The following is a 204782-nucleotide window of genomic DNA, read 5'->3' as shown; positions in this document are numbered from 1 at the left end:
AAATCCATTCTAACGTTCCTTATCTGGAGCTGCCAATGAGGTGTAGTAGAGGCAGTCTTTGAGGAGAACAAGTATTATCTTGTTAGGCACATTTACGTAAGATCACTGCACAGACTCTAGGAAAGGAAAGAGGAGGCTGCTTTCCTTTAGCAAAGAAAGCAGGTAGATTCCACTGGCCCAGAAACATTCCAGGAAATTTTTTTAGTTCTTTCTTAGGTATAACCACTCAAATATCTTCATTACAGACAGGTCTTCCTGCCCTCTTTCCCACCTGGGTCCTGAGATTTTCATATAGCATATTAATGGATGCTACAAATTTAATTTCCTTTACCTCTCTACTGTCTTTATAATTATAATCTGTATCTGATTTTCAACTCATTCTACTCTGAGACCAGACTGCTATTGACACCTTTGGTTTTCAGAGGATCATTTAAGTTAGCAAGGAGCTGCCCTGAGTCTATCATTTTCTTTTAATAAGACTTGCACTGCCACCAAAAGCAGCCACCCCCACATAACAAATCTCATAATTACCATTTACCACATTATAATCTCACAGTGTCTTGCCTTCTGCCTTGCATCTCCTTCCAACCAATCAGGGGTGAAATTTCATTAATTGTGACCTCACTGCCAGGGGTTATTACCCCCACTACCACTGAGCAGTGGGGTCTCTATTGCCTTTAGTCAAGTAGGCAATTCAACTCTAAAATTCCATCCTGAGAATTTGCTTTTTGGGACCAATCCTGGAATCTGTTGGGGCATCCCAGGTGGCACTAGTGGTAAAGAACCCACCTGCCAACACAGGGTGACATAAGAGACACAGGTTTGATCCCCGGGTTGGGAAGATCCCTTGGAGAAGGGCAAGGCAACTACTCCAGTATTCTTGCCTAGAGAATCCCATGAACAGAGAAGCCTGGCAGACCGTGGTCCATAGAGTCACAAAGAGTCAGACTTGACTGAAGCAACTTGGAACGCACACCCACATGCACTGGGATCTGTTTTCTTAGCCTCAGTTCCAACTGAATCTAGGCTTTTGTGCCATTGTTTTATTGGGAGTGCAATTCTACAGAAAAAAGAGGAAAAAAGAGAAGTCAGCCAGGGAAGGAGAGGAGGTAAATACAAAGTAGAGCATTAATAAGTTGACCATAGCTCCATAATGCATACAATGAACTGTCCAGTCATCATGGGACCTCTCTAGAAAAGCCATAAAAGCTACAGTGTCTTGAAATCACCTGTTAGGGAAAAGAAAGGTGGGCAATTTATCTACTGATTGCTTTGTGTTTCCTACTCTCTTCAGGCAAGTTTGCCTCATGTAGCATGAATGCCCCTTCCTCCACATTCCCTCTGAACATCTACTGGTTCCAGATTGATCAAAGAGGTCATAGAGTTACTGTGATAAGCAGCGAAGAACCTTGGAACATGATGGATCTATGAAGACATATATAATCTAGGTCTTGCATAGCCATAGCACAAGTAGGGAGAAATGTCATCTCACAACTTTGAGCCACTCAAAGTTATTGTTAAAACTCTCAAAGAGAAACAAAGTTGGATATGAGTTAAAGCAGTAAAAACAGATTTATTCGGTACCTACTGCTATAGTTAAGAGAGTCCAATGTAAACTAAGCTCAACTTTGATCCATGTAGAGGTGACTGGGCATTTTAAAGGGAGAAAGATTAACTGGAGAGAGGGAGAAAGTAAGTAGAAGCTCAACAGAGTCAGGCAAGAAGAAAATTGTGTTTAAAAAAAGGGTAGCGAGGTTGGTCTATAAGATCACAAAAAGCCAGACACTATGGAAGCAACTTAGCACACACAAACACGTGTACATTTAGTCCCACACTTCTCTAAGAAGCCTGGAGGTTTTAATAGTTCCTGCCTGACTTACAGCTGGAAACCTCAGCCACCTTAAAATAAGACCCCTGCTTTTGCCTTCTAGAGCCACATGTAGTCTCTTCAGTTTTCAACTGTCCAGACCTCTAGGTATTCTCTTCTGACATCCATTGACTCCAGCAGGCCAGCCCTGACTCACCAAGCTAGCTCAGTGTCCCAGAGCCCTAGTTAGGAAAAAAAAGTTCAGAAATCCCAGTAAGAAAATTATCTTCCTTTGCAATTGAGTACCATCTCCCCAATCCTGAAAAAAAGTACCATCTCCTCAACCCTGAAAAAACAGCAAGAAAAACTGTAAAACATCTCCTCAACTCCTGACTCTTCTCTGAAAGACACTGCAATTAAGATTAATTAAGCTTCTAAACCTCCAAAGGTGTAAAATAACTCTGGTTTCTTATTGTTCAAAGAGAAATTGGCATTTTGTTGCTGTTGTTGCTGCTGCTGTTTGGCGGGATATCAGGCATTACTGCCTATCTATTATAAATTCATGTTTTAGTCTCACTGACTTCATTTAACTGGCTGCTGGTTTATATATTTAAAGTCAGTTTAACGGCAAAGCAACTTATGTAAAAACTGAGAGGCTGCCCCTCTGAAATTGTTTAATACAGATATAGAGCCAGCAATCAGACTTACCTCTGAATTCTAATTCAACTCTGTGAAAAACCTACCTATTGTGGCAACTCCCTATTGCAAAGATGCATTTGGACTTTTTAAAAATCTAGCTTCAAATTTTTAAAATAAATCTGAATATTAGATTGTCAATCTCTATCATAGAAAACCTGGACCAAGAGAATTCTTTTCCAAAGAGTTATTTCTCTAATAATAATCTATTGGACAGATAGATTGTCCAATAGATTGACAATAATCTATTGTCAATAACAATAATAATTGTCTATTAATCCTTGTCTATTAACCTAAATAGGTTATTTCAACCAAATTTTGCTAGAAGACTGTGGGCCAATGAGAAATTTTGCCCATTTGCTCATATTTAAGTCATCCTTGAGTTAAATATTTTGATTTATCATTGAGTTAAATATTTGGACTAATTGCCCACCTAAGAAATGTTTGGTTGGTATTTTATACACACACACTCACACCACACACACACACACACACACACACACACACACACACACATATATATATATATCACATCTTCTTCAACCAGTTGTCTGTCAGTGGGCATTTGTGTTGTTTCTATGTATTGGCCATTATAAACAGCATTTCTGTGTCTTTTCAAATTGGAACTTTTGTCTTTTTGTATATATATTTGGGAATGGGATTGCTTGATCATATGATAGTTCTATTTTTAGTTTTTTAAGGAGCCTATTATACTATTTTCCAGAGTGGCTGTACCAATTTACATTCCCAGCAACAGCGTAGATAGATTCCCTTTTCTCCACACCCTCTATGGCATTTATTATTTGTAAACTTTTTGGTGACAGCCATTCTGATAGGCATGAGGTGATAGCTCATTGTGGTTTTGATTTTCATTTCTCTAATAATTAGAGGTACTGAGAATCTTTTTATGTGCCCATTGGTCACCTGTATGTCTTCTTTGGAAAAAAATATCTGTTTAGGTCTTCTGCCCATTTTTTGATCAGGTTGTTTGTTTTTTCAATGTTGAGTTATATGAGTTGTTTGTATATTTGTCGTCATATCGTTTACAATATTTTTTCCCCAATCCATAGGTTGTCTTTTCATTTTGTTTGTAGTTTCCTTTACCATGAAAACGCTTTTAAGTTTGCTTAAGTCCCATTTTTTAAAATTTATTTTGCCTTAGAGACTGATCTAAGAATATATTGCTATGATTTATGTCAGATAATGTTATGTCTATGTTCTCCTCTAGGATTATATGGTTTTAGGTCTTATGCTTAGGTCTTAAACCATTTTGAGTTTATTTTTTTATATGGTGTGAGGGAGTGCTCTAATTTCACTGATTTATATGTAGTTGTCCAACTTTTCTGAGGGCTTCCCAGGTGGCTTAGTGGTAAAGAATCAGCCTGCCAATGCAGGAGACACAGGAGTCATGGGTGTGATCCCTGGGTAAGGAAGATCCTTTGGAGGAGGAAATGGCAAACCATCCCAGCATTCTTGCCTGGAGAATCCCATGGACAGAGGAACCTGGTGGGCTACGGTCCATGGGGTTGCAGAATCAGACATGACTGAGCAACTGAACATGCACACACGTCCAGATTTTCCAACAACACCTGTTGAAGAGACTGTCCTTTCTCCATTGTATTGTATCTTCTTGCCTCCTTTGTCATAGATTAACTGCCCATAGGCGTGTGGGTTTATTTCTGGACTCTTCTGCTCCATTGACTTCATGTCTTTGGAAGGGTTATGCCTCCAGCTTTGCTCTTTTTCCTCAAGATTGTTTTGGCAATTCTAAGTCTTTTGTGGTTCCATATAAATTTTAGCATGATTTGCTCTAGTTCCGTGAAAAATGTTGTATTTGATAGGGATTGTGTTAAATCTGTAGATTGCTTTGGGTAGTACGGTCATTTTAATAATATTAATTATTCCAATCCAAGAGCATGGATAATCTTTCCGTTTCTCTAAATTATCTTCAATTTTCTTTATTAGTGTTTCACAATTGTCAGCGTATAGGTCTTTCATCTCCAAGGTTAAGTTTATTCCTAGGTATTTTTTGATGTGACTTTAAACAGAATTTTTTTTTAACTTTCTCTTTCTGATATTTCTTTATTAGTCTAAAGAAATGTACAAACTTGTGCTTTTAGTCTGCTATGCTGCTACATTGCTGAGTTCATTAGTTCTAATACTTTACTTTCTGTGTGGAGACCTTATGGTTCTGAGTATCATGTCATATACAAATAGTGTCCTGGAGAGAGGCATAGCAATCCACTCCAGTATTCTTGTCTGGAGAATCCCCATAGACAGAAGAGCTTGGGGGGGCTACAGTCTATGGGGTCCCAAAGAGTTGGACACAACTGAGTGACTAAGCACAAATAGTGTCAATTACATCTTCTTTTCTAATTTGGATAACTTTTACTTCCTTTTCTTGTCTGACTGCTATGGCCAAAACTTCCAATACTGTGTTGGATAGAAGTGGTGAAAGTAGGGATCCTTGTCTTGTTTCTGAATTTAGCAGGAAGGCTTTTAGTTTTTCACCAGTTAGTATTACGTTGACTGTAAGTTTGTCATAAATGGCTTTTATTGTATTGAGATATGTTCCCTCTAAACCCACTTAAAGGAGAGTTTGAAAATTAGAGATACCAAGGGAACATTTCAGGCAAAGATTGGCTCGATAAGGGGCAGAAATGGTAGGGACCTAACATAAGCAGAAAATATTAAGAAGAGGTGGCAAGAACACACAGAAGAAATGTACAAAAAAGATCTTCATGACTCAGATAATCACAATGGTGTGATCACTCACCTAGAGCCAGACATCCTGGAATGTGAAGTCAAGTGGGCCTTAGAAAGCATCACTACGAACAAAGCTAGTGGAAGTGATGGAATTCCAGTTGAGCTATTTCAAATCCTGAAAGATGATGCTTTGGAAGTGCTGCACTCAATATGCCAGCACATTTGGAAAACTCAGCAGTGGCCACAGGACTGGAAAAGGTCAGTTTTCATTCCAATCCCAAAGAAAGGCAATGCCAAAGAATGCTCAAACTACTGAACAATTGCACTCATCTGACACGCTAGTAAAGTGATGCTAAAATTCTCCAAGCCAGGCTTTAGCAATACGTGAACTGTGAACTTCCAGATGTTCAAGCTGGTTTTAGAAAAGGCAGAGGAACCAGAGATCAAATTGTCAACATCTGCTGGATCATGGAAAAAGCAAGAGAGCTCCAGAAAAACATCTACTTCTGCTTTATTGACTATGCCAAAGCCTCTGACTGTGTAGATCACAATAAACTGTGGACAATTCTTCAAGAGATGGGAATACCAGACCACCTGACCTGCCTCTTGAGAAACCTGTATGCAGATCAGGAAGCAACAGTTAGAACTGGACATGGAACAACAGACTGGTTCCAAATAGGAAAAGGAGTAAGTCAAGGCTATATATTGTCATCCTGCTTATTTAACTTATATGCAGAGCACATCATGAGAAATGCTGGGCTGGAGGAAGCACAAGCTGGAATCAAGATTGCTGGGAGAAATATCAATAACCTCAGATATGCAGATGACACCACCCTTATGGCAAAATGAAGAAGAACTAAAGAGTCTCTTGATGAAAGTGAAAGAGGAGAGTGAAAAAGTTGGCCTAAAGCTCAACATTCAGAAAACTAAGATCATGGCATCTGGTCCCATCACTTCATGGCAAATAGATGGGGAAACAGTGGAAACAGTGGCTGAGTTTATTTTTCTAGGCTCCAAAATCACTACAGATGGTGATTGCAACCGTGAAATGAAAAGACACTTACTCCTTGGAAGGAAAGTTATGACCAAACTGAACAGTATATTAAAAAGCAGAGATATTACTTTGCCAACAAAGGTTCGTCTAGTCAAGGCTATGGTTTTTCCAGTGGTCATGTATGGATGTGAGAGTTGGACTATAAAGAAAGCTGAGTGCCAAAGAATTGATGCTTTTGAACTGTGGTGTTGGAGAAGACTCTTGAGAGTCCTTTGGACTGCAAGGAGATCCAACCAGTCCATCCTAAAGGAGATCAGTCCTAGGTGTTCGTTGGAAGGACTGATGCTGAAGCTGAAACTCCAATACTTTGGCCACCTAATTCGAAGAGCTGACTCATTGGAAAAGACCCTGGTGCTGGGAAAGATTGAGGGCAGGAGGAGAAGGGGACGGCAGAGGATGAGATGGCTGGATGGCATCACCGACTCAATGGACGTGGGTTTGGGTGGACTCTGGGAGTTGGTGATGGACAGGGAGGCCTGATGTGCTGCAGTTCATGGGGTTGCAAGGAGTCAGACACGACTGAGAGACTGAACTGAACTGAATGTTGAATTTTGTCAAAGTCTTTTCCTGCTTCTATTGAGATGATCGTGTGTTTGTCTTTCCTTTTGTTAATGTGTTGTATCACATTGATTTGCATATGTTGAAGCATCCTTGTGACACCGGAATAAATCTTGATCATGGTGATCACGACTTGATCATCGTGTATGGTACTTTCTTGTAGTGTTGGATTCTGTTTGCTAATATTTTGTTTAGAATTTTTTCTTTTATATTCACCAAAGATATTGGCCCATAATTCTCTTTTTTATAGTGTCTTTGGCTTTGGTATCAGGGTGACAGTGGTTTCATAGAATGAATTTTGGACTGTTTTCTCCTCATCAGTTTTTCAGAATTGTTTGAGAGGGATAGGTGTAAGTTCTTCTTTGTATGTTTCATAGAGTTCTCCAATGAAGCCATTCAGTCCTGAACTTTCATTTGTAGATAGTTGTTTTTCTTTATTATTATTACAGATTCTATTTCACTTCTGGTGATCAATCTGTTCAAATTATCTGTTCTTCGTGGTTTGGCTTTAACAGGCTGTATGTTTCTGGAAACTTGTGTATTTCTTCTATGTCCAATTTTTTGGCATATAACTGCTCATAGTATTCTCCTTTATTTTTGTATTTCTGTGTTTTGTTGTTGTTGTTGTATTTCTGTGGTATCAGTTGTTTTTTTCCTCTCTCATTTTGTTTATTTGGGTCCTCCCTCTTGGTGAGTCTGACTAGAGGCTTATTTATAAAAATAAGATTTTATTTATCTTTTCAGAAACCAGTTCTTGGTTTTATTGACCTTTTCTATTGTTTTTTATTTTTTTTCACATTCTATTGTTTTTTAATCTCTAATTAATTTATTTTCTCGCATGATTATTATTTCCATCCTGCTGCTGGTTTTTGCTCTTCTTTTTTCTAATTAAGTGATAAATTAGGTTATTTTCTTGTTTTTTTGAGAAAGACCTGTATCACTATGAACTTCCTTCTTAGAACTAATTTTGCTGCATCCCATAGATTTTGTAAGATTGTGTTTTCATTTTCATTTGTCTTAAGGTATTTTCTCATTTCTTCTTTGATTTCATCATTGACCCATTGGTTTTTTAATAGCATGTTGTTTAGTCTCCAATCTGTTCATTCTTTTCTTGTTTTTCTTTCTCTGCTTGATTTCTAGTTTCACACAGTTGTGGTCAGAAAAAATGTTTGAAATCATTTCTATTCTTAAAGTTTGTTGAGGTTTATTTTATGATCTAATATGTGGTCTATCCTAGAGAACATCCCATGCATACTTGAAAAGAATGTGTATTCTGGTTGTTTTCTTTTTCTTTTTTTGAAGGGGGTTGCTGTGGTGTCCAGTAGATATCGATTACATCTACTTGGTCTATTGTGTCATTTAGGACCTCTGTTACTTTATTGATTTTATTTATGAATGATTTGCCCATTGATATCAGAGAGGTATTAAAGTCTTCTGCTGCTGCTGCTGCTAAGTCGCTTCAGTCGAGTCGGACTGTGCAACCCCATAGAGGGCAGCCCACCAGGCTCCCCCGTCCCTGGGATTCTCCAGGCAAGAACACTGGAGTGGGTTGCCATTGCCTTCTCCAATGCATGAAAGTGAAAAGTGAAAGTGAAGTCGCTCAGTCGTGTCCGACTCTTATCGACCCCATGGTCTGCAGCCTACCAGGCTCCTCTGCCCATGGGATTTTCCAGGTAAGAGGACTGGAGTGGGGTGCCATTGCCTTCTCCGATTAAAGTCTTCTACTATTATACTATTGTCGATTCCTCCCTTTTCTGGTTTTTGGTATTTGTTTTATATATTTAGATGTACCTATATTTTTGTTGTTGTTTGGTCTCCAAGTTGTGTCCAACTCTTTGCGTCCCCATGAACTGTAGCCCGCTAGGCTCGTCTGTCCGTGGGATTTTCCAGGCAAGAATACTGGAGTGGGTTGCCATTTCTGGTGCATACATATTAACAAATGTAATATTCTTTTTTTGTATTGGTCCCTTTATCATTATATAATGCCCTTCTTTGTCTTTATGCCTTTGTTTTAACTCGCTTTTGTCTGATATGAGTTTTGCTACCCTTGCTTTCTTGTAATTTCTATTTGTATGAAAAATCTTTTTCCATACCCTCACCTTCAGTCTGTGTGTCTTTCACCCTGAAGTGAGTCTCTTGTAGGCAGTATATTGTACGTTCTTGGTTTAAAAAGAAAAAATCCAACCTGCCATTTATGTCTTTTGATTGGAATATTAAGTTCATTGACATTTAAAATAATTATTGATAAGTATATTCTCATTGCCATTTTAATCCTTGTTTTCCAATTCTTCTTTGCTCATTCCCTTTTTTGTTTTTCCTTTTGTGGTTTGATGGGTTTCTTTTGTAGTATACTTGAATTCCTTTCTTTTTTATTTATGTGAATCTATTGCATATTTTTGAACTCCATAGTATGGAGTTCAAGTGTGTTGTGACTCATGACTATATCTACTCCCTTTAAACTGATAATCATTCCAGTTCAAACATTCTAAATTATCTACACTTTTATACTCCCCTCCCCCGCACTTTGTGATTTTGGTGTCATATTTTAACATCTTCATGCTTATTTTTCACTGCTAATTGTAGCTATAATTTGCTTTTACAATTTATTTTTTTAATCTGTGTAATGGCTTATTCAAATAATCTTCAATCCTCTTATATATGTCTTTCCCATTATGATTTTCGCTTTCCTATGGAATCTTGCTTCTTTTTTATTTCACAAAGATTCTTCAATAGTTCTCTTAGGGTAGGATTAGTGTTGCTGAGTTCTTTCAGTTTTTTGCTTGTCTGAGAAGTTATTTCTCTCTCCTTCTATTCTAAATGTTAATCTTTTAGGATAGAGCACCCTGGTTTGCAGGTTTTCCCGTTTCAGGACTTTGACATATCGTATTGTGCTACTCCCTGCAATAGGTTTTTATTGTTGCTTTATAGGCTTTTGAAGTGCATTTATTTACCAGTGTCAGAGTGGGGAAAAATGAAATGGGAATGACTTTCTCCTGATTTTCATAAGCCATTCTAGAAGCTATTACAGTGAAGCATATGGGTATATAACCATTTCCTTTGCTTCAGAAAACATCATTGAGCAGCAATAACAAAAATATCTTTCCTGGATGATTTTCAACAAAATTACAATATTTACAGTAGATAATATCTGTGGTTATAGTTGCTGGGAGAAAAAGAACAGATTGTAAATTTTTCTAACCTGAATTTTTAAAAGCAAATTAAAAACTTCTTTTATATCTGTAACTTTATGTGATCATTATATCATATTTTAAACCTCAATGAAAGGTTTGGATTTTCAAAATAGGGAGAATTTCTGAGAACAAGCACACCAAAACCTGCCAACACACAAGAGCCACTCCAGATTTGTGGACAAACCAGCCAAGCAACCACAGGCTTCTTTGCTTGTATGCACATAATGAAGGCCAAATCGAAACAATTATTTTTCAAAGTGATTCAGTACACTCTTCCTTATTTTTCTAAAGCCAGTATCTATTCCTAAGATATTCTTAAGATAAAACATACATATAGATTCTATCTCTTTAGGTTATGTATACAAAACTCTTTCTTTTCTTACCATCTATTTTTAGAAATTATTAGTTTGAATTATTGAGTTCTGTGTTTTTTCAGGAAAACATTTTGTCTTAACTATCTCGCTTTAGAAAACAAGTTCTTTATTTAAGCTATTTTAGGATTTAATCTGATTTATTAAAAGGAAAAGGAGCTCTGAAAATAAGGACAAGTCCATTGCATTCTTTCTCACAGTGTTTTCTCTATGCAGTGGTTTTTTTGTTATCTATTTGTCAGTGTGCTGACTAACATTTTTAGATAATTGTGTTTTCTAAGATTAATATTGATTATGTGGCTATAATTCATTCAGCTGTTAGCAATCTGAACTTCTACCTGGCTGAAGCAAATGTTCAATTCCTAAATTAGTTCTGGATTGGTTTGTTTGTTTTATAAATAGCAATTCACCCTTTATTTAAGGTATTTTACTGCTTGTAATTAATAGCAAGTTGTAATATTAAAAGGAAAGTGGATAACAAGACAATTTTAAGTTCATGGGTATAGTATCATCCCATAGATTCATTGTATCCCGATCCCCAGAATTTATCTGCTGAAGTCCTAATCCCCAGTGTGATGATATTTGGAGATAAGCCTTTAAAGAGGTGACGAGGTTAAATAGGCGGGAGAAGGCAATGGCACCCCACTCCAGTACTCTTGCCTGGAAAATCCCATGGACAGAGCAGCCTGGTAGGCTGTAGTCCATGGGGTCACTAAGGGTCGGACACGACTGAGCGACTTCCCTTTCACTTTTCACTTTCACGCATTGGAGAAGGAAATGGCAACCCACTCCAGTGTTCTTGCCTGGAGAATCCCAGGGACGGCGGAGCCTGGTGGGCTGCCGTCTATGGGGTCGCACAGAGTTGGACACGACTGAAGCGACTTAGCAGCAGCAGCAGCAGGTTAAATAGGTCATAAGGGTAAGATTCTAATCCAACATGATATCCTTATAAGAAGAGAAGGAAACACCAGGGATGCACCAAAACAGAATAAAAGACCATGTGAACATACAGTGAGCAGGCAGCTATCTGAAAGCCAGGGAGAGAGGCCTAGGAGAAACCAAACCTTGGACACCTTGATCTTAGACTGCCATCCTCCTAACTGTGAGAAAATAAATTTCTTTTGTTTAAGTTACCCAAGTTTGTGGTGTTTTGTTATGACAACCTTAGAAAACTAATACAAATCTGAGGCATTTAAATCACCAAGTATTTTTAAACCACAGATAAATGTCTATGAATGATAACAGGAAAAAAGAACCACAGGAATCTTGCAAATAATTTAACAGAAAAATAATAAACTGGTTCTATACACAATAGCAAATAGAAAGACCATGTGTCTAGATGCTTTAATGACTACACCACAGTTAAACTGATTGCTCCAAAGCTAGGCTACGTTCAGAGTAACCAACTTAATCACCATATATGGATTGGGACTCAGCCCAGAAAAGATACAAAGAAATCACACTTCCTCTGTGCACCTCTCTTATTGTTTTGCTTGGACTTCTTTCTTCAAAGGAGACATTCAGGGGCATCTATTCTATTTCTACTTAGATTTCCAAACTATGGGACATATAAAAACCCTCAAGCAATATTTTAACGGTTAATTTGCTAAAGTTACTGAATACAAAATCTGACAAGGCCATGACCCTATCTCAATTACATCCACTGTCCTTGAGTTTCTTTTGACCTCTTTGACAATTATAATTTATTCAGCATATATGCTGACTTTGGATAAAGTTGTTGAAGATAATTTCAATGCAATGATTTCAGTCACATTCATTCCTAATCCATTATTTTCCACCACCAATCTATGACTAATTCAGAATAGCTGAAAAACCTCAAGGAATATATTTTTAATATGATCCTGCTTTTAAAAATTCACACTTTTCTTCAGTTTGTCCCCATAATCATGATATCAGGAAGCTAAATGCAAACGTATTTTGGCTTTTAATTTTTGGCTTTTTAAAACTATATGCATGGAGTATCTCAACATATGAAAAAAAAAATCCAGTAGCTCTCATTCTTTCATCTCTTCTCATTCACATGTCATCCCAGTCTCTTTATCAAAGATCCTATACCACACTGTGAGCCAAGTGTCTGCTCATTCTCCCCCAGCTTTTTCACTCCCGCCTCACCTCAGGAGCTTGGTCTCTCGTCCCCTCCTGCATTTGTCCATGCTATAGCAGCTTCTCTGTGGTCACATAACTCCTAACTACTGCCTCCACAGTGAGGTTTGGTTCACTTCACTCCTGGTGGCTTTGTGAAGTCTAGGGTCACCGTCATCCCTCACTACATCCTGTTTTTCTAGTTACATTGGCCCCAGGGAGAAGTGCGGTGGTAAGGCTGCTCTTCTGTTTACTGCCTTGTCTTCTTAATTCCCTGCCCACTGTCCCCACAACACCAAGCACATAAGGCTGCAAAATGGGTGCTATGCTTTCCTGAAACATTGTGGGAAATATAGAGTGAATTACAACATAGGAAAAAACATAGAACTGGATGCTATAGGTCTAAAAGAACAGAAATAAAGGTCCCCTTGGACCAGCACTTTAGTTCTAGACTTGCTTTGACTACTCTCTGTCATAGTTCACTTTTACCCTCCTTTCCTCTTCACAGTGTGGTATTAACCCTACTTTAGAAATATTCTAGTCCCTAACACACAAGTGATTTCCTAGTCCTGGGCTCTCTGCCTTGTATCCCACCTCCATCTACAGCAATTCATCTGAAGCTGAACAGTTCCCCAAATCTGCATTGCTATCCCAGAGAAGGCAGTGGCAACCCACTCCAGTACTCTTGCCTGGAAAATCCCATGGATGGAGGAGCCTGGTAGGCTGCAGTCCATGGGGTTGCTAAGAGTTGGACACGACTGAGCGACTTCACTTTCACTTTTCACTTTTATGCACTGGAGAAGGAAATGGCAACTCACTCCAGTGTTCTTGCCTGGAGAATCCCAGGGACAGAGGAGCCTGGTGGGCTGCTGTCTACGGGGTCCCACAGAGTCGGACACGACTGAAGCGACTTAGCAGCAGCAGCAGCAGCATTGTTATCCAGAATAATAGCCCTTGGGATCTTCAGCAGAATTTCGGGACTCAAAGCCTACACCCTTTCATGAAACTTTTGCTATTTTAGAGAACAGTTATGCCTCCTCACACTTCCTAAGGGAGTTTAGTAGAAAATATACATGCACACATGTACACATTAGTGTGCACAGAGCATATGCACACACATGGTTACACAAATGCATACATATTCATACATGTGTATATGTGCCAAACGTTTCCCAATAAATAGAACAACCAATCTCTCATCAATATTCTTAATTCATGAAACTGTGGAACACTTAGGAAGTTTTTATTTATTTTGTGTGTATGCTATTTTTGGGGGGTGTTTTTATCTTTTAAGAAGCTTTTAAATTTCGTTTGTCTTATAATTTTGACTAGATCAAATTCTTATACTGGACTTCCCCCTAATTAATCTCTGAAAGAGGAGGAGGAATAGCAGAAAACTTTTTAATTTCGATAAACAGATCAACTTGAGGCCGTGAGTAAGATTTTTGTTTTCATTTATAACACCACTACATAGAATTTTAAAATCCACTTTTTCTAAAACGGACATCTATATAAATATGTGTATACTTTACTATACATGTATGGTAAAGCGAATATATCATGAGTATATAGTTCACTAAATTTTTACATATCTAAACCCTGCTGTGGCTCCTACCTAGATCAAAACACAGACTATTACCAAAACCCAGAAGTTTTGCTTTTACTCTTACCAGTTAACACTACAAATTTTGTTACTCCCCAAAGGTTTGACATCTAACAATATGGACTAAATTTGCATCTTCTTGAACTTTATATGATCTAACATCCACTGGATCATCGAAAAAGCAAGAGAGTTCCAGAAAAACATCTATTTCTGCTTTATTGACTGCCAAAGCCTTTGACTGTGTGGATCACAACAAACTGTGGAAAATTCTTAAAAAGATGGGAATACCAGACCACCTGACCTGCCTCTTGAGAAATCTGTATGCAGGTGAGGAAGCAACAGTTAGAACTGGACATGGAACAACAGACTGGTTCCAGATTGGGAAAGGAGTACATCAAGGCAGTATATTGTCACCCTGCTTATTTAACTTATATGCAGAGTACATCATAGGAAACACTGAGGGCATGAAGCACAAGCTGGAATCAAGATTGCTGGGATAAATATCAATAACCTCAGATATGCAGATGACACCACCCTTATGGCAGAAAGTGAAGAAGAACTAAAGAGCCTCTTGATGAAAGTAAAAGAGGAGAGTGAAAAAGTTGGCTTAAAACTCAACATTCAGAAAACTAAGATCATGGCATCCAGTCCCATCACTTCATGGCAAATAGATGGGTAAAAAGTGGAAACAGTGAGAGGCTTTATTTTTTGGGGGGAGCTCCAAAATCACTGCAGATGGTGACTGTAGCCATGAAATTAAAAGACACTTGCTCCTTGGAAAAAAAGTTATGACCAACTTAGACAGCATATTAAAAAGCAGAGACATTACTTTGCCAACAGAGGTTCGTCTAGTCAAAGCTGTAGTTTTTCCAGTGGTCATGTATGGATGTGAGAGTTGGACTATAAAGAAAGCTGACTGCCGAAGAATTGATGCTTTTGAACTATGGTGTTGGAGAAGACTCTTGAGAGTCCCTTGGACTGCAAGGAGATCCAACCAGTCCATCCTAAAGGAAATCAGTCCTGAATATTCATTGGAAGGACTGCAGCTGAAGCTGAAACTCCAGTAATCTGGCCATCTGATGCAAAGAACTGACTCATTGGAAAAGACCCTGATGCTGGGGAAGACTGAAGGCAGGAGGAGAAGGGGATGACAGAGGATGAGATGGTTGGATGGCATCACTGACTCAATGGACATGAGCTTGAGTAAACTCCAGGAGTTGGTGATGGACAGGGAGGCCTGGCGTGCTGCAGTCCATGGAGTCACAAAGAGTCAGACACCACTGAGAGACTGAATTGAACTGAACTTTATATAAGGGAATCATATAATATATGCTTTTTGTGTCTGGCTTCATTTAATCAATAGTTTTTTGATTCATTCATATTTTGACATATATTAGCAGTTAATTCTTTTTTATTGCTGTGTAGTATTCTCTTGTATGAATAAACTACATTTTTTTTCATCCATTCTATTTATAGACATTCAGGCAATTTACAATCTGGAGCTATTATAATTAAAGCTACTATGAACATTCTTGTACACATTTTGTTAAACCGATACACTAATTTCTATGCTCAGGTTTCAAATTTGGTTGAATTAATTTGTACTCTCACCCAGAAATGTATGAAAATCGAGTTGCTCTATATTCTTGCTAACACTATTTTCAATGTTTTTATCTTGAGTCCATTCTACCAAGACTTGTGATAAGTTTTAAGAAACTAAATATTGTGATATTCTTAAAAGAAGTTTTTATTTTTGTGGATTAAAAACTAAAAAAATTTTTTCTAAAATCTTTTAGATTTTATCATAATATATTCTGAGAGGTCACTCAAGAAATTATATAATTTTGTCTTACAATTAGATAAAATGATACTTGATCACAAATTTCAGATAGATCAGTTTACAAGCATCACCCAGTAATGTGACAAAAAATTTCAGCCTGTACCAGCACATATAGGTGCACACTTATAGTAATAATCTGTGCTAGACCGAAATACTGGAAGATTATGAGAAGCAGAGTAACAAAATTACTAAAGCCATAAAATATTATTAATGGGTAATCTATTTTGACTAGGATTGGTAGGAGATGGTGTTTCAGATTAATTTTAAAATGGCCATAATTATTTCCCTCTCTATCCCTTTGCAATGAGTTGTTACATCTCTTCCTTTTAAGAAAAGGAGTCAATTTTCCCTTTCCTTTAGCTTGGGCTGATATGACTTGCTTTAGTCAATAAAACAGATGAGCTGACCCTGCACCAATTACAAGTCTAGACCTCAAGAGGCCTTGGTGGCTTTCATTGGTTCTTGTAGAACCCTGCACATCCACCATGTGAACAAGCCCAGGCTAGACCCATATGGTGCAGTGACGGATCATCCCAGGTGAGGCCATCCTAGATCCAGCCAGCCATCATCTGAGAGTTGAAGAACTGCTCAACTGGCCTAGACCAAATTGTTACCACACAGAATAATGAATTAAATATTAGTAAGTGGCTTTTGCTTTAAGCCCAAAGTTTTGAGATGGTCTCTTAGGCAGCAAAATATAACAAATACAAGAGATATACAAGAAGTATATCTCAAGTACTTTATGGGGAAGGAATTCTTAATTATTATTAACTATTACTCCAAGAAACTCACACTTCTGAACCCTGCCAACAGCTGCTGCTGACAGTGGCAGTCAACATTCACTAAATGGTAATGTTAAGTATTACATGTATCTTATTTATTACATGATATCTTATTTATTCTCACCACAGATCTACTAGGTACCTAATCAGTTATAGTTGAGGAAACTGAAGTTTGCCTCACAGTTGACTCCAAACCTGAACTCAAAGCTTAAGTTCTGAACCATTGCATCATCAGCTAAGAGCAAGTAGTTTAACCCAATACTACCTCTTCTGCTCATCTTGATTTACATATAGGAAACTGATAGCCAAGAAAAGCTATGATTTGCCCAAAGCAGTTCCTTCCAACTCCCAGTATAATATAGTCTTTTGCTAAAATTCTTTGTTGTCTATAAATTACATTAATGCTTATGATAAAAAAAATGTGGTAGTTTATAAACAAAATATGTAAGCTAAATATTCTAGAAAAATTCTCTTCAAAAACCTACAAGGGATAACAAAATTTCTTCACTGTATGGAAACTTTATAAAATGTGATTTTAATAGTAATGTTTGGGAAGGAGTTGCTAGAGTTATCTGGTTTATTCACATTGTATAAATAGCATTTTAGAAGTTTGTTTTGTTTAGTTGCTAAGTTGGGTCTGACACTTTTGCCACCCCATGGACTGTAGCATGCCAGGCTCCTCTGTCTCTGGGATTTCCCAGGCAAGATTACTGTAGTGCGTTGCATTTCCTTCTCCAGGGTATCTTCCTGACCTGGGGATTGAACCTGCATCTGCATTGGCAGGCAGATTCTTTACCACTGAGCCACTCAGGAAGCCTGAGTGGGATTATTATACCCTTTTCAGATACAGAAATCAAAGCTCAGAGAAATTAAATAAGTCACCCAATGCCATAATACTGGTAATGAACAGAACCCAGATTCAAATTCAGGTCTATCTAACTCTAAAGCCCCTGTTGTTTGCATCATGCTACATAACTTCATTAAATCTGTATTAAACAAATGTGATTACTAAATGGATATAGATCAGTTATACAGTATTTCTTACTTATGCAAATCTGCAAAATAAATTTAACATGTATTTTTAACTGGAAATGAGGAGGGGACATATTTTTCTATAGAAAGTATCAATATTTAAGGTCAATAACTTTTCTTCTTCACAGGCAATAACAAGCTATTGCTTGTTATAACAAGCTAAATATTATATTAGTGAGACAGAAAGACTATTATTTTTTTGTCCAAAATAGTCTAGGAAAGAAAATCCATTTTTTATTATCTTAATTTTCTTGCCCTTCATAAATAGTAATAGTTTTTAGGGTGTTCAGTACCTTAGAACCTAGGAATTAAGACCATGAGAAAATGTACAGGCAAGTTTTTTCTATGCAAAAATTATAACCGCATAAAGGACACCATTTATCTGCCTCCCTGCAAAGAGGAAGTGAGAGGGCATGAAGAAATACTCTCAGGTGAGGGGTGGGGTAGAATGATGAAGAGACGTGTCTTTACTTTTAGAGAATTGCATATTATGCAAATTTGTTTTTTTCCAAGCAGACACCTAAATACTAGTTCCTTCCTCCCTCCCTTCCATCTTGCAACAACCACTTGTTAAGTACAACTAGGTACCAAGCACTGAATTCTGTGTTGGAAACAAAGCTAAATAGAACAAGTCTTTGTTGTCTCAGTGGAGAAGACAATCATGTAAACAAATAATTACAGCTCTGAATTTAGTGTTAGACGCATGAACTAAGTATGGGAACACAGAAGCAGTCTTTCCTTCAGCTGGGAGGTATCAGGAAAGGCATACTAGAGCAAGTGGCATTTGTGAAAAATCTTAATATATGAATTAAATATATTCATATAGGCAGAGAAGGCATGGTAGGAAGATGTTAGTCTGAGTTCAAAAGAGGGTGACTAGAGGGGTCTTTCCTTCTGGAGAAGGAAATGACAATCCACGCTAGCACTCTTTCCTGGAAAATCCCATGGACGGTGGAGCCTGAAATGTTACAGTCCATGGGGTCGCAAAGAGTCGGACACGACTGAGTGACTTCACTTTCACTTTCAGAGAGGGTCTAAAGGTAGATGTTCTTTGACCTTTACTCTCAAGAATAAATGATGAAAAGTGGAGTCCAGTGTGGCTTTTCATAAATCAAAACTTTAGTAAATCTGTCAATTTTATTCCTAAATTGGTGTTTCTCAAAATTTCTTCTTAAGGCAAAGAAGCATGATAAGGATGGAGTTGGGAATAGCTTTCAGTGAACACAAGATATCTAAAATGTCATAAATTCTACACTAGAGTTAGGGTCAGCAAACTATGATCCACAGGCCAAATTCTGTACTGTATCATCTATTTTTATAACTAAAGTTTTATCAGAACACAGGTACACCATACATCTACATATTGAGTAGAGCTGCTTTTGTACTACAACTGCAGAATAAGTAGTTGCAACAGAGATTGTCTGCCCACAAAATCTAAAATGTTTACCATCTGAGCCTTGAAGAAACTTTGTATTAAAGCTACGTATCACCATGAGTAAGTCTCAGAAAAATAATACTGAGTTCAAAAATAAGTTTCAATGCTATAATCATTTTGTGTAAAGCTGTGTGTATGTGTGCGCGCGCACATGTGTTAAGTCGTGTCCAACTCTTTTCGACCCCATGGACTGTAGCCTGCCAGGTTCCTCTGTCCATGGGATTTTCCAGGCAAAAATACTGGAGTGGGTTGCCACTTCCTTCTCCAGGGGATCTTCCCACCCAGGGATGGAACCAATGTCTCCTGCTTGGCAAGTGGATGCTTTACAACTGAGCCACCTGGGAAGCCCATAAACAGCTTTAAAAGACCCCCAAATTTACTATTGTTTAGAGATACACATATTAGAAGTGTAAAGATGGGCATAACATAGTAAATAAGATAATGTTTATCTCTTTGGAAAATGGAAAGAGGACTGTAAACAGAGGGATTTTAACTATTTTAAATGTTTTATTTCTAAAGTAAGGTGGTGAATACAAAAGTGTCTATTATATTATTCTCTGTACTTTTCTTGAATGACTGATGCATTTCATCATTTAAAAACTCTTGGTCATACAAAAAAAATAGGAAAAAATCAGATGGAGGAGTTGTGTTGCAGATTCTATTGCCCCCAAATGGCTGCAAAATCTTTCATCCTGTACACTCTTACTATGTAGCTTTGAAACCCTTCCCATTGAGAGGCAAGGTTTCTATCCCCGCCCCTTGAAACTGAATGGGCTTTTGTGAATGTTCTGGTCAAAATAATATGGTAGAAGTGACACTGGATTAACAAGCAAGTTTGGCCTTGGAGTACAGAATGAAGCACGGCAAGGGCTAACAGTTTTACCAAGAGAATGCACTGGTCATAGCACACACCCTCTTCCAACAACACAAGAGATGACTCTACACATGTACATCACCAGATGGTCAATACCAAAATCAGACTGATTCTATTTTGTGCAGCTTAAGATGGAGAAGCTCTATAAAGTCAGCAAAAACAATACTTGAAACTGACTATGGCTCAGATCATGAGCCCCTTATTGCAAAATTCAGAGTTAAATTGAAGAAAGTAAGGAAAACCACGAGGTCATGAAGGTATGACCTAAATCAAATCCCTTATGATTATACAGTGGAGGTGATGAATAGATTCAAGGGATAAACCTGGTAGATAGAATGCCTGAAGAACTATGGACAGAGGTTCATAATATTGCACAGGAGGCAGTGACCAAAACCGACCCAAAGAAAAAGAAATGCAAGAAGGCAAAGTGGTTGTTTGTGGAGGCCTTACAAATAGCCAAGAAGAGAAGCAGAAGGCAAAGGAAACAGGGAAAGCTATGCCAAACTAAAGGCAGAGTTCCAGAGAATAGTAAGGAGAGGTAAGAAAGACTTCTTAAGTGAACAATGTAAATAAATGGAGGAAAACAGTAGAATGGGAAAGACTAGAGATCTCTTCAAGAAAATTAGAGATACCAAGGGAACTTTTCATGCAAAGATGGGCACTATAAAGGACAGAAATGGCAAGGACCTAACAGAAGCAGAAGAGATTAAGAAGAGGTGGCAAGAATACACAGAAGAACTCTACAAAAAAGGTCTTAATGACCTGGAAAATCACAATGATGTGGTCATTCACCTAGAGCCAGACATCTTCAAGTGTGAATTCAAGGGGGCCTTAGGAAGTATTACTATGAACAAGGCTAATGGAGGTGATGGAATTCCAGCAGAGCTATTTAAAATCCTAAAAGATGATTCTGTAAAAGTGCTGCACTTAATATGCTAGCAAATATGGAAAACTCAGCAATGGCCACAGGACTGGAAAGAGTCAGTTTTCATTCCAATCACAAAGAAAGGCAATGCCAAAGAAGGTCCAAACTACCATACAATTGCACTCATTTTACATGCTAGCAAGGTAATACTCAAAATCCTTCAAGCTAGGCTTCAACAGTATGTGAACCAAGAACTTCCAGATGTACAAGCTGGATTTAGAAAAGGCAAAGGAACCAGACATCAAATTGCCAACATCTATTGGATCATAGAAAAAGCAAGGGAATTCCAGAAAAACATATCCTTCTGTTTTATTGACTATGCTAAAGTCTTTGTGTGGATCACAAAAAACTGTGGAAAATCCTTAAAGAGATGGGAATACCAGACCACCTTACCTGTATCCTAAGAAACATGTTTGCAGGTGAAGAAGCAACAGTTAGGACCAGAGGTGGACCAATGGACTGGTTAAAAACTGGGAAAGGAGTATGACAAGCCTGCATATTGTCAGCCTGCTTATTTAACTTATATGCAGAGCACATCATGAGAAATGCAGGGCTGGATGAATCACAAGCTGGAATCAAGATTATCAGGAAAGATATTAACATTCTCAGATATACATATGATACCACTTTAATGAAAGAAAGTGAAGAGGAACTAAAGAGTCTCTTGAAGATGAAAGTGAAAGTTGCTCAGTCATGTCCATCTCTTTGAGACCTGATGGACTGACTATACAGTCCATGGAATTCTCCAGGCCAGAATACTGGAGAGGGTAACCTTTTCATTCTCCAAGGGATCTTCCCAACCCATGGATGAAACCCAGGTCTCCTGCATTGCAGGTGGATTCCTTACCAGCTGAGCTACCAAGGAAGCCCTGAGGGTGAAAGAGGAGAGTGAAAAAATTGGCTTAAAACTCAGCATTCAAAAACCAAGATCACAGCATCTGGTCCCATCACTTAACGACCAATAGAGGGGGAAAAAATGGAAGCAGTGACAGATTTTATTCACTTGATTCCAAAATCACTGCAGACGGTGACTGCAGCCATGAAATTAAAAGGTGCTTGCTCCTTGGAAGAAAAGCTATGACAAACCTAGGCAATGTATTAAAAAGCAGAGAAGTTACCTTACTGACAAAGGGCCATATAGTCAAAGCTATAGTTTTTCCAGTAGTCATATATGGAATGTGAGAGTTGGACCATAAAGAAGGCAGAGTGCTGAAGAATTGATGCTTTTGAACTGTGGTGCTAGAGAAGACTCTTGAGAGTCTCTTGAATAGCAAGGATATGAAACCAGTCAATCCTAAAGGAAATCAACCTTGAATATTCATTAGAAGGACTGAGGCTGGTATTGTCACTGTTAGAATCTAATTTGGACCCATCATCAGGAAGTTGAACCTTAACAGTCTTCATTGAAGAAATCCAAGCAGATTGACCCCAAACCCTCAGAGAGGTTGAACAATAAGAAGGACTTATCTCACAAAGCAAGAGAAGGAATGTGACTGAAAATGGAATAAATTGCAGGTGTTTAGTGAGAATCTCAGGTCCTCACTCCTATTTGAACCATCAGGTATTCCAAAGAACCAGAGAACTCACTGCAAGAAAAACAAGGATTATTCTCTGGACAAAGTGGATGGGCAGGACCCCAGAGAAACAAGAGGGACAGCTGAAGGATAAAGAACTCTGACTAAGAGGAAGGACATGGGAAATTTAGGGTTCTAACACTGTCAGTCATTGATTCATGTCCTTGTCCAAGTCATTTTCTCATTTGTTAAAGAGCTCAGAGCAAAATGACCTATGAAATATATTTCCATAGTAAAAATCTGTGATTCTTTTAAAAATAGAAAAATATCTAGTAAAAATAAGTGAATCTTTAAAATATGGCTAATTTAAGTAATGAATCACAATATGAAGTGTTTTTTAGTCAATGGAAATTCTAGTTCAATTCTTGTAACATGTAGTTCTTTTAAAAATAGCATTAGAGTCATAAACCACTGGACCAACCTTAGAAAGTGAAAGTGAAGTCGCTCAGTCGTGTCTGACTCTTTGCAACCCCATGGTCTGTAGCCCGCCAGGCTCCTCTGTCCATGGGATTCTCCAGGCAAGAATACTGGAGTGGGTTGCCATTTCCTTATCCAGGGGATCTTTCCAACCCAGGGACCAAACCCCGGTCTCCTGCATTGCAGGCAGATGCTTTATCCTCTGAGCCACCAGGGACTAACCTTAGGAGGGCAGAAACCAAAAGGAAGAAAGAATTCAACCTTGAAGCCTGGGAAAAGGAGACCTCAAACACAAGAAGTTAAAAAAATAATAATGAAAAGGCAGAGAAATACTACACAAATGAAGGAACAAATTAGAAATACAGAAGTCCAAATAAATGAAAAGGAAATAGGCAAAGTACCTGAAAAAAGAATTCAGAATAATGATAGTAAAGATGATCAAAACTGTTGAAAACAAAATGGAGAAAAAGCAAGAATTGTTTTCAAGGGTTTTGATCATCTTTACTATCATTATTCTGAATTCTTTTTTCAGGTAGTTTGCCTATTTCTTTTTCATTTATTTGGACTTCTGTATTTCTAATTTGTTCCTTCATTTGTGTAGTATTTCTCTGCGTTTGTGGCGGATTCATTTCGATATTTGGCAAAACCAATACAATATTGTAAAGTTTAAAAATAAAATAAAATTAAAAAAAAAGAATCAATTAACAAAGACCTAGAAGAATTAAAGAATAAACATAAAGAGACAAACAACACAATTATTGAAATTAAAAATACTCTGGAAGGAATCAATAGAATATCTGAAGCAGAAGAATGAGTCAGTGAGCTGGAAGATAAAATGGTAGAAATAATTTCTGAAGAGCAGAATAAAGTAAAAAGAATGAAAAGAACTGAGGATAGTCTCAGACCTGTGGGACAATATCAAATGCACCAACATTTGAATTATAGGGGTCCCAGAAGAAGAAAAGAAAAAGAAAAGGTATGAGAAAATTTTTGAAGAGATTATAGTTGAAAATTTCCCCAACAAGGAAAAGGGTATAGTCAGTCAAGTCCAAGAGGCACAAAGAGTCCCATACAGGATAAAATAGCATTAGAAACTATAACAGAAAATCTCCGCTTGAGGTACTTTTAATGTTTATTTTCTCCACAAGGGACTAATTAGTATGGGCTTGTGAAAAACAGTATGGAAGTTCCTCAAAAAATTAAAAATAGGACAAACATGTTGTGTTGTTGTGTTTAGTTGCTAAGTTGTTACTCTGACTCTTTTATGACCCCATGGACTGTAGACTGCCAGGCTCCTCTATCCATGGGTTTTCTCAGATAAGAATACTGGAGAGGGTTGCCATTTCCTTCTCCAGGAGATCTTCCCAACCCAGGGATCGAACCCACATTGGGTTCTTTACCACTGAGCCACCAGGGAAGCCCAGAACTACCATATGACCCAGCAATTCCACTCTTATTTTTTTTCTTTAAAAAAACAAAACACTAATTCAAAAAGATACATGCATCCCAACAATGTTCATAGCAGCATTATATACAATTGCCAAGATATGGAAGCAACCTAAGTGTCCCTCAATGGATGAATGAATAAATAAGATGAAGTGTGTGTGTATATATATATGTGTGTGTGTGTGTGTGTGTGTATATATATACACATACATACATACATATACATAGTGGAATATTACTCAGCCACAAAAAGGAATGAAATTTTGCCATTTGCAACAAAATGGATAAACTTGGTAGGTACTGTGCTAGTGAAATAAGTGAGACAGAGAAACACAATTACTGTTCAGTTCAGTTCAGTTGCTCAGTCATGTCTGACACTTTGTGACCCCATGGACTGCAGCAAGCTAGGCTTCCCTGTCCATAACCAAATCCCAGAGCCTACTCAAACTCATGTCCATTGCATCGGTGATGCCATCCAACCATCTCATCCTCTGTCGTCCCCTTCTCCTCCCACCTTCAATCTTTCCCAGCATTGGGGTCTTTTCCAATGAGTCAATTCTTCGCATCAGGTGGCCAAAGTATTGGAGTTTCAGCTTCAATATCTGTCCTTCCAATGAACACCCAGGACTGATTTCCTTTAGGATGGATTGGTTGGATCTCTTTGCAGTCCAAGGGACTCTCAAGAGTCTTCTCCAACACCACAGTTCAAAAGCATCAATTCTTCGGCGCTCAGCTTTCTTCACAGTCCAACTCTCACGTCCACACATGACTACTGGAAAAACCACAGCCTTGACTAGACAGACCTTTGCTGGCAAAGTAATGTCTCTGCTTTTCAGTGCTATCCAGGCTGGTCATAGCCTTTCTTCCAAGGAGCAAGCGTCTTTTAATTTCATGGTTGCAGTCACCATCTGCAGTGATTTTGGAGCCCCCAAAATAGTCTCTCACTGTTTCCATTGTTTCCCCATCTATTTCCCATGAAGTGATGGGACCAGATGCCATGATCTTCATTTCCTGAATGTTGAGCTTTAAGCCAACTTTTTCACTCTCCTCTTTCACTTTCATCAAGAGGCTCTTTAGTTCTTCTTCACTTTCTGCCGTAAGGGTGGTGTCATCTGCATGTCTGAGGATATTGATATTTCTCCCAGAAATCTTGATTTCAGCTTGTACTTCATCCAGCCCAGCATTTCACATGATGTACTTTGTATATAAGTTAAATAAGCAGGGTGACAATATACAGCCTCGATGAACTCCTTTCCCGATTTGGAACCAGTCTGTTGTTCCATGTCCAGTTCTAACTGTTGCTTCCTGACCTGCATACAGATTTCTCAGGAGGCAGGTCAGGTGGTCTGGTATTCCCATCTTTTTAAGAATTTTCCACAGTTTATTGTAATCCACACAGTCAAAGGCTTTGGCGTAGTCAATAAAGCAGAGGTAGATGTTTTTCTGGAACTCTCTTGCTTTTTCGATGATCCAGTGGATGTTGGCAATTTGATTTCTGGTTCCTCTGCCTTTTCTAATGTGGAATCTAAAAATGATAAAGCAAACTAGTAAGTATAACAAAACAGATAAAGAGAACAAGCTAGTGGTTACCATTGGGGAGAGGGTAGGAAGGAGAGGCAAATAGAGGTAGGGGATTAAGAGATACAAACTACTAAAACTATAACTATAAAATAAATAAGCTACAAGGGTATATTTTATAGCACAGGGAATATAGTCAATATGTTATAGTACCTATAAATGGACTAGAACCTTTAAAATTGTGAATCACTATGTTGTACATCTGAAATTTACATAGTACATCAACTATACCTCAATTGGAAGAAAAAAGGGGAGAAAGACTATGGGCCAAGATATAGGGAACTGAAAGAATATATATGAATTTAGGACTGTAAAAATGTTACAATTCCTAGACCCAAAGCAACAAAAGAAGGGAGAAGTTTCAAGAACATGAATAAGTAAGTCATGCTTAGTGAGTCACTTTTGGAGAAATAGTTACTTCCCAGGAAGGCTAAGACACCTTTCAGGGAGAAAACCAGGGGAATAAATATACTGACCTCACTCTTTTCCCATTCTGCAGTGTTCCTGTCTGTGCTTCCTCTTCACTGGCCAAACTCAGTTGGAAATGTGAAAGCACTGACCCCATCTATGTATTCTCTGTCTTTGGACTTCAGAACAGTGGGCAGGTAGAGAGTGGTCCTGGAGGAGTGAAAGGAAGGTAATCAACAAAAATGTGCAGATAAAAAGGTGGTAATAAAAACTTTAGAGACCAGAATAAAATTCCCTCTACGTGTCTGTGTGTGTGTATGTGTGTGTTGACTAGTTGAGAAAAGGAGATATTCTGAGGGGTGATAAGATTCTAGAATAATTAGTTCTACAATCAATTTTTATTTTCTGTTTTTGCCTCTTTTTATTTGAACAAATATTGAATCATGACTGATGGCATAAACTTTAGTATTTGCTTTGCATCCATGTAAATAATTCCTCTTTTCTTTCCTTGTTCACATCCAGGTTGTTTCAGCTACATATCTGATAATAAGGTATGGTATGTCAGAACTGTCTCATATTATGATTTTTGTCAGAGAACTTCTATCTTGTTTTTAAAATGGGGCAACTTCCTAAGTAGACAACAGCATTGCAAGGAAAGAGAGAAAATCTTAGTTACAACATGTACTGTGTGAATAAACATAAAAGGATGTATTTTGTTACACATAAAATCACTGTTTGTGGTTATTTATAAGCTAAGTAACTTAGTATACATAAAATCTATGTTTCCAGATGTAATTCATTTGATCTGCACAGGACAAATAATATCTTTTCTGGGTCTTAACATCTCTAAGCCCTATCCTATCAATCATTTGGGATCTATACTGACTAGATTAACACATATTCTATATAATCCCTGTAGATAACCAATTTTGACAGTAAATTTCCTCCTCTCCCCATCCCTACCAAGAGTTCTCCGTAGAAGACCCACCACATTAAGAAGGACAAATTGTATCATGGAAGTGAGTACCAGAGGTCTTGACCAGTTCCTCCTTCAGAACTTTACTTCCCTTCAAAACTCTGGCCTTGTATTTCCAACTGTCACATAGATATCTCCATCTAGGTATATTTTAGATGCATTTCAAATGCTATACAGTGCAAACAGAACTCACCCTATTTTCCCAATTTGCTTTCTCTTCTAGTTATGAGCATTACCATCTACCAAAACCATCATTTAAGTCTCCCAAACTAGAAACACTAGGCTGGAAGAAGCACAAGCTGAAATCAAGATTGCTGGGAGAAATATCAATAAACTCAGACATGCAGATGACACCACCCTTATGGCAGAAAGTGGGAGAAATATCAATAAACTCAGACATGCAGATGACACCACCCTTATGGCAGAAAGTGAAGAGGAACTAAAAAGCCTCTTGATGAAAGTGAAAGTGAAGAGTGAAAAAGTTGGCTTAAAGCTCAACATTCAGAAAACTAAGATCATGGCATCTGGTCCCATCACTTCATGGCAAATAGATGGGGAAACAGAACAGTGGCTGACTTTATTTTTTGGGGCTCCAAAATCACTGCAGATGGTGATTGCAGCCATGAAATTAAAAGACGCTTACTCCTTGGAAGGAAAGTTATGACCAACCTAGATAGCACATTGAAAAGCAGAGATATTACTTTGCCAACAAAGGTCTGTCTAGTCAAGGCTATGGTTTTTCCAGTAGTCATGTATGGACGTGAGAGTCGGACTGTGAAGAAAGCTGAGCGCCGAAGAATTGATGCTTTTGAACTGTGGTGTTGGAGAAGACTCTTGAGAGTCCCTTGGACTGCAAGGAGATCTAACCAGTCCATTCTAAAGGAGATCAGTTCTGGGTGTTCATTGGAAGGACTGATGCTGAAGCTGAAACTCCAATTCTTTGGCCACTTCATGCGAAGAGTTGACTCACTGGAAAAGACCCTGATGCTGGGAGGGATTGAGGGCAGGAGGAGAAGGGGATGACAGAGGATGAGATGGCTGGATGGCATCACCGACTCGATGGACATGAGTTTGAGTGAACTCTGGGAGTTGGTGATGGACAGGGAGGCCTGGCGTGCTGTGATTCATGGGGTCACAAAGAGTCGGACATGACTGAGCCACTGAACTGAACTGAACTGAACTAAAACTAGAAACGAGAATTATTCTTAGTATTTTCTTCATTCCTCATATCCACACATTCTGCAAGCCTGATAGGCTTGATTTTCTAGAATACTCTAGAATCTACCCTTTCCTCTCTCACCCACTGCCACAAATTTCACCAAAACTGACACAATTACCTCTTCAGTAAGCTTTCCGACAGCATTCCACCCCCACCCCCCACTTAGTTTTTCCCTAAGGCATCCTTCCACATTCCTTCTGCTGTCTTTCCAAAGCCCTATTTAATCACATCAGCGGACTCCAGTAAAAACCTTAATTTCTCCCTGGGGCCCACAAAATCTACTGCTTTGAATGCTAAGCTTCACACTCTGCTCTTCTCCATTTAGTCAAACTTTCTCTTACATGCAATTCCTACTGGACTGCAAAAATGCGTACCTTCAGTCTTTGCTTAAGCACTCTCTCCTCTAGGGCATTCTGTACTTAACTAAATCTCCATAAGAGCACAAAAATGATTGTGTACCAGCTAAGGATAGGCATTATGCTGAACCCTCTACACTCTTTAGACATTACAAGCACCATTTTACATTGAAGAAACTGAAGTAAACAATCTCTCCAAGATCATATTTTAAGTAAAGAGCGAAACTGAGTTTACAATTCAGGCCTATCTCAATCTGCGAACTGATCATTTAAATACCGTCTTCCTTACAGTATACCATTTAACTCAGGTCAAGGTGTACCCCTGTCTTTAAGCTCACAGATTATTCTAGTCCCTCATCTCTAATTCTAGTCTCTCGTGTCTAATTGTTGCTTTAATCAAAAGCAGACTATTTAGTACTATTCTTTAATATTTTCATGCTTTCTAAATCTTATCTCAACTGGATTGTAAATTCTTTGTAAGCAGAGAATTAGAAAAAAAATTTCTTAATATGCTTCCACAATGGCATAGGATATCCTATAATAGCAAATAGCTATCCCTTATTGGGACAGGTTATAAGCGTGCTTAATAGTTACCTGTAATGAATACTCAGTATTTGCTTTACTTAGGAACAGACAAGATGAATTATATCTAGAAGATACAGCGAATGTAAAATTTCCAAGAGCAGAGACCAAGTCTGTATAGGTATTCCATTTTTTTTCTGTCCCTCCCCTGTTGGGCCATCTTTTTTTTTTTTTTCAATCTTACTACTGGATCTCTGTACTGGCAATTATTTCAAGTGGTTATAACAAAAATGCTGCTCTGCCTTTATGCTAATAATCTGCACCAGTCTGAATAGTCAAGTTATGGATTTTGGCAAATATTAAGTTCAAATCTTTTATATATGTATAATTTTTTCTACCTTCATATGTTCTCTTCCTTCTTAATTGAAGTAAGCGCACTGTTTGATGTCTTAAGTAACGTGCTTTGGGCCTATTTCTGATAATTTATTCCTAGTAGGATCTCTGGACTTCTTCAGAGATGTGTAATTTTGCATCCTTTTAAAGCATTATCCACGACCCTGCAATCCCTCAGCCCAAATGCTGGCTAACTCAGGTCCACAATCGGTGACTGCGAAGGGCCCTCCGGGCGGCGGCACCAACACTTCCGAGGCCTGAGGTAGGGTTGCGAGCGCAGCGGGCCGGAAGAGGACGATTCCAACAGGCCCTTAGCCTGCCCGCCTAGGGCCGCCACCTCAGCTCAGCGGCGGGAAACCCCAGGATGCGGGTTTCCGCGCGAAGGCAGCATTCGGGCCTGGCGGGAAACGACTTCGCGAAGCAGAAGGGTCCCCAGGGTCTTTCCTGGGTGGCCGGCCCAGCCAGGCCGCGTGGCTGACAGTGTCTGGCAAAGAGCGGTGGAGCGGGTTCATTTCCTGACGTGATTTCTCACAAATTTAGGCTGCACCCGCACGCACCCACTCCCCTTTTCTTGATCATACAAGTGCACGTCAGAATTTCTTATCTTTGGTGTGTTTTTGAGACCATAGAACCGAACCCGCTAAGCCTGAGGAGTCGCTGGCACCCTGGGTACCGAAACCTGGACCAAAGCGGGAATCCGAGTGGGCGGCCTTGTAACCGCCAGACACCCCAAGGCTAGAGGGCGTGTCCAAGGCCCAGGTGCAGGCGGAGGCGCAAGTAACGGCTCTCGGCGGCCCCGCCCCTCTGTCGCGTCCTCTCGGCACCCTCCCATTTTAGTTCCCTCTGGTCTACAGCTTCTTCCCTAGTCGCTACCTCTTTAAGGCGGAGCCCGGCGTAGATCTCGCGAGATCCGGGTTGGCGCCGTGACCTCCATGTGGGAGCTAGAGCTCTATAAGTAAACACTCCGCGCAGCGCAGACAAGGCTGCTTCCTATTTGTGAGGCGGGGGCTGCAATAGCAACCGAGCTTCCGACTGGTTTCGTTTTCCTTCCCTCTCCAGCTCTGTTGGGTGGGCGCACGGTCTAGGATTCACCGCCGCCTGTCGGGCCCGGCGCCTGGTCAGTCTTCCTCCCTTGTGCGCGCGCTCGCCGGCCAGCCGCTGAGAGCCAGAGCCGCCGGGGAAGCGGCGCGGGCCGGGCGGGGCGCGGCGCCCGGAGCGCAGGGGGAGACAAAGCGGAGCCGGCCCCTTCTCCCGGCGCCGAGATGTGGATCCAGGTTCGCACCATCGACGGCTCGCAGACGCGCACCATTGAGGACGTGTCTCGGAAAGCCACAATTGAGGAACTGCGCGAACGGGTGTGGGCGCTGTTCGACGTACGGCCCGAGTGCCAGCGCCTCTTCTACCGGGGCAAGCAGGTAAGGCGCGCCCAACGCACTTCTTTGGAAGCCCTAGCAAGGGCAGCGGGATGCTTGGGCTGGGCGGGCCGGAGGGCTTGGTGTACCGCGCGCACAGAGCGCACCTGGCTCCACTTCGGATGGGCAGCCCGCGAGGCTCAGAGTGCGGCCCTGGGCCCGCCTGTGGGGCGCAGCGGGGTCCCGGCCACCGGAGTTGCAGGTGCGCTTGGTGGGGTCGGAGGCGGGGGCGCCCCGAGCGCCGAGACCTACCGCTCTTGCCAAGCCGGGCAGCAGCCGCAGGCACAGCCCGCCAGAGTGCCTGGGGTCCCTCCTTTCCCGCGCTTGGTGGGGTCCGTGGCCCCTGGAGGGCGGGGAGGGCAGCGGGCTCTGGCGGCCATGCCAAAGTGCGGGTGGGGAGGGCAGGAGGCTCCGGCTCCCGGCCGTGCTGACCCGGCTAACGGCTCGTATCGCTTCCGTACCTCAGACGGGCTGCCGACTCCCAAGTGGGAGGGGAAACTTAGATATTGCTCCCTATGGGGCACAGGATTGTAAGTCCGCCTCCTCACTGTGGAAGGGATTTGTATACACTGAAGATTCGAAGGGTTTCCAGAACTTCTGCTTCCCCACCCCACCTCCTTTCCTAGAATCGAATCTGTCGTAGGGGAGATTAGAGACCTGCTGAAGAAGCTGTTGGTGTAACCCGGGACCAAGCTTAAACTGCCCAGTTTGGGCCAAGGGGGTTGTTCGAAGAGTGAAAAGCAGTACAAAAGATTTGTTTTGCTCTTATCCTTCACCTTCTAATAGAACCCTCACTCAGGCTTTTGACACAGTAATTGGAGCATAGCCAGCGGTACACACTTGAAGGCTGAAAGTGTTTTTTGGCGGTGAGGTTGCCTGTCGGCGTCGCTGGTAGTTGAACGGTATGGCCTTGGTCTGGCCCATTGAAGATTTTTCCTACTCACATGGTCTGTATCAAGACACTCAGACCCGTCCTATCTTTATCTTTTTCTTTTTTAAAAAATGTTAATCAACTAAAGAAGTTGGCATCCTCCAGCTGATCATAGTTTGGCTCCAATCCTTTTGTTTGAAATAAGTGTAACTCTCTTTGATTTGGTAGAAGTAGCCTTTTTTTTCCCTACAGCTTACTGTTTGAAAGGAATATTTTTCTCCCCTTCGTAGGCTTACCATTTGAAACTGTCCAGAAATTTTAGAGTAATGAGATTACACTCTGAGAAAGAAAGAGCCAGGGATTGTTTTAAGTAAGAAATATCATGGGCTTCCCAGGGAAAGCAGGGGACACGGTTTGATCCTGGATGGGGAAGATCCCCTGGAGGAGGAAATGGCAACCCACTCCACTATTCTTGCCTGGGAAATCCCATGGACAGAGGAGCCTGGCAGTCCATTGGGTCACAAAGAATCGGACAGGACTTAGCGACTAAACAACAACAGCAAGAGATGGCATCTTTGATAGTAGTTAGTTTTATATTGATCTTCTAGTGTTTGACTTAACAAAAACAGCTGTTCGAGTTAAACTTTGCTTTAAAAATAAATGTATGTGTATTAAACTTTATGCAACTTTATATCGCTGTGCCTCCTGTGGCTAATACCTTTTTTATCTTTTGATCAAAAGTGAGAAGCATGTAATCAAGTCTATTGAATTTTATTTTCTAGCTAGGGACAATAGTACATAAATTCCCAGGATACTTTTTAACTTCACTAGAGATAGAAATGAAGAATGAAAATGTATTCTCAGGCAACACCTCTTACCGTCTAATAATAAAAATACGATAAAAAGAAAATGTGCACCTGGCTGTCTTGAGGGAAAGGAAGGGATTGTGATAAATTCAGGGCATCAGAGTACATTTTCAGGACACCACGAAGTGATTCCAGGCTCATGGGAAAACTGTTGAGGATAACAACCTTATGTACCTCTTAGCCCAGGACAGTTGACAACTCTCTGCTTTCATTTCTCTTTAATGGTAGACAAGTAGGAATTAGGAATGGACCTTGGGTTCCTACTTAGTTGGAGACAGAAGAAAGATAGTGCTCCAGGTATTTATTTACAAGCTGACAAGTAGCCATGGGAGTGATTATTATCTCTATTCTCCTTTGGAAATACAGTCTACAGTCCTTGGACAAGATAGTGTGTCTGTAGTAGGTTTCTACTGGATTGGTGTCAAAGACCTGCCCTTATCCTGTAAAATGCTCTTTTGAGAGTCAAAAGGAGAAAGGACAGAATAGATCGATGCTACCTTTGAGAGTCAAAATGGAGAGAGAGCAAGGCTGTAAATTCCAGGTAAAGTAGGGTAACCTCATTTGGATATGCTTCTCTGAGAAGCTGAATTTGCACCCTGGAGGTCGGAATTTTTTTAAGGAAGAGTTATATTGGTCAATCTCTAAATCTTTGAGAAGTCAGAGTTTTGTGCTTATTAGGAAAATACACTCCTTCCTCAAGATACCTTACTGCCACATAGTGAAAAATGTCATAAATAAAAAAACATTCACAGTGTCCATGATGTAAATTGCCTCCTCTTCCACCTTTGTATGTTAGGTCTCTTGCTTTTAATCTCTGATAAAACATCAGAATCACTTAGTGGATATTTATTATAGATGTTCACCTCACCCTAAAATTGCAAGTGGTTGAATTTAACAAGACCCCATGGGAGACACTGATGAACATCAGAGTTTGAAAATGCATTTTGTAGGAAGTCAGCCTCATACTAGTTTCTTACTGTTCAGAGTATGGGTCCTGGATCAGCAGGACCAGCAGCATTAGCTTCACCTGACCAGCCCCACTGAACTAGAATCCTTATTTTAACAAGGTCCCCAGGTGGTAGGTATGCAAATGAAGCTTGAGCAGCACTGTAATTGTGTGATTGACTCTACTTTTGAGAGTCAAAATGGGGAGAGCAGCAATTCTGGGCTGTAAGTTCCAGTTAAAGTAGGGTAACCTCATTTAGATATTCTTTGAGAGGTTGAGTTTGCTCCCTGGGGGTTTGTTTAAGGAGTTGTATTGGTGGATCTCTAAATCTTTGAGAATCCAGAGCTTTTCCTACTCTGAAAAGATTCTCTTCCCTCTTCTCTTCCCTGTACCACTGTAGGAACTCTTAGAGTAGATTGTAGATGTGAAGCATGAACCAAAAGAAAGTTTTCTTTTGCCCCTGTACTCAGTTTTCACGTGCAGTACAAAGTAAAAGTGTTTGCCTACTTGAAGGAGCAGGGGTGGGGGAGTGGGGTTGGGGGTGGGGGTGTGGGTGTAGGTGTGTGTGTTCTGTAGTATATATGCTGTGAAAGATAGATGAAAGTTAGTAATGGTCTCCACCTGCAGCCCTTATCAGTAGCCTCTTGGGAATGACTTCTCTGCCTTCTGAGCCACTGCCATTTGGTGTTTGCTTCCTAGTTTTCCCTTGCATCACAGTTGTAATTCTTACTGTTACCTATAATTTCTTCAACCCAATTCAAAGAAAAAAAAAATAGGACTATCCCTGCCTCTCTAATATTATAAGTTCTTCAGCCACATCTTGTGGAATGGCAGTTCTCAAACATATTCTACAATGAGACATTCATTAGTTAAATGCCTGAAACTCATAAGTGTAAGTTTCAAATTACCAATCTGTTTCTCCCCTACTCAGCATAGTTTAAGTGCAGGTAATTTTCAGTCTATACTTTTGTTAAATTTGGGAGGACTTTAGTACTTTTATTATTCAGTTGGCTGCATGGCTCCTGGAGAAGGGAATGGCTACCCACTCCAGTATTCTTGCATGGAGAATCCCATGGACAGAGGAGCCTAGTGGGCTACAGTCCATGGGGTGCTGAAGAATCAGACGTGACTAAGTGACTTTCACTTTCAGAATCTTAGTTCCCCAATCAGGGAGTGTACTGCCCTCCGCAGTAGAGTCCTACAACTGGACCACCAGGGAATTCTTGGTACTTTTAAAGTAACAAATCATTCCAACAGTCTTCACAACTCTGCACAATAGCAAAACTCTGTGGAACTTGCTGTGCAGTGGATGGATAATCACTGTTTCAGAAAAACTTCTGAGAGTGCCTATGAATTAGGAAAGGACTCATCATCATCTGGGTAAAAGTGGCTATTCTAGCTAGCGTAACTGATTGAGGAACAGTGGTTACAGGTTACTCATATGGGCCTGATTTCTATTTTATGCCTTCATATGGGTATCTTCATTTGGGGGAATGTCTTATCAGTTAATTTTCATGTTCTGTGCTGTTAGGTTTTTTTTTTTTTTTTGATGAGGTGGGGATGCTGTTGGAGACAGGCAAAATGAAGGTGTGAACATGTAGTTTTTTGCTTATTGAGGTTTTCCCAGTAGTTGAGGATTAGGAGTTCTTGTTTTTCTAATCAGATAAGCCATGTTAACATCCTATCCTGATAAGGGCTTATCTGCTTACTGACTTGGGAGATTCCTTAGACTTATTTGAAAGAAGCATGTTAGTCTGTTAGATAATATCTCGTTTAATTCCACTATTGGGAACTTTTAATTTCTCAATCCCTTGTTCTGTTTAACAGTTGGGAACACCTGTGATGTGTTCAGTTCAGTTGCTCAGTCGTGTCTGACTCTTTGAGAGCCCATGCACTACTGCACACCAGGCTTCCCTGTCCGTCACCAACTCTCAGAGTCTGCTCAAACTCATGTGCATCGAGTCGGTGATGCCATGCAACCATCTCCCATCCAACCATCTCATCTTCTGTTGTCCCCTTCTCCTCCTGCCTTCAATCTTTCCCAGCATCAGGGTCTTTCCATTGAGTCGGTTCTTTGCATCAGGTGGCCAAAGTATTGGAGTTTCTGCTTCAGCATCAGTCCTTCCCATGAATATTCAGGACTAATTTCCTTTAGGATTGACTGCTTTGATCTCTTTGCAGTCCTGTAATGTGTAGGATTGTTCTAAGTATGTTTTGGATTGCTTGAATTAAAGGTACTTATTTAATACACTAGTAAGTTTGTCATTCAAAGACAGATTTTTATTCTTGTCTCTTTGGTTGACTTCTCACATATGGCCTTATTGTGTTAGAGCTGTGGATGGTGACAGAGATTACATACAAAGGGGAAAATGACTAGGGATTAAATTGGTTGTGTTTCCTGGGAAATGATAGTTCTGAGCTTTAAGGAGTTTAGTGAAATGGCCAACTAAATTGTATAAAGAAACAGAATGGAGACTTAGTTTCCTAGGGCTTCCATAACAAAGTATCAAACCCTAGGTGGCTTAAGAGATATATTTTGTCCCACATTTCTGTTAGCTGTAGGCCCCAAGTCAACTTGTCAGCAGGGCCATGCTATCCTCTAGGGGAGAATCCTTTCTTGCTTCCTTCAAACAACTTCTTGATGTTTTGATAGCAGTCCTTGGTGTGCTTGGCTTGTAGATACATCATTCCAGTCATGTTACTGTTTTCTCCACATGTTTGTCCAAATTTCAACTTCTTATAAGGACACTAATCATAATGGATTAGGGTCCACCCTTATCTAGTTTTAACTTGATGACCTCTGTTAAGATCCTATTTCCAGATAAATATGTTCACATTCTGAGTTACTTGGGATTAGAACTTCAACATATTTGGGAGGAGTGAGAGTGGGAATGGTGGATGCAATTCAGTCCTTTATAGAAACCTTGCCAAAATATGGATAAGTTACAAAATATTTCACTAGTCATCCTGGAATACTTTGTATAATTCAACTTGATCACCTTTACAGAAAACTTGGAGCAAGTTGTAGTAGCATGAATAAGCATTGTTACCATTCATGCTTAAATTTTTTTCTACTTAGTTTTTAAAGTTACTGCTTCAGAGAGAAAATTGTTAACTAAATGTCTTTATGAACACAAAGTTATAAAACAATTCACTTTGAAAATTCACCTTTTGTTTCTTGTAGTGGATTCATTAAAATACATGGAACTTGTTGAAGATGAGTTTTTCTGCCTAGATGATATCACAGCAGCAGTGATAATATTTGGTTTCAGTGGCTGTCTGTTTTCCCTATAGTTGACATAGAATGATTCCTAAACATTTATTGAGGTTCTGAGAAGATGCTTCCCACGTGGCGCAGTAGTAAAGAATTCACCTGCCAATGCAGGAGACACAGGAGATGAGGGTTCAATCCCTGGGTTGGGAATATCCCCTGGAATAGGAAATGGCAATCCATTCCAGTATTCTTGCCTGGAAAATTCCGTGGACAGAGGGGCCTGGCAGGCTACAGTCCATGGCGTCTCAAAGAATCGGACGTGACTGAGTGCACACACAGGCAAACTGAGAAGATGCTGACATCAGAGGCCATAGGAATGGCTTCAAGATCACTAAATTGTAATGTTGGGAATTTATATTAATAATTTGACTAGGGCATTTGGGTAACTAAGGATGTAAAAAGACCGAGTTTTGAGAGAAGCATTTTAATCTTTTTCTGTCCTTTTTTTTTCCAGTTGGAAAATGGATATACTTTATTTGACTATGATGTTGGACTTAATGATATAATTCAGCTACTAGTTCGCCCAGACCCTGACCTTCCTAGCACATCAAAACAGACTGATACACAGGCCAAACCTTATTCTAATAGTCCACCTAAAGTAAAGAAAACCCCAAGGGTGGGACCTTCCAGTCAGCCGTCTACATCAACTCGTGATTTTCTTATTGATCCTGGCATTGGACTATATAAGGTATGTTGTCTTCCTCAGACTTCTTGTTAATTGTGAGAATATAGATGTATTCTCTTCAGGATGTTGTGGATAAGTAAACATTGATTGCCATTTGAAAGTAAAGATTTGAGTTGTTAATATTTTAACTTTTTTTTTTTTTTAACTTTTTTAAAAGTAATATTGAAAAAACAGTGAAAGTTGTGTAGACAAACTATACTGAGTGGTTCAGAGCATAAAAGCAAACACCTGTGTAATTCCATGAAGGTTACGTAATTGCTTTCTGAAGCCTCTTGTATGCCCCTACCAGAGTACATCTTACTCTCTCCCCCTCAGAAGTAAACTACATGTTCTGACATCCATGATCATTCCATTTTTCTTTAGTGTTACTAGTTATTTATCTCTAAACAACATTTTGTATTGCCTGTATTTGAAATTTGTCACATGTGGCTATATTTTTTCACTGTTTGTATTATTCCATTTTATTAATATACCATAATACATTTATCTAACCCATGATGAATAGATATTTGGGTTGTTTCCAGTTTTAGCTGTTATACACAGTGCTGTTTTGAGCCAACTATGTGTATCCTGGTATACATGTTCAAGAATTTCTTTAGGAATTTTTACCTAGAAATAAAAATACTGGTGGAATTTCAGTGGAAACCACATCTGTAGACCACCTTGAGGAATTGACATTTTTACAGTGTTGAGTCCCTCATTATTGAAATGATAGATGTCTCCATTAATTTAGATCTTTGACATCTTTCTCCATTACTTTCCTCTTTACATACCTTTGATTTATTTCTAGTAGCTTTGTTTTTGATGCTATTATAAATGGTTACCTTTTAAAATTAGTTTGTTTGCTATATAGAAATGTGATTGATTTATTGACCTTTGTTATCTAGCAACTTCTTCAAATTCTAGTAAATTTTGTAGAAATAATTAACACTTTTGCTTCATCTTTAGCCTTATATTTTTTCATAATTCTTAATGGTTGAGGTAAACTGGGACCCAAACTTAATTTTTCAGAGCTTTTTCAAGGCTAAAAATTAAAGGTTGGTAGACAAAATGAATTACTTAAGAAATGCAAATCAAGATCTATGAAAAAATGCAAACAGATCCACAAAAAAGGAAAAAATCAAAACTGGTGAAGAGGTGTATCAAAGCACCTGGCCTGGCTACACTACACTGAATTGCTTTAAACCCATAAAAAATAATAATGATATCTAAATTGAGCCACAAGATTTTAAAAAAAGGAAAGCTTTCATTTGTTCTATAAATTTGTTCTATAAATTCACTGATACTGAAAACATGATTATAAAAGCACATTAGTATCACTACATACTGATGTAAAATCTAAGTTATAGTTTGCAAATAAAGTAATAACTATATATTAGAGGAACATACGTTGATCAAGTGTGGTTTGTCAGGAAGTGGGATAGTTTATTGTTAGGAAACATTTTAATATAATTCATCATATTAATATAACCAAAGAAAACAAATGATCTAATCTGTTTTCTGCATCTAAATAAAAATTTGAATTTATTTCTGACTTAAAAAAAAAATCCTTGGTAAGAGGAACAGATGGAATAGATGAATATTTTAAACTATACCCAGCATCATGCTTAATGGTGGGGAAAAGCCACAAACATTCCCATTAAAGGTAGAACCAGACAAAGAAGCCTGTTAATGCTATTGTTTAACATCTTTCTAGAAGTTCTAGATAATACAGATAAGCAAAAAACAAAATATTGTAAATCCTGGAGAAGGCAATTAATACTTAGGAATACCTGGTAAGCTGAGAAAATACATAAGAGCATTATGAGCCATCAGCAAAGTGGCTGTTTAAATATCAATGGCTTTCCTTACTATGGTCATTTAGTAAAAGAAAAAAAATTATAGTAACAAAGCAAAAGTCTGGGAATAAACTGACATGATACATACAAAACATATAAATTAGTGCTTTCATATAATGTTCTCAGTTCAGATCAAATTATTAATATTGAAAGTGCACTTGGCAAATTGTCTGTTTCACTCACTGGTTTCATCCCTCTTTCATTTACCAAAACTTTCTACTTGATAATTTTTCACATTATTTTAAAAATAAAGTTGTTACTTTAGAACAGTTTTAGATTTACAGCATAGTTGGGAAGATACTGCAGAGTTCCCATATATCCTACACCCAGTTTGCCCTGTTAACATCTTACATTAGTGTGGCATATTTTTACAATTAATGAACCATATCTCCTTAGCATTTATCTAATGTCTTTTATGTTCCAGAATCCCATCTAGGTTACCACATTACATTTACATTAGTTTATACTAAATAGTCATCTCCTTAGGCTCCTCTTGGCTGTGGCAGTTTCTCAGACTTTGTTTTTGATTACTTTGACAATTTTGAGGTGTATTGGTCAGGTAGTTGTAAAATGCAACATTAGAATATGTTTTCTTCATTGTTAGACTGAATTTAAATACTTGGGGAGGAAGAACACAGAGATAAAGTGCTATTTTCAATGCTCAGAGGTAAAGTGCTATTTTCAATGACATGTCTAGGGCATTGTACTGTTAACGTTCTATTTTGTAATTATTTAAGTTTTAAATGAATAGTAACTTACCATTGTGAACCTTAATCACCTGGCTAAGATGGTGTTTGTCACGTTTCTTCACTGTCAAGTTATTCTCCCTCATCCCCTTTTGCATACTGTATTCTTTGAGATTAAGTGACTATATATATGTAGCCCACTCTTAACACATTGCTGCTGCTGCTAAGTCGCTTCAGTCGTGTCCGACTGTATGCGACCCCATGGACAGCAGTCCACCAGGCCCCTCTGTCCGCAGAATTCTCTAGGCAGGAATACTGGAGTGGGTTGCCATTTCCTTCTCCGTAACACATTATTGACTGGGGGATTTTTGCAGCAACTAAGGCCTGTGACCGGCAATTTGTTATGCAAGTGAATATTGAAACATCTCTGCTGTGGTCAGTAACGTTCAGGTAAAAAAATGTATTCTGCATCTGTGTTTAGTAAGTTGTTACGGAATGGAGAGTTAAGAATCCTCCATATTTAAGGTCAGATTATCTACAAAAGTTATTAGGAATTCTTTTACATGGGAGACTTGCCCCTTCTTCATTTTTTTGGTCATATATTTACACTAGTATGGATATTTTTTCTCCTTTGTCCTTTCCATATGCCCCCATTTGGGGTTTCTTTGATCTTTGTTTTGTTAAAACGTTTCTTTCTGGCACTAGAAGGTGCTGCAGGCTCATCTTGTGTGTTTTCTGCCCCAGTCCTGCAGTCAACCATTTCTCTAAGGAGCCTTAGTTCTTTAATTGGAGAATGATATTGGAAGCTAATACCTAGGCTTTAGATATGCTCCTTGCTTCTGGCATATCCTTGTTTATAGGATCCTCAGTGGAGAAGGCAATGGCACCCCACCCCAGTACTCTTGCCTGAAAAATCCCATGGACAGAGGAGCCTGGTAGGCTGCAATCCATGGGGTTGCTAAGAGTCGGACATGACTGAGTGACTTCACTTTCACTTTTCACTTTCATGCGTTGGAGAAGGAAATGGCAACCCACTCCAGTGTTCTTGGCTGGAGAATCCCAGGGACAAGGGAGCCTGGTGGGCTGCCATCTATGGGGTCGCACAGAGTCGGACATGACCAAAGTGACTTAGCAGCAGCCTCTGACAGCAAGGAAATACATGTATGTATGTGCAAAACTTCTGTATATCCCAGAGAAGGCAATGGGACGCCACTCCAGTACTCTTGCCTGGAAAATCCCATGGATGGAGGAGCCTGGTAGGCTGCAGTCCATGGGGTCGCTAAGAGTTGGACACGACTGAGCAACTTCACTTTCACTTTTCACTTTCATGCATTGGAGAAGGAAATGGCAACCCACTCCAATGTACTTGCCTGGAGAATCCCAGGGATGGTGGAGCCTGATGGGCTGCCGTCTATGGGGTCTCAGAGTCAGTTGGACACGACTGAAGCACATATCTATAAATATTTATGTAACCATCTTTGTATATATTAGGCTTACATTATTACATTTTAACTTTTTATAATGTAACTGTTTGGAAGCTGCTACTTTTGACCAGGTTTGTTTTGGGCCATATAAGTATAAATGTGTTTTCATAGGAGGACCAGCTTATATATCTGCAGGTCTGAGATTAATCAAAGTTAAACTGTTATGGTCAATTTAAATTCTCTATTTAGCACACTTCTCAATACCCAACTGTGTCCCTTCCCGCAATCTAATTTAGAAGAGCATCATGAGAAACTACTTCTCTTAGCAGATTTTTGCATTTTATTTTCAGTGTTAGCACTTTGCTGTCAACTATTCCTCATACTTGCTTTTTTTTTTTAAACATCTCTTATATTTCATATTAATACATAGCATAGATGTTAAGGACTTGAGCTTTCAACTTTCATCAGACTTGGTTTCATATTTCAACTCGGCCATCTTCTGAGTTGGACAAATTTGGCAAGTAAGTACATTGTCTCCCTTTCCTCATTTAGAAATACACTTGGAATCTGGCATGTAAACTCTCAAAAGGCTAGTTATTTGTAAAGTAATATTTAGTCAAAGTTTAGTCAAAGCCACATTTAACCTTCCTTGTTAGTTAAAGAGTGCCAGTACAGATTTACTTGGTTTTTTGGATGAAGCTCAGTAATTGTTATAGGAATTTGAAATTTTGACTAGGGACTTTCATATAGAAGGAATTATTTCTGGATAATTCAGTCACTGAATATTAAGATATTAGTATGTATTTGTACTAGGTGCTAGAAATGATGGGTAAACAGATGATATTGCCATTGCATGGAATTCATGGAATCATACTAGATATTAACTTCTTTTTGGGCTAGCCTGAAAATGCTTAGAGGCTGCTACTTTTGATTTGTTTGCTTTGAATTTTGTCTGTTTTCCTTAGAGCAAGTCTCTGAATAGTAAGTATATAAAAATTTCATTGTTGTGTCTGAATTATTTAAAATTTGGGAAATTTTTTTTTCTCTTTTCATAAATTCTTACCTATGTAATTTTTGGTTTATAAAGATTTTGCTTTATGGATGCGCAAACAGATTTAGGGGCTTTCCCTTTTGCCTAAAAATATTTTTGGACCTCACGATTAGCAGGCACAAAAAGTATATTAAATATTTTCAGGTAAGCATACATAAAACAGACTATAACATTTAAACCTTAAGATGCAATTTTAATTTGAAGTTATTACCTAATAGCAGTCTTGTTTTGCCTTATTTAGTAACTTTGAGCAGTATTTGGTCAGTTGTAGCTATCTTTTCATGTGTAGTAAGAAACTAGTTATCGCTATCATGTTTGGAGAACCTTTGGAAAATAGTGCAGAGGGCAGGGGTCCAATTATTCCCCTTGTACAACACGTTGAATTGCTGACTCTAGGAAGTAGTTTATTTTCCGAAACCAGGTGGACTACTGATGCCTAAATTGGTGTTCTGGTTTTTCTGGAAGCTTTGTATGACTCATATCAGGTCTCGCTGTTGAAATGACTCATTCTGGCTTAAATAATGACTGTTTAGCTTGCTGATAGTAAGCTTTTGGGGTTTACCTAAGTGTGTGGCACTGTTAAACATTTTTATATGTCTGTGCTCATTGTAGCAAATAAAGGAAAAGGAAAGTTATCAATAATTACTAAGTAAACATCATGGATTTCTTAGTATTTCCTGTCTTTTGTCCAAAGTACTATGCTGCTTTTTAAAATCTTTTTGGTCATGAAATGTAATAGACAATACAAATATGAGTAGAACTTAACAACCTATTACAAAGTCATTGTCCATAAATACCACTCAAATTAAGCAATAGATAATAGTACCCCAGAAACTTCTCATGTATCCTCTCTTGATTAAACTACCCCCTCCCTAGTTACCACTACTACCCAAACTTCTATGGTAATCATTTCTTTGCTTTTTATTAACTTTATCCTATTATTACCGTTAAACAGCCTGATAATAACTTTTAACCTATGTCTACATCCCTATTTTTTCTCCATCTGAACTTTATGTAAATAAATAGAACCATATTGTGTTTTGATTTGTAACTCTGAAGAAACATGATATAAAGAGGAATCCTGTTCAGAGTTTGAGAAGCCTTTATTAGCTCCCAGTCCTAGCTGTATTAGAGAAGGAAATGGCAACCCACTCCGGGATTCTTGCCTTGAAAACCCCACGGACATAGGGGCCTGGCAGGCTATAGTCCATGGGGTCACAAAGAGTCGAACACGACCGAAGCAACTTCACTTCACTTCACTTCTAGCTGTATATCTCCTGAGGGCAAGTGTTTTTCACTTCTGAGCCTAATTAAGAAATAAGAATGACTTTGTATTGTAATTTTTAAAGGAGACAATGTATATAGCATTAAGTGGATAATGTATTTCCTAAGCATGGTATAATAAGACTAAACTATGAGCTTTAATAAGTCTTAACATTGAACATATATTGATAATTAGTGGAAGGAGAGTTTTTTCATTTGTTGCTACTGTATGCTTGCTAAGTTAGCACATTATACAAATTGTCACCTAATCTCAATACACTGCAAAGTATGTTACTTTGTAAAAGAAGCTGAGGCTGGAACAGGTTAAGGAATTTGTTTAAGGTTACATTTAGTAGGTGATAAGCAAGGACTTAAACCTAGGTTTATGTGCAGAGCTTGTGTGTTTTCCACAGAACATACAAAACTAGCTAGCTATGGTAAATCCTCAAGTATTTGCTGTTGGCGCTATTTTATTTTTTAATGATTTTTCCTTTCCTCTCATGTGTGGAGCTTTTGTTTGGGGTGTTTTTTTAAATCAAATACTTCGATATGAAAGACTCTTTTCTAAATGTGGCTATCTGTATATCTCAAAGATAATACAAGTTTGGTTCCAAATAATTGCAAAAAAGAGAATACCTCACTAAAGCAGGTAACACAGGTTTTTGGTTTTCCAGTACATATGAAAATTACATTTACACTATTCTGTAGTCTGTTAAGTGTATAATAGCATAATTTCTTTTAAAAATGTGCATACCTTAATGTAAAAATGCTTTATCGCTAAAAAAAATAGTCATCATCTGAGCCTTCAGTAAGTCATGATCTTTTTGCAGGTAGAGGATCTTGTGTCCATGTTAATGGCTGCTGACTGATTAGGGTGGTCATGGCTGTGGCAGTTTCTTAAATAAGACAACAATGAAGTTTGGCCACATTAATTGACTCTTCCTCTCACAAACAAGTTTTCTGTAGCATGCAAGGCTTTGAATAGCATTGTACCCACTTCTTTCAAAATTGGAGTTAACCCCCTCAAACCCTGCCACTGCTTTATCAACTGAGTTTATATAGTATTCTAAATCCTTTGTCATTTCAACAGTCTTCACCACATCTTTACCAGGAATAGATTCCATCTCAAGATACCACTTTCTTTGCTCATTGATAAGGAGCAACTCCTTATCTATTTGCTTCACTGTGGGATTACAGCAGTTCACCTACATCCTCAGTATCCATTTGTAGAACTAATTCTAGTTCTCTTGTTGTTTCCATCACATCTGCAGTTACTTCCTCTACTAAAGTCCTGAACTCCTCCAAGTTCATCCATGAGAGTTGGAATAAACTTTTCCTAAATCCTGTTAATGTTGATATATTGGCCTCTTCCCATAAATTGCAAATGTCCTTAATGGCATCTAGAATGGTCAGTCCTTCCCAGAAGGTTTTCAGTTAACTTTGCTGATGCTGAGATCCATAGGAGGAATCACTATGGTAGCTATATCCTTACATAATGTATAGCAATGTGCAGTAGCAAGAACATAAGCTTTAAGGTTAAGGTGTCTTCAGATCCTAGTTTTGCATTTTATTAACTTCCATTTGGAGCAAGTTAACTTGTCAGAGCTTTTGTTTCCTTATTCTGTAAAATACGATTTATTAATTATTAAGATTGTTAAACCTAACTGAACTAGCCTTGCATAATATCTAGTATATAGGTATTAACTTCTACTATATACTCACCCCCACCCCACCCTATATGATACCTTAAAGTGGTCTTAGACTCAGAAAGAGCTAGGTTGATTGGGTGATGATCTTGTATTAGTCTGGAGAAGGCAATGGCACCCCACTCCAGTACTCTTGCCTGGAAAATCCCATGGGTGGAGGAGCTTGGTAGGCTGCAGTCCGTGGGGTCACTGGGAGTCAGGCATGACTGAGCGACTTGACTTTCACTTTTCACTTTCCTGCATTGGAGAGGGAAATGGCAACCCACTCCAGTGTTCTTGCCTGGAAAATCCCAGGGACGGCGGAGCCTGGTGGGCTGCCGTCTATGGGGTCGCACAGAGTCGGACACGACCGAAGCGACTTAGCAGCAGCAGCAGCTTGTATTAGTCATGTCATTTTTTTGTTTTTAAAGACTTAAAAGTTGAAGGGACTTCTTTAGACCAATTCCTTCAGCTTTTTGACGACATAATTTTTTTAAAAACCAGCTTCTTTAGGTAAATCTAAATTTCTCTGATGTACCTGTTTTACTGACACCTTGTTTTATACATTTTGTTAGATTGTATGATTTAGTTCTGGAACATCCGCTAGAGTTGACTACATATATTTTGCATCTTTATAGCTCTGTTCTCTTTATATTTGTCCTTTGAGGGAGTAAATAATGCATTTGCTAGTGAATTACTTTTGGTGAAACGTAACCCCATTTTGTATAGGTAGGTTCATTAAATACTTTTCTTTGTACATGTGCACAAGTCCCTCTTTTATTTTTGGCTTAATACACTGTTTTCCGGTTGGTCTGACTGTAAGTTATCCAAAGGATTCTAAAGAAATTAATAGAGCAAATTAGTTTCACAATCACAATACTCTAAAGTTCTGGCTTTTTGTTAGTGACATTCTTAATGAATAACATGCCAGGATGACGCTTCGGTACACAAGAATTATATTTTAAAAGTCTAATATAGATAAGGATAAGGAATAGTAAAAGAAAATACCTATTTCACTGAAGAATATTGGGAGGAAAGTTAATTTTCATATTAGTAAATAACAGATTTGACAGTATAATCCAAAAGAATAGTTTTGTTCTAATCTTTGAAATTACTTTAAACTTTTGTATCTGCAAATATTAACCGTGATAACTCTCAAAATAACTTGAGTTATATTAAGGTTTTTGAAGCAATAGATGAAGTTACGCTTCATTAACTAATTTTAAACTTTTTTAGGTAAATGAATTGGTGGATGCCAGAGATGTCGCCCTTGGTGCTTGGTTTGAAGCACGTATACATAGTGTTACTAGAGCTTCTGATGGACACTCACGTGGCAAAACTCCACTGAAGAATGGCAGTTCTTGTAAAAGGACTAATGGAAATGTAAATCATAATTCCAAAGAGAACACAAAAAAATTGGACAATGTACCCTCTACATCTAATTCAGATTCTGTTGCTGCTGATGAAGACGTTATTTATCATATCGAGTATGATGAGTAAGTGCTCATGATATTGAGGACTTCATTCATATTTTTGTTTGCAGAAGCAAAATCTCCCATTTCAAGATTGTTTTCAAATAAGTCTTTCTGAAGAGATCATCTAGGAGTCATGTTTGGTCTAGTACCGTTTGTTTTTCTTTCTGATCAGTGGTTATAATATAATAAGAGCTCCTTAACATTCAGCGTTTGGCTCATAAGTAGTTTGTGTTTGGTATCCTAATACCTGGCTTAATTTAATATGTAAGGTTTTCTGTCTGGTCCTCTGGTATGTTAGGGCTTTTGCTATGCATTTTAAGAATATTTTAGAAAATATATAATAACATGGGATGTTATTTAGAATGGAGTTGAAATATTTTCTGAAAGCTATTGCTGAGTTAATTCACATAAAATTTATACATATAAAGGATACAATTCACTGTCTTTAATATAGTCACAGGATTGAGCATTATCGCAAACTAATCTTAGAACACTTTTATTTTCCCTCCAAAAAACTGTATAAGCAGCAATTACTTCCCAATCTCCCTCTCCCAACCAAAGGTATTTAAATGTTCATGTGAAAGCAGTATGAAGAACTTGCTTTGAGGGCCTAGACTCTAACACTGAATTATCATCTTCCTTACCTATTTTTAAAATCCTACTATAAAATTTACTATGGTGAAAGATTTAGTATTTATTCAACACTACATAAACTTTTAAGTCTTCACTCAAGTGACATCTTCATATATGTAGAAAATATGCAACCAAATCTTTTATCAAGTGTGAGTTCAAGATTCTAAAACAGTTGTAATTTTTCTTACAAAAATGGTATAAAAGACTTTGGTGTTGACACATGTTTCCAGGATACCTGGAAAGGGCTTAAAAGTAGATCCCTTTTATCTTTTCTGATACTTCTTATGGCTCTGACTAAGTTGCCAACATGGCTTATTTCAAATGGGCCATCATACTGTTTTTTTTTTTTTTACCATAGTAGATGATAATAGAACCGACAGTTTAAATGAGTATTAAAATGTAGGATTGGCAAGGACTTGAAATATTGGTAAATCAAGGCTGGGATAGGAAGGGAATGGAGTTGGTAGGTTAACAGTAACCAGTCTCTGGGTTTATGAGTACCATGACAAAGAGGCAAGATACCGCATTAGTGGGGGACTTCAGCTATCTGTGTATCTGTTGTCAACAAGTAGAGTTCTTGATTTGTTTTGAGTGTTTATTTCTTAGAGAAAAGAACTCAGAAACCAGCTACTTGGGACCTGATTCTGGCCCATAAAGGAGTTGTTATTTGGCCAAAAATTAATAATTGTATAAATGGCACAGTGTGGAAATAGGGTGAGTTTTAAACACTAAGTGAACTAAGGCTTACTAAATTTTTACAGGTTTAGGGGCTCTTAGTTGGTTTTGGAATAAGACTTTCCAAGCGATAGGCCTGAGTTTGGTATAATGTTAAAGGATAAATCATAGTGTCTTTGCATTTATTTGACTATTTATTTATTTGGTTGCACCAGGTTGGCATGTGGGGGTCTAGTTCCCTGACCAGAGATGGAACCTGGGCCCACTGTCTTGGTAGCGTAAGCCACTGGACAGTCCCTGGCTATTTTTTAATGTAGGAGAAATTTATTTTGACTAGAGTGAATGTTAGTAAAAGGAAGTGTAAACCCAGAATGCATGAGAAGACTAAAATTATCTGTTCAAAATAATTTCACAGGATGGAATTATTTCAGTAATGACAAGGAAAACAGTATCTGAACTTTCTTTGAGAAATAAAGTGTTAGAAGCTTAGTGGTAAATATCACTTACATCTTCAAAAAGAACAAAGGACTATATGAAATAAAGTATGAAAATAGATGAGTTTCTGGATAAGAGTCCCAAATAACAAAAGGCTGGTGTAAGCACCTAGAAAGACCCATGACCTCATATGGATGTGATGACAAATCTTGTTAAAATTTCGTTCGTCATGGTTATCAGAAAAGTTAAAAACTATAGTCAAGTTTATGTTAATTTCAATAACTTATTAAACAAGTTCTTACTTTCTTGGATGGAGGATGCATTGACAAGAGATGGGCATATATGGCTTAGCAATAGTAATACAGATTGTTAATGAGTAGTAAGCTCCAACTTAGTCAGCAGAATGTAGCTGTCAAATAGTTACACTGTAGGGTGTTTGATTAGAAACAAGATACCTAGAATAAGACTGGTGTTCCTGTTATACTGAGCTGATTATTCTCTACTTGGATATCTTTAGAACTCAAAATGTAAAATGTAAAGCCATCATGAAGAATAGCTGAAAGAACTAAGTATTTAGCTTGAAAAGACTGGGATCAGGATACCTTTCATATTTTAAAAGCTCTGGGAGGAAGTTCTGTACAATGCACAAAGTAGGTTTCAGGATACCCTGGGCTTCCCAGGTGGTGCAGTGGTAAAGAATCTGCCTGCCAGTGCAAGAGACGTGAGAGACATGGGTTCAGTCCCTGGGTCGAGAAGATTCCCTGGAGGAGGAAATGGCAATCCACTCCAGTATTCTTGCCTGGAAAACTCATGGATAGAAGAGCCTGGTGGGCTGCAGTCCATGGGGTCACAGAGAGTTGGACACGACTGAGCATGCACACAGTGCACTTTAGGATAACAAACTTCCTACCAGCCAGATCTCTAAAGATAGAGAATGATCTGCCCTGAGAAGCAGACAAAGATAAGCATTGACCAGCTTCAATCTTAGATGGGGGATTACTAAATATGTACATTGCAAACGAATAATCCAGTCATTCTAACTTTAATTTTCACTTTCAAAACAGTATTTGTCAGACAATTTTTTTGTACTTAAACTTGATAAATTCTAAGTACATATAGGCTGCATTTATGCTTCTCATCTAGTACTATCATTTATCAGTGAATTAATTCATTTTTCTCATAGAATAAGTTGAAAGTAATCTGCTTGATTATTTCCAAACTCTGAGTGCAACAGTGCATTTTGAACAACTTGTCATTTAGCCTTAGCAGAGGGATATGGTACTTGGGACCAAGGAACCTGTCAGAGGAATTCTTTGGGAGTAAGTTTAAAATGGTGGTGTTGAGAAGTTAGTTTTATGGTGACCTACTGGTTCTAACATATTAACCAGATCAGAGTTTAAAACAATTTTTAATCTATGAGAAGTGACAGACATTACAGAATTATGATATAAGGTCCACGGTTTCACCAGTCTAGCCCCAAAAGCCAGATCTAGTAGTTAACATTGTTATAGAATCTAAATGAAATCATTTGTTTCCTAATCTTACTTCATTTTTCCTCAAAATTATAGCTACAAATATTCTTAGTTCATAAAAAGCAGGTTATAATAGATTTATTTGAACTGTTTTAAGGTTTAAGAAAGTTTTACTGTTTGTAAGAGTCCCTTTTCTATAGATTCTTCAATGAACATAGACTGAATTTAGAGCTTCTTACTACAAATAATGTAAAGCAAGATCATGGAGTTAACATCAGAGTGCCTGATTCAAAAAACTTATTTGTGTGTGTGTGTGTGTGTGTTTTTAATGATTGTTGTTCTGACTCATCTAGCATAACCCTTGTCTGAGCAAGGGTTTTGTATTTCTAGAGTTAAACCAACCCATTAAGTACTTTGGGAGAAAGAGTTGGCAGTATAAATATTAAATCTAGACTTTAGAGATTTAGATCCAAAGGATTCTTAAATCTTTTGTAAAGTTTTTAAAATTCTTAAAAGCAGCTATGTTAAGACAAATCACACAGCATTCAATTTGCCCATTTAAGTGTAAAATTCAATTTTTTTTTTTAGTATATTAACAGGATTGTACAACAGTCACCACAATCTAATATAGAACATTTTCATCTTCCAAAAACCTCATACCCATTAGCAGTCACTCTCCATTCGCCTACTCCTGCCCCCGCCTCCACCGGCCCTTTTCTCAACCCCTCTCAGCCACAGGCAATCAGGACTCTTCTGACTCTGGATGTGTGTATTTTGGACATTGCATATAAATGGACCCCTCTAATATGTGGTCTTTTGTGACTGGCTTTTTTTACTTAGTAAAAGTAAAAAGGTTCATCCATGTTGGAGCTTGTGTATCAGTACTTTATTCCTTTTTATTGCCAAATAATTTATTGCCAAACCACAGTTTACTTATCCATTTATCAGTTTATGGGCACTGGTGTTTTCTACTTTTTGCTGCTATGAACCTTCATGTACTATTTTTTGTGGGGGCATTTTAATTTTGGGGTATGTATGTGGCAGAGGGATTGCTGGGCTGTATGGCAGTTATGTTTTACCTTGGGAAGAAGTGCCAGATTTATTTCCAGATGGCTGCACCATTTTATATTCCCATGAGTTATGTATGGAAGTTCCATTTTCTCCATATCCTCACCAAAAGCTCAACCACTTCTCGATTAGAGCCATCCTGTAGTGTTGGAGTATAACTGTATTATACTATATGTATATATTTATATATATTTGCATGTTGTGTATATATATATGTCATTTTATAGTATTGTAGGTATAATTGACCTACAACACTGTATCAGCTACAGGTGTTGAATAGTGATTCAGTATTTTTATACAAAGTGTGTTTGTTGGAGAAGGACTGTGCCTGATCGAAACTTTTTTTCCCTAGTATATTTGGCAGAAAATAAAAGGAAAGTAATACAGGAAATTAAAAATGCATGAAGTCGTTATGGTCAAAGAAAGAGAACATGAAAAACTTCCTTTATTTCCTAGTAATATTGTGCTGTATATTTCCATAGCTTTCTAAAAGTTGTGTTTATTCCCATTAGTTACTCTCTGTAGTTATTGAAGGTTTAAAATTTTTAAGGGTCCTAAAGACTTAAATTCACAAAGCTATAACTGCAGTCTTGTGAGAGTAGAGATCCCAAAGCTATTGTGATGAAGAGCTGTGACCTTGACTGATGTGGAAGTAGATGAAAAGGGGCAGTCAGTTCCTTAGCATTTCTAGTAGTTTAATATGTCTATAGTGTAGCTTACAGGTACTTACATTAAGTCTTTTTTAAATTTAGGTTTACTTAATTACACTAACTCTTATGTACCAGACTCTGAGCTAACTTCTTACTTGAATGTTCATATAATCTTTAACATAACTATAATGTTACGTTAACTCCCATATGAAGAGACCAAGACTTATGTAACTTGCCAGAGGTCACATATGTTAAATGGTCTAACTCCAGAGCTTAAGCGTTAACCAATATGCATTATTGCCACTGTTCCTAAACATGGTATATGTAATTGGTAGTAGCCTACGTGACTTCAAAGTTCAAACATTCTGTATGACCTAAAAACTGGCTTTCGACTCTGCCAGGGTTTTAAAGCAGATAGCACTCACAACTTTGAGTTCAATCCTGGGTATATAAGCAACTGAGGGCACACTACTGAGTTTGATCTATACTCATCACTTGGCTGCTCTATCAACAGATAAAGGCTTAAGTCCTTACCCTGCTTTTGTATTAAGAAACATCTGTTCCTTGTGGATTTGGTTTAGATTCATTTTAATTAGGCTAGGGGTTCTCAACCCTACTTCCATGTTAGTTGTCTAAGAAGCTTTAAAAATATCAATCCCTAGGACCTACTCCCAGAACTTCCTGTATGATTGATCTTTGGGACTTCCAAGCATCGGTGTCTAAAAAGTTCCTCTGGGATTCTAATATGTAGCCATAGTGAGAACTATGGGCTTAGAACAGTGGTTCTCAAAGTGTAGACCTGGCTGGGAATGTCAGCATTATACTTGATAGAAATCCAATTCCTTATACTTACTCCAGATATAATAAGTTGACCTCTGTAGGTGGCCCTACAGTCTGGGTTTTAATATGTCCTCTGGGTGGTTCATATGTATACTCAAATTTAAGAACCACTCACTCATTGCCTTTTGTCCAGCCTTATCAGTTGCTATCACACACCTGCCTCTAAAGACCAATATGAGGGAAAGGGTTTGATATGACAATTTAAATATAGTAAATAAAGACTGGAGATGATATACTATACCTGAGGGACCTGAGTGTTCATCTTTTAGTACCTATATAGGTGGCATATGGCTTGTTGATTTTTCCATTTTTGTTTTTATGTAGATAAAATTGTTAAGTCTTTTTTCTATTAATAGAAGAATTGTATTTCATTCAAGCTGAATGATCTATATCATTTAAATGAGGGCCCATATTCCACTATGCAGTCTTTGTGCCAGCTTGGCTAACATAGGGAAGCAATGTCCATAACAAGTTTGTGGAGAATTTATCTTTTATGGTATATTGGTAATTTTTGTTTGTTTGTTTATTCTTTATATATATATGTATATATTTTTTTAACTGAAGGATAATTGCTTTACAGAATTTTGTTGTCTTCTGTCAAACCTCAACATGAATCAGCCGTAGGTACACATATATCCCGGAGAAGGCAATGGCAACCCACTCCAGTACTCTTGCCTGGAAAATCCCATGGACAGAGAGGCCTGGTAGGCTGCAGTCCATGGGGTCGCTAGGAGTCGGACACGACTGAGCGACTTCACTTTCACTTTTCACTTTCATGCACTGGAGAAGGAAATGGCAGCCCACTCCAGTGTTCTTGCCTGGAGAATCCCAGGGACAAGGGAGCCTGGTGGGCTGCCATCTACGGGGTCGCACAGAATCGGATACGACTGAAGTGACTTAGCAGCAGCAGCATACATATATCTCCTTCCTTTTGAACCTCCCTCCCATCTCCCTCTCCATCCCACCCCTCTAGGTTGATACAGAGGCCCTGTTTGAAGTTTCCTGAGCCATACAGCAAACTTCCCTTGGCTCTCTATTTTACATATGGTAATGTAAGTTTTCATGTTACTCTCTCCATACACCTCACCCTCTCCTCCCCTCTCCCCATGTTTGTAAGTCTATTCTCTGTCTGTTTCTCCACTGGTAATTTTTTTTAGCCAGTCAATGTTTTGAGTTTTGTGACAATTTTAGTATGTTAACATCATTCACATACTGTTTCTTTTGACTTGAAAATTTCTCTGAATTCCCCAAACTTGCACTTCCTCTTAAGAACTCAACCCAGATCATATAAAAGGAACATGGTAGTAGTATTTGCAGAATTAGCTCCAGAATGACTGTTTAAAAGTATACTTTATTTCTTCTCTCTGTTCCATCAGCCATTAAGTATTGGTAAATTCTGGAGTGGGGGATAACACTGTATATAGTAGTTGAATATTTGCTCTGAGATCTAGTCCTGGCTTTCCTTTTGAATTACACTCTAAAATGCATCTGTGGTTTTAAGACAAGCTTCCTGAATTTGGCTTCATGTTGAATTAGATCTCAGAATCTTCCCACATACATGCTTTCCTGCTTGTACATCCTTATAACATGTACCTTTATAGGTCATTTGAAAAGGTGAATTTGGGAATACTAGTCATGTTAGTGGCTTTTTAAAATTGCTTTGTTAAATTTAGTGGTTTAATTTAGAGATCTTGATTTATAAATTGGAGCTAATTTCTATAAAGAGAAATGTAAGTTAGAAACCTCTAGTAGTTTGAACAAGGAAGTATATATCTAAAGAGGGAAAATGTTTATGAAAGTTACTTTATTTCTATATCTTAATAACTGTCAATGGCTAGGCAAAGTTGAAATCTTGAAACATGAATAAGTGTTAAGAGTTTTCATAATGATGTGAAAATTACCATATAAGCTTTCATGTTCCATAGTGTTCACATTTAGAATAGAAATGTCAGTTTACCTTGGAAACAAACTTCTTATTTTGAATTTTTAGTAAATTATTCTGAAGTACCCTTTTAAAAGTATAGTTCAGTAATTCTCTTTTTAATACAATGATATGTGCCAGGCACTCCAGAAGTACTTTACCTGGATTATTTCATGTAATCCTTGTTAAACAGTCGATGGAGTAGATACTTTTCTAAGTGTAAAGAAGGAATAACTGAGATTTAGAGAAGTTAGCTAACATACCCAGTATTGAATAGTTGATAGGAGGTAGATCGAGATTTGGAAAAGCACATACTTAGAACCATACTACCAGACTACCTCTCACTTTGAGAGAAGCCTGCTTATAAAATATTTTAATATATAAATAAATATATATAATATTATAAAGCAGTTCCTGCTAAGTCACTTCAGTCGTGTCCAACTCTGTGCGATCCCATAGACGGCAGCCCAGCAGGCTCCCCCGTCCCTGGGATTCTCCAGGCAAGAACACTGGAGTGGGTTGCCATTTCCTTCTCCAGTGCATGAAAGTGAAAAGTGAAAGTGAAGTCACTCAGGCGTGTCCAACCCTCAGTGACCCCATGGACTGCAGCCTTCCAGGCTCCTCTGTCCATAGGATTTTCCAGGCAAGAGTACTGGAGTGGGGTGCCATTGCCTTTACATATTTTTAAATTTTCTGTCAGTCTCTCCAGTTATACTTTTACAGAACAGAAACCTTAAATCAATAAACAAATACCTGTGTGCTTTCTTTTTCTCTGTAAGGAAAAATGGATTATTAAACTGCTGTTTTTAACACAGTGTCAAGGCTCAACCCATGGGAATGAGATCAGATGGAACTGTTAGAGCATCACTTAGGACTTGGAGGGTAACTTATGCTGGGCTACAATTAAAAGCCCATCTGGTGAATGTCTTAGAATAATGTTGTCATTGCCACCAGCAGTCTTTTTAAGATTTTTTTTTTTTTGAGTTATTCTGAGCCTGTGGTGCATGCTTTTGAGTAGCCTTAATTATGGTTACCACAAATAGAAGTCAGTGAGCCAATTTTGAATAAAATCAAGTGATATTTTTAAGTAAAAGTTCTATAAAGTAACAAAACTGATTTTCTTGAATGTATTGATATGATCTGTTTCTAAGGACTGTCAAAAATGTTTGAATGATTTCTGTATTCTCACAGGAGGAAAGGAGTATGATTTTTAAAAATCAGGTCAGCGTGTCATGTTGATCTTGAGTAGGGAGCTATAAATGAGAAGTTAAGTTTCAGAACCCTGGTGCAGTGACAAGTCTGCTTCATTGTTTCTTGGTTGTTACTGACATGTTTGCCAAAAACTTAGAATATTTCCTCTATGACTTGCAGTGTTCTGAATGGATAGAAATCAAAAGGAGGGCAGACGTTAGATCTTTAACCTTATTGTTGTTCTTCTCTTGTGTTAAAAGATAACTTAGTGCTTAAAAAAGTAACTACAGATATCAGTTGATTTCACTTTTTCAAATTTATACATCATTCCTTTATAGTAGTATTTCTCAAAGATGGTCAGCAAAACTGTGGATTGACCCAGGTAAGGTGTCTATAGTGCAGTTTCCTGAGGGCTGTCAAAGCCCCACTCCATGCATTGGGTTGGCCTGGAGTAGAGCCCAGGAATCTGCTTTTCAAACAGGCAGCCAGGGCCTTATTAAGTATACAGATCATTGGTTCTGTTATAGGCTGCATAGTTTTCAGGCATTAGAATCAGAAATTTGGTTTGAATTCTAGGTCCTTGGTTAAGTTTTTTGCTTTGCTTTTTTTAAACTTTCAGCTATAATTTCCTCATTTGTAAATATCTACTTGACTGTGTTCTCTTTTTCCCTAACAACCTCGAAAAGTATCCAGTAATAATAGCCAATTTTCTGCTTTTAATTTATTAATAAGACCAAGTTATTTTGGTAAGTACTCTAAAATAATTTACCTTTGGCATAGGTATTTTTAAACCTAATTACATTGTTTTAACAATTAAAAGTTATACACCATTGTTAACATGTTGTACAAATTTTTATTTATATGTATGTATTTAAGTCCTACTGTAAGCAGTTTTAAGTAAGTTATTTTTGTGAGTAAGCTTTACATTTAAGGTGTGAAAGTTAGCAGTGCTACTTATTAGATTAAAAAATGCTCTCTTTTTGCATGTAGTATGACATTAAAGATTGGCTAAACTAGAACATGCCTCCAGATGAATGTTGTCCTTATTTAAGCATTTTAACCCCAGGAAGCCATGTTTTGAAAGAAGGTTGCAGTGATAGTACTTTGCTTAATACAGTTTGAATCTTGTAAAATGATTAGTTAGCTTACAAGTCACCTAAGGAAATGTACTTTTACTTTCTTATAACAAACCTATTGTAAAAATTGTGCTTAATCAATTTCCTTGTAGTTTAATTCCCCAGGTTTTACTCTATGATTTGCTAATTGAGAACACAGTTGGATTTTGTTAAAATGTCACATAGTTCAGGATCATCAAAAGCATATACTGAAGGATAGCTCTAAAAGATACCTGAAGAGTATGTAGAGCAATGAAAATGTTACTGGGAAGAAAAGACTTAGGGATATTTAAGGTTTATCTGAGAATATAGACTGTATAACACCAAAGTGTTTCTCTACTCTCAAAGATGCAAAGTAGCTAACTAGAATAGTCTGTCTTACATCTCTATTAGGGTAATAACTTGACTTCAGGTTCTGAGAACAGGAATGCACGAAGTGTAATTACAAAAAAAAGGACCCTAGTCTCATCTTTCCATATCTGTATGTAAGCTCATGGCACAGTCTAGATAAAGTCAGCTTTGATAAGTTCCTACCTCTCTGCTTCAGATTTTGAGGGATGTCTTGAGCCCTGTTTTAGAATTTTTTTTTAAGCTTCCAGCACTTTCCAAAATATTTGATGCAGTCTCCTGCAGTCTTCCTCAATGCCAGTGCTGGAAGAAGTCAGTGCTTGGACCAGTTTGTAGTGCTTATCTTCAGCTCTTTGACGCCATGGGAGGCAAGGAATGCTGTGTTAGAGATTGCTTTTTAAGAATGCCAAAAACATAATCTTTAAAGTACCTTTTTCTTATCTTTGTATAGAATTCTTCATTGCCACTTAACTATCCTAAAACACAGTGGTCATAGTTGATTTATTACATTTTTTTCAAGAGCTTTAGTTATATAAAAGATTTTTTTATTTAATGAGTTGCATGTTTCCAAACATTTGTCAGCCTGTTACATCCCAAACACACCAAAGGTTGAACATGGTACCTGGTTCTTAATGAAAACTTGGTATTTTACAGTGTAAGTTGTGGTAGAAGTATGCACACCTAGCTTTCAGAATACCTTAAGTTCTGAGAATATAAGGTAGAGAAGATAATTCTGTATTCCTGAAGGAGGAGAATGCTAGGATACCAGGATAAGGAGATAAGGTGTTACCTGAGGGTAGACTAGTATGGGTGGAGTGTAGAAGATACATGGTGAGTAATAAGAAACCAAACTAAAGGTGAATAAAGATTTCCAGCTAAATGTGGCAGATTAAGATGCATGTTTGTCTCCACTCCTTAAACCCTCCTAGAAGATAGTAAAAGAATAAAGGCATAAGCCCCTGAGGACAAAAAATAATGTGGTAGAAGTAAAACACAGAAGAGAAAACAACAAACTTTTGAAAGGTAAGAAGCTAATGGGTAAATGATGCCAAACTTAGCAGGCCATAGAGCTGAGTGTAAGCCAACAACAAGCAAGTACATTAGTGTTGAAAAACCTTAGGAAGATTCAGATCTTGGATTTACCAGGTACTTTGGAGGTAGGCATATCCATGAGGTGACAGAGTGTTGGACACAGCGATTAAGCACACACACACATATGGAAAAAACTGAGAACAAAAAGATTTATTTATATGAAAGAGCATTTTAATCACTTCTATCACATTCAAGGTTTAAGTCAAGAAAGAAGAAAACATGGTATTTGGGAAATAGGATTCAACACAGGAAGTAATGATAGGAGATCCCAGCGTGATATCAATGAAGATCAAGCTGTCCAGATAAGAATAGGACAGAGGTATCTAGAAAATGTTTTGCAACCCAGAAGATTAGTAGAATACCTGAAATTTCTGAACACAGTGGAGTTTTAACAGCTATGGCAGAATGGGGGTAATTAATGGTGAAAGTGAAAGTGTTAGTCACTCAGTTGTGTCTGACTCTTTGTGACCCCATGGACTGTAGCCTACCAGGCTTCTCTGTCCATGGAATTCTCCAGGCAAGAATACTGGAGTGGGTTGCCATTTCCTTCTCCAGGGGATCTTACCGACCTCGAGATCGAACCTGGGTCTTCTGCATTGCAGGCAGATTCTTTACCATATGTAAATAGAAAACTAAGCAAGTAGCAACCAAAAAGAAAACTTAAGTACACAATAGAAAACAAAGCTGTGGAAGAGTGGATGTATAATTAAAGCATATTTCATTAGTTAGCTGTGAAGAGTTATTAATATTTAGTCAAGATATAAAGAAAAAAATACTGATATGTACAGACAACTCAGTTTGTTTAATGTGCTTAAGAGCAAGCAAGTTCATCAGTCATTGCAAGAGTCTAGAGCCAGGTGATCAATTCAAGTCATGCCTCTGCTTCTTACTTCTTTCCAAATAACTTCTCTGCTTTGTCTGTAAAATGGGGATAGAATAATATCTATCTCTGTCCTAAGAGGTAAATAATGTTAACACTTAGAGCAGTGCCTTGTGTTAGTAAAGTATAAGGAAGAGGAGGATGGAGGCAGGCAAATGAGCTGTACATGAGGGGTGGGTAGAATAAGTTTGAAGTAAAAAGCAATGTAAGCATGTTGCTTAAATGTAAATGTGGAGGTGAACAAAAATAGCTAAAAGTTAAACAGTTTCATCTGGGGAATAGAAATCAGAAGTGTGGTGGGCTGGAACCAGAGGCTGCTTGTCCTCATTGTAAGCCTTGAGTGTTAACTTTGAGTTTCGTACACCTGTGGGAAAACTTAAAAAAAGTGGGAAGATCCTTTCGTTTGAACTTCAAGCACAAAGCATTTTATTTTTTATTGTAGAAATCTTTAAACTTATGCAGAGGTTGAGAGAAAGTATAATGAACTCATCACCTATCTTCACTCATTTTGACCTCCTGGCCAATCCTGTTCAATCCCTGCCAGCATCCCCAGGTACCACCACTGGATTATTTTGGAGCAAGTCCCAAATTTTAAGAGTTTTCAACCAGAAATAGCCTTAGCAGCTATGGTGGGCACACTGCTCAGATCTTCAAGACAACTTGTTGACCTACAGGGAATGATTGCGGTTAACTGATAACTTTTAATCACAGCACTTTTGAGATCTGTTACAGTGTTTGAGCCAAGGCCACACTCTTTCCTGGTTCATCTTGTTGTTGACATCTTAAGAGCATTCAACTGAGAAAATAGCTAAATGGATTCTTTTTAAAGTGTGCAGAAGAGAGCTAACATCAAGCCAGAGATTTACTACTTTTTGAAAGGTCGGTGTCTGGTTGACCTTTGGCTGGTGTTGGGGAGCTAACTTTCAGGAGGATTCTCATTCCTTGATAAAAATGGTTGACTGTGCATAAGCTCTTCAAAAGAAATATGGATTATGCTGAATACCTGCTTCTGAGAGTCTGGAATTTTGGTATGTGCTAGGCATTGAATGCTGATGTGATCAATTCCTAATAAAACTCTTGAGCATTCTTTACTGCACATCCCTGGTAGACAACATTATAACACATATGTTGTCAGAATTTGTTGCTGAAGGAATTAAGCACATTTTGTGTGACTACTGGGAATGGACTGCTTGATCTTGTACCTGATTTCCTCTGGACTTGACCTTATGTTTTTTTTTTCTTTGCTGAATTTCCTTTGTATCCTTTCATTATAGTAAATCATAGCCATGGGAAGAACTGTGTGCTCTTCAGTGAGAATGAGACCTGTGAGTTCCCCCAACAAATCACTGAACCTGACGTGGGGACCCCAGCACATTAAAAAAAAAAAACAAAACCACACCTGAAATTTACAATGATTCCTTAAAATCAAATAACCAGTCAATATTCAGACTTATTTGTTTTTAAAATGTATTCTTGGAATGTACAGATAAGGATAAAATTAAGATTCATCCATTGCATGTTGTTGCTAGGTTAAGTCTCAACCTACAGATCCCCCCTACTTTTTTTTTTTTCCTTATTATTTGTTTATGCAAGTGACAGTTTATTCAGTTTTCCCACAGTTGGGACTTCACTGATTACATTTCTGTTAATGTTAGTTTCCTGAAAGCTTATACAGTCATCCCTTGGTATCCATAGGGCATTGGTTCTAGGACCCTGGTCCATACCAAAATCCATGGATGCTCAAGTTTCTTAAAAAAAAAATGACTTTTGGGGGTATAACCTATACACATCCTCGTGTTTAAATCATGTGTAGATTGATTGTAATACCTAATACAATGTAGATATTCTGTAAATAGTTGTAAATACTGTATAGTAAAAGTGCTCAGTTGTGTCTGACTCTTTGTGACCCCATGGACCATATCCCACCAGGCTCCTCTGTCCATGGAATTCTCCAGGCCAGAATACTGGAGTGGGTAGCTGTTCCCTTCTCCAGGGGATCTTCCCAATCCAGGGATCGAACTCACATGTCCCGCATTGCAGGCAGATTCTTTACTGTCTGAGTCACCAGGGAAGCCCAAATACAATGTAAATGCTGTATTGGGACTTCCCTGATGGTCCAGTGGTTAAGACTCTGAGCTCCCAATGGAGGGAGTAGGTTTGATCCCTGGTTGGGGAACTAAGATCCCACATACTGTGTGTCCAATAAATAAAATAAAACATTTGAAAAAAAATGCTGTATAAATAGTTGTTGGAACCTGGCAAATTAAACTTCTGCTTTTTGGAACTTTCTGGAAATTTTTTCTGGTTATTTTCCAACAGTGATTGGTTGACTCTATGGATGCAGAACCATCCATATACATGTACCTAGAGGTTTGATTGGTTTTAAATTTCATCATTTGATAAGGCTAGTTTAGAGATGCTATTTATTTACCTATTGCATGACATTGAGAAACATATAATACCTGCTTTCCCTTTCTTTTTTTGTGGGAAGATTTGGGTGTTGTCACTCTGATAAATCCATTGTGAAATTTGCTGCCAGCTTTTAGTGGTTTTAGTAGCCATTAACCTTTACCTTCCCAGGTGGTGCAGTGGAAGAGAATCTGCCTGCCAATGCAGGAGATGCGGGTTTGATCACTGGGCCAGGAAAGACCCCCTGGGAGTAGGAAATGGCAACCTACTCCAGTATTCTTGCCAGGAAAATTCCATCGACAGAGGAACCTGGGGGGCTGTAGTTCATGGGGTCACAAAGAGTTGGACACGACTGAGTGACTGAGCACCCACACAACCTTTACCTAGAATTGCTATGTAATGAAATGTGGTAACAATGGTAATATTTCTCTTTCCTTCACTTGTTAGCTATATAGCTCTTTCATAAAGAACTTTCCTTAACAGTTGATTCATATACGAAAGGTAGAATAAACTGTCAATTGTTGAACTTTTTCAGTGTTCAGAGTGAGTAAATTCCCTAGCATCCTCCAAAGGATCCTCCAAGGTCAGTGAGATTTTTACTAAGTATCATGTGAACTAATGGATTTTAATACTTGCTTTAATTTAACTCAGCTCTTTGTGGTGCCCAAGTTGTCTCATCTCTAGCCTGTGGAAGCTCCTTCAAGTTGAACCTGACTTAATGAGGATTTCTTTACACTCAGGTGCAACAGGATGTCCCAAGCTCTCCTGTTTCCTGCCGAGGACTGGATTCAGCCATTTCTTTAAAGAGCTTTGGTTCTTTAGAGTGTATAGTCGGCTGTTGATTGATACTTTGATCGTGTTTCTAGGTCTTCACATTGGAAACAGCTAAGAAATGTTTGTATTGATACTTCCAATTAATTTTAGAGTTGAAGGGCTATCATTTAATCTTTTATTTTTTCTCTTACCCGAGAATCATAGTTCTGATAATGTCAGCATTACCTTGCTGTATTCTACTCATAAGATGGTTTCAGACTAACAGTGCTACTATTGCAAACAATATTAGTGAAAAGTTCGTGTATTTTTTACTTTCTCCTTAGTAGATAAGTATCACTCCACTGGGAATATAGAGTTAATTTAGTGTATTTTCAAGTCACTTAAGAGTTTGTATTTAAGCCACTTTTTTCATTTTGCTTTTGATTTTTAGTGATTTATCACATTTTGTAAATTTATGATCATGTGAAACATTACATGGTTCTAAAGGAAAAATGTCAATAAGTACATTAAGAAAAACAGTATCCATCTTGGTTCCTTCTAGCCTATTTCTTATCTCTTTTTGTGGTAAATAAATGAGTTTTGGTTTATCCTTTTATGTCAGAATATAAGTATTTGTGTGTGATTACATGTGTACTCACACATATATACACACTTCTATATGTACATAATATAAGTCAATCGTGTCTGACTCTTTTGCAACCCTGTGGACTGTAGCCCACCAGCCTCGTCTATCCATGAAATTTTCCAGGTAAGAATACTGAAATGGGTATCCATTTCCTCCTCCAGGGGATCTTCCCAACCCTGGGATCAAACTCATGTCTCCCACATTGGCAGGTGGATTCTTTACCACAGAGCCACCTGGGAAGGTATTCTTTAGGCACAAATACTGGAATGGGTTGTCATGCCCTCCTCCATGAGATTTTCCTAACCCAGGGATTCAACCTGAGTCTCCTGTATCTCCTGCATTGGCAGGCAGGTTCTTTACCACTAGCATGGCATGGGAAGCCCATGTACAAATATATTTATCTCAACACATACTTAATAGAAGATAAATATTGTTTGCATCTTGTGTTTTTTGAGTTAATATATCTCTCCATATATATGTATCACTCCAGAAAATGTCATATTCCTTTCCATTATATAATTGTATCATGTAGTAGGTAGTTTCCTATTGTGGACATTTGGTTATTTCTAGTCCTGCTGTTACAGATAGTGCAGCCTTGTGTATGTGTCTTTTCATGGGGTGTTTTGCTTCTTAATGTTTGGGACAGATTCCTAGAGTAGATAGAATTCCTGGATCGAAAGGTAAATACATAGGCAGTTTTGCTGGGTATTGCCAAATTCCCCTCTTCAAGGAGACCGTATCAGTTTGTATTCCCATCAACAGTGTTTGAGAATGCCTGTTTTTCTACAGCCTATGAACACATTGTTATCAGGCTTCACAAAATGTTTTAAGTAGATCTGTGTTTTAGAGTCTTTGGCCAAAGTATGGTGGCATCTAAGGAGTCTAAAACAGGGAGATGAGTTGGCCTTGACAGCCTCAGAGAAATGCAAGCCTTTACTGAGGACATAGAGTTACATTAAAGAAGCATTGACAGTATGCATAAGGAGGACTTAGTAATGATGGAGAAATTGGGGGTAACTTCAATTTCTGGGAGTATGAAAAATTAAAGAATACTGAGCATCAGCAGATTAGAGGATGGGGGAATTTCTTGAATTTGAGGTGCTCCTGAAATACATGTTAGAGATGCAGTTGGATATATGAACCTGAAGAGAAATTTGGGTTAGAGCATTTGAGTCATCCCTGTGTGATATGTGTAAATGAAGATGCTGAGGAAAAGAATAAAAGTGATAATGGAGCCTCAGCATGTTCTTGACTTTGGTAAAAATAGTTTTATGGGTCCTTTCTATGTCTTCTTACTTAGCAGCTGATTTAACACCTCTGGGTGGCATTAGAAAAAGTATACTTCATTTTCATGACTTTTACACACTATACATAAAGATTGTGTATTCATATGCTCTACAATGTAATTCTGTTCTGAAGTCATACAAACTTAGTTTCAGGGCAAACATAGCTTAAATTCCTTTGATATAGGGAATGGTTTATTTTGACTCATCTCCAGTAAACATGATTTTATATATGATTTTAAAACTTTTTAAAATATTTCCATTCTTGGTATCTAACTTTGGCAATCATAGGCAAATGGAGAGTTCTTGCCAGTGAAATACTCTTTTTTCCCTATATTAACCATACAGGAGTATATGATAATGTCAGGATGTAAAAATCATGTTATAGCTGAGAAGAGGATCTCATATAAAAGAATAGTTTTCTATCATTTATGGCCTTAAGAATATTGAGTCAGGAAACACATTCACTACTTCAGAATTAGAAAAGCCCTAAAATAGCTAGTTAAAAGTCTTCACCATTTTAGTTTTCAAAACAACCATATGGGCTAGTTAGTTAACCATTAGGTATTTACACGTGAGAGACAGTCATGTGTAAACTAAACACAGGTAGAACTAAAACAGCGAAGCTTGGTAACTTTCCCAAGGATACACAGTAGTAGGAAGCTAAAATGGAATTTAAACCCAGGCAGGGTGAAAATACAACATATTTTGAGTGAAGAGACAGGATGATAAAGGATTCAAAACTTTATGTTAATTCATTTATAATGTTTTATACTTAAAGGGTGGCAGGGTGACCAACTTAGACTATCAAGGATTAGGTCTTTAGTGGAGACTATGTGTATTTCTTCTTGGCACTTAAGCTGTGGAACTCATTGTGTTTATCTTTGGTCCAGTATCAAGTATATTCTCTTGCCTATGTCAGAGCTATGTGAAAACAAAGTGACTTTTTTTAGAGTTAGAGCTGCCCCTCTTCTCACTCACTGTCCAAGCAGAGGTTGCTCGGAGGCTTGTGGTAAAGGGGCATTGTAGCACTGAGGGTGAATGGACCAATCCTTTTTAAGGCCCCTTGTGAGTCTGAGATTTTTTTTTCTTTTTTCGTCTCTGCTTAACTAAAATTTGAAGAAGTTTGATTAAATTGAGTGATTAGCTAAAATCCCACCAGGATTAATATCCATTTATTATAAATAAGTTAGACATACGGTGAGAGTCCTAGGCCTGCATAGTACTTGTTTGATTTGGAAGAACCGAGACAAGCTGCTAGAGCTGCTTCCACCTTCAGGCTCACTTACATTTTGAGTACGCCACCCAATTGGTTAAGGGTTAATGGTCTTTTCCCTTAGTTACTACCTTGTTAATGCCATCACAAAATGCTGTGATATTTAACTATTCTTGTGTTTCTATATAGCACAGTAGCTTATCAAACTTGAGTATGCTTGAGAATTGCTGAGAGGATTTGTGAAAATAGACCACTGGGCCTCACTCCCAGAGTTTGAGTCAGATCAGAAGTGGAGTTAGGAGTTTGCATTTATAGCATGTTCCCAAACAGAACCACTGCTTAGAGAACCAATGCTATATTAGTTTGACCTACCCCAGGAGATTGAGTTTTCCAAGAGCAGGAACCAGAAATTACTTGTTTCCTTATCCCTCTACTAGCGAGCAATACATAAAGACAACAGATCTTATTAATGTTATAGAAAGCACTATGGACTGTTATATTGCTATTTTTGCCTATGGATACCAGATGTTAGGCCCAAAATAGAGGAACCTTCTTTTAAGTTCAAATCAGGTTTAGGTTTGTTAAACCTTTAGAAATTCAAATAAGATCAAGATTCTACTGGAATTCTTTTGCATGGGCTTCCCAGGTGGCGCTAGTGGTAAAGAACCTGCCTGCCAGTGCAGGAGACTTTAGAGACGTGGGTTCGATCCCTGGGTCAGGCAGATCCCTGGAGGAGGGCATGTCTCTCCAGGATTCTTGCGTAGAGAATCCCATGGACAGAGGAACCTGATGGGCTACAGTCTAGAGGGTCGCACAGAGTAAGACATGACTGAAGCAACCTAGCATTCACGCATATTCTTATTATGCATAAAGCAAATGGCAGAGCTGGATAAACTAATTCCAAGTTCAGGAAGAGATCAGCATCTAGTCTTACTAAAGTAATTTTTAAATGTGGGTTAAGAAAATGTAGAAAAGAAGAACTTGGTTTTTTTACCTACCCCTACTCATCATTCCCCATCACCTCCCTCCCCAAGCTAATTAAGAATGACTTATTAAGATTTTAACAAGACTTGTTTATTCTGGCATTTAAAATCAGAAATAAATATAATTTACTTAAGTGCCATTAAGAGTAAAATTATTAGGCTTTTATACATATTGCATATAATTTTAGTCTTCCATGCTGATAATCATAATCATAAGCAGTGTTCTGTGATTCTTTTTCCTCAGATATCCGGAAAGTGGTACTGTAGAAATAAATGTCAAGGATCTTCGACCACGAGCTAGAACCACTTTGAGATGGAATGAACTAAATGTTGGTGATGTGGTAATGGTTAATTACAATGTAGAAAGTCCTAGTAATAGAGGATTTTGGTTTGATGCAGAAATCACTACATTGAAGACAATCTCAAGGACCAAAAAAGAACTTCGTGTAACTGTTTTCTTGGGGTAAGATTCTCTTCACTGATGCCATTTAATTGCTGAATTAAGAAATGTAATTTTTAAGTGTTAAGCACATGTTCTTTAATTTAAAAAAAGATGGAATCCATGAAAGATGGAAATTTCCATACCTCGAGGAAAACTTTTTAATAAATTTCTTGAATTTTTTATTAAGAATGACCCTTAAATCTCCATTGCTACTTTAAGGCTGGAAGTATTATTTGAAAGCACCTTGGAAATAATTGAACATGTTATTAGAGAAATTTTTGTCTACTGTCCAGGATTCTACTAGGCTAAACCAATAATATACAGATGTGTTTCAATACCTATGTTTGCTCTGAAGATGTGTTGATAGAATAGAAATGACTGTCTACCTAGCCAGCTGTCTGCTGGACTTGAAAGACTAGCAAAAATTTTCCTTTATAGTAATTTTATTTAACTTAGGAACTTAAAACCACCTTTGAAAAGAATTCAAAACGTAAAATGTCACCCAAGATTTCATATCACTCAGATACTTCCATCGTTAATTCTTTAAGAAATACTCTTGTATGTTTCCTTCAAATGATACAAGTACTATGCATTGTTTCAAAGCTACCTTTTTACACTTGGAAAAATGTTGTCAACACTGTTTTGTGTTCAGTTCTGAATAAAATGAGAAATAGTCACTAATTTACTTTTTAAAAAAAGTCTGCCAAAGTATTTCCAATTCTTTATCATGATGCTTAAGTAAAAACCTTGTGTATGCACTTTTGTGCATTTTTCTTTAGAATGAATTTTTAAGAGTACATTTGTTGTGTTGAGCATTGCGGATACTAGAACGACCCTGACAGTTTTCTTTTACTTAAGAGAAGCAGCCAAACTAACATACTTGTTAAGTTCTGGTTAACTGATTATGCATTGTACATATATATAAGGGATACATATATATCTAGTTTAATATTGAGATGACAAATCTAAGATTAAGCATCTGCTTATGATGAGTAATATAATACAGAAGTTGGTAAACTGTGGCCTGTTGGCTACCTGTTTTATGAAAAGAAATTTTTATTGGAACACAGCAGTGCCCATTTATGTTTTAGCTAAAACTGGCTTTTTTATCTGTGTATTCAACAGCATTGTTGAGTGGCTGCAAAAATGAACCTTACCGAATTTTAAACTACTTACTCTCTGACCCTTCATGGAAAAAGTCTGCTGACTCCTAAGATAAAGAAAAAGATTTGTGAGCTTTTATTTTAGAAAACCATTTCAGAACTTAGTGCAAACACAAGTGTGATTCTGTTGTCAGGCTAAGGATGTAATAATGCAATTAACAGATTTCTAAGTAGCTTGAAATTCTGACATGGATACAAATCATGAAGGAAAGGAGAAAGCATCTACATAAATTAGTTATATAGAGATTCTTATAATGTACATAGGTGTAGGAAGTGAAAAAAAAAAAGCATGTATACACAGCAGTACTTGTAACATTGAGCTAAAAAAGCTTGCTATTTAAAACGTTTTCCTGAGTAATTTTGAGGTACAGTTAAAGAGTGGAGCACTCTGGCTTTAGGGACTAGAGAAAAGATTGAGTGGAAATTACAGATAGGCAAATATTGACTCATGAGAAAATGGTGGTATTTGAGGGCTGTCCCAAAATAAAACACACTGTCCTATAAAGGCTTACGTTTGCTGTCATTTAGGTTTTTACTAGACTTGTTAAGGATACAGGAGCCAAGAAAGGAGTCACTTTGGCTTGTGGATGGGAATTTTTTTTCATTGTTAGAAATCTTTTCCCTTCACTGGAAGGAGTTTGGTGCTGTTACAGACTGTGCTTCCATGACATTATACTTCTGTCCTGCTGCTTATGTGTGTTAGTTTCTGTTGGGTGAGTGTTGTCTAGAAGAAGATTGTAGAACTTGTGCATCTCTAACTTTAGTAGATAGAACCAAATATTTAAGTGGTTATACCAGATTCCACTTCGACCATAGTAAGTTCAAATTGCTCTGCATTCTTAACCACACTTAATTTTGTCAGACTTGAGTTTTTGGTACTCAGGTGAGTTTCTAATAATACACTATTGTGGTGGTAATTTACGCTTCCCTGACTATTAATGAGATTGAGAACCGTATGTTTATTGGCCATTTGGATATCTCTTGTAAGAATCCTGTTTCAAGCGTTAAGGATCCTGTTTCAAGCATTGGTATATGTTGTAGTTAATTAGGTAGTCTCTCATTGAATTTTTAGGAGTTCTAGTTATGGTAACTTGACCATTTCAGTTATATGTGGAGAAAATACCTGCTTCAATTCTGTGGCTTATCTTTTTTCCCTATGTTTGAATAGTAGTCTTAATTTTAGGTGGTCAAATTTATCAAAAATTTCCCCTTATGCTTATACTTTCTGTGTCTTGATTTAAGAAACCTTCTGAGGGTTGGTCAGGGTGGGAGATGGGTGAGAGTGGTTAAAAGGTACAAACTTCCAGTTATATGATATATAAGTTCTAGGGATATAATGTACAGCATGGTGACTATAGTTAATAATGTACTGTATATTTTAAAGCTGCTTAGAGAGTAGATCTTAAAAATTTTCATCACAAGGAAAAAATTTGTAACTGTGGGGTGTTGGATGTTAACTAATCTTTTTGTGGTAAACTTTTCTGTATATCAAGTCATTATGCTGTACACCTTCAGTTCAGTTTAGTCGCTCAGTCGTGGCCGACTCTTTATGATCCCGTGGACTGCAGCTCACCAGGCCTCCCTGTCCATCACAAACTCCCATAGTTTACTCAGACTCATGTCCATTGAGTCTGTGATGAGACATCCAACCATCTCATTCTCTGTCATCCTCTTCTCCCACCTTCAATCTTTCTCAGCATCAGGGTCTTTTCAAATGAATCAGTTCTTTGCATCAGGTGGCCAAAGTGTTGGAGTTTCAGCTTCAGCATCAGTCCTTCCTATGAATATTCAGGACTGATTTCCTTTAGGATGGACTGGTTGGATCTCCTTGCTGTCCAAGGGACTCTCGAGTCTTCTCCAGCACCACAGTTCAAAAACATCAATTCTTCGGTGCTTAGCTTTCTTAATAGTCCAACTCTCACATCTGTACATGACTACTGGAAAAGCTTCATGTCTAGCTTTGACTAGACAGACCTTTGTTGGCAAAGTAATGTGTCTGCTTTTTAATAATCTATCTAGGTTGGTCATAACTTTTCCAAGGAGCAAGCATCTTTTAATTTCATGGCTGCAGTCACCATCTGCAGTGATTTTGGAGCCCCCCAAAATAAAGTCTGTCACTATTTCCACTGTTTCCCCATCTCTTTGCCATGAAGTGATGGGACCAGATGCCATGATCTTCGTTTTCTGAATGTTGAGCTTTAAGCCAACTCTTCACTCTCCTCTTTCACTTTCATCAAGAGGCTTTTTAGTTCCTCTTCACTTTCTGCCATAAGGGTGGTGTCATCTGCATATCTGAGGTTATTGAGATTTCTCCCAGCAATCTTGATTCCAGCTTGTGTTTCATCCAGCCCAGCATTTCTCATGATGTACTCTGCATAGACGTTAAATAAGCAGAGTGGACAATATACAGCCTTGACATACTCCTTTCCCTATTTGGAACCAGTCTGTTGATCCATGTCCAGTTCTAACTGTTGCTTCTTGACCTGCATACAGATTTCTCAGGAGGCAGGTCAGGTGGTCTGGTACACCTTAGACTTAAACAATTGTATGTCAGTTATATCTCAGTAAAACATGGAGTGGAGCAGAGGGGAGAAACTTCTCCCTACTCATAGAACATAAAGATATTCTCCATTATTACCTTATAAAAGCTTAATACCAGCTTTCTTTAGCTCTTTAATCCACTTGAAGTAGGTTTTTTGGTACAATGTGAGGTAAACATTAGACTTGCCTTAATACATGTGAATAATCATTTTTCCTGGCATCATCATTTAAAAGGCCATTCATCCATCTGATCTCTATTTTGTATCATTGGTTTGTTTTGTATATCTTTACATAAGTTTCATACTTTCATAATATGACAGAGCATTCTAGTCATATTGGTAACATCTACATAAAAACCATTAGGAATTTGATAAGTACAGGATTAAATCTAATCTATGAGTGTGATTTCTTTGCATTTATTTAGGTCTTTAATATGATTTTGTCATGCTTTTAATTAGGTTAGGCATGTGCGCTCAGTAGTGTCTGACTCTGTGATCCCATGGACTGTAGCCACCCCCAGGCTCCTCTGTCCATGAGATTCTCTGGGCAAGAATAATGGAATAGGTTGCCATTTCCTTCTCAAGGGGATTTTCCCAACCCAGGGATTGAACCCAGGTCCCTGTGTCTTCTGCATTGGTAGGTGGATTCTTTACCCCTGGTGCCACCTGGGAAGCCCTTTTTATTAGATTGGACCGTATGAAATGTTTTTATAGATTCAAAATATTTGAATGTTGACAATTATATGACTCAGCCTGGTAGAATTCTCTCCAAAGGTCTGATCTTATGTGTCTTTTATTCTTATTTAGCCTCAGGTACCACTTGTTGTTATAAGTAAATAAATTTCATTTTTCTTTCTTACTGGTATGTAAATAACCTTTGATTTTGGATCCATTATCTTTACTAGAGTTATTAATTTTAATTTACATGTAGGTAGTTTTGGGGTTTTTATGCTTGTAATCATAATCTGTGAATTATGTTTGTGTTAGTCACTCAGTCATGTCCGACTCTTTGCGATCCCACGGACTATAGCCTGCCAGGCTCCTCTGTCCATGGAATTTCCCAGGCAAGAATACTGGAATGGTTTGCCATTCCCTTTTCCATGAATTACATTTATGTGTTCTTTTTCCTTTGATCTTTAACTTTGTCTTCATTCACCAGTTGCCACTTGGTTGTTAGAAGGAGGTGGTGAGAGTAGGTATCTTTTTTTTTTCCCCCACCCTGATTGCCAAGAAAAAACTTTGTTGAACATTTTACTAATACTTACAATGTTTGACAGGTATTTTGTAGGTATGCTTTCCTGGATTTGGCTTGACAGTATTTTGTGTAGGATTTTTCCATTTGGGTTAGTGAGTGAAATCTGTATATTATCTTTCCTATCTAGCTATCCTTTACAAATTATGTTGATTTTATAAAAATAGTGTGCTGTAATATTTTTCTGTTTTATGGTAGAATTTTGTGTCCTTTTCTTGAATGTTTATTAGAACTTCTCAGTTAAGGTCTTTGGGGCTGATTTTTCTTTGAACAAAGTTGTTGTTTTTTTTCCCCCCCTGTAATGATTATATAGAACTATAAGGTGCAAAGGAAGAAGCAAATAGAGGACATGATTTTTAATCTGCCTTGGAGATTTGATAAGGGAACTTGGAGTTAAAGTTCATTATTGTTTCTAATTTTTAATGTGAGTACCAAAAGGTGAATATGCTTAAACTATCTAGTTAACACATTGTATTTTTCACCTGTCATTTCTATTTCTATTTGAGCTTTGAGGAAAATAGAAGTCTAGGGTTTAAATCCATTTTTCCAACTTTTGTTCACTTACTCTTGTTTACTTAATACTATATAAAATTATACTAGATTAGAGTTTCCTAAGTAGAATTTGAATCCTACTTAGCAAAAAAAAAAAAAAATTTAACCTCAAACTATGAATATACTTAACATATTTTGCATCTTTTTTATAGGGTTTCATTTACTAAATTTTATCTATACTTGTTTATCATAACATTGCTAGTGGTGATTTTATTATTGAATGTACCATTTTTACAGAATATAAACTTGATGTCCATATCAAGTTATAAATCAAAGTTTACTGTATTCCAACCGTATTGGCCTCCTTATGTTGCTTAATCATACAAACATGCTCCTGTTTCAGAGCCTTTGCCCTTGACCATTTCCTCTTACTGGTCTACTCCACACCGGTATTCATTTGACTGGCTTTGTCTTTTGTTTTATTCTTTATTCAAACATCACTTTGAAAGACAACTTTCTTGATCATGCTGTGTAAAATCATACACACCCGGCATGGGTTACTTAAATTCTCCTTTAGTCTAACTGAATTTCTTTATGATACTGATTATCACCTGACATTTATTGTTCTCTCTTGCCCTACTTGTATTAGGTTCTTATTATTGCTGTAACAAATTATCACAGACTTTAGTGGCTTAAATTGGAGAAGGCAATGGCACCCCACTCCAGTACTCTTGCCTGGAAAATCCCAAGGACTGAGGAGCCTGGTAGGCTGCAGTCCATGGGGTTGCGAAGTCGGACACAACTGAGCGACTTCACTTTCGTGCATTGGAGAAGGAAATGGCAACCCACTCCAATGTTCTTGCCTGGAGAATCCTAGGGATGGCAGAGCCTGGTAGGCTGCCGTCTATGGTGTCACACAGAGTCAGACATGACTGAAGCGACTTAGCAGCAGCAGCAATGGCTTAAATAATACAACTTATTATTTTGCAGTTCTGTAAGGCAGAAGACTTACAAATTTTACTGGGCTAAAAGTATCAGCAGGGGGTTGTTTTCCTTTTTGGACACTCTGAAAAAAAATATAGTTCCTTACCTTTTTAAGATTTTAGGGGTTTCCCAGTTCCTTGGCCTATGGCCTACTTCCTCCATTTTTGAAGCTAACAAAGTTGTATCTTTGACTATTCGTTTTTAGTCACATCTTCCTTCAGGCTCTTTCTTCCCTCTTCTACTTTCAAGATCCCCCATGATTACCTTTGGTCTATCTATATAATCCTATTTAAAGGTTATTAACTTCATAATGTCTGCAGAGTCCCTTTTGCCATGTAAGGTAATATATTCATAGGTTCCTGGGCTGATAACAGATATCTTTGGGGCATATTATTTTGCTAGTCATACCACTAGAATGTTAATGCTTTGATTTTTGTTTTTGTTGCTGTGTGTCAGACCCTGTTCTAAGAACTAGTTAAAATAGATATTCAGGAGATACAGTATTTCATAGAATCTGAAATTAACTTTTCTGTATTTTAACATCTATGAAATTAGGGTGTATCTTAAAATTGCTATTGGACTGACTAAAGTTGGGTTCTTTCAGATACTTGATTTTACTTCTACTAGTTACCTTGGAGTGCCATCTAACTTGAAGTTAAATTTTCTGTATCTAGAAATAGGACTAAAGAAGAAAGTATAATATGTAATGGCTTTATGGATAGTATGTAACAGCTTTATGGTCTGACACTATAGCTATAACTGTAATACATGGAAGAAATATACACAGAAATTTTAAAGTATTTTCTATAATCCTAATGATAACTGGTGAAAATGTCTTATGTGTAACGTGGAATAAAGCAAGGAAGTACTTATAGCATTCTCATTTAGGCATCCCTGGTGTCTTTGAGAACTAGGATTTTCTGATTGTGAAAGAAAAGAGAAACAGATAAATAATTGCTTTGTCAAAAGCAAACTTACCCTTCAGTCCTGAATTTGAACAGAAACTGTTTGCATGAGCTCATGAGGTATCTTGTATATGTATTAATGTGTATGTCTCAATTTTGTAGGTTTGTCCACTAAAAAGACCTGAAAATAGCAATCAGTCCAGTTGCAGTAAGCTTTTTAGCACCTAAATTGTGGTCTTGAAATAACCATTTCCACCTAAAAGAAGGCTTCCCGGATAGCTCAGCTGGTAAAAAATCCACCTGCAATGCAGGAGACCCTGGTTCGATTCCTGGCTTGGGAAGTTCCCCTCTGAAGGGTTAGGCTCACCCATTGCAGTATTCTTGGGCTTCCCTGGTGGCTCAGACAGTAAAGAATCTGCCTGGAATGTGGGAGACCTGGGTTCAATCCCTGGGTTGGGAAGATCCCATGGAGGAGGGCATGGCAACCCACTCCAGTATTCTTAACTGGAGAAGCCCCATGGACAAAGGAGCCTGGCAGGCTACAGTCCATGAGGTCGCAAAGAGCCAGACATGACTGAGCGACTTAAGTGCACACACACACACACCCCCCTAAAAAACCAGGCTTCATTGGAGATAAGACGACAGGCTACAGGCAGAAATGTACCAGAAGAACTAGGGACATCTTGTCTCGCAGATAACAAGGAAGCCCACAAAGACTGCTAAACTCTTGTCAGAAAGATACGAGAGTCAACTGGCTGAAGATGAGACAATTTGACCATCATTAAGGCAAATAATAACTAAAGTGGATTGAAACACCTCAAATATGTAAACTCATAGTAATATGGAAACTGGTCACCTACATAGAATGTTTGAGAGCTATTTTTTTTTTTTTAACTGCTAAAGAAAGTATTCCATTTTTTTGTTATATGAGCTATACCACTGAGTTACCAAATAATTGATGTGGTCATGTTTTTCTTTATGGAATTATTTCAGCAAATAAGTGAAAAGGGAGTGAAAGAACTAGAATATCAACATTATCCAATCCCCAGTGAATTAATCTGGTCGTTGAGCGTCTGTGGCTGCTATCATCATAGGAAAAGACAACTAAATAATTAGGTGCTTACTGATGAAAATAGACCTGTAGATGATTTTACTCAAAAAATGAACCTATTTGAGTAAACATTGAGAGGAAGGGTCAGCGGTTTTATTCTGTAAAGAGCCAGATAGTGAATAGTTTAACCTTTGGCCGCCAGATGGTCTCTGTCACAACTCAGCTCTGCTGCTGTAGCATGAAACCAGCCATAGAGAATACATAAACGAATAGGCATAGCTGTATTCCAGTAAAACTGGAACACATTTTTTAAAACATGCCTCAAAGCCACAGTTTTTGACCTTTTCACCAGACCAACTACTGATTTACTGGAAACACAAATGACAGAAAAAACTGAAATGAACTTAGGGAATTCAGATATCAAAATCAAAACCATGGGAAACTGTAGGACAAATGGTGGGGGTTCATCAACAAGTTATAAGGGAAAAGATTGGGAATTTAGTTTTTGAAACACAGAACTATATCATATACTTAGGGAGGAAGACAGGTGAGAAGAGTGAAGAAAATTAAGGTAAAGGTGACTCGTGGGATGGAGTGAAGAGGTTTTGACTTGGAGGGAGGATGTGAAGTGCTGAGGGAGTTGATAGTCCTGTCTCTTGTCATGGTTGATTACAAGGATATGTGCCTTTTACTTGGCTAAACTATACATCTGTCTATAAATTTTCTGCATTTGTTTGCATTCTACATTAGAAGTTTTAAAAGAAAGGTGAAATATTTGAAAAAGTCACCAAGCAAATAGTAACCAAAAAAACCAAAGGTACACTTCTGATACAAAATGCGTTAGTAGAGATAGAAATACCTTTCATAAGAACATTTAAGTATTCTTAGTCTGTATGTACCTAATAATATATCTTCAAAAATATAAAGCAAAATTTGGTAGATTAAAAGAATTATATAAATCTATAGTTATGGCAAGAAACTTTGAAGTATATGCAAATAGCTATAAATATGTCTGTGAAAAATATGGCTTAGTATTTGAAAGACTTTTCTTTGTAATGAGGTTATCTGTTTACTCAGAAACATGCATATTTATTGGAAATATGTTTAAATCTTTTGTTTTAATTGGGAGTATAATTTTACCTTATCTTTAAATTTACAAGATAGGTGTCTTCTCACCAAATGATCTAAGTCTTGATTTTTTTTTCCCCTAATATTAAAGTTAAATTTTAACTTCAAATATTAATCACTGGACTTTTCCTACTGTTGGAAACAGTAATTCAGTGATTAGAATAGCTATTACCCCATTTTTAGTAGTGTTCAGTGAGTTTTGAAACTGACTTTTAATTACTGTTTGCATATGGTTTAGATTTTGCTGACCTTTGTTCCTTTTTTAAACAGGGGTTCTGAAGGAAAATTAAATGACTGTCAGATAAGATTCATAAATGAAATCTTCAAGATCGAGAAACCTGGAGCCCATCCTCTTTCATTGGCAGATGGAAAGTTTTTAAGTATGGATCTTTCTTATGGGCCGAGACTGCATGTATTGTTCAGGATTGCCGTTTTGACTAGCCAGGGAATGACTTTTGAGGAAGTACAAAACTAAAAACCATACAAATTGATTTTCAAGACAACCATTTTGATATAAGATCAATTTGGTTTAATGGATTTTTATCAAATGATAAAATTTGTTTCCAAAGAGTATTTTCTCATCTTGGCATTTTATTGCCATTTTCTTGCTGTTTCCTTTATTATAGTCTGTCCAGATAAAAAACTCACTTTGGTAATGTGGCCATTTAAGATTAATAGTTAATTATGAGGCTTATTTTTATACTAGTAGAGCCTAAGAAGAATAATGCTTGTTGAGCCCTGAATTTCTGGGAGGTAATGAATGATTTATGTAATTGTTAGAATGTAGCCTCATCTCCTCATTGTATGTAACGTAATTTCATGCAGCTAGTTGGTAACAAAGGTAGGACTAAATTCTAAGTCTTTTCCTTCATAGTTCAATTTCTATCTTTCCAAATAGGTTACAGTGTCTCATACTCTGTTAATTCTAATTTGTGTGTGTGTGTGTGGAGAACAATTCATTGAGCTTTTGCCATGTGTTGATGTCAATGTCTCATATATTCTGGCAAAAGAAATATTCAAGATTAAAGAATCCTGCCTATCCTCTTCTTAAGCACAGTTGTGCAGAATTAGAGCAAGACAAATCCTTTAACAGATTAGTAACTAGACTTCCATGTTACTGGTTTAAGCCATACTCGTTTTTTGAGACTGCAATGCTAAACACATCTAGACTTGAATTAAGAACTTTAAGGCATACTGTGTATGATTGTATGGTTATATTCAAGGAATGAGGGTAACTTGTTAAGTAAATTTGTTTAATATGATTTGCTCTCAGTAAAACACAAAAGAAAAATTGACTAGGTTTTTCTTGTGTTTTCTCTGTCAGTATATCTGCATGTATATGTTCTTTGCCTAATGCTAATCATGTTATAGCTACGACTTTGAACTTCTGTGTAAGGAAACCATTTCAGAGCCACAGCCAGACTGCCATTGATCACTCTAAACCAGAAATCTAAACATACCTTTGGCAACATGTCATTCTAGACATCTTTCTGTATCTGTATAATTCATCTTTGTGTGTTTATACAGTTCTGTATAAAAAATTTATTCTGCAGTTTCATTTTTTAATATATTTGGCTATCTATATTATAGTTCTTATAAATTTACCTCATTTTTCATAAAATTTATCCAACTGTTACTCTTTTGATACTTAAATTTAACTTGATGTTAGTGAGCATTACTATAAGACTTTTGTGTATATATATGTTTATTTTATAATTTCAAATGAACATTTTGGCAAAAAGTATTTTGGATTTAGATGGGAGAGACTGGCAGAGGAGGGGTGGGCAATAAGTGGAACCTGTTAGTTGCCAGAATTCTGAACCAACTGATAAGTAAGATTAAAAAAAAATCAACTGTTAGTACTGTATTTACTAATAAAGAGTATGTTGGGGGCATAGCAAAACCAAAATGGATTTGCTGACTTCTAACAGGTATACCCCTCCTAATTTAGTTCACCTGGGGAAAGATTTGGATCTGCAGAACAGATGATACCTAACACTTCCATTTCGGAACAACTTTGTTCAGTTATTTCACTGGAAATTTTAATATATCTAATGATGCCTCATGAGTTAACTGCATTACCCCTATGCATCTTGATGCACATTTGGGAAATAGTAAAGTCTTGCACTGAATTATTCCATATGGTTCTTTTTGTTTAAAAAAAAAAAAAGCTGTGTGCTATTCTCATGGGTTTTTCTTTATAAGATTCATAGACATAAAAATGATTTTAAGACTGGGCTTGCTATAATTTTGTTCTTAATAGGGAAAAATGACCCTGAATGTGACTCCTGTGGTGGAGACCCAAATAAGAAATGCCGTTCTTGCTCCTGTCATGTATGTGGTGGAAAACAGGAACCCAACATGCAAGTTCTATGCGATGAATGTAACATGGCCTATCATATTTACTGCCTGAATCCTCCTTTGGATAAGGTCCCTGAAGAGGAATACTGGTATGATTATCAGGGGATTTTTGTTGTTACTATGTAAGAATTGAATGTGCAATATGTATTTGAAACCCCAAAAGTAGATTTCTAAAGATACAAAGTGTAAGAGGTGGATTTATTGAGAGACATACATGTCTTCTCTTGGCAGAGATGTGGTCCATCTCAGAAGACGAGTGGCCTGCATAATGTATACTGAAGTGCTTAAAATTGTGTAACTAATGGTTATTTGGCATTGGTACCTTTATTCAGTTACTACAACAGCTTCTAAACTGATCTCTCACTCCTTTTTTTAATCCCTCCAGTCCTTTCTCCAATATGAGTCTGTGTCCTTTCAAAAATGCAGATTTGGTAATTACTCCTTTGCCTCAGATGCTTTACATTACTGTAGAGAGCCTTGCACAGTGTTTTTTAGTTAATTTTTCCCACTGTATCTCTTACCACTTTCCTCTCTTATTTTCCCAAGTGGTCCCTAGATGGCTTCATGCAATAATGAGACTTTAAATACCAAGCAAATGGTTCAGAATTTATATTTTCAGACCCAGCCTTACCTGAACTTTATGTTCCTATATTCAACTGCTTGCTTGACTAGTATTACAAAATTAGTGACTCCAAGTGGAGATCTTGATGTCCACAAACATGTCCACTGAAATCCTACTCCTCACTCAGTCATCAGTAAATAATATCATTGTCTCATCCACCTGTTGAGGAAAAAGCTGAATTTCATTTCAATTCTCTCTTCTTCGTCACATACTCTACATCCAATAACATTAGCAAATCTTACAGTTCTACTCTCATTACCCAGTTCAGCCACCATCTGTACCCTGAACTGTATGTGTGTGTGCATGTATGCTCAGTTGTGTCTGATTCTACCACCTCATGGACTGTATAGCCTGCCAGGCTCCTTTGTCCATGGAATTTTTCAGGCAAGAGTACTGGAGTGGGTTGCTGTTTCCTTCTCTGGGATCTTTGTAACCCAGGAATTGAACCTGAGTCTCTGGCATCTTCTGCATTGACAAGTGGATTCTTTACCAGCTGAGTCACTAGGAACTCTATAGTAAATGCACAGCTAGTCGTCTTGCTTTCACATTGTCTACCAGCTATCCTTCCTGCCATAGCAGCAGAATGATCTAAATCCTGAATCAGAATACTCACCTGTTTAAAACCCCTAATGTCTTCCTGTTGAATTTAGGATAAAATCTAAACCCTTGCTGTCTGTGAACCAACTTCTGCCTACTTCTAATGTTCTTCAGAACATACCGTTCCTTATTATGCCTCAGGACCTTTACACTTAATGTCTCTTTGCTTGGACTCTTGATAGGTTTGGCTCTTCTAATCTCATCTGGAATAGCACTAACCCTGATGTATTTCCTTTATCAGTCAGTTCAGTTGCTCAATCGTGACCAATTCTTTGTAACCCCATGGACTGCAGCACACCAGGCCTCCCTGTCCATCACCAACTCCCAGAGTTTACTCAAACTCATGTCCATTGACTTGGTGATGCCATCCAACCATCTCATTCTCTGTTGTCCCCTTCTCCTCCTGCCCTCAATCTTTCCCAGCAATGAGGGTCTTTTCCACTGAGTCAGTTCTTCACATGAGGTGGCCAAAGTATTGGAGTTTCAGCTTCAGCATCAGTTCTTCCAATGAATATTCAGGACTGATTTCCTTTAGAATGGACTGGTTGGATCACCTTACAGTCCAAGGGACTGTGAAGAGTCTTTTCCAATATCACAGTCCAAAAGCATCAATTCTTTGGTGCTCAGCTTTCTTTATAGTCCAACTCTCACATCCATATGGAGAAGGAAATGGCAACCCACTCCAGTATTCTTGCCTAGAGAATTCCATGGACAGAAGAGCCTGGTGGGCTGCTGACCATGGGTTTGCACAGAGTCGGACACAACTGAAGCGACTTAGCATGCATTACATCCATACTTGACTACTGGAAAAACCAAAGCTTTGACTAGGCAGACCTTTGTTGGCAAAGTAATGTCTTTGCTTTTTAATAAGCTGTCTAGGTTGGTCATAACTTTCCTTACAAGAAGCAAGCGTCTTTTAATTTCATGGCTGCAGTCACCATCTGCAGTGATTTTGGAGCCCCCAAAAATAAAGTAAGCCACTGTTTCCACTGTTTCCCCATCTATTTACCATGAAGTGATGGGACCAGATGCCATGATCTTAGTTTTCTCCATGTTGAGTTTTAAGCCAACGCTTTGACTCTCCTCTTTCACCTTCATCAAGAGACATTTTGGTTCTTCGCTTTCTGCCATAAGGTTTCTTTCATCTGTTTCTGAGGTTACTGATATTTCTCCTGGCAATCTTGATTCCAGCTTGTGCTTCATCCAGCCCAGCGTTTCTTATGATGTACCATGTATATATGTTGAATAAGCAGGGTGACAATACACAACCTTAATGTACTCCTTTCCCAATTTGGAACTAGTCTGTTGTTCCATGTCCAGTTCTAACTATTGCTTCCTGACCTGCATACAGGTTTCTCAAGAGGCAGGTCAGGTGGTCTGGTATTCCCATCTCTTTCAGAATTTTCCACGGTTTGTTGTGGTCCACAGAGTCAAAGGCTTTGGCGTAGTAATAAAGCAGAAGTAGATGTTTTTCTGGAACTCTCTTGCTTTTTCGATGATCCAGTGGATGTTGGCAATTTGATATCTGGTTCCTCTGCCTTTTCTAAATCCAGCTTGAGCATCTGGAAGTTCACAGTTCACATGCTGTTGAAGCCTGGCTTGGACAATTTTGAGCAATACTTTACTATCATCTGAGATGAGCACAATTGTGTGGTAGTTTGAGCATTCTTTGGCATTGCCTTTCTTTGGGATTGGAATGAAAACTGACCTTTTCCAGTCCTGTGGCCACTGTTGAGTTTTCCAAATTTGCTGGCATATTGAGTGCAGCACTCTCACAGCATCATCTTTTAGGATTTGGAATAGCTCAACTGGAATTCCATCACCTCCACTAGCTTTGTTCACAGTGACGCTTCCTAAGGCCCACTTGACTTCACATTCCAGGATGTCTGGCTCTAGGTGAGTGATCACACCATCATGATTATCTGGGTCATGAAGATCTTTTTTGTATAGTTCTTCTGTGTATTCTTGCCACCTCTTCTTAATATCTTCTGCTTCTGTTAGGTCCATACCATTTCTGTCCTTTATTGTGCCCATCTTTGCATGAAATGTTCCCTTGGTATCTCTAATTTTTTTGAAGAGATCTCTAGACTTTCCCATTCTATTGTTTTCCTCTATTTCTTTGCATTGATCACTGAGGAAGTGATCTTATCTCTTCCTTGCTATTCTTTGGAACTCTGCATTCAAATGGGTATATCTTTCCTTTTCTCCTTTGCCTTTCACTTCTCTTCTTTTCACAGCTATTTGTAAGGCCTCCTCAGACAACCATTTTGCCTTTTTGCATTTATTTTTATTAGGGATCGTCTTGCTCCCTGTCTCTTGTACAATGTCATAAACCTCCATCCATAGTTCTTCAGGCATTCTATCAGATCTAATCCCTTGAATCTATTTGTTACTTCCAGTGTATAGTCATAAGGGAGTTGATTTAGGTCATACCTGAATGGTCTAGTGGTTTTCCCTACTTTCTTCAATTTAACTCTGAATTTGGCAATAAGGAGTTCCTGGTCTGTGCCACAGTCAGTTCTCTGTCTTGTTTTTGCTGACTGTATAGAGTTTCTCCATCTTTGGCTGTAAAGAATATAATCAGTCTGATTTCGGTGTTGACCATCTGGTGATGTCCATGTGTAGTGTTCTCTTGTGTTGTTGAAAGAAGGTGTTTGCTATGACCAGTGCATTCTCTTGGCAAAACTCTATTAGCCTTTGCCCTGCTTCATTCTGTACTCCAAGGCCAAATTTGCCTGTTACTCCAGGTATTTCTTTTATACCTTTATATTTACGTTATAGCACTTACCATTTTCTGAAATTGATTCCTTGTGTGTACTAGTTTTCCTTAACTATTTACAAATATTTTAATCACAAACATTTATCCCTATCCAGTGCTAAAATAGTTCCTAGATTCATAACAAACCTGATGAAGAGATGGATCCCAGGGATGACTATAATTAGAGGACTCTTAGATTACTCTGTGAAGTATTTCTACATTCATATTGAGGTCCTTAACCTTACATCTTTTCTACTTCTCCAAATCACATTGTCTGGATATTTAGTCTCTGAACTCATTTTCTCATTAGAGATGATACCTGCTTTCACCATAAGATCTTTGATAAAATTATAGTTAGAAGGTTGGCATATCAGGTAAAGCAGTCTTTCTTAAAACAAATTAATTTTTGGAAGTGTTCCTGATTTCCAGATTAGTAGGGATTTTACTTGATAATATTCATTGCCTTATCTCACTGCCCAGCTAATTTTCTCAAGGTCTGAATTGTCTACGTATCTTGTCTATAGTACTAAACGTAACATCTCATAATTAGGTATTCACAGTTAACTAGTGGGTATAGATATCATCATCTTTGTGAAAATATAGAAAAAGAAATCTAAGATTAATGGGTGGAATGGCAAGTTGATCTTTGGATATACCCAAAGTTTCCATTTCTTTGTGACTCAAAAATTGCCCCATTTCATTCTATATATATACTTATTCTTTGCTTTTCAAAAATGATAACAAGGCAGCCTATAATGGTGTATACGTTACAGTGGGCTTCCCTGGTGGCTCAGTGGTAAAGAATCTGCGTGCCAGTGCAGGGGACACAGGTTTGATTCCTGGGTCAAGAAGATCCCCTGGAGAAGGAAATGGCAACCCACCCTGGTATTCTTGCCTGCGAAATCCTATGGACAGAGGAACCTGGCAGGCTACAGTCATGGGGTTTCAGAGTTGGATATGGCTTAGTGACTAAACAACAACAAACAACCCAAGTTACAGTACAGTGACAACCACAAATAGGCTAAAGGATAAACAACTGTAGAGAATTAAAATTGAGCTAGAGACAAACATCCTTTAATCCAGTATACTTGTTATAATTGGCTATAGATTTTTTACTTTGAAAATTGTAATAACCAGTTCAGATAGGGAGATGTATCAGTTGCCATCGTTCATTGTTCAGTCTAGAATCATCTATTCTTACCATTTTTGTTTTAATGGTAAAAAATTGAAATGAATGATGTCTACGTTGAGAATTAGTGATAAGATCAGAGTTTATGGTGTCATTTGGATTGGACAGCCTTGTTTGGCTTGTGTACTGAATTTGATAATAAAATATTAAGTTCTCTAAAAGAATGGAAAGCTTAATCATGTAAATATTTTGGAAAGTTTAGTACTGAAATGCCAACTGAAACTCTAATATGCACTGAATATTCAGTTCAGTCGCTCAGTTGTGTCCGACTCTTTGCGACCCCGTGAATCTCAGCACGCCAGGCCTCCCTGTCCATCACCAACTCCCGGAATTCACTCAGACTCACGTCCATCGAGTCAATGATGCCATCCAGCCACTAAGTATTACACATCTTAAAAGTTATTCTAAACTAGAAAGGCCATTATTTGTTATTGACATTAATATATTATCAAAATTCTTTTTTTTTTTTTAAAGGTATTGTCCTTCCTGTAAAACTGATTCTAGTGAAGTTGTAAAGGCTGGTGAAAGGCTCAAGATGAGTAAAAAGAAAGCCAAGATGCCATCAGCTAGTACTGAAAGCCGAAGAGATTGGGGCAGGGTAAAGAAGGAAGTCTTTTTCTTCCTAGCTATAATGTTTATAATCGTAGTGCAAGTTATAATGTTTCGATTCCAGTAGTAGTAATGATATAAGTGATAATCTGAAATGTTAACAAATAACAATATTGACTAATCATATACATTGTTGGGATGTGCCTAATGGCCCAGTGGTTAAGCCTCTGCTCTTCCACTGCAAAGGGTATGAATTCAACTCCTGGTTGGGGAACTAAGATCTTGCATGCTGAACAGTGTGGCCCCCAAAAAAGGGGAAAAAAATTGTTAAATATTAATCATTAATTGTAGAGTTTTATTTTATCTGCATTTTATGGGGATTGAGGGCTTTCTTTAAGATTTAAAATAACTGATTTCTCAAACAACTTGTTTGGTACCTTGTAGGGAATGGCCTGTGTTGGTCGCACTAGAGAATGTACTATTGTTCCTTCCAATCATTATGGACCTATTCCTGGAGTTCCTGTTGGATCAACTTGGAGATTCAGAGTTCAGGTATGTTTCTGATTGGCTTAGTCAAAAGAGTAAAATTGGGTATACCTCACATTGTAGCAGTGTTAATATTAGTTGATTCTAAGTGAACTAACGTAGGTAGTATCATATGGCATTCACTTTTTAAAATGAACAATTTCCTGTAGGATAATTAGGCACTTCCTCATAGCTTAGCAGACAGAGGAACATAACATCGTGGACTTGGGCATCATCTTAGCCTTTGTATCACTTTGTTTTATTTTTCTGTTATTGTTATACTCGTTAAAGTTATTATTCAGTATTCTGAAGAATTTTCCTTGCCCAAAATGCAATATTTGAAATAGATCTTCCGTCATGCAGTAAGTTCTCATTTAATGTTATTGATCTGCAAGGAAGCTCCCTTAGATAGTATTATTCTTCTCAGTGAATATTAAGATACTGGTCAGAGGAAATGTCAGACAGTCCAAGGATTCGATTACTTCCCTTTTTATCTTAAAGAAGACTCTTGTAGTTTTCTAATTACTTCTTTAGAAAGATAATTTTTTCATTGTGGAAAATTTAATGTGGGGAAAAAAAAATCTCTTAGTTTCCAGTTAGACAGGGTTCTAAACTTTCAAGAGCTGAATAGTGCTGGTGCTTAGAACTTTGATGAAATTCTATGATTAAAATAATGTAATACATATACTTAGCTTGAAATGTTGAATACTAGTGTATGATTTATATTTTAAAAACCTACTCTCTTCACCCATTTTCTGTTTCTAAAAGACAGTCACTTTAAAGTTACTTCTGAATTTATCTCCTTATATCTAAATAATATATGGCTTTTGTCTGTATTTTGGTTTTGTTAACCTCTTTCTGTGGAAGACAGGCATTTAGTTTAACAAGTACTGTGTTTTTTACAAATGGAAAGTTTTTGGCAACCCTTTGTCCAACAGGTCTATTGGTGCCATTTTTCTGATAGCATTTTAAAATTAAGGTATGTACATTTTTTGGACATAATGCTATCAAGCACTTAAGACTACAATATAGTGTAAATAGTGGCTTTTTTATATACCGGGAACCCAGAAAATTCATGGGGCTTGCTCTGTTGTGATATTCACTTTACTGCAGTGGTCTGGAACCAAACCTGGAATATCTCTGAGGTATGCCTGTACAATAATATTTATTTTTTATACTATGCATTATTGATAATATTTAAATATAGAATAAAAGTTATAAAATACACTTCATTTTAGTTGCTCAGTTGAGTCCGACTTTGCAACCACATGGACTGCAGCATGCCAGGCTTCCCTGTCCATCACCAACTCCCACTTAATTGTCTTGTTCTTTGGTTATTTTTTTGTTTTGTTTTTAATTTTTTTTCTTTTTGTATACCTGTCATTCGTTCCCAAATTCTAAAAACCTCATTAATATGGTCTAAGATGACTTTGAAGCCATTGACTTGAGCAACTAGAAGGATAGATTTGCAGTTTAGGAAATAGGGAAGATTCAGCACAGATATATTTTTGGGTTGTTCATAAAGCTGAGAATCAGATGGTCTTTGCTTCTAAAGTACTTGGTATTTCCAAGGCCTAAATCCAGGTTCTGTTGTTATCATCTTCTCATTGACTTCTAATGTACCTCTTTACCCAGCACACTATACAGGCTTGAATTTCAGTTTCCCTTACTCTGAGAACAGTTGTGTAATAAACAAATGAATAGAATACTTCTCTTGGGGAGTTTGAAGTACATGAAGAAGTGACACTTAGTTTAAGTGAGGCAGAATTAAAGGTATTTGGGGAAATGTAGTAAGCCCATTGCAATAAACTAAAAATGAGTGCTATGTTTGAGTATTACTGAGTAGTTGGGCTTAGATGTATAAATTCCATAAAGAAGAAACTGGATATAAGGATGAGAAAGTAGGTAGGAGCCCAGTTGAGAGAAGGTAACATATAATACTTAACTTGGGCTTGATATACTATTATGACCATTTAATACATGTTAAGCAGTTGAAAATTAAAAGCAGATTTGTTCTTTAAAGGGTTATTCTGTTTTTGATGGGTAGAAGGAATTTGAAGGAACAAAGCTGGAGGCAGTGAAAAAGGGTATGTTTTTTAAGTATTCATGACTCAAATTAGAATTATATCAGTGAATGTGGAAAATGATGGATTTGAGAAGATTAGGAAGTCAAATGAGCAATATTTACAACCAGATGGGTTTGAAGAATACAGAAAAATGAGGCTGAAATAACTGTTGCCTGTCTGACTTGACTGGGCTTCTGCCTGCAATGCAGGAAAACCTGGGTTCAGTCCCTGGGTCCGGATGATCCCCTGGAGAAGGGAATGGCAACCCACTCCAGTATTCTTGCCTGGAGAATTCCATGGACTGAGGAGCCTGGTGGGCTACAGTCCATGGGTTGCAGGGTCAGATATGACTGAGCGACTAACAGTTTCACTTTGACTTGACTAGGGAACAGTACCATAATGAAAGATGAGAAATGAGGAGTTCTGGAATACTGATAGTAAATTATTTTTCACCTGAATTGAGCTGGAATTACACAGGATGATGATTATTTAATAGTTATTTTGAAACTCAAAATTCTAGGCCTGAGCAGTTTTACGAGTCATTACTTCAGTACCTGAGGAGTATATAGTTGGGGAGAAGTCAAGTCTGAGCAAAACATGGAATTCTGGGTGACATTTGGTTCTTAGTTGGAAGCTTTTAGGATACAGTAACATATGTGAAACCATTTTGTAAATGTAACTTAATGAACTGTTTGAAGGTATTTTGAGTCTCACTTGATGTTATAGGTGAGTGAAGCAGGTGTCCATCGACCCCATGTTGGTGGAATTCATGGTCGGAGTAATGATGGCGCTTACTCTCTCGTCCTGGCTGGTGGATTTGCAGATGAAGTAGTAAGTCATGATGCAACCTTGTTCTTTAGAACCTGTCTTGATTATTCAGTAAAATACAGAAGCTTTGTCCAGGATAAATCCCATCTCTTTTAGCATCACTTTTGTGTTGAAGTGGTCAGTTCTATACAAGTAACATAGTAAATCAGTCAGTGTCTTTAATCATTTCTTGTGCTGATTACTGCAATGAAAATAGTCACATTTTCTTTAGAGCTCATTTTAATTTGGGGATAATTGTAGATTGACAATTATTAGAAATAATACAAAAATGTCTGTGCCCTTTACTCAATTTCAGCCAATGGTAACATCTTGCAAAACTATAGCCCAATATCACAACCAGGATACTGATACTGCTATACATTCAGGACAACATTTTCCTTACTGCAAGGTCCCTCACATTGCCCTTCTTTAGCCATCATACTATTTCTGCTTCCCCAATATCCCTTAACTCTAGACAACCACTAATTTGTTGTCCATTTCTATAATTTTTGTCACTTAAACATTTTTTATAAATGGAATCTTCTAGTGTATAATCTTTGGGATTAGGTTTATTCAGTCAGCATAGTCCTCATTGTGGCATGTGTCAATGGTTCATTCCTTTCTATTGCTCAGTAGTGTTCCATTGATATAGGTGTATCACAGTGTAACCATTCATCCATTGCAGCAAATAATGCTGCAATAAACATTTGTGTACAGGGGGTTTTGTGTGTATAAATATGAGTGTTTGTTTCTTTGGAATAAATGCCCAGAAGTGTAATTGCTGGGTTGTATGGTAGTTGCATGATTAGTTCTTTAAGAAACTGCTCGCCCCTCAAAAAAATGGGGAGGAAAAAAAGACCTGCCACACTGCCATTGTGAAGTCAATCCAGATACCATCTGGAAGACCGTATCTGATCAATTGAAGAAGTATTCTGGACTTTTTAATATGTACTTTTTATTAGACTTTCTTCAAACGATGTATACACTGAAGATGAATTCCTTAATGCCTTATTCCTTAAAATATAAACCTCAGTGTTGAATCAACAGTGTTTAACCCAAACCTCAGTTTGGATCTGCAAAGGGTCCCAAAAGTTTTAGGACATATAAAAACACTTAAAATCATGAAATTTTAGTTCTTATTCTTAGTCCAAAGGAAAAATTAGATGAAAAACCTTTATTACAAGCAAGAATGAAGTAAATAAAATCATTATATTCAGTCTGAATTAATTAATCTTGCATTGAAGAACGACTATTAAGATAGCATTAGTAGAAGTCATTTACATACTGATGGTTTTCTTAGTTTAAGCACTGAATCAGGTAGAAACTTAACAATAATGATACAAAATTGTAGTTAAATTCTTTTCTAACTTTCTTCTTAATTATATGCAGTTGTCTTACCCAAATATAACTTGGGTAAACCCATAGATTTTGAAATGTGAGGAACTTACAATGCTATTAGGATTATAAATTTGAAAGTTATCAGCAAACTTGGATATGGTATAGATTGCTGTTGAGAAATCAGTTTTGGAGTATTTATTAAAATGATGCCCTGTAAAGAACCTACAAACATAGTATTGATATATTTATTTTAATAACATTGAATTAATATTCCCAACCTATAAGACCTTATTTTGTAACATTCTATAGATTATTTGTATATCACAAGAATAGCTATGCCTGGAGGTGTTGGAAGCTATAATATTAAAATGAACTCTTTAGATCAAGTGATACACCTTGACGGTATATTACACACAAGACTGTATTTGAATTTTCCCTTATTTTGGTAGATACCTTGAGAGAACATGTCAGCTTATAACATCCTAACCAAAGTTCTGGCTATGAAATAAGAATGGGTGAAATCCTACCTGGATTTAGATGTTTAATGCCAAAAATGTTCTTCTGCAGGACCGAGGTGATGAATTCACATACACTGGGAGTGGTGGTAAAAATCTTGCTGGTAATAAAAGAATTGGTGCACCATCGGCTGATCAAACATTAACAAACATGAACAGGTACTCTTTATTGTTGGAGTTTATAAAAATTGTTTAGAATTTGGGCTTTGTATTAACAGTTGGAATATAGGACTATAATTTATAACTTACACTGTAGAGAAGAATCCTAAAGTGTAAGTTAATATAGCTAAAATAAAAATCTTATTAACTGATGAGTATATAAATACTTATAAGCTTTTAACTTATTTTTATTACTCTTTTTTAAATGACGTAATTCCCAGTCTTAATACGTGTGCTTTGCATTTGGAAACATGTTGAAAACTTTGAAGAAAAGAAACCTATATAATTTAAGTGAAATTAAGGAGAAGATGGCTTGCCTACTACCACATAGGTCAAATTTTGTTCTACTAAACACAAATTTATCTTTTAAAGTGACAGACTTCTTATTAGAAGAGACTAATGTGAAATAGGGTTATGTTTGGGAGCCACATTTATGTGCATGAAACATCAGATAACTTAATCAGAACTACACAAGGTGCTTTTAGAATTTATGTCTTTTAAGTGTCTAAAAAAAAATCATTATGAAAGAGCCACCTTGTGCCAACTTTATCGTATAGAAGTATTTATGATATTCCAGCTTCATTGGAATATAAAGTTTAACTTCAAATGTTGTATTCTGTAAATGCATGCTAGCACCAGAAATAGATTAAGTGACCCAAACCATCAGATAGCAATGACCACGTTGTAACTTGTCATAGTGATAATTTTGCAATGATAAAGTTGAAATTTTTTGTGTTTTATTATTAAGAATATTTTGTGAAATATTGAATAAAAGTGAGTTTTGCTTGCCTGAGTCTAAATCACTCAGTTTTAAGTAGTGTGCCCTTAATTTCTGATTACTATGTGAAGAATATACTTTGTGGTTTCAAGACTTTTATTGTATACCAAGTTATATAGAATCTGTTTTTATGTCTTCCTTCTATATTATTTCTGACAGTAGGATTATTATATTGAACCAGCAGAGGAGACAGGTCAGATTTGCTGGTGAAAACATTGTTGAGGTAGAAGTCTAGTCCCTATGCAGTCTTTTGCTAATGAGGAAGCAATTCTTTAGGAGGAATGATCTTAAAAAGAATTAGAAATATTTTGATGTGTATTGTCAATGTATCTTGAATTTGCAAAAAGGCTTTTTCATGTCAAATCTGAAAATTATATATTTTTTAAAATAATAAGATTATTTGACTTGAATGAAACTTCCTTTGTAACTACCTGTACTTGTACATGAGAGTTTCTTTTCAAGCTTGGAAAAATCTAATAAGTATACCCTGTTTATCATATGTTACAATCTCAGAAAATAATTGACAGACAGTAAAAATGTCTATATTAATAAAGAAGGTAGTGAAAATGAAATAGTAACTCAGAGAACAATTCAGGATTAACTTATCACAGAGATGTTAACATTCTTTCACTTAACTTATACACTGAGCTGTGCGTACGCCTTGTGATTGTAAAGACCTCTTCAGCAAAGATACCTATGTGTCTTACTATAAACATGAAAACTGGAGTAAAAGACCCTTAGCTTTGAACCATAGTATATTCTTTCCTGGAGTGTATATGGTCTAATTCCTTTTTGCTTCTCTACTGAGAGGTAGTTTGATACCTGCTCCTTGGTTTTAAGAAGTTTGTTCCTGTTTCTTCTCAGCTCTTCCACTTTATGAAACTGAAAAGGGCAGCAGGTAACCTGACCATCCTTTATCGGGACAATTAGAGGCAACCGATTGAGCTGTGGACAGAGTATTGGAAAAGCCTTTTGTTTTGCCTAGTTTCATCCTCTTGGACTCTTTACACAGACTTGAACAGACTGCACACTTACGTGAAACTGGAAGTGAGTTAATAATCCCAGTTAGTGGTGGCAGTCATTATGACGGAAGGTACCTGTGGCACCAAAGCATTCTACTCATTAACAGGAAGATAGTACATATCTCTATCTCAGTTCTTTTAGGGGATGAAGTATATGTATCTCAGTAGATATTCCATAAATAATACCAATGCTGGAATTGATGGCTACAGTTTCTTCTACCTGACAGGGTTTTAATGCATTTCCCATATGAGATTTTAACCAAAAAATGATAACTTGATGAGTTTTAATGACACCTAAAAAATTTTTTTATAACAAAACACTTAAGTTCATTTACTTTAACTAGGATAGAGATTATAATAAATGAGTCATTTAGTCCTAATTTTATTTTTTTGAGCCTGCATAAAAAGAACTATACCCTGGAAAAAAGTATTTTGTTCATATCTGATTCAGATTTCAGGGGAGGGTGTCTGTATATTTTTAACCTTAAATGTTCTCAGTGGATTCTTTGCACTTAAGTTAGGATACAGGTGTCTTACAGAAGGAATCCTCAACCTCACGGATCTCATGCCTGATGATCTGAAGGTGGAGTTGATGTGATAATAATAGAAATAAAGTGTGCAATAAATGGAATGTGCTTGAATCATCCTGAAACTATCCTCCCCACCCCCATTCCATGGGAAAATTGTGTCCCATGAAACGGGTCTCTAGTGCCAAATAGGTTGGCTACCACTATCTTAGAGGAAAAATACTAACTTTAAATAGTTCTAGTTTGTCTTGGAGGGCAGGACTATGTTTCCCCAAGAATAACATCTAATAACCTTACTGATTAGTTACTACGAGATGAGTACACATACTAAGGAAGGTTCAGCTAAATCAAGTGCTGCTTCCAGCTCAGGGTTCCTCCTTGTTCATGTGTCATCAGTAAAATGTAGTGATCTTGAGCAGCCAAAAATCTTTATTGTCATGATTTAGCACAGGTATTTGAATGCTTCAGTTTTATTTAAACTTATCTTTTTACTGGAAATCTTTAAAGGATATCTTCATATTAAACTTGTTCTTTATTATCTTGTAAACTTTAAGGAATCTCTGTCTGGAATATGGAAAGTAGACCAAGAAAGGTCATTTGTACCTTGCAGACAAATTTATTTTTCTGGATTTCTTTCTACATTATTCCAACAATTTAACCTTATTCCCTTATCAAAAATAATGGTTACAGCAGTCAACTTGCTTTAGTTTTCCAACTTTCTCCCTTCCCTCAACAACGTTATTTAAAGAAAATTCCATGTATTTCTAGTTGTTTTCTATTATACGTGGCACAGATGTTATTACTTTCAGAAGAACCCTACAGGCTATCTGAGAACCAATCCCCTGGCTTGGGGGTGACATCAGAAAACTGATTTGTCTTCTCTGCTGGTGGGGGAAAGCATAATCCTATTATCTGGAATAATATGGAAAGAATCATAGAATCTTAACCATCAGGTAAGGCATAATTCACCTTTTAAGTTAGCTAATGATGTGATTATATACTTGAAGAAAGATTACTTGGTATAAAGACTTTGTTTTATTTTTTAGGGCATTGGCCCTAAACTGTGATGCTCCATTGGATGATAAAATTGGAGCAGAGTCTCGGAATTGGAGAGCTGGTAAGCCAGTCAGAGTGATACGCAGTTTTAAAGGGAGGAAGATCAGCAAATATGCTCCTGAAGAAGGCAACAGATATGATGGCATTTATAAGGTGCTCTATCTGGCATGACATCTTGTTAGTCATTCTTCTGGGCTTTCAAGACAGGGTTGCCACAGGGAACTGCTCTACTGTGGGTGGGCTAAAGGAAACAATAGAGCTTCTTAGTTGGTCTTTCTACTTTTTCTAGAAATAAAACAGGCACAAAATGAGCTCTTAATTTTGATACTTGTCTTTTAAGACTTACCTAAAGCCCCTAAAGGCAAAGTTATATTTGGGGTTAAGTTTTTTATAAGTGATATTCTCTTATGATAAAACTGTTCAAATAACTTGGCCGTTGTAAATATTGAATTCTTGTATCTTCCAGAATGATTCTAACTAATAGATTTTTCAAAGTAGAGCACATTATAATTTTAAAATAGGATGCATTCTTTGTTTTAAAAACGAAGGCATCTACTGCCACCATTTTAATCTACTATGTAAAATTATATTAATGAACATAATCTTGCTACAACTTGAAATTTATAGCAGTCTGTCCTTATGGGAATTATCATAATTAAGAAATAAAGTCAAAACAATATTTTAGTGCATACTTCTACTTACTATTCCAGCAAAGCCAGTATCTTTCAAAGTTGCATTTAGTTCTGCCAAGTTTACTTAAAACACTAACGTGACGTTATGATTAAGTCTAAACTGTACATCTCAAACTAGCTGAAATATTATGATTTAGGTGGTGAAATACTGGCCAGAGATTTCATCAAGCCATGGATTCTTGGTTTGGCGCTATCTTTTAAGGAGAGATGATGTTGAACCTGCTCCTTGGACCTCAGAAGGAATAGAACGGTCAAGGAGACTATGTCTTCGTTTACAGGTTAGATTACATTTGTCTAGGCTACATGTATGTTCATAAAAATGTATGCCTGTGTACTATCTGTGTGCCTTAACACTGGATATAACCCACAGCAGTTGATCAGTGGACTGTAAGGGGTGAGGAATGAGATCACACAAGTATAGGAAAGGAAAAGAAGTAAAAAAACAGCCTCCTAGGTATCAAACTGCCCTAAGACCAAGAATTGTGCTTGGGGAAAACTGGGCTTGACAATGAAAAGTAAAATACATTTGACCCTTGAACAGCACAGGCATGAGCTAAATGGGTCCACTTATACACGGATTTTTTTTTCAATAGCAAATATTGCAGTACATTTCTGCAGTTGGTTAAATCCCCAGATGCAGAAGGCCAACCATAAGTTACTCATTTTTGACTTCTGTACAATTGGCCCCACCCTAAATTCCTGCATTGTTCAAGGGTCAACTGTATTTCCAATTCACTCTGGACTTTAAGTATGAGGGAAAGGGATACCTGAAATTGAGGTATAGGAGGCCTTGAGAAGGGAAGTTTTATCCTAGAGGGCACAGGGGGTGTGTCTCTGGTAGGGGAAGGGGGGAGGTGGCTTATAAGAGTGGTCTGCTTTCTACCCTTCTCACTTTTCCTCACCCCTTTTCTCTCTCCCCCCTCCAAGCTGCTTCCTTGTCCTGTCACCACCTTTAGTGCTTTGCCTTTTTTTTTCTCTTTGCCCATGCTTAGCTGTTAACCCATGTAAGACTTTGTTAGTTTTGTGTGCATAATGGATGGTATGGCTACATTCCCCCTCCACTGCCTATACACCCTAGACTTTGTCCCTGACACTGACTTCAGAGCATGGTTTGAGTTTATCCTCCATCATTCCCCATCACTGTGCTTCTCGTAAAGACTACCAGCTTTGTCATTTCCCCTGGCTCTGCCCACACTGCATGTGTAGGGGCTGAACTATGGGCAAGTGTCTGACCACACAGGCAGGTGAGTGTGTCTCTTCTAGTGCAAGTCTGTTTTTTTGTTTTGTTTTGTTTAGTTTTTTCTTTTTAAACTCATGGAATTGTTTAAATGAGATCCGTCAGCTGCTAAAATAACTGCCAAAATCATTCCTTTTATAAATACTTTTAAAACCTATTGTTAAATCCATTTTCAAAACATTTTTTTTTTCAGGTCTACTGTTCAGCAGAGCAGTATTCTAGATAGGTTAAATGTGAAACAGTTGAACAGAAAGAAGCATGTAAGCCAATCAGCTATGATGAGTTAATATCATTGAGACTTGTAACATTTTGAGCTTTAAATATGAGTGTTATCACAAAGCATGTCCAAAAAAATGTATAGCCAATAAAACACAAGGGTAATTGGGTAGAATTTACTCCTTAAAGTCTTACCTTTTAGTTGATAAAGGATTCAGTAGTGTAGTGGCTTTAGGTCTTCTAAAAGCTCTCCTGCCTTACCCTATCTGCCTGTTAATTTTCGGAGGCAGAGACTTACCTTTCTATCTAATTCTACTTTCTTCCTCAAACTTTTTAAGCCACCTAGTCACAACTTGTAGACTGTTCTTTTCTCTTTTCAGTCTGAAACTAAGATCATGATGTTATAAAATAGAATATCTTTACAGTCAAAACTATATTCTTACACTGAATTGGGGGATTTTTAATAATCTTTTGTCCTTTGAATTCTGTTTCTTTCAATGTCTGTGTCCTTTATATAAATCCTTTTAATTTAGGGAAAGTATAGATCCCTCCCCATTCCCCTTTAACCTCTCTTCTCTATGAAGGTTAAATCTACATTGCGCTTTTTCCCCTCATCAGTATCCAGTAGGTTACCCTTCTGATAAGGAAGGGAAGAAGACCAAAGGACAGTCAAAGAAGGCCAGAGGAACCTCAAAAAGGCCATCTGCAGATGGTAGGTAATGATCTAAGGATGTAAATACAAATAACTTAGTTTTTAATAAAGGGAAATACTAAGAGTAAGCTGAAAACTCATAAGAAATTAAAAGAAAAGGGGTTTTGTGTGTGTGTGTGTATGGTGGGGGTGGAGTGGGGTGGGATATTTGTGTATTTGAAAAATGTCAGAGCCTAAACAGCAAAGTATCCTAAACTATGGGAAAGTTAGGTGCTGCTTTATGCTTGTTATCTTCATGTTAAGCATAACTGGTGCCGGTTAACTCATCTGCTTAGAACCACTTGTAGTCTGCTGATATATTTTTAAATAAATCTAGATGATTGTCCAAGTGCCTCCAAAGTCCTCAAACCATCAGATTCAGCAGAAGCAGTTGAGGCTTTCCAACTGACCCCTCAGCAGCAACATCTAATCAGAGAAGATCATCAAAACCAGAAGCTATGGGATGAAGTTCTTGCATCTCTTGTGGAAGGACCAGTATGTAAAGATTTTTTAAAAGAGTTTCTAATATTAATAAATGATGAAAAATAATTTCCCTATGAATTATCATTTTCACAAGGCAGTTAAAACTTGATCCTTTTATCCAGGCTTCTCATTCAGTTGCTCCTTTCAGAAATGAGGCAGCACTCAAATGCTTTTAAGTTGATTTTAGGCCTCTTAGATGTTGGTTTTTTGACTACTTTGTGCTTAAACTGTATGAGGTACTGTTCATAGGGAGCATTTTCAGTTGTGAAACACATTCAATTTAATCTAAACCTCATCAGGAAAGTTTTGTTCCAAGTTACCTAATAGAATAAGTCTTAAGCAGTTCAGCACAATTTTCAGTGCTCGTATGTTTAGCCTAGGAGTAAAATAAAAACCAGCATTTAAGTATTTCCTGTGTTTTTTATTTTTTTGTTTTCTTTGATAATCATAACATTTTAAAGTGAAAAGGAATTTCAAGTTTAACTGATGTCTGGGTTTTGTGTTAAGCTGTGTTTGCAATGAATTTTTATTATCAAATCCCAAAAGGTAAAGGTTCCAAATGTAAATTGTCCATTCATTCTTGGCTCACTGTTTTTGTCTCTCAGTTTACTTATAAATTTGATTCTTCAGTTTTCTTAGATATTAGACCTTTGTCAGGTATAGTGCATTACTCTTCTGTTTTCTTTCCTGTGTATGTGATGTGCAGCTGTTGGGGGTGAACTCTAGTAACCTCTCTTGAAATTCCATTTGATCACCTTTTAGTAGTTTTTTCCTTCCCATGTTTTCTTCATTTTCTGAGGGCATTGGCCAGAACTTCTGTGTGTTTGAAATGGGGTTAATGCATATCTTATATGCACCTTTTATGTGGATTTAGAGGAAAGTCTCATAGTTTTTGTGTTGCTTTTAGTCATCATTATGGAAAAATCTTCCTGATACGCTTTTTAGACTAAGGAATGAATCAGTTCAGTTCAGTTGCTCAGTCATGTCTGACTTTTTGCGACCCCATGAACTGCAGCATGCCAGACCTCCTTGTCCATCACCAACCCCCAGAGCCTACCCAAACTCATGTCCATTGAGTCGGTGATGCCATCAACCATCTCATCCTTTGTTGTCCCCTTCTCCTCCTGCCCTCAGTCTTTCCCAGCATCAGGGTCTTTTCAAATGAGTCAGCTCTTTGCATCAGATGGCCAAAGTATTGGAGTTTCAGCTTCAACATCAGTCCTTCCAATGAACACCCAGGACTGATCTCCTTTAGGATGGACTGGTTGGATCTCCTTGCAGTCCAAGGGACTCTCAAGAGTCTTCTCCAACACCACAGATCAAAAGCATCAATTCTTCCGTGCTCAGCTTTCTTCACAGTCCAACTCTCACATCCATACATGACCACTGGAAAAACCATAGCCTTGACTAGACGGAACTTTGTTGATAAAGTAATGTCTCTGCTTGTGAATATGCTTCTAGGTTGATCATAACTTTCCTTCCAAGGAGTAAGCGTCTTTTAATTTCATGGCTGCAGTCACCATCTGCAGTGATTTTGGAGCCCCAAAAAATAAAGTCTGACACTGTTTCCACTGTTTCCCCATCTATTTCCCATCAAGTGATGGGACTGGATGCCATGATCTTAGTTTTCTGAATGTTGAGCTTTAAGCCAACTTTTTCACTCTCCTCTTTCACTTTCATCAAGAGGCTCTTTAGTTCTTCACTTTCTGCCATAAGGGTGGTGTCATCTGCATATCTGAGGTTATTGATATTTCTCCCGGAAGTCTTAATTCCAGCTTGTGCTTCTTCCAGCCCAGCGTTTCTCATGATGTACTCTACATATGAGTTAAGTAAGCAGGGTGACAATATACAGCCTTGATGTACTCCTTTTCCTATTTGGAACCAGTCTGTTCCATGTCCAGTTGTAACTGTTGCTTCCTCACCTGCATATAGGTTTCTCAAGAGGCAGGTCAGGTGGTCTGGTATTCCCATCTCTTTCAGGATTTTCCACAGTTTATTGTGATCCACACAGTCAAAGGCTTTGGCATAGTCAGTAAAGCAGAAATAGATGTTTTTCCGGAACTCTCTTGCTTTTTCAATGATCCAGCGGATGTTGGCAATTTGATCTCTGGTTCCTCTGCCTTTTCTAAAACCAGCTTGAATATCTGGAAGTTCACTGTTTGGAGTGAAGGAGATTTATGAAATACCCTTTGGACTGATATTGGAGAGTTTTTTTCTTTGTTTGTTTCGTCTATAAATATAATATTTTGGGTTGTCCTTGGGTAGAATGAGACTTACATGTTTGGAGAACAGAGAAAAGTGAGTTAACTCTGTGAGAAGTGTTAACTTGCTTTTTAGCCTAGAGTCTCAGGCATAGAGCGTCTTGACTCTGGTATGTAAGAGTCATTTTCACTTAGAGCAAGTAAGAAACAACAAGCAGTTGTTGATTATGGTCTAATTTTCTGGTTGGAGAGGATACAGCTGGGTTAGTTGGTAACTCAGGTGAGTCCTAGCTATGAGTGGGCAGAAGACAGAGTAGCAGATACAGGTGAAGGATAATGACATCTGGTGCACATGAAAGTTCTCTTTTGCACATTTGTTGTCTGGGTGGAACTTATGTATTAGACTTCAATATGAGGTTTTTAATATATCCTGTTTATCAATTAAAAAAATCAAAGTCATCAAATCCTGCAAGACTTGATAGATATGTGCAAATCAAGTATACTTTTCAATCTCTTCTTTCAGTGTAACTTTTATATGAAAGTCAGCACTTGACAGTTCTCAAACAAACAATAAAACCCTGCCCTCTAGTGGCAGGATCTTACATACCTAGGTCAGGTGACTGTAACCTTGCTGCTAGTGGTTACCCTGCATAGGCTTCATGCCCATTTTCTTCAGATAAACCAAGAACAAAAAATCAGATTTTAGCCAGCTGTGACTTTTAAATAAGTACATATATTACATATGTATGTTTATATCCAAACACCTTCCCAAGGCCTTACCTGATCTGGCATCCCTACCAACCTCTGCATTCCCCTCTTGCCACTCTTCCCCCTCAAACTGCTTCAGCCACAGTGACATTTGTGCTATTTAAACACACTGAACCTGTTCCTATTCCTGGACCTTTATGCTGTCTCTCTGACTGGCATTCTCCTCTCTTTATCTTCATGTAGCTCATTCCTTCATATCCTGTAAGTCTCTACAAAGTACTACACTCCCCAAAGTACTAGGGAAGTACTACACTTCCTGGCTATATTTTCTAAAATAGACCCTCCTTACTGTTGCTTTAATTTGCTTTGTTTCCTCAGTTATGAATATCTGAAATTGAATTTTTAAAAATTTGCTCTCCTAAAGGAATATAAAGTTCTCTGAGAACAGAGACTTGGCCTTTTTGTTACTCTCTGTAGATGAGTACTTAGCACATTGTAGGAACTCAAAATGTTGATGCTACATATGTTTATATTGCACTGTGAAGGTACTGGGGAAATAAAGTCGTTTGACAGAGAGACGGACTTAGTATTAAAGTTTTCTCCACATCTCCCCGGAACCGGTATATTCTTCTAGTGTGTTGGATAATACTTTAAAAGTTAGTATCAAGATATAAATATGAAATGTAATCCTTCTTTGTTTGGGTTTTTTTTACCTGAAATTCTTGTAGATTCTACTTTTTCTATTAACAGAAAGAACAAATATAAAATACACTCCCCCACTACCCAAAAATAACTGAGTGGAGGATTATCCTGGTGACTATTCAAAAAACTACTTTTCCTTCTAGGTTAAACAGCTTGGATAAAATAGAACACAATAATGGCTTTTGAAGATTAAAGAGTACTCATTTGATCATGTTTGCTTTAGAAAGCTTGACCTTCTATAATTTAATCCCAGTTTGAGTAAATGTTAGCAATAGGAAAATAGGGGATTTTTGGACTGGGGCAAAATATCACATAAAATTATCCTAGGAATATAAATACATTGATTCTTTGGGGTTTTTTATACTAGAGTATTATTGCCAAGTGGTTTCATCTTTTTCAGCATAAAAAATAAGTATTGAAGTTTTATAAGAGAAAAGGGTGAATAGATATATTAGAATATATATAGATATATTTAGAATAACATGGAGCTTTTTGAAAATCTTTATGTAATGACCTTGTGACAAGTTGTTCATGATTTTTTTCAAGTGAAAAATAGTAATCTCTGAAATATGTTTTCTTTTTAAAGTCATATCTTGACTTTGCAAACTTTGTGACTGAATCCTAAGATTTAAAAACTAATATGTTTATCTTATGGATGAGATTTCTGCAGTTTCCTATTACACATTTGCTTGTAGTTACAACCACTACTTGATTTTTTTTTCTTGATAGAAAGCGTATATACTAAACGCGATTGACACTTTTCCCCCCAATTATTTAGAATTCTGTTAATATATTATGAAATGCTAACCTTTTTTTCTTTTGCTTGGGTACCATTTTAGAATTTTCTGAAAAAATTGGAACAATCTTTTATGTGTGTATGCTGCCAGGAGCTAGTTTACCAGCCTGTGACAACAGATTGCCTGCACAATGTCTGTAAAGTAAGTAGAATTCCTTTCTCATTTTCCCTTATTAGGCAAGGAGGCACACTAACCTCCAAACCTGTTTTTAGCTCATGAAAAAGCAGTTTTTTTTCATGAAGCAGAATAGATAAGGAACCTTGCTGGATAGGAAGCATTTAATTTCATCTTGGTGGTGAATGCATATTTTAATTCTACAACAGTTCAAATCTATATAGTCTCCACATTCTACCATGTTTGAAATTATTGAAGATGAATTGAAATGGAAAAGAAAGTTAGGTGTTGCTGGTGTTTTCTATTAAAACTTATGTATGTCTCATATGTTACAGTGCAAACTGAAATAAGTCTGTGTACTTAACAGAATCTAGAACAAATTCTGTCTGGCAGCATACCCAGAGGAGTTGTGTATTGTCTTATCAGTGTGGTATAAAAGGAATTTGAATTTCAGTCAAACCAAGGTTGGAATCTTGTTCTACTGCTTGGTGGTTATATGTCCTGACCTAACTTCTGAGGTTTAGTTTCTTTTGTAAAATGGAAACAGACTTTCCACATAAGTGTTTTTATCTGACCTTGAGTCAGTTAAATAGTATCTTTTTGGAAAACACATTATATAAAATAGATAATGTAGTTTTAAGGAGGGAATTCCTGAGTTTTTTTTTTTTTTTTTTTTCCTTGGTGCCCCATCAGGAAAGATAAGGATTAAAATCCAATCTGGGTGAGGCTAGTAGGAACCATGCAGAATTCTAACACTCAATTCACTGAATGAGGAAATTTATATAAAAATTGTCATTTGCCTGAAGTCTCACAGTGTGTGTTAGAGGTGAAACTGAAGCCTTGTTTGTAAGTTCATTTTCTACTGCAGGTTCAGGCTTTGACAGTTGTTCATCTTTTATGTTTCTCTTGTTGCCAAACAGTAAGTTTCTAGTTCAATTCAAAAGCCTAAATTGTTGAGTATTTTCTATGTGCTTTACCCTCAGATGAAATCAGGTGTGTTTACTTTTCATTTTGCTTTTGGTTTTGCCTTAGGATTGTTTGCAGCGCTCCTTTAAGGCTCAAGTGTTCTCCTGTCCTGCTTGCCGGCATGATCTTGGCCAGAATTACATCATGATTCCCAATGCGGTTCTGCAGACTCTACTTGATCTTTTCTTCCCTGGCTACAGCAAAGGACGATGATCTGTCTACTACTGTGTTGCTCCCCATGGCTTTTTGGACAATAAGGAATCTAAAATGGTTGGGGGTGGTTGGGAGGGTGGAAGCAATGGTGGACCATATCTCACGTTCTGAAGCAGCTAATCCTCTTTCCTACATAGCCATCATCTTGTGTGTGTAGTGAGAGGCCCATTTCTCAACTGTCTTTTAAATATCAAAAGGTAGTTCTTGTCAGTTAACAACTAGTTTTAAGGAGTAAGAAGTCAAAGCCTCAGCTCTAGTTGATATCCAAGTTATGATTTATTTTGCAACTACCTCAGGACAGAAAAGATTTATGGGGATTTTTTAAATCATTGAGAAATTAGTTAAATGAAATTTTAGCTACACACTGCCTCCCAAATATTAGTTGTGCCTGGTTCATGTAATTTGATTTTAGAAAAGGAAGTGACACTTGAGATTGTTGGAATGAACGCAGCTTCTGTAGTGTGCATAATACATTTTTAATGTCTTCTTCCATTTCAGTGTGTGTTTTGCAAGAACAGGTTCATTTTTTAGCCCATTTTGTGAGCTCCATTGTGCTTTTTTCTGGTGTTTTATGCAAGTTGACTACTAATGAGAACAATATGAATGCATCGTTGCTGCATTAGTGTAATGTGGTGTGGTTTTGCACTTAAAAGAGGTATTCAGATGATCTAGTTGTAAATTTCATGAAAAGCCTCTTCTGTACTAGTCAAACTGCTTTTAGTGAGTCTCACCAGTGGTTTTACATCTGCAGAGCATTGAGGACTGGGCTGACTTTTTGAGAGGATTGAAATTGCTTCATATTGTGATCCTAAATTTTATATTCACTATATTCCCTAAAGTATACCTTAATAAATATTTTATGATCAGAAAAAAGCTCATCTTGCTTCACTTTTTTACATTTGTATGGCTTATATTTGTAGGTATATTTAAGAATCAGTCACTTCCAGAGTATTTCAGTGTGTGTTTTTACTGAAACAGACATTATGCACAATTTTTTACTCTTAATTTTTGGTATGAAATCTTAAGTACTAAAGGATAGATTTCACCCTGAATTTGATTTTTTTTTTTTTTAACTAAATGGGGGAAATTTTCAAATTAAGAACCTAGTGACTATTTTATCTATAACAACTCAGTCTTATGTTCAATTTTAGCATAATCAGTGATACTTGTTTCACAGACATGAGAATATTCTAAAACAGTTCTAGTTTCTGAAACTAAATTTTCACAAAAGTTTTAATATTATTGAGTCAGTTTTCCTGCCCTTGAATACAGAGTCAGAAATATATAGTCAGAAATATAGTCTAAAACAGTTCTAGTTTCTGAAACTAAATTTTCACAAAAGTTTTAATATTATTGAGTCAGTTTTCCTGCCCTTGAATACAGAGTCAGAAATATAGCTATATTTATTGAATATTTGCTTTGCATTTGTTCATTTTCATGTGTACTCACTTAACCCTACTGACAGTCCTAATAGGCAGAACTTCTTATCCCCTTCTTATGGATGAATATCAAAGGCACAGAAAGGTTAAGAAACTGGCCAAAGTTCACTGGACAGGGGAGTGACAGAGCTGTGCTATACACAGGCCATCGGAGTCTACACCTGGCAATCTACTTTGGGCTACATAGGCTTACGCTTGAATATAAGCCAGACTGGTTTCAGAACTTTTCCTGCATTCAGTTAAGCTCAAACACAGTGATTGGAGCTACTGTCAGCGAGGGCTAGTTTTAAACATTGGAATTGTTTTTATTTTGAATAAATTAGGTTGAAAATGAATCATTAAATTGCATCATCTGGTGTTGGCCATATTGATGCATGAAGAGTGGGGAATACCTTCCAGTTTCAACTACTTGAACTGGTTCTACTACTTTTATTAGGAAAACAAAAGATTCCCACATTTATGGTATCTATTTATTTAACTTTGCTATAAAATGATAGACTGTGAATAAAAAAACTGATTACAGTTTAACATGTTCAGAAGTGTCAAGAATGTCTCAAAGCTAAACAATTTTATGTTGCTCAAGCTTTTTTTGAAGACTTCAAGGTTTTTTAACATAAAGCATAGGAAGTTTAAAAAATTTAATGGTAATTATATCCTCAAATCTAGTAAATATTTGTTCAAATTTCTCTTGTCTCAAATATCATAAATGGATATTTAAGTTTGTTTGAATCAGGACCCAAATAGACTTTAAATTGTTATTACTTGCTATCTTCGTATCTTTAATTTGTGTATATCTCCTGAATCTTTTTTTTTTCTTTGCCTTTTATAATTTGCATTTTGAAATGTCAAAAGCCTTTCAAACAGAATAGATTTTGCCAGTTGTAACCATGTGGTACAGTTTAACCTATTTTCTTCTAAATTGGTAGTTAGAATTCAAGAGTGACCAGATTTAGACTTAAAAGTGTGGCTGGGTAGGCAGCAAGACTTCTTCATAAGTGTTGTAGTTGTCCATCAGGAAGGTGGGACATAATATTTGATTGTCTCTTAGGCATAAGTTTGAAAGATGAGATTTTTACTGGATTCTGTTACATTTAGTAAGTTATCAGATCAGATCAGATCAGTCTCTAAGTTGTGTCCAACTCTTTGCGACCCCATGAATCGCAGCATGCCAGGCCTCCCTGTCCATCACCAACTCCCAGGGTTCACTCAGACTCACGTCCATCGAGTCAGTGATGCCATCCAGCCATTCATCCTCTGTCGTCCCCTTCTCCTCCTGCCCCCAATCCCTCCCAGCATCAGAGTCTTTTCAATGAGTCAACTCTTCGCATGAGGTGGCCAAAGTACTGGAGTTTCAGCTTCAGCATCAATGAATGATGATGAATCAGCTTCATTCTTCCAATGAATATTCAGGGCTGATTTCCTTTAGGATGTACTGTTTGGATCTCCTTGATGTCCAAGGGACTCTCAAGAGTCTTCTCCAATACCATAGTTCAAAAGCATCAATTCTTCGGTGCTCGGCTTTCCTTATAGTCCAACTCTCACATCCATACATGACTACTGGAAAAAACCATAGCATTGACTAGACATACCTTTGTTGATAAAGTAATGTCTCTGCTTTTGAATATGCTTCTAGGTTGGTCATAACTTTCCTTCCAAGGAGTAAGCATCTTTTAGTTTCATTGCTGCAATCACCATCTGCAGTGATTTTGGAGCCCAAAACATAAAGTCTGTCTCTGTTTCCATTGTTTCCCTGTCTATTTGCCATGAAGTGATGGGACCAGAGGCCATGATCTTAGTTTTCTGAATGTTGAGTTTTAAGCCAACTTTTTTCACTCTCCTCTTTGACTTTCATCAGGAGGCTCATTAGTCCTTCGCTTTCTGCCGTAAGAATGGTGTCATCTGTATATCTGAGGTTTTTGATATTTCTCCTGGCAATCTTGACTCCAGCTTGTGCTTCCTCTAGCCAAGCGTTTCTCATGATGTACTCTACATATAAGTTAAAATAAGCAGGTTGATAATATATAGCCTTGGCGTACTTCTTTCAGGATTTGGAACCAGTCTGTTGTTCCATGTTCTAACTGCTGCTTCCTGACCTGCATACACATGAGGCTAATGGAAGCTTCCTGATGGGAGAGACTGACTGAGGGGGAAACTGGGTCTTGTTCTGATGGGTGAGGCCATGCTCAGTTAATCTTTAATCCAATCTGTTGATGGTCTGGGCTGTTTTCACTCCCTGTTACTTGACCTGAGGCCACAGTATGGTGGAGGTAATGAAGATTACCTCCTTCAAACGGTCCCATGCTCTCACTGCTGCACGCAGTGCCCCCAAACCTGCAGGCCACCACTGACCCACACCTCAGCCAGAGACTTCTGGACACTCATGGGCTAGTCTCCTGTGGGGTCACTGCTCCTTTCTCCTGGGTCCTGGTGCACACAAGGTTTTGTTTGTGCCCTCCAAGAGTCTCTTTCCCAGTCTTGTTTAAGTTCTGGCTGCTCTATGGTGGGGTTAATGACGACCTCCTTCAAGAGGGCTTATGCCATACCCACCAAGAAGCCTTTCAAAAACAGATTTAACAATAAAGGAACTCTTGAGAGGAAGCTCACATTTGTTAAGCATTTATGTGTCAGACATTATGACTGATACTGAAACTTTGCAGCAACCCAACAAAGAAGACATTTCTCTTTTATTACAAAGAAACTGGCTCAGGAAATGGAAGGAAAGTAACATCTGTGCTATGTTCTATGCCTATTGGGGTTTGTTTTTGAAGATTTTTTGATGTGGAGCATTTTTAAGGTCTTTTTTGAATTTGTTAACAATACTGTTTCTGTTTTAATGTTTTGGTTTTTTGGCCCTGAGGTATATGGTATCTTAGTTCCCCAACCAGGGATTGCACTTGCACCCCCTGCATTGGAAGGCAAACTCTTAACTACTGGACTGCCATGGAAGTTCCTGTTTGTTTTTAAAGTATGAAAAAGTATAAAAGTAGTATATACACAAGCTAACTAGTATTGATCATTTTAGGATCATTCTTAAGATTTTAAATAAAATACTATAAACAAAGACATACTTTAATCAATCACCTTGCCCATTCCCCTCCCTAAGAAATTATGAGTTCAGTGTTGCCTTTTCTGTTTATTTTTATACTTAGGTATTCATAAACAAAATATAGTCATTCAGATGTTGAAATCTTGACACTTATTTCATTGGACTTTATGCTTTGGGATAGTCTTCTCTTAATAGATGAACTTAGTATCTCTATGTTTATTATCCTGGCATGTATATTCCTGTCATTGCAGTTGTTGTTATGGAGGATACAGGAACGAATCTTCTCTTTCCTCCTTGTTCTTACATTTAAAGCAGATTTTATCTTCCCCCGACCCCCCAACACACACACCCATGACCAAAAGGTAACGTTTCTATCATTCTGTGATCATCCTTAATCTTTCAATATACCTACACATGAGAGCATATTGATACTGATATTTATAAAATGGTCAATTAGCTCAGTTTTTTCCTGAATAAAACAAGTATATTTTTATTTCCCTTCAAATTATCTTTTCTGACCTATTTTCCATGTTAATGTTTAATATTTGTTATAACTTATTTTTAAAACTCGTTATTTTAAACATGACTTACTGATTTACTTGATAAGTTTTGTCTATTTACTCACTGTTTCTTGTTGAATACTTCAAGATGTTTTTGTACCAGACTTTTCAGTGAGTCTATGAACAGTAAGTTTTCTCTTTGTGGGCTGAAAGTGTCTTTTTTCCACACTGATTTTAGAAAGCTAAATTGTCTGGGTTTAGAATTGTAGGTTCCCAGTTATCTTTCTGTCGCATCCTGTAGGTATTCCATTGTGTTCTGACATCTTTTATTGCTGAAAAAAGTTGGATGTCATTTTGATTATTTCTTTCAAGGATGTACATTTTTCTGTCTAATAACTTCTGAGTTTCACTAAAATCTATCTAGGTGTGGATTAATTTCTATTTGCTTTACTTGGGATTCACTGTATTCCTTTAAATTGAAAATGCATTTCTGGAATTTTTAATTTTTCCTTTAAAAATAATTGCTCCTCCCATTTTTTTATCTCCTTCTCAGCCTCCTAGAAGTTTGCAGCAGTCTACCCTCCATACCTTAATATCTCTTACATCTGTCTCTTTACCCACTCTGTGCTACAGTCTGGTAATTTCCTTAGATCTTCCAATTCACTGAATTTTCTGAGTCTAGTCCACTGTTTAACTGAACCAGTTGTTAATTTTGTTGAATGGGACTCTTTCACAATGCAGCTAGTATAAATTTGACTTCTGTGTTCACATGCAGCAAAGATTCTTGTTGGTGACTTTGTTTCCACCCATGGCCTGGGAGGGAAAGCTTGCTTTCCTGCTGTGACCCTGAACTAGAGATACCAAGTTTTCAGTCCTCCTACTGGGACAGAACTTTCCCCATTCTAAGCATACCCCATCTCTACTTCTTACTATCCATTATACCTGCAGCCTCAATTCCTAACATCTCTCTGCCCTGGCATCTTTGGAACGCCAGTTCCTAAGACACATCCAGTCCAGCCACCTCCATTGGCCTTGCAGTGTCAGGTCCTTTGGGTTCCCTCTTCATTTCTGCCACCTGGAGTTTTCCTCTTCTTCCTTGAACCTTTTTTTTTTTTTTTAAACGGGGGGGAGAGAAGGTTTTCACTGGCATATCCATGTCTTTGGAGCAGGGATAGCAGCTATTCCCATGTGTGTTCATTCTGTGTCCAAAAAGAATTGAGCACCATTGGTAGTGTTCATTCCAACTCCTATTCATACACACCCTGTGAGGCGAGTAGCATCATCTCCACTTTACTGGAGATGAGAGTTATTCATCCTTAGTCACTAAAGGTAGTCAGGAGCAGACTTAGAATTGAAACTCATTGCTGTGTTACTTAACCACTACTTTATCTGCTTCACTGTATCGACTATTAACTCCAGTATTTTTATATCCTTTTGCTCTTCGAAAACCAGGTTTGGACACTAAAGAGAACCTGTGTGTAACCTGACTGAATTTCATCTGAAAATGTCTAAATGGTTGTTGCATGGCACTTGTTTCTTTTTAGAGACTCTTCTCATTTTCATATAAAAACCTTGGACTTCATTCCTAAATGCAACTAGTTTCTGGGAAATAATGAAGTTGTGTAAGGATGGTACTGAGGCTGTAAGTTGTGTAAGGATGGTCTTTCAGCCTCTTGTCTCCAAACTGCCTATTGCTCCTCAGGAGAATTAGACCCCAGTCTGACAGCACTTCTGTGAATGGCAGGCACTGTCCCAGGCTAAAGGCAGTCTTTCTGACAAAATACAGAAATAGTGCTGACTCTCCCCCGCTCCCCCGCCCCACAACATGGCTAGCACCACACACTATACTCACTCCTTTGCTATTTGCGAGTTTATTTAACAGCCTACCCAACTGTCTCCTTCCATGGAAAGTATTTTCTTCATTGTCTTTTGGAATGCATTTGAAGCCACTTCTCTTAACCAATAAAAACATCTAGTTCTTCTATTTTAGGGAACTTTAATATTCTTATGTAGTTCACATTAGATAAAATGTCTTGAATGCAAGCAAGTTATCTTTTTCCACTCTTTATGCCAGACTTTTAAGAAAGAATCTGTTTGTATCTAATTCTGCTTTGGCTGCTTCCTACTGCAGTGAGTAGCAATTTTGGATCAAGTTCCCAGTGGCAGCACTGTTGGGGGAAATTCTGCATTTTTGGGGAATGACTGACATCACTCCTGGTGCTGTTGGATTCCACCCTGTTTTCTGGGAATTTATGACTGTGGCTCTGACTTAAAACACTTAAATCTTCTGAATCTCACCAAGGTTTTCGTTTTGTTTTTTCAAATGCTCCTCAGACGTGGTTTTGTAGGAAATTGCAGTTGTCATACTCCCAACTATATAAAAGCTTTTTTACTGGTGAGGTTAAAGTACAATGCAATAAGTGGATCAAAAGCACACTAAAACTCTCTTGCATTGGTTCTGAAAATCCTAGACCTCTATAAGAGATCCAGACCCACAGAGAGCCATGGAGGTCCATTAAAAAAAAATAATTTGTAGTTGATTTTTCAGCCTTCCATTATTCATTGATTCCCTTGAATTCAGAAGAAGTTTCAGGCACTCTCCAACCTGCATTTTAGAACTTAATTTGTAAAAGAATGATGGCCATAACCTGTAGCTTAATGTAAGTAGAAAATGAAATCTCTTGATGAATTTTATAAATATTTCCTGTAGGAACAATGATACAGAGGAAAGAGGTAGATTTCCAGGCTAGCCTTCAAAGGCCTCTTAAACCATAGTTAAGCAGCACTGCTTTTACAGAAAAGGTATCTTAGTAACCCTTCCTGGTTCCAGGCACCAGAGACTGCCCCCTCCCCCAGATTGACCATGTGTTCCAAAACTTTGAGACAGGTCATCTGAGAACAGGGATTGTATCTTCTTTAATATCAGGGACTTAGTCCCCATTCCCAGGGATTTATACATGAGAGGTGGGGAAGAGACCTGGAAAAACCTCCAGAAGAACAATGTGTACAAAGGCTCTGAAGTTAGTTGGCCAGGTAAAGCCACAGCCGGGAGGCCCTTCTGAATGGGGAGGACTAGGAGATCAAGTAGTGAATGAAGCAAGTGAATTACACCTGAACAGAACGAAGAGGCAGCAGTAGGAGAGCATCACTCACCCACACAGGTGCAACAGGGGCCCTGTCTACTGCGGCCACAACCAGCCCCTTGGGAAGCCCCTGGGAAGTTTCCACTAGCCCTGGCCTCAGGGCTTTGCCACTCTCTGGACTCTGTTTTCAATTTCACAGATATTCTAACCCTAAGATAGTCACTCCTCTGTTGCTCACTTCCTTACCTCTGTCCTCAGGTTTGGCTCTTACTTGCTTTCCTCAGTTCAGAAATCTTGCTGCCTAGTTGGCTTCTAAGAAAGACTTCTTGCCCTTCCTCTTCTCTCAGGGCCCTCCCTCCCACACACATTTCCCTCCTGATCATGGGGTCCTCCCTCTACCCTTTTTATCGAAGGGCCTCGCCACTCTACTGCATCTGGGCCCTCCTCCCAGCTCTTTCTCACCCAGGGAACGCAGACCCTCGGTCTCTTCTGCCACCTCCATGTGCTGCCTGCCCCTCATTACTGTGCCTCTCCTCGTCTGCTTCCTGCCAGCCTGCCTCCCTCCCAAGTTTGGGCCGCCTCCTGCCTCCACCCCTCCCTTTTGTGAGACTGCTCTCAAGTCAGCTTTTTCACTGTCCCCCTGCCCATTCTCTCGATTTCTTCTCCTCTCCCTAATTTGAGGGAGTTCTTCCCGCCTGCCTCCTTGGGCCTTGTGCTCATGCTCTCGACTCCCTTCTCACCCTGGAGCACTTTTACCCCCCTCCCCCACCCTGTCATCTGACTTTTCTTTCCTGTCAGTCAGTCACCTGTCTTGTCACTGAGCTAATGATGATCTTTCCTCTTCCGCATCTAAATCCTTCCTGTCCCCACCATAGGCCCTTACCACCTCCTCCCCCATTTCCTTCTATTTCTAACCTACATCTTTCCCCATTTTCATTTCTCTCTCCTCACTTCCCCAGTTACAAATCCTTCCCTCCCTTCCTGACCTAAGGACCAAGCCCAACCCCTCACCCCCATACATTTTCTCCTTTTCCCTCCATCCTGAGCCAGGGCCCCATTTTTTCCTTTCTGGACCCCATTTTCGTCCCCTGTGATCTTGACTGTAGGCTCAAATCCCTCCTCCCCGTTGATTTCAGAAATACTCCAACACCTTTCTTCAACCCCAGCCTTTATTCCTCATCTTCTTTCTTCCTACCCTATTTCCCAGGGATTCTTTAAACCCTTTACATATGAGACTGAAAATAGCCAAATGCTTAAAGATGGAAAATACATATACTAACATCTTCAAACATGCTTCTCCCTCTTCCTAATCCCTCTTCCCCACATCTAGTCATGGCTGGTTTCATTTTGTTCAGATTTTAGGCTGAATGTCACCTTGTAAGAGAATCCTTCCTTTCCTGCCATCCAATATAAAGGAGTCCCAAACCCCTAGCCACGTACCATACTGGTTTTTGTTTTCTAAAGAATATTTAATCCTGTGAAATCTTTGTGTTTGTCCATCTAGAATTGATGCCCCATGAAAGAGGCCTTAACTATCTTGTTCATCTTGTATCCATAGGTCACTGAAATGCTGTGTGTGTGTCCGTGCTTGATCCTGTCCAATTCTCTGTGACCCTATGGACTGTAGAGGCTGGAAGGGGACTGTAGCCCACCAGGTTCCTCTGTCTGGATTTCCCAGACAAGAATACTGGAATGGGTTGCCAGGGGATCTTCCAGATCCAGGGATCGAACCTGTATCTCCTGCATTGCAGATAGATTCTTGATTGCTGAGCCACCAGGGAAGCCATTTAGAATGGTACCTGGTACATAATGAGTCAGTCTGCTGAATAAGTTAGTGATTTCTGAGTGCCAGACACTATGTCAAGTGCTCACTTTGTCTTGTTTAATCTTTCCAACAAGGCTGAGGTAAGTATTTTTATTATTGCTATTTTATACCTTAAATAACTGAAATGAAGAAAAGATAAGTGAATTTGTCTGTTTTCTCAAAACAGTTGGCTTATCTGAGAATTGAATTCAATCTGTATGAAGTCACAACTCATGTTCCTTCTACTTTTCTGATGGTCCAGAGGAAAGGGGCTGTTAGGAAAGGAAAGGAAGGTGGATCTGAATGCAAGGTAGGTCAAATTGGAGTTGGGCTCCTGAGCTGGGTCAAGGAGGATAGGGTGTAGAGTATAGGACACCAGACCCTAAGTTTAGAATGAGGATATGAGAGCTAACATTGAAGAGCACTTTCTTTGTGCCAGACACTTCCAAACAATATATTCTCTCCCACCTATGAGTGGTAGGTAATAATAGCATTTCACAGACTAGGAGTCTGAAGTTTGGAGAGATGCAGGGGAGCCAGGATATGAATGACCCCAGGCAGTCTGACTACAGGGCAGGTACTCTGGTTGCTGTCCTGTGCTGTTTACGAAAGGCGTGTGCTCCGTGTTGTACACCAACTCCTGCTTCCTGGATTCTTGTCTCTGGACATTCTGCAGAATGACCTAACTGACGTCACACTCCTGCCTCCAGCCTACCTCTTACTGCTCTCCGTAGAAGAGGTGATGGATGATGACACTCCACTAGCACTGGGGAAACCCCACTTTTTATCACCCCCCCTTTACCTGGGATCAGCATGGGGCAGCGATTGTGGATGAGTGTATCTGCTCTACAGACTCAAGCTTTTCTCCAGTGGGGTGTCCCCAGACTTAGATTGGTAAAGCATTGGGGTAAGAAATGGAGAAGCAAGTCCTTCCAGCTAACGATCTAAAACCACAGCTGTTTGTTGAACACATACTGTGTGGAAAGCCCTAGCTTGGCACTGGGAATCCAGTGATGAATAAGATATGATTCCCGCTCTCAGAGAATTTAGTGAGGCAGATAAAAACCAAGTAAACAGAATAATTATTAACTGTGCAGAGAGTGTAGGATAACAGACTGAGTGCCAAACTAGAAAATAACAGAGCCCATTTCACAGAGATGTGTGGAAGACCTGAAGAGTTGCTGAAACATGAAGAACAGGAGCCAGCAAAGGAAGATGGTGGGACAAGTGTTCCAGGTGGAGGATGTCACACAAGCAGAAACGCAGGTGAACACAGGAGCAGTGAAGACAAACAGTTTACTTCAACCTCTGAGTCACCTGCTTTTGCCCCAAACATACTCCAGGGAATATGGACTGAGAAGGATACAGATCTTTATCATTTAATTATTACGTAAGAAAGGAACCATGGATCCCATCACTTCTCTACTGCTTTGGCCAAAATGAAGAGTTCTACAGACCTTTTAAGTGTGAGATTAAGTAGACCACTTGCAGAGCATTCAGTAGAGTGCTCAGACCTTTTGTTCACATCACTGTCATAACAGGTCAAATAACAGTTGTTTGAGTAATAAGGAACCAAGTAGTCAGAATTAAAGCAGATACTCAGGAACAATTGGAGAAGAACATCCAAAGAATTTGCTATTTCCATAGGAAAGTTATTTGTGACAGGCATGCTAGTTGCCTACCTGAAACTCCTTCTTTTCTTCAGTTAACAAACTTCTGATTTTCTTAGGGGTAGTAACATGCCCAGGTGAAAGACCTGGGCATATCCCCTTGAAGCTCAGAGTGGCAACTTGAACCAAGCCTGGCCAGTAAAAGTGCAGAAGTTATTGGGTGGAACCTCTGGAAAAACATTCCAGAAGAAGCCAACTTGGATAGACTGTCTTTCATTTCTCTTCCTTTTCCCTACCTAGAACTGGGTATCTGATGCCTGGGTACACAGCAGCCATCCTAGGACCATGAGGATGAAGACTATATGCAAAGGAGGCAGAATAGAAAGACTGAAGACTAGCTCTTGACTTACTACCTCTGGACTTACTGTTACATGAGAAAAAATAAATTATTTGATTAAACTGCTGTGTTTGCTTTTCAGGTATATGCAGCCAAACACAATTTTAACAGGGCTAAAGTGGCAATCACTGCTAAGACATACAAATGGGTTCTTTAGCCAAAGACACAACCGATAATGCAACAGTTCTACTGGGTGGATCATCTCATTACCCTGCAAATCCCTCTGAGCGTAGGGTTATGAGGGAGTTAATGCTGAAAATTGGATCAAAAAGGCATTCTTCAAATTGGAATGCTTTTATTAGAATATTAATTGCAGACTTAAAACTACACATATGGAAAAATGAAAACACTCAGAAATGCTATTACAGATTGAGTAAATTAGGAGGAGGAAAAAGATTTCTTCAGTGTATACAAAATGTAAACATTTGCCCTGGGGTTTCCCACAGATGGCACAGTCCACAAGGACTTATTTGGAATAAAAATACCTATTGGATCTGCAGTATAGCCTCTATAACATCTTCAAACTTGCTATATTGAAGTGAAAGTTACTAGCACACTCTGAATCTTCTATGCAAAAAAACTAAATGGGCCCAATCAAGGCAACTGCTGTGTGTGAAAGCAGAGACACCGGAGCAAATCAATCTTCCAGCAATGAGCTTCCACGCACTGTGCTAACTGTATTTACATTTACCTTGAGAGAATATACACAGTATATAAAACCCCTACTTGAGTCTGTGGTGGAAAATGAAATATCTCATGAGATGCTCCAAAGCGCATCAAGTCAGTCACTTGAACTTGGGGAGAGAACACTAAGAAGAGGCCCTCTTCTGTTCAGAAAATGGGGACTCATAAACATCCATGGGTGGACAGGTGCAAACCAGGTGCTGATCTCCGTAGATGTCATCAATCCGGGAGATGGTTGGCCAGAATTTGTTCTCTGGTTTCACAAAGGGCTGCAGGGGACAAAAGACAGAAATGACTTGGGATATCCTGAGAAGTTTCTTGGAGGGGTGGGGTGGGGAGGAGACTGCAATGCTGCTCCCACACCTGAGAGATCACTGGCCCAGAAAGTACTCAAAAATTATAAGAAGCTAAAATCTAGCCTCCTTCGTCACCATCCCTCCAAATCTCCCACCCCTGCTCCGCCAGACTGCAGAGCACCTTCACATAATTAAAAGGATGATGGTAGAAAACACTGACCCACTAGACAGACCCTTATTTGGTCTTCCTGCACTGTGCGCAGGTTGGCACTGTGTGCTTGGCACCCTGACCTCAGAACTTGGAAAGCCAATTTCTATGTTGTGTCGTTCTGCAAAGGTAACCTACATATGGTCACTATAGTGAGGAGGCGGCAAGAGCGGAGCCCTTGGAGTGGGTGATGGCCCCTCATACGCACGTGAACCTGGACCAGCTGGCACGTCCAGCTTCAGAGGAGAACTTACAAGCGGGAATGCTGCCACCTCTCTGGAATACGGCCGATCCCAGTGGGAGGATGTGACGCAGGTCAAGGAGTGTGGAGACATCTGAGACAGAGACAATGGACAGGAGAGGGGTCAGAGCAGAGGCCTGCCTTTCCCTCTGCTCATCACATCTGCCAGCGAGCTGATGAAAGCCCACGGATGGAGGGTGGTGGTTTTGTTTCAGTTTGTGGGGAAGGAAATTTTGGTAGGAAAATGTTTATTGTGAAATATTTCGAATATCAGAAAGTAGCACATTTACCACCCAACAGAAATCAACATTTTGTCATGTTTGCTTAAGCTTTTAAAACAAGAAACATTACAGATACAGTTGACCATGCCAGCCTATCCCCTCTCCATCTTACTGCTGGTCCTCTTCACCAGTGCCAGCCACTATCTTGAATTTTGTTGTCATGATTCTCATATTTTTATACTATTACTGTATATGTTAATAAACTGCATAGAGCTTAGTTTGGTACACTTTTAAACCTTATAGTATCCTGTGTGTGTTTTATCCTCCACTTGCTTTTGTATCTCAGTATTATATTTTTTAGACATCTATTGCCATTTTTTTAAAAAAATTGTCTAAATCCTGAAAGAATCATCAGTATCCAGAGAAAAAAACGATGAGAGCAAATCATATTAGATTCCTCCACTATCCTAGGAGACTCGCACGGGACCAGCCTTTTCCCACCGGTCATTGGCCCCGGTGCTTCACCTTCAGCTGGGCAGCTCTGGACTAAGCTCCTCTGTACATCTCAGACTGCTTCTCTGGCTTGGAGCCGTAACGACACAACCACAGCCTTTGCGGTATTTTCAGTTCACAATCCCTCAGCTTAACAGTGGCTGGACCTAATACAGAACTCTTAGGGCTCTGACCAGATATAAAAGGAACAGTTTTGAAGAGGCGAAGCAATGTTTAACAAATTTTTCTCCAATATAGGCCGTAAACATGGTAAAAGATTCAGGCCAAGTACCAGTCTGGTTGTTCTAAGAGGTAACTATTCCAATATGAGAATATCTTTATCCAGAGTGTAAAAGGTAAATAATCTCAGTAGAGAGCATCAAACAGAGATACAGAATGGTAAGACTTCTCTAACTATAAAGTCCATCAGTCTCTGCTCCCTCCTTTGACAGCCAACTGGGTCCTTGTGGGGTGAACAGCACCAAACAGATACATAAAACCAACAAGTGCCCACTAAATAGATATTTAAAATTAGAACATATCAGAAATAACCACATTATACTTGAGTAACCACTGCTGTGTTGATTCAAGATTTAAACTTTCAGGTAATGAATTTATCCTCTCAGAAGAACAGTCTTATTCTAGGCGAGGATGTCATCTTCCAGTCGAGTTCAGAGGTTGCCAGCACCCCACCCAGACACTGCTTTCTGCTCTCTGGGATACTTTAGATAAAGTACCAGTGCCTGTGTACCTTCAGTGGGTTGACCCTGGGGTCGATGCGGCCCTCCTCAATGTCGGCAATTTCCTGTCGGATGCTGATCATGGCATCGCAGAATCTGTCCAGCTCCGCCTTGTCTTCCGACTCGGTGGGCTCAATCATGAGAGTGCCTGCCACCGGCCAGGACATGGTGGGGGCATGAAATCCTGCCAAGGAGATGGGGGAATTTGTGTCACTTAACTTTGACCTCCCCAGTTTGGAAGAAGAGACCCTCCCCTTCTTAAAATGTATTCCAAGGAAAACAATCTGAAAATTTTGCTATTGTATATGTCTAGGGATTCACTTCAGCACTGTTTATGGAAGAAAAGCTTAGGAAGTAACATGACATCCAACAGCAGAGGATCGGGTAGGCAAATCTTCCTGGGTATCCATACAATAAATATGCAACCATTCCATGTATTTAAATTTATATTTGTTAATGGCTCTGAACATTTACCCAATTTAAGTGAAAAGGGCAGGCTACATAACCATATTGTCTTGTTTTTAAAATGACAGTATATTATATATGCATATATATATATATACACACACATATATTTGCATGTGTGTATTATACATACTTTTTATATATGTGTATATTTTATGAGGGAAGCTGTTTCGAAGAAGAATAAATACTAAAATTTAAACAGGATTATTGGCATAAAATGAGGGTTTTTATTTTACCTTGTGTTTAGAATCTTTTTATAATGTTCATGTATTACTTGCAATTAAGAGAAATTAAAATATTATAGCCTACCAAAAGCTAAATAATGAGGTAACAAGCATTAAGGACCCTGATGTGAGTGTTACTGTCCTTATTGTACAGATGAGGAAACTGAGTCTTGGCCAGGATGTATAAAGTCTTTGTCTTTACACTGAATACAGGCTGAAGGTATTTCTATGTTTCCAAAAGTTTTCACATGCTAAGATGAATTTACAAAATATGATTGAGAGAGAGATTTCCTGGACAAAAGCCAAAAAGAACTTTTCCCCAATTCTTACAATTTTTCCTGTGAAACTTTAAAAGATGAAGAACAGCCTCTAGGTTGATATTCCTGTCAACTAAGTTTGCCCTGGAGGTCAATGGTTCCCAAATTCTGGTGTGCATCATTACATGGGGCGCTTTAGAGTCATGCCTGCATTGTTTAAAGGATTGTCTTCTCAACGTTTTATTATAGAATTTTTCAAATATACTGGTAAGTTGAAAGGACTATAGAGTGAACACCCGTACACCTATATGGCTTCTACAATGATGCTCTGTTTGCTTTATCATGTATCTAGTCATCTATTCCTATCACATATCAGCTGGCAAAGAATCCACCTGCAGTGTGGGAGATGGGTTCAATCCCTGGGTTGGGAAGATCCCCTGGAGGAGGGCATGGCAACCCACTCCAGTATTCTTGCCTGGAGAACCCCCATGGACAGAGTCACCTGATGGGCTACAATCCATGGGGTCACAAAGTGTCAGACATGACTGAGTGACTAAGCACAGTCATCTACTCCTATCACATATCTAAAGCATTTGCCTTAGTTTTGATGCATTTTTCAAGCATGTTACAGTCATTTATACCCTTCCCCCTTAAACATTTCAGCATGCATATTATTAACTAGAGTTCCATATCTGAATTCAATATCTGTTTCCATATTTTTGTGATAGTTTGCACAAATTTTAAGTACCATTTAATTTTTGACAAATGCATATAACTGTGTCACCCAAATCAGAAAGAGTCTTCTTTTTAAACAAGCTGATCTCATTACCCATTAAGTCCAACCTCAATTCCACGAGTGAACAAATTCAGCCCAATATTTTCTGCAATAGTGGTTCTCATATCTGGAACCATCTGAGTTGTCATGGAAACACAGATTCCTGGATTTTGACTCTGATTCAGGAAATCCAAGGTATGAGCCTTTAAAAACTCAGAATCAGGTTAATCACAACACTGTTAATCAACTATACTCCAATATAAAAATTTTAAGAAGTTAAAAAAACAAAGTTAAGTTTGGAAATCTCTGCCCTCTGGCAGGGTGCCCCTCACACACCTGATAAGATTCATCCATGAAGTACTTGTAAATACAGATCACTGTGCCTCATCCCTGGAATTCTGATTCAGTAGGTGTGATTAAGACCCAGAATCTGTGTTGTCATCTTCATTGTTTGTTTGTTTTTAGAGCCATTCACTTATTCTCTCACTTGTTAAACACAGTTGTTGAGTGCTTCCTATGTGCCAGACACCTAGACCATCCTGAGCCTATGGCAAGTGTAGCCATCACTCTATTAAACATCAAAATATAAAGGTTGTAGATAGAACCGAATTTGGGAATACTGGGCAGTAACTCCAAATACCACTTCTCTTCTACCCCTCATCCCCCGCCTCCCTCCTTGCAAATGCTGCTGCAGTCAGATGTGGGAAACAGACCACACACCCCAGAAATGAAGCCTCATCCTGAATCAGTTACTGGCCGGGAGGTTAAGTCAGGTCACAGGAGTGGTCAAGAGGAGATTCTTAAGCAACTGCTAATTTCATTAATGAAAACCATCTTTGGTTTTCCCATTTATTATCAGGGTAACTCTGCATAATAAGATCATTCATTCATGGGAGGAAATGAGTCACTATGTGACTATGTGGGACTCCTGTTATGGTAGTAAAACTATAAAATTATTAAAGTTTTCACATTCCTTATTAAAAGAAGTCATTCAAATCATCTTAAAATTCAGATAGACTCCACATTCATCAAAAGGCAAAGTTCTCCCCAACTTAGCCTTCCTGAGAAATGAAGTCTTTGATGTTATTAATGTCACTAAGAAAACATTTTAATAAAGCCTGTGCTGAGTGAACATCCACTAACAATACACAGTTTAAAAAAAAGCTTCAAAGAAAACTGCATCATCTCTGTGAAAACAAGGTGCACCTATTCCTTCATCTCTAGCAGCAGATGAAACAGTTATGCCACGGCTGAGGGGGCTCAAAGGCCATGAATCTCAAATGCCATTCATCCAATACTCCTACACGTTGTAGGCTCTCCACTGCCTCTACCATCACAGCAACTTACCTCTTCATGGCCCTCTCTGTCTACTTGGAGTGGGATAGGTCAAATAATTTACCAGAAACATGGACAGAAGACAGCAGTCATTTTCTTTGGGATTTTAAATTTTGTTAACAACAAAGACTCCTTTCCTAGCTGTTGATGGATTCAAGATACGTGATTTAATATCTTTCAAAGGACAGAATCTGTGGGGCCATAGGGCCATAGTTTTTTTTTTTTTTTTTACCCACAGTCTACGGCTCGCCATTTAGCCTATGGATCAGTTTACTGTGGTGCAAACACATTCAGTCTGTGGTCCATAACCAGGATGGGCAGCTGCATAAATGTCAGAAACCCAAGTTCTCCTTAAGGGGGGTCTTTCCTGTGAGACCACTCACCATAATCTTGAAGCCTCTTGGCCACATCCACAGCCTCAATATTTGCAGACTTTTTGAAGGGTCTTGTATCCAAAATAAATTCATGAGCCACATATCCTGTTGAGAAAAATTATTTCCATTCATGATTAACATCAGCTTGTTGTTTTACCCAAGAAAATGAACAAATAAATCAGCTTTTTAATGCATATCATTGAGGACCAAGGAACAATGGGTACTTGGTAAGTTATAGTTGACAATAAAGCCTTCATCTGCTCTTATTACATATAAAAACTGTTAACATGTCATGTCAATTTGTTCCATCCTCAGTGTTCTACACACCCATGAACCAGGAAGCGGGTGGCAGGCAGGACAGGAGCTGGAAGGCTTACTAAGGTCCCTGGGGATGAGACCACTTTTACTCAAAAGACCAAAAATCTACTTGCAACAGTTTAACATGTCATCATGCCTGGTCCTTATACAAAATTTTATTTTATATATATATTTTATTTTATATAAAATATTTCTAGTGTTAAAACTCCATTGATACATTTTTCAACAAGTTTGCTACCAATATCCAATTAATGGTTTCTTCCGTGGGCAGGTAAATGTATACTAAATGTATATGTGTAAGACACAATTTTATATGATTCTTCAAAGGGGCTTATGAGGTTTCAGTTTCAGGCTTCAGACTGAGAATTAGAAATAAGGCTGTTGAACAGCACACCGCAAGTGGCAAGGAGCTGAAGAGGCTGAAGTCTTGCGGCGGTCAGTTCACTTTGCTTCTCTAGGCTCAGGCCACCATCTCCCCATTATAAGCTGTTGACCACCCATCCAACATCAAGAATAAACCACTAACTCAGCATTCTTAAATAGAACAACATTCCTGGGAGTTTCCCAAATGCCATGGCCTACATAACTGATGAATTATCTTCAAGGAAAGTATCTACTCAGTAAAAAATAATGCACTCCTTCTTAACCCACTATCCTGATTCTCAGCAAACAATGAATCTACTTAAATATACTTGGAGAAGTCATAACTTCTCAATCCTGAGGAGAATAGCTCCAGTCATTAACAGACCCTGAAGACAAAATCTGTGAACTGCTCTGCTTCTTGTGTGATGAATACATATGAAGGGGTTAGCTTTGTTTGTAAATAAAAGTATGAGAACCTAAGACTTTGAATATACTGTCACCACATATCTTTAAAACAAGCTTTCTAACAATGATGAGGATTCAATAGTAAGGAGTATGGTTCAAAAGGAGAAAAATGTATTCAGAGGTAGATAAATCTAGAGGGGAAAAAAAAAAAGTGCCTTAAATGACCAGCTGGAATATTCAGGGGGAAAACTGTGAAATTATTTAACTCCTCATCAACTATTAATTTCAGGAATCCTAAATGCCCCACTATGCTACCGCAACTGGGGAGCCAAGCCTTGAGCTTCAACCCTTCTTTTCTGAGGTTCTGGCAGCCACCCTGGCATTGTAACAACAACTCAAAGAAAAAGGCTAATGGAGCTGACTGCTCTGCTCTGCTCTGTGGAACACTCAGCTGGCAGGAGGGGAGGAGGAGACAGGCTCATGATGGGGAGGAGTCTCTTTTGCTGGCCAGCAGACAGCACAGTCTTTCAAGCAAAGGTTCAGTTACTGAAAGGCCCCATCAAGCCCAGCCCAGCCCAGCCCAGCGCTGCTAAAGCAAGACTTCATCTGCAGAGGCCCCTGCCACAGCCAAGTGGTTTGGGAAGAGTTCCATTTCCAAAATGAGGTTCAGATGTTATTTTCTAAATCCATATTCTAATATGTTCAAATGGAAACTGTTAGTGGGATTTCAGCGTCTCTCTCTTCTGTCTGTCTCTACTTGAGCCTGAAAAGGGGTGACATTTAAACTTCATGTCTGTTGGGGGCCAGCCTGGAAAATCCCATGGACGGAGGAGCCTGGTAGGCTGCAGTCCATGGGGTCGCTAAGAGTCGGACACGACTGAGCGACTTCACGTTCACTTTTCACTTTCATGCATTGGAGGAGTAAATGGCAACCCACTCCAGTGTTCTTGCCTGGAGAATCCCAGGGACAGCGGGGCCTGGTGGGCTGCCGTCTATGGGGTAGCAGAGTTGGACACGACTGAAGCGACTTAGCAGCAGCAGACCCCTAGATGATCATCTTTGTTTGCAGTTTTTAGGGAGAAAAGATATACAAATCTTCTATGGCATACGGTGAGTCAGAGGAATCTGAAGTAGAAATTGTATAAACTGATTAGTGCAAGTTTTAATTTTCAGTGAGTAGGTGTTTCCTCGGGGCCTAACCATGACTATAACTGAGAGTCTGAAAAGATAACAAGTCAACGGAGCAAGGAAAGAAGCCAGGGATGGGAGTAGGAGATGATAGAAAAGCAAAATAGAAGTGGCTTGGCTCTACGCTTGGAACATCCCTCTCCCAACCCCTCATGAATTATCTTACAAGGCTGAGGATGACCTGGGAAAGTGCTACAGAAAGATAAGACTTCCCAAAACTGGAACTTACTTTTCCTGCATCCTCAGAGTGAGTGCCTAGAAATAAATGGAACTCACTAGCTAATTAGAAAGCTTGGGTGGGCAATCGACATTCAGTCATGCTTTTCAGTTGCAATCCAGGGACCACAACAAACAGCATCAAGAGGCCAGTTTTCCTGGGAATGAGGTCAGGTGGGTGGGGCCCCTAGCCTCAGGAGGTCACTTCCCAGCCAGGGAAGTGTACCCTCCCACCCATGCAAGGGTGCAGCCTCTGAAGCCCATGTCCACCAGCCTATAAAGGCCACCAGGAAAACTCCTCAAGGACAAGAATTTCCTTGTTAAGAGTTAAGATTTGTCTAAGATCAGAAAGGGATAAGCACTTAAGAAGTTGAAACATAAAGAAAACACTGGGACACTAACAAAATGGTCTGTTCCTGACAAGAACTCTGTTTAGACCAGACAGTGAGCCTAGCCTCCCACATAAGCAGACACTTGTAAACATCTTCAATTCCTCCTTTCAAAATGCCTCTGTTTACCTGAGTCAATTCCTTTCCTCATCCTTGCACAATAAATACTACCGCTGCTCCCCATCCTAATTCTTGCCTATAAATTCCTTGCTTCACAAAACCCTAAGCGTCAACAAGTTAGGCTGGTATTTTCAAATCTCTCAAAGAAATGGCTCATAAAGGGAAGCCTGAGAACTTCCCTGGTAGTCCCATGGTTAAGACTCCATGCTACCACTGCAGGGGGCATGGATTCTACCCCTGGTTGGAGAGCTAAGATTCGCCAAGTCTTACCGCTCTGCAAAAAAAAAAAATGGGTGGGGGAGGAAGGCCTGTAGTTCACTAAAATTACTACCTCACAGTCGTCCATAATTCCAGTCTTATTTAGAGCTGGTAAATATGATTAAGATGAGTAACGGTCTTCTAATATCGCCATTAGACACTCTGGAATACAAAGTGTTTATTAAGGACATTTCTATTTTGGGCCATCTGGAGGTACAGTGATCATTCTTTTTTAGGCCCTAAAATACCAAACCTCTGATTGTGTAATGAATGTGTTTACCAGACCAAACACGAGACAAGTTTTGTTTCATGAACTTTGGGATTGGGTAATAAAGTCTGTAATCACCAATATATTTCTGCTTGGGATGAGAAATACAATTCATTATTTCATTCTGGGATAAAATGTCAAAACAAATGGAAATTTCATCCATCTTTTTGTGTTACAAGCCTCCTGGGACAGCCTCTGCCTAAAGCAGTTGCTCGCTGCCAAGCACACGGCAGGCGCCTGATCGGTACTAGCTTGCTCACTCTCCTCTCCTCGAGTACCATCTCCCCCCGTGCGGTCCACACCACATTCATTCTCGCTCCAAGGAACTCAGGTTTGCATCCCACAACTCTGTGAACACACTAAAACCACTGAAGTTCAGTGGGTGATGTGCATGGTACGTGAATCCTTTCTTGATGAATTTGTCAAACTTAATCCCAAGGACATATTAAATAAAAAATAATTTAACAACTAGGGAAAAAGTACCCTATACCTTGTAAATTAAAGCAAAAAGATTATTTCCATGCATCACATTGGCAAAAACTTTTTGGGCTTGGCCTGTGTTCCCAGCCTGGCACTTGGTGTTCACTGGGCCCTGGGGCCATGGTCACTCACAGGCTGCTAGTGTGATGTAAGTTTGAATTAAGGATCTGGGGGCAGGCAAGGTCAAACGTGTCAAGTGCGTAAATGCATTCATATCCTGAGATAATTTATCTTCTACAACTCTAACTTATGTAGATAATCAGGGGTGTTAAAAAGAAAAACTAAGTAAAAGATATTCATTGCAGCGTTGTTAAAAATAATGTGGTGGTGCTGAGGGAACCCCATAGAATCTGACACATGATACATACCATAGAATGGATATGGCCACTTTCAAAGGACATTTAATGACAAGGGAAATGATCATGATATAAAATGAAGTTTAAAAAAACAAGATACAAGCTCAATTGTCTGAAAGTACGGTGGGAAGAAATACAACAAAATATTAAGCCGTTATGTCTGCTTGATGAAACCATGGGTCATTTCCATTTTCTTCCTCAAACTTCTTTGTCCAAATTTTCCATGTTGAGCACATGCACATGACTTATACAGCCAGACAAAACCAAGACTGCTGCTATCCTGAAGGCCAATACAGAAGCAGGATGCATCTCACAGCACAGGAGCTATATTTGAATTAATTAGTAGCTCTTGTAGCTTCTTTAATACCCACTTCAGAAGCATTTCATTGTGTTGCTTAGAGACATATTGCCCACAACGTTCTTTTCTCCTCTCTGGGGAGAATTGCTAACCAGAGCTGATTATTTAGTTCTTTTCTATTTTCAAACTCTGGAACCACCCTTGTGGATACATATTCACAAAGCAAGATTGGTCTTTAAATTAAAGATCACAGATGGAGATGCACACAGGCCAAGAGACAAGCAGGGCCTTGCTGCTGTGGCCCTGGGACTGAACACTGGTTACTGACTGCTCGCTGCCCTCTCTGCCCCAGGCTCAACATACAGCGGTCCCTGCTCTCCGATGCACACCCACTGTCAGGTCCTGCCCGCCTGACTCTCAGGGCAACCCCTCCTACCACCTCCAGGGTGACTTGATGCCTCTCCTATTATTCCCTCTACAGTAGCTTCACTCTCACCTCTTCACAGCCTTTCCCCTGGCAGCTTGAAATCACCTTATTCTCTTATTTAAAAATAATGAAGCTGCATCCTATTGCAGCAGCTCCTGCCCCCTTCACACTAAAGCCCCCAAACCATGAAAGTGTCTGCCTTCTCCTGACCTCAGTCCATGTCTCAGCCCCTTTCCAGCTGGCCCTTGCCTTGCTGCTGGCCCTAACTGCTTTCAAAGGTGACAGAAGGCTTCCTACTGTGAAAGGCATGGGTTCTTTTTAAGACTTGAGAGGCCAGCCACCTGCTCTTCAGCTGTGCCTCCATGTCACGCAGGACCACCCACGTGTGCTGACTGTGTGTGCTGTGTGACGCCAAGGACTGAGGCAGCCACAGCCTCCCCCTGCAGGAGCTTAAGGTCTGCAGGAGCGAGCCGACGATGAGTGAGTGGGAGACTCCTTGTGGTGGAAAGAGCCAAGAGGAGTAGTTCTCGCCACCAGGAAAGGAAAGGGCAGCCTCAGGGAGGAGGTGTGGCCAGAGCAGAGGCAGGAAGGATGGGTGCCAGGGAAACGCCGGGGGTGGGACGTGGGGAGCCTGACGCTGCCTCAGTGCAGGTGCCCCCTCACCAGGTGCTGCTTTTCCTGCACCTGTTCCGTGCAGCCATCTGCTTGAGAGGTTTCGCTCTGGTTTCTCAATATGGTTTCCTTGGGTCTCACCAAAGAAAAGTCTGCTCTCAGACTCTGTGCCCAGGGCCACACCTCTGCAAGTCCACCTGCGCCAGCCCCTCCCGTCACTTCCAGGGAGACCTAGTCCCTCCATCCCTGTCTCCCTCCCTCCATGATAAGCTAAAGAAAGTGAAAGTGAAGTCACTCAGTTGTGTCTGACTCTTTGCAACCCAGTGGACTGTAGCCCACCAGGCTCCTCCGTCCATGGGATTCTCCAGGCAAGAATACTAGAGTGAGTTGCCATTTCCTTCTCCAGGGGATCTTCCTGACCCAGGGATTGAACCCAGGTCTCCCACATTGCAGGCAGACACTTTAACCTCTGAGCCACCAGGGACGCCCTATGATAAGCTATAGCTGCTGCTGCTGCTAAGTCGCTTCAGTTGTGTCCGACTCTGTGTGACCCCATAGACGGCAGCCCACTAGGCTCCTCTGTCCCTGGGATTCTCCAGGCAAGAACACTGGAGTGGGTTGCCATTTCCTTCTCCAATGATAAGCTATAGAGGCTTCTCTAAAAGGTTTTCACTCTCAACTAACTAGTACATAAGTCCTCTGATTCTACTTCTAACAGCATGCTCATCCTCTGCCACTGTCTTGATGATGTTAACATCCTCTTAATCCTGTCATTCCCCTGCTCAGAAACCTTTCTGGCCCAAGGGTGGAATCCAGAGCCTTCCAAGACCCTCAAGGCCCATGCTACCTCTCCCGCCTTATAGTCTGCTCCCTCTCCTCCTACCCCATCCTTCAACCCACCCAAGACTCAGACAACTCCCTTCTCTCTAGCTTGCTCCTGCATCTCTGTTTACTGGGGTTCTGCTGTGCTTCCTTTCAAGGCTTATCTCAAAAGGCTCCTCTCAGAAGGCTCTCCCAACTAGAATTATTCCACTCATCCTCATGGCCAAGGGGCAGGTAAGAAGCTCATGGGATTTACGTATATGTCTCTCTATGGTGTGGTCCTTGTTGTGAGTTGTCCTGAGACTAAGTGCATGGCAGAGCCCCACCAATATCCCTAAGCTGTTTACTAGATGGAAGTTATTTCCAGTACCTCAAGGCTTTACTCTGGTATATGCTGAGAAACAGAAGTTTCCCACCCACTTCTGCAAGTCACATCCACTAGGTCAAACTTGGTTTGGCCAAGAAAAAAAGCCAAAGTGAATATAGGCTGAAGTTCATACTTGCCTCTCGCACCCCGGAAAAGGACTCTGTAGTGCTTTTCTAATCGCTTGGCCATGTAGTTTGCATTCAAAATAGCAATCTCTGTGGCCTGTTTAAGGCCCTTGCCTCCCATCATCTGCAATAGAGGAAAAAATACTCATCAATCACGGAACACAGAGATCCAATGGACACTAACCAAAGACATCCCCAGATGAAAGGAAATCAGCTCCCCACCACTCTCTGGACTGCAGGGGAGTGAAATATCCTAAGACATCTCTCAGTCTTCTCTAAGCCTAAAATAACTTCTGGTTTCCCTCTTTGAACAGTAATTTTATGTTTTTTATTGTAGTTAGAAAGCTTAGAACAGGGAAAAACTGACTGCTGACTATCGCCTTATTTACCCAAGAAAAAGAACTGTATTTGAGGAGTTTCTGTTTGGTTGTTCATTGTGAATTTGAGATGCCTTGATAATTGCCAGGATCTTGAGGGCTCTTGGCCAAAATCCCCTCTGAATCCATTTTGTATGGTTTGTCTTTCACGTGTCCATAGTTCAGGCTTCTATGTTTAACAACTGAAAGGTTCTCAATCTTATCCTTTTCTGGTGGTTCATAAGTCCCTATGATTTTATGGGGATAGCATCACCAGCAAAGAGTTTAAAACCAAGACTGTACCAATTTGTCCTGCCTACTTTCTTCCCAGAACACCTCAGATGATAAGGCTTGATGTATGTTAACACACAAATGATGTAAAACAAATGAAATAACAGTGCAGGGATACCAAAGTCCTTGGAGAGGACACGCTCGGCCAGGTTGGCCAAAGAAGGGTTTCCAGAGTGAGAATTAGAACTTGAGTAGAAACTTGAAAATGGGTAGAATTTGGACAGACAAAGAGAAAGGGGAAGACACTCTAGGTGAGAATAGCAGAAACAAAGGTGTGGAAGGAAGGCCCATGGCTGCAGCCTGGGCATTGCTGGAGAGCCAGGTGGGCTGTGACCACTCACACAAGCTTCAAATCCTTGCTGGGAAAGACCTGGACTTGGCTTCTGCCTCTGGACCTGTGCATCAGAGTCTGAGCAACTTTATGGCCCCAGTTCCACCCTGCCTATACTGAATTGATTCTCTCTGGAATGGGGCCTGGGAAAGTGCATTTTGGGGAGAACCTCCTAAAGATTTTGTGTGGGCTGGGACATCCAGTGGTAGAGGCCAAGGGAAGCCAGGAGAGGATGGACAGTCTTAGCAGAAATCTAGCAGTTCGGTAGGGAGTATATGAGAAGAACTGTATAAAGGAGAGAAGACGATAATTCTAGAGTCTCGGTAATAAGTAACAACAGCCTGAAAAAAGAAAGAGCCCAAGGTAGGAGGGGTGGCTGAAACCCTACCATATTTATTTCATTCTTAAACTGAGTCTGTCTGGTGTATCTGGCACACAGCCAAACCAGTCCTAGGGCATTTATTTTCTATATGTGGAAAATCATCTCTAACCCAAATAACATTCCATAACAAATGACTCAGGTTCACAGAGACCAAAAGGAAGCTGGGAATTAAGATTCTGTTTGCAAAGAAGCAGACCTTTATGATGATTGTTCTTGTTGCTATTTGCAAAACAACTCGAGTATGATTTGAAAACGCAGGTTTTAGTCTCTGGGGTACAGAATTGTTGTCCCAGCTTCCCAGAAAGTTTTCATTAAGAATCATAAATGCCACACTGTTCAAGAATAACAACCAGCCCAGAGAGTCATCCGGCAAGATGTGCATAGCTGAGTTTGGGTTTATTTCACCAGATCCTCGCTTTCTCTCAGGAGGGGAACCAGCTGGGGAAGACTGCTCTAATTACCGGCTGAAGAAGTGTTCCTATCCAGTGTGCGATCTAGTCAGCTCAGGAGGTGGGCAGGCTAGTTTGAATACGAACTGTATAAAATAAACTCTGACCCTAATGTGTTTTGGGTTTTTTGTTTGTTTGTTTTTGTTGTTGTTTTTGAAAAACACAAAAGAAGGAAGCCCGTTCTATGACAAAGTCTAATTACCTTCGAGAATATAGTTCCACAGGCCCTAAAGGGCAAAGAGCTTCGGGAAAACCTCTACATAAGTGAATTTCTGCTATTTTCATCTTACCCTCCAGGCTCCCAAGAAATATAAAGCGAAATGAGATGTATTCCTAAAATTTATCCCAGGATCTCAACCAAGTGTAATAATTAGTATATGCACTGTTTTTCGCTTGTGAGGGGCTGTACAAATCCTACAGGAAACCAAATGACGTGGCCAGCACATCCATATGACTCATGGTAATTAGCTCTGTCTGGAAAAATATATCTGGCATGTCAGTTTCTCTGGTGTTAAACCCACTGTGAGAACCCAAAGGAAAACAGCCTGATGAAGAAAAGATAAAATGAATTTTAGCTGATCTCTTTAGGATGGTTTCTTCCACTCAAGTTGTCAGCAATTTTCACTGAACCACATCTCGATCATGGATTTCTTCATTTTTAAGTTACGAAGGAATCTGCAGTCTCAGGTCCCCATCCATACATCACTCCCCCAAACCATCTAACATGCATTAGCAGGCCTCACCTTAATATAAGCCCATGAAATGGGCAAGATGCAACTGGAGCCCCACGGGGCTGCGCTGACGGTCCCCAAAGCCTGGGCATCTTCACTTGGTTTTAGCGAAATGATGGGATGATTAGGCAGAAAAGGAACAAGATGCTTCTTCCTGTATATATATTTTTTAATACAAATTTAGAAGATGTTAAAAAGATCTGGTCTAACCAAACAGGCAGGTCCTGGGCCCTCTCAGGAAGCTCTATTCCTAGCAAAGGAACTCTGACATGGAAGGTACCCGGCACCTGCTAAGGGGCAGATGTTCAGGAAGTCTCCCTTCCTTTCTCCTCTGCTGGAGGCATGGCTCACCAGCCATCAGCATCCTAGCAGCTCAAACAAGTACCATGGTGGAGAGCTGGGGAGAGACAGGCAGCCTGGAACATCATGCAGAGCTATGGGCTCATGAGGATGTGGGGACATCCCAGCCCCTCACACCCTCTCCGTCCCTGCCCTGGCCCCACACTCTTTCCCAAGGCATCTAAGGGATATAGAAGGATGCTGCTGAGATGCCCCATAGGGTGACAATCACAGGCCAGCCTGTGAACATCAGTTGCCCCATCTCCCCCACAGCTGAGCCACTGCGACCCTGCTGCCTACTACAGAAAACAGGAATCAAAAAGGAAAGAAGAAAAACCCAAGGGGGGCCAGGCTCTCCATATCCCTGAAGACTGGCCCCTTCCGCACATTTTGGGAAAAAGGAAGATGCTCAGGAAATGGTTGCTCAGCATCATTTCCATGAGATGATTTGATTTCAGTTTAAAAAGTTACCAACTGCTCCGAGATATTGCTTTAGTCTTATTCTGACTTCATCCAATTATTTCTAGTAATAAGGTTTGTTTCCTTCCTACTTATCTCAGATGTAATAAGAATTCAGGCTGTAAAGTGTCCAAAATATTACATCCAATTTCTTTTTGGCAGGGGGACATTTGAGTTCTACTCCTTTAGCAAATTTTAATTATACAATAGTGTTATCAATTTTAGCCACCATGTTATATGATAGATCCTCAGATGTAACATGTTATATGATAGATCCTCAGATGTAACCATAAGCTGATTTTAAAAACAAAGCTGCTTGGAAGTCTAAATTAAAGTCCAAGAGACCCTTCTAGGTGCTAATATACCAGTTCTTACTCATAATGCTCCAGTAAAGCTTACTATTCATTTCTCTGTTAATAAACCTGCTCTGTCTATACATGACTAGGAGCTGAGTGTGGCCATACACACTGTGGTTAATAAAATCTGTTTGCTTCCCCTTGAAAGCTCCTTGAAAGCACCCCATTCACTGCTCATCACCCAGCCCCTAAAGGCACACTACATGTGAAGGTATCCTGACACCTGAAGTCCTCGATGAGAAGAACAGAGTGTGGGGCCAACTCTCAGTCTTCAAAGCCATCCCAAAACCAGGGCCCAGAACTCACACTCCGATGGGCCCCATGCCAGGGCCGCCACCTCCATGGGGAATGCAGAAGGTCTTGTGAAGATTAAGGTGTGAGACATCAGACCCAAAGTCTCCGGGACGACAGAGTCCCACCTGTCACAAAGGGAAAGAACCAAAAGCAAAAGTCAAGAGCTGAAAGGGTGCTCTGGAGAGACAGCCATCCTGCTCTCCTGAGAGGAGAGGCAGGAGATGTGCACAGAAACGTCCTTAGATGGCAGCTCAAACCCGATATTCCACAGGCAGCATGCCCTGCAGTTTCTATGGAAACAGCAATTGACCATTTAGATTTTAAAGTATGATCTGAATATACCATCAACTCCTAATTATCCACCCCCAAGAAAGGGGAGGGGAAGTATAGGCTTTCCCTGCTATTGAAACAGGCAATTTCACCCCAGCATGTCTAGTACCCCAGCTTTGGATATCATGCACTTTACTGAAGGGCCCCTTAGGACACGTGGATATAGAGGGCTGGAAGGCTATCTGAGAGAATACTGAGCTGAGAGAGAGGGAGGGAGCCTGACAGTTTTCCTGAGACCATCCTGGTACCAGCCACAACATTCAACAGGTGTTCCTGCCACTTTGGCATTTGAGCTAATTGTGGATGTGATAAAAACTACAAGACTCATTTATGCTATTGAATCAATAGACAATCCCTGGACTGCTCAAAAGAGATCAGATAGAAGCAAAGAAAAACAAAAAGAGTCTGAAATTGGGACTTCCCTAGCAGTCCAGTGGTTGCTGCTGCTGCTGCTAAGTCGCTTCAGTTGTGTCCGACTCTGTGCGACCCCGTAGACAGCAGCCCACCAGGCTCCCCCGTCTCTGGGATTCTCCAGGCAAGAACACTGGAGTGGGTTGCCATTTCCTTCTCCAATGCATGAAAGTGAAAAGTGAAAGTGAAGTCGCTCAGTCGTGTCCGACTCTAGCGACCCCACGGACTGTGGTTAAGACTCCATAATTCCAATGCAAGGGGCACTGGTTCAATCCCTGGTTGGGGTTAGACCACACATGCCCCTCACTGGGGCTGAAAACAAAACAAATTAAAAAAAAATTTTAGTGAAAAGAGTCTGAAATGGTTTTAAAAAAAAAAAAGGAGAGGGAGTTGATATGACTCTTTAAAAGATGATGAGTCCCTGCCCTCCAAAGTCTCCCTAAAGCATTCCCTTAAAGGCACGTGTCACACAGACTGTAAAGAAGGCGAAGTGTTAAAGAACTGATGCCTTCGAACTGTGGTGCTGGAGAAGACCCCTGAGAGTCCCTCAGACAGCAAGGAGATCGAACCAATCAATCTTAAGGGAAATCAACACTGAATACTTGTTGGAAGGACTGATGCTGAAGCTGAAACTCCAGTATTTTGGTCATCTGATGCTAACAGCCGACTCATTGGAAAAGTCACTGATGCTGGGAAAGATTGAGGGCAGAAGGAGAGAGGGCATCAGAGGATGAGATGGCTGGATGGTATCACCGATGCAATGGACACGAACTTGAGAAAACTTCAGGAGATACTGAGTGACAGAGAGGCCTGGCATGCTGCCGTCCATGGGGTAGCAGAGTCAGAAACAACTGCTCGACTGAACAACAGCAGCAAAACGTCACACAGACCACCCCCTACACACACACAGCCCAGTAAGTAGTCAGGATCAGCCCTTCAGAGCCAGAGATGTGCAGCTGTTTTACGCTGATGAAACTGAAGCTAGTCCAAGGTCACGGGAGTTCAGTATCCACCAGGGGCCAAACCTTGGGTGTTAATTCCCTCAGGAAGAGGGGTCACCCCCCGCCCCTCCCCTGCAATAAGCTAAGAAAATTCAGCTCACTCCCTGCTTCCCTTCAACCTTTTTACTTTGTCCTCAGCATCCCCTGTGACTTCATGACCTCCTTGGGAGGAGTGTGTGTATGTGTGTGTGTGCACGTGTGCACGTACCCGTGCATGAGCACAGTCACTCAGTCATGTCTGACTCTTTGCGAACCCATGGACTGTAGTCTACCAGGCCACCCTGTCCATGAAATTTTCCAGGCAAGAATACTAGAGTGGGTTGCCATTTCCTACTCCAAGGGATCTTCCCAACCCAGGGATCGAACCCATGTCTCTCGTGTCTCCTGCAGTGGCAGGTAGATATTCTTTACCACTGCACCAGGATCTGCAATCTCAGTGAAATTATAGTACATACTTTGATTTGGCAATATAGAAAGTCAGTCTCTGTTCTGAATTCAGTGTCATGTTTTAAGACAACTGTCAAGAAGACAAAACAATTTTTTTTTTTCATAACCATTTTCTCACATTGCCCACCTGAGCATTCATGTTGGCCCCATCCAGGTAGACCTGGCCTCCGTGTAGGTGGATCAGGTCACACACGTCTCCAATGTTTTCTTCAAACACTCCATTGGTGGATGGGTATGTAATCATGATTGCTGCCAAGTTCTCCTTGTGTTTATCCACCTGAGACAGAAAAGTGGCAGAGGGAGCTAACGAGAGGAAATGTTTCTTTCTTAACCAATTCCTCATTTTTTAAAAGGATTAAGAAAGATGAAGTCTTGGTCTTTTCGTTTCTCAAACTGTCTCAATGTAGGAAGACACTAATAGAAGGTCCATAGCCATTTCTGCCTTTATAAATCATTCTAAAGAAATAACAAGATTCCTTTAGACTAAGTCTCCATGGTCAAGACCAAAAAACTGTTCAGAAGATTTCTGGATATTTTGGGCTGAATTCTCTAAAGTGGTTTTCCTTTGGTTCAAATCATCTCAATAATTATTTCAGATTTTCTCTGGTTCCAGACAAGTCAATTCTCATAGTTCATCTTGCTATGCTCATCTTGCCAAATCCATCCTATCCACTTTCCCTCCCATTCTATTGAAATTAGAATTCCCACTAGGAATGTTCTGCTCCGATTTAAAAAACAAACAAACATCATTTTTCTTTTGACAGAAGGCAAGCATATATGAAAGACATGTTCCTATTTTTTTGACCAGCAAGTCAGAGAAGAGGCCCACGTGAAAACAAAACAAACAAACAAAAATTTTAAATCATATCCTATATTGGAGAGACTTAATAATTACACTTTTGACCCAGAATATTTATTGGTAAAAACTTTATGGGGCAATGGGAGGTGGGGAGGTGGATGTGAGAGATTAAAAAATGCTTGTTTTTATCTTCCTTTTGAAGGTTGCTACATGAACTTCTCAGTCTCCATGCCTAATAACCCCAACAAAATCACATTGCCATTCAAGTGATTTCCTTTCCTCTTAAGATGCAGCCTACAGTCCACCAGTGGAAAGCAGATACGGTTGCTAGGCAACATCTTCCTGAAGGTTGGGAGGTTGGGAGTTTGGGAGTGGGGGTTGGTGTTGCAGGAAGGAGGATGGAATGTTGCCTGAAATTCAGCAAGTAATGGCTGGGACCATCACAAACATCTGCAAAATCTACATTTCTGTTTTAATCCCCAACACAAAGATTGAGAATACCTATGACTTCCAGGATCATAGGTTTGTTCACGGGGGAAGGAGAGGAAGATTGGGCAGGAAGAAGCAGGCAGATTCTGCAAGGACTAGTCTTACTACCACCATGAATAATTCATTCAGTTTCTTACACATGCACATATTAGAGGACGGAATTTCAGTTTAAAGGACCTTCTCCTTGTTAAAGAAGGAAGAGGTGAAAGAAACTATGGTCACTTTTACTCTGGACCAAAAATGTGACTCTTGCTTTTATTTTTCTTATAGAGATGGCTAGGTTTTCTGATTTTATGCCATTTTCCCTAGACCCATTTGGAGAAGGAACTGCAGTCTTTTAATGAGGATGCAAAAGAAGATAACGTTGACCTAAACCATCCCTGATCCTTGCCACTTCTTTCCAACCCAGACCTCCCCCATCTGGTAAGCGGAAGTTGAGTACCATAGCCTTGAGGTGAGCTGCATCGATGTTTCCGTATTTATCCACCTCCACAGGCTGAATCCTCATGCCTGCCATGTGGGCACTTGCAGGATTGGTCCCATGCGCAGATTTTGGAATGAGGCAAACCTTACGAACGAAAGGAAGGAAAGAGAGAAATCACCAGGCTGTTCATAATGGCAGAAAAGTCCTACGAAATGCTTGGAGCATAAATACATAGGTGCCATACACTCTATTTAAACTGACCGGTGGTGCCTTAATATCTGCTACAACTTCATGATTACTGTATTGAAAAACAGTGTCCAACAGAGGAGTTGACACCTGGATCCCCAAATACTGTTCCCAAAAGACTTTCAGAATATTAATACTCTCCTTCCTTATCCCAGTAACACCAAAACAAGCCTAGGCTTATTCTAACCTTGCCTCAGCAATAATATGTAGAAAGCACCTTACAAGAACATGAGATTCGAAATTAAACTCTAGGACTCAAATGCACACATCACAGCTCCAGTGCTCTGCTTGGCTCTGCTGGGACCCAGGAGAGATAATGGTAGACATTATCCCAAGGCCTCCCAGTGACAATACACCAGTGATGTCATCATTATTGGATGCTTACTCTGTGCAATAGATTCTCTGCTTACATGAGAATAGCCAAGCACAAATGCCCATCAGTTTCTGCCCTGTGCTCACACAAGGCATTCACTGAGAAGGTTGGCATCTGTATAAATAAATGTCTAGAGGGACTTCTCTGGTGGTCCAGTGTTTAAGAGTCCATAATTCCAATGCAGGGGATGTGGGTTGGATCCCTGGTTGGGGAACTAAGATCCCACATGCTGTGCAGCACAACCAGATCAAAAAAATTAAATAAATAAATAAATAAAAGGACCCTTTAGACAGGGACTGCTGCTGCTGCTGCTGCTGCTGCTAAGTCGCTTCAGTCGTGTCCGACTCTGTGCGACCCCATAGACGGCAGCCCACCAGGCTCCCCGTCCCTGGGATTCTCCAGGCAACAACACTGGAGTGGGTTGCCATTTCCTTCTCCAATGCATAAAAGTGAAAAGTGAAAGTGAAGTCACTCAGTCGTGTCGGACTTTTAGCAACCCCATGGACTGTAGCCTACCAGGCCCCTCCGTCCATGGGATTTTCCAGGCAAGAGTACTGGAGTGGGGTGCCATTGCCTTCTCCGAGACAGGGACTACATCATGTCAAATAAGACTCCTTGGCTGGGAGGAAACATTTCTTGCTTTGTCAGGAGACTACTCCTCTCTTTCTAAAGGGATCTTGGTGTTGCCAGTATAATTAGGGAAATGAAAGTTCTCAAAAAAAAAAAAAAGTCTAGTGCCCACAGGTGCCAAAGGAACTCAGAATGAGGGGGTGCCACCTCAAGTTGAAGAGATCAAGAAAGAGTATTTCAAGAGCTTAAAGATGTGTTGAATTTTTATGGAAAATGGCTGGTGGGCATAATACTAAAATTCCCAGGTTTAAATCATTTTCATTTCCTGCCCCCAAATCGTGTGAGCAGAGGTGAAGACACATGCTCTGTGTGATCTGATGATGCCACACTACAGGAAAGGGCGCCCTGCAGTTCCCTCCAACAGCGGTAAGGAGAAGCAATGTCAACCCTGAAAACAATTCTGTTTTTGTTTTTAATTCCAGAACCAATACTGTCACCCTGTGAAGAAAAACGGATGGGCATTATAAAAATGGGCTTATGAAGGGGAAATTTAACTTAACAGCTGTTTCCTCAAAAACAGCAAAGCCATCTATTTAAGCAAAATGCATGTGACCCAAAGAGAACTATCAACAGAGGCAAAGATGAAATGACTTTGTTCTTCTGTGGACAGTTAGCGCTTCTTTGAATGGTGACCCCATGAACTGCAGCACACCAGGCATCCCTGTCTTTCACTGTCTCCCAGAATTTGCTCAAACTTATGTCCATTGAGTCAGTGATACCATCCAATCATCTCATCCTCTTTTGCCCCCTTCTCCTCCTGCCCTTAATCTTTCCCAGCATCAGGGTCTTTTCTAGTAAGTTGGCTTCTTCGCATCAGGTGGTCAAAGTATTAGAGTTTCAGCTTCAATATCACTCCTTCCAATGAATATTCAGGGTTTATTTCCTTTAGGATTAACTGATTTGACCTCCTTGCTGTCCAGGGAACTCTCAAGAGTCTTCTCCAGCACCACAGTTTGAAAGCATCAATTCTTTAGCGCTTGGTCTTCTTTATGGTACAATTCTCACATCTGCACATGACTAGTGGAAAAACCATAGCTTTGACTATACAGACCTTTGTTGGCAAAATGTTGTCTCTGCTTTTTAATACTCTGTCTAGGGATATAAGGATTAGCAGGAAGAAAATGTCTCAGTCATTTTTTCAATGATTTGTTGCTGTTAGACATTTGTGATTTTCTATGTGGATCCTCACTTTAAAATTTGTGGTACTGAAGGGACTTTCAATACCTAAGTTCTAGGACAATGTCCTAGGTTCTAGGACAGAACCTAGATTTGATATTTTAGCCAACACTAACTCTCTTTGGTTCATTTATGCCAATTTAGGTGGATTCTGTGTTTTTCTAACTCCCTAGTGTGCCTGGCATAGACCCAACATAGCTCATTTTCAAAAGACTTGCCGCATGAGTGAAGGATTAAGGAGAAGAAATCCTTTGCAAGGGAAATCAATTTCTTACCACTGGTCAAATCCAAAACCCAAAGGCCACTACTTTGCCCAGGCAACTGAGAAAAGAAAAATACATACAGGTTTTGGGGGAGGTTTTGGTGGTGCTTTTTTAGTTTGTTTGGGTCAATGTATGCCCTTTGTATAGGAAATTCAATCACTGATCAGCAAACCTGAATTAGTATTTGACTAACAAATGAGTAATAATTATAAAGTGCTTAGGATAGTGCCTGGCACATGGAATTTTTACATAAGTGTTTGTTAAATAATTTGTAGTCTCCCAAATTAAACTGGTAAATCAAGAATTTGGCCATTGCATTTTAGGAACCTCTGAAATTTAACCTAAGAGCAAATGTGAAAATAACTTCCAAAACAGTTTGAAATAAAAAAAATCATCAGGAATCCAGGAGGTTCCATAGCATATGACTTCCCCACACATTTTTTTTTTGCAAAACAGCAAATATTTTACTAGTTTCTGTGATAGTCTATTATATGGGAGCAGCTGTCTTAGACATCTCTGATACAGAAAAATCCTCCATGATTATTTGAATAATAAATCATTTTCTTCTTCTCTAACTAAAAAGTCAGGTTAAATTAAAATCTTTAGGATGCCAACATTTCCAAACTTGAGGGTTCTGTTTCTACAAGCTCAATGACTGGGTAGTCGTCCCTGCCTCCCTCACCCACCCTCAAAATGCAGCATCCCACTCCTCTCTGTCCTTCAGTGGAATAACCTCTCCTAACACTTCAGTGATAGCAGTGTGAACAGTGGAGCCAGGAGAAGCATCACACACAAGGGGACTGAGATAGAAGGGAGGACTGGAAAAAACAAAGAAGGAAAAAGAGCTAAAAAGAATCCATGTGTCATAGAAGAACTCTGTTGTTGCTGTTGTTTAGTCACACAGTAGTGTCCAACTCTTTTGTGATCCATGGACTTTAGACCGACAGGCTCCGCTGTCCATGGGATTTCCCAGGCAAGAATACTGGAGTGGGTTCCCATTTCTTTCTCAGGGGATCTAACCAACCCAGGGGTCGAACCTAGGTCTCCTGCATTGGCAGGTGGATTCTTTACCTCTGAGCCACTGGGAAACCTAGGAGAACTCTGCCCAGGCCCAGTCTCTCATCCTTTTTTTGTGACCTTTCTGGTTTGGCCCCCAGCTCCTGGACACTGGACTACCCTGGTGGCTCAGGCAGTAAAGTGTCTGCCTACAATGCAGGAAACTCGGTTTCAATCCCTGGGTGGGGAAGATCCCCTGGAGAAGGAAATGGCAACCCACTCCAGTACTCTTGCCTGGAGAATCCCATGGACGGAGGAGCCTGGTGGGCTACAGTCCATGGGGTCGCAAAGAGTCGTACATGACTGAGCGACTTCACTTTCACTTTCCTGGACATTAACAAACAGTTCCTGGGGTCAGCCTGGAGAACTAGGAACCAGTGCAGGATGGGAAGCGTCACAGAGTAGACAGAACCTGTATTTTAGCTGGCCTTTTCTAGCTGGTCACAGGCCTTCCACAAGCACCACAGCGTAGATCCCAGCAGCTTCCCCATAAAGCAGGAACAACATGGAGATGGTAACGCAGAATGAATGGCTCCCTCTCCCGGAGTCCCAGAAACTTCATGGTTAAAGAGCATGAATAACAAAGAGTTCCAGGGGCTACTCAGTACAAGGAAGCCACAGAGGAAAAATAGAAAAGGCAACTCTAAATGTCAGTCATCTGGCAGCCTCTCATTGGATAACCAGAATCCCAACATCTCCTTTCTGACTCTATGAAAGCACTGACATTTTGAGGTCCAAAGAACAACTTTAATTCCAAAATCCTTCCTTAGAAAATCGAAGAATTCAAACCCAAGTGAAAAAAAAATAAAAAGTTGAGATATCAAGAAGGTGGGAGAAAAAAGTTTTTCCTCCCATTTTGTGAAAGTAAAATAGTATTTAAATTCTTCCCTGCAAAATCCAGGTAACTAGCCATAAATAATCTTCCATCTTTAATAAAACTAGGAATGGACTAAGACCCTACTTTTGTGTGCAGCCAGAAGGACTCCAGCCCCCTTTTCTCTAAACTTCCCGGGCTGGGCAGATGCTTGTGACTTGCTCCTGATTCCTACCCACTAATGCCATCTCCACAGCTCATGAAGTTCAAGGTCAGCGTGGCCACCACCAGGAACACAGGCCTCCTTTGGCCGCAATCTGAAGCCTGTGTTGTTAGGTCATCGGCTAAGGGCACTGCCTCAGGATTAGTGGAGGTCTGTGGTGCCCATTAGCACCTGCTGGTCCCACAAGGGCCTCCAAAAGCAGTTTGGACCCTGGAGACTAGACTCTAACTCACAGCAAACGATGAAACAGAACCGTGAACTCTGCTCCATGTCTTCTTTTGTTGTTGAGAGCTGAGAATCACTAATAAGGAATTTATTTATTCAACAAATATTTTTTGAGCATACATAGGGCAAGAACTGTGCTCAGGCACAGTAGGAGTTATAGAAGAATGAAAACTTGGTCTCTGCCCTCTGTCCAGGCCTGGGGCCAGGGCTGAGCCAAGGAGGGAGACTTGGAATGGCAACATTCCTTCCCCTTACACCCTTTGCTCCCTGGGGGCAGCAGTTCTGCAGCCAACTGGCTAACTTTTACAGACTGGGTTTAAGAAGACTTTTATCTCAAAATGTTTTTCCTCAAAATGGTCCAGTGAAACGTCTTAGAGGCAAGGATCGTAATAGCCACTCCATAGACATTTGTTTCTTGATTATGTGTTTCCCCAACTTCTTCCAAGAAGACTTGGAGGGAGTGTCCCTCAGAACAAAAGGGACCCTAAAGTTGAACCCACTGACCTCCCCGCACCCCACTCCAGTGGTAAGCACGTGGTTGATGCTCACCGTTCTGTGTGTCTCTCCTTTCGCATCTAAGTAGGCTCGGATAGAGGCCAGCCCGGCGTATTCCCCCTGGGCTCCGCTGCAAAGACACGAAGAAAAGGGTCAGAGCTTTATGCCTCTCTGCCTTCATGTACTCATTCAGTATTCATCAGGTATGGGCTGTATGTTCACCAACATGTGACACAAAGTCCCTCCTAGAAAACAGTAAGCTCGCCTAGGACCCCTGCGTGAGCCTAAAGCCTTGAACAACCAGAACAACACCTGGTCTGTGCACTATAGCTCACCCATTCCTACTCAGAGATGGGATTTCAACTCTCACTCAGGACCATACATCTAAAAAAAATCATTTTCATTATGGAAAGTTCCAAAACTGTGCAAAAGTAGAGAGAAGAATGTAAGGGACCACCACATTGTGCCTATTACCCAGCTTTAAAAATTAAAAGATCATGGTCAATCTTGTTTCTACCTACATCCCTCACTAACCCTCTCACTCTGAACTAGATTATTGTGAAGCAAAACTCAAGCATCATATCATTTCATCAATTCAAACTTCAATATGTATCTTTCAAAGATAAGAATTATTTTTTAAAATATAATTGCAATTATGACACCTAAAATGAGGAACAATAATTTCTTAATATCACTAAATATTTAGTCAATGATCCGATTATACGGCAAAGGAATAGTACATTGAGTACAATTAATTGAGTGTAATTGAGTGTGGTACCATTCCCGACAGACTCGGGTCAGCTTTCCTAAGCCCCACATACTCACGGCAGCTAGAGGCTGGCCATACCCATCTCAGCAGTCCTTGAAGGCACCACTTTTAGAGCACACTTAATGACTAACATTCCAGGGAGGGGTGCTGAGTCAATCATAAACTGTTACTTAATGTTCTCAGTACTCTCTGCAGGAAGGAAAGGAAGTGAGTAATAGGTTTTTTAATCCCATTCAAAATGCATGTTTCCTCCATTTCAAAAAATTACACCATCTTTTGACTCTGTGGAAGGCCCAGTGGTTTTGGCACCCATCCCTCCTGGTCACCCCGTAATAATGAGATCATACTCTAAAAAAGAATAAGCTTAAGAATAAACTAGATAAATTGTTTAATTTCTAAATGAAAAGCTAAGCTTGAGCCCTAGAAAACATTTTTTGAGAAAATGGTGGGATAGAACCAGCTGAATTTGAAATATCTGCAAACTAGTATAGGGACATTGATGGCTCGGTGTCAGGAGATGGCAGAATTGACGATTTAGGGCTCAGCATGAGAAGAGGACAGAGCAGAGGAAAACATCTGGAGGTGCAAGGCTTGGAGTCTGGCTGAGGAATAAAGCAAAGTGGTGAATCCACAGTGTGGGTGCCACAGAGCAACAGAAGAGACTAGATGAGCTAAGGAATAATGATAAGTGTAAGCTGCTCCAGAATTAAGCACTTCCTATTTGCCAGGCACTATGGTGCACAGACAAAACACAGGTAAATGAGAACCATTATTGCTGTCACCACGAAGCATTTTATAATTTTTTTTTTTGGCCTCAGGAAATGTATAGACTAGTATTATGCATGGAGCAGCTCTGCAATAAATGTTTAGTCAATCTGTTCAAAACTGAGTTCTTCTTCAGTCCAGACAACATTAATGTCATCATTTCGCCCATGGAAAAGGACTTCAACAAATGGACTTTGTCTCTACTCAATACTCTGTAATGAAATATTTGGAAAAAGAATTTTTTTAAAAAGTGGATATATTTACATGTATAACTGATTCACTTTGATGTATAGTGGAAACTAACACATTGTAAATGAACTATACTCCAATAAAAATTTAAAAATGGATTTTGTATTTCCTTCTGTGTTTTTCTCATGACTTCTACTCATCTTGTGTTGGAAGATCAATCAAAGAAGGAAAGAAGAGACTGGAGCTAGGAGCCAGTAATCTAAGAGAAAGGCAGTATGCCAAAGACTTGATCAGAAATGCTGGATGTTTTCTGGCTTAGATACTCTTAAAATCAGTCATGTTCCAAAAAAGTGCAAAGATATATTCTAAATCCTACATAAGGATTATTCCTGGGGTACTATGAAAATAAAGGGAATTATTAGTGCCACCTGTTGGTGAAAAAGCATTATGAACAGTATCTGCTTATCTGCATAACCCAGACTGAGAACTCATCAGAAAAGTACTACATGTGGAAGGGCAGCTAGGATAGTGGTTTTCTGACACCTATTCAAAACCAAGGGATTATACTGCATAGCACAGGGGACTCGATTCAATACTCTGTAATGGCCCAAATAGGAAAAGAATCTTAAGGGTGACCCACTTTGCTATAAACCCAAAACTAACACAACATTGTAAATCTACTATAAAATAAAAATTAAATTTCTGCATGGTTTTTAAACTTATGAAAAAGTTAACATAGAACCCATTTTGCATGACTGCAGAATATGCTACAATTCATGACTTAGGGTGAATCCTAGAAGTCACCCAAATTCAAGCTGAATTATACTATTCATGAACTGAGAAAACAGTAACATGTTTTATTTATAATAGTCAAAGTGGGATGTTGTATTGATACAAATCAAAAGGTATTAAAAATGTGCTCTAGAGAAAATGATCATGTTATGTATGGATCATAACTGAAAATTTAGGTGCTTATAATTTCAGGTTTATACATTTTTTAAATTATTCTTGTTTTAATTTTCTCTAGATATCCTTTAGAAAATCATTAAATAGGTTAACACACCATTGTAGCTCACACACCAATGGCCACATTTAATGTGCAGTTTCAGAGAAGTTTTCTTTTAAGCTGTCTATTAGTCAGTGGGCCTATTTTATTTGTAACAACATCTGAAATTCTTAAGTTTTCTACACGATGTCCCTAAAAAATATTACATTTAAAAAGACATTTTTGTGAAAAAGATTTTTTGAGTGATAAACTGTAAATTTAAATATGAAGTGAATTCCTTCCCATCTATAATAATCTAACACCTAGCCCATTGCAAAAACGGAAACATTTGGAAGCTAAAATATGCATCATTATCCAATGAAACCAAGATTTTTGTAGATATAAGATTATTCTAAAATTTATATGTAAAGACAAAGCAACTGAAATAGCATTCTGAAAAAGAAAAAAGAGGAATCAGTCCTGCTTCTAATGTCAAAGCTCTCCTTGACCTGATGTCCCTTTTCAAGTAGTTAGACAACAAGCTCCTCTGGATCTTAGTCTCCATCTGTCACATGGGGATAATGCCACCCAATTTACAGATGAATTTAAAATTAGTATTATAAAAGTAATACATTCTGATTTTTTAAAAACTTCATCAATGAGAAAAGGGATGAAGCTTAAGGTAAAAAAAAAAAAAAAAAGCCCCTAATTCTTACCAGTTTTACTCCCTCAAAAGAAGCACTATTCCTAATTTCTTGTGATACATAATGTTTTTTGTTTGTTTTTTACTGAAGGATAGTTGCGTTATAGAATTTTGTTTTCTGTCAAACCTCAACATGAATCAGCCATAGGTACACATATATCCCCTCCCTTTTGGACCTCCCTCCCATTTCCCTCCCCATCCCACCCCTCTAGGTTGCTACAGAGCCCCTGTTTGAGTTTCCTGAGTCATACAGCAAATTCCCACTGGCTATCTATTTTACATATGGTAATTAAGTTTCCACATTACTCTTTTCATACATCTCACCCTCTCCTCCCCTCTCCCCATGTCCATAAGTCTATTTTCTATGTCTGTTTCTCTATTGCTGCCCGGTAAAATTCTTCAGTACTACTTTTCTAGATTCTGTATATGTGCGTTAGAATACGATATTTATCTTTGTCTTTCTGACTCACTTCACTCTGTATAATACGTTCTAGGTTCATCCATCTCATCAAAACTGACTCAAGTGTGTTTCTTTTTATGACTGAGAAATATTCCATTGTGCATATGTACCACAACTTCTTTATTCATTCATTCATTTGTCGATGGACATCTAGGTTGTTGTAATGGGCATCTAGCACTATTGTAAATAGTGCTGCAATGAACAGTGGGATACACGTGCCTTTTCCAGCCCTGGTTTCCTCAGGGTATATGCCTAGGAGTGGGATTGCTGGGTCATATCATATGGTGGTTTTATCCTTAGTTTTTTAAGGAATCTCCATACCATCTTCCATAGTGGCTGTGTCAATTTATATTCCCATCAACAGTGCAAGAGAGTGTCCTTTTCTCGATACCCTCTCCAGCATTGTTTGTAGACTTTTTGATGATGGCCATTCTGATCGGTGTGAGGTGATATCTAATTGTAGTTTTGATTTGCATTTCTCTAATACTGAGCGATATTGAGCATCTTTTCATGTGTTCGTTAGCCATCTGTATGTCTTCTTTGGAGAAATGTCTGTTTAGGTCTTTTTCCTGCTTTTTGATTGGGTTGTTTGTTTTTCTGGTATTGAGTTGTATGAATTGCTTGTATATTTTGGAAATTAATCCTTTGTCAGTTGCTTCATTTGCTATTATTTTCTTCCATTCTGAGGGTTGTCTTTTCACTTTGCTTATAGTTTCCTTTGCTGTGCAAAAGCTTTTAAATTTAATCAGGTCCCACTTGTTTACTTTTGTTTTTATTTCCATTACTCTAGGAGGTGAGTCATGGAGGATCTTGCTTTGATTTATGTCACTGAGTGTTTTGCCTATGTTTTCCTCTAAGAGTTTTATAGTTTCTGGTCTCACATTTAGGTCTTTAATCCATTGAGTTTATCTTTGTGTGTGTTGTTAGGAAGTGTTCTAATTTCATTACATGTAGCTGTCCAGTTTCCCCAGCACCATTTACTGAAGAGGCTGTCTTTGTCCCATTGTATATTCTTGCCTCCTTTATCAAAAATAAGGTACTCATAGGTGCATGGGTTTATTTCTGGGCTTTCTATATTGTTCCATTCGTCTGTATTTCTCTTTCTGTGCCAGCACCATATTGTCTTGATGACTGTAGCTTTGTAGTATAATCTGAAGTCAGGAAGATTAATTCCTCCAGCTCCATCCTTCTTTCTCAAGACTGCTTTGGCTATTCAGGGTCTGATCACAGCTTCAATTTCAGTGCTTGTGACTGGGTTGTCCATAATTTCTATTTCTTCCTGGTTCAGTCTTGGAAGGTTGAACTTTTCTAAGAATCTGTCCATTTCTTCCAGGTTATCTGTTTTATTGCCATATAGTTGTTCATAACGGTCTCTTATAATCCTTTGTATTTCTGCACTGTCTGTTGTAACCTCTCCTTTTTCATTTCTACTTTTGTTGATTTGATTCTACTCTCTTTTGTCCTTGATGAGTCTGGCTAAAGGTTTGTCAATTTTGTTTATCTTCTCAAAGAACCAGCTTTTAGTTTTATAAATCTTTACCATTGTTTCTTTCATTTCTTTTTCATTTATTTCTGCTCAGATATTTATGATTTCTTTCCTTCTACTAATTTTGGGTTATTTCTGTTCTTCCTTTCCAGTTGTTTCAGGTGTAAAGTTAGGTTGTCTATTCGATATTTTTCTTATTTTTTGAGGTAGGATTGTATTGCTATAAACTTCCCTCTTAAAACTGCTTTTGCTGCATTCCATAGGTTTTGAGTTGTCATGTTTTCATTGTCATTTGTTTCTAGAAATTGTTTGATTTCCTTTTTGATTTCTTCAGTAACCTGTTGGTTATTTAGAAACATGTTGTTTAATCTCCATGTGTTTGTGTTTCTTACAGGTTTTTTTCCTTGTAGTTGAAGATGCTTGATATGATTTCAATTTTCTTAAATTTATTGAAGTTTGATTGTGACCCAAGATGTGGTCTATCCTGGAGAATGTTCCATATCCACTTGAGAAGAAAGCATATTCTTCTGCATTTGGATAGAATGTCCTGAAGATATCAGTGGCATCCATCTCATCTAATGTATCACTTAAGATTTGCATTTCCTCATAAATTTCCTGTTTTGATGAGCTGTTCATTGGTGTGAGTGGGGTGTCAAAGTCTCCTACTGTTATTGTGTTACTGTCAACTTCTCCTTTTATGTTTGTTAGTGTTTGTCTTATGTATTGAGGTTCTCCTATTTGGTTGCATAGATATTTACAATTGTTATGTCTTCCTCTTGGATTGATCCTTTGATCATTATGTAGTGTCCTTATCTCTTGTAATTTTCTATATTTTAAGGTTTATTTGTCTGATATAAGGATTGCTACTCCAGCTTTCTTTTGCTTCCAATTTGCATGGAATCTATTTTACCATCCTCTGACTTTCAGCCTGTATTTGTCTTTAGGTCTGAAGTGGGTTTCTTATAGACAGCATATATATGTCTTATTTTTTTTAATCCATTCAGCCAGTCTGTGTCTTTTGGTTGGAGCATTTAATCCATTTACATTTAAAGTAGTTATTGACATATATGCTCCTATTGCCATTTTCTTAATTGTTTGGGTTTGATTTTATAGATCTTTTTTCTTCTTTTGTATTTCTTCACTATATAAGTCCCTTAAACATTTGTGTAAAGCTGGTCTGGCGGTACTGAATTCTCCTTAACTTTTGCTTGTCTGAAAAGCTTTTGATTCCTCCATCAATTTTGAATGAGATCCTTGCCAGGTACAGTAATCTTAGTTATAGATTTTTCCCTTTCAGTACTTTAAATATATCCTGCCATTCCCTTCTGGCCTACAGAGTTTCTGCTAAAAGATCGGCTGTTAAATGTGTGGGGTTTCCCTTGTATGTTACTTGTTGCTTCTCCCTTACTGTTTTTAATATTCTTTGTGTTTAGTCTTTGTTTGATTAGTATGTGTCTTGGCATGTTTCTCCTTGGGTTTATCCTGTATGGGACTCTTTGCCCCTCTTGGACTTGACTATTTCATTTTCCATGTTGGGGAAATTCTCAACTATAATGTCTTCAAAAATTTTCTCATACCCTTTTTTTTCTTCTTATTCTTCTGGGACCCCTATAATTCAAATCTTGGTACATTTGATATTGTCCCAGAGGTATCTGAGACTGTCCTCAGCTCTTTTCATTCTTTTTACTTTATTCTGTTCTTTAGAAGTTATGTCCACCATTTTATCTTCCAGCTCACTGATTCAATCTTCTACTTCAGATATTCTGGTATTGATTCCTTCTAGAGTATTTTTAATTTCAGCAACTGTGTTGTTTGTCTCTGTATGCTTATTCTTTAATTCTTCTAGGTCTTTGTTAATTGATTCTTGCATTGTCTCCATTTTGTTTTCCAGGTTTTTTTTTTTTTATCACTTTTACTATCATTATTCTGAATTCTTTTTCAGGTAGTCTGCCTATTTCTTCTTCATTTATTTGGACTTCTGTGTTTCTAGTTTGCTCCTTCATTTGTGTAGTATTTCTCTGCCTTTTCATTAATTTTTTAACTTATTGTGTTTGGGGTCTCCTTTTCCCAAGCTTCAAGGAAAGTTGAACTCTTTCCTTGAAGAAGGTTGAATTATTTCCTCCTTTTGGTTTCTGCCTTCCTGAGGTTGGTCCAGTGGTTTGTGTAAGCTTGGTATAAGGTGAGATTTGTGCTGAGTTTTTGTTTGTGTTTGTTTGTTTTTCCTCTGATGGACAAGGCTGAGTGAGGTGGCACTCCTGTCTGCTGATGATTGGGTTTGTATTTTTGTTTTGTTTGTTGTTTAGATGAGGCGTCACGCACAGGGTGCTACTGGTGGTTGGGTGATGCTGGGTCTTGTATTCAAGTGGTTTCTTTTGTGTGAGTTCTCACCATTTGGTACTTCCTAGGGTTAGTTCTCTGGTAGTCTAGGGTCTTGAAGTCAGTGCACCCACTCCAAAGGCTCAGGGCTTGATCTCTATTGCCTGCAGTTAGTTGTTGTGGTCTTGATAAGTTGATGAATGAAAAGAACCCGAGGTCTTGCAAGGTCCTCTTCAGGAGAACATTGAGAAGGACCAGAACCCTGTCCTGCCTGCATCTGAGGTCCACAGGAGTGGCCTTCTCGGAGGAACTGGACATTTCACAGGACCATGACTCTGCAAAAGGCTTGCAGAACCACACTGCGCTTGGGAGCCAGAGTATGAAGACCACATGAAGTGTCTTGTGACAAATAATGTTTTGATGTTCAACATTTTAATGCCAAACTATCCTCATTAAACCCTTCTTTACTTTAAAAATACCATCCTCAAGTAGTTAGGAATAAAAAAAAATGACCCAAGTGAAATGTTAGCTAAGAAACTGACATTATGGTAAAACTAATCACAGTAAAAGGATTAACAAAACAGCTACTGTGTCAAAATGATCTGAATCAGTACATGGCAACCTCAGAGGACCACTCTCAAGAAAACATGATAAAGTGAGAAAACATGGTAAACAGGCAGGATAAAGAGGATATGCTTCCATACCTCAGAAGGAATTCAATCAAACTCTCTGTTGCATAACTCAAATATTCCCAACAGTATCTAGGTCTCTGCTTCAAATACCTTTAAATAAAACCCCCTCAATATGTTCTTACCAATCTCTATCTAATTTGACATAAATTATAAATTCTATGCTTAACCTTTGAATTCTGGGCAAAAAACATCTGGATGGATCTAGCCAACCTAACCTTTCTGATATCTCAAGAGCACCTTAAAGCAGTGGTTTTCAAGCTCAACATCCCCAGATATCCCTGGGGGACTAGGGAGAAATATAAAGTCTTGGCTCACACCCCAAGTGTACTGAATCAGAATTCTAGGGGTTCAGCCAAATGCAAGAACCATCCCTCGAATGAACTGGTTCAAAATTGGGAAGGGAGTACATCAAGACTGTATATTGTCACCCTGCTTATTTAACTTCTATGCAGAGTACATCATGTGAAACGCTGGGCTGGATGAAGCACAAACTGGAATCAAGATTGCCAGGAGAAATATCAGTCACCTCAGATAATGCAGATGACACCATCCTTATGGCAGAAAGTAAAGAGGAACTAAAGAGCCTCTTGATGAAAGTGAAAGAGGAGAGTGAAAAAGTTGACTTAAAACTCAACATTCAAAAACTAGGATCATGGTATCTGGTCCCATCACTTCAGGGCAAATAAATAGAGAAAAAATGGAAACAGTGGCAGACTATTTTCTTGGGCTCCAAAGTTACTGGATGATGACTACAGCCACGAAATTAAAAGACACTTGCTCCTTGGAAGAAAAGCTATGACAAACCTAGACAGCATATTAAGTAGTAGAGACATCACTTTGCCAACAAATGTCTGTATAGCCAAAGCTATGGTTTTTCCAATAGTCATGTACGGAGAGAGAGTTGGACCCTAAAGAAGGCTGAGCATCAAAGAATTGATACTTTCAAACTGTGGTGCTAGAGAAGACTCTTGAGAGTCCCTTGGACTGCAACGAGATCAAATCAGTCAATCCTAAAGGAAATCAACCCTGAATATTCTTTGGAAGTACTGATGCTGAAACTGAAGTGTCAATACTTTGGTCACCTGATGTGAAGAGCCAATTCACTGGAAAAGACGCTGATGCTGGGAAAATACTGAGGGCAGGAAAAGAAGGGGGCATAAGAGGATGAGATGGTTGGATGGCATCATTGACTCAATAGACTTGGGTTTAAGCAAACTCCACGAGATAGTGAAGGACAGGGAAGCCTGGGGTGCTACAGCCCATGGAGTCACAAAGAGTCAGACACAACTAAATGACTGAAGAACTACAACAACCCCTCCAAAACCTTACAAACTGCAAAAAATCCAAATATACTCTTGAGAGTCAAGAAACTGGGGAGAAGAGATCCTTCTCATTGCTTTATATTTCCCCCAAGATGGCTCTTTTCATCCTTCATCTTCTTTCTCTTTCTAGCAGTCTGAGTATCTCCCTGGAATATCAGTCACTCATCAGAGAGGGTCTCTGATATCTGGCCTCCCAGAGCTCTCTGTAGGGCAGGGTTCTGAAGCTGCACTAGGCCCACTAGGAAAATGAAAGTAAAAGCTGCTCAGTCATCTCTGACTCTTCCCAACCCCATGGACTATACAGTCCATGGAATTCTCCAGGCCAGAATACTGGAGTGGGTAACCTTTCCCTTCTCCAGGGTATCTTCCCAATCCAGGGATCGAACCCAGGTCTTCCGCTCTGCAGGTGAATTCTTTACTAACTGAACCACAAGGGAAGCCCTAGGCCCTCTAGGAAAGCAAGTCAGAAATGATCAATGACATGTCTGCTCAATGACACTGACCATGAACTTAGGAAAGAAGGGGAGGGAGATGGCCAATATCAAGTGTTTGATGCTCTTTGTTGTCCATGGTGGCTCAGATGGTAAAGAATCCGCCTGCAATGTGAGAGACCTGGGCTTGATCCCTGGTTGGGGAGATGCCCTGGAGGAGAAAATGGCAACCTACTCCAGTATTCTTGTCTGTAGAATCCCCATGGACAGAGAAGCCTGACAGGCTACAGTCCGGGGCGGGGGGCGGTGTCACAAAGAGTCGGACACAACTGTGTGACTAAGCACAGCATACAGTGATCTGCACACCACAGTCATGATCTTGTGATCATGACTTAGCCTTCAAAGGCCAGTTTTAAAGTTCACTCCACTGGAAGATATGAGTCATCTAACTAAACCTCCTTCTTTGGGGTTCCTCCAGGGCAACACACTTTCCAACCCAATAATGTACATTAGAATCACCTAAGGGCTTTTTAAACACTCAGTGAGGCTGGGTACTGCCCCTGGAGGAGATTCCAATGTAGCTAGTTTACAGGTGGGGAGGACATGGCTCCCCACGTAATTCTAATATAAAGCCAGGACTGAAAGCCCTGCAGCCCTGTGGTTTTCACGGTGTGGTAGCCAAACCAGCACATCAGCACCATCCAGGATTATATTAGAAATATGAATTCTCAGGCCTCAATCCAGACTTATTAGATCAGAAACTGTGGTGGTGGGGCTGAGCAATTTCACAAGCCCTACAGGTGATTCTCATGTATAATCAAGTTGGAGAGTCATTGAGTGTGTCCTGTTCACATCTCGTTTAAGAACCTTACCAGGAGGAGATTCCAGGAAAGTAACTGCTAGTTCCATCTACGCTCAAGATCACAGTTTGCAGTTTTTAAAGACAAAAACAACTTCCGCACTATTATAAGCCAAGTAAGTGAATAATAATTCCAGCTTGTCTTTCACTTTAGATATCCATGGAAGGTGTTAATTACTGTTTCTGTCTGCCTCAAATAGTACATCATAATTCTAACCTAGCAGTTCCCAGAGTATTTATTTGTGTGCTGCTGAGTGATTTTCAGAGTGTCACCGTGGTATGGGGAGCAAGCTGAAGCAAGCTGTCCTGGGCACAGTAGGAAATGGAAAGGTAATTAAATATTATTTGGTTATGTTCTCCACCAAGCTGGAAATACTCTCTAGGTTCATAGACTGAGCAAATAAATAAGAGAAATGGGAACAAGTTTCTTGACATTTGTGTTTTAAGTTCTTTAAACAACTTTGGGATCTAACTGTTGCAGGAAATAGACCAAGGGAAGGCTTGGCTACTCGAAGCAAAGATTTCATGCCACAGTTTATGGTTATAAAATCCTTCATCATCCACATTTATCAGCCATACCTCAATGAAATCTCAGTCAAATCAAGAAGGCAGTGTTCCTTGCTTGCTGTACAGGAGACAAAACTACACCTAGCTCTAGGGAGGAAGCCACATAACAGAGCTCTGGGGACCTGACATATTCCGGGTGCTAACCTTTCCTTTACGCTGCTGGTTTCCCCTCAGAAAAAAAAATACACTGAAGAGAAAGGCCATATGGCAGCCTCCATCCAGGCAGGAACTACTAGCGAAAGAGAGAATAAATGCCTTCTGTGAGCGTAACACCGGACTGCGCCGGATTGGAAGACATTATGAGGGCCCAGGAGTGGAGTCCAGCAGAGTCATCAGGAAAACATGCAGAAACACTCAGGTTTATGCCTGAAAATTGCAGATCTCCTGCTTAGGCATTTTAGAACCGTAGAGTTGCACTTCGAGTCCACTTGATGTTAAATATTCCTCTATTCTACAGAGCTTGGCTCTTTTTCCCTTTGTTGCAAGCCTGCCTCATTTTGTTTGAGTACTGCATTGCTGCAAAGGAAGACAGGTGGTCTGCCTCAACCCCAGGGCAGGTTCCCCTGAGATCAGGAGCGCCAGAGTGAAAATGAATCTGTAAGCATCTTATTAAGAATTTAAGTGTTTTGCCATATGCATGTCCCCCACAATAAAAATAACATTTTTGAATTGTATTAAAAATATATATCATGATTTTTAAAAAAAATTTAGTAATATAAAATACCATAAAGACAAAAAGTAAATATCATTTGAAATTCTATCACCTTGAGATAATTATTTGGGTGTCCATCCTTTGATCCTCTTTCCATCTATGCCTCTGCATAGATCTGTAAAACAGTATGGCAGTCCCTCAAAAAATTAAACATAGAATTACCATATATCCAATAATTTCATGTCTGGGTATACATCCAAAAGAACTGCTAGGGCTCAAATAGGTATTTGTACACCAGTGTTCACAGCAGCATTATTCCCTATAACCAAGAGGTCCAAGCAACCCAAATGTTCACTGATGGGTGAATGGATAAACAAAATGTGGTATATGCATACAATGGAGTATTATTCGGCCTTTAAAAACGAGAGACATTCTGACATGCCACAACATTGTTGAACTTTGAAGATCTTATGCTAAATGAAATAAGCCAGATAGAAGGACAAATATTGTATGATTCATTCATATGATGCACCTAGAGTAGCCAAGTTAATAGTGACAGAAGGTAGAATCATGGTTGCTAGGGGCTGGGGTACGGGCTAAGTGAGGAAGTATTGCTTAATGGGTACAGAATTTCGATTTGGGAAGGTAAAGAAGTTCTGGAAATGGATGAAGTTCTGGAACTTGATGGTTTTACAATGATGTGAAGGTAATGAATGCCATTAAACTTGACAGTTAAAAAACAGGTAAAATAATAAATTATGCTCTGGATATTTCACCACAATGAAAAACTAAGGTAGAAAATATTTTAGGAAGTAGCAGCTGATGCTATTTCCTAAAAATTATGCCATACTTACCTTTTAAATATCATGCAGTAACAAAAACTGAAGGGAAACATATTCAGATTCTAAACTTTCAGTGACTGGACTCTAGAATTATATAGACACATTAACCAATTCCAACTAGTCAGGCATAATAAAAGCACCAGGAAATGGTCCCTTGATAATAAGAGATTACTAAGCCCCCTGTTTTACAAGTGTAACTTCGGTGGCTAACATGGTACACTAAATTCTTTTTCTGTGCAGAGTGGTCAAGAAACTTGTTTCTTCTTACAGTAACTATAAAGCTTACATTGGCCCCTGAGATTTCACTAGCCAGCAGTAAATCGTGACGAACTAAACTGTAAGTAGTTGGCCCTGTGGTAGACTGACTCTGAGACCTGGAACACAGAATTATAAGACCTGGGAAAAAAAACTACCACAAATAAACCAAGATGGAGGCTGTAGTAAGCTAAAAATAAAATCATTCACATACAATACGTGGTAGATGCCTTTCTCTTTTCCCGAATGAGACATCAAATTTCCTAACTCACTGGAAACATAGCCCCTGTATTTTCCCAACAAAGAAGGAGGCATTTCCCCATCTGTCACAGCAGCCTCTGCTTAGGACCAGAAATATCTACTAAGCTTCAAAGGAGCCTCTGTAACTCTGAAGTCAGCTCTTGGAAATGGGTGGTGTGTCCAGGAAGTTCTGAGCTGGAGAAGGCATCACTGCCCAGAACTACAAAATAATAATGATTTCTTTTCCTCCTCCATGGAAAATGGGGTCTCACTGGCAATCATACAAATGAGGAGAGTAAGAGAGAGAAAGAGCATCAGGTTAACTGAGGAGAAGAGAGAAACTTGTAAGATGATGGTTCTCAACCTTGGCTGCAAGCTGGAATCACCTGGGGGTTCTTAAAGAAAAACCCATGTGTGCATCCCTTCCCTCCTCGTACTCTTTCCCCATCAAGATGTTGATTCTATCTGGGACTGTGAGCTGAACACCAGGATTTTTTATAGACTCATCATATGAGTCTAGTTTCCAGCCCAGGCCTAGGAACCACTGCTTTACAAAAGGAGAACCTCCTCATCCTTCAGTCAGTCTTCTGGAGACTCTTCAGAGGACCTCAATTTTTTGCAAGAGCTAATGATTTAAAACATGTTAAAGTGGTCCTGCAAAATAGCTCTTCAATAAGACACAGAAGATGTGATCATATTCCATCACTAGAGGGCAGTTTCTTCATTGTCAATACTTAATTAAGGTACTGCCCCACGTGAATTCACTCAGGTTCCTCTCGTAAAAAAAAAAAGCTGCATGATGATTTTTTAATGAAGGTATACTACCACCTGACTTTCATAAACGTCAGTTCCGTCCTATTTATGAAATGGGTGTTTGAGAGTCTAATATTAAAAAGGTTTTGTGTCCTTTTATTTGTCACATGCCCTCTTTCTAAATGGTTTGTATTGTATGGGATATGTTGTTTTCATAAAGTGTACGGCTCTGCTGTTACCTATGTTACCAAAACAGGAGGGAAGGTGTGATAGTATCTGACTAAGATCTGATTACTTTCTGTCTCAGAAAGTGAGCCGATAAATTGGCTCAGTTTTAAAATCACTTGATTTTTTAATCTTGAAATAGAAATTTGGCATTTCTAACAAGCTTCTAGGTGATGCCAATGTTGTGACTGCTGGTGGAGAAACCACACTGAGTAGTGGGAGGTAGAGAAGCTGGGGGCAGACACAAGATTCCTCTTCTGAAGATATCCTCAGATGTTGATGACATGTCTGCCTGCCATTCTATTCCCATGAAGACAGAAAGACCACAGATCCAGTGGATCCAAGCTGGATATGCATCAGAATCATTTGGTTGCTTCTTAAAAGCAAAGATTTTTAGTCTCAACCCCTGAAAACCAGTAGGTCTCGAAGAGGGCCCAGGAATTTATATTTTTTAACAAGTACCCAGGAGATGTTATGATGTCCTTCTGTTTTTGTTGTTGTTTTCATGTTTAAAGGCAAATGTATTCCATTCCTTTCCATGCAAAACATAATAAGGTATCTTATATGCTTGTTGTTTCTTTTCCAAATGAAGTTTGGAAACTTGATTTGGAGCCTCCAAATAAGTCTGGATCCTCCAACCTTGGAGGATCCACTCATCCTCTACAGAGAGCCATCTTATACAATGTTCTGCTAAGCATCTTACATAGGAGAGACTTGCTGACTAGTTAAGAGGTTTGTGCTGGGAGAAGAGCTAATGTCTACCGTCTCTTCTGTTACCATCAAGCTCACAGAAGGGCCATTGTCAACTTGTATCAAAAGATGCCTACAGAAACCATTCAGAGAGTCCATGGCAGGGAGGAAGGCACCAGACAAGAGATTTGCTCTTCTATGATTGGGTCAAGAGTCTCAAAGTTTCCATTAAGTCCTAGTCTCCAAAGCCATGCATAGTTAGTTACTTCCACTGCATTCTGTTGGAGCAGTCACAAACTTCCACTCAGATACAAGAGGGACTGTAGACCCCAGTACTCACTGGGAGGAGTGCCAAAGTCACACTTGACTGGCCACTACATTTCTGTGAGCTTGCCTGTTTTTGAAAATCACTTTTGCTCAAAATTTTTTATTTTACAGAGACTAAGGCCAGAAAAGGGGAAAGGATCTTTCAAGGTTATTGACATAACAAACTAGGATCCAGACTCTCCTGGTCCTACTAGATTGAGGCATTGCTGCTTATAAGGAGCTCAATTCTGATTCTTAAACGGTAAGATGGATGTAGTAACTACCTTTCAAAGATGGCCACAGTGAACCAGGATTTTCCACATTCACAACCACATGTTGGCCCCTTCCACATTTAATTTGGGCTGCCCTAAATTTTTCCAGTGGTCATGTATGGATGTGAGAGTTGGACTGTGAAGAAAGCTGAGCGCAGAAGAATTGATGCTTTTGAACTGTGGTGTTGGAGAAGACACTTGAGAGTCCCTTGGACTGCAAGGAAATCCAACCAGTCCATTCTGAAGGAGATCAGCCCTGGGATTTCTTTGGAAGGAATGATGCTGAAGCTGAAACTCCAGTACTTTGGCCACCTCATGCGAAAAGTTGACTCATTGGAAAAGACTCTGATGCTGGGAGGGATTGGGGGCAGGGGGAGAAGGGGACGACAGAGGATGAGATGGCTGGATGGCATCACCGACTCGATGGATGTGAGTTTGAGTGAACTCTGGGAGTTGGTGATGGACAGGGAGGCCTGGCGTGCTGCAATTCATGGGGTCACAAAGAGTCGGACATGACTGAGTGACTGAACTAAAGTGAACTGAAAATGCTATGACGGATAGAATGCTCTGGAAGGGATGCTGTGTAACTCCAGAGGCTGAGCCTGAAAAGGCTTGCAGCTTCCACATCCTTCCACCTTGGAACACCCCACTTTGAACCCAGACCCAATTCTGTGAGGGAGCTTCAGCAACCACTGGAGAGGTCCACATACTCAACTGGACTCCAAGCCAGCAGCCATCACTACCTGCCCAGCTCTGAAAATGAGGCCACTTTGGATCGTCTAGTCATCCATCCCAGGGGGTATTATACTACAAAAGATAACTAAAAAGACAGAAGAAGAAATCCCTTTACCTGTTAGGCTGGAAAGAGATTCGATCGTAGCCAGTGAGTTCACACAAATCCTTCTCAAGTTCTCGGAAAAGCTGCTGGTACCCTTGAGCTTGGTCCAGAGGCACAAAGGGGTGGATGTTTGCAAATTCTTTCCATGTGATAGGCTGAAGAGCAAGAGGAGAAAGCATATGCATATGTATACATTGTAATAGTAATAACAATACTAACTTTAATAATGATGATAACGATGATAGCAATGGCTAACACAGAAATTGCTTACTATGTGTCAGGCACTAATCTAAGCACTTTAAATAAATTCATTCATTTAACTCTTACCGCAATCTTATAAAGTAAGTACTATTACTGTCTTCATTGTACAAGTGAGTCACAGTGGCCCCGGAAAGGGCACTTACACAAAAATATAACCTTTTCCTATTTTTTGAGGAACAAAAAGGCCCCCAAATTGATTTATATCCATGAAACTCAATGAGTTGTTTCAAGCATGGTTTATTCAAACTCTTGCATAGCATATATATTATTCTTTTTTTCATTAAGCAGAATAAAAAGCCAACATAAAAGTAAATGAAGAAAATCCTATTATAATAGAAAATGATTCTCTTTTCCTAATGTGATTTGTCATATCAGAATAATCCCATAGAAAAAAAAAAATAAACATGCTGGCCTAGTACAGATACTTACCAAACACCACAGCAGGATACAAAAACCTTCTGTTGATACAAGGAATAAATTAAAACCTCAATCTCAACCCTTTGGGACCGAGAAATGATTTATAGAAAGCTTAATTCCACCTGAGCTTAACAACTACAAATTGATAAAAGCTTTTAACATGGCAGATTTAAAAGGGAGTCTGGGGTAGGAGAGGTAGGAAGACATAAATGCTATATTTTTACTTATTTTAACATTTAAAAATAATTTCAGTCATAAATGTAAATGATCAGGTTGTGATAAAGTTAGGGTTTCTGCCAAGATTGTTTAAGAGTGAGGTAAGGGATTTCTAAAGTAGTTATTAATCACAGTCCCAGTGGCAGCTTCTCTCATTATCTACTTATGCACAAGCCAAGACACTGCTTCTGGTAAGTCCCCTCTTAATAGACATGACCTACTTACCGTGAGTTCAGATGAACTGTTGAGCTTCATGGTACAGGACCCCTTTAAGAAGCACAGCCAAAGTGTATTACGTTAGTGACTTCCTATGTTCCATCTGATCAGTCCTCCCATCTCCCTGAAAGGCCAACCATTCACCTCTCTTGCAGCATATTAGGTGTGACCCAAAGAGGTGGAATCAGGGTGGGGTGGGGAATGGAAATAAAGGCAGTAATTACCAGTGGAATCATGCTATGCACAAGGGAAATGTCTTTGTTTTCCAATCTCTTCATGTATCGGACAATATTTGTTTCTGAGTGATAGCTGTGAACATAGAACACAGGGTTTAGGCCAATATAATTAAATAAGAGCCCACACACATCTTTCTAAAAGGTTAAGATACACTGAGATCTACCTTCAACATACAGGTCAAATTAGGCCATGAGCAACATGCCCACAGAGTATCAGAGAGAGGGCATGGACCACCCCCCACAGACCACAGAGGATTCCCTAGGACAAGAAGCTGCCCATGGGCATGAGAGAAAGGGCTGGAAAGAAGACGCTGCTGAGTCCCTGGGTATGATCTTCAGCCTGGCAACCTCACATCCAAACTCCCATCTTATCAGGAGTAGAATTATGGGTTATGGTACCCAGGAAGCAGAGCCATCAGGAAATATGATGTGCTTTGTGCCCAGGTTAGAACTGGGATTTAGCAGTTACTCAGGCTGAACCACAATAACTGTATTGTAGTGGAAGCCACTCTCCACTGTGCTCCCAATGCAGAAGTCACACAAGCCACACAAACCTGTTGAACACTTGATGTGTGAGGAATGGGCTAGTCCTCTTGAAGGCAGTCCCTAGAATACCTCTCCGCTCCTCACCCATGCTTTCAGCAACCAGCTCCTGCACGGAGAGATCACAGACACTGAAGGGCGGAAATCAGGCCTGGAACCACATGCGAAGCAGGCTTCCATTAAGCATGTGTTGTGATAGAGCACCGGAAATTCCCTACCACCCAACCTCCCACCCCCCATCAGGGACATGTGGCATGGTGCAAAGACAGAGGTCAGGGTCATGCAGTGTGGCAAATTCTTCAAAATACCATGTTTAAGTTCCATTGAACTTAGCGACAGTAAATAGAAGCTGTACAATTTTTACTGCCAAAACAAAAATTGACATCTCCTGCATGTTCCATGGATAATGAAGCAAGTTACAGTAAATTATTTTAAAGGGCTATCTAAAAATTTACTATGATAAAGCTCAAGTAAGGATTCTTATCTGACACTGCTCTTTTGTCTTTGAGAACAATTCTAATAAAATACAAATGTCAAGGCCATTCAGTAGGATAAGGAACAGGCTCTTCAACAAATGATGCTGAGAAAACTGGATAGACACATGCAAAAGAATGAAATTGGACCCTTATCTTGCACCATACACAAAAACTAATTCAAAATGGATTAAGGACCTAAATCCACAAGCTAAAACTATGATATCTGGGACTTCCCTGGTGGCCCAGTGGCTAAGACTCCACGCTCCCAATGTAGGGGGGCCCAGGTTTGATGCCTGGTCTGGGAACTGAATCCCACATACTGCAGCTAAAGATTTCCACATGCTGCAACTAAGAACCAGTGTGCCAAAATAAATAAATTAAATATTAATAAATAAATAAAATAAAATTACAAAACTCTTAGAAGAAAGTATAGAGGCAAATCTGCATGACCTTGGATTTGGCAATGATGTCTTTATGACACCAAAAGCATGAGCAACAAAAGAAAAAAATAGATAAAAGTGTACTTTTGTGCATTAAATGACACTATCAAGAGAATTAACAGACAACCCACAGAACAGGGGAAATATTTGCAAACCATATGTCTGATAAAATATCCAAAACATATAATTAGATACATGGCTTGCTCCTCATTCTTCTCCAGGCTGATAGAATGGCTCTCTGGAGCCCTCAGTGGGTATTCCCTAAATTCCTCAAATGCATGGAACAAACACTGTGATTAAATTTAAATTAATTGTGGAATTCTAGAGGGAGGATACTTATTCAGTTTTGTTTATTAATTAGTTTAAAAGAGAACAGTGTAATACTTCTTTGATAATTTACATTTGTTTTCTGATTTGAAGTCAGGTCTCAAAGAAAACTTAGACAACCAGAACAGCACTGATAAACACTCTGGAACCTATTTCTGCTTCCTTTCATTGGTTTATTTAGCAAATATTTATTGAGTGGCTCTTATGCTATAAGCCTTGCAGAGTGTTGTGATTAACACCTTGCTACAGGTGTAGGTAGCTACTGATGCTTCTCTTCCATGTCACAGAATCTCATCCTCACATGTCCCAGCTATTTCATCATTTTAGAAACCAACTCAGTCACCCCACACTGCTTCTAGTTCTCATGTTCTCTCTCTCTCCTCCTAGCCTTTGTGGCGGCTTTTCCCAGCATCTGGAACACCTGTAGCTCCATCCTCCTTCTCTGCAATTGTGTCTGGATAGCTCCTACTTATCTTTCAGGTCTCCACTTAAGAGAACTTCTTCTGAGTCTTGGTGAGAAGCCCCTCCTCTGTGCTCATCACAGACAGTGCCCATCATAATACCTCACCTAGACTGCATTCTTGTGCTTGTTCAGATCCTCAACAGACTAGAAGCTCCATAAGGGCAGGAAATATGTCTGATGTAGCACTATCCTGGGGATGTAACAACTTCCCTGGTGGCTCAGACGGTAAAGCGTCTGCTTTGCGGGAGACCTGGGTTCGATCCCTGGGTCGGGAAGATCCCCTGGAGAAGGAAATGGCAACCCACTCCAGTACTCTTGCCTGGAAAATCCCATGGACAGAGGAGCCTGGTAGGCTACAGTCCATGGGGTCACAAAGAGTCGGACACAACTGAGCGACTTCACTTTCACTTTCACTCTGGGGACATAACACATAGTAACGACCTGGCACATATTAGGTCAGTTTTCCCAGAATCAACATAACCAAGATGTAAACGTTATGAAGCTTTGTATTAGGAATAGCTTCAATTAAGTACGATTAACAGTCCTTCCCACTAACCTGTCTAATCAGTCCTGGCTGGGGCCCAGAGCAGTGACCTCTAACTATCAGCAGTCATGGGAGCAAGAGAAAAATCAGTAGTTTAATTTTAACAGCAGGCCACCAAGGTCGTTCCTGGGCCCCCTCTCCCTCACAGCTCAGGCCCACAAGAGGCAAGGCCATCTCTGACATCTCCCCAGAGAGTCCTTATGAGGAGTGTGTATTTTAATTTACTTACTGCAGACGACTCACAGCCGAAGATCCACAACAAGTCATCCAGATCTTTTTCATTGACTGTTTCATCAAGAGAAATACCAAGCTATAGAAATGAAAATGAAAGGGAAAACATCAGCTCTAAATGTCAAGATCAGGGCTGACATAAAAAGGAATGAATTTGAGGAAGCTGTAGTGAGGTGGATGAACTTTAAGAGACCGTCTTACAGAATGAAGTCAGAAAGAGAAAAATAAGTATCTTATATTAACGCATATATATGGAATTTAGAAAAATGGTTGTGATAAACCCCTTTCAGGGTAGGAATACAGATGCAGACTAGAGAATGGGCTTGTGGACACAGAGCAGCAAGGAGAGGGTGGGATAAACTGAGAGAGGAGCTCTGACATATATACACTACAACGTTTAAAATAGATAACTAGTGGGAAGATGCTGTATAGCACAGAGAGCTCAGCTCAGTGCTCTGTAATGATCTAGAGGGGAGGGATGGCGGGGTGAGCTGGGAGGGAGGCTCACGAGGGAGGGGATATATATACACTTATGGCTGATTCATGTTGCTGAACAGCAGAAGCCAACACAACACTGTAAATCAATTATCCTCCAGTTAAAAATAAGCTTTAAAAAAAGAACTGAACACACACACACACACACACAAATCAGGGCTGAAACTCTAATAAGAGAAGTCCAAGGGGAGAAATTGCTGGACAAAACTCTCCATTGTCCTAAAAAAACAGAATATCATTATGTCCAGGTTGACTCTTTGGCAAAGCAGTCTAGTCCAGTCCCAAACTCCACAAGATCCAGAGTTTTACAGCCACATCTGAACTCGTCTGAGGGCTGCTGGGCACCCCTTTTGGTACTAGATAAGCTCACCATTTTTTTCCCTTAACTTGCCTCATCTTATTGCTTATCATAGCCTTTACCTTGAACAGTCATATTGTGAATAAAGGAGTAGTATGAGCAAAATATGTGCCTAAGAGTTCCATGTATGAAAACACAACACCTTAAGGAAAGTTGACAATGAATTACCATTTAAAAAGTCACAGGGTTCCAAACTGGAAATGAAAATTGTTTACAAAGAAACAGATTGTGCCCAAAGGTCCAATACTGAGATCTTTTTTAAATAAAAAGATATTTTAATGAGGAAAGTCATGAAAATTTATAGAATTTGTAAAATGAAACTGAAAGTCTGACTTACGGTGCCATCCTCAAAGAGCCGAATATTTATTTGTCGCTGAGCGGCCCTGCCCAAGACCTCCTTCACTGAGCAGCCACACTGAATCTTCAAAGTATCAAAGAACAAGTCATGCTGGAGTTGGTGCCCGGCTCGCTTGAGACCTAGACAAAACAGGAGAGCCACCGGTCTCTACAGAGAAACCTGACCTTCTGCCCCAGACACTTCACAGAGAACTGAAGGGTAAATCCTACTAACAGTCTGTTTCCGGTCATACCCAGAGATTTGGTTGCTGCTTTCAAATTTTAAAAAATTAAATATTCACTATTATGCTGTAGAAAGTTGTGAAATACATATAAAAATGGAGGAAAAATCACCATAATTACCATCCACTAGTAACTAATGGTTACTTTTTGGTACAGATTCCTCTGTATCAGATTCCTCCCAGATTCCTCTGTACAGATTCCTCCCAGAAGGGTGTATATGTATGTGTTTCTATTTGTAATATATCACATATATATACTTCTTTATCCTGAAAAAAGTATTTAACATATCATGAACACTTGGCTTTTCAATAGATCAAAACCCCCATCTTTATTTTTAATGGCTATATAATATTAAAACTTAAATTGTGTACCATAATTTTAACTAATTACTTATTACTGGACATTTAGGCTATTTCCAAGATTGTAATACTGCAAATAATGTTTCAGTGGAAACCCTTTACATCCTTATCTGATTATTTCCTTTAGAAACATTCCTAGAATTTCTGGATCAAATTGTAGACACTTTTTAAGTTTTTGATACAAATTGTTGAAGTGCCCTCATAAAAGTCATACCAATATCAGTATTCTTTTTTAATCTTTGCCAGTGTAATGGGAGAAACATTATTTTATTCTTTAAATTTACATTTATTTAATTAATAGTGTTGAAATTATGTATGTTCATTTGTATGCTTTCTTTTAAAATTACATTTAATGTCCTTTGCTCAGTTTTTTCTCAGGGTGTTCATCCTTCTTGTATATGGGGTCTGGGGGAAAAAGCAAAAGCAAAAGCTCAGTATACTAAATATACTAACACTCAGTCAATCACAGATGCTGAAAATATTCTTCCCAGGTTTTTATCTGACTTTTTATTTTGCATGTGACATTGGCCATGCAGTGAGTTTTTAATTTTACTTATTCACAATTATCAGTCTTGTTACAACCAAAATTTTTAAAATAGACAACTGACTCACCTTCAGACAAAATCAAAGTGGCATTATGTACCCTCCGAGCAATATGTTCCAGCCCATGGGACCCATGGTAGATTGCAAACATCACAGCCATATTCGCCAAGAGAGCCTAAACAAAGAGCATTTAAAGAATGATGTTCAGCAATGTGATAGAAGACAGATACTGAAACTGAAAACAGGGACTAAGCAAAATGATCAGACTTCCTGCCTTCTCTATGCAGTTGGGAACCATTTATAACCTGCCTGCCATCTAAGGTGCCTTAGAGTCACTACACTAAACCTTTGAATGTGACCATTAATAAGAGGTTCCATTCACGCAACATAATTTTGTCATTTGTAAAGGGGTAATCAGACTGCCATCAGATATGTGATATTTAACATTGGAAAACAGTGGAACAAAGACCTCAGGGGAACAAAATGAGATCTAAGAATTTTAGGCTCAATAAAATGGTTCTTCAAAGATAAAAGCAACAAAAATTTTCAAACACACAAGAACTCAGGGAGCATAATTCTCTTGAAGTCTCAAATAAAGCACTAAAAACTGAATTGCGGCCAACCAAGAGGTGAATGGTAAATTTACAGCAAAGGACCACCAAAGATAAAAATGCAGGACACAGAGAATAAAACCAAAATGAGATGGCAGGAGATATATTAGAAAGGGAAAACCAGAACCTACGGCTTATTTCCTGCTGACAGTAAGGTCACCTTCTCAGGTAAGTTATCTCTTTTGACTGTTGATTGAGGTTTCACAGAAGTACTTACAGGGATGTATCCTAGTGTGATACAAAATGGGAAAGAACAGGCATTGAATCTCTCAGAGATTCGGGGAAGGAGTCCAGCATAGGGAGCAAGGAAGGGACCACTGTGATGGCACCTTGGATCATGGAGAAGGATAAAACGAGGGTGGCTTGGGTCAGATACCAAAATGAGTGCCAACTTGGGGGAAAATAATGGAGGCCCACCTCCTGATTCTCCTCCTTCTGGCTCTTTCTCTCACCTGTCTACCTTCTAACCATGCAATATCATCCATGGTATCTGGTCCAAACGGGTGAGGTAGGAGACTCCTCATTTGCTTTAGTCCATTCAATTCTCCCACATCTCCTAACATCTCATCAGTCCAGCATCACAGTCTTTCTGAAGTTTCCAGTCCCACTAATGTTACTTTTGTCCTAACATACTAGGTCAGTAGTTCAAGATCCACCTTTATGGCCAATCATCCCAAGGTGGGAAGGGGCACTTCATGAAGTAGAAACACTACTCAGCTGAGAAACATAGTGCCTTGAAGTTGGATGATGTTCAGTATCAGATCTATTGTGTTAGGTACACTTTTCCTCTGTGAGGCTGCTAAAAGGAATATCTCTGTGGCAACTTCTAAACAAGAAAGAGTTCTTGAAAAATGTCATAAAGTGAAATCAAAGTCAGTAAAGAAAATGAGGAAAAGAAGACATCAGAGAACACAGCAGTAGGCTTTCTTGGACCAAATCTCAGAGACAGTACTGACACTCTTGTGGACTCCATGTAACAATTAGAAATAAATACGGAGGAATCACAACACCTTATAGCTACAGAGAGTGCATTTCTGAAGTAAAATATCCATAGAATAGAGTATCATGGCTCGTGGCTATGCTGCCTGGAAATAAAAACTCAGGCTAGAGTTCACAGAATACTCTGGAAATCTCCCATCACAGAAGTCTTGTGGAGGTTGATTCATGTTCCTTTTTAAACTAGAGATCATGAACTAGAAGAAAAAAAAGAAGTAGGAACATAACTTCTGTTCACTGTAGACAGCTCAAGTTAACCTGGAAAATTAATTCAAACCTTAAAGCAAAAAACCCTTAGTGTACTTAATGACCAGAGAGATACCTTCTGGAAGAATATGAGCAGAAAGCAGTAGAGGAAAAGAAGATATGTTAGCAGAGAATTCAGCAAAAAATGAAGGGTAAACTATAGAAAGTAAAGGCATCATATAAAGATCAATTTGCTGTCAACAGAGGACAAGCTTGTGACAACTGGCTCCTACCTGTGATACTAAAGGAGCTCTTCCCTGAAAAGCAGCCATTTCCCTGAGACAAAAAGTATAATGCAAGCAAACCAACAGAGGATACTGTTTCAATGACCAATGACTATAGAACAAGCTATTACTGTTGGTGTTGTTTAGTCATTAAGTTGTGTCTGACTCTTTGAAACCCAATGGACTGTAGCCCGCCAGGATCCTCTGTCCATGGGATTTCCTAGGCAAGAATACTGGAATGGGTAGCCATTTCCTTCTCCAGGAAATCTTCCTAACCCAGGGACTGAACCCACATTTCCTGAATTGTAAGGCAAATTCTTTACTGCTGAGCCACCAGGGAAGACTCAGAATAAGCTGTAAGAAGACCTTATTGTCAACTGCATCCCTGGAGAGGCTTTCTAAAATCTGGTGGTGGTATCGTGAGCCAAAGCCCTGAGGGGGAAGAACACTGTACTGACTGCTGAGTTATCTACAAGATCTTTTTCTCTGGCCCTGAATAGAAGAGATGAACCTAAAATGGATCATACGCTCAGGTGTGGTCATCCACCTGATCCTAGGAATTGGCTGAGTGTCAATGAATACTGCTCCCTTTAACCTGAGCTCTTGGGCAATGTTCAAGTAACTCCTCCTCTTTCATCCCATCCATTTCAGGAATACCTCTCATGATTTCTCAGTAAGAATACCCCATGACCACCACTGACTGGCCAATCTAAACCATCCCCTCAATACAGTCACCTCAAGTATCTTTACTCGCCTTCTTCACACTAACCTGGAGCGCCTCCATCTCAGCCTTAAGAGAGTTACTACACATAACAGAGCTGCCCTGCAGCCAAGAATGCCAGAGACCCTAACGGGTGAAGTATGTACATACATGGAACCCCAGTAAAATACAAGACTGGCATTCTGACAAGACCACAAGGCTTCTCTACCAACAAGACCTTGTCATTTCTGGTGTGCCAGCTGCTCGGTAGATGATGAATGAGTGAAACAACAACTCAGTAAAATGAATAAGAGATCATTTCTGTAGACCATAAGGCATTCAGTGAGCAGGTCAGGTCTGTGACCTACCTGAGCTGTACAGATGTTGCTGGTAGCCTTGTCTCTCCGGATGTGTTGCTCCCTGGTTTGAAGAGCCAGACGATACACTTCTTTTCCACTGACATCTCTGGACCAAGAATAAAACATTCAGTCAGCACAGATCATCACAGTACTGAGAACTGCCATAAACAGAACTGCTTCTTTCCTTCCCACCTTGAAGTGAATTCAGCAATGTTACTTAGGTGCTAGTCCATAAAGAGCAATTTCCAAACTATCTTCTTCCAAATGGGACTACTAATTTTCAGTTTGCACCCTGAGGATTTGAGGCACTGAGATATATACAATAAGTTGGAAACCTTAAAAGAAAATTTCCCGGTAATCTCCCTGCCTAAAATAATGATGATAATTGAGGATTAAACTCCACTCTGAGCTTCTTGGGAGATTCAGAGAACAGGGAAATACTGGACAAGGGAAACAATTTTTATACCAGAAATCTGAGCAACTATGTGGTTATAAATAAAGTTAATAACCTTACCACTTGTCTCTAATAAAATCTCTTCTTTCTTAATACAATTAAAAATCTAGATAAACACAGAGATTCATCAGTCTTATTTTCTATTTCATCAACTCCTTGGTCCACTTTCCAAAAAGGTCGGAAGTTCAATACAAAAATTAGAAGGTAGTAATTGATATATGAAATTCTTTTAAAATCAGAAAAACCTCTGCCTTATCTTATCTGGTGAAGAGACATCATTGAAAGAAGCTAATGTAAAAATATCTAAAGAAAATATCATTTTTACATTAAAAAGCAAAGTGCCTTTTGCTATCATGTGACAAAAATAAAGTATTTCAGAACTTCTCATCTCCATCACATCAAGCACTACTCCAGACTATTCACTTACTTACATTAATAGTCCAATTTTTATGAAAGGTCAAAAATAATATGCTAAATCTCCACAGTAATAATCATGGCACTCATCTAAGTTCTTAACCTGATGATCTTTAGCTGTGAGAAGCAGCCAATAAAGTATATTTGGAGGGACTTCCCTGGTGGTCCAGTGGTTAAGAATTTGCCTTGCAATGCAGAGGACTTGGGCTCAATCCCTGGTTGGGGAACTAAGACCCCACGTGCCATGGAGCAATTGAACCCATGCACCACAACTATTGACCCCACACACCGCAACAAGATCCCACATGACACAACGGGAGATCCAGTGCTGCAACTAAGGCTCGGTGCAACCAGATATATAAATAGATATATTTGAAAAATACTGTAAAAGGAAGTACATTTGGAAATTACTCAAAGAGCCAAGGGGCAGGCCTCTAGGAAAGAATGTGGGTCACACTCAATGTGTGCATAATACTCTCTTACTGCACTTGTCTTTACACAGCCACATGGCAAGCTAATCCTTTCAAGAAAGAGACTAATTAGATATAGAACACACCTAAAATATTCAGTCTTTCAAGGCTTTCATCAACCTAAATAAATTCATTTCTATAACTTCAGTACAAATGTGTTATACATTGCATGCATACTTTTCCAAATATGCACAAATTCATGGCATTTGAGGGCTAAATATAGGAGAATGGTGTGTGTGTGTGTGTATGTGTGTTGGGATGGGTTAGGGGGTAGATAGGGCACTGATACCCCAAACATTAGTATCCTAAATATACTCTCTCTTTTGACTCTATGTTCTATATTTCCTTAATTGACCCAAAACGACCCTGTTAAATTCCAAGAGATATCAACAACTTTTGTGAGCAAGAGAAGGAGCAGGGAAAGCCACAACCACAGTAAAAGGGAAGAAGCATGAGCTGCTTTACCTTGTTACCCCCACCATTCTTCCAGGCATCATCCTCACCAAGTTTTCTCTGACAGCAAAAAAGGCTGCATGTGGTCCACCATAGCCCAGTGGCACCCCAAATCTCTGTGAGCTGCCCAGGGCGATGTCTACCCCAAATTCTCCAGGAGGCCTCAGGATGCACAGAGCTAAAAGGTCAGTAGCACAGCAGGCCAAGCTCTAGAAAGGAAATAAGAGAAAATGGAAAAGGTTGTGGCCTTCCCTGAGAATAGTGGGAGGGTATCAAATTATCTCCATTACAGGCAGACTGGCAGAGTTGGTTTGTACCCTGTGAAATATGTTTACTCATTCATTCATTTAAAATATTTACTGAGTGTCTACTATGTACCAGGAGCCAGTGAAGAAAGCAAACTTGAAGAAAGGAGGTAGGAAGGAGGCAGCTTTACCATACCAGGTGATAAAGGTGTGTGAAACACACCAAAAAGAATAACAATAATCATTCAAAGTTGAGACACTCCTCCACGGACCCCCACAAGGAAAGGTTCTCCTACCCCGGCCTCGTGGGCTCTCTCCACGAGCTCTGTGAAGTCCTCCACCTTCCCCTCAGTGTCTGGGTACTGGAACAGCACTCCACTGACATCTTTGCTGCTGAAGTCCATTTCATGGGGTAACTTCAGCTCAATGAGGACTCCAGAATACCTGGAAAGATAAAGAACAACCATGTTTTTGGTTTACAGGGAAAATCCAATTACCTACAGTTTCTTCTCCGTGAAGAGATTCCTATTCGGTGTCTTCCTCAGTGCCCCACTGCCTACCCCATCCCAACATGCACACATACACCCCCATTCCACATCTGGCCCTTCAGTACTAACAGTGCTTCTCACTGGCTCATATGCATCCAACAGCTCAGCTTGTTTCTGTCCTCTATCCTTCTGCTCCTCTCCCGCTTTCCTATCAGGACATGCTCCTGGGACAAGAGCAGGAACATGCCTTCTTATGGCTATAGAACCAATACCGGTAATGGAAGAGCCATCGCTACGTTGACCTTAGATGGGTCTTAGTGAAAGTCTCTCAGTCGTGTCTGACTCTTCACGACCCCATGGACTGTAAAGCCCATGGAATTCTCCAGGCCAGAATACTGGAGTAGGTAGCCTTTCCCTTCTCCAGGGGATCTTCCCAACCCAGAGATTGAACCCAGGTCTCCTGCTTTGCAGACAGATTCTTTACCAGCTGAGCCAAATGGGCCTTAGGTGAATGGAAATCTCAGTAAGACAAGGAAGAAAACCTTCCTTAGTTCTTGTAACTATCTAATTTCTATCATGTTAGAAAACCACTTCTGAAGGAATGGTGGTATGGGTTCAGGGGAAAGGCTTTCACAAGGAGAAAGCAAATAAACACACCCACATGTGGCAGCTGTGCTGTGTTTGTTTTATTTGATTACAGCAATTTAAAAAAATGTGCTTTCATCTACATTGTACTAACCTAGGTAGTATGTAGATTCCTAGGAGCCACGTTTGTAGGAATTTCAGACAGGAGCCATGTTTGTAGGAGTATATACAAAATTAGGACAGTGTATGAGAGTTCCACTTTTAGTCTGTGCTTTTCAAACTTTTCAAAACACTGTTGAAATTATTTTGATATTCTTAATCTTCTTTTTACAAAAAGAAGTCAAAACAAGGTGGTAACTTATTAAAAGGCAAAGGCAATCAAATCCACTGTGTATTTTCCCCTGAATTCTGACATGGTTTACTTACCAGTAAGATCACGGGAAGAAAGTGGGAGGGAAAATAAAACTCAACAACCCCAATTTAAACCAGTTTCACCTCCAATCACTTTGGAAATAAGAGGAAGAAACAACAGAGGTGAGCATAATATTATTCCCGAGTTCAAAATACAAATAAAATTAATTACTTGGCTCGAGTTTGGACGACAGCAATAGTTTGTGGGTGGCAACGGGGGTCAACAAAAAACTTCCTTCTTTTGTTCTGCCTGTTGAAAAGAAAAACAGCATTCAAACATGAACATTAAAAAGATCAGAGTATCTTCTAAGAATGCAAAAAGAGAGATGGTACTAAATGAAAGTCTGAGCATAGAATAAAAAAAATCAGTCACTAATAACTAACGGTGATGTTTCCTGATCAGAATTTCACTGAAATCCAATTCAAATTCTAACCCCATTTAGCAAAATCAATCTTGAACTGGTTTAAATTTTTTAAAATATACTATGAGGAAAAAGAAACAAATGGGTAGTAATTAGGTACAAGTAGAAACAAGAAACCAAGTCTTCTAAATAAAAACATTTGTGAATTTTATTGCCAAAGGAGCATTTGTTGTTGTTTAGTTGCTCTGTTGTGTCGGATTTTTTGTGACCACATGGCCTATAGCCTGACAGGCTCCTCTGTTCATGGAATTTCCCAGACAAGAATCTGGAGTGGGTTGTAATTTCCTTCTCCAGGGGATCTTCCCAACCCAGGAGTCAAAACCACATTTCCTACATTGGCAGGCAGATTCTTTACCACTTAGCCACCAGGGAAGTCCCAAAGGAGTACTTACAGATTATCTAAACCAAGTGTCCTCATTCAAAGGAAAAGGATGGAATTCAGGAAACTTCTGAATCACTGAACATGCGGAGATCTGGGAAGAATGGGTGACTCTGAGGCAGCATGGAAGCTCTGAGCCCTTTCAACATACCCAGGCCTATGCAGACCTCCTGTCTGGCTGTTCCTGAGTTATATCATTTGCTAATACACTGTTTCTAGTAAGTAAAATGTTTCTCTGAGTTCAGTGAGCCACTCTAGTAAATTTAATAGAACCTTAGGAGGGGATCATGAAAACCCCATAGGTTGAATACAACCTGGACTTGAGATTGGCATCCTGAGTCAAAAGGGGCTGTTGGAACCTTCATCTATAGCCAGCTGGTCAGAGAACAAAGAACAACCTGGGCTTATGACTTGCATCTGAATTTGGGCAGGGGCAGAGGGATGGGGGCTTCCTTTGTGGCTCAGACAGTAAAGCCTCTGCCTACAATGCGGGAGACCCGGGTTCGATCCATGGGTCGGAAGTTCCCCTGGAGAAGGAAATGGCAACCCACTCAAGTATTCTTGCCTGGAAAACCCCATGGACAGAGGAGCCCGGTAGGCTACAGTCCATGGGGTCGCAAAGAGTCAGACACGACTGAACGACTTCAGTTCAGTTCAGAGGGGTGGGGTGCAGTCTTATAAATCTGATCCATGAACCTGTGGAATCTGATGCTATCTCCAGGTAGGTGGTGTGAGAATTGAATTCTCAGACACCAGTGGGTATTTGTTTGCTGGTGTGAGAAGAAACCCCCTCCCTGACTGGAATTGGTACCAGAACCAATTTAACCACTCCTCAAGCCTCTGGAAGCCAAAAAGGAAACTTACATGGGCATTCAGAGTGTAAACAAAGAATGTTGCCCCCCAGTTCTACTAGGATCAAGCTGTCAGCCACTGTAGTCTACCAGTGGACTAGGGCCAGCACCCCAAAACCTCAGACAGACACGCCATCAATGTGGGCACATTTCCCTACGACAATCCACATGAGAATCTACCCAGAAGGAAGTTAAACTCAAATGTATTCACAAGACAAAGAATGAAAGAAGGCGAGGAGCTGGAGAATAGCTATTAACTAAATGTTAACCAAAGTTAACCATGACCCAGCAACTGTACTTCTGGAAATGTGTCCTCAGAAAATAATCAGAATTTCTGACAAAGATTTATCCTAAAGATGCATAAAAATAATCTAATAACAGTGAAAAATGGGGACAGTGTGTAACAATAGAGGTGAGGTTACGTAAAACTCCCACAATAAAAGCCATAGTTTAGAAAACTCACTAAAGAAATGGGAAATGTTCCCCCAGATATTGTAAAGTAGAAAAAGAAAACAAGCTATAAAACATTAAATAAAACCTGAGAAGAAATTCATCATAAAAGAGAGTGATACTTATTTACACGTTACATTACAGATTGCTAGGCATTCTCCCTGTTAACCATGATAACAGAAACCCAGTATGTAGAGGGCAACAATGTGCCCATCTGAAAAAACTGCATTTCCCCAGGTGACTTGTAGGTACGGGTAGTCAATGAAACATAAGTAAGTTGCTAAGTAGGGGCTTCCAAAATACTACTGGCTTATTTTGCTAAAAGTGCCCTTTACTTCTTCCTGAATGCAGACATGATGGCTAGAGCTCCAGCAAGTCATCTTGTGATCAGGAGGACTGTAGACAGGGGCCATTGCCTACCATTGCAGTAAACAAAGAATGTTGCCTGCCATTCCAGTTCTGCAAGGATAAAGCCACTCGGCACTGTAGCTGCCCACTGATGGTGTACCCTGATAGTTCAGGATGGAGAAAAACAGGAAGTATTATACGCTTTGGAGATACCTAAGATAGTTAAGAAGCACTTCTAAGGAATAATTTCAATGAGCCCAGATTCTTGCATCTTCCCATACACTAAAAAGCATTAACATCATTAACCTGAGATGTCTGTTCTTTGTGATTTGCAGTAATCTTTTGATGTTGGACTACATGGGATTTTCTTCCCCCAGCAAAAAGTTCCTACATATTCTGGCTCCTCCCTGACCTCTTGGCAGCAGTTCCTCAGAGCTGTATGAAAGACTGTCTCTGGGACTATTGTTCTCAGTAAGATCCCTGGATAAAACTTAACTTGCAACTTTCAGGTTGTATCCTTTTCTTCCATCTACAGGATGAAAGCCTCACACTGAAGATGAGGCAGAGAGGTGGGTATCAGTCCGTGATGCTACCTCAGAGCTGCTGCAACATCCCTGAGCAACACTATGTATGTGATGAGCAAAACATCTTTAAGAACATAATGTTAAACAATGAACAGCAGTGGCTTTTTAAAGGCACTATATTTTGTATCTTTTATTATCTCAACTAACTTGTATAATGATACTGATGTAATATATCTCATACACGTGTGGGGGGGGTGGGCAGGGGAAGACCCACCCACACAGCGGTGGTGAGACTGGCCAATGTCCCTTGCTCTGGGCCTCTCACCTGTGGCAGAGCTGCATCGCCTCTGCAGCCGCGGTGGCCTCATCCAGCAGGGATGCATTAGCCATGTCCAAGCCTGTGATGTCACACACCATGGTCTGGTAGTTGAGTAAACTCTCCAGTCTCCCCTGAGACACCTCTGGCTGGTATGGAGTATACTGGGTGATCCTGTAAGGGACACAAAAGGCTATGTCCAACCTGTGAATCCACTATTGATAAAAAGTTCACAATATGCATTCATTTTAGAATTAGGTATCTGAAAACTAAGTTTTCCCCTCTTGAGAATGATATAATACATAGATAAGCTTACTTGTTGTCTTCTGTAAGGAAGCTTGGAATTAAATCATGGCAATAATACTTATCCTTTGGTTGGGGATAATCAGTACATACTTCTCTATCCCTCTAAGTTGTATCATCTTACATTTACATTTCAAGGATCTTATCATAAGTACGTATTTTATTGTAAACTGGCTCTTAAAATCCACTGGAGCCTATCTATGGTATTAGAAACAGAATTTTAGAAAAAAGCTCACCTCAATCATGGTTCAAGAATCTAATATCTAATACTCAAGACTTTTGGCTTTGGGGGAGAGCAGTTTTGTTCATACTAATCAGAAGTCCTATGTGCGCCTAAAAATTAATAGAGGTCAATTTAAGAATTGTCACTCTCCAGTTATTAGAAGTCTATCCACTGAGTGCCTTCGTCACTTTTTATCATTCCTTCATTTATTTACTCATCCCACAAATATTTGCTACATGCCCACTAAGTGCCAAAAACTATGATAAGTTCAGGTGACACATCAAAAGTAAGATGAGTAACAGTCTCTGATCTCAAGGAAAATATTATAGTGGGGAGAGATAAAATACATGAAAAAATTTTAGAGTGATAAACATTTTAAATAATGAGATGAGAGGATGGCTGAAGACCTGGGCAGAGGGATCTTTTCATCAAGAATCCATTCACTGTACTATCGAAGTGTGTCAGACTGGAGTCCATGTTCCCAGGACTGATTAGCATTGTTTCTCATCTCTTTTGTTTTCATTCCTCCAAGCCTGAAGAGTGTTTTCCTTTCTTTCCTGATGGTAATCACACTCAGTGTATTACCATCTTTTTTTTTTTTTTTCCCGGTAAGGCTTTGAAATCAATGTCTTCTTACCTCTGAGGGAGGAGAGAGTGGGGGAGCTTACCTTACCAAGCAGTACAACATTAAGACGTTGAAATAATTTCCCTGAAATGTTCATTGGTATAGTAGTGTGTGTGTGTGCTGTACACACTGTTTGTACAGCAGAGTACATTTTTGCTTCAATTAATTCCTTGAACAGCCTAGCTTAGCAACTGTAAATCAGTTTGCCAGATTCTAAGTGGCTGGTGAACTGGAATAAATGAGGCACACAACATGTAACGTAGACAAAGTAGAAAGGGAATCTGAGCAGAAATGGGGTCACGCAAAAGGCATCAACAAGGGGCAATTGTGATCTCAGATCAGACAAGATCTTCATACATGTGTCTGCAACAGAAAGACATATGCTTAAATTGCCTGCTAACATGAAATTTTCATTTTACTCACTATCATTATTTGACATGTAGACAGACACAGAATTAGACACACATACACACACACAAAAAGCCAAGCATATACATATATCAGCCAGCCCATCCAAAGAATTCATCACAGCACTGAATATAATATTGAAAAATGAGCAACAAACTGTCTACTAAAAGGAGAATGATTAAATAAGAGAACATGCATATAATACTATGGGTTGTGAAAATGATATATAAAAGATTTCCTGACACAGAAGATGCTCATGATACATTAATTTAAAAAGTAAAATATAAAATACCACAATCTTGGTTTTGTAAATTTGTAGAAATGTGTGAACCAAAATGTAAACAGTAGTTTTTTCTGGGTGGAAAGATTAGTGTAATCTTTACTTTCTTTTTATTTATTATGTTCTAAATATTAAAGACATTGGCTACTATTTATTAACTATCTTCTGTGTGTCAGGTCATAAGCGCAGGCAGCTGCAACGGGCGCGCTAAAGCGCAGCCAAGAGGAGCCACCCCACGTCCGAGGTCAGGGGCAGAAGCCGGGAGGACCCCATACCCGAAGGGCAGCAGCCAAGAGGAGTTACCCCATGTCCGAGGTCAGGGGCAGCAGCCAAGAGTACCAGACTGCGACGGAGCAGGAACGGCCTAGAGGAGATACCCAGAGTCCGAGATCAGGGGCGGCGACGAGGAGTTAGCCCGCGTCTGAGGTCAGGGGCTGCCGCCGGGAGGAGCTACCCCATGCCCCCACGCCGGAGGCCAAGGGCGGTGGCGGGGAGGAGCAACCCCAGGTCCAAGGAGCCATGGCTGCGCGGGTGCAGGAGGGCCTAGAGGAACTATCTCACGTTGAAGGTCAGGAAGGGCGGCGGTGAGGAGATACCCCTCGTCCAAGGTAAAGAGCAATGGCTGCGCTTTGCTGGAGCAGCTGTAAAGAGATATCCCACAACCAAGGTAAGAGAAACCCAAGTAAGACAGTAGGTGTTGCAAGAGGGCATCAGAGAGCAAACACACTGAAACCATACTCACAGAAACTAGTCAATCTAATCACACTAGGACCACAGCCTTGTCTAACTCAATGAAACTAAGCCATTCCCATGGAGCAACCCAAGATGGGCGGGTCATAGTGGAGAGATCTGACAGAATGTGGTCCACTGGAGAAGGGAATGGCAAACCACTTCAGTATTCTTGCCTTGAGAACCCCATGAACAGTATGAAAAGGCAAAATGATAGGATACTGAAAGAGAAACTCCCCAGGTCAGTAGGTGCCCAATATGCTACTGGAGATCAGTGGAGAAATAACTCCAGAAAGAATGAAGGCATGGAGCCAAAGCAAAAACAATACCCAGCTGTGGATGTGACTGGTGATAGAAGCAAGGTCCGATGCTGTAATCAGCAATATTGCATAGGAACCTGGAATGTCAGGTCCATGAATCAAGGCAAATTGCAAGTGGTCGCACAAGAGATGGCAAGAGTGAATGTTGACATTCTAGGAATCAGCAAACTTAAATGGACTGGAATGGGTGAATTTAACTCAGATGACCATTATATCTACTACTGTGGGCAGGAATCCCTCAGAAGAAATGGAGTGGCCATCACGGTCAACAAAAGAGTCCGAAATGCAGTACTTGGATGCAATCTCAAAAACGACAGAATGATCTCTGTTCGTTTCCAAGGCAAACCATTCAATATCACAATAATCCAAGTCTATGCCCCAACCAGTAATGCCGAAGAAGCTGAAGTTGAACGGTTCTATGAAGACCTACAAGACCTTTTAGAACTAACGCCCAAAAAAGATGTCCTTTTCATTATAGGGGACTGGAATGCAAAAGTAGGAAGTCAAGAAACACGTGGAGTAACAGGCAAATTTGGCCTTGGAATACAGAAGGAAGCAGGGCAAAGACTAATAGAGTTTTGCCAAGAAAATGCACTGGTCATAACAAACACCTTCTTTCAACAACACAAGAGAAGACTCTATACATGGACATCACCAGATGGTCAACACCGAAATCAGATTGATTATATTCTTTGCAGCCAAAGATGGAGAAGCTCTATACAGTCAGCAAAAACAAGACCAGGAGCTGACTGTGGCTCAGACCATGAACTCCTTATTGCCAAATTCAGACTTAAATTGAAGAAAGTAGGGAAAACCACTAGACCATTCAGGTATGACCTGACCTTATGACCTTATGATTATACAGTGGAAGTAAGAAATAGACTTAAGGGCCTAGATCTGATAGATAGAGTGCCTGATGAACTATGGAATGAGGTTTGTGACATTGTACAGGAGACAGGGATCAAGACCATCCCCATGGAAAAGAAATGCAAAAAAGCAAAATGGCTGTCTGGGGAGGCCTTACAAATAGCTGTGAAAAGAAGCGAAGCGAAAAGCAATGGAGAAAAGGAAAGATATAAGCATCTGAATGCAGAGTTCCAAAGAATAGCAAGAAGAGATAAGAAAGCCTTCTTCAGCAATCAATGCAAAGAAATAGAGGAAAACAACAGAATGGGAAAGACTAGGGATCTCTTCAAGAAAATCAGAGATACCAAAAGAACATTTCATGCAAAGATGGGCTCGATAAAGGACAGAAATGGTATGGACCTAACAGAAGCAGAAGATATTAAGAAGAGATGGCAGGAATACACAGAAGAACTGTACAAAAAAGATCTTCACGACCCAGATAAACATGATGGTGTGATCACTGACCTAGAGCCAGACATCCTGGAATGTGAAGTCAAGTGGGCCTTAGAAACCATCACTACGAACAAAGCTAGTGGAGGTGATGGAATTCCAGTTGAGCTATTTCAAATCCTGAAAGATGATGCTGTGAAAGTGCTGCACTCAATATGCCAGCAACTTCGGAAAACTCAGCAGTGGCCACAGGACTGGAAAAGGTCAGTTTTCATTTCAATCCCAAAGAAAGGCAATGCCAAAGAATGCTCAAACTACCGCACAATTGCACTCACCTCACACGCTAGTAACTGCCAAGTCACTTCAGTCGTGTCCGACTCCTAGCGACCCCATGGACTGCAGCCTACCAGGCTCCTCCGTCCATGGGATTTTCCAGGCAAGAGTACTGAAGTGGGGTGCCATTGCCTTCTCCGACACGCTAGTAAAGTAATGCTCAAAATTCTCCAAGCCAGGCTTCAGCAATATGTGAACCGTGAACTTCCTGATGTTCAAGCTGGTTTTAGAAAAGGCAGAGGAACCAGAGATCAAATTGCCAACATCCACTGGATCATCGAAAAAGCAAGAGAGTAGCAGAAAAGCATCTATTTCTGCTTTATTGACTATGCCAAATCCTTTGACTGTGTGGATCACAATAAACTGTGGAAAATTCTGAAAGAGTTGGGAATACCAGATCACCTGATCTGCCTCTTGATAAATTTGTATGTAGGTCAGGAAGCAACAGTTAGAACTGGACATGGATCAACAGACTGGTTCCAAATAGGAAAAGGAGTTCGTCAAGGCTGTATATTGTCACCCTGTTTATTTAACTTATATGCAGAGTACATCATGAGAAACGCTGGACTGGAAGAAACACAAGTTGGAATCAAGATTGCCGGGAGAAATATCAATAACCTCAGATATGCAGGTGACACCACCCTTATGGCAGAAAGTGAAGAGGAACTAAAAAGCCTCTTGATGAAAGTGAAAGTGGAGAGTGAAAAAGTTGGCTTAAAGCTCAACATTCAGAAAACGAAGATCATGGCATCCGGTCCCATCACTTCATGGGAAATAGATGGGGAAACAGTGGAAATAGTGTCAGACTTTATTTTTGGGGGCTCCAAAATCACTGCAGATGGTGACTGCAGCCATGAAATTAAAAGACGCTTACTCCTTGGAAGGAAAGTTATGACCAATCTAGACAGCATATTCAAAAGCAGAGACATTACTTTGCCAACAAAGGTTCGTCTAGTCAAGGCTATGGTTTTTCCTATGGTCATGTATGGATGCGAGAGTTGGACTGTGAAGAAGGCTGAGCGCTAAAGAATTGATGCTTTTGAACTGTGGTGTTGGAGAAGACTCTTGAGAGTCCCTTGGACTGCAAGGAGATCCAACCAGTCCATTCTGAAGGAGATCAGCCCTGGGATTTCTTTGGAGGGAATGATGCTGAAGCTGAAACTCCAGTCCTTTGGCCACCTCATGCAAAGAGTTGACTCATTGGAAAAGACTCTGATGCTGGGAGGGATTGGGGGCAAAAGGAGAAGGGGATGACAGAGAATGAGATGGCTGGATGGCATCAGTGACTCGATGGATGTGAGTCTGAGTGAATTCCGGGAGTTGGTGATGGACAGGGAGGCCTGGCGTGCTGCGATTCATGGGGTCGCAAAGAATCGGATACGACTGAGCGACTGATCTGATCTGATCTGTGTGTCAGGAACATGTTCACAATCTTTTTTTTTTTTTTGATGATTATGTTACACATGTTCTTTGTGTCATCCTATATCCACCCATTTCTTTGTTGTCTTACTAGCCTAGCACAATTCTTAAAACAGGAAATTATCAAATATTTCTGGTGCAAATATATGTTTAACTTTCCTGCTCAAATGGGGATGGGTTCCCAATTACTTGTTGGAAAAAGCCTTAAACCTCCCAAACACAGTCTTTCATACCTAAGACGGTGCTCTCCTTTGGCTAACAGACTTTGGGATTTAATGTTTCCCTTCCCTTGCTCAGCCTTTTTCTCCTTGCTCTAAGTCTAAGCTTAGGCTGAAAGCTTTAAAATTATTTTCTTGCAAAGATGATAATTATATGATCTTACTACTTTTACTTGGAAACTTCTTTTATTGTCCACACTTTTTTTTAACACTACTAAACAGGCATAAATAGTCTTAAAAATCATTTATTAATGAACTCAGATGGGTGAGTCTCAAGCCTGGAGACACTAAATAAACCTTCATTTCAGGAGAAAAATGCTAGCACAGGGCCTGCCATCCTACATTGAAGGGTTTAGTTGCCTCAGGCAACCAGTGATCAAGAAAATGTCTGTGATCTACAATTTCTATGTTCCAACTGATTTTAACTCAATTGGTTTCTGTTCCTAGATGTATCTGAATATTAAAAAACAAAAAATATCTGCATATACAAGAAGGCATTCTGTCCTGTTTAAAAAGGATGCTTGATACATTCAACATGGCATTAACATTTATTCCAAAATAATCAGTATTCTTTATGATTGTGACCAAAAGAAAATGGAGGTGGGGGGGATTGCAGTAGGACAAACATTCATGAGATTCTTTCATTCAACTCCAGTGCCAACATTATACAAAACAGAAACAGTCACAAGGAAAATGTAAATGTTTTGATATTAGTTAACTGATATTATCAGCAGTTGAAAATTTCAAAAGTAGATCCCACGAAGTATAATCTAGGCCTAATGTAAATTTTCTTGTAAGAGCCCAAATGTTTGTATTCTCTGGAGGCTACGTTACTCATTTATTTTCACCTCACGTCAGCGGAATTTGTTGGTTCCATCTCTATGACAACCATTCAGAAGGGTGATAATGTGAAGTCTACCCACCCTCATGTGCACAGCCCGCCCTGTCCTGGCTGGCGAGGGCCGGTATCACCCTCTGGTTCAGATCAGCTTTCGGAGAATACAAAGGAACAATACTTAAAATCACCCCAAAACCAGGACTGAAAAGCAAACAGCACTGTCCACCTCTCAAAACTCTGGTGGCTCTAAAGTAAATGAACACATCCTCTCACAGCCAGGAAGCAATATGGTCAATGTTCTGTTCGGCCACCAAGAGCCGAGACTGCTGGCCAGTATTCAGACGGCTAGAATGTGCAGTCCATTCATGTACTCTTGAGGCTTGTTTTGTAAGGAGGAGGAGACAGGCCATTTGCTTTTGAAATCAAACTTACCATGCAAACTTTTACCAATACCCTAGTGGAAACGAAGCCCTCAGCAATACAAATACTTCCGTGTGTGCATGCGTGTGCGCACACACACACACATACACATATATATACACACGTGCACACACACACTTAGCAAGAACACTAGTTCTTTGACAATTTATTCCTGCTCTCCTATTAATAAAGAAATGAACCATACTGAAACTAACAGCAATGCAAGAGTGATTAGGCCAGATCTGGCTCCTCTAATGATGGGACGTGAATCACTGTATCTAGGGCAAATGTCCTCACCAACCAGCACTACCTGTGTGCTTATGCAAAAGCAGACAAAAGACAAAAAGATATTGTGCTTCCCACCCAGTCTAGCCTGTGCCCTGAACAACACACAATGGCAAGTTCTGGGACTTTGGTGGGGAGTGGGAGGAAGCTGGGGAACAGAAGAGTCATGCAAATCAAATCACGGCACTTGTGTTTCTCATCAAGAAATACATTACCATCCTGAGTTCTCCAGTAAGTTCCGCAAAATTGTCTGTGGTACTGAGCAGTTGTAATAGCCCATGCCAATATATGATCTCCAGATCTGATTCTTGTTGGAAATGGCATGCAGAGTTGCAAGGATTTCATTTTCACCTGATTGCGGAAAAGAAAGAAATGTTACAGAGAGAAAATATCTCAAAGAGAGCTCTAGGTATAGTGTAAAGCCCTAATTTTTTCAATATTGACACGAGAACAGCTATATGGAAAATATAAGAATCATCTTCTTAGCAACACTAAGAACTAGATGCAGAAATCTGAAAAAAAAAAAAAATTGCCATACAGCTCTCAGTTACTCTTCACAATTTTTTGTGGCTCTTCTTTTTTTTTGGTGTTGTTTGACAGAATTTCTCAATTTTTAACACTTGCCTTATTCCAGGTTTTTTCTGCTCCCTTCACATGTTTTATTTACACTAAATAAAATTTCTGCTCTTAGTAAATAGTATTTACCCTTTTAAGTTGCCTTATGCCAATAGTTGGTAGGTCTTAAATAATACATATGAAGGATCTTTTTTAAGTAGCTGATCACTTATAGCTATAACTTATAAAAGACCCTTCACTCAACCAAGAAAATATCAATTATAATAAAAGAACCACATGCAGTTTTAACCAGCATTTTCATTAAGGCACTAAGGTAATTAAGGAGTAATTATAAAAGTTCCCAGATGCAGGCCAGACCCTGTTTTGGGTCATTCATATAATAATAAAATAATAATTGGCATCTGACATTTTAAGCACTTACTCTTTGCCAGGAATTGTACCAAATGTCTTCCACGTAGCTCTGGCAACTGAGGCTTGAAGAGGATCACTCACCTAAGGCTATGCAGCTTTAAATTAACTACCGAGTTGAACTCCAACTTCAACACTTTCCCCAATGGGCCAGACTGAGATCTCCTACATTTATAGCACTTATAGTTAGATCATATGCATATAGCTGCTAAAGTTTAAGTGAGATTTAGCTACTTAGGCAAATGTCTACCTGCTTTAAGATCTTAGGGACTCAGTCACTGAATCTTGGGATTTATTGATTTTATCGTTACAAATCTAGGCACAGCCATCTAAGATAGCAAACTGGCTAGGAAAATGCTTCCCAGTGTTTTAATTCTACTGAACTCTAAGTGACTATTATTCTCATTAATCCTCCTTTATCCTCAATGAAAACATTCTCACCCTTGGCCATGCCCTCCCATCCCATTTGTTTTCACAGTAAATAAATGCAAGAGAGATGTGTCAGTTTGTCAGACTAGGCTAACAAGAGAGAAGTATCAGTTTGTAAGTATCAATTTCATGAGTAAATATAACCCAATTGCCTTATAATGGACAATCTTGCCTTCTTCCACTGAAAGTTTAGGACATAAAAGTGAATGTACAATAAAACAGTATCTGAGGAGATACCCAAGTACAGTATCCTTAGGAATAATCATGTAAGAAATGAAATCACTTTCCAAAGTCTTCTTAGGGTACGGTGATTGAGAAGCCCAGTAGGAAGGGAGATTAATTAGCAGTGCCTAGCAGACACCCAACTCAGCAAAGCCAGCTTCAATTAAGATCCTGTGCAAGGAGGACAGGTCCCTGTTCCATATTATGCCAGGAGGACAAAAGGTCCAGCTCTCAAATGAGAGCAATCTTTGAAGGACTTTGTCAAATCAAGAGTTTAACCTTTGAGTGACAAAGATTATTGAATAATATAATTTTCCCCCACATAATAGAAGATGAATCTACTGGTAGTGTGGATGGGTCAGAGGGGAGACTCTGAAAATAGGGAGAGATAGTAAGAAGCCAGCACAATAGTCCAGGAGGGAGATGGGCCAGGGAGTGTTGTAAGTAAAACTGTATCCTCTCCCTAGAACCTAGACAAGTACATAAAACATTAGGGGCTGCTAAGAGAGATGCTGATGTTTATCTGGAGACCCTAAACTCTCAACTAGAATGGTGGAGGAATCTGACTTTTCCTTTTGCAAAAAAAAACACATTCTCTCCTACCTCCCAGCAGAGCTGAAGATGTTAGTGCAAGCTCATGTGTCCAGTAAAAGAACCTCAGTGACAGCACAGTGCCTTTCTTGTCCATTGGTTCTGCAGCCTCCTGCCTCTTACAGCCTCCTACTTCCATTGTCCCATCCTGCACATATGCCTTCACCACTCCCTATACTAACCAGGGACCCACTGCCACATCCTACATCAGTTCAGGGCCTCCAGATACATATCAGCACCACTCACAGTTGCCAACATCTTACACACCTGGATAAAACACCTGAAAAAATTTAGAGGCCAATTAGCATAAAAGAAGAGCAAAATAATTAATTATAGATAAGAGTTAGAAGCATAAATATGTTCAAACTTGAGACATACCAGTTTTTAATCCTGTAACAGACATACTCTAATCACTACAGGATCAAACTTTCCAAGCTCCTGTGGGCTCTGCCCCCACCTAGCTTGGGGCTAATGTGAAGATAGCAGGCCCTCCAGGATCCACAGCTTCCGAATTTGTGGAGTTCAACCAAGATTCAAAAACATTCAGAAAAAAGACTTTTCAGAAAGTTCCAAAAAGCAAAATTTGATTTTGTCATGTGTTGGCAGCTATTTACATATCATTTACATCATATTTACAACTATTTAGATAGCATTCACATTGTACTTAAAGCTATTTATATACCATTTACATTGTATTAGGTATTATAAGTAATCTAGGGATGATTAAGTATATGGGGCGGTTGTATGTAGTTCAGTTCAGTTCAGTCTCTCAGTCATGTCCAACTCTGCTGACTGCATGGACCACAGCACACCAGTCTTTCCTGTCCAAAACAAACACCCAGAGCTTGCTCAAACCCATGTCCATTGAGTTGGTGATGATATCCAACCATTTCATCCTCTGTCATCCCCTTCACCTTGTGCCTTCAATCTTTTCCAGCATTAGGGGCTTTTCCAGTGAATCAGTTCTTTGCATTAGGTGGCCCAAATATTGGAGCTTCAGCTTTAGCGTCAGTCCTCCCAATGAATATCCAGGACTGATTTCCTTCAGGATTGACTGGTTTGATCTCCTTGCAGTCTAAGGGACTCTCAAGAGTCTTCTCCAACACCACAGTTCAAAAGGATCAATTCTTGGGCGCTCAGCTTTCTTTATAGTCCAACTCTCACATCCATACATGACTACTGGAAAAACCATAGCTTTGACTAGATGGACCTTTGTCAGCAAAGTAATGTCTCTGTTTCTTAATATGCTGTCTAGGTTTGTCATAGCTTTTCTACCAAGGAGAAAGTGTCTTTTGATTTCATGGCTGCAGTCACCATCTGCAGTGATTTTGGAGCCCAAGAAAATAAAGTCTCTCGCTGTTGCCACTGTTTCCCCATCTATTTGCCATGAAGTGATGGGACCGAGTGCCATGATCTTAGTTTTTTGAATGTTGAGTTTTAAGCCCAGCTTTTTCACTCTCTTCTTTCACTTTCATCAAGAGGCTCTTTAGTTCTTCTTCACTTTCTGCCATAAGGGTGGTATCATCTGTGTATCAGAGGTTATTGATATTTCTCCCAGAAATCTTGATTCCAGCTTGAGCTTCATCTAGCTCAGCATTTCACTTAATGTACTCTGCATTTAAGTTAAACAAGCAGGGAGACACTACACAGCCTTGATATACTCATCCCAATTTTGAACCAGTCCATTGTTCCATGTCCGGTTCTAACTGTTGCTTCTTGACCTGCATATAGATTTCTCAGGAGGCAGGTCAGGTGGTCCTGGATTTCCATCTCTAAGAATCTTCCAGTTTGTTGTGATCTACACAAAGGCTTTGGCATAGTCAATAAAGCAGAAATAGATGTTTTTTTGAACTCTCTTGCTTTTTAAATGATCCAACGGATGTTGGCAATTTGATCTTTGGTTCCTCTGCCTTTTCTAAATCCAGCTGGAACATCTGGAAGTTCGCGGTTCACATACTATTGAAGCCTGGCTTGGAGAATTTTGAGCATTACTTTGCTAGCATGTGAAATGAGTGCAATTGTGTGGTCATTTGAACATTCTTTGGCATTGCGTTTCTTTGGGATTAGAATGAAAACTGACTTTTTCCAGTCGTGTGGCCACTGTGGAGTTTTCCAAATTTGCTGGCATATTGAGAGCAGCACTTTAACAGCATGATATTTTAGAATTTGAAACAACTCAGCTGGAATTCCATCACCTCTAACTATCTTTGTTTGTAGTAATGCTTCCTAAGGCCCACTTGACTTCACATTCCAGGATGTCTGGCTCTACGTGAGTGATCACACCATTTTGGTTATCTGGGTCATGAAGATCTTTTTTGTGTAGTTCTTCTTTGCATTCTTGCCACCTGTTCTTAATATCTTCTGCTTCTGTTAGGTCCATACCATTTCTGTCCTTTATTGTGCCCGTCTGTGCATGAAATGTTCCCTTGGTATCTCTGATTTTCTTGAATAAATCTCTAGTCTTTCCCATTCTATTATTTGCCTCTATTTCTTTGCATTGATCCCTGAGAAAATTTTCTTCTCTCTCTTTGCTATTTACATTGTATTAGGTATTATAAGTAATCTAGGGATGCTTTACAGTATATGGGGAGGTTGTGTGTAGGCTATATGCAAATACTGCACCATTTTATATAAGGGACTTGAGCATCTAACAGTTTTGGTATCCGTTAGGGGTGGGAGGTGTGGTGGGCGGGGGCAGAAACCAATCCCTCCTGTATACTGAGGACAACTGTATTCTTGATTGGTCCTCATCATAGCCTGGTCTTGATGATCAATTTTACATTCTACTGGGAACACAGTGAGTTGATAGAATGATTAGTCTTTGTACATCGAGCTAATGGACACTGGTGAACCACCAAGAGTAGGGCAAGTACTTGGTCATGCTTCTGAAAGTTATATGGTCTGAGAAAACTATACCATTCACTCATCCGTTGCTCATCATGACCAGATAGAAGCCAAGACAGTCTGTGACTTGAGGAAGAGTTAAGCTGCCTCTTACTATGATAAAATCAAGACCTCACCTAGAGATTAGCATACTAAATCAGAAAGAGAAAGACAAATACTATAGGATACCACTTATATGTGTGGTTTAAAAAATGATACAAATGAACTTATTTACAGAAGAGAAATAGACTCACAGACACAGAAAACAAACTTTCAGTTACCAAAAGGAAAAGGGAAAGGAGGGATAAATTGGGAATTGGGGATTAATAGATATACACTCCTATATATAAAATAGATGAACAATAGGGACCTACTGTATAGCACAGGGAACTATATTCAGTGTCTTCTAATAATCTATAATGGAAAAGAATTCAGTAATATGTATTGATATATAATTGAATCACTTTACTGTATACATTGTAAATCAAATGTATTTCAATAAAAATCAATTTTATCTAAAAAATTTAGACCTCAGACTTTACCATTCACATTTAATAAAAAACACTTCCCAACACATAACTTAGTGAGTGTCTGAATTATTTCTAATGTTTGTTAGCTGGTCACCATTTCTCATACCTACTAATGAAATCTTACTTTGGTCCAATCAGCACAAGAGCCAACTCAGTGAGTGCATTTAGGATCCCAAGGTTTGAGTTAATATGTTAAGTGATGCCAAGATTCAACAGGCATGGAGAAAAGGGGAGAAAAAGGGAAAGTCCACTATCAGAGGTCTACTGCTGAACCTATCTGAAATGGAACACAGCAGAAACAGTCTCTAAGAGCAAGTTCGGGGTCATGATTGGTCTAAATAAAAGCCCCAATCCTAACCATGCAACATACCCCATTGTACTTCACAACAGATTACATACATTCCTTTCTTCCTTGGAAATGAATTCCTTTCTAGAGAAAATAGCGTGGGATGCTTCATTCCAAAGTGGCAGCTTTCTCCCCCCATATAGTAAGACAAGCAGTTTTAAAAGGCAGTTGTGTCATACAAATGCTGGACAGCACAGCCCAAGGAAAGCTGTGTGGACAAAGAGGAGAAGAAGCAAGATCAACTTCCCCCCAGAGTGAACCCCACAACAGCGCACATTCCTCACTCTTGTCCTTCCAACTTGACAAAAACAGCTTCCTCCTGTAAATAGGCCCAATTCCAGTAACCATATTCCTGAATGTGAAGGACAATGAAACAAACCAGGGAGGAAATGAGACAGAATGAGAAAGGGAATGTCCATTAAAAAACACATCAATGGATAAACAACAAGGTCTTACTGTTTAACATAGGGAACTATATTCAATAGCCTATAATAAACCATAATGGAAAATAATATGAAAAACAATATAATTCATACATATACACATATAAATGTATCTGAATTATTTTGCTGTACACCAGAAACTAACACAACTTTGTAAGCCAACTATACTCCAATAAAAAGATACAAAACTATGTAGAGACACTCTGATGCCTGCCTAGGGCCTCATAGAGCAGCCAGTCCTGTGCCGTCCCAGCCATGAAAGGCCTCAATCCTTCAGCGATCTGAACAGTAAGTTCTTTTCTTGCGGAATAAATGCCTGCTTCTGACCTTGTTTACTCCTCTACCTCAGCACATTGCATAATGCCCTGGTCCTACTGTACCAGGAACAGAGTTCAGTGACCTGGGTACTACTCCCCAAGAATCTGTAGGTGGGTCTCTCACTGTTCCTGCTTCTCAGAATTCAGAACGAATGCTTCCTCCTTCCATAATGCCACAAAAGAGCCTTTCCTTTGTCACTTGCACCTAAAATATCAAGGAGAACTTTGTACCAACCACTACTCCAAATATACTTTCTGATAGAAAATAAGCTGATTTAGCTGTTAAATTGCTAGGTCTAGGTTTTAATTTCCCACATATGTGAACTTTGACAAAAACTGGGAAAATGTTGAGCAGGTAGGCTATATGGGTCAAGATACCTGTTACACTCCAACACACACACACAAATGCAAATACATACAAATTATTCCCCATTCTTAACCCATTCCCCAAACACTCAATATGATGATTGTTTTTGCCACAATCATATGGGAAAATGCTTTCTTTTGCTTTTTAGACAATCTAAAACTAATATGCCTAAGTTATTACAGAGTATATATAATTTTACCATTTATATTAAAAAATTAATGTATATGCATATTATATGTTAACAGAATAGCTCTGATAAATGAGAAAGTTTCTTGCTTTTTCCTGTGTATGTTTTCACACTTTTAAGTTCAAGACAATATGCCTGTGTTATTATTCAAAATTTGTAAATTAAAATGTTATGCACAGAACAAAATCCTCCTTGTGAAATAAATTGGTGAAGATACCTACAGTCCCCGCAGTGGCTGGCTGTCCTCAGAGCATTTTCCACGTAGCCCAGCAGCACCCAGAGTGGAGCAGCCACTCAACCAGCAAGAGCCATCCTCCCACGCCCTGCCCTTCATGTGCTTGGCAAGATGCTCAGAAAAGGACTCCAAGGAAATCAGCAGGACTGAAAACCAACAAACTCATATTTGAATTTGCCCAGAAAGGCCTTTTTCTGCCAGAGGCTACAGGGAAAAGCTGGGGCTAGAATGTGAGGACAGAGACTGACTTAGCATTTTTCTTGCCAACTTGTAGATCCCTGGATTCAAAGCTGCTCAGGAACCATGGGGTGGGGTCAGGGGCTCTCAATTCAACATAAACAAACCATGGATGATAGCATATATCAGGATTTTCTGATTTCCTAAGTGGAAGCCAGAATTTGCCCTCTAACTCCATCCCCATGTGCAGCCTTTCTCTAAGGTCACCTTTCTCCCTCCTCCATAAATAAGTGGGGTTAAGCCAGGCTTAACCCCACTTACTCAGCCCATAAACGCTACTCCCTCTTATCTGTCAAGTTTCTTTCCCTGGTGAAGAAATTGCCCAACCACAGTCTGTTGAATCTTAGAATCTGTTCAGTCCAGGAAGGTAAACCAACCCATAAGCTCTGTATAATGCAGAATTTTGCATTGTTCAGTCGCTAAGTCGTGTCCAACTCTTTTGCGACTCCATGGACTGTAGCCTGCCAGGCTCCTCTGTCAATGGGATTTCCCAGGCAAGAATACTGGAGTGGGTTGCAGAAGGACATGGAAACTCTGCAAGATTGACAGGGGGGAGCCCATCCCACATATCAGGACGTGGTCTGGGCAGCACCACACAGGCCTGATGCCCCACCCCCAATCCTGCCAGGCTCTTTCCCATCTCCTTGCTCAGCCAATTAACACCCAACCTCACCTAGCCCCTCATGACCTTCAGAAATTAGAACCCTCAGTCAGGTACTTCCAGCTTAGAGGAGCCAAGGCATGTCTAATCCACGTTTCTGATGGCTCTTTGTCCCTACAGTTCTACCTTCTCACCCAGGAGATACACAAAGAGTATAGGCATATGGAGAAATTTGTAATCCACCCCAGAATCTCACCAACTAAATTATAACCTCTTTGTGGGCAGGGGCATAATGGTTTGCTAGGCATATAGTAGGTGCTCAGAAAATGCAAGTGAATGAAAATTCACCTAAATCCCCACATATAATTAGCTCAATATTCACAATAAGTCATGCATTACAGAATCCACGAAGACAAATCAATGTGCAAATTGTTCTCACATCCCTAAAGGCACAAGCTTCAGAAAAACATTTCTAAATAGAAACTTGCAGCTATGAAGCAAGTTCTGTGAAATAATGCAGTGAGTACAATAATTTCATATTTTCCAAAATTTTCTTTCCTTATTGTTTAATCAGTTAGTATATTGGTGATATGGACATTGAGAATCCTTACAAAGTAAATCCCCAGTGTGCATTTTTATTAAAATACTGCACGTTTAACAAGTAAAACAAACCTCAGTAGTCAAAACCAGATCTAAGATTTCTAAAAGCAAAGCACAGTGTCATTTGGTGGGGGGAAAAGAGGATATAAGGAATAGAAGCCAGAGCACCTACCCTACGACAAGCAGCTCACAACCTCACTGTTGACCAGCCCCCTTAGGGCTCTGAGTTGACTCAGGTTAGCAGTCAGGCCCCCACTCTCATTCCCATAAGGTGGTAACTGACCTCCCACCCCAGTGTGCCTCACAGCTCCCAGCCTGTGCGGGCCTTGAAGTCCTTGGCCACTTGACTTCACCAATCCTCCACCTCAGCTAAACTCAGACATCCCATTTCTGTTTCTGCTCCCCTGTCACTAAATGATGTTGGGTGAGAGGACCCTCGCAAACTTTATAGATTCAAGGCATCAAATCTCGGCAGGAAACTTCCTTGGTGGTGCAATGGATAAGAAGCCACCTGCTAATGCAGGGGACAGGGGTTTCATCCCTGGTATCGGATGACCCTACATGCTGCAGAGGAACCAAGCCAGTGTGCCACAACTACTGAAGCCTGCATGCTCTAGGACCCTCGAGCCACAACTAAGGAGCCCACGGGCTGCAACTACTGAAGCCCACGTGCCCTAGAGACAGCAAGCCGCAAATACTGAGCCTGCATGCTGCAGCTACTGAAGCCCATGTGCCTAGAGCCTGTGCTCCACAATGAGAAGCCCTCACAATGAGAAGCCCACGCACCACAACTAGAGTAGACCCCTCCCTCTGCAATTAGAGAAAGCCCATGACAGCAACTAAGACCCAACACAGTAAAAAAAAAAAAAAGAAACAACTTATAAAAAATCTTAGCAGGTTTTCCATGCAAGGTGATCTAGGTTCCTCACTACTCAGATGGTCACTTTCTCACTTTTCTATCACTCAGTCTCACCCTTTCTGTCTCTCACTCAGATCATTAGACAGGCAGTCCCTAAACTCCTCCCACCGCAGAGTGTCCTAATGTCATCAGGTAGACTTTCTTCTCTCTGATCCCTAAGAAAAGTTCAGAATTTGACACTAAGTCCACAAGGCCTGACTTAAGATTTATCCTTTGGCCTCTTGGATTACTTCATCTCAGGCTACTCTGCAATCCATCCTTTTCCATGCTTTATTTCCCCATGTCATGGCTTCTACTTTCTTCCCAATACTCCATCACTAGGAAATCTTGCTCACTCTCATGAATTCATTCAGAAGAGTCACTAAATCTGTAACTCCATTTCTAGTCTCTCTCTTGAGCTCTAGACTTGTATTTTCAACTACTGCTTCAGCTTCTTCAAATGCATATTCCACCAACACCTCAAATTCAATTCTGCTCAAACAAGACTCACAGTCTCGTCTTCCTCCAGGACCCTCCTCTTCTCCCTGTTCATGCTGTTAATATCACCATCACCCCAAGACACTCAGCCTAGAAACTGACCTGCAGTCCAACCTGCTGCCCCTCTGGGCCAACCACCATGTTTGTACCAAAGCATACTTCCCAGGCTACTCCCAGCCACTTACTAAGCCCAGTAGAACGAATGCAGGCCCACTTCTGTAAAGATATGGGACTCCTCTGGTGGATGACTTTGGCTCAAAGACTCCACGCAGACTGACCAAAATTTTTTAGATCTGTGTTGCAGTCTCCGATTCTTCTTACCCAATTCTCCTTTCATCCCTCTTCTCCACCTGAGTCAGACCTGCATCACAATCTAAAAGCTCCCCAGTCTTCCCCTGCTCCCACTTTTGCATATCTAATATCCTTGTAGCGACTGCTTCCTGGTAGACCTGAACTAACGCACATTTTAAATTTCACCTCTAACCTCTCCAATAAGCTCCCAGTTGGTCTCCTTGCCTGTATCTCAGAGGCACTCGGCCAAACACAATTTGAATGTATACTTCCTTCTGTCATAACTGTCAATGTCTCCCCATTATGTACAGGAAAACAAATCCTTTATCACAGCTTTGGGCCCACCATACCTTGCTTTCTATACGTCTCGGCAGCTAAATATTCTATACGTAGTTAACTCACCATACGTGTCCACACTTTCACCCTTCTGTTCATGCCATAACCTCAACCCAAGCATTCACCCTATTTGTAGAACTGAGGAGCTATTCAGTATCTGAACCTACAGTCAGGGATCATATCTTTATCACCCTTTACCTCCTGACTCTTGCATTCTCAGTGCCTAAGCAGTATCTTATTTTCTATTGAAGTTTCTCAATAAATGAGGAATGAAAGTAGATGGAGAGGGTCATAGATGTAGATTTGGGGACAGTAGCTTATAACCCAATGGTAACAAAGGGGACTAGGCTGGGAGATTTAGGGTATGAGCAAATGGCCCTATGTACTTTAACAGTCAAGAGTAATGCCATATTTAAAACATGGTATAATTGACTTCATTTTTATAGCACTGAATATTTTTTTAAAGTTAGGCAAGATTCATTATCATTTATAATACTAAGTATATGCTAACTTAGATGAATGTGGTAGTTTAAAAAATATGTTTGCAGAAGATTTTTAGGGCACTGAAAAACCCTTTATGCTAACTATAACGGTGGCTACATGTCAGTATACATTTGCTCAATTTCACAGAATGTACAACACCAAGAGGGAACCCTAACATGAACTATAGACTCTGGGTGATGATGATGTGTCTCTGTAGGTTCACTGGTTATAACAAATGTACCATTCTGGTGGAAGATGTTGACAATGGAGTCTCCTCATATGTGGAGGCAAGGGCTATACAGGACCTCTCTGTACTTTCTGCTCAATGTTGCTGTGAACCTAAAACTGCTCTGAAAAGGAATGTCTATTTTTAAAAATCATGTCTATAATCTTGTTTACACTTCTCCCTTCAAAAGGTGGAAACTAATTCCCCTTCCCTTGAATTTGGACCAATCCTAATGATTCACTCTAATGAACAGAATATGATATAAATGATACTATAGGACTTTCAAGACGAGATTATAAAAAGGATAGTTTCTGCCTGGCTTTCCTTCTCTCTTGAATCACTGGCTCTGCATGAATCCAGTTGCCATGCTGTGAAGACACTCACTCAAGCAGAATGTGGACTGAACTGTGTGAGGAGGCACCAGGGCCTCCCACTGACAGCCAGCACCAACTTGCCAGCCATGTGAATGAGCCATCTTGGAACTGGCTCCTATAGCTCTGGTTGAGCATCCACCAGTGTGGGACCACAACCTCATGAGTAACTCAGAGCCAAAACCCCCTGGTTTAGTTGCTTCTGGATTCCCAACCTCAGAATCTCTGAGGATAATAAATGTTTGTTGTTGTTTTAAGCCAGTGTTTTGTAGTAATTTCTTATAAAGCAAGAGATAAGAAATAGAGCAACTTTTCCAAAGAAGAGACAATACTTTAAAATATTGTTAAAGAATTTCATTTATATAAAATCTTTGATGATGCTGGATAAATTCCATGATCCTTTACCAAGATCAAGTGGGAAAAGCTGTTTTATATTTTAAGTTATTTGTCTCAATCACATGACCTATTTGGTGCCTCATCACCTTATGTCAGCATGTTTGTATCTTTGTATGTCAAAAAATAAGAAAGTCCTGTGAAAGGATTCCAATCCAAAATGGAATCTAAGGATACGAAAATGGAGAATCTCATACCTGCTCCCTCGGAAGAATGGAACTTGAGAACTGAGAGACTGATTTCCTGTAAATACCCGATTTCTAGAAGGCTGGGACTTATCTTCAGACCAATGAACATCCACCAAAAATCTCTCCATAATCAAGCCAACAAACTTACTGTCTGGGTTCCAGCTGGATGGCCCTCTCTTTGTGCTCCCTGCCCATAAACACAACCTGCCCTAGACCTTCAACTAACTTTGCAGCTTCTATAGCATGTGTCTCCCAAACTGTAATTCCTCTGCTACTTCCAAATAAACTCAAATTTCTGGTAATTTGAGCTTTCTGACCTCTTTATTTAGGTTCTTTATTCAATTTACCTCTTTATTTAGGTTGATAGTCCAAAACATGTTAATGCTTAAAATGATACTTTACAAAGAGTGAGATTTCTCACTTGGTGTTCTAATTTCAAAAGGAAGGGAAAAACACTGATTATAATTTATTGTAGAATTCATCTTTTAAATATTTTCACTTTTTCACTTCTATTGGACACACCACCACATACATATTTGTCTGACATTATCTGATATAATAAAAAGTATCACTAGTCTTTGTGTTTGGTATTTCCTGAGTGACAGGAGTATCTTGTGTTATTCATAACAAGCCCTTCTGAGCATACCTGAGTATCTGCTAATAGATGAGGTTCAGTTCAGTTCAGTCTCTCAGTTGTGTATGACTTTTTGCGACCACATGGACCGCAGCACGCCAGGCTTCCCAGTCCATCACCAACACCCAGAGCTTGTTAAAACTCATGTCCATCGAGTTGGTGATGCCATCCAACCATCTCATCGTCTGTCGTCCCCTTCTCCTCCCACCTTCAATCTTTCCCAGCATCAGAGTCTTTTCAAATGAGTCAGTTCTTCACATCAGGTGGCCAAAGTATTGGAGTTTCAGCTTCACTATCAGTCTTTCCAATGAACATCCAGGACTGATTTCCTTTAGGATGGACTGGTTGGATCTCCTTGCAGTCCAAGGGACTCTCAAGAGTCTTCTCTAACACCACAGTTCAAAAACATCAATTCTTCGGCGCTCAGCTTTCTTTAGAGTCCAATTCTCACATCCATACATGACTACTGGAAAAACCAAAGCTTTGACTAGATGGACCTTGGTTGGCAAAGAAATATCTCTGCTTTTTAATACGCTATCTAGGTTGGTCACAGCTTTTCTTCCAAGGAACAAACATCTTTTAATTTCATGGCTGCAGTCACCATCTGCAGTGATTTTGGAGCCCCAAAAGTAAAGTCTCTCACTGTTTCCATTGTTTCCCCATCTATTTGCCATGAAGTGATGGCACTGGATGCCATGATCTTAGTTTTGTGAATGTTGAGCTTTAAGCCAACTTTTTACTCTCCTCTTTTACTTTCATGAAGAGGCTCTTTAGTTCTTCACTTTCTGCTATAAGGGTGGTGTCATAGATGAGGGTGGGGTCCCTAAGTAGCCTCAGGATGGGACTGGTCAGCAGAAAGGCCAAGTGATTAGAAAGGTGGAACTCTTCGGGCCACCCATTGACCTCTAGAAGTAGGAAGGGCAGAGGGCTGAAGAGTAAGCTCTATAAAAACAACAGATTTGATGAGCTTCTAGAATGGCTACTACATTCCTGTGTTGGGAAAGGGATGCACCCCAGACCCATGGGGACTAAAGCTCCTGTGCTTGGGACCCTTTCAGACCCCACCCTATGTTGTTGCAGTTTAGTCTCTAAGTTATGTCCAACCCCACGGACTGCAGCATGCTAGGCTTCCCTGTCCTTCCCTCTGTCCTGGAGTTTGCTCAAATTCATGTTCATTGAACTGGTGATGCTATCTAACCATCTCAGCCACCCCCTGCTCCTCTTGTCTATCCTATGTATCTCTTCATTTAGGTGTTACCTGTATCCCTTATAACATCCTTTTAATAAACTGGTAAACATAAGGAAACATTTCTGTGTATTGCGTGAGCCACTCTAGCAAATTAATTGAACCAGAGGAAGGGATCCAACTCATAGCTCATTAGTCAGTGCTGCAGTGGTAAAGAATCTGCCTGTCAATGCAGGAGACGCAAGAGACTCATTCAATCCCTGGGTTGGGAAGATCCCCTGGAGGAGGAAATGGTGACCTGCTCCAATATTCTTGCCTGGAAAATTCCATGAACAGAGGAGCCTGGTGAGCTACAGTTGATGGGGTTGCAAAGAGGTGGACATAACTGAGGGACTGAGCACAACGGGTCAGAAGCACAGGTGACAGTCCTGACTTGTGATTGACATCTGAAGTGGGGGCAGTCATGGGGGGTTAATATGTGAAGTCTGATGCTGTATGCAGGTAGATAGTGTCAGAAGTGATTTAAATTGTAGGATGTCCCCTGAGAATTGAAATACTGCTTTGTGGTGTTGAAAAACATCCCAGAATCCCCCAAATCATCAGTGTAATTATTCTGTTAAGATGCCATCAAAGATGAGACTATAATAATACTCAAATATTCTGTAATCATGCCTAGCACATTGAATTTTGCCATCTTATTTTTCTCACTGAAGGTACTGCCTTTTTGAGTTTTCTCCTTCTTATAATTACATATTTACACACACACACAAAATACATAGTCAATATAAAGATATTATCATTGTTTCTGTAGATATAGGAGATATCTATAAAAGATATATTTCAACTTTTTACACTGCTTTCAGAAATCCCAGTTTTTCTATTTAATTTCACATCATTTCTGTACATTTACAGCATTTTATTCATAGTTCTTATGACATCTTGGACATTTTAACTTTTGAACTCTAGTCACAGTAAGACGTAAGCCCACTGAAGATAGTGATTATGTTTATTCATACATTTATCCTTGCAATGCCTTGCCAATAGTAAATGGTCATAAACACTTACAAATTAGGCAGTAGGTTGACTGTACAAGCTTTCAGTCAGATCAGTAGGGGTCTGCCCCATAAGAATTAATGACAAAAATATAAGGACAACAGACTACTATGAGAGTCTAAACATACAAACAGACAATGGCCAGACCATATATAACTATAACATTTTCACCTACCACTTGCAGCAACCTGCTCAGGAAACCAACCCCCTAATCCACAATAAACCACCCTTGAGCCAGCTTGCTACAGACTAGACTTGCAGAAAGCTGTCTTTTGCTATCTCCAGCGACAATGGCAGAAAATAAACAATAACTTCTCTAGCAATCAGCCCAAAAGAGCCAGGACTTGACTAATAACTGACAACTACACTAATCTTGGTGCCTGCTTCCAATCTAGAACCAACCAGACAAAGCTGAACAAACAGACTTAAGCAATCACAGGGAAAATCCTGCTTTAGATGGAAGACTTGCTTTTGTTGGCCTACCTACATCTTGTTCAGGCCACCAGGGTGCCCCTGAAGGCCTTCCTACTCCTCTGTAAAACAAAAGGCTGACTTCTATAGCAAGTTCAGAATAAACAGCCTTTGCTTTTCTCATTTGGCTGGTCTTTGTTTATTTCCACAGTTGTATAAGAATTCATTGGAATTATCCTAAAGATGAAATAATAATTTGTATATGCTGGGGTCTCAAGAAGCCAGAAATGGCCAAAGGAGAGATTTGTCACAGACTGCAGGCCGTACCTGACAACAGACTTAATCCAGCTGAAAGATAACTGATGTCCACAGCCAGGAGAACAGATGCCCTGCCAGTGGCCTTGGGGTCAGTTCAGAAGAGTGGGTCACCTGGGTGACAGAGTTGCCACCTGCAGCTGCATTGCACAACACTGCACCCTTTGCTCACTGCAAAATCACTCTAAACAATATTGCTTGGAACATTAGGTTGTCACAAGTCCATCAAAAGTCTCATTCTGACAACTCAGCTGCCCAGTTCGGGTCGAATAACTTGAACATCTAAGGGTTTAGTGTCTCCTCTCTCTTCCTAATAAGCATGCTCATAATAAGCAATGTGCAATTTTCTGTAAACTTGAAACCCTGCTGCTTCTGTGAAGTTATGGGCTACTTCAGTCTGGTTCACTTGATATGACTTCACTGAAAATACTACACAGAGAAACATATCATAGCTGAAAGTGAGTGGTGTGATTCATAAAGTATTTTAAGTTTTGTATTAATTGCAAAATAAATACATAGCTACTGTAGAAAATCTAGAAAAAACAGGAATAAAAAGAAATCTAAAATCATTCATAATGGCACCATCCGGAGAAACGAATGTTTCCATTGACATAAATCCTAGTTTTTTTCCTTTGTGTATGCCAGTGGAGGGTGGGGTTCACTTGAATGGGATGAACAAGTAGCTTTGTTTGTTTCTCTAAAGTATGGCTTACTGTGAAGATCAAGACTGAGATCAAGGCATTCTTTCAAGGCACTTCCTTACATGTCCAAGGGCGGAGGGGAGCCTCTTGCATGACAGCCGAACCATCCATGCTTCCCTGACTCTGTCAGCCCACTCTGTCCTGTACAATCTGTTCCCTCTGGCTACAGCAGTCTCCCCTGGCCTCATCCAACAGAGCATTACTACTCATCCTTCAACACCCAGCTCTGACCCTGCACCTCTGTTACCCCTTCCCTCGCCCTGGCAGTGGGCCTGAGTGTTCTCAGACCTGGACTCTCAGCCTACTGTGGCATTTCCACTAGGGTAGCTGGTGGAGTGTTTCCAGTGTGTTGGGCTTGTGCACACCTGTAAACTGGATACTGAGGAAGAGTCAGGACAAGGATTTTCTACTTTAGGGGACAATGAAGAGGACTGGAGTGTGAACAGGGCCTGCACTGTATGGGTTGAATTCTGCCTCCACTGCTTACCAGTGGTGACCTTGGGCATGATTCTTACTCTCTGTATGCCATGGTTTTTGTATTTATTTTGGGCCACGCCACACACATGTGGGATCCTAGTTCCCTGACCAGAGATCCCTGCATTGGAAGTGCAGAGTCTTAACCATTGGACCACTAGGGAAGGACTGGTATGTTCATTTTAAGTCAGAGTTGATAATGATAGTTACCTCATAGGGTTGTAATAAGGATTAAATTAATATATGAAAAACATTTTAAAAAGAGCTCAGTACATGCTAAGTACCACGTAATGGTTTGAGATCATAAAGTTATGAATAAGAACCCAAGTATCTCCATACTGCTTACAGCTCTCACAATCCTCTTTTACTCAGCAATGAGGAATTTAAGACATGTACTAGCTCTTAGTTTTCTCTCTACTCAGTGAACATATATTTGGTCTAGGATTCCTCTGATTATGGTAGAACACAGGCACTCAGCTTTTGTGTGAAACCAGGTTTGGATCACGATGCTCCACGAGTAAATGAAAACGCTTCTACTAGAGGTTACCTGCACCAATTTGCCCTCCCCACGTGGAACACATTCAGTAACCATTGCAGAGTAAAACACTGATGCCTTTCTGGTGCATTCTGAACCCCCATCCTCCCTATCCCCACTCCCAGCTCACTTCCAAGAAGCAAGCTTTGTTGGAGAGCCAATCTACTTCAGGGCAAGGGAGACTCCTGCCAGTGCAATATTTTCTGAGTCACTTCAGTCTAACCAGATGGAAGCAGCCCCAAACTTCACAGAAGCTGGGTTTAAAGTTTACACATAAATTATAAATTACTTATCAGAAGTCTGCTTCCAAAGGAAGGGGGAGAAATGGAATCTCCCAAGGTTCAAATTATTCAGCTGGAAACAAACAGTGACACTACAAGAGGCTAGATAACTTGGACATGGTTCCTAGACTCTGATGCTCTCAAAGAACATTTTAGAGTATATAGTAAAAGGGCTGACCTAAACATTTTGTGACTTTGAAAGACTCAGGAAGAAATTTATTTGTTAAAATACTCACTGATGACTTGCTTTAAAAACATATAACTATACTACACATCCAATGAATCAGGATTCCGATTTCCTAAAGTTGAAATAGATAAGGCTTCCAGCCATCCCCAGGTATCAATCAGTTCAAGCGGACAAAAAGTTCATATTTTCTTTTATAAACAAGGTCCCTTCCATCAGGGGAAATGGTTCAGATTTGAAACCAATAAAGGGAGCAGCCCTCAGCACAGCCTGAATTATAGCATTAGTCAGCTGGGGGCTGGACCTGCTTTATAACTCAAGTTGTATACTTGAAAACAAAATAAAGCCTACTTTCCACATATCTTTTCTGTCCCCAGACCTAAAGCAAACCAATTGTCTTCTCTTCCCTTGACCTCAGAAGACATAGCATTATTATGATTCAAAACCAGGAGAATACTTTCCTGTTTATTAAAAAAAAAAAAATTTCATCTCTGCCTCCCCACTTGAATTTTGTGCGTGTTGTGTGAATTCTTGCTCAGTCATAGATGTCAAATAATCTTGAGACCATTAAAATATTTTAAAATATAAAATAAAATTCTAAGAGAGTCTATGGGTAAATTAAGATTTCTTAAAAATCATTCAGACTTTAAATGGTGCCCTTCAGTGGGTATAAATAATAAAATTTGGATCTGAGATGGAACAATTGGAAGCTACTGTGATGTAAATAACCTTGGGGTAGGAGGCCAGATGTCTGGGTCTCCCATTTTTGTCACTCTCCTATTTCAAGACTGTAGGCAGTCTTTTCTCCCTTCTGAGTACCCCGATCTGCAGAGAAGTGGGGACATCTTCCAAGCCAAAGGATGGGAGAATCATACCTGGACAGGTGCCTGGCGAGTTGGGAATCCTCCGCACTTGCTGGTGCATTGCCTTCCCCACCCCGATCCCTGCCCCTGCCCCTGCCCCAGGAAGTTTGCTGGCTCCTTGAGGAGCGCTGAGACAGAGAACTATTCCAGGGAGCCGAATATATTGCACCCTCTCCCGCCCCGTGCGGTAGGTACCCAGCGCTGTTTTAGCTTAATAAACATTCTCCCTCCTGAGCAATCCTGACCCACAGATGGACTTTCAGAGACCACAGAAAACAAACAGGCCAGAGCAAATGGAGTCTCCCGGTTACTTACAGACAGGGTCATCCATTTTCAAGGGTCTCTTCAGGCGGATGCTGGCAGGGATGGTCTTCTCGATCAGTTCATCAACGCTCTAAAATTAAAATTCAAGCTCGTGAACACTGAAGGCAGAGGAAAGAGCTTCTGAGCTAAAAGTCACCTCTGTATTTTGCATATACAAAGGCTTGTGGGGACTTCACTTAAATGGTCTAATTTTTAAAAAGAGTTTCTTCTTAAAAAGGACAACTTTAACAAACCAAAAATCACTCGGAGCGGGGTAAAATAATTAGGGTAGTAATTCGGCCACTCTGGCTTGGATTTCAGTGGGCAATCGGAGATAATTGGATAAATCGGGAGGTCCTTCTCTTGCGAAGTTAGAGCTCATCAGCAGGGCCTAACTAGGTTGTAAAATACACGATTTCGAGGCGCGAAGAGCTGGTGGAGGAGAAAGTAATCTGGTGGGAGAAGTCTGGGGAACGCGGACTGAGCACGCGCGCTGTCTTCCACACCAGAGCCCCGGACCAGGGTGCAGGTCCCAAGCGAAGCGAAGCGGGGCTCCTGGTGGGGGCCAGGAGGCCGTGAGGGCAGAAGGCGGGGCGGGGGTGAGGCCCGGCAGAGCCGGGTTGGGGTCCTTACCGCCAGCCCCAGGGCCTGTAGCATCTCCTTCTGGTCTTTGTCCCCGGGGCCGATATGTCTCCGAGCGAAGTCGTCGTGTCTGGGGAGGAGGCGCTCGAGGAGGCGCGAGGCCCCGGCCCCGCCGCTATCCCCGCCGCCGCTACTTCTGTCACGGCCCCTCGGCGCCCACCGGGGGCCAGCTCCTCCAGCCAGGCGGCGGCCGCCCCCGACTCCGCAACCCAGACGCAGCCCCCAGGCCCTGGCGCACGTCTGCATGATGGTCGTCACCGTCCCCTGCCTGGGCCCGCGAGGCTCAGCCGGGCTTTCTGCTCTTTTTCTGGTCGTAGTCCCCTGGGTGGCGGCTGCTCCCAGGTGTCTGGAGCCCCTTCCCGAAGGATGACCGAAGGGACAGATGGATGTTCAGAGGCAATGAATGGGTGCCGCGCCGATTCCGGACAGGCGCGCAAACTTGTTACTCCTCTCGAAGCACCTGCTTCGCACACTTTAAGCGTCGTTCTGGGGGTGGGCAGTGGGATAGGCCCAGTGAACGCACGGCCAATGGGAGTGAACGGAAGGGCGGGGCAGGGTCTGCCCTGCCCCGCCCCCTTTCCCTACCCGCTCCTCAGGCCCTCCGCGGGCCCCTGCTGCTCTTCTCGCAGAGCCTTCCATCCTCAATTACCCCTGCTCCATCTCTAGTGGGTGCAGGGACCGAGAGCTCCCTGCGCTCGGTGCCAGAGGCCACAGGCGAAGTGCCTGGGGGATTCAGCTGAAATGGAAGGTGATTCCGACAGGGAGGCCAAACTCATAGAGTTGGTTAGTCTGTTAATTTTAGGGTATCTCCCTGTCATACCTCGTGGAAACCAATATGCGCAGATGAGAGTTCTTATATAGTTGTAGGATCATGAACAAGTTATCCAACCTCTGAGCTTCGGTCTCCGCATCTAACAGAGCTGGATAGTATTTAAAAAGAGATCGTACATTGAAACTACAACCATAACACTAGCCTTGAACTCTTCTCTTTCCCCCTTTCCCGCCCTGCTCCCTCCCACCGCGGCGGGGCGGGGGACGCTGTGTGTTTCTGTGTGATATAAAAAATGCAAAAAATACAAAGGTATACATTTTGCACTGTCACCTTAGTTGAAAAATTATTTATACCTGGATATTTTGGAAATCTAATCTCTCTAGCTATCTCTTGAGATTTTTACCAGAATGAGCTTTCAGAATTCCAACTCTAATAGGGGGAAGAGTGAAGGACAGAACATTAGGTGTACTAAGATTAGGGAAAAACAGAACCTGTCCTCTTTCTCCTCTAAGCTTCCTCTTTCAGTCTTATTCTGCACACCCTGGGTTCTGTAACTCACAGGCGCAGAGAGTAGGCAGAGAGGCAGGAAACTAGAAATCAGAAAACTGTAGGCAAAATGTGTGTGTGGCAGGCAGGGTAGGGGGTGAGTGATGAACTAGGAAGGCCTGGCTGAATATCTCTGAAGTTTTTCACTAGTTTGGAATTGAAATTACAGCCTTCATAAAAGTTGGGAGATATCCTTGGTGCTAGTTGCTATGGGATAAGACAGAAGCAGTGTGCATTTATTCCCCACTCCTGACTATTCTCTATGGATCATAGGGGCTGGAAGCGAGAGAACTATAATTCCCAGATTGGCTCCAGGCTTCTAGATGTTAGTCTTCTGTCAACAAGATACACTTGTGTGAGAATTGGAAAATAGAATAAAAGTAGAAACCATTTTCTTGTTTTTCTGACAGCAGCAGAGAGATGTATGGATGGCAGCAGACATGAAGTGATTTCTTACCAGCCATCCACATTTGTGCAGCAAGGCAGCTGTGTTAACCAATGGAAAAGTGAAAGTAAAGTGACTCTTTGCGACCCCATGGACTGTAGCCTACCAGGCTCCTCCATCCATGGGATTTTCCAGGTAATAGTACTGGAGTGGATTGCCATTTCCAGCAGATCTTCTGGACCCAGGGATGGAACCCAGGTCTCCCGCATTGTAGACAGACGCTTTACCATCTGAGCCACCAGGGAAGCCAATGGGAACATTCTGTGATTTTCCAACCTACGAAGCAGCAGAAGTTTCTCGCTGTCCTGGACTAGAGCTTCAGTGGTTGACCAGAAGATAATGGTGTTCTATCTACCCTGTCTCTTGCTTTTCCAGTCCTTCCAGTGATTCTATATCCACCTATTCCTGATACTTTAAGCCAGGTAT

At 39.6% G+C, this 204782-nt stretch overlaps 2 protein-coding genes across 10 annotated transcripts; one reads left to right on the top strand and one right to left on the bottom strand.

Annotated features, from left to right (window-relative positions):
* Positions 1–30776: 30776 nt before the first annotated feature.
* Positions 30777–116627, top strand: UHRF2 (ubiquitin like with PHD and ring finger domains 2). 8 transcript variants are annotated; one of them, XR_011568034.1, is made up of 18 exons: positions 30777–31281; positions 37690–37923; positions 47104–47363; positions 67197–67415; positions 77180–77289; positions 79173–79359; positions 84911–85034; positions 85430–85537; positions 88303–88407; positions 90289–90395; positions 93769–93931; positions 94608–94748; positions 96542–96635; positions 96952–97109; positions 101548–101646; positions 102652–112771; positions 112858–112980; positions 113826–116627. XR_011568034.1 is itself a non-coding variant. In XM_019965970.2 (16 exons), the coding sequence occupies exons 1-16, from the start codon at positions 31129–31131 to the stop codon at positions 102796–102798; spliced, it is 2409 nt and encodes an 802-aa protein (XP_019821529.2). In that variant the 5' UTR covers positions 30777–31128; the 3' UTR covers positions 102799–116627. The 8 variants fall into 8 exon arrangements, 1 of the variants encoding a protein (XP_019821529.2); XR_011568035.1 differs by having other exon boundaries at positions 102652–112980; positions 113826–113936; positions 114581–116627; XR_011568032.1 differs by having other exon boundaries at positions 112858–116627.
* Positions 114953–203073, bottom strand: GLDC (glycine decarboxylase). Of its 2 annotated transcripts, XM_070794572.1 has the most exons (26): positions 202585–203073; positions 201964–202042; positions 182571–182706; positions 174668–174832; positions 171541–171618; positions 170181–170328; positions 169652–169848; positions 167858–167954; positions 164782–164887; positions 163569–163708; positions 162377–162457; positions 159909–160006; positions 159343–159427; positions 159128–159169; positions 158021–158163; positions 153700–153762; positions 141446–141521; positions 135909–136034; positions 134306–134455; positions 132002–132114; positions 130554–130695; positions 128014–128125; positions 120999–121094; positions 117571–117743; positions 116120–116200; positions 114953–115630 (listed from the first exon to the last, which is right to left on the bottom strand). In XM_070794572.1, the coding sequence occupies exons 1-26, from the start codon at positions 202837–202839 to the stop codon at positions 115487–115489; spliced, it is 3126 nt and encodes a 1041-aa protein (XP_070650673.1). In that variant the 5' UTR covers positions 202840–203073; the 3' UTR covers positions 114953–115486. The 2 variants fall into 2 exon arrangements, with proteins under 2 accessions (XP_070650673.1, XP_019821528.1); XM_019965969.2 differs by lacking the exon at positions 153700–153762 and having other exon boundaries at positions 202585–203072.
* Positions 203074–204782: the final 1709 nt, after the last annotated feature.

This window comes from Bos indicus, chromosome 8 (assembly GCF_029378745.1).
Source record: "Bos indicus isolate NIAB-ARS_2022 breed Sahiwal x Tharparkar chromosome 8, NIAB-ARS_B.indTharparkar_mat_pri_1.0, whole genome shotgun sequence".
Taxonomy (NCBI): Eukaryota; Metazoa; Chordata; class Mammalia; order Artiodactyla; family Bovidae; genus Bos; species Bos indicus.
This window is presented reverse-complemented; position numbering and strand designations above follow the sequence as displayed.

What these genes read in the sequence shown, in the direction of transcription:
- UHRF2 (XM_019965970.2), top strand. Translation starts at nt 31,129, where the DNA reads ATGTGGATCCAGGTTCGCACCATCGACGGCTCGCAGACGCGCACCATT. An exon ending in CTGGCATTGGACTATATAAG is followed by an intron (nt 37,924 to 47,103) that starts GTATGTTGTCTT and finishes AAACTTTTTTAG; the next exon opens with GTAAATGAATTGGTGGATGC. An exon ending in GCCTGCACAATGTCTGTAAA is followed by an intron (nt 101,647 to 102,651) that starts GTAAGTAGAATT and finishes GTTTTGCCTTAG; the next exon opens with GATTGTTTGCAGCGCTCCTT.
- GLDC (XM_070794572.1), bottom strand. Translation starts at nt 202,839, where the DNA reads ATGCAGACGTGCGCCAGGGCCTGGGGGCTGCGTCTGGGTTGCGGAGTC. An exon ending in AGAATGGTGGGGGTAACAAG is followed by an intron (nt 167,955 to 169,651) that starts GTAAAGCAGCTC and finishes TTCTTGGTCCAG; the next exon opens with AGATGTCAGTGGAAAAGAAG. An exon ending in GGGCCAACATGAATGCTCAG is followed by an intron (nt 132,115 to 134,305) that starts GTGGGCAATGTG and finishes CCTTTGTGACAG; the next exon opens with GTGGGACTCTGTCGTCCCGG.